Source organism: Canis aureus, chromosome 7 (assembly GCF_053574225.1).
Source record: "Canis aureus isolate CA01 chromosome 7, VMU_Caureus_v.1.0, whole genome shotgun sequence".
Taxonomy (NCBI): domain Eukaryota; kingdom Metazoa; phylum Chordata; class Mammalia; order Carnivora; family Canidae; genus Canis; species Canis aureus.
The window spans coordinates 71117714-71338105 of record NC_135617.1 but is presented as its reverse complement, the minus strand read 5'-3'; the positions used below and the strand labels follow the sequence as shown (position 1 = coordinate 71338105).

At 52.9% G+C, this 220392-nt stretch overlaps 15 protein-coding genes and 2 long non-coding RNA genes across 45 annotated transcripts; 8 read left to right on the top strand and 9 right to left on the bottom strand.

Annotated features, from left to right (window-relative positions):
* Nucleotides 1-1717: 1717 nt before the first annotated feature.
* Nucleotides 1718-5968, bottom strand: NEU1 (neuraminidase 1). Of its 2 annotated transcripts, XM_077904628.1 has the most exons (7): nucleotides 5795-5968; nucleotides 5141-5333; nucleotides 4196-4224; nucleotides 3962-4093; nucleotides 2966-3148; nucleotides 2565-2787; nucleotides 1718-2460 (listed from the first exon to the last, which is right to left on the bottom strand). In XM_077904628.1, exons 1-7 carry the CDS (start codon nucleotides 5951-5953, stop codon nucleotides 2234-2236), a joined length of 1146 nt encoding a protein of 381 aa, XP_077760754.1. In that variant the 5' UTR covers nucleotides 5954-5968; the 3' UTR covers nucleotides 1718-2233. The 2 variants fall into 2 exon arrangements, with proteins under 2 accessions (XP_077760754.1, XP_077760753.1); XM_077904627.1 differs by having other exon boundaries at nucleotides 3962-4224.
* A 362-nt stretch (nucleotides 5969-6330) lies between these two features.
* On the bottom strand, nucleotides 6331-19251 carry SLC44A4 (solute carrier family 44 member 4). 2 transcript variants are annotated; one of them, XM_077904625.1, is made up of 21 exons: nucleotides 19143-19251; nucleotides 17181-17229; nucleotides 16567-16640; nucleotides 16349-16427; nucleotides 15474-15573; nucleotides 15269-15394; nucleotides 15065-15125; nucleotides 13653-13740; nucleotides 13487-13570; nucleotides 13002-13237; nucleotides 12797-12896; nucleotides 12098-12190; nucleotides 11703-11805; nucleotides 8746-8999; nucleotides 8551-8645; nucleotides 8374-8477; nucleotides 8195-8268; nucleotides 7906-7976; nucleotides 7704-7798; nucleotides 7547-7631; nucleotides 6331-6575 (listed from the first exon to the last, which is right to left on the bottom strand). In XM_077904625.1, the coding sequence occupies exons 1-21, from the start codon at nucleotides 19174-19176 to the stop codon at nucleotides 6454-6456; spliced, it is 2127 nt and encodes a 708-aa protein (XP_077760751.1). In that variant the 5' UTR covers nucleotides 19177-19251; the 3' UTR covers nucleotides 6331-6453. The 2 variants fall into 2 exon arrangements, with proteins under 2 accessions (XP_077760751.1, XP_077760752.1); XM_077904626.1 differs by lacking the exons at nucleotides 12797-12896; nucleotides 13002-13237.
* Nucleotides 19252-19680: 429 nt separating this feature from the next.
* On the bottom strand, nucleotides 19681-33072 carry EHMT2 (euchromatic histone lysine methyltransferase 2). 4 transcript variants are annotated; one of them, XM_077904601.1, is made up of 28 exons: nucleotides 32985-33072; nucleotides 32272-32338; nucleotides 31958-32176; nucleotides 31608-31858; nucleotides 30627-30711; nucleotides 30489-30529; nucleotides 30212-30367; nucleotides 28031-28168; nucleotides 27786-27900; nucleotides 27526-27627; nucleotides 27147-27295; nucleotides 26906-27049; nucleotides 26591-26826; nucleotides 26330-26512; nucleotides 26150-26232; nucleotides 25666-25772; nucleotides 25442-25564; nucleotides 25253-25354; nucleotides 24304-24408; nucleotides 24046-24200; nucleotides 23790-23957; nucleotides 23274-23418; nucleotides 22873-22950; nucleotides 22461-22576; nucleotides 22267-22353; nucleotides 20812-20890; nucleotides 20495-20670; nucleotides 19681-20205 (listed from the first exon to the last, which is right to left on the bottom strand). In XM_077904601.1, exons 1-28 carry the CDS (start codon nucleotides 33024-33026, stop codon nucleotides 20025-20027), a joined length of 3633 nt encoding a protein of 1210 aa, XP_077760727.1. In that variant the 5' UTR covers nucleotides 33027-33072; the 3' UTR covers nucleotides 19681-20024. The 4 variants fall into 4 exon arrangements, with proteins under 4 accessions (XP_077760727.1, XP_077760728.1, XP_077760725.1 ...); XM_077904602.1 differs by lacking the exon at nucleotides 27526-27627; XM_077904599.1 differs by lacking the exon at nucleotides 32985-33072 and having other exon boundaries at nucleotides 32272-32571.
* A 1906-nt stretch (nucleotides 33073-34978) lies between these two features.
* On the bottom strand, nucleotides 34979-38376 carry ZBTB12 (zinc finger and BTB domain containing 12). 2 transcript variants are annotated; one of them, XM_077904616.1, is made up of 2 exons: nucleotides 37971-38376; nucleotides 34979-36653 (listed from the first exon to the last, which is right to left on the bottom strand). In XM_077904616.1, the coding sequence occupies exon 2, from the start codon at nucleotides 36631-36633 to the stop codon at nucleotides 35254-35256; it is 1380 nt and encodes a 459-aa protein (XP_077760742.1). In that variant the 5' UTR covers nucleotides 36634-36653; nucleotides 37971-38376; the 3' UTR covers nucleotides 34979-35253. The 2 variants fall into 2 exon arrangements, with proteins under 2 accessions (XP_077760742.1, XP_077760741.1); XM_077904615.1 differs by lacking the exon at nucleotides 37971-38376 and adding an exon at nucleotides 37179-37331.
* Nucleotides 36890-78386, top strand: C2 (complement C2). 3 transcript variants are annotated; one of them, XM_077904606.1, is made up of 20 exons: nucleotides 36890-36936; nucleotides 42062-42226; nucleotides 65144-65263; nucleotides 67062-67268; nucleotides 67807-67992; nucleotides 70247-70420; nucleotides 70506-70604; nucleotides 70808-70941; nucleotides 72049-72187; nucleotides 73027-73167; nucleotides 73841-73930; nucleotides 76065-76205; nucleotides 76316-76410; nucleotides 76507-76618; nucleotides 76755-76920; nucleotides 77030-77106; nucleotides 77203-77294; nucleotides 77497-77623; nucleotides 77790-77839; nucleotides 77990-78386. In XM_077904606.1, the coding sequence occupies exons 5-20, from the start codon at nucleotides 67845-67847 to the stop codon at nucleotides 78158-78160; spliced, it is 1956 nt and encodes a 651-aa protein (XP_077760732.1). In that variant the 5' UTR covers nucleotides 36890-36936; nucleotides 42062-42226; nucleotides 65144-65263; nucleotides 67062-67268; nucleotides 67807-67844; the 3' UTR covers nucleotides 78161-78386. The 3 variants fall into 3 exon arrangements, with proteins under 3 accessions (XP_077760732.1, XP_077760731.1, XP_077760730.1); XM_077904605.1 differs by lacking the exon at nucleotides 65144-65263; XM_077904604.1 differs by lacking the exons at nucleotides 36890-36936; nucleotides 42062-42226; nucleotides 65144-65263 and adding an exon at nucleotides 66774-66918.
* A 416-nt stretch (nucleotides 78387-78802) lies between these two features.
* On the top strand, nucleotides 78803-84920 carry CFB (complement factor B). Its single transcript, XM_077904607.1, has 18 exons — nucleotides 78803-79005; nucleotides 79096-79329; nucleotides 79739-79924; nucleotides 80076-80249; nucleotides 80490-80591; nucleotides 80692-80828; nucleotides 81097-81235; nucleotides 81558-81689; nucleotides 81998-82099; nucleotides 82189-82326; nucleotides 82843-82940; nucleotides 83077-83194; nucleotides 83397-83547; nucleotides 83643-83719; nucleotides 83928-84040; nucleotides 84141-84273; nucleotides 84354-84403; nucleotides 84711-84920. Exons 1-18 carry the CDS (start codon nucleotides 78942-78944, stop codon nucleotides 84864-84866), a joined length of 2304 nt encoding a protein of 767 aa, XP_077760733.1. The 5' UTR covers nucleotides 78803-78941; the 3' UTR covers nucleotides 84867-84920.
* Nucleotides 84921-84922: 2 nt separating this feature from the next.
* On the bottom strand, nucleotides 84923-91057 carry NELFE (negative elongation factor complex member E). 3 transcript variants are annotated; one of them, XM_077904619.1, is made up of 12 exons: nucleotides 90901-91033; nucleotides 90593-90684; nucleotides 90392-90474; nucleotides 88948-89017; nucleotides 88700-88845; nucleotides 87948-88022; nucleotides 87789-87826; nucleotides 87287-87606; nucleotides 87023-87167; nucleotides 86811-86865; nucleotides 86469-86571; nucleotides 84923-85235 (listed from the first exon to the last, which is right to left on the bottom strand). In XM_077904619.1, the coding sequence occupies exons 3-12, from the start codon at nucleotides 90464-90466 to the stop codon at nucleotides 85138-85140; spliced, it is 1125 nt and encodes a 374-aa protein (XP_077760745.1). In that variant the 5' UTR covers nucleotides 90467-90474; nucleotides 90593-90684; nucleotides 90901-91033; the 3' UTR covers nucleotides 84923-85137. The 3 variants fall into 3 exon arrangements, with proteins under 3 accessions (XP_077760745.1, XP_077760746.1, XP_077760744.1); XM_077904620.1 differs by having other exon boundaries at nucleotides 90566-90684; nucleotides 90901-91022; XM_077904618.1 differs by lacking the exon at nucleotides 90593-90684 and having other exon boundaries at nucleotides 90901-91057.
* A 4-nt stretch (nucleotides 91058-91061) lies between these two features.
* Nucleotides 91062-103162, top strand: SKIC2 (SKI2 subunit of superkiller complex). The gene is made up of 28 exons (XM_077904603.1): nucleotides 91062-91217; nucleotides 91296-91399; nucleotides 91995-92104; nucleotides 92194-92311; nucleotides 92399-92513; nucleotides 92627-92701; nucleotides 93011-93064; nucleotides 93163-93353; nucleotides 93522-93650; nucleotides 93870-94015; nucleotides 94657-94803; nucleotides 94935-95019; nucleotides 95211-95317; nucleotides 95644-95790; nucleotides 95868-95964; nucleotides 96150-96362; nucleotides 96445-96555; nucleotides 99269-99499; nucleotides 100217-100354; nucleotides 100514-100651; nucleotides 100777-100881; nucleotides 101211-101358; nucleotides 101454-101580; nucleotides 101718-101928; nucleotides 102089-102199; nucleotides 102285-102503; nucleotides 102698-102838; nucleotides 102920-103162. The coding sequence occupies exons 1-28, from the start codon at nucleotides 91196-91198 to the stop codon at nucleotides 103118-103120; spliced, it is 3741 nt and encodes a 1246-aa protein (XP_077760729.1). The 5' UTR covers nucleotides 91062-91195; the 3' UTR covers nucleotides 103121-103162.
* A 75-nt stretch (nucleotides 103163-103237) lies between these two features.
* On the bottom strand, nucleotides 103238-105480 carry DXO (decapping exoribonuclease). Its single transcript, XM_077904617.1, has 6 exons — nucleotides 104724-105480; nucleotides 104338-104573; nucleotides 104032-104251; nucleotides 103768-103903; nucleotides 103534-103628; nucleotides 103238-103449 (listed from the first exon to the last, which is right to left on the bottom strand). Exons 1-6 carry the CDS (start codon nucleotides 105077-105079, stop codon nucleotides 103299-103301), a joined length of 1194 nt encoding a protein of 397 aa, XP_077760743.1. The 5' UTR covers nucleotides 105080-105480; the 3' UTR covers nucleotides 103238-103298.
* Nucleotides 105481-105524: 44 nt separating this feature from the next.
* WHR1 (winged helix repair factor 1) lies at nucleotides 105525-111756 on the top strand. 2 transcript variants are annotated; one of them, XM_077904624.1, is made up of 7 exons: nucleotides 105525-105787; nucleotides 105874-106010; nucleotides 109159-109254; nucleotides 109519-109658; nucleotides 110452-110549; nucleotides 110655-110802; nucleotides 110955-111390. In XM_077904624.1, exons 1-7 carry the CDS (start codon nucleotides 105688-105690, stop codon nucleotides 110998-111000), a joined length of 765 nt encoding a protein of 254 aa, XP_077760750.1. In that variant the 5' UTR covers nucleotides 105525-105687; the 3' UTR covers nucleotides 111001-111390. The 2 variants fall into 2 exon arrangements, with proteins under 2 accessions (XP_077760750.1, XP_077760749.1); XM_077904623.1 differs by lacking the exon at nucleotides 110452-110549 and adding an exon at nucleotides 111662-111756 and having other exon boundaries at nucleotides 105555-105787; nucleotides 110955-110996.
* On the top strand, nucleotides 111711-126242 carry C4A (complement C4A (Chido/Rodgers blood group)). 2 transcript variants are annotated; one of them, XM_077904597.1, is made up of 41 exons: nucleotides 111711-111757; nucleotides 112265-112463; nucleotides 112654-112855; nucleotides 113062-113132; nucleotides 113214-113299; nucleotides 113506-113588; nucleotides 113768-113864; nucleotides 114029-114134; nucleotides 114296-114428; nucleotides 114883-114998; nucleotides 115099-115278; nucleotides 115445-115630; nucleotides 115765-115950; nucleotides 116086-116244; nucleotides 116503-116629; nucleotides 116792-116869; nucleotides 117146-117343; nucleotides 117438-117549; nucleotides 117642-117712; nucleotides 117964-118103; nucleotides 118218-118427; nucleotides 118679-118730; nucleotides 118819-118908; nucleotides 119034-119243; nucleotides 119418-119493; nucleotides 119656-119812; nucleotides 119925-120041; nucleotides 120164-120335; nucleotides 120531-120763; nucleotides 120838-121005; nucleotides 121373-121432; nucleotides 122337-122430; nucleotides 122515-122701; nucleotides 122833-122923; nucleotides 123069-123143; nucleotides 124732-124834; nucleotides 124997-125086; nucleotides 125167-125265; nucleotides 125364-125447; nucleotides 125722-125854; nucleotides 126017-126242. In XM_077904597.1, the coding sequence occupies exons 1-41, from the start codon at nucleotides 111726-111728 to the stop codon at nucleotides 126156-126158; spliced, it is 5205 nt and encodes a 1734-aa protein (XP_077760723.1). In that variant the 5' UTR covers nucleotides 111711-111725; the 3' UTR covers nucleotides 126159-126242. The 2 variants fall into 2 exon arrangements, with proteins under 2 accessions (XP_077760723.1, XP_077760724.1); XM_077904598.1 differs by lacking the exon at nucleotides 111711-111757 and adding an exon at nucleotides 111970-112128.
* Nucleotides 126243-128832: 2590 nt separating this feature from the next.
* CYP21A2 (cytochrome P450 family 21 subfamily A member 2) lies at nucleotides 128833-131915 on the top strand. Of its 3 annotated transcripts, XM_077904612.1 has the most exons (10): nucleotides 128833-129118; nucleotides 129207-129296; nucleotides 129404-129558; nucleotides 129647-129742; nucleotides 129840-129941; nucleotides 130041-130127; nucleotides 130223-130423; nucleotides 130645-130823; nucleotides 130905-131008; nucleotides 131114-131915. In XM_077904612.1, the coding sequence occupies exons 1-10, from the start codon at nucleotides 128920-128922 to the stop codon at nucleotides 131377-131379; spliced, it is 1479 nt and encodes a 492-aa protein (XP_077760738.1). In that variant the 5' UTR covers nucleotides 128833-128919; the 3' UTR covers nucleotides 131380-131915. The 3 variants fall into 3 exon arrangements, with proteins under 3 accessions (XP_077760738.1, XP_077760739.1, XP_077760740.1); XM_077904613.1 differs by lacking the exon at nucleotides 130905-131008 and having other exon boundaries at nucleotides 128835-129118; nucleotides 131114-131349; XM_077904614.1 differs by lacking the exon at nucleotides 128833-129118 and having other exon boundaries at nucleotides 129430-129558.
* TNXB (tenascin XB) lies at nucleotides 131407-188236 on the bottom strand. 10 transcript variants are annotated; one of them, XM_077904587.1, is made up of 43 exons: nucleotides 188126-188236; nucleotides 187610-187812; nucleotides 179192-179602; nucleotides 177065-178804; nucleotides 176483-176598; nucleotides 171861-172017; nucleotides 171400-171663; nucleotides 169885-170640; nucleotides 168386-168754; nucleotides 167039-167332; nucleotides 165009-165299; nucleotides 164339-164644; nucleotides 162440-162799; nucleotides 159244-159546; nucleotides 157759-158058; nucleotides 156237-156524; nucleotides 155686-155994; nucleotides 154856-155164; nucleotides 154421-154723; nucleotides 153682-154032; nucleotides 151463-151780; nucleotides 150724-151074; nucleotides 148984-149280; nucleotides 147281-147610; nucleotides 146541-146891; nucleotides 142451-142783; nucleotides 140181-140498; nucleotides 139441-139791; nucleotides 137850-138125; nucleotides 136359-136646; nucleotides 135266-135589; nucleotides 134634-134969; nucleotides 134229-134351; nucleotides 133979-134122; nucleotides 133716-133835; nucleotides 133470-133613; nucleotides 133223-133353; nucleotides 132975-133107; nucleotides 132730-132881; nucleotides 132541-132637; nucleotides 132283-132444; nucleotides 132042-132205; nucleotides 131407-131703 (listed from the first exon to the last, which is right to left on the bottom strand). In XM_077904587.1, the coding sequence occupies exons 3-43, from the start codon at nucleotides 179589-179591 to the stop codon at nucleotides 131599-131601; spliced, it is 12564 nt and encodes a 4187-aa protein (XP_077760713.1). In that variant the 5' UTR covers nucleotides 179592-179602; nucleotides 187610-187812; nucleotides 188126-188236; the 3' UTR covers nucleotides 131407-131598. The 10 variants fall into 10 exon arrangements, with proteins under 10 accessions (XP_077760713.1, XP_077760716.1, XP_077760714.1 ...); XM_077904590.1 differs by lacking the exon at nucleotides 135266-135589; XM_077904588.1 differs by lacking the exon at nucleotides 148984-149280.
* A 3135-nt stretch (nucleotides 188237-191371) lies between these two features.
* Nucleotides 191372-194742, top strand: LOC144317763 (uncharacterized). 2 transcript variants are annotated; one of them, XR_013383730.1, is made up of 3 exons: nucleotides 191372-192457; nucleotides 192575-192625; nucleotides 194395-194742. It is a non-coding gene; the product is annotated as an uncharacterized LOC144317763 (long non-coding RNA). The 2 variants fall into 2 exon arrangements; XR_013383729.1 differs by lacking the exon at nucleotides 191372-192457 and having other exon boundaries at nucleotides 192464-192625.
* On the bottom strand, nucleotides 193240-203044 carry ATF6B (activating transcription factor 6 beta). Of its 3 annotated transcripts, none has more exons than XM_077904610.1 (18): nucleotides 202885-203044; nucleotides 202425-202504; nucleotides 202209-202287; nucleotides 201872-201963; nucleotides 201049-201184; nucleotides 198375-198460; nucleotides 198101-198236; nucleotides 197882-198013; nucleotides 197592-197725; nucleotides 196652-196837; nucleotides 196437-196528; nucleotides 195830-196009; nucleotides 195546-195653; nucleotides 195329-195410; nucleotides 195057-195127; nucleotides 194699-194810; nucleotides 194475-194559; nucleotides 193240-193967 (listed from the first exon to the last, which is right to left on the bottom strand). In XM_077904610.1, the coding sequence occupies exons 1-18, from the start codon at nucleotides 202988-202990 to the stop codon at nucleotides 193738-193740; spliced, it is 2127 nt and encodes a 708-aa protein (XP_077760736.1). In that variant the 5' UTR covers nucleotides 202991-203044; the 3' UTR covers nucleotides 193240-193737. The 3 variants fall into 3 exon arrangements, with proteins under 3 accessions (XP_077760736.1, XP_077760734.1, XP_077760737.1); XM_077904608.1 differs by having other exon boundaries at nucleotides 202876-203023; XM_077904611.1 differs by having other exon boundaries at nucleotides 193828-193967; nucleotides 194475-194588; nucleotides 202876-203024.
* A 73-nt stretch (nucleotides 203045-203117) lies between these two features.
* On the top strand, nucleotides 203118-208220 carry LOC144317761 (uncharacterized). 2 transcript variants are annotated; one of them, XR_013383728.1, is made up of 3 exons: nucleotides 203159-203304; nucleotides 204771-205519; nucleotides 207724-208220. It is a non-coding gene; the product is annotated as an uncharacterized LOC144317761 (long non-coding RNA). The 2 variants fall into 2 exon arrangements; XR_013383727.1 differs by lacking the exon at nucleotides 207724-208220 and having other exon boundaries at nucleotides 203118-203304; nucleotides 204771-206455.
* On the bottom strand, nucleotides 203494-205112 carry FKBPL (FKBP prolyl isomerase like). 2 transcript variants are annotated; one of them, XM_077904621.1, is made up of 2 exons: nucleotides 204902-205112; nucleotides 203494-204644 (listed from the first exon to the last, which is right to left on the bottom strand). In XM_077904621.1, the coding sequence occupies exon 2, from the start codon at nucleotides 204565-204567 to the stop codon at nucleotides 203518-203520; it is 1050 nt and encodes a 349-aa protein (XP_077760747.1). In that variant the 5' UTR covers nucleotides 204568-204644; nucleotides 204902-205112; the 3' UTR covers nucleotides 203494-203517. The 2 variants fall into 2 exon arrangements, with proteins under 2 accessions (XP_077760747.1, XP_077760748.1); XM_077904622.1 differs by lacking the exon at nucleotides 204902-205112 and having other exon boundaries at nucleotides 203494-203985; nucleotides 204193-204849.
* Nucleotides 208221-220392: the final 12172 nt, after the last annotated feature.

The window sequence follows — 220392 nt, the reverse complement described above, 5'->3', positions numbered from 1 at the left end:
CCTCCAAATGGAATTTCAGGTTTGATAACTGGAAATGCAAAGGATGGAGGAAGAAGATGCCCCTATTTCTGCATAGATGGTATCAAGAAACAGAAAGAGAGGAAGTGAGACTGTGGATTTACCTAGACATAAGAAACATCATCAAGGGATCCCTGGGTGGCGCAGCGGTTTGGCACCTGCCTTTGGCCCAGGGCATGATCCTGGAGACCCAGGATCGAATCCCACATCGGGCTCCCGGTACATGGAGCCTGCTTCTCCCTCTGCCTGTGTCTCTGCCTCTCTCTCTCTCTCTGTGACTATCATAAAAAAAAAAAAAAAAAAAAAAACCCAGCATCAAAATGTAATGTAGGTTTTCTTTGGATCCTGATTTGAACAAAACAACTATAAGGGGCAGCCCAGGTGGCTCAGCGGTTTAGTGCTGCCTTTAGCCCAGGGTGTGATCTTGAAGACCCTGGATCGAGTCCCACATCGGGCTTCCTGCATGGAGCCTCCTTCTCCCTCTGCCTGTGTCTGTGCTCCCCACCGCCCCGTGTCTCTCATGAATAAATAAATAAAATATTAAAAAAAAAAACAACTATAAGCAAGATATTGAGACATTTGATGAAATTTTCCCATTGACTGGATATTAGATGATACCAGAGTTGTTAAATGTTTCGGGTGGGCAATAGCATTATGGTTATAAAATAAAATGTTCCATTTTAAAGAACGAGATGCATATTTAAGAATGTAGGGGTGAGGCACGCCTGGGTGGCTCAGCAGTTCAGCACCTGCCTTCAGCTCAGGGTGTGATCCTGGAGTCCTGGGATCAAGTCCCACATCGGGCTCCCTGCGTGGAGCCTGCTTCTCCCTCTGCCTGTGTCTCTGCCTCTCTCTGTGTCTCATGAATAAATTAAATCTTAAAAAAAAAAAGCCTGAGTATCCAGACATTTAAAAAAAACCAAAACAAAATATTTCAACCAAGGAAAGGAAATGAAAAAATGAAAAAAGAATCAGAAGAAGCAAATATTGGACACGTGGGGTTTCATTAACTATTTTCTCTACCTTTATGCTTTTTAAAATGTCTGTAAGTGAAAAAAATTGAAGTATTACATTATTGATCACAAATTCTGAATCAAATATAATTGCACCATATCCTCACATACAGTGAGATTATTCCATTTTTTCTGACAGAATGAATTATCCTAACATTTCTTAGAGAAGCACGTTAAAAGTAAAATAAACCTCTAACTGTAAGTGGATATGGGCCTTACTCCTCAATCTTTACCACTCTTACCACCTCATCTAGGCCTTGTATTTTCTTTCCAAACAGGAAAGCTACGGCTTTCCCACTCATCTGTAGGCTGCCCATCCTCTTCATAGCATCTGCCTTAGGATAGTGCTATTTGCTCACATACGCTTATTTTTCTGCCATGTTGGCCTGGGAGAGGCTTCCCATGTGCATTTCACGCACCTGCGCCCTGCATCACAGAGGACTCCATCTCAGTAATACAAAACAGGGCAGATTTTTAAATATCCCTTGGGGCTCCCCCTGCTACTCATTACATCTATGAAATTGAATCTGTTTTTCTGTGATAAAGAAGAGGGTAAAAGGGAAAGGAGGATTCAATTTGCTACATGAGCAATAAATGCACCAGCTTCTTCCTCAAAACTCTTCCCTGGCCACTTAAAAGTGCACACGCAGAACAGACACAAAGATGCACATTAACACAATCACACAGACTGTACAAATGCTCCTCCTCCTTCATTAAAAATGTTTAAGTTACAAATATTTCGATTTATAAATAGTCAAGGTGGGTGGTGCACCTAGTTCTTTACCCTGAATCCAAATATTGCCCTTCCAGGACTTTCACCAACCCGCTCCATAGCTAGTATCTTACCCTGGAGAGGAAGCTCAGCCTTCTCCAACTCCCTGAGTTCACATTTATTCAATTCTACAGGCCTACCTAGCCCTGCCTAAACAAAGGACCAATCATCACCCCAGGAAGGCAGAAGGGGTAGGGGGCCAGAGCCAGCAATGATGTGCAGGGAAGCACTCTAGAGTGAGGGCAGGACTTCCTGTGTGCAGGAAGCCAGAGTTGCAGTCCTAACAGAGTGAAAGAGAAACTGGCTTTGCAAGAGGCTAGAGTCTCAAGGAAGATGGAACTGTCTTTTAGGGATCTCTAGCAGATCCTCCATGGGCCCAGGGTCCTGAGGACAATGTCCAGGCCTCCCACTTTGGTGGCAGGTGTACAGCTCAGAGTGTGCCATAGACACTGACTTTGGCCAGGGAAATGCTCTCTGTGTACTGGTTCCGGCCTTTCTCATACAGGACGTAGAGCTGGGGGGCCTGGTCCTTCCCCCCAACACTGCCCTCCAGGGCAGCCAGTGAGGAGTAGCCACTGGGGCCTGGCCACAGCTGGACTGTCTCCTTCCGCCACGAGGTACCATTACTGAAGCTCCAGCGCAGGGTCAGGTTCACTCCTGCAGAGGGTGGAGAATTGGGGAGGGAGGGGTTCTGGCCAGGCCGGCTCCAGACCACAGGGCCTCACGCCCCACCCCCACCCTCCCCACCCCCCGACACTCACGGAATTCTGGGTGGGCTGGATTGGAGAAGAAGACAAGGCCGGAGCCGGTGGCTACAGCCCCAGCAGCCACCACAGGATCTACCAGCTCAGGGTCAAAGGTCACGTCTCGAGGCCGGATCGTGTCACAGGCATCGTAGCTGCGGAGGACGATTCGGCAGTGGCAGTGGTAGTTGTTCTGGTTGCGGGCGTTGATGACGACTGAGCCATCTGGGAGCTCATAGGGCTAAGGAGAGAGAACAAGGCTTTAGGAGGTCCCAGAGAGAGGCAGCGCCAAGGACCCCGCCCCTGAGGACGCAGGCTGGACGGCACAGGGTGGGCAGCCCGATCCTGGGTCCAGGGGTGCGATGGCGCCTGGGGGGCCGGGCGCGGGGACTGGGTTGGGGCGGCCCTGGGCTCCTGACCTGGCACTCGTCAGGGTTGAAATCGTTCTCCCGCTTGGGCTGGCCATACGGGATGCCGCTGACGCCGCTACCATACCGCCAGGAGGCGCCGTGGTCATCACTGAGGAGGCAGAAGACCCCGTCCCGCTCCAGCGTCCCATGGCCACACACGATGAGGCGGCCCTTCCGCGGATCGTGCCGCTTCTGGGGGGAAGGAAGCTGGGTGTCACTGAGGGAGATACAGCAGGGGCTCGTGGGCAGGGCAGGGGAGCCTGTCACCTCCTAAGTGTGAGAACACATCTGGCTCCCTTCAGTCCTGTCCTGGCTGAAGATCCCACAAACCCCCACTGCCTAAATGAAGGAGCTTATTCATGAAAGCGCTCCCTAAGCGCAGAATAAGCTCCTTCAGGACATGCAGGGTATTCACTGGATAGGCTGTGCACAAGACAAGGGGTCCAGCCACATGGGTGCATGGGAGCTTAGCCAAGCTCACCAAGCTGTGCCCCTTGGCACGGGCTTGTGTCTGCTCAGAGGAAGGGGTGCCTTTTTCCAGCCTGCACAGGTGCCACAAGAAACAGCATGGCCCTACTGACAACCCCGCAATGGGAAGGCAAGGGCAACATTCCACCTTCCCTTGGCATCCTCCCAGGATGTCCCTTTCTTCCAAGGGATCCCATCTAAGCAAGAACCTGACCTCACAAGACCTTCTCCCTGGGAAGAAGTCCAACTAGGGGCATCTCCCAGACTCTCCAAAAGGCAGCCTCCTCCACCCTTCTTAGGACAGAGACCTAGAGATCCCTGGGTGGTGCAGCGGTTTAGCGCCTGCCTTTGGCCCAGGGCGCGATCCTGGAGACCCAGGATCGAATCCCATGTCGGGCTCCCGGTGCATGGAGCCTGCTTCTCCCTCTGCCTATGTCTCTGCCTCTCTCTCTCTCTCTCTCTGTGTGTGTGTGTGTGTGTGACTATCATAAATAAACAAAAATTAAAAAAAAAAAAAAAAAAAAAAAGGATAGAGACCTGAATGCCAGAGCCTGGTCCAGGGGCAAACATCTCAGTGCCGATATCCAAGGAGAGATTCCGAGGTGGGCTCCAGGAAACACCATCATCTTTGCTCCACACCAACATGGTGGAGGCCACCTGGCAGCCAGCCTTGTGAGCACAGAGGGAATAGAAAAGGAATACCACTCCCGTCTCCATATCGCTCACCACTGCCCCAAGGTTCAGCCCATCTGGGGTCTCCCCATCATTTACGATGAAGGCTGTTGGAGACCACGTGCTGCCTGAAGAAAAAAAGAGAAGAAATCCAGGGTGAGTGCTCCAAAGGTGCCCTGTATAACCACTCTTTGTTAATTTCTACCTCTTGCTAGGGACCCAAGGCCTTAGAGTGGCCTCAAGGCCCTACCAGACCTGCCCCGCCTGACCTCTCTGACCTTACCTATGCTGCTCTTTCTCTCTCCATTGTGTCCCCCAGCCTCCTTCCCATTCCTCAAATACTTCTCTCTTGGAGGACCTGCACAGGCTTGTGACATCTGCCTGCTACATTGTTCCTCAGGGTTATTCTCACCTCCTTGCCTCAAAAGTCATCTATTTAAAGTTGCAGCCAATCTCCAGCACCCTGTTTTGTTTATCTCTGTTATATTGATCACTTTCCAACACAAAAACCAAATTTACCTATTATGTTTACTATCTGTCTCCCCACAGACAATATAAGCCCCACAAGGGCAGGGAGTTTTTGGTCTGCCTTATTCACAACTGTAGTCACGGAATCTTGAACTATATCATGTTAGTATATAACAAGTGTTAAAAAAAAAAAAAAAGTATTCAACTCCTAGGTGATCACAATTTCTAGATTACTTTCCTTTTTTTTTTTTAATAAAGATTTATTTATTTATTTATGATAGACATAGAGAGAGGCGCAGAGACACAGGAGGAAGGAGAAGCAGGCTCCATGCCAGAAGCCTGATGTGGGACTCGATCCCGAGACTCCAGGATCGGGCCCTAGGCCAAAGGCAGGCGCTAAACCGCTGCGCCACCCAGGGATCCCAATTACTTGCCTCCTTAAGTCCCCTCTGCCCCTCAAGGACCAGGCCTCCAGCCCTCCCAGTGGTTCTATACCATCCTCAGGGCCCTCGGGCAGATCAAGCTCCCCACTCACACGACCTAACACCAGCCACTGCCACCCAGTTGTCCTTATACCCTCGTCAGTGGATCTCCGGAGAGCGATGAACTTGGCCCCTTCATCCGACGTGGACATTTTCCTCGCCTCAGCGAAGGCAAGGAGCGTACCCCGAGGAGTGGCCGTAATGAGCGGGATTCGGAAGGTGTGCACATTACCGATCTGCCTGCCGCTCACCCACAGCAGCTGCTCCATGGTGACCAGCGGCTGCACCTGCCAACGGAGGAAGGAAGGAGGGTCAGCGGACGAACGAGGCCGGAGACTTCGGGCTTTAGGAAAAGTAAGGGTGGTTCGGAGTTTCCCTGGGAAGGGCAAGATGCGGGGGCTCAGAGCGGGGGTGGGGGGCACCCAGAATAAGGAAGGGCGCCGGAGGAGAGTTGGCTGCCAAGCTGGGGGCTCGGAGCGGGGAGAGCGACGAGGGGAGGAGGCGCCTCTGGGCGGCGGGGGCTGGCGGCCCACCGACGGGGAAGGAGCTCCAACGGAGGGGGCTCGGCTGGCAGGGGCTGGCAGGGGCACGAAGGCCGGGAGAAGGCGGGGTTGGCAGTGGACGGAGGGCGGGGCCCGGGGGCGGGAGGCTCCCTCGGGAGAGGGGACTCGGGGGACGCTGTCCCGGGGGTCCTGCGCCTGAACGACCCGCGTGGGCCGGGGACGGGGACACATGCGGGGCCACTCACCAGACTGAAGTCGTTCTTTATCCCCGCGCCCAACCCGGCCAGCGGCCACAGCAGCAGGAAGGTCGCGGCGCGTGCCCGAACCCGCCAGCCGCCCCAGCACCCCGGCACCCGCGGGCCCCCGGGCCTGCCCGGGAGCGCGGCGCCGGGCCGACCCGCCATCGCCCCCTCCTCGGCCGCCGGGACCGGGCGCCCACGGCGAGACTGGGGCTGCGGCGCGTCAGCGGACCAGGCCCTTGGCTCGCCCGCCCCGCCCCGCCCCGCTCGCCCCGCCCCGCCCCGAGGCCGCCCGCGGCCCCACTTCCGCGACCCGGATGGGCCCCGCACGCTCAGACCCCGCACGTGATCCTTCCGCCCTGGAGCGGGGCCTTCCAATTGGTTCCTTTCGAAGCCCCGAGCCCAGGCCCCAGACTGGAAGCTGACTGGGTGGGACCGAGGGCCGGCGCCCTGGGATGTTGTATGGGGCGGGGCCTCTCTTAAAGAGCCAGGCCGCGGAAAAGAGCTGCAAGTCGTCGTGGAGAAAATCAAAGGTCTCGGACTTTTGAGAAAACAAAATATCCACCTTTAATAATTTTCTTAAAACTACGAAATCGAAATCTAGAGGGCGGGGTGCGGCTCGGAGGCGGTGCAGGAGGGGTGCTGCCCTGGGTCGGGCGCGTCTCTCACTTCTTCCTCTTCTTGTGCCCCGGGAGGGCCTCGTTCTTCTTGCTTAGGATCTTGAGAAGGGTTTTGGACATGTAGTAGGGCCGGTCCGCCGAGCCGTCGTTCCTCTCCAGGTCTTCCACTGAGCCGCAACAGGACCGTTAGAGCGGACCCCGGGGAAGGGGGGGGAGTCCCGGGAGAGTCGGGGAGGCCGGGCAGGCCGCCTGGCACCCACTGGGCAGGCTGCGCAACCTCAGTGTCTCCTCGGTAAACTGAGGCCAGCATTTCATAGCGTGATAGGGCTTAATGGAAACTGCATGCCGACCGCCTACTGCCGACTGCGGTGCATACTAAACCCTGCATGCGTGTAGAACTGACCCTTGAGGGACACAGCGACTAGGGGAGCTGACCCCCAGCATTCAACAGTCCGCCTGTTGCTTTTGATCCCTCCCAAATTAACACATATTTTGTGTTATTGTATTCTTACAATAAAATGAGCTAAGGAAAATAAAATGTTAAGAAAATCCTATGGAAAAGAAAATACGTGTGCAACATTGTACTATATTTATCAAAAAAAAAAAAAAAAAAGGGATCCCTGGGTGGCGCAGCGGTTTGGCGCCTGCCTTTGGCCCAGGGCGCGATCCTGGAGACCCGGGATCGAATCCCACATCGGGCTCCCGGTGCATGGAGCCTGCTTCTCCCTCTGCCTGTGTCTCTGCCTCTCTCTCTCTCTGTGACTATCATAAAATAAATAAAAATTAAAAAAAAAAAAAAAACCCACATAAATTGAAGTGTGGGGATTAACCCGGCATTGTTCGAGGTCATATGAGGGTGAGACAATCCCCACTCACTACAGCCACCTGCTGGGAAGGCTCTTGTGGCTAACTTGTGCCTTCTATTTTCTAGGGAAAGGTCCCAGAGGGCTTTGCGCTGAAATGCTCTTTCTTGGGAGATCCTGCCAGTCTGGCACCTCATTTCCTCCTTTCTTCTGTAAATCCCTGGTTTGAGGATGGCAGAGGAGGCTTCCTCTGACTTTGGCTCCTTTAACTCCCAAAAACCCCTAAACAATCTGGTACCTTGAAATGTGGGGGAAGTGGTAGGGAGTTCACTCACAGAAACAGAGGAAGAGTGTGTCCACACACATGCCAAAAACACTGAAGAAGCCGCTGGCGATGACATAGGCCCCCAGGATGGAGACCTGGAAGACACAGGGCGCCTTAGAGTTCCTTTCTGGGGTTGGCTTGTGAGGCAGAGCCGGGGAGTCACTCACCATGATGGGCAGCCAGTAGTAGTTGAGGGCGGGGTTTTCAAAGTGTCTACCCAGCCCCTGGATGCGACCGGTGAAAAAAAAAAAGGACAGGACCCCTGTGGGAGAGGCGTCAAGGTCAGTGTCACCACTACTCTGTGGTCACCTCTTCCACTGCCTTGCGCCTCTGCCCTCTGTCCCCGTAACTCCCAGCCCTGGCCCTTACCAACACCTCCAACCACCAGCAGCTTCCCGAAGAGCAGCAACAAGTCTGTAACTTTATCCAGCACAACCACCCTGTATGGGAAGTAGAGGTGGGTCAGGCATGAGGGGCCTGGCAGGGCCAGGAACTGGATTGGCGATATCAGCTGCTGTGACAGATGCAAAATGAAAATGGTTCACACTTCAAGATGGAGGCAGCAGAGCAACAAGCCATGCTTGAGGCCCTTCAGAGCACAGCATGCCCATGAAGCTGGCCTTGCGGGGGCGATCAGGGGGGTGGAGGATAGCCCAACCTGACAATGTTCCGCATGAGCAGCATGAAGGCATTTTTGGCGGAGACACAGAAATTCTTCCCGTAGACGGCGATCTGAGTGAGGTTGAAAAGTCAGAATTACCTGTGTGGAGCTTGCCAGGGCAGGGGCCTGGGCCAGGGAACCCCAGAACAAGGGGCTGCATGTGCAGTGAGGCTCACCATGATGTAGGCATTGCGGTTTAGGAACTTGATAAACTTCTCCAGACACCAGAGGCAGCACTTAAAGCAGCACATGATGCAGCGGGCCATAGGGTTCTGGGATCCTGGGAGTAAAGGGGGAGCTTATGTTTGGTCACTGGCCCCTGACAGCCCCTCCCTGAGGGGCCAGCTGCTCACCTCTCAGTTTGTTGTCAATGTACTCCAGAATGACTCGGGCCATCTGCACGAGGGTCAGGATGAGAGCTCCAAAGGCCAGCGACCCAGTGTGGTAGCTGCAGGAGGGTTGGGGGGTGGGGTGCGTGGGCAGAGATGGCTCCAGGACCCCTGAGGCTCCCAGGCTCCCCATTCCCAGCCCCCTTGCCCTGACCTTACCGGAGTGTACGGATGAAGGCAGAGCTCAGGGGGAAGGTGGGGATGTCCTGGGGCTTCTGGAAAGCCCAGTAGAAGGAGGCAAAGGCCCCAGCCAGGACACACTGGCCCAGGGCCAGTACCCAGTTGACAGTCCAGAATAGTGCCAGGACCACATAGATTTGCAAGTTGAAGAGAGAACGCTGAACCAGGCCCGTGGATGAGTAGCTCTGGAAGATACACCTCAGCCCTGGGCACGAGGAGTTCACTGGCTGGGCCTGGGGGTGACAGAGTAGGCTCACTCCCAGCCAACTCCTGCCACTCCCGGAGTAGAGAGAGAATAGCAGCCGCCCCCAGCTGAGGAAGCCACTTCCTTCCAGGAGATCCTTCTCCGGGTTCGTGTTGGGTTCATACTGCCTACTGTGTGACAGTGATTAGTTTTCCTCCAGGCTCCAAGTGGGTACAAGAGCTCCCAGTCTACGCAGGCCCAGCCTTAATGGTGTGGAGGCAAGTGTGACCAGCCCCTAGCTCTCTCCCTGGCACTCAGTCAGCAATCTCCTCTAAAACAGCACCTGCAACTTCAACCAACATGCTTTCTAGCAAAAATGAATGGACTGGGTATAGATGGTATAAAGGAGTTACTCTTAATCTTGTTGGGTGTGATAATGGTAGAGTGGTTATGCTTTTTGTTTTTTTTTCAAATTTATTTTGTTTTATTTTTTTGGTTATGCTTCTTTTGTAAGATTTTATTTTATTTTATTTAATAGCTAACATTTATTTTTTTTTAATTTTTATTTATTTATGATAGTCACAGAGAGAGAAAGAGAGAGAGGCAGAGACACAGGCAGAGGGAGAAGCAGGCTCCATGCACCGGGAGCCTGATGTGGGATTCGATCCCGGGTCTCCAGGATCGCGCCCTGGGCCAAAGGCAGGCGCCAAACCGCTGCGCCACCCAGGGATCCCTTTTGTAAGATTTTAAAATTTATTTTATTTTTTATTTTTAAAGATTTTATTTATTTATTCATGAGAGACACAGAGAGAGGCAGAGACACAGGCAGAGGGAGAAGCAGGCTCCATGCAGGGAGCCCGATGTGGGACTCATCCAGGGTCTCCAGGATCACACCCCGGGCTGCAGGCGGCGCCAAACTGCTGCGCCACCGGGGCTGCTCTTAAAATTTATTTTAGAGAGGGAGAGTGTGAGCAGGGGCGGGGGCAGAGGGAGAGGGAGAAACATGGGACGCCTGGGTGGCTCAGTGGTTGAGCATCTGCCTTCAGCCCAGGGTGTGATTCTGGAGTTCAGGGACCGAGTCCCACATCGGGCTCTGCATGGAGCCCGCTTCTCCCTCTACCTGTGTCTCTGCCTTTCTCAGGAATGAATGAATGAATGAATGAATGAATCTTTAAAAAAAAAAAAAGGAGAAGCAGACTCCCCACTGAGCAGGGAACATGACACAGGGCTTAATCCCACCACCCTGAGATCATGACTTGAGCTGAAATCAAGAGTCAGATGCGTAACCACCCAGGGGCCCTGAAAATACTTATCTGTCGGGGTGCCCAGCTGGCTCAATCAGTAGAGCATGTGACTCTTGATCTCGGGTTGTGAGTTTGAGTTTCACACTGGGGGGTAGAGATTACTTAAAAAAGAAAAGTAAAAAGTCATTGTATGTCCAGACTCAATCTGATGTGTTTACAGGTGGATTGGCACTTATGTCCAGAATTTGCCTTTAAGGAAACTCCGAAAAAAAGAATTGTGGGAACAGAGGGGGTGGGTGGAGATGGATGAAAACAAGGACAGTGTGTGGGGACATCTGCCTCTGGCTCAGTTCAGGATCCCGGGGTCCTGGGATCAGTCCCTCATTGGGGTCCCCACGGGGAGCCTGCTTCTCCCTCTGTCTGTGTCTCTGCCTCTTTCTGTCTCTCGTGAATAAATAAATTAAAAAAAAAAAAAGAAAAGAAAGGAAAACAAGGACAGTGGGAAATTGAGGGTTTGTATGTGTTTCAAAATCTCCATAATAAAAAATAAAAAACACAGAAGTAAAAAAACAACCCTTCCCAGCAAATGTGACAAAAATCTTGAGAATTGATGAAATTGCTGAGTGTGTGTTTGAAATTTTACAATAAGAATATAAACCACCGTCCCGCTTTGTAATTGTGGGTTTGTGTCAGTCTCTGCTGCTAGATCCTGAGCAAGCTGGAAGGAAGAACCAGGTCATTTGGAGCTTTGCATAGCTGGTGCCTGGCACAGGGTGGGTCCTCCCTAAATGTAAACCAGCCTCCCTTGCCTGTATTAGAGTGCGAATGCCCTGAGCAAAGCCGCTGGTCCCTGCCTCCAGAAGTGGCTGCATGAAGGCTCTGAGAACAGCAAATGCCCTGCAGTCTGGGACCACTTTCTGGGAACCTTGCAGGGGAGAGTGCGGGGAAGCAGCTTCTTTCTCTGCTCTTCCCCCAGGACTCCTGCCTGCCTATTGCCTCGGGCACTGCAGGGAAAAAGACTTTAAAAAACCAAACAACACCCATCTACAGTTATCAGCTCTTATCAGGTGCCAGACATTGTACAAAGCACTTTATGTGCCTGATGTCGTTCAATCTTCTCAGCCACCCCCAGAGGCAGGTATGATTGTCTCCATTTTACAGATGAATGGACTGAGACTGGAGGCTGCAGTGGCTCATAGTCCTCCTGGCAGAGGCAAGTCCAGGGGAGGGTGGAAGTGCTGGTACTGGGCTTTCCCAGGGCCGCATGCTGCCTCCAGCCTGTTTCCTTCTCTGAGTAACGGGTGGCTGAGTGGGAGCACAACCAGCTCTGGAGTCCCTGGCTAGCTCCCTTTCTGGTTCTGCTGGGGGCCTGTTGTGTGACCTTGAGGGAAGTCCTTTTTTTCTCTGGCCCTCAGTCTCTGCCGAGCAATTAGGGATTTGGACCAGCTGGCCCTCAGGTCACCCCAGCCCTACTGGTGCCCCCTCCATGTCCATAGCAGTTCCCTCACCATAGGGTTGCATGATGTATTCATTTGCACTTTCCCACAGCTGGGCAAGCTGGCGTTGGGCGCCCAGAGGACGTATTGGGGTTGCCCCGATGTGGCCAGGTACCCAGAGGGTAGTCAAGGAAGAAGGTATAGTCACATGGGGTCTCCACAGGTCCCCTCCTCAGGGACATCTTCCCAGGTACTTGTACAGGTTGTTTACTGCACAAAGTGTTGTAAATCAGCCTGGGCTCAGTGTTTCAACTCTGTGCAGGGACAGGGCTGTGTCTGCCCAGAGGAAGGGGCACTTTCTCCCAATTGCACTACAGCATCATACTGGCAAATATTGCCCCTTCCCCTACCCCCCATCCCGCCCTCACCCCCGCCCCAGGAGGGCTTGCCACGTGGGCAAAGGATACAGGGCGGTCATGGCCCAATAGACAATGCAAATGAGCAGAAGGACAAAGGTGACCAGTGGGTAGAACAGGGTAGACATCATGTGCCCCACAGCCCTGTAGGGAGGTAAAAGCAGTCCATCGCTATGGCCGCAGTCCCTAGCGCCCACCCACCTTCCAGTGGGGCTGATCCTGGCCAGGTCCCTGCCTCTGTCCTTGCCAGGGCCTGCTCTGCCCCCCAGGCTGGGTGCACAGTAGGTCCTCATTGAACAAAATGGAATGGACTGAATGGAATAAATCAGGCTCAAGAATCAGAGAAGCCACCTGGGGCAGCCTCAGGGCTTCAGGGCAAGTAAGAGAATAGAGTCCTTAAAGTATGATCTTTTGACAGATTTGGCAGGTAGGTCCTGGTTGTGAATAAGCTGCTGCTTCTCCTCCTTGCCTGGGTTCCTGCTCTGCACCACCACCACCACCACCACAACGCTGCTCCTGATGGAGGGGCTGCTTCATGTTCTGGGAACCCAAGACACTAACTCATTTAATCCTCTACAAAGTAAGAACTATTGCCCCCACTTCACAGACGGGTAAGCTGAGTCACAGCCGTGTTAACCGCAGCGTCTTTCTGCCCTTCCCCTTCAGGGCCACCGGCCACCTTCCCAGCACTGCCACGCCATGCCTCTGCCCCTGTCCTCTGCCCCATCTCCCTCCCGGACAGGTTCTGACTTGCTGGCCTCCTCCAGGAGGGCAATGGCGATGCGAATCCGCTGCCGCAGGAAGATGAGCATCAGCAGCAGGATGCCTTCGAGCACGGCCAGCACGATCACTGAGAGTGGACAGGCGGCAGAGAGGCCTGCGTCAGGCCGGGGCCCAGCGCGGCCCCAGGCGGCCCTCGGGTGGTTGGTGGTGAGGGGCCGGGCGGGGCACTCACGGGCCGCCAGCCAGGTCTCCTGAACGTTGCGGTAGGCGCTGAGGTTGGTGGTGATGCCCAGCTGGGTGATGGAGGCACCCTCATCCCGCAGCACTCGGTACTCCTCCCAGCAGTGGTAGATGCCATATGCCAGCACGCCCAGCACCCCGAGGATCAGCACTAGCACCAGGGGCCCGGCCACCAGGCGCAGAAGCAGGATAAACAGCAGGCTCAAGACCAGAGCCACACCTAGGGCACTGCAGGCAGGGTGGGGTAGGTGAGGCCCTCCCCCCTAAATCTTATCCCTTTCAGAAGCTCCCAAATGCCTCACACTCTCAATATCCTCAGGTTAGACTCCCTTTTTCTTATAAATCTCGTTGGGTTTGGGGTCAGTTCTGAGCTCTGGCTCCTTCTCTGTCCAAGTCTCTGTTTCAGATGTTGGGCTAGGAGACAGAGGATTGGGGAGGGCAGCAGGGAAGGAGGGAGTAGGAGAATCGGTGACTCACGTGAGAATCCAATACCAGGATTGGGCAAAATCTTCAAAGATCTTAACACTGATGTCTCGGGCGTTGAGGATGTCAAAAAGACCACTGTTGGAGAGGGACAGAGTCGGGTGGGGCTGCTGCCGGGGAAGGGTGTGGGACGGAGATGCGGGGACAGGAGGATGCCCACCTGATCCCCTGGGAGATGGAGGTGTTGCTGGAGATCCCTGGGAGTTCAGGTGGAGTGCTATTCAAGAACGGAACACAACGCCCCAGAGCTGGAGGGAGAGAACCAGCGGGCTCCTGGGTGGGAGGGCCCAGAGTTTTACCTTCAAGGCCTCTGGCCTCCACCCAGAGCCCCAGTGGGCCTTAGGGAAGGGAGGAGAGAGATGGGCTTTGACCTCCCCACAGAGAGCTGCTCCTGACTGCACAGCCAAGAGGGCGCTCCTGCCCCACACAGCCCTGTCCAGCTTCCTTCACTGTCTCTCAGGACCCCTCTTCCTCCAGTCCTTGCTGCTTCCGGGTTGAGACCCTCATTTCCTCTGGCCTGACTCTTACACTCCACCCTTAACCCACCATTATAACCCACCACTCTCGAGAACCAGGGAGACTATGCTTCATCATTCTAAGGCTCTACATCATTCTGCAGCTCAGACACTTCCAGAAGCTCTGCTCTGGAGTGCCCGTGCTCCCTGGCCAGTTCAAAGCCCCTGCATTGGGGCTCAGCCCACTTTCCCCTCACCTCTGTACCTCTGCTCTCTGGCGACCTTCTCACTGAGCGTTCTCTGTCAAAAAGTCCCATCCATTACTCCCAGTTGAGCTCCATCTCCATGTCCTGTCCTCCAAGAAGCCTTCTCACCCCTTTCCCATCTTCTAAGGCACCTATTATGTGCCTAAAGAGCCATTTATCTCCACCCTCCCAATGACTTTACTAAGCAGGCTGGCTTTGGCATTTACATTCTAAAGGTGAGGAAAAAAGGCTCAGAGAGGTTGAGTTATTGGTCCAAGACCACAGGATTGGAAAGTGCTGGAATCTAGATCTGGGTTTGGAGCATTCGTTTGAGCTACTTTGTATTGTACTTATATCGAAAATCGGGTATTGTTTCTCATGCTATAATTAAAATTTTCTTCTATTAAAAAATAACTTTGACTATTGGAAAGAAGAACATATAGGAAAAATTGAAAAGTCAATTATGATCCCAATCACCCAGCCACGTTTGCTTGTGAGTAGGGATGGACATCTAGTCTGTTCCCAGTGCACAGACATTAACGTGTGTGGGTATATTTTCCCAGGTGTGTTTCCCTGAAACACTCATGCAATGTCTTTGCCAACATCTCTGATCTCTGCCCCTAAAATGTAGCTCAAACAGGAAGCAGCATCTGCCCTGCGTCTCTCCTGGGTGCCTGGTGCCCAGCACGTGCGCGATAAACAGAGCATCTGACTACAGGATCAGGCTGCGGAGAGTGAAATGAAGACCGAGTGCTAATTCCAGTCCTGCCAGACAAGCTGTATGGCTTTACTCTTTCTGGGCCTGGTTTCTTCATTTGAGCAATAAGAAAATAGGACTAGATGCTGCCCGAGGAGAGAATGCAGCTTCTCACCTGGAGTGGAAGGGAGGAGGAAACCGGGGCAGAGCTCCTGCTGCAGACTCTGGATCACTGGCTGGGAGCCGGGGAGGACACGTAGATCACAGACACAGAGCAGGATGAAGGAGGGAGCCCCCACAACACCAGTACCATAGTCCCCTTCCCCCACCCATGTGACTCCTCCTTGACCACAGCAATGACATTACAGGCAGCTCTCACCATATCCCAGGGCACCCCTGGCAGACAAAAGTTCCTGTTTGCCGTGTAGAAGACCTCCCCCACCTTCTCTGAGAGCTGGTTGACCTCCACGGTCCATGCGTCCTCGGGGCAGGAGGACACACACACCTGGGGGCAGAGAGCATGCTGAGGAGCTGGGGCCTGGACCCTGGGGCCATCTGGGTAAAGGCAGGTCCCAGGGTCTGACCTGGGGTGTGGGACACTGCAGGCCATTCTCAGCGACTGTGATGACATTGGCGGTTAGGACGCAGCTGAAGATGTTGAAGTAGAGAAGATATGGTTTATCTCTGCGGGAGGGAAGGAAGTGTGGGTCTCAGGTCCTCGTCAGGTGCGAGGAGAGGGGAGGACTGCCAGGGCCCAGCGGAGGGTGGTGGGGGGCCCACACCCTGATGCACACTGCTCAGCAACTGGCCTTAAGAAGCTCAGGTCAGCTGGGGAGATACAGGAAGCACCGGAAAATTTTCTAGAGTAATTGAGCATCGGAACTGCTAACAAATGTTAAGAATTTTATGACCTTGAGCAAGTCACTTCACTGCCCACTGCCTCAATTCCATCAGGTGTAAGGCAATAGTACCTACTTCACAGGGCTTGAATGAGCTTGTGTGTGCAAAGTACACCATCTGCCTGGAACGTAGTAAACCCTGCATAATTGTTAAGGTTTTATTATTTACTGGAAGCGTCCTGCATGCGGAACTGATGGCATGGCTTCGGGGATCACCCCGGTGTTTCAGGTGAAGAAATCAAAGCTCAGACTGGTTGACCACCTTGCCCAAAGCCATGCGACCAGAACCTACTGAGCCCAGCTGGGGACTCAAATGCCAAATTCTGAACTTTAAAACCTATGCACTTAACCATGGTTCTGTCTCCCATTACTGGGGACACTCAAAAGCCAACTGGCCAGGAATGGAGGCTCTTCAATGTGGCTTAGAGTGGTGAGACTCAGAGAGGATAGTGGCAGGTGAGCAACAGAGGAAGGAGCTGGAGCCTGAGTGCCGGGATCGTGTTCTCTGCCCGCTGTCCACCTCACCTCTCGTCTGCCCCTCTCCCTGCCTTCATACTCACTTGTTGGCTCCCACCCCACAGTAGGCCCCAGTAGAGTTCCTGGGGTAGAGGACTTGCCGGGGGTCTCCATACACCCAAGCTGGAAGCAGACACAGAGATGAATCACCAGAGGGCCGGACTTCGGGGTGAGGTGGTGGGGAGCAGCCTCAGGGATGGCTCCTGCCCTGGTTCCTGCCCCCAGCCACTGCCCCCATGCTGCTCCGCTGCTGGAAACTCACCCACGATCCCCACCACGATGTAACCCAGAATGAAGAGAAGGAAGAGGACACAGCAGATGACATCTGTGCAGCTCCTGGGAGAGAAGCGGGGGAAGCCTTTGGAGGGGGAGGCAGGGCATGTGGCCTAGAGGTATCACAAGTTGGAGTTTGGGGGATGCTGGAGAATGGGCCTCAGTAGGTTTTATTTTATTTTTCTAAGAAAATCTTTTTCTCACAATGCACCAGGAAATAAATACAAGTGATTGTTTCCATGTGTCCTCAGGAAGGAGAGGGCACCAAAATAACCCCAAAAAACAAAAAAAAAACCACACCAAAATAACCATTTTTTGGGTGACAGAAATACTTCTGAAGTATGACACAGAGAAGTGAACACCTCATAAGTGCCTGGCTGGATGAATTTGCCCAAAGAGCACACGCCCAGGTCAAGAAACAGAACATCCCAGCACCCCAGAAGCCCCCTTGTGCCCGCTCCAGACTCAAACATTCACCCATGGGCATCATTCTCCTGGGGCAGGAGTTCTCTTTTTTATGACCTTCTTACCAATATTTCAGTAAAATACAAAGCAAAATCAAGATCCCCCACCCCCTAATTGGAGGCAGTGCCCAGAACTTACCTGTTCCTGATGGGACCTCGAAAGGAGGGGTCATATTTGGCCGGTTTCCCTGAGAGGTACGGGCAGGAGTATGGAGAGTGAGGCCCTGAGCAGATGGCTCCCCATCTCCTGTCCCTCCTGCATCTGCATCCTGCCCTGAAGCGGGATCCTACCGGGGCCCAGGATGCCCCTGTCCCTCCAGAGTTCAAGGTGGGAGGAGGTGGGGAGATGGACTGGGGTAGGGCTGACAGGAGAATTGGAGAGTAGGAGACAGAGGTGGGATTAGGGCCTGGTCAGCAGCTTGACTGCTCACCACGAATTCTACCAAGTTGGCTTTGGAAGGAGGGGGAAGGGGGGTCTTTTCAGGTTGATTCCAGCTCCTATCTTGAGGCTGGCAGCCAGGGATATAGCCTTCACCTCCTGCTCACTTCCTGCCCCATTTGTCCTGTGTCTCCCTCCCCTGCGATGTGGGACTCTGAGTCAAGCCACCTCTGGCTCTTACGCCCCAATCCTTATCCCTCTCTGCTCCCTGTACTCCAACCAGGGTGGGCGCAGATCCACAGCAGCACCTGAGGGAGGTCACAGCCCCTCCCCACAGCTGCCCCAGCCCTACCTCCGCCCTCTGGCCCAAGGCCATGGGGAAAGAGCCTGGAGCCCAAGGCATTAACTCCTACAAGGAGGGCCCCTATTTTCCTGCTCCCCACCTCATCTCTGCTAAAGGGGACCCCAGGCTACTGCCAGTCTCTGGGTGAGCAGTCAGGGTGATACCTAAGCCTGGCTGTTGAGACTGTGGGCGGTTTCGATTGTGGCCATGTCCTGTTCCTGGTCCTCCCTGAGTACACACGGGGAGGAGGTGGGGCCTGCAGCTAGGGTCCCCTGTTGGCACCGAGGAGAGGAGCGGGGACAGAGGGCTGGGCAAGAGTGTGGGAAGGGGTGGGATTCATTTTCTTTAGGTGTTCTGGACTCTGTCCCTCCATGGCTCTCAGACGTGAGATCAATGATTGACCCAAAGCTGTTCCAGGAAGTCTACTGGGGAGTCTTTCTGGCTCCTTCCCCTGACCTGCTTGGGCCCGACTTCTGCCTCTGAGAGGCCCCTCCCTCTTGAGATTCCCTCCCACGCAGACCTGGGGCTCAGACCCCCAAGCCCCAAGGGACCCTCACTGTTCATGGGGATTCCAGAGGCTGCCGCTCCAGTTCCTTCTCCTCTAGACCCCCCACCCCTAATCCTCAGGGTCTCTGGGACAGGCTCCTGGCCCTGGTTTCTCACAGAGTGCAGATAGGCTCCCTGTTCCTGCTCCCCTCAGGCCTTACCCTTCACGAACCCCTTGTGAAGTCCCTACCCCTGTCTCTCACGATATCCTGAGAAGGCCCCCCTCCTAACAGAGACCCCAGAGGCAGGCCCCGGTCCCCTCTCCACTGAAACCTCCAGCCTAACACCTCACAGGAACCCCCAGACACACCCCACTCCTGCCATTACTGCTCACACAGACCCTGGCAGGCCAACTTCTAGCACCTTTTCCCTTCAGAGACCCAGGGTCTAAGGCTGAAACCCCACCTCCTGACAGGGGCCCAGACCCCAGCCTCGCCCCTCACCGGCTCTGCAGCACGTAGACCCTCCCAGTCCCCGAGCCCCATCTTCCTGTTCAGGACACTGACCCTGCCTTTTGCCATTCAGGCTTTGCTTTCCAGGGCCCTGCCCTGAGGGACCCAGATTCCAGCCCCAACTCCTCACAAGACCCCAGCCTCACTCCCCAAAAGCTCCCAGGTGAAGGACCTCAGCTCCTGAACCCCATCTTCCTCCCAGGACTCTGACTCTACTTCCTTCCATGAGCTCTTTCCAGACCCTCCCTTCAGGGATCCAGGACTTCCCTCAGCTTCTCTCCCTGGGGCCAGCCCCAACCATCATTCCCCCAGAGCTGGCCCAGGCTGGCCGCCCCTGCTCCCATCCTGGGCCTCACACCACAGCCTCACCCTCAGACTCACCATAGGCCTCATTCCTGTCCTGTTTTCCCCCCATGGTTCGGTCTCCCGAGTGCTCGGAGCCAGGGAGACCTAACGACTCACCTGCTGCCCGCCCCGCCCTCCCACACGTCACAGCCCCACCTCCGCCTGTGGTCCTGACACACTAGTTCCTCCTGCACGCAGAGCCTGGGCAGTGCCCTGGAGAGGACTGGAAGGCCAAGCCCGTGACCGGCTCAGGGCTGCTTGCAGCGGGGTTCCATGGGCCACAACACACTCTAAGGAAATCCTTCAGGTTTTTGCAAATTACTCTAGCTGTGGTACACTCACACCTATGCTCTCCTCCCAAAGATCCAGTGTTGATTGAGGTTGGCCTTTTAGCCATCAACTGGACCCTGACCACCCTGGTCTCCCCACCTTCTCCCTCAGGTGGCTGTCCACACCAGCCACACCTGCCCAGCATGCTTCCTGTCCTGTTTGCTGCTGTGGACCCACATTCCCTCTAGCTGTGGGCCTCCTTTCTGCCCAGCCCCTATTGCCCTCCCAACAATCATCAAGACAGTTTATTACCAAACCCAGTATTTATTGAGAATAAAGGAAACCAGCTGGCATAGAGGCCCAATTTCAATTCATCAAACGTCAGCTGAGGAGGGGGAACAGGGAGTGGCCAGCCCTGAAGTCACCCTACCAGGGAGGAGCCAGCTCTGGGAGAGAGGGGCTGTCAGACCTCCAGGGCCTGGCTGGGTCTTGGCAGAGGAATGTGTGAAGGGGGAGGGGTGAGCTGATGGCAGCACCCTGCAATGTGGGCTCTGGAGCAGCATGTGGCAGGAGAGCTGCTGTGCAGGTGGTCGTCTAGGGCTGGGGCGTGTGTGTGTGTGTGTGTGTGTGTGTGTGTGTGGTCCATTGTCAGGGGTTGACGGGGGGCAGCGCACTGAGCTCTGGCAGCAGGTCGGGGTGGGGATCCAGGCGGGCCAGGCGGCTCTGTTCCAGGGCGATGGCCTCGGCCGAGTGCTTGCACTTCTCTGAGCCGCACTGACATGTGAAATACTTGCTCTTGATGTCCCAGAAGCGGTCACCGTAGTCGAAGCTGTTGGAGGGGCATGGGACGCTGTGGGGTGCAGGGCCGGCAGCACAGGCCCGTCCAGAGCACCCACCCCATCTCCTCCCGACAGGCTCTAGGACCTGCAGTACTGGCCCTGCCGGTGGCCTTGTTACACGTGCAGGAGCTTAGCTCTGGCTCAGGATTCCGTTTGCACTGTCTGGGAGGCTCTGCCCTTATCCACGCCTAGAAGCCAGACCCTCTCCAGCCTTGGGCTTCGGGCCCCAAGTGGCCTGCCTCTCTCACCACACCCCCACACACAGCATGGACACCTCACCCCAGCTCCTCCCCAGTCCGGATGTCTCGGGAGCTGAAGAAGGCAATGCGTGGAAAGCGCAAGTCTTGGTGAAGCATGAAGACCCGGACGGGGATGATGTTGGGGTCACACAGGTGGTTGATGAAGCGGCTGATGTTGCCATAGTAACGGGCATCGATGCAGTACACCTCTCCATCCTGAGGGGAGGGCGGCACTCTTCATACTCGCCACTGCCCTGCCTGCCTGGCCAGCTGCCCCACCCACGGACCACCCAGGCCCTCCTCCCCAGGCTTCTGTCTGCCCACTGGGTGTGAAGGACAGAGGAATTTCTTGCCCACCTTGTTGTCTAAGTCGAAGAGGTAAGAATCATCCTCTCTCACATCAGCCTCAGCATCAGAGATTAGCTCCCCGACATACCTATTGGGCAGGAAGTGGCGGTTCCGAAGGTGAGCAGGGATTATCCAGAGCTGGCTCCAGGCCCTGTCTCTCCTCATGACCCCATGGGACCCTCTTCCACCACATGTCAGCTGCCCTGGTCTGTGCCCATGAACCCCACAGATCTGTATGGGCGGGTGTTGGTGGGCATGGAGGACAGCCGACTCCAGATGTCATGGGATGGGGGAGGAGGACGCCCCCCCCCCCCCCCGCCCCGAGAGTGAGAAGCAGGAGGAACAGGGACACAGCACGGGAGGGGACAACGCAGAGTGTACTCCTGTCAGCTATGGTCTCCACGGACAGCTGCACCAACAGGCAGGACCAGCGAATGTGGGGGAAGCTGGGGGCCAGTAGGCCAGGGATGAGCTGGAGAAGCAGCCAGGGAAAGGTAAAGGGAAGGGCCAGAGCTGCGCCAGAGGAAGATCAGTGAGCCCCTGTGGCTCAGTATCTGTGGGCATGTGGTGTGGGTGGGGAAATCCATGTGAGTTTAATCCCTGGCAGGTCTGTGGACTAGGAACCACCCAGCAGGTGGTAGCGATGCCAGGCGACAGGACAGGAGAGGTGTCAGGGCTGCGGGAAGGGATGGAGCCATGGGGGCCATGAGAAATGCCAGGAAGGAGCTGGGGACAGGGACACCCACACTTAGAAAGCAGAGGAAAAGAAGCCGGTGAAGAAGAGGGATGCATGGGACTGACGTGAGGACAGCGTCGTGGGAGCCAAAGCGAGGACCAAGATGCAGGGCAAGGCACGGGTAGTTGGGAGGCAGCACTGGCAGGAGGGTGAGGGCAGAGGCAGATTCTGGCAAGGATGAGCAGTGAGTGGGTGGTGGGGAGCCTGAGGCCCAGGAGGAAGGGGCCATTTGAACAAAGTTGAGAGATGGTCCAATAAAGAGATGGAGGCCCCTTAAATAGGCAAATGGGGCTGAAGGGGGGCCTAGATGAAGACTGAGCCGTGGAGGAGGAGCCAGGTGACGGACGGGGTGACAGATGCTGGGAAAAGAAAGAATTGCTGGACAGAAGCAAGGCCCGTACAGAGGTGGACAGAAAGGCCGCATCATTACCTCCATTTTGGAGACAAAAAAAAAAAAAAAAAAAAAATGAAGCTCAAGCAGGCTAAGAACTTGGCCAAGGATTCCCAGTGGCAGAGCATAGCTCAAACCTGGGTCTGTAGGTCTCCAGGCTTGGAAAGGCAGGGCAGGGGAGGGGAGATGTTGCAGTGGTGGCAGGAGGCTATCAGGCTCTGCGGTCTGTGTGGGCTGGGGGCAGGTGCAGTGAAGGGGCAGGCCCACCAGGGAGGAGAGCCAAGGGAGACCTGGGAGTCAGCTGTGGCTAGGCACCGACCCCCTGACCCCTACTCACTCGCAGATGAAGGTCCCCTGGGGGATGGTCTGCAGGGCGCGGACCCCCCAGCCCATCTTGGCTGTTCGGTAGAGCTGCAGTCGCACTCTGGGGGTGGGGAGGGAGGGTGGTGTTAGGTGGAGGGACCTGGAAAGCCCCCATTTGAGGGGCACAGGGGTGGGGGGGTGAGGGCAGGCTGCAGGAGGGGTCCTCACTTGATGCCGCTCTGCACCACCCGGTTCTTGCAGTTTCTCCAGCAGGAGCAAGCCTGATTACACTCGAAAATCAGTGGGGGCTCAATCTTGTTAAATTCCTGGAGCAGCCGCCCGTCCTGGGGTTGAGGGTGGGGAGAGTAAGTGGTTTCTATCTGGTGCCCACCTCGACTGCCAAGGAACCCCCAGAAAAATCCACCACGGATCCCAACCCACCAGAGAGGGAGGACAGGCTGGGGAGGCCACACATGTGGAGCTCAGACAACAGGAACCCCATCAAGCCCTTAATTTGCATGCAGCTGGCACAGGCCCATCTCCCCCTAGCACCCTCCCCCCAACCCCTGCTTTGCCCTGCCCTCTTTTCATGAGGGAGGAAGAGAGGGACAGGCGGCTTGGATGGGGCAAGCACACGCACCTTGTCATACCAGCAGCGGATGCTCAGCTGGCCACAGAGGCAGTTGGAGCTGGAGCAGTCGTCCACACAGGTGCAGTGCTGGCGCAGGAGGCAGGGGGTTAGCCCGATCCTCAGAAGCAGCCCTATCCCCACAGTGCTCCCTGACCCCTAACCACTGTCCTTTCTCTAAGATCACTGCTTTAGAACAGTGGGGGCTGATGGTCCCAGGATGAGGGGGATTCAAAATGCTAATTACAGGGGTACCCAGGGCCAACATGAGCCCGTAGACCTTCATGTGTCCTAAAGAAAGGACCCCTCTCCCAAGTGGATGCAGGCCCACCCCCAAGGTCCCTTCCAGCCCCACTCCCCTGGCCAGGTGGCTCGTTGGCCCACAACTTGCCCAGCTGTGCTTGGCAGCTCACTTGCAAGTGGGTGATGTTACGGTCGATGTTCATGGTGGATGTCTCGCAGTTCTCTGAGATGTACTTGTAGTCCTCAGGGCAGGGTTCCCCGTCCACACCGTTGACACAGGGGATGGGCACGTTCTCATAGCCCCGAGCCACATCCCTGACACAAGGGGAATGGGGGCTGGGGTGAGGGGGTCCACAAGGTGCAAGGAGAGGCCTGAGAGGTCCCTGGGGCCGTGGGAGGAAGGGGGTGGTTCTGGGGGCTCACCGGGGTGGGGGGAGTTAGGTGGTCAAATAAACTAGAGGACAGCCCACGAAAACTGGATTTCAGATAAATAGTTTTTTTTTTTTTTTTTTTTTTACCATAGATAAGTCCCCAGTGCCATGTGGGATGCTCTTAACACTAAAAAAACATGCACTGGTCATCTGAAATCCTCCTTTAACGCTCTTTTAATTTACTGTATCTGACATCCTAGTTAGGGGTTGGCTCTGGGGATTCAGGGGAGCCTGGGGAGGGGGCAGAGGGCTCACCGACAGATAATCTTCTCAGTGCGGATGGCCCGGTTCCCCACTCCAAGCCGAAGCTTGCGATTGAGCTGCAGCGCAAACCACACATCGGAGCGCTCGGGGGTCAGGTCCCACGCTGTGTCCCCCTCCTTGTTCCGCAGCTCCGGGTTCGCCCCACGTGACAGGAACAACCTGGGAGGGGACGGGAAGCCCGTGGGGCCTGGGGCCACCAGCCGAGCCGGCGGCAGGGTGTCAGGGTGCGGGGCAGGCAGGGGCTCACAGCACACAGTCGTGGTAGCTCTCCCGTGCTGCGATGTGCAGGGGCGTGTCCCCATGGTAGTTGACGGCGTGGAGGTCGCAGCGGGCGTTGAGGAGGACCTCAGCGATGGCCGCGCTCCCAGTGAAGGAAGCCCAGTGCAGGCAGATGTTTTCCTCCTGTGTGGGTAGGAGGGGTGAGGGTGGGTCTAAGCCGTGGGCGCCTGAACCCAGTCTCCTCTCTGCTCAGACCCCATCTCCCCTACCCCCACCAGACTCTCACATTGTCCGTGAGCGTGACGTCAGCACCCCGTGTCAGCAGCATGCGGATCACTTCGATGTGCTTGTGCTCTGCGGCCCAGATAATGGGCGTCCAGCCCCCACTGTCCTGTGGGTCGGGAGAGAGGGAGGAGGGTGAGGGGCTGCCGTCCCCTGCCCGGGGCCACCCAGCAGCTGGCCTAGCTTACCCAAGCAGTGCGTGGTCTAGAGCACAGGCCCTAGAGCTGGACTCGGAACAGGGGTCTCTGCTCCACCCCTCATGTGTTACAGGACCCTGGCTAAGTCTCTGAACGTCTCTAGGTCTCAGCTTCTTGATCTACCCCATGTGACTAATAGCGTCTACTGCTCAAAGTTGTGGAGTAATTTTTCTCTTTCCAAAAAGCACATATTTTTTAGGTCTTTCCACTCGAAAGTCCTAGGATATGGTAACCCAATAGCAATAACCACTGCTGAGGACACAGACCACGTCTCTAAAAAACATTTCCTGTTTAAAGGAACCAGAGTCCCTTAGAGAAATGGTAGATCAAGTCTGGGGCAGGAAATGTACTAAGAGGTAAGGATGCTCTTAGAAGTTGCTGGGTGGGACCAAAAGCCACAGGAGCCAGGCTCATGGGGTTCCTCCTGGACAAACCACAGGACAGTTCAAAGACTGAAAAATGACAGTAATGGGCTAAAACAGACCCAACATATGACACACTAAGAGGTAATAAGAAGCATCGCCACACATTCCTAGAGATTAAGGCAGCAACTGATCATTCCAAAAACATAGAAAGAAGCAAACAAGAAAAAAGTGGAAAAAAAAATACAAATGAAGAAAAGGCAAGAAATAGGGACAGACTGGAACAGAGTGATGGAAGTGTTGGAGATCAGCGGGGGCTGACAGGAGGCACAAAGGCCAGGGCTGAGCCAGGGGCCCGGAGGAAATTGGCTGGGCAGCCAGCCAGGCCACTCACCTGGGCGTTGACGTCCACCTGTCCTGTGCTGAGCAGCAGGCTGACCATCTCCAAGTTCCCGATTTTGGCTGCATGGTGGAGGCAGGTGGAGCCATCTTCCTCCTGAGGGAGATGTGGGCAGATGAGTCCCTTGCTGGCACCTCAAACCCTGTTTCTGACCCGAGGTCCCAGCTGGCCCGGTCACCACACCTTGCTGTAGACACAGCCGCCACGCTGCACCATGTAGCGAGCTACCTCCAAGTGGTTGTTCACTACAGCCTCCATTAGCGGGGTCCGCTGCTGCTTGTCTACTGCATTGATGTTGGCTCCAGCCTGTAAGGAGGGGGCATGTGGGCTGGCATCACAGAAGGGCTGGGCAAGAGAGGGGGCGCAAGGGCCTGGTCCACGAGACAGAGGGCCTGGTCCGAGCTGACCTGCAGTAGCACGTGACAGATCTCAACAGAGCCCTTCTGGGCGGCCGCGTGCAGGGGCGTGCGCTTGCTCTGCTGATCGCTCTGGAAGTTGGGGTCCAGGTTGTCCACTGTGGGGAGAGCCCGCCATACCGGAAGAAGGAGGGACAAGTGGTAAGTGACTAAGGGGCAGGTAGGACCTCCTCTAGGAAGGCTATGTGGGGTGGGGGGCCCTCTGGGCAACGCAGTTAACCTCTCTGGGCTTCCACTGGCAGGGCTGGTGTGAGTGGATGTGTATAAACACAGCACCTACGTGTTTGTCGTCACCACTGTCCCCATCATCCTGGGTTATCTGTGAGTATGTCTCCCCCTCCACGCTCCGTGTTTCGGGGCAAGGATGATGACCTTCACTGTTGTACCCCCAGCCCTGGGCCCGGGGTCTGGCATGTATGGTCTGGTGTTCCATCAAGGTCTGCAGAATGAATGAATGAATGAGTGGAATACTCACACAGCATCAGGATCACCTTCTGTAGCTCCCCCTGTTTCACTGACAGGTACAGCTGTCGGGGGTGGAAACGGAGTTTCTTCCGCCTGCCATGGTGAGGGAGAGGGGTAGGTGTCTCAGAAAGGGAACCCACCTTTCAGCCCCAGCCCTCATCGCCATGCCTGAGAGCCACCCCTCATTCACCTCTCTGACTCCTGGATGACCAGGGCCTTCTCCAGGGCCTCGCGGCCTGGACCCGGTGGCAGCCCCACGGCTGAGAGGCAGCCCCCATTGGGAAGGGTCAGGGAGGGCCCTGAGCTGTCGATGGTGTCGGCCAGAGGGTCGCAGGGTGGGCGCCGGGGCTCCCCATGCCCTCGCATCCGGGCACTGTGGGAGAAGGTGCTGATGTGTACCAGCAGTGGTGTTGGGCAGGGAACAGATAGTTGGGAATGGGAAGGCCAGTACCTGGGCTGGGAAGTGTCTGCTCTCCCAGGGGCATCCTGAGCCAGGGGTGGGGGGGCAGGGGCTGCAGTGCCAGCTGGTGGGGTCACCCCATCCCCCCGGGGGATGGTCACCTCCTGGGCCTCAGATGCATCCTCCCCACAGTGGGGACAGAAGACCATGCCATTCAGCTGGGACACACAGGCCTTGTGGAAGCGGTGGGCCACACGGAAGTCAGGGTGGCACTCCAGGAACGTGCCCTGGAAGACAAGGCATTCAGGCTCCGGGAGACCCCTCCCCCACGGGGCACGCAGCCTGTCCGCCCCACTGGTTACTCACCGCTGTACAGAAGTAGCCACAGCCGGGGCAGCAGTGGTGTTTGACCATGCGGGCACGGTGGGTCTCACAGAGCACCATCAGTGCCACGCGGCTTGATGGCCTCATCGTCTCCCGTTTGAGGATGGCAGCATTGCAGCCCGACAGCTGTGGCAGTGTGAACGGGCAGGAAGAGGGTGAGGCTGGGGCCTGGGGCTGGGTCCCCCCCACTGCCGGCACCTCTCCTATCAGCTCACAGGCCCACCTCTCCATCCACACTCTCTGTGGCCATGCACTTGTGCCCAGCTCTCTCGCTGATGCGGTCAATCTTGGGAGCCTCCATGCGGCAGCTGCAGAGGGGCAACTCCTCAAACCCCCGTTCCGTCTCTAGTGAAGACGTGTCATTGGATATCCCTTGGACGGAGGGAAAAGGGCGCTGAGCGAGGCCATCCCCATCACCCATGGGGACCCCTGGTGGGGCCTCTCACCCCCGCCCTGCTTTTCCCTCATGCTCTAGAACCCCTAAAGCCTGGCCATGGAAGGACAGACACCTGGGCTCCAGTGGGATCCTCCTCCTCCTCCCGGTACCCCCCAGCCCAGAGGCTGCCCCCTAGTGGCTCGCCATCCCAGCAATTGGCAATTACCAGCGTGGTTGGGGGAGAGGGTCCCCTCGCTGGGCAGCTCCAGGGACCCCAGAGGGACCTCCATGTACTCACTAGGGCCTGAGGAGCCCACACCATTCACTCCTGACATAGAGACAGAGAGAGTGAGAGCACGAGCTCATAGGTGCCTGGACACGTGGGTACATGCGTGAGTACATGCGTGAGCGTGTGTTTGTGCACGCTCTCTGGGGGCTGGGAGAGGGGCTGGAGGAGCAGACCCAGAAGCTGAGGAGCCTCCTCACCTCGTGGCTCCTTGGCCCGGGGAGGCTCGCGCTTCCGCCGTTTCCTAGACGGCTTTACCCATGGGCTGTCCTTCCGCCACTTCTTCTTGGCTTTGCGCCGGCCACTGGAGCCACTCTGGGATGGAGGAAGAGTTAGAGAGCCTGGGCCCCAGCCCACGACCTCTCCTCCCCTCTGAGGACTCAGACCTCTGGCCCCAATCCCAGCGTCCCCCCTGCTCCACAGGATGCCCGCTGCGAGCCCTTACCCGGTCAGACTGATTGCCTGATTCCTCATCATCTTCTTCTTCTTCTTCCTCTTCCTCTTCCTCCTCCTCTTCTTCTTCCTCCTCCTCCTCTTCCTCTTCTTCCTCACTCAGTTGTTCAGCCAAAGCTTCAACCTCAGACTGGGAGAGAGGCAAGGCAGGGCTGGGGAGACAGCAACCTCCAGCCCATAGCCCTCTCTTGCAGGTAACTTGAGAAAGAGACAGGGAGGGACTTATCCAACCCCAAAGACTAAGGCAGTGAAGCTGGAGAAAGAGCTACTACTACTGTCCCAGGATGGCTCCCTGGAGGTGAGCATGGATGGGAAAAGGAAGTGAGCTGAATGTTAGACAGCTGTGAAGAACTCACAACAATGTGTGTGAATCTTGGGAACATATTAAGCAAAAAAAAAAAAAAAAGTTCAGAAAACAAGCACATAGTTTAAGTCTTGAAGTTCACATGTAAGCAAAACTACCCATGGCCACTCCAAACACTAGATGGAAACCTAATGATAAACTTTATAACGAGGATGAGGTTGACATCCCATAAATTCTTTTTTAATATTTTATTTATTTATTCATGAGAGACACAGAGAGAGAGGCAGAGACATAGGCAGAAAGAGAAGCAGGCTCCATGCAGGGAGCCCGATGTGGGACTCGATCCCGGGACTCCAGGATCACACCCTGAGCCAAAGGCAGACGCTCAACCGCTGAGCCACCCAGGCGTCCCGACATCCCATAAATTCACTGACCAATCTCAAACATGACTAATAAAAAGACAAGATGTCCTGTGCCTCCCGATATGACACAACAGGAAGTATGCACACCAGCTATCAAATCCTCTCACCATTAAAAAAAATAAAAACCCCAAATCACCCGAAGCCGATCATGCTTCTAGATCTAGTTTACATGAAATATCGGGCAGAGAGGACATTTAGTCCTCACCCAATCAGTGAATTCCTAAACATGAGGAATTCTGTATCACAAGTGACCTGGTTTCTTCAACAGATAAATGGCAAAAAAAACTTTTTCAAAACCAAGGGCATCCATATCGAGAGAGACCTAAGGCAAATGTCAATCAAACGAATATATGGAGCCCATCTGACAAACAGTGGCACCTGGGTGGTTTAGCGGTTGAGCGGCTGCCTTCGGCTCAGGGCATGATCCTGGATCTGGGGATGGAGTCCCGCATGGGGCTCCCTGCATGGAGCCTGCTTCTCCCTCCGCCTGTGTCTCTGCCTCTCTCTCTGTGTCTCTCATGAATATATAAATAAAATCTTAGAAAAGAAAATCTGACAAACAAAAACCTGTTTACGAAACCACCAAGGCATATTATGAACCCTAGTAGCAAGGTGATGGTGTTAGGGAGTCACTGGTAGTCACCGGGAGTCACATTTTTCAGATTGCGAACAGTGAAGCAGTGATATCAAAGCATAGGAAGAGGTCTCACATTTAAAGATACAAATGGAAACATCTCCAGATAAAATGATGTGATGGCTACTTTAAAACAGTCAGGGAGGTGGGCCGGTTGGTGGAGGAAGAGCTGAATCAAGAGCCACTGTGTCCTGAAAATTGTGGGAGCAGGGTGAGGCTCCATGAGGGCTCACCATTTACTCTTTTGTGCATATCTGAAATTTTCCCTGACACGTTAAACAAAGTGCACGTCAGGAAGACCGCATTATGTCACATAGGTAAATACAAACATATGAGATAAAATCAAACTAAGAACAAAAGAATAAACAGACAAACCACAGATAAACAACAAAATGGGGGCAGCCGGGGTAGCTCAGCGATTTAGCGCCGCCTTTGGCCCAGGGCATGATCCTGGAGATCTGGGATCGAGTCCACATTGGGCTCCTGCGTGGAGCCTGCTTCTCCCTCTACCTGTGTCTCTGCCTCTCTGTGTGTCTCTCTCACGAATAAATAAATTAAATCTTAAAAACAAAAAAAAAACCCAAAACCAAAATGGGATGCTAAACCCAAAGTCCAGGATGGTGGTTACCACAATGGAGAGGGGCGAGGGGCCGGGCTGGGGTGGAACACACAAAGGGAGGAAGTTACAGAGAGGATGGGAAGGTGAATTAGGGGGTGTCACAAGGTAAAAAGGAAAGAGAGACAAAGGGGGTGGGTGGGTGGGAAAGACTGGAGAGTGAGCCTTGGCAGAGAGGTAGGCTGGCTCCTTCTCACCTTGCTGTCAGAGTCCACACGCTCATCCACAGAGTAGGAGTCGTAGTAGAGGCTGAAGTCATCCCCCACCACTGTCTCCCACTCCTCCAGGGACCCTGGGTCCCCTTTCTCCATGGTCACTTCTCCTGAACCCCGTGCAGAACCCAACTCCTCCGACTAGGAAAAGATCAGAAAAATGGAAGCTGCTGGTACTTCCCTTCCCAACCATTTCCCTTGAGGGCAGGATGCAGCCCCCCCCCAGGTGGAGAGGCCTTGTCTTCAGCCTCTCTAGGCTCACCAGGCCACCTCCAGAGTTCAGCTTCCTCCTTTTGGCCACATCTGGAAGGAGAGAGAGAAAGGAATAAGGCTGGTTCTTCGACCCTCCGGACAAGATTTATCAGGTGGCAGGTGGGTGGGGTGTGGGGGTGGCGCTGACCTGAGGTCATCTTCCCCAGCGAGTGCAAGTCATCACTCATGCGGAAATGCTGCACTTCAGGGGGCCGCTTCTCTGGGACAGGAGGCTAGTGGCAGAGAGGGAACACACTTTAGGGTCAGGGAGCATTTGCATTCAGTCAAGGGTGAGCCACACCCTCAAAAATGTCACCTGAAGCTCCAGTAAGCCAGAATGTGGCAATCACAAGAAGTGCTGTCTCTCGAGAAGAAGGGTATGAGGCACATTCCACACCTAACACTCACCTTTTCACTCACCCGAAGGAGCGGGCCCTCTTTACCCATTTTACAGATGAGAAAATAGGTTTGTGCCTTGCCCAAAGCTACCTAAACCATACCCAAACCCCCAAAAACACTGTCACAAAGCTTCTGAAATTCTGGGGCTTTTTGTCCTTTCCCTCACCCTCCTTCCCTGTAGGGAGTCACAGTAAAATCCTTAGAAGCCCTTTGAAAAAGGAAGCAGGGGGAGTTTCAAAGGGAGGGAAAAAGCTCCCTTGGGGCTTGCTTTGAGGTAGAAAGCAAGTTAGAAGTTCCTTAGTCATTATCATAAGAATAATTGGGACAATTAACTACAACAGTAATCCTCTAACCTTTTTTTATTTTTAAAGATTTTACTTATTTATTCCTGAGAGACAAAAAGAGGCAGCAACAGAGGCAGAGAAGCAGGCTCCCTGATGTGGGACTAGATCCAGGATCATGACCCGAGCCAGATGCTTAAACCACTGAACCACCCAAGTGCCCCTCTAACCTTTTTTACAACTCCCCTCTCCCCAAGAATATAAACTTGTCTGTCTGTTCAGATCAAGCCCAGCCCAGAATCTGACACACAGTAGCCCCTAGGTAAGTATGGCGAGCCCTGAAGGGATGAGAAAAAGTCTGAAGCTAAACTGTAAAAAAAAAAGTCCACAAGGGGTACACAGTGGGTTACCTGGGTCTCCCCACCTCCACCCCTCCCCCTCATTCTCACCTGCCCATTTCCTGGTTTGGACATGGTTTTTCTGGCTCGGTGGACCTTGGGCTGCCCCTCTGGGCTGGGTGTGGCTGCAGGGGGTTCAGGCCCCGCTGCTGCCCCCTGGGCTCCCGGCATACTCAGCAGCCGCATAGCCAAACTCTGGACTGAGGGGGGTGATTTTGCTGCGCCTGTCATTGACATCTTGGCGCGGCTGGGACAGGCACCCCCCTTGCTGGGGGAAGAGGGGAATGACTTTGTGGCATGGCCTGGAAGACAAATAGGCAGACAGAAACAAGGTAAGACGAGAGGTAATCAGAGGATACCCCCCGTCTGCCCCCCAGGCCCCTGACTCCCCAGCCTCTCACCCAGCAGGATTCGGCTCCCATGGAGGTCCCCATCTCCCTCCAGATTCTCAGGTTCATCCCCAATGAGCGGTGTGGCTCCTAGGGGGGTGTCAGCCCCCTCATCACCCACGGTGACTGTGACAGAGGCTGGGGATGAGGGGCCAGCAGGCTCCAGGGAGTCAGGGCTGGACTTGGGCAGGGTCTCCTCACCACGAGGGGTGTCCCCCAAAGAGCCGTGAACTGTAAGGGGAAAGAAAAAGTTCAGGGCTAAGGTCTCGGGGAATCCTGTGTTGGGGGAGGTGAAGGTCCAGCTGGGCCTGTTCAGCCGCACTCACCTCTCTCAGAGGCTCCTCTGGGCTCCTTCTCCAGCACCAGCGCCCCCATCTCAGCAGGGGCCTCCCCCTGGCAGGGGACACAAGGTATAGGAGGGCTGGTCAGCCCGCTAGGAAGTTGGGGAGCCCAGGACGCCTGGGCTCTGGGAAGAGAGAGTAGGCTCCGGGGCCTACCTCTTCCTCGATGGGGGCCCCCCCGTCCGCGGCCTCGGCTGCCCTGGGGGGCCGCACGACCCCTCCCCCGGGCCCGCATCAGCCCCCTCCCTCTCGGCAGACCCCGCATCTCTGGGGCCTGGAAAAGAGGAGGGGGAGGGGGCGGGGCCTCTGCGCCCCGGCCCCGCCCCCTCCTCCCGGCTGCACGCGCCGCTCCCCCTTTGTCCCCCAGGCCGCGGGGACCCCGGGCACCAACCCCTCCAGCGCCCGCCGCTCCCCAGCCCGGCGGACGGCCCCTCGTGCCCCTCGCGCGCGCTCCTGGGGCCCCGGCTCCCGCTGCCCACTCGGGGGCAGCCGGCGGCTGCACGCGCGCCTCCGTGCCCACTCCCCCCACCTCCCACCCCCTGGTCCCCTCATCCGCCCCCGGTGCTGGCCCTCCGGATTGCTGTAGGTCTCGTCCGGGCCCCCCGGCCCCGTTGCACCCCCGGAGCATTGCACGGGCGCGCGCTTCCCCCGGGCGCGCGCGCGGGCATGCACCCGCCTCTCCCCCTCCCCTTCCGCACCTCGGCGGCCGCCGCCGCTGCAGCTCCCGCCGCCGCCGCCATCGCCGCTTGCGCGGGGGGCCGAGCCGGCGCGCGGCCGCCCCGGGTCACGTGGGCGGGGAGGGGGGGCGAGGAGGGGCCTTAAAGGAGCCACGGCGCGCTTTCTGGCCATCTCCCCCCACGCCGGGAGCGGCCTCGGCGGTGGCAGCGGCTGCCCTAAGCTGGGGGCTTCGGGGGCGCGTTCCCGCCGCTGCGGGCGTCGGCTGCGCGGGGAGCCGAAGGCGAGGCACGCCTGGCCGGGGGTGGCCCCTCCGTGCCCCGCCTGTCCGTAGGTAACGAGAGCGGCGTCTGAGCGTCCCGGCTCGCGGCGGCTATCTTCCCGAGGAGGCCCGCGTCTGCTTCTCCCGCCTCGGTGCGCTCTAGTTTCTGGGTCTCCGGGTAGCAAGTGTCGGCCTCGCTTCTCCCCCGAGCAGGAAGGGGGCAGCGGGAACGCATGGAGGACACCGGTGCTCTCGACTGCTTCGTACCGGCAGGAGCAGCGTCCTCTCCTGAACCCGGGGCTCAGGGTCCCTTCTGTTTGAGCCGGGTATGCTAAGGCACCAAGTGCACCGGGGACCTGAGTAACCCCCAGAGGCTCCACAGTCATCACCGCCTGCTGAGTACACTATACTAAGGAGCCTTTTTTTGGTCGCAAGCCTAGGCATTCCGTGGGTCATAAGCCCAGTTGACAGAGGAAGTATGAATGATATTACACCGAGATAAAAACCTTGATAGCATTATTTAGGGTACCATCCCTTTGGGTATTATATTCTGGTCAAAGTTTGGAAAAAACCCTGTAAGATCTCACGCGCAGTATTTGGTAGAGGTCCGTGGTTTGGCTCCAGGGCACCTGAGGCCAATTCAAGGCCTTCTGGGAACTGTAGTTCTCTTTGGTTAAGAACTATTCAGAGCTTTGTGGGACTTGTAGTCTTCCCCATGCCCTAATCCAAACTTTTTTTTTTTTTTTTCTGGCTTTCCCAGGACATGAACCCTTTTCTCAGAACATAAATGCCCAAACATAGGCTCCTGCTTAAAATTTTGGTGGGTATAATGATCACCTTTATAGTTCATCCCTAGCACTGATACCAAACTCTCGTGATAGATGGGGAAGTCGTGAGTTATCACCACTACCAATCGTGGAACAGAAGTGTGAGATATCTGCCAGGTGCTGAGGTTGCCGAACTGGGAGGGTCCCCAGCCAGAGAAGCACACTTGTCACAGTCCCTTGGTCTTGTCAAGTCTCCTCCAGGCATAGGACCTCTGCATGAGCTGCGCTGAGTAGTGAGCAAACAGCATAAAAGGGAGAGGCTGTCCAGGGTGGGACGGTCATACACACGCAGTTGCCAAACAGAGTATAAAGAAAAAAAAAGTTTGATTTTTTTTAAAATTTATTTTGTGGAAAACAAAAGCAGAAAAACTAAAACCCCAAACTCCAGAAAAAATCCTAAAAAATACGTTTTGTTTTCTTAAAAAATACTGTATAAGTCTCTACTCCTCTCCCTCCCCCCAACAGCCCTCCTTGTATCCTTTCATCTAAGTGCCCTACCCCCCACCCTGCCACTATTCATCCTTCTCATTATTGTCCCCACTCTTCCATATCTACCCAGGATGCTCACCCCCAAGTTCTCTTACCTGGCACCTGACATGGTCCTTCCTATTGCTTTGGTGAGCCTTTACCCACAGTCCCATTCCCCCAGCATGCAAGAACTGTCTCCCACTTCTTTTCTGGGATTCAATAATCCTTTCCCCCTACCACTCCCTCTCCCAAGGATCTATTCTATGCAGGAGCAAGTAAGCTGCCTCCTGCCAAATTCCCTCCCAATTCCCACCCCCACCCCCCATCTCAAGAAATATCAGACCCTCTCCCTGGGCAGCTTTAACCAGGAATAAATCATCTTCCTCTTTTTTCCCCCCTTCTCATTCTATAAGACCCTTTCCCTCCCTCCACATATCCATGCACCTCTAAGAGAAGAAAATTTTTCTCTGGGAGCCCATATTGCCTTGGCCTTCTCAAAGAACCCTCTCTCATTCGTTTTTTTTTTTTTTTTTTTCTGAAAAGGCAGGGTCTTCTGTCCAAGGAATCTTCGGCCCCTCTCTCAGGATATGTCTGCTAGGGTTCCCCAGCGTACCTGCCTGTTCCCAACCCTCCCATCCCCTATTCTATTCTCCTGGGCCAGGGAGCTCCCTTCACACTCAGCCCAGGGACCCCCCCACCCCACGCCGCTGGGCCTTGGAGCCTGCTCTGCTAGCTCTAGCGGATGAGGACATTGATCTCCGCCACGCTGGCCTCCAGCACGTTCTCCGCTGTGGTCTTGCCATGCTGCTCCTTGAGGTGCCGCCTAATGGCAGGCTTGTGAGCGAAGCGCACGTCGCAGTAGGAGCAGCGGTAGGGCCTGGCTCCGGAGTGCAGGTTGAGGTGGTCGTGCAGTGTGGACTTCTGCGTGAAGCACTTGCCGCAGATGCCACACGAGTGCGACTTGACGCCGCGGTGCACGTTCATGTGGCGGTTGAGGTTGCTGCTGTGGTTGAACTGCTTGCCGCAGCGCGGGCACATGAAGATGAAGTGCTGCGCCCGCATGTGGAAGACCAGCTTTTCCACACCCTGGAATACTTCCGGGCACTTGGTGCACTTTATGTTTTTTAGGGGGTTTCCACTGGAAAAGCCCCCAGGCAGGGGTCCCCGGCTGCCCCCTGCCCCCAGGCTGCCCCCCGCCCCCCGGGCAGCCATGGCCACCGCTGCTGCCTCCACCAGGCCTGAGGTGGCTCCCACGCTGGCCCGGCCTCCAGGGATCAACAGCAAACCCTCCCCCTCTGCGTCCTCTGAGAGGCTGTAGCAGGCTTTCACTACACCCTGCTGTGGGGCCACAGTGCTGGGGGGCACGCTGCTCTGGGTCAGCTCTCCCAGGTGGCCGCCCACGGAGCCTCCGATGCTCAGGCCTCCCCCCAGACCTCCAGGAGGTTTGAGCCGGTGGGCCACCTCCAGGGCCGACTCCACCTTGACGATGCAGATGTCAGACACGTCCTCGTCCTCATCCTCATCTTCTTCCTCGGCCTTCAGCTCCAGGTCCTCATCCAGAGGGAACTCCAGTTTCACAGGCCTCAGGAGTGGAGGGGGCAGAGGGGGTGGGGGTGGAGGCTTGGGGGCTGGCTTTGGGGTCCTGGCAGGAGGGAGGAGGGATTTGGTGGCACTGACGCTGCTCACAAGGCTGGCATCACTGATCCCGTCCTCTTTGAGGCCTATTTTGGGCTCAATGAACTGGCTGAGGGCGTTCCTGCATTTCTCCACCACGTGCTCCATCTGCAGGTAGGAGGCAGCCGTCAGGTAGTTGACGATGTCCCTGACAGCGAATTCCAGCGCACCGGTGTAGCAGGAGAGGAGCAGGTCCGCCACGATGCGCGCACTGTGCATCAGTGAGACCTGCAGCTCGGAACTGGGGTTCAGCAGGAACTGGTCCCTCAGGAAAGGCGAACACGCGGCCAGGATGACCTTGTGGCCACGGAACTTGAGGCTGTCGGCCACAATGGTCACGTCGCAAAACCGCTCCTCTGCGCGGAGCTGGTTCATGTTCCGCAGGGTAGCGGCCTCGTGGCCGGGCAGCTGGAAGCGCAGGACTTCCACCCCAGAGGCCATTGTGGCAGGGGTGGGCAACCCTGGTTGGGAAGGAAACCGGTCAGAGACAAAGGTCTCTGGCTCTCCTAGGCCAGGGCTCCGGGCCCCTCGCCCCCATTCTTGCCCAGCCTCCCAGCTTCAGATCTCCCAGTCTTCAGGCCTCTTCCTCAGTTTCCCCAGTCCCTGGGGAAGCGCTCGGGCCTCCGAGGACGAGGACGGAGGCGTGGTTCCCGGGGGCGGGGCAGCGGCGTCCACACCGCCCCCCCCCCCCCACCCCCCGGCCCGCCCGCCCGGACCGGGCTAGCCCGCGCACCCTCGGGGAAGGTAGGAGAAACCGGGGGCAGAGGCCTGGGGCTCGGGGGCTCCGGGGTGGCCCGGGTGCAGCCTCTTCTCACCCCGCCCCCTTTCCCCGCTGCTTCATTCCTCCGCCCCCCCTTTGCACGTTTGCACGCGCCTTTCACGTCCTCCCCCAGCCGCCTGCACGCTCCGTGCACGCCCCCCCCCACGTTCAGAGCTCCGTGGCACGCCCCCCCCAGCCCACGACCCTGAGTGCACGCGCCTCTCACCTGGCCCGGTTCCGCGCGCTGTTTTCCCCCCCTATCTCCCCCACCCCCCCCGGGGTTGGCGGCGCCCCCGAACACGGGCAGGGCCCGGGCAGCGCGCAGGCGCGGGGGTGCACGAGGCGCGCGCGCGGGGCCAACTCCGCGTGGGCGCAGGGAGGGAGGGGCGGGGGCGGCTCGCGCGGTGTGTTCCAGGCCCCGCGCGCCTCGGCGTCGGCGAGAACTCGGGGAGGAGGAAGAGGGGAGGGAATTAAAGGAGCAGGATTCCCCCCTTCCCGACCCCCCTTTCTTCCCCGGCCCCCCCCCACGGTTAAAGGGCCGGACGGCCTGGCCTCCCCTTTGGCCGATATTATTTGTCCGCCAGAGCGGAAATACGTTCCACACCCCCTTTCCCGCTCCCCCTCCTCTGTGCCTCCGGGCCTCGCGGCCCATCTGCGCGTGCGTGCCAAGTGCCGCGCGGAGCCCGCTGGCTCGGCCCGCCCCCCGTTCCCGGCGGCCCGCGGCGCGCGCCCCCGCCCGCGCCCCCGCCCGCGCTCCCCTGCCGCCACCTGCCCGCGCCGCGGGTGCCCTGGGCCCGCCGGGCCGGCGGGAGAGGCTGCGCCGCCCCTCCCGGGGACCCAGGCCGCCCCGCGGTGGCCGCTGCTGGCCACGGGCGCATCCTCGGCGGAGGACGCTCACAGCCCTTCCAGCCACACTTGAAGACTTTTTCAACTCCTAGGAAGCTAGTGACCGCCCAGCCTTCCTGGCCTAAAAGAAGTTTTAACTTGCTGCAGAAACACTACGGTGCCTTCCACTTACCTCTTTCTCAAAGTTGTGTAACATCACCCCTCTCCGACCTTCCCCTCCATTCTCAGGATTGATCCCACTTCTTGCCAAATCAGACGTCCTCCAGTTGTACGCACCGTCGATAACCTTGCCCATTTCCTCCCTACTGTACAATTAGCCCTGGTATTAATTCTTCTGATTATGCGATTATTTATATCAGGACGATTTTACCGTCTTTAATCTTCCTGACTGCAGCTGTTCCTCCCATTCCTGCTCCTCCATGGGCCTGGCAAGGTCAGAGCTGCACCGCCCTAAACAAAACGTCCCTTTCTGTCACTCCCAAAGTAACCTGCAGTCTCCACAGCTTCCTCCTGAAGATTGCCCTCCCCCCCATCCTAGTACACTCACTTCCAATCCATCCAAATCCAGGTGAAAAAGCCCCTGCTTCCCTTTGATTGGATTGGTTGGTTATATACCCCAGGAGACCAGCTCATTTTTCTTACACATGGGTTTTGAGGAAACTGCTTGTTATATAATGGGTTCAATATTTGGTTCCCCCTAGATTGTAAACTTCTTGATTGAGGGAATTATGTCATGGGTTGTATTTTGCAAATAAAAGGCATGCAATAAATGATTTACTGCTGAAGTCATTCCCTTTCAGTGCAGCCAGCATCCACCCAGAAAAAGTTTGTTCCTGGCTGAAACTGAATTCCTGAACTCAAAGGAATGACCTTTGGTGGAAAGCCGGGGCAGTGTTTAGGTGGTGCTTGACTCCTTGCCTTTTGCCTTTACTCTGCTTTTTATGCTTCCACCCAGTTCTCTTGCCTCTTTATAGCAATCTCCTTTGTAGTCAGGCCATATAAATCTGAGAAAGAACTTTGGCCTTTGTGTCAGACACACCTGGCTCAAAGCCATATTCTATACATTTTTAAAAAAAGATTTATTGGGATCCCTGGGTGGCTCAGCGGTCTAGCGCCGCCTTCAGCCCAGGGCGTGATTCTGGAGACCGCGGATCGAGTCCCACGTCAGGCTCCCTGCATGGGGCCTGCTTCTCCCTCTGCCTGTGTCTCTGCCTCTCTCTCTCTCTCTCTCGCTTTCTCTCTGTCTCTGTCTCTCATGAATAAATAATAAAATAAAATCTTAAAAAAAAGATTTATATTTTATATAAAAGATTTATATATTTTAGAGGGGGGAAGGGCAGAGAGAGAAGAGAAAGAATCTCAAGTGGACTCCCTGCTGAGCATGAAAACCCACCCAGGGCTTGATCTCAGGGGCTCCATCTCAGGACCCCGAGATCATGACCTGAGCTGAAATCCAGAGTCGGATGCTTAACTGACCGAGCCACCCAGGCACCCCCATATTCCATTACTTTTGAAAAGAGGGAAATTCCTTAATTCTCTGAATCATAGCATCTTTGTTTTGAATTGGAGACCCTGGTTTTTCACAGGGCTAATGTGAAGTTTAAGGCATACAGGAGGTGCTAGAACAGGGATAGCTCTCTTCCTTTAATTGGGAGGCAGATTACAAAATCTTCAAAAGAAATTTAACTGAAATTCTGTTTCCCTGTCTCATTTCTTCTTTCCCTCATTGCCAAACCTTTCAAAAGAGTAGTTCACTCCAGTGAAATCAGAGATACAAAAGCTGTCAAAGTAAGAACTGAAGTCTGTAAAGTTATGTATCCTGTCACCTTGCTACTTCTCCTTTCTGGGAGAGTGTGAATGGGACAGGGGGCCTAATCTCAGCTTGAAACTTAAGACAGGTGGTTCTTGGTGGCAAGTAGAGTTGAGAACTGATGAATCCTTCAAGTGCCAGGCCCGTCCAGCTACAGTTTCATGTGGAAATAAGCCATAGTGCACCAGGCTATCTTCTCCTGTACAGCCTGGTGAGGAGGTGTTTAGGGCTATTTTCCCACATAGCCCATGCAGGGGTATCTTGATCCTTGTCCCTTGGCCCCAGACTTCTGCCAATGTGAGATGAGGAAACCTCCTGTCCTTGGCTAGTGGTACCAAACTCCCTGGCATAGTGTGAAGGACAGTGGATTCAGGATTCTTAGTGGGCTTGAGAAATAAAATCTGACTATGGAGCAAGGAACAAGAGGAGACAAAAGGTCTAGGCTCTAGTTTAGGTTGGAGGCTGTCAACATCCCCGAGGTTTCAGTATTCTCTTCAAGAAAAGGAGGGATTGTCCTATGAAGTCTCTTTCAGTGCTGTGAGTCTTTAAAAGCCCAATCTGAAAAGAGATGTGTGCGTTTTTGTGTCTATGTCTGGGAGAAGTGGTCAAGGACTAAGCTAGCTCATGGCTTAGAGTATCACTCCTGGTTCCTGGTGAATGCTAACAGTGGTCTAGATAATCCTAGACAGAAATGGTTACACATTTCCCTGAGACCTTCAAGGTAGTTTTGGCAGTGGGTGTACTTTTGCCATATGCTCAGCCTAGGCCAGAATAATTATATTCCTTGAGGTACCAATAGGAAATATTGGACTTAGGGACGCCTGGGTGGCTCAGCCTCAACGGTTGGGCATTTGCCTTCGGCTTTGGGAGTGATCCTGGGGTCCTGGGATCAAGTTCCACATGGGGCTCCCTGCATAGAGCCTGCTTCTCCCTCTGCCTGTGTCTCTGCCTCTCTCTCTCTCTGTCTCTCATGAATGAATGAATCAATCAATCAATCAAAATATTTTTAAAAAAGGAAATATTGGACTTAAATCCACAGGCTGATAAAACTTTTCGTGTATTACAACAAAACCTCCAACATCTCTTCCTTTCAGCACTGCCCTCACTGTAGGAACCCTGAGTCCTGCTCTGCTGCTCCCTACCTCTCCTTGTTGCCTGAGCAACCAACTTCCAGGCCTGCCAGTGTCCATGCAAATGGACCTCATCCACACCCCTAATTAAAAAAAAATGTCCAGTTTATTTTATGTTTTCTTTTTTAAGATTTTATTTATTTATTCATAGAGATACAGAGAGAGGGGGAGAGGCAGAGACACAGGCAGAGGGAGAAGCAGGCTGCATGCAGGGAGCCCGATACGGGACTCGATTCCGGGTCTCCGGGATCGCACCCTGGATTGAAGGCGATGCTAAACCACCGAGCCATCAGGGCTGCCTTTATTTTATGTTTTCTTAGAGTCACTTGCATGGTTCAGGATTCAAAAAGTGTATTTTATCAATCAGAAAGGGAATCAATACCAGGTGGGAATTACTTGCTTGCTTATCAAAAGAATGCATTTGATATTTATTTGGGAGAACATTTTTACCCTGGTGGGGGATGAGGACTCATAAACAAGTGATCAAAAATATTTCTATCACCTTGGGAATTCTGGCCAATGAAATTGCTCAAGCAATAGCAGCTCAACAAAAAGCATTAGACTCTTTGGCCTGGATGATAGAATGGCCTTAGATTGTATTTTGCCGGAACAGGGAGGGATATGGAAGGTAATTAACTCTTCCTGCTGCATTTACATTAATTATTCAGCTGAGGTAGAAACCCACCTAGACAGGTTCAAGACACTTGGCTGCAACAAATTTCTGCCAAAGTCCTGTGAACAGAATGGGATTGGTTTTCTGGTCTGTTTTCTTGGATTCCTCAAGGAATTTGATCAGTACTCTGGGCATTAACCCAAGTGGGAGATCTATCTGCTCTTTATATGATGTACATACTCACACCTGTGGCATGAGATGCTGCTTGAAGGCAGCAAAAGCAGGAACTAACTTGATGGTTCTCCAAAGCTTTGAAGTTAGGCCAGGTGCCAGAGGATTCACAGTTAGGAGCAAACCAGTTGCATTCCTCTAATCCTGATCTTCGCCCCTCTTCAGCCAGAAGTAGCTAGAGCAGTGGTCATCCCTCAAGACTCAGGAGTAACTAGAAACAAGTGGGGGGAGGGGAGCTGAAACCTGGTATGCAAACTCCTGTAGAGCCCACAGCTGCCTCTGGCCAGTCTTGTAGCCCTTAGTTACTGTTAAAGAAACCTGTAAAATTGTCTCAGGAAATAACATGTTGCCTCATGAAAAGTCTGTGGGATGCTATTCTGCTTGAGATGACAAACATAATGTGCCATTTTTGCAAGAAAATAATAATAATAGTTTGCAGCTTAGTAATAGTCACAAGATGTAAAATGTCTGCCTTTTAGAGATGACATCCTGAAACACAATCTGCTGAGAATGTTTTGCAGTTCCCGGCTCCTAAAGAGGAACAGCCAGGCCCCTGCAGCAGACGACCACCTCTCTACAATCACACCAAAACCATACCAGGAGATGCCAAATGAGAGAAGAGGATCAAGAAAGGAAGTATTACAGTAGGTCCAATCCCTAATCAATCAGCATGATCCAAGAGCTTGAGACCCTAATCCTGAATTTTCACCCTTTATTTTATTTTTATTTTTGTTTACTTATTTTTTTAAGATTTTAAGATTTTTAATAGAGAGAGCACTAACTGGGGTGGGAGGGGCAAAGGGAGAGGGAGAAGCAGGCTCCCCCCTGAGCAGGGAGCCCAACTCAGGCTTGATCCCAGGACCCTGGGATCATGACCCAAGCCAAAGGCAGATGCTTAACCAACTGAGCCACCCAGACGCCCCTAGATTTTCACCCTGTAAAAACCCCTGCTTGCAAGCCAATGGGGAGTTTAGGACTGTGAGCATTAGCTCTTCATTCTCCTGGGTGATGTGACACCAATAAATAGCCTATTTTTCCTCACCCCAAAAACAAAACCAAAAAGCCAAAAGTAACCAAAGCAACCCCCCCTACTGCCGTGCCAAACAACCAACCAACTAAACAAAATCAAAATCCAAACCTCCAAACCCACAAAATTAGAAAAATGTAAAAGGGTACACACTGAAAGTTCTCCTGCCAACCCCCACCCAGTTCCCCTTCCCTCCAGCAACCAATATTAACGGTTTCTTCAAAGCTTCTTGACATTCAAAACTTTTAGTTTGACTTCATTTCATCCACTTCTTTCCTGAGATCACCCCCTGCTGATTGACAGCATCTGGAACTGTGTCCTTTCTGAAATTTGAAATGCCAGAGCCCCATTCCCTCAGTGACCCTCAGATCTCTCTCTCCTGGGAGGCAGCAAGCATCCCTGCCCCAGGTCCCAGGGAGACCTCCAGGCATCCTGTCTTCCCCTCTCTCCCTGTCCACCTGGGTACCACTCTCAGCTGCTCTGACCTAGCAGCATCCTTTACCTGGGTTCTCTGTGCACCAAGGAGAGCCCCTCGGCCCACCACGCTGTGCTGCACACCGCCCCCTCTCTTGAGTACCCCTACCCTTCTTCTGATCGCCTGCTCTCAGCAGCCCAGAGAGCCTTCCTTCACACCCCAAATTTCCCTTTCTTTACTCATCCTTATCTCTCTTTCCTTAATTTCAGAACTTGTTGAAAGTCCATCCTTCTTCCTTTTTTTTTTTTAAATTTTATTTATTTATTCACGAGAGACACAGAGAGAGAGAGAGAGAGAGGCAGAGACACAGGCAGAGGGAGAAGCAGGCTTCATGCAGGGAGCCCGACATGGGACTTGACCCCGGGTACCCAGGATCATGCCCTGGGCTGAAGGCGGCGCTAAACCGCTGGGCCACCCGGGCTGCCCCATCCTTCTTCCTACATCCCATTCTTCTTCTTTTTTTTTTTTTTTTTTTAAGATTTTATTTATTTATTTGTGAGAGACACACAGAGAGAGGCAGAAATATAGGCAGAGGGAGAAGCAGGCTCCATGTAGGGAGCCCAATGTAGGACTCAATCCCGGGACTCCGGGATCATGACCTGAGCTAAAGGCAAATTCTCAACCACTGAGCCACCCAGCTGTTCCCTACATTCCCATTCTTTTTTTTTTTTTTTTTAAGATTTATTTATTTATTCATGAGAGACACACAGAGAGAGGCAGAAATATAGGCAGAGGGGGAGAAGCAGGATCCCAGCGAGGAGTCTGATGTGGGACTCGATCCCAGATCCCCGGGTCACGCCCTGAGCCAAAGGCAGATGCTCAACTGCTGAGCCACCCAGGCTTCCCTACATTCCCATTCTTTTTTTTTTTTTTTAAGATTTTATTTTATTTATTCATGAGAGACACATACACAGAGAGTCAGAGACATGGGCAGAGGGAGAAGCAGGCTCCATGCAGGGAGCCTGACGGGACTTGATCCCAGGTCTTTAGGACCACACCCTGGGCTGAAGGTGGCGCTAAACCACTGAGCCACTCTGGCCGGGCTGCCCCTGAATTTCTTAATGATATGTACTTTTCTTGTCTTCATAACTTCATTATCTGTGCATATTGTAGGTATCCCTAAATAGCATGCTGTTTAGCTTTGTGTGTTTAACCATCACATAGATGGAATATACATTATGCATTTTTCTGGAGCTGGTTTTTTAACTCATTCTGATTTTGTTGAGTTGTGTAGTTGTAATTTATTCACTTTCTTTCTATTGCATGCTTACACCACAATTAATTAATCCTTTGTCCTGTTGATGGACATTTGCATTGTTTAGAGATTTATTTATTTATTTGAGAGAGAGAGAGAGAGTGAGCAAGCAGGAGGGGCAGAGGGAGAGGGAGAGAGAGAATCCCCAGCAGACTCCCTGTGCTAAGCACAGAGCCTGACTCAGGGCTCCATTTCACAATCCTGAGGTCATGACTTGAGCCAAAATCAAGAGGTGAGCCACCCAGGTGCCCCACTTCTGCGTTGTTTAAACTGGTGGTTATTACTACGGCGCTGATGTGAGCTTTTACTCCTCTCTGAGTGTGACATGTAAGCTTCTCTAGGGCAGCAGGCTTCAAATTAGGGATGTGTGTCCCTGTAGTGTGAGAGGACTGTCCAAGGAGTAGATGGACCCAGAGAGACGTAAGGGAACGCTTTTCAGATCTGACTCTCCCAAAAGGCATAAAGGCACTGGTGGGCCTGGGGAGACCCCCATGAAGGAGAAACATGTGTCCTCATCCTCTTGCCCAACCTGCCCTTGCCACAGAAACCAAGCTCCAGGGGTATGTAGAAGCATCAAAACACCAGGGTACCCCAGGAGCAGTTCCAAAATCTGTTGGTTCTGAGAATGTGAGTGATGTAGTGACATCCTTCTGCACATCAGCTACTTTCTCTGTCCTTTCAACAAAGCTGAATGTCAGCTGATTGAGTATTTTACCCTTTTTATCATTATTATTTTTAAATATTTTATTTATTCACGAGAGACAGAGAGAGGCAGAGACACAGGCAGAGGGAGAAGCAGGCTCCATGCAGGGAGCCTGATGTGGGACTCTATCCCGGGATCCTGGGATCACGACCTGAGTCGAAGGCAGGTGCTCAACCACTGAGCCACCCAGGCGTCTCACCCTTTTTATTATTGAGGTGAAATTGACAACATAAAATGAACCATTTTGAAGTGAACAATTCAGCAGCATTTAGTACGTTCACAATATTGTGCAGCCACCACCTCTGTCTACTTCTGTCTCGTTCCAAAACATTTTCATCACCCCAGAAGGAGCCCTGTTAAATTGTTGCTTCCCTCCTCCCTCTGGCTCTCAGCAGCCACCAGTAGGTGTTCTGTTTCTCTGGAATGACCTGTCCTGGATGTTTTGTATAAATGGTATCACACACTATATGGCCCTGTGTCTGGCTGCATTCATGTGCCGTAATGCCTTTGAGGTTCATCCATGCCATAGCGTGTATCAGTAGTCTGTTCCTTTTTACGGGCAACTGATATTCAGGTGTATGGATATACCACAACTGTTTTTTTCATTCCTCTTGTTGATGGACGTTAGGGCCCTTTCCACCCTCTGACGATTGCGAATAGTGCTGCTATGCACTTGTCTTTGTTGAGAACCTGTTTTTAGTTTTTTGGGGGGTATTTACCTAGGAGTTGAATTCTGGGTAATATGGTAGTTCTATATGTAACTTTTGAGGAACCACCAAACAGTTTTCCACGGCTGCTGAGCCATTTTATATTCCTACCAGCACATTTCTCCACATCCTAGGTCTCACTTATTTTCTATATATATGCATTTTAAGCCATCCTTGTGGGTATGAAGTGGTACCTCATTGTGGTTTTTATTTGCATTTCCCTAATGACTAATGATGTTGAGTATCTTTTCATGTGGTTATCGGTGCCACTTGTATACCTTCTCTGAGAACTATCAATTCAAGTCCTTTGACCATTTTTTAAAAAGATTTTATTTATTTATTCATGAGAGACATACACATTCAGAGGGGGGGGCAGAGACACAGGCAGAGGGAGAAGCAGGCTCCATGCAGGGAGCCCCATGTGAGATTTGATTCTGGGACTTCAGGATCACGCCCTGGGCCAAAGGCAGGTGCTAAACTGCCGAGCTACCCAGGGATCCCTCCTTTGACCATTTTTAAATTGAGTTGTTTGCCTCTTTGTTGTTGAATTGTAAGAGTTATTTATATATTTTGGATACTAGATCCTTATAAGATAGGCAATTTACAAATATTTTCTCCATTCTATAGGTTGTCTTTTTCACTTTCTTGATAAAATGTCTTTAGATTGGGACACCTGGCTGGCTCAGATTGCAGAGTGTGCGACTCTTGGGGTTGTGAGTTCAAGCTGTGTGTTGGATGTAGAGCTTACAAAAAAAAAAAAGGTAATAAAGTCTTTAGGTGTACAAATATTTTAAATTTTGGTGAGGTCTAATTTATTTATTTTTTTCTTTTGTTGTTTGTGCTTTTGGTGTCCATATCTAAGAAACCATCCCCAAGGGATGACTGCACCTGGCAGGCTCAGTCAGAAGAGTGTGTGACTCTTTATCTAAGGGCCATGAGTTCAAGCTCCACATTGGGTGTGGAGATTACTAGAAAAATAAACAAACAAACAAAAATCACCAAATCCAAGGTTGTGAAGATTTACTCATGTTTCCTTCTAACCATTTTACAGCTTAAGCTCATATAGTTAGGTTGTTGAACCATTTTGAGTTAATTTTTGTATATAGTGTGAGGTAGGGATTTTATTTTTTTTCTTTTGCATGTGGATATCCAGTTTTTCCAGCACCATTTGTTGAAGAAAACAGCTGATTGAGTTTTGATAAGTCACTGTCTTTTGGTATATAATTTCAAAGAATTTATTGACATTGCTATGACAAACCTTCTTCCATTTACATCTACATATTTATGGGAACAAAATTTTTGGTTCGTACATCTACAAAAATGAAAAATAGGAATAGAATTCATACTGAATCCTAATTCTAGCAATAAATAACATTCACCCATAAATACATGAACTAATTGAAAAGAAAGTGACCTAACCATCTTATTTAGAATCGTACTTCTTTTTAAGAAAAATATCACAGGGACGCCTGGGTGGCTCAGTGGTTGAGCGCCTCCCTTTGGTCACACCCTGGGCTGAAGGGGGCACTAAACCGCTGGGCCACCGGGGCTGCCCTAAAAATTTATTCATGACAGAGAGAAAGAGAGGCAGAGACAGAAGCAAGCTCTACGCAAGGAGCTTGATGTGGGATTTGATCCCGCAACTCCGGGATCATGCCCTGAGCCGAAGGCAGACGCTCAACTGCTGAGCCACTGAGGCATCCCTCAATTCTTTTTTTTTATTTTTTATTTTATTATTTTTTTTATTATTTAAAAAAAATTTTTTTTTCAATTTTTATTTATGATAGTCATCAGAGAGAGAGAGAGAGAGAGAGGCAGAGACATAGGCCGAGGGAGAAGCAGGCTCCATGCACTGGGAGCCCAACATGGGACTCGATCCTGGGTCTCCAGGATCGCGCCCTGGGCCAAAGGCAGGCGCCAAACCGCTGCGCCACCCAGGGATCCCTCTTTTTTTTAAAGTAGGCTCCCTGCCCAGTGTGGAGCCCAATATGGGGCTTAAACTCATGTGACCCTGAGATCAAGACCTGAGCTGAGATGAAGAATCCGATGTTTAATGAACTAAGCCACCAGGGTACATCTAAAAATTCAATTTTTAAAAAAGTTTATTTATTTTAAGTAAACCTATACCCAGTGTGGGACTTGAACCCACAGCCTCAAGATCAAGACTTGCTTACTCTCCCATCCAAGCCAGCCAGGCACCCATAAATTCAATTTTAATCTATATACATATTTTCGTTGCAGAGAATAGAAGACTTTCAAACCTAAGCCATATTTTATTGAGATAACATTTTGGTGGGTAGAAAGGGAAAATATGAATTCAGAAGAAATGGAACATGTCAAGTTTCTGACTTTTTCTGTTTTGTTTTGTTTTTTAAAATATTTATTTATTCATGAGAGACAGAGAGAGGCAGAGACACAGGCAGAGGGAGAAGTAGGCTCCATGCAGGGAGCTCGACGTGGGACTTGATCCCGGGACTCCAGGATCACGCCCTGGGCCAGAGGCAGGCACCAAACCACTGAGCCACCCAGGGATCCCCAAGTTTCTGACTGTTACAGAAGAGAGTGGTCATGGGCTTTTTAATGAATCAGAGAGGGTGTCGTTAAGAGTGAAATACCACTTTTTAAAAAGGTCAGTGTTGGGGACCTGGGTGGCTCAGTGGTTGAGCATCTGCCTTCAGCTCAGGTTGTGATCCCCAGTTCCTGAGATCGAGTCCCGCCTCAGGCTTCCTGCAGGGAGCCTGCTTCTCCCTCTGCCTATGTCTCTGTGTATCTCATGAATAAATAAATAAAATATTCTTTAAAAAAAAGTCAATATTTACAACACACTGGAAACTGCATCTTTTTGCAATGACTTAAACATTTCAGGAACATTTTAGGTAGTAGTATAAAAATGTGCAAGGAGTGCCTATATGGTTTGCGAATTTTTAAAAACACGAGCAAAAGAGTGAAGAGGAAGTGCTTCTCACACTTCATTGTGCATGTGAATCATCTGAAGATTAGTTCAAGTGCAGATGCTGAGCTTGTAGGTCTGGATGATGCCTGAGGTTCTGCATTTCCACAAGCTCCCAGTGAGGCCAGTGCAGCTGGTCTGTGGACCACACTTTGAGTAGCAAACATCCATACACAGTAGGCCCCCTTTATCGGTGGGGGATATGTTCCAAGACCTTCAGTGGATGCCTGACACTATGGATTTTCTGAATCCCATATGGCTACTTGTTTCAATACATACACACCTATGATAAAGTTGAATTTATAAATTAAGCACAGTAAGAAATTAAAAAGAGTAACAGAACAAAACAGAAAAGTGCTAACAATATACTATACAAAAGCTATATGAATGTGGTCTCTTTCAAATTTCTTATTGTGCTGTACTCACTCTCCTTGTGATGACCTGAGATGATAAACGGCCTATTTGAGAGTTAAAGGGAGATGAATGCCTGGCATTAGGCTCCCGTTGACTTGATCCACTTGATCCGTCAGAAGTAGGATCATCTGCTTTCACACTGAGGTTAACTGCAAGTGACTGCCGCTGATAACGGGGTATGGCCCTGGATATAGGGGTGCTGCTTTGGATAAGGGAGGTACTACCGTGGATAGGAGGGCGCTGCTGTGGATAGCAGGGTTACTGCTGTATTCCTACTAGTGGAACTTCTGGGTGATGGCATCTTCACATGTTCTACTCCCCTGCCCAATGCCGAAGGATCTTCTGAAGTAGTTGTACCAATTTACACTCTGAATGGCAGTGGACCAGCTGCTGCTTGTGAAAGGTCACTAAAGGTTTCTGGTTTCCAGCACTTGCCTCGCTTGAGCTTTCTGAAGCTGGTGGCACATTTGACAGCGCTTGTTTGATACACTGCCTTTCCCTGGTTTCTGTGACACCTTTCTTTGAGCTTCCCTTCCTACAACCTCAGGCTGCTCTGCAACCCCTCACTCTCTTCCTTTGTCCATCTGTTAACTGTTGGTGTCCTTGGCCTCTTATTCTCCTTGTTCTCCCTGGGCGATAGCTTGTGCTTTTAAGAGGTTGGTTATTACCTGGAGGACTGTGGTGGCTAGTTTTATGTGTCACCTTGGGTGCACTGTAGTATCAGTTGTTCAGTTAAACACTAATCTGGATGTTTCTTGGAAGGTGTTTTTGTAGCTATGATTACCATCTACACACAGTTGAATTCTATTTTTTTTTTAAGATTTTATTCATTTATTCAGGAAAGACACACAGAGAGAGGCAGAGACATAGGCGGGGCGTGGGGGGAAAGCAGGCTCACCTTGAGGAGCCTGATGCGGGACTTGACCCCAGGACCCCAGGATAATGACCTCAGCCAAAGGCAGATGTTCAACCGCTGAGCCACCCAGGCGCCCCAGCTGAATTCTAAGTAAAGGAGATTTTCCTGGATAATGTGGGTGGACCTCATCCAATCAGTTGAAGGCCTTAGGAGCAAAAACTGAGGATTCCCAGAGAAACTCAAGACTATAACAGAAATCTTGCTTCAGTTCCCATCCTGCCAGTCTGCGGTACAAATTCGAACTCAAGACCACAACATCTGGGGCCTCTGGGTGGCTCAGTGGTTGAGCGCCTGCCTCTGGCTCAGGTCGTGATCCTGGGGTCCTGGGATCGAGTCCCGCACTGGGTTCACCACAGGAAGTCTGCTTCTCCCTCTGCCTATGTCTCTGCCTCTCTCTGTGTCTCTCATGAAAAAATAAATAAAATCTTTAAAAAAACCCAACCCACAACATCAACTCTTCCCAACCTCCTGTCTGCCTGTGGATTTTGGACCTGGCAGCCTCCACAATTGCATGAGTCAATTCCTTAAAATCAATCTCTTTGTATGTATGTATTTATTTTTAAAGATTTTATTTATTTGAGAGAGAATGAGAGAGAGAGCGAGTGAGAGCACAAGCAGGGGAAGGGAGGGGCAGAGGGAGAGGGAGAAGCTGGCTCCATGCTGAGCAGGGAACTTGATGCGGTGCTTGATGATGCTGTGCTTGATCCCAGGACCCTGTGATTAGGACCTGAGCTGAAGGCAGATGCTTAACAAACTGAGCCACCCAGGTGCCCCAATCTCTTTGTATTTATGTTTCTGCTTCTCTGGGGAACAATGACTGATACAGACTCCCACCAGACTTGCCTCTTGTGTCTGGTCTAGGATATCTGTCTCCTCCTGAATGTTCTAGAGGTAGTTAAAACACAGTATATCCTGGATAGAGTCTATTCTTTTTCTCCCCAAACCTGTTTCTCCATTTAGGTGCCTCTATCCATTCCATCACCCAAGCTAAAAACTTGGGATTCAATATGGACTTCTCTTGGCTCTTCATCCTTCATATATACTCAGCCACCAAATCCCTTGCCCATCCATTTAATAAATATATGAGTTCCCACAATGTGCCAATGCGGAGCCAGTGCTGTGGCTCAAAGAAGAGTAAGAGACATTTGCTGAGGGTGTGGAGAAACTGAAAGCCTTGTTGATGGGAATACGAAAAGGCACCGAAAACACTATGGTGGTTCCTCAAAAAAAAAATTAAAAATAGAATTACTGTATGATTCAGAAACTCCATGTCTGGGCACACATCCAAAAGAACTGAAAGCAGGGTCTCAGAGATATTTGTACAACCATATTCACAGCAACATTATAGGAGCTAACACAGAAAATAACCCAAGTGCCCATCAGCAGATGAGTGGATGAGCAAGATATGGATACACATACAATAGAATATTACTTGGTCTTAAGAAGGATGGAGATTCTGACACATGCTATGGCACAGATGAAACTTATGGACCTTGTGCTAAGGAAAATAAGCCAGACACAAAAGGACAAATACTGTATGATTCCATTTATATGAGATACTTGGAGCACTCCAAATCCTAGAAATAGAAAGCAGAAGGGTGGTGGCCAGGGCTGGGGGTAGGGGGATGTTTAATGGGTACAGGGTTTCAGTTTTATAAGACAGAATGAGTTATGGAGATGGAGAGTGGTCATGGTTGCACAAAATTTTGAATGTGTTTAATATCACTGAACTGTGCACTTGAAAATGGTTAAGATGAGCGGCAGAGGGGTGTCTGGGTGGCCCTCCTGATTAAGCACCTGATTCTTGATTTCAGCTCAGGTGGTGATCTCGTGGAACCTGCTTAAGATTCTCTTTCTGAAAAAAAAAAAGAAAAAAAAAAAAAAAGATTCTCTTTCTGACCCACCCCCCAAAGAAAATCGTTACGATGGTAAATTTTATGTGTATTTTACCTCAAAAAAAGTTTTTTTTAAAGAAATAAAAAATAGATTTAATAGTGAACAATCATTTTATTTTTTAAAACGATTTTATTTATTTATCCATGAGAGACACACAGAGAGAGGCAGAGACACAGGCAGAGGGAGAAGCAGGCTCCCTGCAGGGAACCCGATGTGGGACTCAATCCCAGGACCCCAGGATCACACTCTGAGCCAAAGGCAGTTGCTCAACCGCTGAGCCACTCAGGTGCCCCAAACAATCATTTTAATACAGAAAACTGTCCTTTCAAATATAACTCTTGAAGAAAAACCTATTTTTTAAAAGCTAAAAATGCATATCCGCTTATTGGACACATTTTGCTGCTCTTGTTGGTTTCCCAGGAAGCTAAAACCTCTCTAATACTTCACTGCCTTTTAAATTGAATAATAAAATGTTAATTGATTAAAAAAAAAAAAAAGAAGGAAAGAAAAATACGTTTCCTACACTCAAGATGACTACAGGTAATAAGTAAGCAACCAGAGGATGCTGGGGCAAGTGCTGAGATGTGGGCAGCCCAGGTGTCGGGAGAGCCCAGCGGACAGCACAGAGGGTCTCCGGAGTCTGCCCCTCAACACTTGTTTGGGCTTTCCTTCCCCACTGCTTTGCATCCATGTAGCCCCTGGTCTCTTGCAAGGATTAAAATAGTCTCCTAACTGGTCTTCCAATTCACCTTCCACACTGTTTCCAATATAATATATTTGAGATGCAGATGAAATCATATCACTCCCCTGCCTACAATGTTGTATACCTAATTGCCTTTTAGACTGCCACCCTGGCTCCTGAGTAGGGCAGACTCCTTCCCCGTCTCATCTTTCTGTGGCCTCCTCTTCCCTCTCCCACCCTAACCCTTCCTAACTTACCTGCAGTTCTCTTACCTTCTTCCAGGGTTCCAGACTCCAAGCCTTTCCCTACACAGATTGCTTTGCCTGGGCTGTCCTCTCTCTTCCTTGTCGGGTGCTTAAATATTCATCTTTTAAAGCTTATTTCCGGTTCCCATATGGAGCCTTTCTGAGCCTCTGAGAGATCTGATACCCTCCTCTCTGTGTGTCTGTGAACTCTAGATGCATCCTTATCTCAGCTTGTATCGGTCAGAGTGGCTAAGCAAATGCTGCAGTAACAAATAGCACCACAATCAGTAGTTCCCCATGCCTGTTTATTACTCACTGATGCTACCTGTCAGTGAGTCAGCACGGTGGTGGTGGGGGCCTCTCTGGTCATCAGAATCACTTGGGGATCCAGGTTAAAGAAGGCTCCACCAAAAGAGGGCACCAGAATATCTCATGTCGCATTGGCAATTAGCACTTCTGCCTAGAAAAAACAACCCATGTGGCTTCTGCTCACATTTCATTGGTGACAGCATGCCATGTGGCTATGCCTAACTTCAAGAGTGCTGAGAAATTCAATACCAAGTGCCTGGAAGAAGGCAAAAAATAGGAAAATTGGAGAACAGCCTCAATGACTACTGTGGCTTGGTGCAGTGCTTACCTGCTTCCATCTCTTCCACTGGACACCAGCGATGCCAAGTCATCACAGGGTCCCTGCCCTTGAGCAGTTTGCGCTCCAGCAATGGGCAGAGACCCATAAACCAATGGATTGTAATTCTCCATGTTCATGTTACAGTCTGGGTTTGGCTGGCATGTTGGTTGGGGAAAACCCATGAAAGAAGAGCAATGGGTCATGGGAGAGGCAAGTATGACAGCGACAGTCTTAATTTGCGTGTCCCTGAAAGCAGAGTCTGAGATGTGGGTTTAGGCAGTTAATTTAAATGATTCTAGAATGCAGAAGTAAGGCAGTGTGATTTTGGGAAGAAGGAAAAGCCAATTTAGGATGATTGGCTATTGTGCTCGATGGGAATGCGACTCCACTGGAATTTTCTGAGGAGGGAAACAGAAGGTCTCCAGAAATTGCCCATTGGAAGGACAGGAGGCAGGAGTATTTAGCCACCAATTTCCGTTCTCTGATGAGTGGCAGGTTGACTCTGGGACATTAGATCCCTGGCCTTTCCCCCTGTGTTTGCCCACTTGTCACTGAGGCTCCGGGAAAGGCCGGGATTTAGCACAAGGTGAGTCTGAGCTCCAAAGAACTGTCCACGCCAGCCACTGCTGAAATCAGAGAGTGGCACAGAGGATACAGGGCACAGGAAATGAATGCCCCAGGGGACCTCATGTTTCCTAAATTACTGCTTTCTGTCACTTGCTGTGCTAGGTGCTAATTTATGGGCCTTTCCCTCATTCAGTACAGCAACCTTCCTGGCGTAGATTTTATAGTGATTTATAGAAAGATGGTAGCAAGTCACCAGAGCAAGAATAATAGGTGGCTCTGATGGAGTGGCTTTCCTTTCATCTGGTCATTTTTCCAAACGGTCTATCTCAGAAGTGGGATTTTAAAAATACAGTTGTGGGATCCCTGGGTGGTGCAGCGGTTTGGCGCCTGCCTTTGGCCCAGGCCGTGATCCTGGAGACCTGGGATCGAATCCCACGTCGGGCTCCCGGTGCATGGAGCCTGCTTCTCCCTCTGCCTGTGTCTCTGCCTCTCTCTCTCTCTGTGTGTGACTATCATAAATAAATAAAAATTAAAAAAAATAAATAAAAATACAGTTATGATGGGGCTCCAGAGGACTGACTCATGCTAACAACGCTCATGAAAGACTCATGTATAAATGGCTCATTTATTGATTTCCGCGGTAGGTGTAACTTGCAAGATGATTTGGTACTTACGTTCCCCGAGCTTTATCATTTATTCGTTTGATATTTTTATCATTTATTCGTTTGATGTTTTTGACAGCACCTGTTGTGTGTGGCAGGGTCTTTGTGCCTTGTCTAGTCTTTTTATTTGTCTGATCTTACTTAATGGTCAAAGGGGGTTGAAATTTTTTATATTTTAACTTTTTATTTTTTAAACATTTTATATTATTTTTTAAAAAGATCTTATTTATTTATTCATGTGAGACACACACAGAGAGAGAGAGGCAGAGACACAGGCAGAGGGAGAAGCAGGCTCCATGCAGGGAACCCGATGTGGGACTCGATCCCGGGTCTCCAGGTTCACACCCTGGGCTGAAGGCAGCGCTAAACCGCGGAGCCACCCGGGCTGCCCTTATTAAACATTTTTCTTTTTATTTCTTTTTATTTTTTTTTATTTATGATAGTCACACACACAGAGAGAGAGAGGGAGAGAGAGAGAGAGAGAGGCAGAGACATAGGCAGAGGGAGAAGCAGGCTCCATGCACCGGGAGCCCGACGTGGGATTCAATCCCGGGTCTCCAGGATTGCGCCCTGGGCGGAAGGTGGTGGTGCTAAACCGCTGTGCCACCCAGGGATCCCTTTTTAAACATTTTTAAAAAAGATTATTTATTTATTTGGAGAGACAGGGAGCATGAGCAAGGGGAGGGAGAGAGGGAGAGGGAGAAGCAGACTCCCTGCCTGACATGGGCTTGATCCCAGGGCCCTGAGATCATGACTTGAGCTGAAGGCAGACCCTTAACCCACTGAGCCACCCAGGCACCCCTACTTTAACTTTTTATTAAGGAAACTTTCTTTTTTTTTCTTTTTTTTTTTTTTTAAAGAACTTTATTTTATTTTATTTTATTTTTAATTTATGATAGTCACAGAGAGAGAGAGAGAGAGGCAGAGACATAGGCAGAGGGAGAAGCAGGCTCCATGCACCGGGAGCCCGATGTGGGACTCGATCCCGGGTCTCCAGGATCGCGCCCTGGGCCAAAGGCAGGCGCCAAACCGCTGCGCCACCCAGGGATCCCAAGGAAACTTTCAAACAGACACAAAAATAGGTAGAATACACAGATGACCCAGCTTCAACAATTTTCAACAGTTTGCCAGCCATGCTTCATCAGGCCTCCGCCTCCCACTGGAGAATTTTTTTTTAAAGATTTATTTATTTATTCATGAGAGAGAGAGAGGCAGAGACACAGGCAGAGGGAAAAGCAGGCTCCGTGCAGGGAGCCCGATGTGGGACTCAATCCCGTCGAAATCTGCAGAGATCTTATTTATGGCTTAACACATGGTGTATCCTGGAAAATGTCCCACGTGCACTGGAGAAGGATGTGTGTGCTTTTGCTGCCTGGTAGTGTTCTGTACACATCTGTTAGATCTATTTGTCTTATTGTGTTAAGTCCTCTATATCTTCATTTCCTTTTTTGTCTGGTTGTTCTGTTCATCGTTTGTTTGTTTTAAGTGGGCTCCATGCTGGGGATGGAGCCCAATGTAGGTTTCAAACTCAACGACGCTGAGATTAAGATCTGAGCTGAGATCAAGAGTTGGATGTTCCGGACGCCTGGGTGGCTCAGCGGTTGAGTGTCTGCCTTTGGCTCAGGGCATGATTCTGGAGTCCCTGGATCAAGTCTCACATGGGGCTCCCTGCATGGAGCCTGCTTTTCTCTCTGCCTATGTCTCTGCCTCTCTCATTCTGTGTCTCTCATGAATAAATAAAATTTTTAGGAAAAAAAAAAAAAGAGTTGGATGTTCAACTGATTGAACCACTCAGGCACCCCTGGTTGTCTGTGCATTAAGAATGGGGTATTGAGGGATCCCTGGGTGGCGCAGCGGTTTAGTGCCTGCCTTTGGCCCAGGGCGCGATCCTGGAGACCCGGGATTGAATCCCACGTCAGGCTCCCGGTGCATGGAGCCTGCTTCTCCCTCTGCCTATGTCTCTGCCTCTCTCTCTCTCTCTCTGTGTGACTATCATAAAAAAAAAAAAAAAAAAAAAAAAAAAAAGAATGGGGTATTGCAATGGGTGTTAACCTATATGTTGGCAAACTGAATTTAAATAAAACATTTTAAAAAAGAGAATGGGGGGGGGGGGATCCCTGGGTGGCGCAGCGGCTTAGCGCCTGCCTTTGGCCCAGGGCGCGATCCTGGAGACCCGGGATCGAATCCCACGTCGGGCTCCCGGTGCATGGAGCCTGCTTCTCCCTCTGCCTGTGTCTCTGCCTCTCTCTCTCTCTCTCTGTGACTATCATAAATAAATAAAAATTTTAGAAAAAAAAAAAAAGAGAAGGGGTATTGACGTCTCCAAGCATGGTTGTAAGACCTGTCTATTTCTCTCTTCTTCGAATCTGACCCATTTTGCCTCATATATTTTGACGGTCTGTAATTAGATGTGAAAATGTTATAATTGTTATGTATCCTTGCTGCATTGAACCTTGTATTAATATATAATGTCCCTCTTTGTCTCTTGTGAACTTTTAAATTTAAAGTCTATTCTGTCTGACATTGGCATACTTATCCTTTCTTTTGGTTACTGTTTGCATGGAGTATCCATTTTCATCCTTTCACTTTCAATCTATTTGAGGTCTTTGGATCTCAAGTGAGTCTCTTGTAGACAGCATATAGTTAGGTCATGTATTTTTTTGTATCCAGTCTGCCCATCTCTGTATCTTAATTGGAGAGTTTAATCCATATACATTTAAAGTAATTACGGGGGCAGCCCGGGTCACTCAGCTGTTTAGCGCCACCTGCAGTCCAGGGCGTGATCCTGGACACCCGGGATTGAGTCCCGTGTCAGGCTCCCTGCATGGAGCCTGCTTCTTCCTCTCTCTGCCTGTGTCTCTGCCTCTCTCTCTCTTTCTCTGTGACTCTCATGAATAAATAAATAAAATCTTAAAAAAAAATAATTATGACAAGGAGGGACTTACTCCTGTCGTTTTGCTACTTCTTTTCTATATGCCTTGTAATTTTATTTGTCCTTCATTTCTTTCATTACTGTCTTCTTTTGTGTTTAGTCGATTTTTTTTGGTAGTGAAACATTTTAATTTTTTTTCTCGTTTTTTTTTTTTTTTTTTTTTTAAATGGGACTCCAGGATCGCGCCCTGGGCCAAAGGCAGGCGCCAAACCGCTGAGCTACCCAGGGATCCCCTCTCTCCATCTGTTTGAATATGTACCACACATACCCAACAAAAGTGCAAAGAGAAATAAAGGGGATTTTGAGAAGAGTAAGTCTCTCTCCTTGCCCCACATCCCATTTTCTAGCCCTCAAAGACAACTCTCTTATCCAAATTTTGTGTGCCTTTCTGGAGAAATTGTATATATTAAGGAGCGTATGTTGCTACATCTTCTTTCTCCCCATTTTTCTGCATAATTGGCAATAGACCACACACATGGTTTCAAATGTCCATTTAGTTACAAAGTATATATTATATTACGGATAGTATCTTGAGACATTGCACCTCATACATGCATAAGCCTTAAACTTTCAGAGGCTGCATAGCATTCCACTGTCCAAACTATAAGGTACTCTGTGTTACTCCTCTGCTAAATGACTTGGGTTATTTCCAAACATTTGCTCACAATAGTGATGAATGCTGTAGTGAGTATCTTTGTACACCACTCTTCCACACCTGTAAGAGAAAAGAACATTTCGTTCTTATAGTCCTAATTTAATTCTCACAGATAACTTTAAGAGGAGTGTATTTTGCTGTTGGCTCCATGTGTGACAGGTGACAAAACAGGATAAGTAAGGCTGTGAAACAGCTAATAAATTTGCCAAGCCAAACCTGAGATTCTAGGCTGTCTTTAGTCAAAGCCTGAATTTCTTCTGCCACACTACAGCCGGGGCCAGATGTCTGGGCACAAAGGGTTCTACTGGAGCATGACCTTTCATTTGAGTCTGGTAGAAAAGCAAAGCATGAATGTATGTCCCTTCTATACTGGAAAGGTCTCTCCCTGCCCCTTGGCAGTGTTGAGGGTAGGGGCAGGAGACTGCCCTACTTTGAGTTCACCACCTCTCAAAGGTGGGAGGGAGTTAGTAAGAGGAAAGGAGATGAATCATCTTCCCCTACACACAATTCCCAGGCCATGGAGGAAAACATTAGAGAGGCATTTTTTTTAATTAAAAAAAATTTTAAAAAAAGATTTTATTTATTCATTCATGAGAGACACACACAGAGAGAGAGGAAGGCAGAGACACAGGCAGAGGGAGAAGCAGGCTCCATGCAGGGAGCCTGATGTGGGACTCGATCCCGGGTCTCCAGGATCAGGCCCTGGACTTAAGGCGGCACTAAACCACTGAGCCATCTGGGCTGCCCTAAAAAAAAATTTTTTTTTAAAGTAAACTCTACACCGAACATGAGGCTCAAACTCACAACCCTGAGATCAGGAGTCACATGTTCTATATTTGAGCTAGCCAGGCACCCCTAAGATGCATTTTGAATGAAAGGGCAGAGGAGGGATGGTTAGGTCACCCCTCCCACCAAAAGTAAGTCCAGACCTGGAGGATGAAGGTGGTGAGAGGGATCCAGGGAGGTATAGCCTGAGGCCATCTTGCCTCTTGCCATTTCCAGGGGACCTCTGAGTACATGAGTCATGGTCACCACCCTCTTACCTGGGCTACACAGGACAGCCTCCCCATAGGTGGCAAGAAATAGGGGAGAGGGAATAATATATGCATCACCGGCCACGTAGTACTGGGAGACTTTGGAGGGATGGGATGGACAGAGGTGAGGTAGGAGCTGTGTGGCGAGCAGACAGACACACTGGTATACCTCAAGCTTGGCCGTTTCCAGGGACTGAGTTTCCATTTGAAGGATTTATGGCCCCATATGGGAGGTCATAGGCAGGCCTTCAGTTTCTTGGGAGGTCCTTACTTTGCTTAATTCTCAGGAATTGTTTACGCAATAGATGGGTGAGAAGAGGAGGTTCCATGTCCTGATCCAGAGTCCAGGCTTGCAAGTTGGCCTCTGGGGTTCAGGGGCCTGGAAGAGCCTTGGGATGGGGGAGAGCTAGGGACTGGGCATAACCCTTTCCTCAGAGTGATTTATATAAAGGTTTCTCAAGGTTATAGTTGGGCAATTAGTTCAACATAAGTACGTTAGTGCATGGTAGGATGGGGGTGGTGTGTACCTAGAGCTCTAACAGCGACCTGTTTCAGAGGAAGTGGGTGAGGTCTAACCTTATGTAAACATATTTTTTTAAAAAGAAGTGGAAGGGAGCACCTGGCTGGCTCAGTCAAAGGAGCATGATCTCAGGGTCATGAGGTCAAGCCCCACATTAGGGGAGAGATTACTTAAATAGATAAAACTTAAAGGAAAAAAAAAGAAGGGGTGCCTGGGTGGCTCAGCGTCTGCATTCAGCTCAAGTTATGATCCCAGGGTCCCAGGATGGAGCTGTGCATCGGGCTCCCTGCTCAGTGGGGAGCCTGCTTCTCCTCTCTCTGCTGCTCCCCCTACTTGTGTTCTCTTTGTCAAATAAATAAATAAAATCTTAAAAAAAAAAAAAGTGGAAGGACTGAACACCAAAGACACTTCTGTTGCTAATCTAAAGGATGCTGTTTAGTTGGAGTGAGAATAAGACTGGGGAGGGGTTCTCCTGTGGTATAATAACCATAAGCCTTGATCTTACTCATGGAGCTCATTGTTTCAACAGAAACTCCTGGATCCTTTGTCAGGGAGGTTGAGATAAGGACACAAAGAACTAGAACTAGAAGGCAGCACATCCTGTGTGTGCCCTGTAGGAATCTGGAGAACTGAAGAGAACTTCCTGAAGGATGAGGGATTGGAGAAGAATGGAGAAGGTGTCACAGGAAAGGGGACAACAAGAGGCCAGGGTCCAGGGGAAGGAGGGCTCAGGAAGGCCCAGTGCAAGGGGGTGAGTGGGGACCTGGGACTGGAGGGGAACTCAGGAAGCTCAGAAAAGCCTCTTCAGAGAAGATGTAAGAAGATGCACTAATGCATCAGCCTCTGAGTGTGGACTCAGGAGCCCTGCTGCCTGGGTTTGAATCCTGGCTCTGCTACTTAACACCCGTGTGAATCTGAGGCAAGGCATTGAACATTTCTGTGCCTCTGCTTCCCCTATGTATACTGGGGGCAATGACAAAACCTGTGTCATAGGCTTTTTGTGAGGGTTAAGTAAGCCCTTACATATAAAGGGTTTAGAATAGTGTCTGTCATATAACAGTTCCTGTTCATAAGAAGTCTTCTTCCAGAAGCAGCCTGTGAGACAAGGATTCAAAGGCAAATAGTGCATTTGAGAGGTGGTGCCAGGAAACATGGGTATGGACTGGGAAAGTGGGATGGGGAAGGAAGGTAGTCCATAAAAGGTGTGTCATCAAGCAAATTCACCACTGTGGATGAGTGGAGATTAGCTCCACTGAGGACCCTGGAGAACCCTGGGGTGCAGAACGTCAGAGTTGTCCCGTGGTGGAGAGTGAATAAGCTGGGATATTTATATGCCCACTCCTCGCAGTCACAGATTGAAGCCTGCTTTCGGCGGGGGGGAGGGGCTTAATTCTCTGGCATTCCCAGGTTTCTGTGCGTAGGTGGAGCAGGACACTAGAGAAACCTTCAGAAAAAGAGATAGAGACATTGCTATTGGAAGTCGATGGCCCTCTCCAGGGGCCATCCCAAAGGATGTGAGTGATGCAAGAACAGATTTCCTACAAACATAAAGAAGTGCGTTGAGTAATATTGAATCCATAACTAAAATCACACAGTACGAACCAGTTAGTTTCCAAAACCAGGGGATGATCTGAAAATGGGAATCGGCCCTGCAGTTGCCAAGGGAGGTTGAGGGTGGCAGATTCTAAGACGTTAGTTAGATCCATGCTAAGTGCTCAGATTGGACAAGGAATAGACTGTGGCTGAAAGGAGACCATACTACAATGGCCTTGCCTGTCTCACAGGCCGATCATTTTTCGTATGATTTTTAAAAAAGATTTTATTTATTTATTTGAGAGAGAGAGCATGAGTGGGATAGGGGAAGGGGCAGAGGGAGAGGGAGAAGCAGACTCCCCTCTGAGTAGGGAGCCTCATGCAGGACCCATCCCAGGACCCTGAGATCATGACCTCAGCTTGAAAGAGCAGATGCCTAACTGATTGAGCCACCCAAGGGCTCCTCATATGAAATTTTCAAGGAACTGACTTTCCCATGAGAATAGTAAGGCCTCCTGAGAGGCCATCATGTCATCACTTCTTTTTTTTTAACGTGTGACTAGGGGACGAGTTGCAAAGTATGGTGTGTTGCTTTTTTCTCTTTAGAATTGATCCCCTGGGAGTATGTATTAGAAGCTTTGAATTGTTGAGAAGAAATTGGGCAAGAGGAAAGACACTAGCAGGAGTGGAGGGGCTGTCCTTTTAAGCATTATTTACCTCCTTCCTTCCATCTGGAGTGAAAACGTTGCACCAGGCTTTATAATGATGCTAAAAATAGACTAGCCAAGGTCACCTTCACCCAATGGGAGTCTACTAAAAATCAACTTGGGAGCCTAAAGAGGGGAATAAAGATCTGGTGTCTTCAGGCCCAGAGCCTCTCAGGTCATGGTCCTTCCACTCTGGACTGGGCCTGATGGAGACTTGGAACAGTTACCCAACTCCAGTGACCCATGTCTTTGTTCACCTTGATTTGCCATTATGCAATGTAGCATTTCCGTGTGCAGCTGATCTCCTCTCTTTTGTGCATTTTTGTCTCCCAAAACTTTCTAATATGGTATTAGAGTTCTAGCTGTGTATGCGGTAGGCAAACTAGAGACCACATTTCCCAGCCTGTCATATAACAAAGTCTTTGCCAACAGAATATGAGCAAAAGAGGGACTGGAATGCAGACTTGATGGAGACTTCTTTCGACCATGCAGACTAGGGTGATTCTCAATGGCACGGCAGATGGAAGGAGCCTGGGGTCCTCAGTGATGCTGATGAGCAACTGTGCCCGGCCAGCCAGGGCCACCTTTGCCATATTAGCCCTGCCTGCTCATGCTGAGGGTCCTATTTGTGAGAGATGCAAACTTCTGCCTTATTTAATTCACTGCATTTGTGATTGTCTTTATCACAGCAACTTACATTAGACCCTGATGAGTATATGTCTGTGGGTGTTGCCTTCGGCTTTCATACTGATTTCTGGCTAACTAAATGTATTAGTTAGATACATGTTTGGCTGCTAAAACTCGGGCTAAAATAACAGTGGCTTAAATGGGCTGAGCTTAAACCATCCAGGGCAGTTATGATAGCCCTGCAGGATTAGGGAGCGGGGCTTCTTTAATTTTGTTTGTCATCATCAACATGTGACTTCCATCTTGTGGTCTAGGGTGACTATTTTGTCTTCCACCAGTGTATCTGCACTCCAGCCAGTGGGAAGGGGAGAAGAAAAATTGAGGAGTACACCCCTTTAAGAGCATACCCCATGGGCCCAGTGGAAAACTTGGAAGTTTTATTTATTTTCATTATTTTTTAAAGAGTTTATTTATTTTATTCATGAGAAACACACAGAGAGAGGTAGAGACATAGGCAGAGGGAGAAGCAGGCTCCCTTGGGGGAACCTGATGTAGGACTCAATCCCAGGACCCCGGGATCATGACCTGAGCCAAAGGCAGATGTTCAACCAGTAAGCCACCCAGGCATCTCAACTTGGAAGTTTTAATACTTAAGGAAGAAGGGGGAATGGATTCTGACAGACTGCTAAGTTTTCTAACTCGACAAGTGCTGGGAGAAACTCACAAAAGAAAGTCACCCCCTCTTTTAAAGATGGCTTTTACATATGTACTGGGCGTATATATGAATGTACTGGGCTGCCATAACAAAACACCTGGACTGGGTGGCTTAAACAACAGAAATGTGTTATCTTACAGTTCTGGGGGCTGGATGTCTGAGATCAGGGTGCCAGCATGGTTGGTTTCTGGGGAGGACTTTCTTCCTGGCTTACAGATACCATCCTCACCTGGGCTTTCCTCTATGATGCACAGGGATGGGGATAGGAGGGAGGTGTGTTGGGGAGGGAGAGAGACAGAGAGAGAGAGAGTGTGTGTGTGTGCACAGGCAAGCGTGTTCTGCTGTCTTTTATGGACACTTATCCTATTGGATCAACGCCCCACTCTTATGACCTCATTTAACCTTAATTACCTCTTAATACGCCCTATCATCTTCAAATACAGTCACATTGGGGGTTAGGGCTTCGGTATGTGAATTTTGGGGTGATACAATTTAGTTTGTAGCAGTGATCTAAAGAAGGGCTTTAAAACTCAGTGATTTAAGTATTTAGCCAGGCAAAGATTCATTATGTTCTGATGACAACTCCCAAATCTTGGTTGCCATAGGTGTTTTTCAAAATATGGGCAGAAATCTCTCCTATTCTAGTGTGGATGCCTCTTTGCAGTATGACTTTGCCAGTCTTCCCATCGTGAGGTTGGGTTTCCCCCACCCTTAAGTCTGGGCGGCCCTTTGATTTGCTGTCACCAATAGAACATGATGGAAGTGATGTTATGTGATTTCTGAAGATAGGGCTCAAGAGACCATGCAGCTTTGCTTTGGATCTCTTAGAATGCTTTCCTGAGGCTGCTTATGCAAGGCTAGGGATGAAAGACCATGGGACAGAGAACTCCCGGTGTCTGACTTCTCCTGCTGAACTCAGCCCTCAGTTGAGTGCAGCTGCCTGAGTGAGCCCAGGCAAGAGCAGCAGAAGAACCACCAGGCTAATGCATGAGAAGGAATAAATCATTTTTTAAATCCTCTATATTTTGGGTGGCATTTACTTTTTTCCAACAGCAGTGGTGATGTAATAGATTAAAACAAAGATTTCTGGTTCTTTTTTCCTCGCTCATATTACATACATATCCTGTGAGGATCAGCAGAGGTTCTGCTTTTGGTGTCTCTCAGGAATGTAAGACGATGGAGCAGCCAGCATCTCGAATGTTGCCATACTGGGGGAAGAGCATGGTGAGGACTGCATTGGCTCATGAAGCTTCCATCTGGAAACAGTACACGTCACTTACATTTCATTGGCCAGTGCAAGTAGATAAGGAAGCTCAATCTTACTATGTGACCAAAGGGAGACAAAGCCAGAATATTTGTGAACATCCTTAATATCCACCACCCTTAAGATAGTTTCTCTCTGGTAACAATCTGAGTAGGTAGACAGGGCTGATATGGCATCAACAGTGTCAGGGATCCAGGCTCCTCTGTCTGCTTGCTCTGTCATCCTCAGGATGTTGCTTTTGAATTACCATCAGATTTATATTTTAGCCCATGGAAAGGGGAGGACACATTTAATTTTGGAATACATGTAACTTGGAAGTTACATGTATCAGTTCTACTCAATTCCTGTTGGCCAGAACCAAGTCACCCATTATTTAGCTGCAAGGGTAGCTGGGAAATGTAGTCTTTAGCTGGGTGACTGTGTGTCTCACTAAACATCTTTCTGTAGGAGGGAGAGAGCACAGATACTAGGTGCCGGGAAGGCACCAGCAACTCTGCCACACAGCACCTCTGGGACCCCCAACACCAAGGGTGTCATGGTCTTCCTGCATTGTCAGTTTCATCCAAGGTGGGCACACTTTGCATATGTGTTATTAAGAAGTTATTCATAATTTGAAAGAGTTTTCACAAACTTAAATGATCACAAATCAAAACCGAAATGCAATACCACTTCACACTGCTCAGAATGATTAAGATAACAAGCCAGGAAACAACAGATGTTGGTGAGGTTGCAGAGAAAGGGGAGCCCTCATACACGATTAGTGGGAATGCAAGCTGGTGCAGCCACTCTGGAACACAGTATGGAGGTTCCTTGAAAAGTTGAAAATAGAGCTACCCTATGACCCAGCAATTGCAGCACTGGGGATTTATCCCAAAGATAGAAATGTAGTGATCTGAAGGGTCACCTGTACCCCAATGTTTATAGCAGCAATGTCCACAGTAGCCAAATTATGGAAAGAGCCCAGATGTCCATTGACCAATGAATGGATAAAGATGTGGTTTAAATATACAATGGAATATTACTCAGCCATCAAAATGAATTCTTGCTATTTGCAATGATGTAGATGGAACTGAGGGTATTATGCTAAGTAAGATAAGTCAATCAGAGAAAGACAATTATCATGATTTCGCTTATATGTGGAATTTAAGAAACAAAACAGAGGAGCATAGGGGAAGGGAGGGAAAAATAAAACAAGATGAAATCAGAGAGGGAGACAAACCATAAAAGGCTCTTAATCATAGGAAATAAACTGAGGGTTGCTGGAGGGATGGTGGTGGGGGCATAGGGTAACTGGGTGATAGGCATTAAGAAGGGCACTTGATGAGCACTGGGTGTTATATAAGACTGATCAATCATTGAACTGTACCTCTGAAACTAATAATACAGTATATGTCAATTAATTGAATTAAAATTAAAAAAAGAAGGAAAAAATTAAAAAAAAAAAGGCACATCCAAAATCCAAAAATACTTTTGTTCCTTTGGGTAAACCAATCCCAGACTTATTTATTTTATGGGCTGGGAATTTTTCTACCGGACTTTCCACAAAAGTGTTTTAAACATTTTCCAGACTCCAAAACTAAGTGTTGATTTCGTTTTTGTCTTTAGATTCTTTCTGGGGAAGGGTTGCAAGGAATAAAAAGATTGTGATTCTTCCTATTTAGCAAGAATTCCTAAGAAAATTAGCCCCAGTCTCTTGCAGGTTTATGTTCAAGAAGACAATACTATCCCAGGATCTCAGGAAATAAAGTTCACTTGGCAACACCTAAGAGAAAACTGAAACTTTACTTAAATAAATGATTTTGCAATATCTTGGATGGTTTTGGGTTTGTGTGCTTTAGACTATACATGCAAGAGCATGTGTGTGTGTGTGTGTGTGTGTGTGTGTGTGTGTGTGTAGGGGGGTAGAGACTGAGAGCAGTATGGAAAGCCTATGGTACAGAGCAACTGACTAGGATATGTGGGGTTAGAGAACTGGACAAGGGCTTCATCCTCTCAGCTCAGCCTCCAGTCCCTGATTATTTTTTTCCTGCCAAGAGCACATCCCCCCTGCGGCTCCCTAGTTTTTCTTCTCTGGCAGCAAATGAAGCAGCTGCTGAGTCAGCTCTGGGTTTCGGGAAGTCAGATGACCTTTTCCCTCTGCCGGCTTTCTGCCTCTCTCTGCCCCAAGGTGGATACCATGGACCCACTGATGGCTCTCCTTTGCCTGTTGCCCTTATACCCAGGTAGGAGCAGGGGAGAGGGATGCTGGAGTCCTGTGGAAAAGGCCTGTACTGCCCACCTTGGGTTCCCTCTTGTAAATGCCAATTTCTCTGGCTTTTCTGTTCTCATCTTTTCTCCACTACTGTGTTGTGTGTCATGCTCACAGGCTTGGCTGCAGCCGCTCCCTCCTGCCCTCAGAACGTGAATATCTCCGGTGGCACTTTTACCCTCAGCCATGGCTGGGCCCCTGGGAGTGTCCTCACCTACTCCTGTCCCCTGGGCCGCTACCCATCCCCAGCATCACGGCTGTGCAAGAGCAATGGACAGTGGCAGACCCTGAGATCCACCCAGCTCACAAAGGCGGTCTGCAAACGTGAGGCTCTCTGTGGGCTTTGCTCAGGGTGGGGCTGAACCTGACTACATGGTGTGCCAGGGGTGGCCAAGCTGTTTTTCCATAGGGCTTTTCAAAATAATGAGAAAATGTCCATTGTCCATAGCAAGGCATTAGAGAAAGGCCTTAATGGAAATTTAAAAAAATACACCGGGTGATATTTTTTTTAACATTTAACAATTGACTACAGAATACTGACCATTCAGAATGGGTGCTGGAGTCTCCCGATGCCAAATGTTACCCTTTAGTGTCCATTCAGGGGGTATTTGAGGAACTCAGGGGAGAGGTTGAGGTGTCCATGGCCCTCAGGGTGCTGAGAGATGTGGTTATTTATCAGTCTGATAGGTTGAACAGTGTGAAATTGCCAATATTCGACCAATTGCCACAAGCAGTGATTGCCACAAGCAGCAACCCAATATTTTGACAATCAGTTGGTGACTCCCATGCATCCACGCCAAACCTTACCATCCCAGGTGTTTTCCATCCATCCGTGTAGTCTCATCCCCTTCTCTCCCTCCAGATGTTCGCTGTCCAGCTCCTGTTTCCTTTGAGAATGGTATGTTCACCCCGAGGCTGGGGTCCCACCCTGTGGGCAGCAACCTGAGCTTCCAGTGTGAGGATGGCTTCACCTTGCGGGGCTCGGCTGTGCGGCAGTGTCGCCCTAATGGCATGTGGGATGGGGAGACGGCCGTGTGTGACAATGGTGGTGAGTGCCCTGCCCTCATAGCTGCAGGGGCGGGGGTCACCCGGGAACCTTGGACTCAGATGTGTGCTCATGGGGCCTGTGTGGGGACAGGGGCCTGGTGTTCTGATGCCAAAATAATATTCCTGGATTTTGGTTAGTTGAGGTCTACAGGTCCCACATCACCAACCTACAGGAGCTGGCCGAGGCAGTTGCTGCTAAGTTTCAGATCCAACGTAAGGCCTCCACACAGTCTGTCTAGCTTTTCCCAATGCCTCAAAGCAAGATTGGTATTCAGGCCCAATGGGCTATTGTACTGACAACGTCCTGAGAGAGCTCCTAGTGCTGTGCTGAATTCAGTGCCTTGCCTCTGGAGCCAGTTCGGGTCCAACCTGGGTCGGACTTGGATAGCTTTTGGGCAGGCTCTTTAAGCTCTCTATGCCTCGATTTTCACATCTCAAATAGGGATGGTAAGACTGGCCACGATATTAGGGCTTCTCTGTGGATTAAATGAGTTGACATTAATAAGCACCTAGAGGGGGGATCCCTGGGTGGCGCAACAGTTTGGTGCCTGCCTTAGGCCCAGGCCGCGATCCTGGAGACCCGGGATTGAATCCCACGTCGGGCTCCTGGTGCATGGAGCCTGCTTCTCCCTCTGCCTATGTCTCTGCCTCTCTCTCTCTGTGACTATCATAAATAAATAAAAATTAAAAAAAAAAGCACCTAGAGGAGTCCCTGGAGTTTAGTAAATGACACATATGCTGTTGTCATAGTTATTACTGCTCCTGTCAATGGTAAGGAGCTCTGCTTGATAGGACATGGGTTTCTAGGATTCTCTGGGTTTGGGGAGCTTCCGGAATGATAGTTCTAAGCACAGAAGACAGAAGACACAGAGTCCATGAGATGGTAGGACCATCCCATCACCCAGTGGCCCAGCCATTGGGTCCCTATGCATATTCATGACTGTTTGACGAATAGCTGGCTTCCTTTACTCAGCATTCTTTTTTTTTTTAATTTTAAAGATTTTATTTTATTCATAAGAGACAAGACACACAGATAGAGAGAGAGAGAGAGAGAGGCAGAGACACAGGCACAGGGAAAAGCAGGCTCCATGCAGGGAGTCCGACGTGGGACTCGATCCTGGGACTCCAGGATCACGCCCTGGGCTGAAGGCAGGCGCTAAACCACTGAGCCACCCAGGCGTCCCATTTACTCAGCATTCTGCCTGTGAGATTTATCTGCGTGGTCCCGTGTAGGAGCAGTTTGTTGTTTAATTTTTTAAAAGATTTATTTATTTATTTTAAAAAGAGAGAGGAGTGGGGAGGGGCAGAGAGAATCAGAGGCAGACTCAGCTCTCTGTGCTGGGCACGGAGCCCGATGTAGGACTTGGTCCCACCACCTGAGATCACCACATGAGCTGAAACCAAGAGTCGGACGCTCAACCAACTACGTCACCCAGATGCTCCTGTTATTTTTTATTACTGTGTAGTTTTATTATACAAATAGGTTACAATTTATGTGTTCTCCTCTTGATGGGCACTTGGGTTCTTTCCAGTTTGAGGCTATTATGAGTAAAGCCCTATGAACATCCTTTTATGTAACTTGTTGGTGCACGTATGAATTTGCTTCTCTTGAGCATGTTGTCTTGGAAGGGAATTATTGGGTCACAGGTTGGCATACATATTTTATTTTATTTTATTATTTCATTTATTTTTTTAGAGAGTGAGAGCATGAGGGGGAGGGGCAGAGGAAGAGGAAGAGAGAGAGAATCTTTTTTTAAAAATATATTTTATTTATTTATTCATGAGACACAGAAAGAGAGAGGCAGAGACACAGGCAGAGGGAGAAGCAGGCTCCGTGCAAGGAGCCTGATGTGGGACTCGATCCTGAATCCTAGGATCACACTTGAGCCGAAGGCAGACGCTCAACCGCTGAGCCCCCCAGGCATCCCAGTGTTTCAGCGTTCTGGCTGCTCACATCCTCTCTGACACTTGGAATGAGCCATATTTTCAGTTTTAGCCATCCTGGTGGGTGTGTAGTGATGCCTCCTGTGGTTTATGAAGTGCAAATATTATTTGTGGCGGCAGAGGGCTCCTGGGTCAGCACCTTCCGTGGGCTCTGGGATGGGCTTTCCTTGGGAAGCACGGTGGTGGTGTCTCCCAAGGGGGAGGCCAGATGGCCCGCAGAGGCTCCACGGGCCTGGGGAGGAGGAAGAGCTAGAGGGACAGGGTGGGTAAGGGTGTCCCGCTCACTGCCATCTTTGTGTGTTCACTCCCAGCTGGCCACTGCCCCAACCCGGGCATCCCGGTGGGTGCCGTGCGGATGGGGTCCCGCTTCGGCCTTGGGGATAAAGTCAGCTACCGCTGCTCCTCAAATCTGGTGTTGACGGGGTCTGCGGAGAGGGAGTGTCAGAGCGATGGGGTCTGGAGTGGGACGGAGCCCATATGCCGCCGTGAGTAGCCAGCCGCCTTGACCCTCCAGGGACTCCCGGGCACCCCACCCCTGACCCTGGCCGACCCCAGTGTCTATTCCCACAGAGACCTACTCTTACGACTTTCCTGAGGATGTGGCTCCCGCCCTGGGTGCTTCGTTGTCCCACCTGCTTGGAGCTACCAACCCCACCCAGAAGAAAAGAGGTAAATGCTTGAAGTAGGGGCAGCAGGGTGCTGGGCCTGGGACGGGGAGGAGCAGACTCTGCAGAGGATGCTGGGGCTTTGGCAAGGCTCAGTGGGGCTGAACTGCTCGGAGGGGGGCAGGGAGGCCTACCCCTGGCAAGAGGGAAGGAGTATGGGGAAGGCAAGAGGAAGATGTGAATTTGCCCCTTCTACGTTTCTCCCAGAGAACCTGGGCCGTAAAATCCAAATCCAGCGTTCTGGTCACCTGAACCTCTACCTGCTCCTGGATGCCTCTCAGAGTGTGAAGGAAGAAGACTTTCACGTCTTCAAGGAGAGCGCCATTCTCATGGTGGACAGGGTCAGGGAATAGGGGCCTGTGCACAGGAGGCCCTTCCTACTCTCGCTGTCTCTCTCTGGTTCCTTCCCTTCCTCAGAACTGCACTCACAGCCCACCTCCTCCAAAAAGTCCTCCCAGATTAAGTGCATGCCATGCAGGAATCATGGATTCCATTTATAAGATCCCATTTTTCATCCCACAAACAGTCCTGGGGCACCTTGTATGTGTCAGGCACCATGCTGGGTGCTGGGTGCTGGGTGCTGGGTGCTGGGTGCTGGGGCACACCAAAGATGAACAGGCTGAGGTCCTGTTTCCCAGGCACCCATCATCTAGAGCGGTGGTCTCCACAGGAGAATATACAAAATGATCCACTAGGGTGTGACAGATTACTACTGGCATCCTTGTTGAATAGTTTTAAGTTAAATTAAATCAACAAATTAATATTTAATACTTTCCATTAAAAATTCTAATTTTTTGTGTTTAAAAGGTGTATAATACATTTGAATAGCGATGCACCTTATAAATAGGAGTTTAGTTTTATAAATACATATACCTCCATGTGTTTTTACTAATGACATGCATGAACAGGAGAGTTTGGAAGTCACTAGTTTAGATTCCTTGCCAGCGCTTTGCTCAGTAATTACACTTTTCACAATAGTTTATGTAGATATATGTGTTTTTCTTCTCAGTTACATTTTAAAGAAGGCAACTTTTAGGCTCCTTGAAGTCTCTCCTAAGACTAACAGTAACCACTAAGCCGTGAGGCTGCACAACACGCCAGCTAGAGATGTGCCTCAGATTCGCGTGGACAGGTTCAAATTTGACCTCCGCCTCGCACAACAGGCCTCAGTGTCCTCATCTATAAAACAGGGGCCATCTCGCCCCCTCACAGAATTGATGTGGGCATACAATGGGAGCGAGTGAGCCTATCAAACAGAGTGCCTGGCTAACAAACGTCGGTTTCCTGGCTCCCTGCGAGCAGCAGTCTCTTAGTGACTACTGGTGGCCCTGACCTCTGTAAGTCTTGGCCCAGGCTCTCTGCCTCCTCTGGGACCCTTGGTTTGCTCTCTTATTCTCTCTCCTTCGGTTTCAGGGCCTCTAATGCTGCCTCTCACTTGCCCTTCTCAGATCTTCAGCTTTGAGATCAATGTTAGTGTCGCCATCATCACCTTTGCATCCAAGCCCAAAATCATCATGTCTGTTCTGAATGACGACTCCCGGGATGCGACTGAAGTGATCAACAGCCTGAACAAGGTCAACTATAAAGGTATGGGTGTCATCAAATGAAGGCGATGAGGCAGGGGTCAAGGGACAATGAGCTCCCTGTGCCCGCACAGATTTTGGACAAGTTAGAGAGAGAGAGTGAGTCCTTTGGTGGCATTCTAGTCCCAAGACTCTGGAACTCATGTTCCTCTGGGGGAGGTGGCTTCCAGTTCAGGTTCATGTCAGGGGAATCCCAGCTCCCACCAGCTCATGGCTTACTCTAAAATGCTACCCACCCAAATGCATTGTGCTGGTCTTTGGTTCTCTCCTGATGCCAGAACCATGTGGCTTTCTTGGCTCAACACCGTAGTCTCTCCATGCCATTGTCAAGGTGCCTGGGTGACAGCTAGCAGGTGGCTGTAACAATTTCTTTGGGAACCCCATCTTTCAATCTTGAGGCTTTAGAGTGGCCTTCAGTGGGCATTACTTCTTCTTTTTGTTTAAAGGGTATATTTGTTAATTAGAGAGAGAGACAGAGGGAGGGGGCGGAGGAACAGAGGGAGAGGGAAAGAGAGAATCCCAAGCAGACTACTTGCTGAGCATGCAGCCCAATGCAGGGCTCTATCCCATGAACCTGAGATCATGACCTGAGCTGAAACCAAGAGTCAGATGCTCAACCACCTTAGCCACCCAGGCAACGCTGCAGTGAACATTTCTAAAGGAAAAGACTTTTAATGTTTGAACAGGCAATGATGCCAAATCTCTATCTGGATAGAGAAGGTCTGGATTTATCAAGCCAGTTGATAAATGTATTTCCAATGGTTGGGAGAATAGGGTAATTCCTTTCTCCTAGGTGGTAGGTGGGGGCATTTCTAGAGAATCCTTCCTCTTCACATATTCCAGACCATGAAAATGGAACCGGGACAAACACCTATGCAGCTTTAAATAGTGTCCATATCATGATGAATAACCAGATGGATCGCCTCGGAATGAAGACGGCGGCCTGGCAGGAAATCCGACACGCCATCATCCTTCTGACAGATGGTGGGTATTGTTGCCTCTGCAAGTGAGTCTGGCACAGTGGAAGGACCACCAGTGTAGGGTCGGAAGACCTGCATGTTGATTCTCCCTCTGCCACTCTGGGCCTCAGTTTCTCATTTGTAAAGTCGAGATAGTGTTGATGATGTCAATGGGATAACAACAACGATAACGATGATCATAACCACCCTCCTTTCCTGACACAATTTTTATGGAGAGCAACCGAGATAGTTTGTGTAGAAGTGCTTTGTGATTACAGATATCAGTTATGGTTACTACCGCAAGGTTGCCTAGAGTCAGCTAGATGGGGAGGCATGGCTTTGGGGCAGGGATGTCAAGGCGCATGGATGGAAAGGTGGACGTGGAGTGGAGCTGGGCTATGTCATTTATTTCTCGATTGTGTCCAAATTACATAGCCCCTCAGAACTTGGTTTTCTTGCCTATAAAATGAGGATACCCACACTACCTGAGGTTTCATGAGAATTAAATGAGATAAAGTTTATGAAGCTCCTGGCCCGGTGCCTGGAATGTCGAGAATTTCGCCAAATAACATATCTTGAAACTCACGTGGGAAGCGATAAATGTTAAGGTTCCCAGCTGGATGCCTGCCCACTCCTCCGGAGCTGTGGAGAGTCCAGATATATTCCCCAGATGGACAATTCTTTTCCCTCCATTCTAGGAAAGTCTAACATGGGTGGCTCTCCCAAGCTGGCTGTTGACAATATCAAAGAGATCTTGAACATCAACCAGCAGAGGAGCGACTATCTGGGTGAGCCTCTCCCTCCCCCACCCCCAGATGTGCTGCCCCTGCGGTGGGTGCAGGCTGGAGTGGGCAGCTTGCCTTCATTTCCAGCGAGACCCCAGGCTGTGTCGTTCTGTGTGAAGGCAGCTGAGTCATGCTCGAGTCTGGTGTCAAACTGCCTGTGGTTGCAGCCTTGGTTTCTTTTGTTGGCTGTGGCCGGGGCTGGTTTCTGCCTTTGCTACAGGGGACGGTGCTAGGACTCACCTCAGAGGCCCATAGGGGCAAATACTCAGATATCTCCTGGTGCAGAGGAACAGTGTATGGAACAATGTATGTGAGCGGCTGCTGCCATCATCATGGCCTTGAAACTCCAGGGAGGAAGGGCCTGGACTCTCCTTGTAGGGACCGTCCCTGGCGTTTCCTCCTTTAGCGGTATGGATAACCAACTAAGGCTTTGGCAGTTGCCGCCTTTAAAGGAACAATTCCTCGGGGTTCAGACTAAATGCAAATAGCATTGATCTTTGACCAGAAAAGAATTTTAGAGAAAAGTGCTCTGTGTAAGTAGGGACAGTTGCTCTTGAACCTCCAAGTTTCACTTTCCCCTTGGGCCTTCTCTTCATGGCCCCAACTCCACCCTCCCCTCAGGAGCAAGTGGATTCCTTTTTAAGACTCTGGCCTAGGGAAGGGGAAGGCCAAACTCTCCCCGCTAACTCCTTAGCATCACTGGGCTAGGGTTAAAACACCATTTTAGAATACCTTATTAAAAAAAGCAGGTACTAAAGGGACATAGTCATAGAAAACATGCAGAACCTAATTGTCCAACTCCCACTGTGACTGCTTCTGGCCTGCGGGGGGCGACACTGCCACCTGAGGAAAGCATTGTCTGCCCCCCATCTGCCTGAGCATCTCACTCTTTGCACACCACTCAGGGTCCTCCGGGAGCCGGAAGGGGCCACGAGGGGTGCAAAGCACAGGAGAAGCCCGGACGCTGCGGCCACCCCGGGCAGTTCTGACTGCTACCTGTTCTCTCTTGGAGGCAGGATGTGAATGGTCATGTGGGCCCAGGTTCTCCGGTGGGAAGAGATGGCTCCAGACCCCCCTCTCGGAGCCTGTACCTTACAGAGGAACTAGATCTGAAGTATTGCCTCCAAGCTCGCTCATAGGCTCTTTATTCAATCATAAATGTCCTTAAGTACATTTGGAAGTCTCTCCTGGGCATCATTCTAAGGATATGGCTGTGCAGAAAATGAACAAAAATGCCTCTCTCTGGGGTTGTCATTCTGGAAGGGCATTGCATTAGTCTCCTAGGGACGCTGCCACAGATCATACAATCTAGGGTGATTTAAAACAACAGAAACTCATGGTTTCACATTCAGGAGGCTAGAAATCCAAGATCAAGGTATCAGCAAAGACCCTATTTCCAAATAGGGTCACCCTCACAGGTCCTGGGGGTGAGGACTTGAACATTTCCTTTTGAAGGCACAGTTGTGCCCACTTTGGGCATGAAACAAGATAAATAAGGACCCCATATGGCGTGGTGGATGGTGCCCTGGGACAAGGTATAAAATGGAACAGAAAGGGAACAGAATTGGCCAAGGCATAGCAGTTTTAGACAAGGATCCCAGGCAAGGCCTCACTGAGATAGTAGCATTTGAGTCAAGATTTGAAAAGGTGGGACGCCTGGGTAGCTCAGTGGTTGAGGCGTGTCTGCCTTCGCCTCAGGGTGTGATCCCGGGGTCCCGGGATTGAGTCCCACATCGGGCTCCCTGCATGGAGCCTGCTTCTCCCTCTGCCTGTGTCTCTGCCTCTGTGTCTCTCATGAAAAAATAAATAAAATCTTTAAAAAAAAAAAAAAAGACTTCAAAAGTTAAGAAAGTGAGCCGTGTGGGCAGTCTGGGCAAGAGTCAACCAGGCAGAGGCACCGCGTGTGCGAAAGGCCTGGGTTGGGAGCACGCCTGCAAATTTGAGGAACTTCAAGGAGGTTATATGGCAGGGAGTGAAGGGTGTAGAGTGTCGGGAATTGAGGCCAGACAGGTAGTAGAGGGTGGGGTCCAGCTCATTTAGGGCTTTGTAGGACCCAGTGAGTTCCAAATGATAATTCCCTGTCTCGCAGGGTAGCTCCTCAGCCACAAGATTCTGGTGATTTCCTTCTCCCCATCAGACATCTATGCCATTGGGGTGGGCAAGCTGGATGTGGACTGGAGAGAACTGAATGAATTGGGATCGAAGAAGGATGGTGAGAGACATGCCTTCATTCTGCAAGACACAGAGGCTCTGTACCAGGTCTTTGAGCACATGCTGGGTGAGTGAGCTTTGCCCTCTTCACAATGGAGCCGGCTAGGGGTCCAGGCTGGGAACCTACTCATGGTGCTCCTCACAAACCTCTTTCCCCCTCTGCTCCCACACCCGCAGATATTTCCCAGCTCACAGACACCATCTGCGGGGTAGGGAACATGTCAGCCAATGCCTCCGTCCAGGAAAGGACACCGTGGCATGTTATTATTAAGGTACCGGGAAGGAGGGATGGGACTTGGGTCCCAGAAGTAGAAGAGGAAATGGGCCAGAGACATAGCAGTCCCCCAAAAACACCTGTTTGCCTGCAGCCTAGGAGCCAGGAGACCTGCCGGGGGGCCCTCATCTCAGACCAGTGGGTGCTGACGGCTGCTCACTGCTTCCGCCATGCTGAGAACAGCTCTCTGTGGAGGGTCACCGTAGGTAAGGGGGGGGTCACTGTGGGTAAGGCAGGGTCCACACTAGGTTCCTGACCCTGTGGCTGGAGCTCTCAATAGCAGTCCCAGCCTCTGGCCTCCCTGGAAGCCCTGGCCCTGCCTAATCTGCTTATTTTTCCCAGGGGATCCTAACTCCCAGTGGGGCAAAGAGTTCACTATTGAGAAGGCAGTGATCTCCTCGGAGTTTGATGTCTTTGCCAAGAAGAATCAGGGGATCCTCGAGTTCTATGGTGATGACATTGCCCTATTGAAGCTGGCCCAGAAAGTGAAGATGTCCACTCATGCCAGGTGCTAGAGTCTGGGATGAGAGGGCGTCCTCTGGGGGAGAGTGCTCTGGGAAGTCCCACAGGAGGGGACACCAAGGATGGGCTCCTGTGACTCTTGTCTGTCTCCCCAGGCCCATTTGCCTTCCCTGCACGGTGGCGGCCAACCTGGCTCTGCGGAGACCCCCAGGCAGCACCTGCCGAGACCATGGTGAGTGCTGGGCCTTCAGGTGCGTGAGGACTCCAGTCTGGAGTCTGGATGCTGCATAAAGGGACCAGCATCACATCCCTCTCTCCTTAACTGCAGAAAGTGAACTTCTGAACAAACTGAGCATTCCTGCTCATTTTGTGGCCTTGAACGGGGACAAACTGAACATTAACCTCAAGACAGGGACAGAGGTGAGGATCTCAGGTCTGGGATGCTGTGAGGGGATGGGACCCCTGTGGCAGCTCCCCAAAGTCTCTCTTTGTCCCTTCCTCCTCCAGCTCTGGCAGCCTTCTCCCTCTGACCCCATGCCACCTCCCCTCCAAGGCTAGCAACTGTAGGTAGCCCCTGGGACTGCTCATTCCATCCCTCTGTCCCACTCTGCCCCTGCTGCAGTGGACAAGCTGTATTGAGGCCGTTTCCCAAGACAAAGCTATATTCCCCAACTTGAAGGATGTCCGAGAGGTGGTGACAGACCAGTTCCTATGCAGTGGGACAGGGAAGGATGACAATCCCTGCAAGGGTAAGTCCCTCCCACCCCCCCACCCCCACCCCGAGCCTGGATGGCTGAGGGAGAGACCACCGCCGTCCCTGCGGCCAGCATGCATGCCAAGACAGTGGTGCACTGCCCTGACGACAGGGGCAGGGTGAGAGTCAGAATGACAATTTCTTGTCCCTCCTTCTGGCAGGAGAATCTGGGGGAGCAGTTTTCCTTGAGCGGAGACACAGGTTTTTTCAGGTGAGGAGAGAAGGGGGATACTTACAGGAATGGGGTTACAAGATCATGGCCTTGCAGGGAGACGAGGGCGGCCTTTGAAGGAACTGGGGAGGTTGAGGCTTGGAGCTGAGGCTGTGACAGCCTCCCACCCCATTTCTCTCCCTCTTCCAGGTGGGCCTGGTGAGTTGGGGTCTCTACAACCCCTGTAGCAAGAGTAATAAAAACTCACGCCAGAGGCCCCCCAAGGGCAAGGAACCACGAGATTTTCACATCAACCTCTTTCGCCTGCAGCCCTGGCTGCGGCAGCACCTGGAGGATATCCTGAACTTCTTACCCCTCTAATTGTGGCCACCCATCCCTCTGTTGTCCTGCCAGCATCTGCCATCTGTCTTGTCTCGCACCCTTGAACTCAGACCCATGACCCATCTGTGCTCCCGGCAACCCCAGAGAAGCACATCCAGGCTGGGGAATCCCCAGGGGCGCACCCTCTCCTTTCCTTGACTCACTCTCCTTTCACTCATGTGGAATTACCCAGTTATGAAATTAATAAAAATCGACAATGTCCTCATCTGTCTGTGCCTCTACCTGGGGGGTGGCCGGGGGCGGGGGGAGGGGAGAGCGGAGGAAGGCCAGAATGATTCCAGGAACTGCAGGGAGGCAGGTCACGGACCCTGGCGCACAAACAGTGGCTGGACTCTGCTCTGTGACAGAGTGGACAGGGAGTGAGCCAGCCTTTATTTTTGGTCCCTAAGGGGGTGGTCTGGGCTTGTTGGGGGAGGAACTGGGGCTGAGAGGTGGTGTTGAAGGTGTCAGTCCAGGTTCACCGCAGCAAAGGGCAGGGCTTAGGCAGTTTCTATTTCCTTGACTGGCAGCTCTGCGGGGTGGGGGTGGAGGGCTCCCTCTTGGACATTCCGGAAAGTGGTGTGGGTCAGGTGGGCGGGGTGAGCCGCCAGTGCCAGAACAGATTGCATAAAGGGCCGGAGGTGGTGGGGGGGCAGGGGAAGAGACAGCAACCAGACTCAGGTCTGAAGTTTCGGCTTGGGCGCTGAGCGAAGCAGACAGGCAGCACCAGCCCGCATAGACCACCCTGTCCCCACCCCCAGTCTCTCCTGCTCCCATCACCATGGGGAGCACTCTCATGCCTCAACTCTGCCTTATATCCTTGGTGCTGGGTCTCTTGTCTGGAGGTAAGAGAGGGTCACCACTCCCCCTTCCTGCTGCCCCCAGCTTCCTTCCTTGGCCTTGTGAGGCTGGGCTTCAACAGCCTTTCTCTTCAGGTGGGAGTGCCACGCCATTGTCTGAGGCCAGGCCCCAAGGCCCCTGCCCTCTGGAGGGAGTACAGATCAAAGGTGGCTCCTTCAGACTGCTCAAGGAGGGCCAGGCGCTGGAGTACCTATGTCCCTCTGGCTTCTACCCATACCCCGTGCAGGCTCGCACCTGCAGATCCACGGGGTCCTGGAGCACCCTGCAGACCCAAGACAAAATGGTTGTCAAGAAGGCAGAATGCAGAGGTTGGAGGGCAGTGAGGGTGGGCACGGGGTGATGCAGGGATGGAGCAGGTGGTGGCCGAGGCCCAGCCTAGGACGCTGTGAGAGTTGGGTGGAGACCAAGCAGGTTGAGGGGTGAGGATGCTGAGCAAGTGCAGCAGCTGTCGAGGACTGAAGGGAGGGGGGTGGAAGAAGGGAGCGAATCTTCACTGAGCATTTATCCTGTGCCAGGCAGCCCCGGCAGTGAAAGGAACACTGAGAAAGGGGGAGCATGGAGAAGCAGGACTCATCATGGGTCAGGGGTAGGCGTGGTTTCTGAGGGACCAGAAAGACCCTATGTCTTTGTGATAGGGTCCCTGAGGCCCGGAGGGAGACTCTCAAGAGCAGCCCTAACTTCTCAGTAACTTCTGCTTGTCCTCCCCCTCCCCCAAAGCAATTCGGTGCCCAAGACCACAGGAGTTTGAGAATGGGGACTACTGGCCCCGGGCGTCCTACTACAATGTGAGTGATGAGATCTCTTTCCGCTGCTATGATGGTTTTACTCTCCGGGGCTCCGCTAACCGCACCTGCCAGGCCACAGGTCGCTGGGACGGACAGACGGCCATCTGTGATGATGGAGGTGAGCAGCATCCCCTCCCCCGTCGACGGGATCCTCTCCCTCCTGGGGGCCGTGTTCCAGCCTGAGGAAGGGGCGTCACAACTCCTGTGCTCTCCTGTGCCATCCGGGCCTCAGGCTTTGGCTCTCACCTCCGCATCTCGTGCTTCTGTAGCGGGCTACTGCCCCAACCCGGGCATCCCCATTGGCACAAGGAAGGTGGGCATCAACTACCGCCTTGAAGACAGAGTCACCTACTACTGCAGCCGAGGCCTCACCCTGCGTGGCTCCCAGCAGCGGACATGCCAGGAAGGCGGCTCTTGGAGTGGAACCGAGCCTTCCTGCCAAGGTGATGCTTGCCCCATGCCCTCAGGTTCAGATCCCGCTCGTTCATCCTCCTGTCCCTACCCCAGAGCCCTGTCTTCTCCCTGTAGTGCAGCCCAGCTCCTCCCCTCGCTTCACCTGCCCCTAGAACGTCCTCACTGCGGAGCCCTTCCTGCCCCGAAACCCACCTACTGTCCCGTCCCTGTCCATGTGTCTCTGGCCCTCCCCCCACCCTGACACGTGACCTGCTTTCTGCCCTCCCCAGACTCCTTTATGTATGACACCCCTGAAGAGGTAGCCGAAGCCTTCCTGTCGTCCCTGACTGAGACCATAGAGGGCGTGGATGCTGAGGATGGCCACATCCCAGGTTTGAGTGCAGACCACGGAGGGAGGCAGGGAACTAGGGGAGGACGAAGAGGCAGGAGGACCCTGCGTGCCAGAGCCTGAGTTTTTCTGGTGGCACCCAGGGGAGCAGCAAAAGAGGAAGATTGTCCTGGACCCGTCGGGCTCCATGAACATCTACCTGGTGCTGGACGGATCAGACAGCATCGGGGCTGGCAACTTCACAAGAGCCAAGAACTGTCTCCGGGACTTCATTGAGAAGGTGGGGCCCCTGCTAGAACTAGTTCCCTGGTGTCCCCAGCCCCTCTGGGCTGCAGAACCTCAGAAAACCTCTGGTCCTATACTGTCCTTCCTCCTTTTTACTTGAAGTCGTTTCTTGACCTTTCACCCCATCACCCAGGCAAACCTCAGGGTGACCCATGAGCCTTTGGGTTTCTGAGGAAAACCTTCCCTGTCCCAGAGAAGCTGCTGACCTCTCCCAACCCTAGTCTTCTTTCAACGCCATGACCCTTTGCTCCCCTAACCCACAGGTGGCAAGTTATGGGGTGAAGCCAAAATATGGTCTAGTGACATATGCTACAAACCCCAAAGTCTGGGTCCGAGTGAGGGACAAAAACAGCAGCGATGCCGACTGGGTCACAAAGATACTCAACCAAGTCAGCTATGAAGGTCAGAGGTCAGGGAAGGGACTGGTGGAGGAGGGGTCACTTTGGAATCAGAGAAGTCAAAAGACTCAGGGTGGTTGTGGGGAGACCACGTGAGAAATCAGGGAAGACCACTTTGCGTCTGGGGTTAGACGGCAGACTTGTTGGTGAATATGGGTCACCGGGGACCTATCGGGGGCTGAGGAGGTCACTTTTGTGGCCAAAGGAAAGCCAGTGGGGTGGCAACTCAAGAACCTGAGAGATGTGGGATTTCAGTTGTTGGCGGGCCTCTCAGGGTCATGGATGACTTAGCCAACCAGGCAAGGTGACCGCTTCCCTTTCCCCAGATCACATGTTGAAGTCCGGGACCAACACCAAGAAGGCCCTGGAGGCAGTATACAGCATGATGAACTGGCCAGGGGAGACCCCCCCAGCAGACTGGAACCGCACCCGCCACGTTATCATCCTTATGACTGATGGTCAGAAGGAACTCTTCTCCTGCCCCAGATTCCCCAGCCTTTCATATGAGTGGGGGACTGTTCGGTCCACGTGCAACACCAGACTGTCACATGGTTGGGGCTCTGAGTACTGCTCAGGGCCCCAAGCATGCTGATCTCTCCTGTGACCCTTTACAGAGGAAAGGAGGAATCCTTAAGCTTCTGTTGGGATCTGTCACTTCCATCCCCTCAATCTGCTTTCCCAGCCATGTGTCAGGACTTCTGGCCAATCTTCCTCGACCCCCTTCTTTACTTGCTTCCCACCTTCACAGGCCCTGTTTCTTCTATAGGCTTGTACAACATGGGCGGGGACCCGGTCTCTGTCATTCACAATATCCGGAACTTCCTGGACATTGGGAGGGATCACAAAAACCCACGGGAGGATTATCTGGGTGAGTTTTATTGCCCAGGAGCCAGTCCCTTACTTTCTCAGCTCTTGCTCCCGGGGCCTGGGCACTCATTCTCCCCATTTCTCCCACAGATGTCTATGTGTTTGGGGTTGGGCCTCTGGTGAACCAAGAGAACATCAATGCTTTGGCTTCCAAGAAGGATAAGGAACAACACGTATTCAAAGTCAAGGACATGGAAAACCTGGAAGACGTTTTCATCCAAATGCTTGGTAGGAAAAGATCAGGATGTTATAAAGAGGTCAGGAACCTCCCCAGGTCCCCCAAGGTCACTCATACTTCCTCTTCTCCTGAAGTCCTGGCAGTCTGGAAGGACTTTCTCGCTGCTCCTTCTTTATGTCATATTCTGGTTTCCTGGCACTATCTGCTTCCCGATCTTAGAATCACTGAGCTCTGAATGACATCAGAGAGCTTTCTTAAATTCCTCATTTTACACGCGTGGCAAGTGAGGCTGAGAACAACCTGGGGACAGCAAGCTAGCAAGTTTGACCTGCCAACCACCACGTCTCCCATCTCTTACTTTCAAGTTCTTTTCACTATTGCCACAGTTCCTTGTCCTCAGTGAAAGGAAACAAACACTCCTGTCTTTCCTTTCCTTACAGGCTTCTGCTCCTCACAAACACGTAGATGTCCCTCCCCTTTTAAAAGGCTGCTGCCATGTGGAAATGAAGCACCCTACCTTTCAGCATGTAGTCAGAAATTTTAAAGTCATTTTCCTTTCTTGTTAGATGAAACCCGGACTCTGGGGCTCTGTGGAATGGTTTGGGAGCACAAGAAAGGCACTGATTACCACAAGCAGCCATGGCATGCCAAAATCTCCATCACTGTAAGCAAGGCGTCCTGGTGCCAGGGACCTGTGGGAGGCAAAGTCAGGGTGGAATGGGGGCGGGGGAAGGGCAAAATGTTTATACTAGATTGTGGTTTGGTAAGCTGAGCTTTCCCCTCTGTCGTTCTGTTCCCAGCGCCCTTCAAAGGGACACGAAACCTGTATGGGGGCTGTGGTGTCTGAGTACTTTGTGTTGACAGCAGCACACTGTTTCACAGAGAATGATCAGAAACACTCAATCAAGGTCAGCGTGGGTAAGGAAGCAGCCAATCAATCCTGAGCTTCAGCTGTGCAGGAACCCACGCTCCCACCCGTCCTCACAGCAGCCCACTATCTTGCACACTGGGCCACTTGGGAGTGGGGAAGACTTGGGAGTTAGGCACAATGTGGGGCCAGATGTAGGAGGCTGCCCATGGAGAAGTGGGACGTCCCGACATAGCCACTTTCCTACCTTAGGAGGGAAGAAGGAATTGGAGGTAAAGGAAGTCCTAGTTCACCCCAACTACAACATCAATGGGAAAAAAGAAAAAGACATTCTTGAATTTTATGACTATGACGTGGCCCTGATTGAGCTTGAGAAGAAGCTAGAGTATGATCAGACACTCAGGTGAGCCCTCTGGAGCCCTGAGAAGTTTGGGTGAGGTGGGGCCGCAGGCCCAGGGCAGAGCCAACTTCTCCCTGAATCTCATCTCTCCTTCATAGGCCCATTTGCCTCCCATGCACTCAGGCAACAAATCAAGCTTTGAGGCTTCCGCCGTCAACCACGTGCCAGCAGCAGAGTAAGATGTTCAGGGACAACAGCACAAGGGGATGCTACCAGGGGACAAGTGGGGCGTGACAGGGTGCTGCAAGAGCAGATTGTGGCCAGCCTGGTCCCTAGCTCACAGGAAAGGGTTGGGGGACATTTGCTGAGTGACAAAGCCAATGGGGAGGTGGCTGGGTGGGGTGGGAGAGGGCTAAAATGACCCAGTCTGTCCATTTGCCCAGTGGAAGAGCTGCTCCCTGCAAAGGACATCAAAGCTCTATTTGTGTCAGAGTTATCCAAAGACAGGAGGAAGGTGCTGGTTCGGAAGGAGGTCTACATCAAGAATGGGGACAAGGTAAGGAATGCGGGACTCTAAGCAGGTCCTCCAGGCCCCAGTTCTTCCAGAGCACACTCTATTCACCCTTTCCCCTCCACGCTTTATACCTCATCTATAGAAAGCCAGCTGTGAGAAAGACGCTCAGTATGCCTCCGGCTATGAGAAGATCAAAGACATCTCTGAAGTGGTCACTCCCAGGTTCCTTTGCACTGGAGGGGTGAATCCCTATGCTGACCCCAATACTTGCAAAGGTGAGAAAAGGCTCTTTGGTTGTGCTGCATGTTCCTGAAGCCCAAGAATTGCTCTCCCTACAGCTTTTCCTCTCCTGTAGGTGATTCTGGTGGTCCTCTGATTATTCACAAGAAGAGTCGCTTCATTCAAGTGAGTTTCCCCTCTCCTGTCTGTGGGGAGATGCCAAGTGGTCAGCATGGACCCTACAGCAGGAAAGCTCCGTGCATGTGGCCTGAAAGGGGAAGGCGCAGAGCCTGCCTCCTTACAACCATTCCTTGAAATGGCTGGCTTAGGTCCATGTGTCTGGCCCGTGTGCTTGGGAGACCAGTACAGAGCTGGGTCCCCAGTCTAATTCTTCTAGGTCAACTCCAATGTAACTGGGAACAGCTGAGCTTCCTGCGATTAGGAAGGAAGGAATTCTACCAAATGATCCATGGCATCCCCTTGCCCTCTCCAGGTTGGCGTGATCAGCTGGGGTGTAGTGGATGTTTGCAAAGACCGGAGGCGGTGGCAGCAGGTACCTACTCATGCCCGAGACTTTCACGTCAACCTCTTCCAAGTGATGCCCTGGCTCAAGGAGAAACTCAAAAATGAGGATTTGGAATTTCTGTAAGGGGTTCCCTGCTGGGAAGGGGTATGAGATAAAATTAAAACAGCTGCGACAATACCTGTGTTCAAGATCCTTTTGGGAGAAAGAAGAGGGGAACGTGCACTGGCCATGTGTTACAACTGAGATAAAATCTAACAGCTGTTTTTAAAGGCTCAACCCCAATCCCAAGTGCTGAAAAACCAGAGGCTGAGGGAGATGTGTGAGCTTCCACCTCAGTGTTTTACTGAGACCAAGTGTTGGCGCAGATGAGGCACACGGAATACAGCTCCATTCCCTAGAAGCCATCCACAAGGTTTTCCTTGTAGACATCATCGCTGTAGACAATCTGGGTCCTCTTGTCCCGATGGCAACCCTTAGGGCTATTCTGGACAGCTGGGGAGGGAGGAAAGGATCGGTTAAGGTCTAAAGCATTGCATCTGAGCACTAGTGAGGCCAGAGGCTCAGAGTCTGACCAGCTCACTCCCGGCCTCTGGCTCTCGAAGCCCAATTTCAATGCTGCCCTCTAGCGGCCAGGATAGCCTGGCTCCCTTTAGCCCCATTAGGTGGGTGGCTGCCAACCCATCCCCGTGGCTAGGAGTGGAGGCTGTTGTTGTGGCCTGCACAGATACCATTAGGGATATTTTGTTCTTAGAACCACCCCAGATGTTATTGTTTACACAAATGAATGATGTTAACCCATTACATTTTAAAGTATTAAAATTTAAAAAATCTCTGTAGGCCTTTGCTGACATGCTAGTCATTTCTTGTTCCTTTTGTATGGAGGGCCACTCTTACTCTCAACACCCCTTTCTGCTTACCCCTTTGCCAGGAAAACCAACAGGTATAGTGGGCTATTCAGACTAAACTAAGAAATGCTACTAGACCCAACGGGAGAACCATTCTGGGTGCAGCTCTGACCCAAAGCATTCTTCCGCCAGCCTCAAGCTATTCTTTCCCCTTCTTTTTCCTCCCTAAACTGACATGTCCCTCTCTTTACCCCATCTCCAAGGATTCCATGCCTACCATTCTGGGGCTACAGTGACTCACCCCAAACCAGCCTCCATTCTCTTGGATCTCTGTACCCTGACACTGCTGATCACTCCCCTGCTTCCAAAGTTTGTGTCCTTTGGCTTTAATGGCTGCCCCTTGAATATTCCCCAAGCCCAGGCCTGGGTAACTGCCTGCCTGCGCCCCCTCCCCAAATTCAGTCTCCCTTGAGGATACTACCAATTTGCAGCCACTCTGTAACACAGAGGACTCCAACCCATGTTTTCATTCCTCACTTCGCACCCAAGTTCCAGATCTCTAATTTCAAATGTTTATAAGACCAACTACACTCCATCTCCTAATAAAGCCACGTGAGATGCCCATTTTCTTCACCAACCTCCCTCACTTCTATTTTCTTCTGCATTCCAGTTACTGCTTTGGGAGTTATTCTCAATCTTTTTCTCTCCGTTTTCTCCCACTTCTAACTGACAGAAGGCCTGATAATTCTCATTCCCATTCCCACGGCCTCCACACAGATTCAGGCCTCTATCAACTCCTCAGAATCCTGGGACGAGCAGGGAACAGGCAGGAAGGGTGAGCTGTGGGGCACAGGATGGAGGAAGAAGAATCCATTCTTACCGAGAGAGCCCCAGACAGACTTGCCAGTGGCAGCGTCCAGCATGGGCTGCTTGCGGGCAATGCTGACTTTGAGCTGTACAGACTCCACCTGGGTCCCATTGAGCTGGGGCAGAAGAGGGGAGGAGGCAAAGGATGGGGAGAAACATTGCAGACAAAGCAAAGGAGGAATTCCAACAGTTGCCACCCTAGCAACAGACTGAGGACCTGAGATTACATTTCTTGTGTGAACAGGAAGAGACTCTTTGTCAAGAGGAAATGATTTCCTCCTGGCTCCCAGTATTTTAAAGAGAAAATATGAGGATGGCAGGAGGGATGGGGAGAACAGATCTGGGAAGTCCCAACCTCAGCAACGGCCTGATCTGCTGACTCCATCTTTTCATAGGTGACGAAGGCACAGCTGGGATGAAAAGAAAACAGGGTCAGTATAGAGGGCCTATGGGCTCTTGTGAACCCAACCAAACCCAGTGCTCATAGGCCGTTGGAGATAGGCTGGTGTTCTCCCTCAAACCCAGGTCCTCCCAGGACTTATTATCTTACCCCACTGTCATCCTTACTTTCTGGGTGGGTCCATGGAGAGGTCAATGATGTTTCCAAAGGGAGAGAAGGCCCCACGAAGGAGGGTGGGCGTCATGTCCTCTCCATACACATAGAGAGTATTACCCTTCCGAGGGGCCCTGCGTTCAGGGAATGAATCCGACCCTACGGGACCAGGAGTCATAGTCATAAGACGCAATCCATTTCAGCCTCTACTTTAAGAGGCCACTTTCCTAGGACCTGCCTAAACATTTTCACTTTTCCCACTAGCCCAGATCACTCACTGCGGAAAGGGCCCTCTCGTTCTCGATCGCGGTCCCTGTCCCGATCACGGTCCCTGTCCCGATCGCGGTCCCTGTCCCGATCGCGGTCCCTGTCCCGATCACGGTCTCGATCCCGTTCTCGATCACGGTCTCTGTCCCGGTTCCGCTCACGACTGTGGTCCCGGCTGCGGCTTCGTTGGGGGGAGGTTGAGGAGCGGGCACCACCACGTTCTTCATAGCCCCAGTCAAAGCTTCGAGGGGGACCATCACCAGCCCCTGGGCCCTCTGCCTCCTCCCCATCTGGCCCCAGTTCCCGAAGCCGATCACTGGAAGACACAAAACTGGAGAAAGGCAGACAGTGAGGATCAAGGGGGCCTTTACCTCAATCTTCTAGACCCTGGAAAGACTTAACCTACTGCAGCCCCAGTTTCTTCCACTCCAGCCCAAACCTCCCATGGATACAGGCAATCACCCCTTCCCCACTCCCCCAGTTGGGACCCAGTCGTCTCTCTAGTTCTCTAACCTCTCATACAGAGATTTCCTTTGGGGGCGTCTGGACGACTGCAAAAGAAACCAGGGACAGTTAAGATGAGTCCTAGTTGCTGGCATATGGCCCCAAATATGTGTCTTCTTGCTTTTCTCATTCCCTGGGCCCCCAGGGACAGAGAACTGGGAGCCATACCTCCTGCAGATCATCATCGGCAGATATGCTTCTTTGGAACGGCTGGAAAGTGGGAACTGGCCCCTTCTCAGGGTCCTGGGAAGGTCACAGAGATCTACTTTAATGTGAGAGCAGGAGGAGGCCTAACCACGGGGCAGAAGGAGTTCCTCTTCCCTCACCCTCTTCTTGGTTTCCTCTGGCCTCTCTTTTCTCCTTTAATACCCTTGTGCATTTCTTATTTGATTATGTTTTTTTTTTTAAAGATTTTATTTATTTATTCATGAGAGACACAGAAAGAGAGAGAGGCAGAGACACAGACAGAGGGAGAAGCAGGCTCCATGGAGGGAGCCCGATGTGGGACTCGATCCCAGGTCTCCAGGATCAGGCCCTGGGCTGAAGGCGGTGCTAAACCGCTGAGCCACCCCGGCTGCCCTGATTATGTATTTTTTTAAATGATCTAACATAAAGAATATTTAGCTTGTTGAACGCTTCTCAAATCCGCTGACCTCTTCAATCTATTCAGCTTGTCAAAACAACAAAATCTAGAAGCTCGACTATGTGGTAGATCAGACCCAGAAAACATGTAAAATGAACTGAGAAGTCATTCAGTGTCTTCACTCTATAGATGAGAAATCTGAAGCTCAGACCTATAGGACAACTTGCCCGTGATTGAATAAACGCTATTTTCCCCCTATGTTCTACCTCCCTTCTGACTTGGAAGGATGCCCTCTGAAGTCAAGGGTCCCCTGAACAATCTTTTTGCTCATGCTCACCTTTAACTTCCCCTCTAGGGTTCGAGAACGCTTGAAGCCTGAGTTCTTGGTCTCAGCCTTGATGGCACTGATGGCTCCTGACTTCACTAGCTGCTTTGCCTGCTCTGTTGCCGTGGCTGTGTCCACCACAGGCTGTTCCGACAGTGCTGGAGTAGTAAGGGGAGGAGGCATTATTTTGGCCAGGCTGTGAGAAAGCTCAGTCCCACTGTGCCCACTTCCAGTCTATCCCTGTCTCCCCGGTCACTCACAGCGTTTCACACCGCCTTGGCTGGCTGTGCTGCTACTACTTTGCTTCTTCAGAGCCAGCAATGCCTTTTTCTGGGAACAAGTGAGAGGAGAGGGATTGGTGAGGGCCAGTCCCCGGCCAGGTCTTCTCCCAGGGTCCCTGGGCACCTCACTCCAGGGGATGCCTTTCTCAGAAAACAATGCAAATAGTGTTCCTGGAGTGGTACACTGAGGCAGCCCTGCCTCACACACGGTCCACTGGATCATCTATAATACCAGTAATACTTAATCTAGCCAAACCACAGTATTCAAAGGCTTTCCAGAGTCTCAGGTTTTTGAAGACAAGGAATTCAACCATGGGCCAGAGCCCCAAGATATAAGCTGCAATTAAGTATAAGCCTATATGCCTTTCTTGGGGGCTTCATCCATCCATCCCCTGTACGTTTGGCAAGGACAGACTATGACTTTGTAACAAAGGTATGCAAAAATACAAGACACAGTTCCTTCCCTCAAGAAGCTTACAGTCTATGAAACAAGATGATTAGAAGTAACTATCAAGAATGATTGTAAGAGGTGCAGACTGCTTGCTACTGTGACCAAGTAATATTATCTCATGCCAAATGGGTATTAAACTGGTCCCTGGATAGAATCTACACAAAACAGATTGAAAGAAAGGGCATTTTAGGCAAAGTAACAGGATGGCAATGATACAGAAATAAGGTGGCTTTGGGAATGCATGTCTTGGGACTAGTGAATAGTTCTATTTGACTAGAAAGGGATGCCAAGGTAAAGGCTTTGTTCTATAGACAATAGGAAACCACTTACGGGTTTTGAAAAAAAGAGTTTTGTGTTTTTAGTGGTTCATTTTAATAAGAGTGAAGGAAGCCTGTCCAAAAAAAAAAATTGAGAAACTTCTCGAGAAACCATTACAAGTGTCTACATGAACAACAAAAACTTGATCTATGAAATACACAGAAAAAAGCAAACAGAAGAAGTTGCTTCAAAGGAAGAATCAAGACTTGGCAAATGTTTAGCTTTGCAAAGTAGAGAAGTCAGAGATGAGATTTTGATTCCAAACACCTGGAAGAATTGGCTGTGGTCACCCCTATTTGGAAGGTCAAGAAAAGGAACTAAATTAGAATAGATAGGAAGGTGACAGCTGCAACCCTGGGTATCTGAGGGTGATCAGTAACAGCCTGGATAGAACTGAAAAAACAAAGTAGGAGGTTACATCCTTGGTGGTGCAAAAAGCCACGAAAAAGGAGACTGCTCCACAGCAGGATGCACAGAAGAGAAGGTGCACACCGAGACTTGGGAGAAGCCCAGCTCTATGAGGCCACGCTAAGAGGAGCTACATCTCCAGGTATGAGCTAGAAGAACCCCCCCATCCCCTCACACTCACCCCAGGTGTTCTCAACAGTGTAGAGTCTGTGAAAGGTTGGGCCACGCCCCGACACACTCCCTCACCTTTTTCTTGAGTTTGTTGAATTTCTTCTGCAGAGCCTCCTCCTCCTCGCTCAGTCCGGGGGGTATCACCAACATGGTGGCTCCTGGTTCAGGGGCAGGGCCCAAGACATCTTTCCACTGTCACCGCCCAGGGTTCACACGGGATCCCCCTGCCCCGCGCCCCTCCAGGCCTACCTACTCCTGTCTTTTGCCTCTCCCTACCCCTTGCTTCAACGAGGCTGCCGTCCAAACCCCCGCTCGTGCGGACCAACCAGCACTCCCTCTCCTCTCCGGCAATCACGGCCACCAGCGCTCTGAGGAACCAAGTGGCCCAGGCAGGAGGAAGCACCCCTTCCGTCGCCAAGACGATGGCACCAGACACCCCCTACCCCTGCTGGGGGTACGGCAGCCGCACGGTCCAAACGGCACAGGAGGCAGTGGAAGCCGCGCAGCGCTCTCACAGCAACGGAGAGGGGAAGAAGACAGAAGAGCTCGGAAAAAAGGGGCGAAGCGTGAGAAGAAGACCTTACCTGAGGGGGCGGTAACCGGGGGCCCACGGTCTCGGGCGGCGCCCGCGCTGGCGGCGGCGAGCGGGCTCACAGCGATGACGTACGAGGGGCGGGGAACGCGGTAACCAAGGCGGCCCGAGGCTACACACTTCCGCCCGGCAGTCGCCCGGCTCCAGTGAGCTTCTCCTTGGCGCTCAACGCCGCTCCCGGCAGGGGTGTGTGACGGAAGTCGCCTCCACTTCCGCCCGTTCCGGGGCGGGGCCCGCTCCTCGGCTCCTCGCTGCGCTTCCGGTCTGCCTGCTGCCGTGCCTCCGAGATGATGGACACCGAGCGACTCGGTGAGAGGGAGAGGGTGAGACGAAGGAGTAGTCGGAGGGGTGGCCCTTGGCCTCTGACCTCTGACCTTCCCTCCGTAGCGCTCCCTCCTCCAGATCCCCTGGATCTACCCCTTCGGCCGGTGGAGCTGGGATGCACAGGGCGCTGGGAGCTTCTGAATGTGCCTGGGGCTCCAGAGAGCACCGTGAGTGCCTGTAGACCCTGACATTGACCCTCCTTAGTGTTGCACCCTAGCACAAGCTCATCCTTCTCCCTGGAGCCCTGTCATCTGGGCCTGCCTTCTGCTGGACAGACCCCAGCCCGGTGGACAACATCTTGTGAAGACAGAGAAGGGAATGCTCCACATACCTTGGCTCTGAGAGCTGCTCTTTCAGATGCGGTTTTCCCCTTTGGAGTCACCTGTCTCCAAGCACCAGGGCATTGATGGCCAGCCTTCAACAAGGCCCTGACTCCCCCCTTTTCCTAAAACTGGTGTTTCTCAAACTTAAGTGTGCCTTGTAATTAGTGTATGTGTGTGTGGGATTTTTAAAAATACAAATTTCTAAACCCAATCACAGAGATGGCGAAAGTATTGTATCGTGACTTATTAGTGATCATTGCTTCAGGTAAACCAGTAGCGGGTACTTTGCCCTGTAAAACGGGACAGTTTGGAAAATATTGCTTCTGCCTGACTCTCCTAGTCGGTCTGGAAAGTCTACCATTTCTCATTTAACACAAATCCTATCATTTTCTTTTTTGCTTTTTCCATACCTAATGCCTCTCATCTTGTCCTTCACCAGCTTCCCCATGGCCTCCCGCCCTGTGCGCCAGATCTGCAGCAGGAAGCAGAGCAGTTGTTTTTGTCATCTCCAGCCTGGTTGCCTCTACATGGTGTGGAGCACTCCGTCCGGTGAGGGGTCTAGACTGGTGAGAGAGGCCCCTGAAGGAAACTGAGACAGGAGAGAAAGCAGACCTGAAAACTGTTTTCCTTTTCTGCAGAAAATGGCAGAGGAAGATGGATCCTTGGTCTCTCCTGGCCACACTGGGGGCCCCAGTGCCCTCTGACCTTCAGGCCCAAAGACACCCAAACACAGGCCAGATACTGGGCTACAAAGAGGTCAGAGGTCAGGGGCCACAGGAAGCAGGGTCGGGAAAGGGTCAAAGGCAAGCACAGCCTCACTGGGATTGTGGTCCTTTGCCTCAGGTCCTGCTGGAGAATACAAACCTATCAGCTACAACCTCCTTGTCTCTTCGCCGGCCCCCAGGGCCTATCTCCCAGTCCCTTTGGGGGAATCCAACACAGTACCCTTTCTGGCCAGGTGACTTGTGGGAATGGGATGGTAGGAGAAGGTGCCCTCAGTCTCCTGGAAAGGGTTCCCCCTATCCCGTATCACCGCACCCCACGAATCCTATTTGTCTATCTTCTCCCCAGGTGGAATGGATGAGCCCACCATAACAGATCTGAGTACTCGGGAGGAGGCTGAGGAGGAGATAGACTTTGAGCAAGGTGAGGTGGCGCCAGGATGGACCCTTGGGAGCAGGGCTGTGAGTCTGGACCCCGAGGAAGAGGGAGCCCAGGCCCATCGTTGGGCTGCTGCTTAGCCCTTCTGTGTCTTTGAGAAAATTAGGAAAAGGCATCCTTGTCATTACAGTTTTTACTGTCACCTGCTAGAAAGTTGTGCAGACTGCTTGCAACTGTAAGTAGCCCCATTTGCAACATCTGTGCTGTGAAGGGCATCTTGTAGGTTTGGGTAACATATGACTTGTGTGACACTGTGTCATAGTGCTGATTCTGTGTCTCTGTTCTTTCCTTTAGATCTTCTTACGGTTCCACCTGGCTTCAAGAAAGGTGTGGACTTTGCACCAAAGGGTGAGTTTTAGTTTTGGGATGGGGTGCAGAAGTGGTGTTCTTCTTCTGTAGAACAAAGGTAGACATCACCAGGTATCCCTTTTTACCTTGTTCCTCAGATCACTCAACTCCAGCTCCTGGCTTGCTCAGCCTCAGTCATTTGCTGGAACCTCTGGATTTGGGTGGGGGTGATGAGGATGAGACTGAGGCAGTGGGACAGCCAGGAATTCCCAGAGGGGACACTGTTTCAGCCACCCCCTGCAGTGCTTCCCTGGCCCGAGCAAGCAGCTTGGAAGACCTAGTGTTGAAGGTTGGTGGTTCTGGGCAGAGAAAGAAGGGGCCTTACTGAGGTGCTAGGGTGGGATGGGGTGGCTGGCTTGGTTGGGTCTAAGAGGAAGACTGGAGTATCTTTTGGGAGGGGTAGTAATGAATAGCTCTCTGACTGTATTTCTGTCATCCCTGCCCCTGGCTTTTGCAGGAAACATCCACAGCTATATCTCCTCCAGAGCCCCCCAAACCTGTGCCTCAGGAGCAGTGGGCGATTCCTGTGGATGTCACCTCCCCTGTTGGTGATTTCTACCGCCTCATTCCCCAGCCAGCCTTCCAGGTAGGGTGGCCCAGTCCTCACATGTTCCCCTGTCTCCTCTCCGCTGTTCTCTTCATCTCCTTTCCCCACCCAGGCCAGATGCCTTCTAGGTCAATCTTGGACCTCAGCTTGGCCTGGCCTTGCTCTGGTATCCCACAGCCACCTTGCATGCCCCAAGAGCTGGAGGCAGGAGTGCTCTTTTTCCCTTGTCCGTCCACTATCTATTTCTCTCTCCCACAGTGGTCGTTTGAGCCGGATGTGTTCCAGAAACAAGCCATTCTGCACTTGGAGCGGCACGACTCCGTCTTTGTCGCAGCTCACACATCTGCGGGGAAGACAGTTGTGGCCGAATATGCCATTGCCCTTGCGCAGAAACACATGACGCGGTACAGGTCCCCTCTGCCTTCACCAGCTGGTCCTGGGTCCTCCTGCACCCTTTCTGAGTGTCATCTCTTCCCCACCTCTTACCGGTCCTTCAGATGAGAGGTCTGGGGAGAAACTGAGATAGGGCCAGAAGTGAAGTGGGCAGGTGTGGCAGGGATAGTGGTTAGAAGAAGACCTGCATTAGCTTTGGAGGGGATTGGGCTAGAATTTCTTTTCTTTTTTTTATTTAAACTGAGTTTTCTTTCTTTTTTTTTTTCAAACTGAGTTTTTTTTTTTTTTCTTGTTTTCTTTTTTTAAAGACTTTATTTATTTATTCTTGAGAGACACACACACACAGAGGCAGATATATAGGCAGAGGGAGAAGCAGGCTCCCCACAAGGAGCCTGATGCGAGACTCGATCCTGGATCCTGGGGTCACGCCCTGAGCCGAAGGCAGAGACGCTCAACCACTGAGCCACCCAGGCGCCCCTTGGGTTAGAGTTTCTGTGGGATTGTGTCATGAAGGAGACTGTGAGGGCAGTTTGGGAGGGAGGGGGGCCACCTGAGCTCTGGCATGCCTCTGAGAGGGCTCAGGGTAGAAGAGGCGATGTTGCCCAGGAGGCTCTGGGAGAACTGACCGGCTGACTTCATGCCCTCTTCCCAGGACCATCTACACATCACCCATCAAGGCCCTGAGCAACCAGAAGTTCCGAGACTTTCGAAACACATTTGGGGATGTGGGATTGCTCACTGGGGATGTACAGCTGCACCCAGAGGCCTCCTGTCTCATTATGACAACAGAGATCCTTCGGTGAGAGATAGGCACTCAACACGGGTGGATTTTTGGTCAGGAACGTGAGGCTGCTCTGGACAGCATGTTGACTGAGAACAGGGTGGAGTCAGGAGCCACTGGGGAGTCAGCTTCTGGCCTCTTCTCCCCAGTTCCATGCTGTACAGCGGCTCAGATGTCATCCGGGACCTGGAGTGGGTCATCTTTGATGAGGTTCACTACATCAATGATGCTGAGGTGAGAGGCACGGGAGCCCCAGACTCCAGTAGTCCTCTCCTGTGGGCCTGGATCACATATCCCTAGTCCACACACCCTTGGGGACCTTACTGCCTTCTTTGCCCCCAAATGGAACCCTGTGCGCTTCCCTAGGGGCAGAAGAGCAGCCCCCTCTGAGCTGCTGGTGACTGGTCTTCTCTCTCTGTGCCCAGCGTGGGGTTGTGTGGGAGGAGGTGCTCATCATGCTCCCCGACCATGTCTCCATCATCCTACTGAGTGCTACCGTCCCCAACGCCCTCGAGTTTGCTGACTGGATCGGGTGAGATGCGTGCCCTGAGACACATGGGTGAATGGGGCTGCGGCACTCCTTGGTTGGGAGTGGGGGTGAAGACTACCACAGCAAGGAGAGTGGTCAGGTCTGTGGAATAGAGAGGAGGAAGTGGTGGGGCTGGAGTATATGTCTGACTCAGCGGCTGCCCGACCCCACTTGGGTCCAGGTCATTTTGTGTTGGGAGAAGAGATGATGGAACAGTCTTCCAGTCTGGCTCCCAGAAAAGTCTGGGTGAAGCCAGACGGGGAAGGCGGCAGGGATGTGGGGTCCTTCCTACACTGTTGCCCCTGACCTGCTGCCTTCTCCCCACACAGGCGGCTGAAACGTCGCCAGATCTATGTGATCAGCACTGTTGCCCGCCCCGTTCCCTTGGAGCATTATCTTTTCACGGGGAACAGCCCCAAGACCCAGGGGGAGCTCTTTCTGTTGCTGGACTCTCGAGGGGCCTTCCACACAAAGGGGTAAGCTGGAGATGGGGCAGAGTCAGGGCTGGGTCCACTGGGTGTGGCTGTGATCACTGACCCCCGCTATGCTTCAGGTACTATGCAGCTGTGGAGGCCAAGAAGGAGCGGATGAGCAAACATGCCCAGACCTTTGGGGCCAAACAGCCCACACATCAGGGGGGACCTGCACAGGTGAGAACTGGCAGGCTTTGTACCTGCTACCATGTGTTTCAACTCTATCCATTCTTCCCTCGTTCCCCAGGGGTTTGGACTTGAGCTTTGAGCACTGTCCGACTTGACACTGCTTTACCTCCCCTCACTTTGGCCCTGACTGGTTCAGGAACTCACCACTTCCCCCTTCGTGCCCTCTTCCCCAGGACCGAGGAGTGTACCTATCCCTTCTGGCCTCCCTTCGCACCCGCGCACAGCTGCCCGTAGTGGTGTTCACCTTCTCCCGGGGTCGCTGTGATGAGCAAGCGTCGGGCCTCACCTCTCTTGATCTCACCACGAGCTCAGAGAAGAGTGAGATTCACCTCTTCCTGCAACGCTGCCTTGCTCGCCTCCGGGGCTCTGACCGCCAGCTGCCCCAGGTGTGGATGGGGGTCTTGGGGACTGATGGGGAGAGAATTCTCCACCACCTTATTCCTGACCCTGGGTCTTGGCTCCTTGCAGGTCCTACACATGTCCGAGCTTTTGCACCGTGGCCTGGGTGTGCACCACAGCGGCATCCTGCCTATTCTTAAAGAGATCGTGGAGATGCTCTTCAGTCGAGGCCTGGTCAAGGTATCCACACTAGTAGAAGAGGAACTCTTTGGAGCACTTGTTGCTCTCTTTGGGGCTGCCCAGAGGGTGGAGGGGCAGGTCTTTAGACAAGACAGCACAGTGGCTAAGAACTCGGGCTTTGGTCCAGATTGCCTGCATGTGAATCCTGGCTGCACTACTTACTCACCATGTGACCTCAGGCAAACTCCTTAACTTTCCTGAACTTTAGCTTTCCCATCTTAAAATGGGGATGTGCCAGATCAGCACAGGCAGTATTCAGAAGAGAAACCCCTCAAATTAGCAAGTGTCTGAAAAGTTATTAGTCATCAGAAAAATGAGAATTTAAAATATTCAAAGAGAAATGACTTTACAGCTACTAGGCTGATAAAATTTAGGAAACCAGCCAATGCCAAGTGTTGCCAAAGACATCAGAGACTATAGGATTATAGGAACCCTGATAAAGGTATATAGCCAGTCTGGAGAGGACCCTGGCATTTTGAGGTAAAAAAAAATAATAGGTCCAATATACCTTTGATCCTAAATTCCATTTCTGGATATGTAGTAGAAACAAGTTTCCTGGTCTATGAGTGAAAATGTCCACTCTTCCTTTGTTGGCTCTAATTTTTGGTAGGGTGCTGGTGACACCAAGGTGCTCTCACTGGGAAAGTGAGGAGGTAATTGCCCAGGATATGCCCCACAGTGCTCTGCAGCAGTGGGAAGCAATGAATTAGGTGTAACCATAGGAAGGCTCATGGGTGTTGAAAACACTGGTGGAAAAGAACACGAGATGTGTCATTGCTTTTATTTTATTTATTATTATTATTTGAGTATCGTTGACACAATGTTTTTCACTGGTTTTGGGTATACAACATTTGGTTTCTGTTTGTATAATAGACATAACGTTTATTTGGTATGCTGTGCTCACTACGAGTGTAACACTACCTGTTACCATAACATCGCTATTATCGTGTCATTGACGGTATTCCTTTTTTTTTTTTTTTTTTTAGATTTTTATTTATTCATGAGAGACAGAGTTGGGGGTGGGTGGGCAGAGACACAGGCAGAGGGAGAAGCAGGCTTCCTGCAGGGAGCCTGACGTGGGACTTGATCCCCGGTCTCCAGGATCAGGCCCTGGGCTGAAGGCTGTGCTACACTGCTGAGCCACCCGGGCTGCCCAACAGTATTCCTTTTATGCCTGTGACTTATTCCGTTCCTAGAAGCCTGGATCTCCCCGTCCCCTTCCCCCAGTGCACCCATCACCTAACCCCTTCCCTCTGGCAACCAGCACTTTATTCTCTGTATTTATAGGTCTGAGTCTGCTCTTTGTGTGTTTCTTTATTCGTTTTGTTCTTTAGATTCCACATATGAGTGAATCATATGGTGTTTGTTTTTCTTGGTCTGACTTATTTCACTTAGCATACATTCATTTAGCATACAAACCATCCCTGTTATTACAGATGGCAAGACCTCATCTGTTGTTATGGTTATGTAATATTCCAACGCACATACCACATCTTCTTTATTCATGTGTTGATAGACACTTGGGTTGTATCCATATCTTAGCTATTATAAACATTGCTGCAATAAACATAGGGGGCATACTTTTTTCTTTTCTTTTCTTTTTTTTTTTTTGAGTCAGTGGGGAGGGGCAGAGGGGGAAAGAGAGTCTTTTTGTTTTTTTAAGATTTTATTTATTGGACAGAGAGTGGGAAAGCATAGCGGGTGGAGGGGCAAAGGGTGCTGAGCAGGGAGCCTGATGCAGGGCTTCATCCCAGGACCCTGGGATCATGATCTGAGCCAAAGGCAGACCCTTAGCTAACTGAGCCACCCAGACAGTCCCGAGAAAGAGACTCTTAAGCAGGCTCCATGCCCAGTGCAGAGCCTGATGTGGGGCTGACACAGGGCTCAATCTCATAACTCTGAGATTGTGACCTGAGCCAAAACTGAGTTGGACACTTAACCAACTGAGCCACTCAAGCTCCCTATCATGTCTTTTTTTTTTTTTTTTAAAGATTTTATTTATTTATTCATGAGAGATAGAGAGAGAGAGAAGCAGAGACATAGGCAGAGGGAGAAGCAGGCTCTATGCAGGGAGCCTGATATGGGACTCGATCCAGGGACTCCAGGATCACGCTCTGGGCCGAAGGCAGGCGCTAAACCACTGAGCCACCCAGGGATCCCCTATCATGTCTTTTTGAATCAGGGCGTAACTAACTGCCTTGGACGTGGATTGTAAATTCATGCACTCAAAAGATAATCTGTGAAAATATATTGACACAAAAAGATACTCTAAATATATTGGGATGATTAATGGTGGGGACATAGGAGTGAGATATGGGGGTTACACAAAAGAAGTAGATGAATAGATAAAATAAGGAAAATGACAGCACTTGCACTCTAGATTTGCCATGAGAGTTATTTATTTTTTTTAAAATTTTTAATCTTTTTATGATAGTCACAGAGAGAGAGAGAGAGAGAGAGGCAGAGACATAGGCAGAGGGAGAAGCAGGCTCCATGCACCGGGAGCCCGACGTGGGACTCGATCCCGGGTCTCCAGGATCGCGCCCTGGGCCAAAGGCAGGCGCCAAACCGCTGCGCCACCCAGGGATCCCTGCCATGAGAGTTAAATGAGATCCTGCAAGTTAACCGTCTGGGACCACACCTGGTGGTCCCATGCCCAGGGCTGGGCATCTGTGTGCAGCCCCTTTGCTGAACCTCTCTTCCCCCATCCCAGGTCTTATTTGCCACAGAGACCTTTGCCATGGGTGTAAATATGCCTGCCCGAACGGTGGTGTTTGACTCCATGCGGAAGCACGACGGGTCTACCTTCCGGGATCTGCTCCCTGGAGAGTATGTGCAGATGGCAGGCCGTGCAGGCCGGAGGGGCCTGGATCCCACAGGCACTGTCATCCTGCTCTGCAAGGGCCGTGTGCCTGAGATGGCAGACCTGCACCGCATGATGATGGTGAGCCGGCCAAGGTGGTGGCATGAGGCTGAGCTGGGACATCACCAGCTCTGGGGACCTGCTGGATTCTCTCTTCCAGCCCTCTTCCCCCTCCTTGCTTTCCACAGTTGATCCCTGAACAGTGTAGTGTTAGGGGCGCCTACCTCCTGCACAGTCATATATCCACATATAACTTTTGACCCCTGAAAAACTTAATAGCCTATACTGTTGGCCAGAAGCCTTACCAATAACACATGATTAATACCTACTTGTGTGTTATATATGTATTCTCTGTTTTATTCTTGAAATAAATCTGGGGATAAGAAAATGTTATAAAGGAAATTATGAGAGAAAATGCAGGACTGTATGGCATTTATTGAAACAAAATCCGTGTGTAAGTAGACCCACAAAGTTCAAACACATGGTGTTCAAGGGTCAGCCATTTTTTTCTTTTGCCTGGGAGAAACCAAGGTCAGAGTGAGCAAATCTGAGGTTTAGACTGAATCTTACCTCCTTTAGTCTTTTGTCACTGTGAAGACAGAGCTAGGTAGAGCCTTTGAGGGCCTATCAAGTTTTGTTCCTTTATTTTGCAGAGGTGGTGAGGAAGCAATTTGTCTAGGGTTTCATGGTTGCAGGGCAGGGACTGGATCTGCTGGGACTAGAGCTGGTCCCCAGAGGGCTGGCTGGGGGCCTCCCCCCACCCCCTCCAGTCTCACTGACTTCTCTGACTTGACCCAGGGGAAGCCATCACAGTTGCAGTCCCAGTTCCGACTCACGTACACCATGATCCTGAACCTGCTGCGGGTGGACGCCCTCAGGGTGGAAGACATGATGAAGAGAAGCTTTTCCGAGTTTCCGTCCCGCAAGGACAGCAAGGTGAGGAGATTGGGATGACCAGTATACTGGGCAGGCTGTTGGGACGAGGGAAGCCAGGCTGGGAAGGGGCAGGCACCTAGAGACTGGGGGTGCAGGCAGGGAGGGTGGCACACTAGGCCTGGGGACTGTCCTTTCACACTTCCCCCCACTTCCACCCAGGCCCATGAACAGGCTCTAGATGAACTGACCAAGAGACTAGGGGCCTTGGAGGAACCTGACACGACTGGCCAACTGGTTGACCTGTCTGAGTATTATGGCTGGGGGGAGGAACTGACAGAGACCCGGAGCTTGATCCAGGTGAGTGGGTGTTGGAGGCATGATGGAGGGAGGAGAGAATGAGACACTCTGGGTGCTCCTGAACCTAGGCCCGGCCTAGTCCCTGTGATGTCCGTATGATGCCTCCTCCGCTCTCTACTCTTTAGCGACGCATCATGGAGTCTGTGAATGGGCTCAAGTCTCTCTCAGCGGGAAGGGTGGTGGTTGTGAAGAATCAGGAGTATCACAACACATTGGGTGTGATCCTGCAGGTGAGGGCAGTGGAAACTTGGACCCCAGAGGGAAGGAGGGAGAAAGGAGGGAGTGGGGGGAGACCCTATCTCCATCTTCCCCAGTTGGCTGTGGTGGTTATAGTCACAGTGGTACACTCACATCCCCTGTTGCTCTCCTTTCCTGTTGCTACCACTTTGTGCCTACCTCCTTGTCCTTTCCTGAAGACTGTTCTGATGGGCTTGGTTACCAGTCCATCCTGGTGGGCTTTGCAGTTGCTCTGTGTCCCTGCCTGAGGGTGGGGACCTGCTCTCCATCTTTGATGTCTACTCCTCACATTGCCCTGGCCTGGCCTCCCCACCTGCCCTAGGTCTCCTCGAATTCTGCCAGCAGGGTATTTACAACCCTGGTCCTGTGTGATAAACCGGTGTCTGAGGACCCACAGGAGAGGGCGCCAGCCACCCCTGATGTGCCATACCCGGATGACCTTGTGGGATTCAAGCTGTTCCTGCCTGAAGGTGAGCATGGGGCAGATGTCCAAGTTCCTGACAGCAGTGTGGAAAGGATGCCTGGGTCCAGGGTATTGTTTGACTCTGCTCTCCCCTTTGCACAGGGCCCTGTGACCACACAGTGGCCAAGCTCCAGCCCGGAGATGTAGCCACTATCACCACCAAGGTGCTCCGAGTGAATGGGGAGAAGATCTTGGAGGACTTCAGCAAGAGGCAGCAACCAAAATTCAAGTCAGAGATTCTGGAGAGATCTTTTTTTCTTGGGAGGGACTATGTAACAGGGTATGGGGAGGTGTGGTTGGGGCGTCAGGGGCTTCTGTGGAAGAAAAGACTCTGCCCTAGGTCTCAAGACTTTGCTCCTTCCTCAGGAAGGATCCTCCCATTGCAGCCGTGACCACTGCTGTCCAGGAACTGCTGCGTCTGGCTCAGGCCTACCCAGCAGGACCCCCGACCCTTGACCCTGTCAATGACCTGCAGCTCAAGGATGTGTCTGTGGTAGAGGGGGGGCTCCGGGCCCGGAAGCTGGAGGAGCTGATCTGGGGGGCTCAGTGTGTGCACAGCCCCCGTTTCTCTGCCCAGGTAGGTCCTGAATGCCAGCTCCCAAGTTGAGAAGTGGGGGCTGTGGTTCCCTTCTGGTCCCCTGTAGACCGGCCAGCCCCATCTCTGCCCTTGTCCTCCATGCCACCTCACCTTGCGGCATGAGGAAGGCTTACGTGCTTCTGCTGGTGGCTGTCTGCAGTACGTGAAGCTGCGAGAGCGAATGCAGATACAGAAGGAGATGGAGCGCCTGCGCTTCCTGCTGTCAGATCAATCACTGCTGCTGCTCCCAGAATATCATCAGCGAGTAGAGGTGGGAGGGGTACTGGGGGCGGGAGGGGGGGTTGGCTAGCGAGGGAGAAGATAGCAGGCTCCCAACACCCACCGTCTTTCTTCAGGTGCTCCGAACCCTGGGTTACGTAGATGAGGCGGGCACCGTGAAGCTGGCAGGGAGGGTGGCTTGCGCCATGAGCAGCCATGAGCTGCTCCTCACTGAGCTCATGTTTGACAATGCTCTGAGTGCCCTGCGGCCAGAGGAGATTGCAGCCCTACTCTCCGGCCTGGTCTGCCAGAGCCCTGGGGACCCTGGGGAGCAGCTCCCAAGTACCCTCAAACAGGTATGGGACACCCACCCCACTTCCTCTCCTTTGGCTGTGGCATTCCTGAGCCCCACCCCCACAAGTTCTCCAAGTGACCCCCCTCTAGCCCTGTGAAGTGCCCCTAAGAGCTGGAATGCCTTCTTCCTTATCTGGGCTACCCTGCTCCTGGAGAAGGAAGGCAGGGCCTGAGCCTCTTATTCTGACATCTGCAGGGAGTGGAACGTGTCCGGGCTGTGGCCAGGCGGATCGGTGAGGTCCAGGTGGCCTGTGGCCTGAACCAGACAGTGGAGGAATTTGTCGGGGAGCTGAATTTTGGGCTGGTTGAGGTTGTGTACGAGTGGGCCCGTGGCATGGTGAGTGACTGGGGTTTTGTGGGTGGCTGGTTGGGGAGAGGCTGCCCAGGTCTATCTACCACATTCTTGCTTCCCCCACAGCCCTTTTCCGAGTTGGCGGGGCTGTCAGGGACCCCTGAGGGCCTGGTGGTCCGCTGCATCCAGCGCCTGGCTGAGATGTGTCGCTCGCTGAGGGGGGCAGCCCGCCTGGTAGGTGAGCCTGTGCTAGGTGCCAAGATGGAGACGGCAGCTACCCTGCTACGGAGGGACATCGTCTTTGCTGCCAGCCTGTACACTCAGTGAATGCTGTCTGTGTAAAAATGTAGTAATAAAATAGCAAACCCCTGCCTGTCCTTAAGGTGTTGGGCAGGGATGACTCAGGCAAAAGACACAGCAAGAAAAAAAAGAAGACACAGCAAGAACCACCTAGAAATATGCTTTTATCTGTGCACATGGAGACAGGACCAGCCCCTTTGAAGTTTCAGTCCTTGGGGGAAGGTGTCTTGGGGGGTGATGGGAGGTCCTGGGTCATGGCTTCCACATACCACGTGGGCAGGAAGGCATAGGGTGCATCTTGATGTTTAGACACCGTGACTGGGCTGCCAGGCTCCCAGGAGAAGAGATGGACAAGCCTAAGGGGCACATGGGGTCACAGGTTGAGGGCTGGAGGAGAGCTCCGGAGACCCAGAAGGCAGGGGCAGAGATGAATGCCTCACCTGGGGTCATCCTGGACAACTGTGTTCTGGGCAAAGCTAAGGAAGGCAGCACAGAAGTTCATGCACACGGAGGGATTCCAGCCATCACGGTCATTCTGGAGGGCCGAGGAGGAGGTGGAAGGCAGGTGGTGAGGGGGAAGACAGGAAAGGGGAAGGCGGACTGCTGCCCCGCATAGTGGACCTGTGGTCTGGGTGCGGGGGACGCTGGTGGGAGCTGCAGCACCACTGCCTTACCCTGACATACTCGAACATTTCCATGGTAGGAAAGGTCTTGAGGGAACAGATGAAACCTTCTGGGTTACGGAAGCCAGCAACGACATTTGGGACCCCCAGAAGGAATGACTGAGCCCACCATTTTAGGAGCTTATGTCTGTCAGGAAAGGCAAGGGGTCAGTAGGGCCCTCCCCCCACTCCCCAGCTTCTCCCTCTTCCCCCCGCCCCCATCCCTTTTCCAGCTGTGTGCTCTAGGCTCTCCTCCTACCCACCCCCACCCTGAACCTGTAGAAGCTCCTCCAGTGGCCAGGCCTGTGCATCTCTTTCGCGGTCTTGAGCTCCACATAGCAGGTGGGGGGCTGTGTGGATGGGGCCTGGGGGTCTGTGCAGTCTACCTCCCCTGAGAAGAGCAGAGGGTGGTTTCCCAGGCGGCTTCGTAGCACAGAGCAGAAGGCCACATTGGTGTTAACATCCCCAGACGGGTCTGGGGAGCTTTCAGGTTTGTCTGCACAAGGAGAAGCAGCAACAAGGGAGGGGACTTTCAATCTCTGGGGAAGGGGGAGAGGGCTCCAGAGCAGACGCAACTCTCACCTGCACACATGTACTGCTCAAACTTGTACCCCATGTACATGAGCTCCCGGAGGAGGGGTGGCCGGGCGAGCCTCTGGGCCCGAGCTGCTGGTGTCTCTACCTCACTCAGATATAGTGTCCCCTGGAAGCGGGAAGCTGCCAGCTGCCAGCCTTCCTGCTGCTCATACGGTGTCGTCAGCAATTTTGTCAGGTGCCCCCGCCATGTCACTATGGCCCCTGCTAGCCAGCCTGGACCCCTGAGGGAGGAGTGAGAAGCATTAGCTCAGGTGATTTTCCCAAAGAGCCTAGGTTCCTTCTAAAGACCGAACTCACTCCAGCTTTGGCTCTCCTAATTTTAGAGAGTGGGTGCAGGTCTCCAGATCTACATGTGTGCTTGCTTTGCTCACCCCTCCAGCTGGCCTCGGTGATCCAGGAGCCAGCGAAGCAGGTGGTCCAGCCCTTCTCGGACCTCCTCATCCCTGGGCTGGTATCGATCAGGGTATCCATCTCTGAGGTCAAATTTGGGGCCTTGGCCATAGGTAGGGGGTGGGCTGTAGTAGCGCAAGGCGTGAGCATCCCCGTGGTACTGGCGTTGTGCATCCAGGGAGAAGCAGCCCAGCTCGGAAGGGCGCCGGTAGAAAGGAAAGGGGCCAGAGTAGAGGGCAGGGTCTGTGGGCAGCGAGAGTGCCGGGCGCGCGAGTTTGTTCCGAGGCTCGGCTACATCTGCCTCCTCCGCTCTTCTCTTGGTCTCTCTGCCATCCATGAGGTCCTGAGAGCTGGGGCCTAGGGAGTTATCCTTTTACGGAGGAGGCCCGGGAAAGGGGGACTCTGGGTCTGGACTAAGCGAGCCTCCCGACGGCCAGGCTCTGGCCCCGAGCACAAACAAGACAGCCGCGCAGCCCACCCCTCCTCTTGCCCTGCGCCCCGCTGCCGACGCCTCAAACGCGGTGGGGGCTGGGGAAGGCTTGTCCGGGCGCAGATCACCGACCCGCAGGCCTCAAAGCCCGCCTCCTCCACGGAGCGGAGACGTCACGCCGGTGCGTCCAGGAGTCGGGAGGCGCGCAAAGGTGGTGTCCGCGCTCCGAGTCGCGCTCAGCGACAGACGCGGGGGCGCGCTTCCCCCGGGAGCTCGCGCTCCGCCCGCCGCCCACGCGCTCCCGGCCCCCGCACCCGCGCAGGAGGCCAGTCCCGGCGGGTGGCAGCGCTGCTCGGGGCCGCGCGGAGAGCGCCAGCGGAAGCTCTTGGGGCACGTCATCCTTACCGCGCCGGGCGGGCCTCCAGGGAGCCTCGCGTCAATGCCCTGCGCCGGAAGAGCCGTCTCCGCGCCCCCTCCCTCGGCGCCGGCCTCTTACCCCGCCTGACCCCCGGGATATGAGCCGCAAGAGGCAGGGTCTGGTCCCGGACCCCTTTGGGCTGAAGCGGCGGCGGGAGCGAGGGCAGGCCGAGGCGGATCCCCTGAGGGGCGAGTCGGGTAAGCGCGGTGGCCCGGGGCCAGGCTGGGAGCGCGCCGCCGCCCGCCGCCCGCCGCCCGCCGCGGTGACCGGTCTCTCCGTCCAGGGTCGGCGCGCGCCGCGGTCGCCGAGCTGGTGCAGCTGTTCCCGCGAGGCCTGTTCGAGGACGCGCTGCCGCCCATCGCGCTGCGGAGCCAGGTGTACAGCCTGCTGCCCGACCGGACGGCGGCCGACCGGCAGCTGGTGAGCGGCGTCGGGGCGGCGGACGGAAGCCGCGCCCGGCCTCGCCGGAGGGCCACGGGCCCCTGACCCCAGTGGGTCCGCGGGTCTCCCGGGGTGGCCACGGACCTCGCGGAAAGACCCTCCGGCAGGAGAGCAGGCCACATCGTGGAGGCGGAGGAGCGACTCCTGTGAAAACGGAGTCCTCGGGCGTAGTCGGAGCCTTCCATCGCGGGGAATGCCGGCGGCCGCGTCCCAGTGTGGTCGCCGTCCTACCCGTGAGGCGACGCTGGAGGATACCGTTAGCCCGGAGAGGGGACGCCGTGCCGCGGGGGTCGGAGGAAGGGAGATAGGCAGGGAGATCGGTTAGGAAGACGTGGCGGCGGCCAACTGGCGAAGGCCTCAAGGAGGGTAGTGCAGTAGGAGGGCGAGGGTGGGTGACGGTGAGGAGCGTGGGGAGCAGTCCGGGTGATTCAGGTTTTCCAGATGGCAGGACTCAGTGGGGGGAGTGAGTAGAGTAGGGACGCGCTGAGGCGCGGGGGCAGGCGATACATTTTGGAGGACTTGGAGGTGCTTGGGAAGCGTCTGAAGGCAAGTGTGTAGTAGACAGTTGGATGTGAGGGACTGGAGAGAATTCTGAGCCAGTGATACTAGAGTTGTACGGTTCATTCAGTCTGCGGAGGTAGGCGAGATCGGATAGGAAGAGTAGAAGAGTGGTTTTTAACCTTTTTACAGACTTTAAGAGATAAAGCTATGGCCTTTTCTCTCCAGAAAAATGCATATATGCCGCATACATAGAAGGTATATGTGCATTTTTCTTTTTTTTTTTTAAGGGGGAGGGTGGGTTGTTTTACAGATCCTCTGAGGTCCAGGGTTAAGGACCTCAAGTTTAGAGTGAAAGGGCCAAATCTACAAAGCTAAGAGATACCCACATTTAAGGCAGTGTTTCTCAAAGTATGTCCCGAGTTCCACCTGTATCAGAATTACCTGGGCTGCTTGTTAGAAAATACAGGTTCCTGGGACTCACCTAAAGCTAATAGGCAGATCTCTTGAAGTGGGACCTGGGAATCTACATTCTGAATTACTGTCCCAAGTGATTCTTAATGTTCCTTAAAATTTGGGACCCATTGTTGTAAAGGGAAAGCAGAGGAAGAGGAGTCTCGTCTCTGGAAGAGGCTGGGAAGGAATTGTCAGAGTTAGGAGGAACCCAGGAAGAGGCCTGTTGAGAAAGCAAATAGATTTTCAAGGAGGTGGAATAGTTGGCAGTGTTAGAACCTGTGATTTAAGGCCAGTAAATTAAGTAAGGTAATACCCCAAATCAGTCCATTGGATTTAGCATGTGGAAGATTAATGGTAACCTGTCAGGACAAAAAGAGGGAAGAAAAGGAAGTTGGAGACTAGCTCCACTCTCGGGAGGAAGCAAGTTAGATAGAACCACTCCTTTTTTTTTTAGATTTTATTTGTTTATTTATGAGAAACACACGGCGAGAGAAGCAGAGACATAGGCAGAGGGAGAAGCAGGCTCCATGCAGGGAGCTCGGTGTGGGACTCCATCTGGGGACTCCAGGATCACACCTTGGGCCGAAGGCAGGCGCCAAACCGCTGAGCCACCCAGGGATCCCCCATAGAACCACTCCTTACAGAGTATTTGTTATTTGTAATTTACTGATGGTAGCCTAATTTTTAAAAAGCTTTAAAAATTGCACAAAGAAAAATATAAACACACGATTTAAAGAATGTTCATAAAGCAGATACCCATAAAGCAACTACCACCTAAGGCAGACTATAGCCACATACATCACTCTCTGATGGAAATGAGTTGTGTCCCTTGGTGATAACTATGGTCCTGACCCGTATGATAATTGTTCCCTTGGTTTTCTTTATACCACCTATGTGTTTACCCGTAAACAACATAGCCCAGTTTTATCCATTTTTGACCTTGATGTAAATAAAGTAATATGTATGGATGTATGTACTGTATTTATACCGTGTTTCATTAGGTGGATACTTTTGAAATTCTCAGTTTCATGTAGTGATAGTGCATTTGCTTTCATATATTCCTATTTTGTGAATATATCCCATTTTGTCAGTTCTAGTGAAAAATTTCCTATGTTTCTAGGAAATTGTTAGTCATTTAAATTTTTAAATTTTCTAATTTAGATAAAGTCTGTAGTCTTGTTTTACTGTCTATTGGATGTGTAGTGATGACCCTTTTTCATTCTTTAGATTATCTGTGCTTTTTTCTAGTCCCACCCCACCCCCCATTTTCTTGGTCAGTCTCACCAGGGGCTTATCAATTTTAATAGTCTTTCAGTGAATTAATGCTTAGTTTTGTAGCTCTCTCATGTTTTCTGTTTTATTGACGCTTTCTCTCTACTGTTGGGTTTATTTTACTTTTTTTCCCATTATTTCATCCTCTTTCTGATATATGCACGTCAAGTTGTCGTTTATCATAAGCACATGCAGATATATATAGTTTTGGCACGTATTTTAATTATGATTCAGTTTAAAATATATTGTAACATTTTTGTGAGTTTTTTCTTTGACCAAGGGTTGATTAGAAATGTGACTTAATTTTATACAATTTCATATTACCTAGTTGTTACTGATCTCTGACACAAATGGTATTGTGGCCAGAGAACATACACACTATGATTTCAGTCATTGGAAGTTTATTGAGACTATGTGGTCAGTTTTGCTAGTCTATGTATATTTGAAGAGAATATATATTTTTCAATTGTTAATGTAAGTTATTTCCTCACCGAGTCTGCTCTGTTCTGTGAATTTATAGTGGGTTAATATACTTTTGAGATTTTGGACTTGCTATTATTTCTTCAGATACTTTCCCTCACCCAAAATCTCGACCACTAATTCCTTGAAGGCAGGGCCTATGTGTTAATCACTACTTTATCTTAGTGTCTGGCGTATGATTGGTTTTATGAAATATATGTTGATTGATAGGGAACTGATGAGATGGGTGGATAGAAAGGTGGGTAAGTAATTTGAAAAGACTACTTAGTAAACCACCTGATTCTTTCCCCACAGTTTTTCCTTTGCTTAGAGAAAAACTCCCCAATATTGACAATAAAATCTCCCTGCCCAGAAGTTCCCAGAGATAGCAGAGTGGCTTACCCTGATGCCCTTCTTTTTATTGCCATCTCTCTGGAAACAGAAGGAGCTTCAAGAGCAGGGGGAGATCAGAATCGTCCAGCTAGGCTTTGACTTGGACGCCCATGGGATCATCTTCACTGAGGACTACAGGACCAGAGTGCGTGTAACTGTGTGTGTGTGGGGGGGGGCGGGGCAGGCTGGGAAGTTGAAGAGTGGAAGGAAAAAGAAACATACTCTCTTACTCTGTGTCACAGAGAGGACATGGGGTCTGCTGAGCAGTAATATGAACGAGAGGGAAATGAGGGAAAGTCTGAGAGGTAGAAGGACATGAGTGAAAGGGAAAACCAGAAGAGAAATGTCCTGAAGGGGTCAGTGGAGGGTGAGGGTGGGGCCAGACTGCATCTGTCATCTCTGGTTCCAGGTCCTCAGGGCCTGTGATGGCCGACCATATGCTGGGGCAGTGCAGAAGTTTCTGGCTTTGGTACTTCCAGCCTGTGGGGACCTTAGCTTCCAGCAGGACCAAATGACAGAGACCTTCGGCTTCAGGGACCCAGAGATCACGTGAGACTTGGGGGACCAATAGAACTTCCCTGTTTCCTCCCAGTCCCATCAAGCCTTTTCCTTCTTCCAGTGCACCTACCAAAAAGATAGACTCTTCTTTTTAGTAAAATGACCTAAATTTGTACTCTTTCACCAAGAGAGGAGGCCTGTCTTTACCTGAGGCCTTAGAAAGAATACTGGTCTAAAATCCAGGAGCTCTGGATGGCTAATCCAATGACTAGTTGCCCACCAGGTACCATAAGTGCCTGTTGTGAACCCTGCTGAGACTAAGAGAATAGAGAGGGGTATGAGCTTGGGATGGTCCTAAAGCCTTCTCATTAAAAAGCAGAAACGGGTGAAGTGAGGATTCCATTTCATGGGGCCTTATCTGGCTCAGGTTCCCTATGTTGTAACCCAAGGTATATGTGAAAGCATTTTATATATTTTTAGTAAGACATGGGAGGATCCATGGTGAGGCCTGGGGAAGGCAAGTGGCAGGAGCACAGAAGAAAGGCCCTTGTTTATCCCCTGGGGTTAGGCCAAGAGTATGTGAGGGCATGTGGTCAAGGAGGAGGAAGAGAGGAGAAGCAGCTTTAGTTGAACAGGTAATAGTAAGAGGAAAAGAAAGTGGGGGTGGGAGGCAGTCTAGGAAGAGGAATGGAAGCAAGGGCCTGGGGCGTTAAACAGCAAGGTGAGCAGAGAACCACTCGGGGTGGGCTACTGTTACCTAGTCCCCTTGCATGGTTGTGCAGTTTTGGGGAGACAGTGTCCAAGTGTCAGTAGGCCTCCTCTCCTGGCTTCTCGCCCTCCTTAGGCATCTGGTGAATGCTGGAGTCCTCACTGTCCGAGATGCTGGGAGTTGGTGGCTAGCCGTGCCTGGGGCTGGGAGATTCATCAAATATTTTGTTAAAGGTATTCTATCTGCAGCTCAAGTCCTCAGCCCTTTAAGGACACCTTTGGGTAGCTCCTTGGGGCCCAAGCCTTATGCCTTTCCCCTCTCCTGTGCCACTTCTCCAGGGCGCCAGGCTGTCCTCAGCATGGTCCGGAAGGCCAAGTACCGAGAGCTACTCCTATCAGAGCTTTTGGGCCGGCGGGCACCTGCCTCGGTGCGACTTGGCCTCACTTACCACGTGCACGACCTCATTGGGGCCCAGCTAGTGGACTGGTGAGTCTCGCCCTCAGCCTCTAGCAGATGATAAGGCAGTGAACCAAGGTTGGACTCCCTCCTGGGACTATCCCAGGCCAAGCTCTGAGTTTTACCCAGACTTTTGGCCTAGGTATCTGGCTCCAGCCTCGTCTTTTCTTTTGCTTGCACAGTGTCTCCACCACTTCTGGAACTCTCCTCCGCCTGCCGGAGACGTGAGGATTCTGCTCATCATTGCATATCTCTGCAGAGTGGGTTGAGAGGGGTCCAGGAGTATGTCCAGTGGTGGATGAGATAGGGTCACCTTGGGAAGACGTAGGAGCCCGGATGAGTGTTGGGCTTGCATCTGCATAAAGGGTCAGACGTGATTGCTGCTGTTTACCTGGGCTCTGACCCAGTGGTGGGGTTTGGGCAATGCTTCTCTGCCCTTCTGTGGGACTGGAGCCACAAACCGTGCCAAGGCCATGGCTCTTGCCTTTCACACAGCAAAGTACTGCTGTCGCTCTTGGGATAGGAAGACGGGATTTCCGGGAAGGCTGGTGAGGGAGGGCAGAGTTCTTTCTTAAATGTTAAGATCAAGCTGCCAAATAAAGTACAAACCATGTGCAATTTCTTGGATGTCTTTTGTTGGATGTAATATGTATCTGGACACCTGGTTTGGGGGCAGAGTTAAAGCCAACCTTGAGCCTGAGCTTTGCCTCATTGTTCCGAGAGAGAAAAGGACACTGGGGTCCATTCTCCCTGCAGGGTAGTAAGGGTATGCCCTGTGTCCTCAGCCATGGAATTTGTGTTGGGGCCTACACAGAGCGAAGGCCTGGTGTCGTTCAGGTTTTGTGGGGGTTGTAGTTAGAGACAAGTGTCTGGTATTTTGTTTTGTTAGGATTTTTACCAAGGAAGCCATGTATCTCCAACCATGTACTGAGCCACACTGGACTCCTACGCCCATGCGTGCGTATGTGTATACCTGTACACCCAGGTACACCCAATATAGCGGCTGCCCAGGGCACTGGGATGAGAGGGTTAACGTGGAAGGACAGGACTCGGAGCCATGATTTCCTCAGATGCCTTCAGAGACCCAGGTGTCGGGGGTTGTCCCTCCTCCCCCTGACCCTGCTAAACACCGGGCTTGGGGCCAGTTGCATTTCTTGCCTGTCACATGGTTTCCCAGCTTAGCGGGGCCAGGGGAGGAGCAAGGTCCAGAGTCAAATCTGCTCAGAGCCCGGGCTTGACCAGAGAGGAGCAGGCAGACAGACTGGTCTGATCCCTCTTGGGTCCTCCAGCCATGAGGCTCCTCTGGGGACTGGCCTGGATGGCCAGTTTCTTTGCCCTATCCCTGCAGAAGCCCAGGTCGGGAAGGAAGGACACCAGTGCTTGAGGAGGACAGGGCTGGTGGCGGGAGAGCAGGCGTAGGGGACCTAACTGAGGACGGGGGGACAGAGGGGCCTGGGGGATGCTGAACACCAACCCTTCCTGCTCTCCCTAGGTTGCTCCTGTTTTCGCCTTCTGTGGTTCACCTGGGGGTCCCCCTGTCAGTGGGGGTGCAGCTCCAGGATGTTCCCCGGGGACAGGTGGTGGCAGGATCAGTGTTTCTGAGAAACCCATCCAACCTGAATGCCCTCTGCTCCACAAAGGCTGACTTTACCCTCAGCTCAGAAAAAGACTTCGTGCTCCTTAGCCTCCAGGTAACTAGCCTCCACTCCCCTCTATGGCTTCTTAGCAACTCTCATCCTGCTCCCCTCTGGTCAGCGTTTTGTGCTCTCGCTAGGCTCCCCCTGCCACACCTTGCATGGCTGCCTTTCCTGTTTCTGTCTCCATCTCTGACTTTTTCCTTCTGCCCTGTCTCTGACCTGCTCCCTCTCCCTATCACGAAAGATCTCCCCAGAAGAAGCAGAGAACTGTGGCCTCTACCGCCTCCTCAGTGGCCCCGAGGTCCAGCTGGTGGCCCAGTCAGCATGGCTGAAGAACTTTCTGTCCAGAAAGATAGATGTTCAGGGCGTCAACCTTCTTTTCTCCTCTCGCCGAGGGCACCTCTTTCTGCAGACTGACCAGCCTGTTTATAACCCTGGCCAGCGGGGTGAGTCAAGCCCTGGGCCTCTGCCTCTGGCTCTCCCAGCCTGCCCAGGGCATGTTTGGCACCTGTAAGTAAGAGCCTGAATGTGCTACACAGGAAGGCTGCTTGGCAAATATTTGTTGTCCTCCTCTCACTGGCTGGGAGCAGTGAGGGCTGAGGCCCACCCTTTGCCAATGGATTCCTGCTCACCTCCTGCCCTTCTCTCCCAGTTCGATATCGGATCTTCGCTCTGGATCAAAAGATGCGCCCATCCACTGACACCCTGACGGTCACAGTAGAGGTGAGTTCCTGACTTCTGACCTTGACCAGGAGGGCTGCTGATCTGCCCTCCCACCCGTGACCACTTCTACTCCCACCGCAGAACTCCCATGGCCTCCGTGTGCGGAAGAGGGAAGTGCGCGTTTCCTCCATCTTCCAGGATGACTTCATGATTCCCGATATCTCAGAGTGAGTGCATCCCCCCCCCCCCCCCCCCGCCCCGGCCTGGCGACCGCCCCGCCATCCCCATCTTCATTGGCTCTCTGCCTCCAGCGCCCTGTCAGAGCTCAAACCTCCTCTCACAGTTCTGGGCTCCCCTCCAAGTCAGCCCTCTTCCTGGGAGCCAGGCCTCTGGCCTCCTGCACAAGTGGGCTGAGTCCCTCCCCCATCTGTAGGCCAGGGACATGGAGGATCTCAGCCCGGTTCTCAGATAGCCGAGACTCGAACAGCAGCACCCAGTTTGAGGTGAAGAAATATGGTGAGAGCTGGAGACGCGAGAGACAAGCCTCTCCTTTCCTCAAGGAGAAACGGAGAGAAGGGGAGGTCTGGGGACAGGGCAGGGCAGGGAGGTGTGGGTGCCATAGCCCTGAAGGGAGGGAAGTTTTCAGAGGGTCCTTTCACTGGAGTCTGACCTGCCACCCCTTCACCCTGAGTCAGTCCTTCCCAACTTCGAGGTGAAGATTGTTCCTGGAAAGCCCTACATCTTGGCAGTGCCTGGCTTTCTTGATGAGATCCAATTAGACGTCCAGGCCAGGTAACTCTCCCATCTCCTGCGTGGGGCACGCAGGGTTCCCCATCAAGTCTGAAGGAGCTGTGAAGCCCTGGTTCCTCTTGCCCTAGTGCCACCCCCACCCCCACCCTGAGACATGGGTGTTATTTCCTAAACTAACCCTCTTCCCACTCTCTCTGCGGCGGCAGGTACATCTATGGGAAGCCGGTGCAAGGGGTAGCATATGTGCGCTTTGGGCTCCTGAATGAGAATGGTGATAAGACTTTCCTTCGGGGGCTGGAGAGTCAGACTAAGGTAGGAAGGAGGGTGTGGGGAGTGTGGGAGGGTGGAGGGGAGGGGAGGAGAGGGAAAGGGAAGGGGGTCTGGGGGGGTGGGCAGGAGGGTCCTGCCCTCTGTGGGGAAGGGCAGGAGGGAGACAAATCTCACCCTAGGCCCTGTTTTCTTCTATGCCCCAGCTGGTGGATGGCCAGTGCCACATTTCCCTCTCAAAGGCTGAGGTTCGAGGTGCCCTGGAGAAGCTTAACGTTAATGCTGCTGACCTCCCTGGGCTGCACCTCTATGTTGCAGCTGCCATCATTGAGTCTCCAGGTGAGGGGCTTCCCTTATTGTAACCCCTGCCCCCAACCCCTGACCTTCGAGCTGACCCTCTGTTCTCCAGCATCGACATGATTCCCTGCTCTTCTTACCCTTGTGTCTTGTGTCTTGTGCCCAAAGCCAGAAAAGACCCAGGAGACTGTCTCTCCCCAACTGTGTTTCTGGGTGGTTTCAGGAGAAGGTACTCCTGCTTCCATCTCAGTTTTCTTTTTCCCTTCACCCCACCCCCACCCCCAACCCCCGTCCATCTGGCAGACACGTTACATACCATCTGTGTGCTGGGTCCTGTGTGGGCCTCAGCAAACAGAGATGAATACAGGACGGCCCATGCCCTGAGCAGCTCACTGTCTTGTGAGCAAGAAACGCTTGAGCTGCATTCCCCCTCACTCTCCTGCTCATCCTTCTGGGGCTCTCTGTCCTCCACCTCTCTCTGCCCCATCTCTTGCAGGAGGAGAGATGGAGGAAGCAGAGCTCACATCTTGGCGTTTTGTGTCATCTCCCTTCTCCTTGGATCTTAGCAACACCAAGCGACACTTTGTGCCTGGGGCCCCCTTTCTGCTGCAGGTTTCTTCTGGAGGAGAGGATGGGAGGGTGGGGTGTTGTCAAAAGGGCACATGGCCTCACTGAGCAGTCTCTTTTATCTGGCCCTCCTCCCTGCCCCCAGGCCCTGGTCCGAGACGTATCTGGTTCCCCAGCCTCTGGTATTCCTGTCAAAGTTTCAGCCACGTTGTCTTCTGCTAGATCTGCTCCTAGAATCCAGGAGCTTGAACAAAACACAGATGGGAGCGGCCAAGTCACCATTCCCATCATTGTCTCTCAGTCCACTTCAGAAGTGCAGCTCTTGGTAGGATATCCGCTTGCGGGACAGGATTGGAGAAGGAAAGAAAGGCTGGCTGGCTTCTGGAAAGCCAGGGGCTACCCTGGCTACCCCCCTGTCCTGGGCTTGGGGAAGAAGCTGGGTCCTGGGGTCTTTGCCACTGACCCTAGCCCTGCCCTGTCCCTCTTTCCAGGTGTCTGCAGGCTCCCCTCACCCTGCTGTAGCCAGGCTCACTGTGAGAGCCCCGCCCTCAGGAAGTTCTAGGTTTCTGTCCATTGAGCGGCCAGATCCTCGACCCCCTCGTGTCGAGGACACTCTCAACCTGAACCTGCGAGCTGTGGGTGTCAGCGGGGACAGCTTCTCTCATTACTACTACATGGTGCGCCTTGACCGGTTGTTGAGCAGGGCAGGGTGCAGGGATTGTCTCAGGCGGGAAGGAGCCCTGGGCACGGAGGGAACGGTTTTGGGATTGGGGATGTGCATGCAGTAAAGAGGAAACCATCCTTGCCCCAGATCCTGTCCCGGGGCCGGATTGTGTCTATGAATCGGGAGCCCAGGAGGGACCTGACCTCAGTCTCCGTGTTTGTGGACCATCAGTTGGCACCCTCCTTCTACTTTGTGGCCTTCTACTATCATGGGGGCATTCCAGTGGCCAACTCCCTGCGGGTAGACATCCAGGCAGGGGCCTGTGAGGGCAAGGTAACTGGCATCGGGAGGGGCGGTGTGTTAGGGGATCGAGAGAGAAAGAAGAGAGATTGCGAGCGGGTACACTGAGGAGGCGTGGGGCTGAAAGAAGCTCTCCCCACTCTGACTGCCACCTCCTGCCTCTGCCAGCTGGAGCTGAATGTGGGCAGCAACAAGGACTATCATCCTGGGGAGACCGTAAAGCTCCACCTGCAAACAGATTCTCCAGCCCTGGTGGCACTAGGAGCCATGGACATGGCTCTGTATGCTGTGGGTGGGAAGTCCCACAAACCCCTCAACATGGACAAGGTTTGTCAAGACCTCAGTTTTCCCCGGCCCATCTCCCCTTTTTCGCTCATTGTCCTGCTGTCCTGAGCCCTGGACCCAACCCCGAGATCTCACGCAGGCTCCCCCCGAGGCCTCCCTCAGATCTAGACTCCTGTGGTCTCTATTTCCCCATTCTCCGTATGTCTTTCAGGATTGCCCAAACCCTGCCTTCTCACCTGGAGCTGAGTGGCCGATCTGGCCCCTCAACTTGTCTGCAACATGCCGGCCTTTTCTTGCCAGGTCTTCCAAGTTATGAACAGCTATGACCTTGGCTGTGGTCCTGGAGGTGGAGACAATGCTCTTCAGGTGTTTGAGGCAGCTGGTCTGGCCTTTTCTGATGGAGACCTGTTGACCTCGGCCAGAAAGAGTGAGAACAGAGGAGGAAGGGGGGTTGGGTGACGGGAAGATCAGGAAGGAGGAGGGGTCTGGGGGCATAAGATGGGAGGAGGGTCAGTGCATAGGAAGGGAGCAAGGAAGGGAAGTGGGAGGCTATGGACCCTCTGCTTGACTGCGTCCTGCTTTTCACCAGGTCTGAGCTGTCCCAAAAAAGGAAAGCTCTCCCGGAATAAGAGAAACGTGAACTTCCAAAAGGCGATTCATGAGAAGTGTGAGTTGTGGGTGCCTGTGTAGCTCTCCACTAGGCCCAAGGGTTGGGGTGACGGGTCTGCCTCTTGGCAGCTCCACTCCTGGGTGGGCCTTGTAAATGGTATTTGGGGCCAGAAACCCAAGTTCTGGGGTTGGGGATGGATGGAGGCTCTCTCCACTGGCCTCACCCAAGTTTCTGGTCTCTCAGGATGAGCCGTCGTGTATCTAGACGTCAGGGTAGGAAATGAGATGTGTCTCCATTTGGTTCCCCTGTGCTTACCCTCGCCTCGCCCTGCAGTGGGCCAGTATGCTTCCCCAGTAGCCAGGCGCTGCTGCCAGGATGGGCTGACGAGGCTGCCCATGGTACGCTCCTGCGAGCAGCGGGTGGCTCGAGTGCGGCACCCAGCCTGCCAGGGGCCCTTCCTGTCCTGCTGCCAGTTTGCTGAGGATCTGCGCAAGAAGTCCCGCTCCAGAGGCCAGGTGGGCCTTGCCCGAGGTGAGGCCCTGGGTGGTGCTGGGGGGCAGGCAGGCAGCCCTCTGGAAGGGCAGAATGGCCCCCCTCCTCATTGCCCTCCACTATGGTCTCCTAGCTCTGGAGGTCCTGCAGGAGGAGGACCTGATCGATGAAGATGACATTCCCGTGCGCAGCTTCTTCCCAGAGAACTGGCTCTGGACACTGGAAAAAGTGGACCGCATCCGCCAGTGAGGGGGTGTGGTGGGCTTGGCCTTATCTCTGGGCTCTTGTCTGGGGCTAGCCCAGGGTGTGACAGGGCTTCTCGCCTTTCCCTCCGCAGATTGTCACCGATGCTCCCTGACTCTCTGACCACGTGGGAGATCCATGGTGTGAGCTTGTCTGAAAGCACAGGTGACATGGCCCTGCCTAGACCTCGGTGCTCCCCCGTCTCTCTCCCCTGGACCCAAGCTCCCCATGTAGCCCTCTGCTCTTAGCATGGGGCTGGGGGCAAACTCCTGGGGACGTCTGTGTCGGTGTGTGCTGGGGCCCAGAGACTAGGAAGTGGCAGTGGGGGACGGGGAGTAGGGCAGAACTGGGTCACCTCTGGGACCCTGTGGCCTCTGGTCTCTGCGCCCCCTGCCTCACCGCCCCCCATCTGCCAGGCCTGTGTGTGGCTACACCAGTCCAGATCCAAGTGTTCCGTGAGTTTCACTTGCACCTCCGCCTGCCCGTCTCCATCCGCCGCTTTGAGCAGCTTGAGCTGCGGCCTGTCCTCTACAACTACCTGAAAGACAATCTGACCGTGAGGCCCTGGAGAAGCCTGAGCTTCCAGGGAGTGGGTGGGAGCTAGCGTGGGTGAAGTGTGGGGAGCCCAGCTGGGTGGGGGCTCTGGCCATCCCCGTCTTCCTGCACCCAGGTGAGCGTCCACGTGTCCCCAGTGGAGGGGCTGTGCCTGGCTGGAGGCGGAGGGCTGGCCCAGAATGTCCTGGTGCCCGCAGGCTCTGCCCGGCCTGTCAGCTTCTCTGTGGTGCCCACGGCGGCGACAGCTGTATCCCTGAAGGTGGTGGCTCGAGGGTCCTGGGATTTCCCCGTGGGGGATGCAGTGTCTAAGGTTCTACAAATTCAGGTGAATGGAGCAGTCCTGAGTCCAGGTCCCTAAGCTCCCAGATATACATTTTCTCCTCGCCCCTCAAACCCTCTATACCCTCTCTGCCGGCCAGGCCAGAGGCCCCTGAATACCTTGGTCTGATTGTCTTCTACAATTCTAATCCCACTCTGTCCCTGAGATTCAGACTCCCAAGTCCCAGGGGGTGTGCAGTGGGAGGGGCAGGTCATAGTGCTGTGTGACCTCTCATAGCTGCATTTCCCCTGAGACAGAAAGAAGGGGCCATCCACACGGAGGAGATTGTCTATGAACTCAATCCCCTGGGTGAGTGGCCCCCTGCCTCTGGCCACCAGTGTCCTGATTGGGAGATGTGGGCCGCCAAACAGATTGCCAACTTCCCCCATTCCCCCAGACCACCGAGCCCGGACCTTGGAGATTCCCGGCAGCTCTGACCCCAATATCATCCCAGATGGAGATTTCAGCAGCCTTGTCAGGGTTACAGGTGGGAGTGCCCTCCAGTCTGTCCCCAGGGCAGCCTCAGATTCATGTGAAGCCCACAGACCCCTGTTAGATCCCCTGGGTCCCCAGACCTGCTCGCTGACCCTTGCCCCTCCATTTCCCCTCTAGCCTCACATCCCTTGGACACTTGGGGCTCTAAGGGGGTCTTGTCGCCGGGAGGCCTGGCCTCCCTCCTGAGGCTTCCCCAGGGCTGTGGAGAACAAACCATGATCTACTTGGCTCCTACATTGGCTGCTTCCCGCTACCTGGACAAGACGGAGCAGTGGAGCACACTGCCTCCCGAGACAAAGGACCATGCTGTGGATCTGATCCAGAAAGGTGCCAGGCACAGGGCGAGTAGGCATGGGGCTGGGAGGCGACAGTTAGAGGCAGGGGGTGGCCCAGCTTGCTGGAGGGAACAGGAGGGGGCGCCTGTAGGGATTGGGGAGCGTGGCCCCGGGCACCTGTGGTGGGGAGTGAGTGTCACCTCAGCAGCTGCCTCTTGTCCTCAAGGTTACATGCGGATCCAGCAGTTTCGTAAAACGAATGGTTCCTACGGGGCTTGGTTACATCGAGATAGCAGTACCTGGTGAGGTTGGGAGTGTTTCCAGGTCTCTGAGAGGGGCTGGGGGTAGGGTGGGGTGCAGAGCCAGGTACAGTGGGAGGGTGGGTAACCGGTGCCTGGGTGAGCAGGGATGTGTCCCCTGTGGGGACCAGGCACTGTCCCCAGCCATCTTGCTCTCCCCACCAGGCTGACGGCCTTTGTGCTGAAGGTACTGAGTCTGGCTCAGGAGCAGGTGGGCGGCTCACCTGAAAAGCTGCAGGAGACAGCCAAGTGGCTGCTGTCCCAGCAGCAGGCGGACGGTTCATTCCAGGACCCTTGCCCGGTCTTACACAGGGGCATGCAGGTTCGGGGCTGAGGCCAGTCAGAGGATCCCAGGTGGGAGGGCCCTTCCTGTTCCCACCCGCCTGCCTCCTTCCCCACTCTTGGCTGACATCTTTTCTGCCCCCTTCAACTAGGGGGGCCTGGTGGGAGACGATGAGACTGTAGCACTCACAGCCTTTGTAGTCATCGCCCTTCAGCACGGGCTGGCCATCTTCCAGGATGACGCTGCAGAGCAGTTGAAACAGAAAGTGGTAAGTGTACCCGGGTGTCTGCCCTTTCCTGATCCCCAGCTACCCCCCTCCCCCCTACCCCTGCTTTCTCCCCAGGAAGCTGGGTGTCCAGCTCCCTGACCTTCCTCCCCACTTTGTCCTAGGAAACCTCCATCTTAAGAGCAAACTTGTTCTTGGGGGAGAAGGCAAGTGTTGGGACCCTGGGTGCTCATGCAGCTGCCATCACAGCCTATGCCCTGACTCTCAGCAAGGCTCCTGAGGACCTGCAGGAGGTTGCCCACCGCAACCTCCTGGCCATGGCCCAGAAGGCTGGGGGTGAGAGCCACGGGGATCCTGGCAATGAGCCTGGGCCATGGGGGACCCCAGGACCCCTGAGTGTGCCCAAAGGGAGAAATTGAATGAAGATCTTAAGGAGGAATGGAAGCATGAGCAGAGATAATTGGGGGAGCATCAGAGGGCCAGGCAACTAGGGCCCGCCCCCCATTCACCCATCGGTCTCTGCACTTCCAGATAACCTGTACTGGGGCTCAGTCCCTGGTTCTCAGGGCAACGTCATCCCACCTACCCTGGTTCCTCAAGGCCCAACAGACCCTGTGCCCCAGGCCCCAGCTGTGTGGATTGAAACCACTGCCTACGCCCTGCTTGACCTACTGCTTCGGGAGGGCAAGTCAGAGATGGCTGACCACGCTGCAGCCTGGCTTACCCACCAGGGCGGTTTCCAAGGCGGGTTCCGTAGCACCCAGGTAGGAGCTGCCCGGGGGCTCCGGGGGTGGGTGGTCTTGAGACAGAGTGCCTGAGCGCTGGCTCACCTCCCCAGGACACGGTGATAGCTTTGGATGCTCTGTCTGCATACTGGATTGTTTCCCACACCACCAAAGAGAGGGAGCTCAATGTGACCCTTAGCTCCATAGGCCGCAGTGGGTTCAAGTCCCATGAGCTGCAGCTGAACAACCACCAAGTGCAGGGGCTGGAGGAGGAGCTGCAGGTGAGCCACTCCCTCACCTGGCTTGCCATGCCCCCGCCAACCCTACTGTGGCCAGGCCAGAAGCTGTCACCCTCCCACCCCCAGCCCTGTGTAATCCCCATGGGAGCTTGTCCTGATATCCTTGTGGGAAGATACTTGCTGAGTGACCTAGAGAAAGTCACCTAATCTCTGAGCTTCATTTATCTTATCTCAAGAGTAACATATGCAGAGTCTACCCAACAGGGCTTTTAGGAGGCTGAAGTGAGGTAGTGGACGTGGAGGAGTAAACCTCATGAGTTTGGGGTCACAGAAGAGGAGAGGGTGTGTTCGGGGAGGAGGTGTCCTGTGTGCCTTCCTGACATCTCTTTGCCTTCTCTGTTCCTGCAAGTTTTCCTTGGGCAGCAAGATTAATGTGAAAGTGGGAGGCAACAGCAAAGGGATCCTGAAGGTGAGAGCCAACGGCCGTGAACACCTGGGTCCTGGCCAGGGGTGGCCATGGTCTTGAGAGGGAGGCCTGAGGGCAGAGGTCATGGTCAAGGAAGGAGGGAGCCCCCCTGGGGTGGGCAGCCCCCATCAAGGCTGATGGTGTACACACCCAGGGCTCTCCCCTGAGCCACAGGCCCCGTGTGTCTCCTGGCACCTCCACCACAGTGCCACCCCAACCCCTTCTTCCTCCTGTGTGCCCTCACCTGGCTGATGGGGCCCCTTCCCTACGGGATCCCAGGCACCGCTCTAGAGGCCACCTTAGTGTCCCTACCCCAGCCCTTCCTTATGACCCTGGCATCTCCTCCTCTACTGCCCTGCTGCCCAGGGCCCTGTCACTTGTTTCCTGGACTCTGTTAGATGGTTTTGGAATTTCTCCCTACCCCCAAATCTCTCGCCTCTTACCCATTGTGCACGTGGCAGGGGTATCAACCTTCTGAAAACACTAGTCAGACTAGCCTTGGAGAAAAGCCAGACTCTTCCACCTGCACGATCAAGCGTCTGCCCACTTCCCTGACCAGACAGATCCGCTCATCTACACAGATCTCCTTGCCTTGAATGTCCTTCCCTCCTTCTTCCCGAATGACAGACTTGTTCTTCTCCTGGAAGCTTGGGCCAGAAGCCTTCTTGGAGCTTTCCATCCCAGCCTCTTTTATGCCCCCTGGAGAGCACTTGCTCCTGAGGGCAGGCCCCTGCCTCCTGTCTCACTGGCTAACCCCAGACCTGGGCCATCTGTATTTATAGACTGGTCAGGAGGGAGGAGAGGGGCCCAAAGCCCGGACTCCCTCAGTCCAGGAGATGCCCCAGGTGTGGCCCCGGAAAAGGTCTGTGCTCCAAACGTGCCCTGTTCTCACCCCTTGTTGAGCTAGATCCTTCGTACCTACAACGTCCTGGACCTGAAGAACACGACCTGTGAGGATCTTCAGATTGAAGTTTCGGTTGTGGGTCATGTTGAATACACAAGTGAGTGTTGGGGTCGGAGGCCTAGGGCCCTGAGGGGGCCAGGGCCGAGTGCCAAGTCATGACATCATCACCATCGCTGTGCAGGGGAGGCCAACGAGGACTACGAGGACTACGTGTATGAGGAGGTTCCAGCTAAGGACGACCCGGACGCCAGTTCCCAGACCGTGACACCCCTGGAACTGTTTGAGAGGCGGCGGAACCGCCGCAGGCGGGAGGCCCCCAAGGCGCCTGAGGAGGAGGAATCCAGAGTACAGTACACTGTGTGCATCTGGTGAGCACTGGGGCTGCACTGGCACAGGGGCATCGCTGGGCCAGGAGGCGGAGGCTGGGAAGCAGAGGCCGGGAGATGGAGGCTGCATCCACCAGCCAGGGCATGTGGGCCCCGGTCGTGTTGCTCTGCAGGCGCAACGGCAAGGTGGGGCTGTCAGGCATGGCCATTGCGGACATCACCCTCCTGAGTGGATTCAGCGCCCTGCGTGCCGACCTGGAGAAGGTGTGGTCAGCATCTTGGGGGCAGTGGGGGGTGGTGAAAGCGCTGTGCGCTCGGGAGCCTGCTCTGTCCCTGATCTTAGCCGCTGAGCCCTGTCTGGTGCAGGGCTCAGGGCTACCTCCCAGTGACCATCTGTCCTTCCCCACAGCTGACCTCCCTCTCTGACCGTTATGTGAGTCATTTTGAGACTGAGGGGCCGCATGTCCTGCTGTACTTCGACTCGGTGAGCAGGGAGGGGCAACCCAGGGAAGGAGGACACTGGGTTTAGTGAGCATGGGTGACAAGGTTCCCCAGGGGGCAGCTGGATCAGTAGCCAGCACTCTGGGAGAGAGCCTGTGGTGTGAGCAGGGAGACAGGACAGACGAGTGCTGCAGCAGGGTTCCGTGCAGGCTGGGAGGCCACCCTGTCACCCTGTTGGTGGGCAGGCGATGGGGGCCGAGTTGGGATGCGGCTTGGGGGCTGGTGCCAGTCAGCATTCAGTAAAGCTGAATTTACTCAACTGAGGGCTGCCTTGCTTGTCCCTACTTGACTTTCCTCATTTTGGGGGGTTTTGTTTTTGATATTGAAGTGTATTTCCTGTTAGAAAGTGATAACAGTCACGGATGAGTTTTTGTCTTTTTGTGCCTTTATTTGGCTAAAGCAAACAATCATCCATCCTCTGATGGCCCTCAAACTTTTTTTTTTTAATTTTTATTTATTTATGATAGTCACATCAGAGAGAGAGAGAGAGAGAGAGAGAGGCAGAGACACAGGCAGAGGGAGAAGCAGGCAGGCTCCATGCACCGGGAGCCCAACGTGGGACTCGATCCCAGGTCTCCAGGATCGCGCCCTGGGCCAAAGGCAGGCGCTAAACCGCTGCGCCACCCAGGGATCCCCCCTCAAACTTTTTTCGAATGTGAACTGTAATCTCTTGGAGAAAATGTGAAAAAGATGTGTTAATACTGTAACACCATTAAGCCAGGCACTTGGGGATCAAGGAACCCCCCCACTGCCCTGCCCAGTGCCTGCTGACGGGCTGGACCCCCCATTAGCCTGAGAAGCTGGGCAAAGGAGTTTGGTTGAAGATGAGGGGCCAGGAAGATTCCTGGGCGAGGAGTTGACTTAAGCAGCCCAGCTCAGGAGGGAAAGTGGCAGGGTACTGGACAGGACCGAGCCAGTGTGGGCGTGAGGAGACGGGTCTGGGCCTAGGTCAGGAGCTGCAGGGTCACAGAGGTGGGCGAGTGACAGCACCTGCCGTTAGGTTATGACAGATAAATGGAGACCCTGTTGCACTGGTGATGAAGCAAGGCTGTCGGGAGGGGGCGGGCTTTGGGGCAGGCAGAGGGAGTCTGGGGAACTTCTAGGTCTCACAGCAATCCTAATGCAAGAATGAGGCTGAATGTTTAATTTGGGACTCATCGGCTGGGAAGGTTTTGGTGAAAGCCAAGGAACAGTTGAGACCTCAGGGGAATGCAGGGGACGGGAGGAGCCCAGGCCCCAGACTGCGCCTCCAGGGAGGAAGAAGAGGAACGGTCACGCATGATGAGGTCAGAGAGAGCCAGGGACGGCCAGAAGCTACCCTGAGCTTAGAGAGTTTCATGCACAATGTGTCCACGATGTGAGACTGCCCCTGGGCACTGGAGACTGCGACGTCACTGACTGCCAGTGAAGTCAGCAGAGACCTTGCAGAGCAGTTTTTAGAATTCTGGCAGCCAGAAGGTACTAGAATGTGAAAGATACTAAAGATAAGACCAGATAGGTCAAGGAGATGCAGCACAGTGGCCCGCAGCGCCCAGAGAGCATGCCCTGACCTCTCCTCCCCACTGTGTCAGGTCCCCACGTCTCGGGAGTGTGTGGGCTTTGGAGCAGTGCAGGAGGTACCTGTGGGGCTCGTGCAGCCGGCCAGCGCCGCCCTGTATGATTACTACAACCCTGGTGAGCACCTGGGGACACTCAGCAGGTGGGGAGCAGGTGTCCCTGTGTGAGACATCAGGAGCTGGGGCCATGCCGTGGCAGGCAGGATGTCCTGCGGCTCCTTGGGATGAGGTGGGGGGTGGGGGAGGGACATGAGCTCTAGCCGCCCTCTCTCTTCCCCAGAGCACAAGTGTTCTGTGTTCTACGGAGCACCCACTAAGAGCAAACTCTTGTCCACGTTGTGCTCTGCTGACGTCTGCCAGTGTGCCGAGGGTGAGACCCAGGGCTGGGAGGGAGGGCAGGGAGCCGGTGAGGCGAGGGCCTGCGCTGTCTCACCTGGGCCCCTGATGCAGGGAAGTGCCCCCGGCAGCGTCGTGCCCTGGAGCGGGGGCTGCAGGACGAGGCCGGCTACAGGATGAGGTTCGCCTGCTACTACCCCCGAGTGCAGTACGGTCAGTCTTCCGCGGCCGCCGCCAGGGTCTCTGCCTGGGCCTGCTCCTGACCGCAGCCGGAACACACCCGTGCTCCCTTCTCTTAAATTCCCCCACAGGCTTCCAGGTTAAGGTCCTCCGAGAAGATGGCAGAGCTGCCTTCCGCCTCTTTGAGACCAGCATCACCCAAGTCATTCATTTCAGTATGAGGGGAATGGATGGGCGGGTGGCTGGGGTGGGGGATAGGGAGCCGAGGTCAAGGGTTTGTGGCCCGGGTGCTCTGGACTGTGTAAGTTCAGGGCCTGAGCTCAAAGCCTCTTGGAAGCTCCGGGCTTGTCCATAATTCGAAAAGCGGCTGTACCTCCCCGTAAGGAGCGGTGAGGGCCAAATGAGAGGTTCCACGCCAGCCCTGGGCCCCCCGCTCACCCCGGACCTTCTGCCCCCCTCTGACTACTCCTGTGTACATCATCCTCTCAGCCAAGGACACCAAGGCCAAGGTCGGTCAGACCCGAAACTTCCTGGTTCGAGACTCTTGCCGCCTTCGCTTGGAACCTGGGAAGGAATATTTGATCATGGGTCTGGATGGGGCTACCTCGGACCTCAAGGGAGAGTGAGTTCTCTGGGCCTCCAATGTCTCCTGCTCTCCTCATGCCTCATGAGGGAATGGATGCCCAGCACCCAGACCTGCCCCGTCAGAAACGAGGTGCCCCGTGCCCTCCTCTCGCACCTCCCCACCCTCCCACCCCTGCTGACTGCCTTTTTGCCTCTGCAGCCCCCAGTACCTGCTGGACTCGAATAGCTGGATTGAGGAGATGCCCTCTAAACGCCTGTGCCAGAGCACCCGCCACCGGGCAGCCTGCGCCCAGCTCAGTGACTTCCTCCAGGAGTATGGCACTCAGGGGTGCCAGGTGTGAGGGTCACCCTCCCGCCTCCCCCAGCTATTACCTGGATTGTTGCTGTACCCGGGCCCCTGGACAATAAAGGCCTCTGGCAGCAAAGTGTCAGTGTGTCTCAAGGATTGAGAGCAGTGCCCCTGCCACCTTTGCCAGCTTCTGAGGCCAGGGTTTGCATCATCTTCAGTTCTCAGAGCCTGGATGACCCTTGAGAGTGTCTCTCTCAGATAATGCACTGGGAGCATCCCTAGTGGACTGGTGACCCAGCAGCCTGTACCCTAAGGCTCTGGCATCATGCCGAAGCCTCCCTTCCGCTCTGTGTGTGGGGTGCTCCCCTGCCCCACTGTGGCCAGCGGGGGCCTCCGGCACAGCTCGTGCTCAGCCTCATGCCTTGGCTCTTCTGCTTTAGTTAGAGTGGCTGGTGGCCACGTGCTTCCCGCTCTGCCCTCGAGCAGCTGTGAGTCCTGGGGTCTCCTGCTTGGAGCCGGCCCCTGATCTCCTTACAGTGGTTAGGGGACTTGCCCAGAGTTGTACAAGGACTTGGTGATGTGTGTATTAATACACTGGGCCAGCCCTCCCTACCTGCCAGCCTAGCTCTCCCCATGTGGCGGCCCCCCTTGGGTCTCGGGGCTGACCTAGAACACCAGCGAGAGAAATTGGCCGAGATCAGCTTTGATGGAAGTCTGTTCAGCAGCCTGCCACCCGACCGTGCAGCAGGAATTTGTGGCACTTTCACTCCATGCTGTGCCCTGGGCCAGGTCCCCGTCCTCTGAAACATGTAATGACTGGAGCTGCCTGGTCCTGTGCGGCACGTAGTTGGGGCATCTGACCCAGTCTGGGAGAGGGGAGAAGGGGAAGGCTTCCCGGAGGAGATGACATCTAACTTGGGTTCTGAAAGCTAAGGGATCAGGCGGAGAGGGTGGGGGTGGGTGAGGGCACTTGAGGCAGACGATGGAGACCATGAAAGGCCCAGAGGCCAGGGGCACTGGAGGCACTGGAGAAGCCATTTGGAGGCACTGCTTGTAATCCCATTGTGTCTGAAATTTGGATTTGGAGGTGGGGTGGAAGAGCTGGGGCCAGCAAGGCGATCAGGTTTGTTCCCACTCAGGCCAACTTCCCGGCTCCCTGTTCTTTCCTGTGGAGCCCCTCCGAAGCCATGCAACCTTGGGAGGTTATGGCCTCCACCCACGTCTCAGAGGCTCCCCAAGGCTGTTGCTGCCATGGCCCCTTGGCTGCCCATCAGGTCTCTCCCCAGAGCTGGTCAGCAGGGGCGCAATAAAGCCATTTACGAGAGCTGGGGATTCAGCTGCTGCGGTGGTGAGACGCGGCCCGGGTCTGGGGTGTTAACTACGAGGAAGGAAGCAGCTGCCATTGCCCACCCCACCCCACCCCGAGATCCCACCCCTGCTTGTTCCCTCCCAGCCCTGGACCTGAGCTCCCTCATCAGGACCCCCAATGGCAGCTCCCTCAAGCTGGTCGGTGGCTCGGCCAGCATTTCCGTGCAGGGTCTCCAGCCACGTAGCCTGTGCTCTCTGGGTAGAGCCAAGGGCGAGAAGGTCTAAGTCCTCCTGGGTGCAAGAATCAGTTCACAGAGCCAGGGTGGGACCTGGTCACTTCCGAGCCCTCACTCCCACCCCAGGCAGCCCTGACCTCTCACTGGCCGCTATCACCCCTCCTTTGAGCCTCCCAGCTGCTTCCTCCCCCCTAAAGTGGTTCCTGCCTGCCCTACCTGCCTTGCACCCTTTAGGGCAACAGCTCCCAGAATAGGGCTGGGCCTCCATCCCAGCTGTGGCTGTTGGGTCCCTTCCTGGGGACTTTGGCATCAATGGGGATGGGGGGGGGCGGGGGCAGGGTTCATGACCGAACGTGCCAGGAACCTCCCTTGACCTGGGACCGGACCTGTAACCCGAGGACTCTGACCCGGGAGGCAGTTCCATCCTGCCTGTTGCAGGGAGCACAAGCAGCCCAGTGCAGGGAGAGGAGAGGGCGGGCAGGCAGACTCGGAGGAGGAGCAAGAGAGGGCAGCTGTGCTCCCCACCCCCCAGATTCCAAGGTCAGTGAAGTCCCTCTCTTCCTGCTCGCTCCGGTTCTCTGAGGTCCCCCTATATCTGCACAGTGAGTTCTTTTTGGCTCAAGCCAGCTTGAGTTGGCGCCTTTCCCCTGCCACCACAGAGCATATCAAGGACATAGTAAGAGCTCCAAACTGGGGGGGCATGTAGTTCTTCAACTTTTGAGACTGAAATAGGGCACGATTAATAATTACACTGGGACTGCAGGTGTAACCTGGATGACCCAGGCAGACCAGGCCGAAAGGTCACCCCATCTGTAGGTGAAGAACACGCAGGCTGCTTGCATCTCCTTTTGTCCTTGGGCAAGCCAGGACGGGCATGTTAGGCAGGGATGGCCGTGGTCTCTCTGAGATAAAGCTTTGGCGGGATGGTGGTCCCAGGTGGGTGGCTCTGGGAGAGGGCGCAGGCCCGAGAGTGGCCACGTTGTCCTGTGTGGTTGGTGTGCAGCCAGAAAATCGATTCCGGCTGCGGGAGAAAGGTCAGGGTCACGTCCCCTTCCTTTCTTCTTGATGGATGAGGGACCTGTTCTTTGAGATGTGGACTCCCCAAGGCCAGGGAGGCCGATGCCCTTCCAGGAATACGTGGGCGGGACAGTGGGCCGGGACCCGACGGAAGGACTCAAAGGAGGCCGCAGAAGTCGGAGCACAGGATGGATGGTGGGGCCGCAGGAGCTATAAGTGGCCCGGCCAGGGCCCTTGCACGGGTCTCTGGCCATGCTACTCCTCGGGGTGCTGCTGCTGACTGTGCTGGCTGGTGCCCGCCTGCTGTGGGGCAAGTGGAAGCTCAGGGGTCTGCACCTCCCACCTCTTGTCCCTGGCTGCCTGCACCTGCTGCAGCCCGACCTTCCCCTCCACCTGCTGGGTTTGACGCAGAAACTGGGGCCCATCTACAGGCTCCGCCTGGGGCTGCAAGGTGAGTCTGCCTCTGCTCCGTCGCCAGCCCCACCGCGTGGGAGGTAGGGTCCCCTTCCTGCTGACACCCCGCTCTGACTCCTCCCCAGATGTGGTGGTGCTGAATTCTAAGAGGACCATCGAGGAAGCCATGGTCAGGAAATGGGTGGACTTCGCCGGCAGACCGCAGACGCCATCCTGTAAGGGCTGGGGCGGTTCTCGAGGGACGTGGGCTGTCAGAGGCCGGGAAGGCCAGCCTGCGGCTCCCATGGTCCGTCCCTCCCCTCTCCTATTCTCCTACTCGCAGACAAGCTGGTGTCTCTGCACCACCAGGACCTGTCCCTGGGGGACTACTCCCTGCTGTGGAAGGCTCACAAGAAACTCACCCGCTCAGCCCTGCTGCTGGGCATCCGCAGCTCCATGGAGCCGCTGGTGGAGCAGCTGACCCAGGAGTTCTGTGAGGTGAGGCTGCCGCCCCACAGCCGCCCCAGCTCCGCTGCCCCTTGCCCGGCGGCGCCCGGCCTGCTTAGCTCCTGTTCCTCCTCCGCAGCGCATGAGAGCCCAGGCTGGCACCCCTGTGGCCATCCAGAAGGAATTCTCTTTGCTCACCTGCGCCATCATCTGTCACCTCACCTTCGGAGACAAGGTCAAGGTTTTCTTGCCCTCCATGTGCTGGGGCCCTTCTTTAGCCTCTCCCTGGCCCTCTCTGGTCCTGAACTTTTTTCTTCTTTTTTTTTCGGCAGGAGGACACCTTAGTACATACCTTTCATGACTGTGTTCAAGACCTGATGAGAACCTGGGAGCACTGGTCCATCCAAATGTTGGACATCATTCCCTTTCTCAGGGTGAGGGGTGCAGCCCAGACTCCCTGGGTCCTGGGAGGGGCGGTGCGGGGGGAGCAGGCCTCCTTGCCAGCGGCTGCACCCTTTTGCCCCCTGCCCCAGTTTTTTCCCAACCCAGGCCTCTGGAGGCTGAAGCGAGCCTTGGAGAACCGGGACCACATCGTAGAGAAGCAGCTGAGGCAGCACAAGGTGGGAAGGCCGCGTGGGCCTGGCTCCCCCGCAGTCTGCCCCCAGGTGGCGCACCTGCTGGACGCGCTCAGGCGGGCTCCTCCTCCCCACCACAGGAGAGCATGGTGGCAGGCCAGTGGAGGGACATGACCGACTACATGCTCCAGAGGGTGGGGAGGCTGAGAGCAGAAGAGGGCTGTGGACAGCTCCTCGAAGGACACGTGCACATGTCCGTGGTGGACCTTTTCATTGGCGGCACCGAGACCACGGCCACCACCCTCTCCTGGGCCGTGGCGTTCTTGCTTCACCACCCTGAGGTGCGCCCTGGGGGCAGCCCGGCTGGGGCCCAGGAACTCGGTTCGCTGCCTCCCCCCGCCCCCATGGGATGCGTTCACCCAGGGGCGCTTCTCCCAGTGGGCACGAAGGCTCCTCCACTGGGTTGCTCTAGGGAGGGGCCCGGGGCCGGGAGGCCAGGCAGGCCTGGGTCAGCTACCTCAGGGTTCCCACCCCAGACACCAGGCTTGCTCCCATTTCCCAGATTCAGCAGCGACTGCAGGAAGAGCTGGATCGGGAGCTGGGTCCTGGAGCTTCAGGCTCCCGAATCCCGTACAGAGACCCCACACGCCTGCCCCTGCTCAGCGCCACCGTTGCCGAGGTGCTGCGCCTGCGGCCCGTCGTGCCCCTGGCCCTGCCGCACTGCACCACGCGGCCCAGCAGGTGACTCTCCTAAGAGCTGGGCACACGGGGGACCAAAGGGTGGGGGATCCTGGTGGGCCTCTGACTCCACCTTCCTCTCAGTATCTCGGGCTACGACATCCCCGAGGGCATGGTTGTCATCCCCAACCTGCAAGGCGCCCACTTAGACGAGACGGTCTGGGAGCGGCCACAGGAGTTCCGGCCCGGTGCGTGGTGGCAGGGGAGGGGCGGTGGCTGCGGCACAAGGGCTGGGGGCGGCGGAGGCCAGTCCCCACCGCTACTGGACCCTGGTTCTATCCTCCCGCCCGCAGATCGCTTCCTGGTCCCCGGCGCCAGCCCCAGAGTGCTGGCCTTCGGCTGCGGGGCGCGTGTGTGCCTGGGGGAGCCGCTGGCACGCCTTGAGCTCCTGGTGGTGCTGGCGCAGCTGCTCCGGGCCTTCACGCTGATGCCCGCTGCGGGCACCCTGCCCTCTCTGCGACCCCGGGCCCGCTGCGGCGTCAACCTCAGCATGCAGCCTTTCCAGGTGCAGCTGCAGCCCCGGGGGGCAGGGGTCCTGGGACGTGGCCAGCACCCATGACAGGCAGGACACACGACGGCTGTGTGCTTCAGTTTTTCCTTTTATTTCTCCCGTACAAACCCCGTCCCTCCCCCCTGTAAACATGGTGCTGTGAGATCGCAGATGGAGAAGGCTCCCTCCTCCGGTGGCTGGATAGTGAGGGTGGCCCCTGGCTCTTCTCTCAGCGCGACCCCTCAGTGCTCGGCAGTCATACTGGGGCGCCGGAGATGTGAGCTGTGGTCAGCCTCCCTGGGCTGCTGGGGGCCGGTAGCTTCTTGGTCTGAGCTTCATTTCCGTGAAGGGCACAGAGAACTCGAAGCCCTTCCAGTAGTACCAGCTCACCCCCTGGGAAAGGATTGTTGAGACAGAGTCAGAGCCAGACAGACGTCCCATCTGCTCCCCAGCCTACACCCTGCACCCCGGCATCTGGGGAGATGGTTCCCAGAAATCAATCACCCTCCCCCCGCACCCACTTCATGATCCTCAACTGCAAAGGCCGGAGGCTTAGTCTAAGCTGGCCCTTTACATCCAATAAATCGTGCTCATGTCTCCCTCGAGATGACCTGGTGAGATTAGCATTATTGTTTCATTTCACAGATGACAGCCCAAGGCGCCAAGCGGCTCTGTCGCTCATCCCGCCACCCCGCAGCAGGCTGAGCCCTGAGCCACTCCCAGCCCCTCACCTGGTGGTCCACTGTACTTCCGTAGAGCCCGTTGAGGTTGGCGTAGTGGCAGTTCCTGTACCACCAGGCCCCGCGGTATGACACCGCGCAGGAGATGAGCAGGTTGTTGGGGTCGCGATCACGGGCGGAAAAGACACTGCCACTATGGTAGCTCATGGAGTCCCCTGGACCGGTGTGAAAGGGGCAGTGAGGGCCTCCCCTCCCCTGCCCCACTGTCCACGGGCCCCAGGTCCACCCTGACCTGCTGTGCCGTGGTAGCCGTCCAGATGAAGGCGGTAGTACTCCGCAGCTGAGTCTACTCGGAAGGAGTCATACTGTGCGAACACGGCCTCGTCCCCAGCCCGCAGGTCCACACGCATGGAGTAGTCGCCCGCTTTTGTCAGGCTGTGCAGGGCCTCGTTGCCTGGGGGTAAGGAGGTGCTCTCACCAGAGTCCCCCATCCACCGGCCACCGGCCCTTCCCGGCCCCGCCCCTGCCCCTGTCCCTGCGAGGCACTGACCCAACCAGAACTCCCCAGAGATGTTGCCGAAGCCGTGGGCGTAGTCCTCCCAGTCCCTCCAAAAGTCTGTCTGTCCATCCATGCGGCGCTGGAACACCTGGCAAGCAGGGGGAGCCACCATCAGCCACGGCTCCGGGCACAGCAGCCCGTGCCCCGCGCGGACCCTTGGGCGTTCTGTCCGCCACCCACCAGCCAGCCGCCCCCGTCGGTCTCCATGTCACAAAACACATTGAGGGGCCGCTCGCGGTTGCCATTGAGGAAGACGGTGGTGGTCCTGGAGGTGCCGGCTCCGTTCTGCATCTCTTCCCCGCAGTCCCGAGGGAAGGGGATTCGAAGTCCACCTGGGGAGAGGAGAATGACGGACCGGTCCTGTCCCCGCGCCCGGCGCCCTGCTGCCCGCTCGGCCCCCCGCCTTAGGTCCCAGCGCCAAATACCAGTGGTGAAGGAGGTGGACACCGGCGGCGTGAGGCTCTCGCCCCACACAGCCCGGAGCCACACGCTGTAGGGGGTGGAGGGAAAGAGGCCCAGAAGCTGGTGAGAAGTGGCCCCGCCTGGGAGCACGACCTCCTGTGGATAGATGAGGAGCAGGTCAGGGCCGGGCAGGGGACCCACTGGAGGAGGTGGGGGACGGGCAGCGTCTCCTGGAACCGGCGGGGCTGGCCAGTGAGGGAGAGAGGAGCACCTGTGTCTGTCCACCAAGGGCGTTGAAACTGAGCAGGTAGCTAGTCGGCGGGACTTGGGGCTCAGTCCAAGTGAGCAGGGCCATGCGGGGGGTTACTTCCTTGGCCTCCAAGTCCTGGGGGGCTTCCAGCCCTGGGAGGGGAGGTGGGAAGAGAAGATGGAGATGCAGATGGAGATGGAGATAGAGATGGAGATGGAGATAGAGATGACCTCCCCTGCCCCTGTGGCACACACCTCCCAGGCCGTACCTGTGGTGAAGGTGATGCTGGCTGGGGAGGTGAGGTTGGGCCCCCGGAGACCACGCACAGTCGCTGTGTAGTTGGTGTGGAGCCTCAGGCCCCCCAGAGGGTACTCCACCGCGCTGCCAGGGGCCGAGGCCTGCAGTGGGGGGTCTGGAGGTGGGGTGAGCATCAGCCTCTGCCCCCTCGGTGCCCTGCCAGAGCCTCTGTCCCCTCCCTGACCAAGTCCCCTCTGGAGGCCTCAGCCCAGCTCACCCCCTGGGGCTGTGACACGGATGTTATATGTGTCCACGGGGGCCTGAGGAGGCTTCCAGTGCAGCAGAGCTGATCCCTCCGTCAAGTTCAGTGCACGGAGCTGGGTGGGGCCATCAGGAACTGGGAGAAGGGAGGAGGCTCAGAGCTGTCCCCGCTCCCCTCTCCACGCCTCACCTCCCCAAGCTCTACGGGCCTCCTGTCCACAGTCGAATCCTCTCACGCCTCCTTCCCCCTCATCCTGTCGGGGACCTAGCCCATCTCACCTGTGGTGAGGTAGCCTGTGAGAGGCTCACTCTCCTCAAAGCCACGGACAGAGACCACGGTCACCTCATAGTGAGAGCCTGGCATCAGCCCCTGGAGTTTCTGGGTCCGGGCTTGGCCATCCACCTGCACACTCTGTGGCTCCCCTGAAAACACACAGGCTTGGGAGTTTGCCCAGGGAAGCAGGCAAGAGCCACAGGGTGAGCAGACTGCAGGGGGCGGGAGGGCAAAGGGGGGGCAAAAGGGGGTCACCTCCATCTGCCAGCTGGTAGGAAACTTTGAAACTGTCCACTCTGGATGGTGGAGGCATCCAGCTGACCTGGGCCGATGTTTCCCTGATTTCCCTGAACTGAAGGTCCCGGGGGCTTTCCAGAACTGAGGGGAGAGGTGTGCCGAGGAATGTCAGTGAGGGTGCCGGGCAGGGAGGCTCCTGCCTCGGGATCCCCTGCCCTGCTCCTTCCCAGGGCCCCAGTGGCTGCACACCTGCTCACCACCAGCCCTTTCCTCCAGACCTCAGAGAGGAAGACTCTGGAGATTCCCCTCAGCCCCACCACACACCAACCTCCCCTCTGGCGGAGGCACTAGGTCCCGCCCCACAAAGTACAAAGACCTCTCACATCAGGGCAGCACACGAATGTGCCCACTGTGGGGCCTTACCTGGGCTGAGGGTACGGGCTGTGCCCTGGATGCTGTCGGCCTTATGGGGCCCACGCAGCCCATACAATGTAAGGCTGTACAGGGTCCCCGGATGCAGGTCCCGGAGCACGGCTGAGCGCTGCGTCCCTGGCACCGTCAACTCCCGCTGCAGCAGGGGACGTGAGTGGGGCTCTAGAGTGCTTGGTGATGGGACCCCAAAACGGAGCAGGAAGGAGTCAAAGGCCTCGGATGGGGCCTCCCAGTTGAGCCGCAGCGAACTGGTGGTCACATCAGTCACTGACAGCTGGGACAGGCGGGGCCCTGGCTCCCCTGGGGTCAGACCGGCAGGAGCAGGCCCTGCACAGAGTGGGTGGGAGACAAAAGCACACCACGTTGGTGGGCTGGAGCAGGTCTCTTCCACCACCCCACCCCGGCCCCAAGTTTCTCATATGTGAGGTGGTGGAGCTCATGCGAGGCAGGTACTCAGCTGGGGCCCATGTGAGCATGTGTGTGGAGCACCACAGGCGGCTGCTGCACCCCTTCCTCCCTCCACACTGCCCTCCAGTCACTGCCTCTGGGCACCCCCTTTAGCCCTTCCAGTCCCAGACCTGAGGTGGGTGAGGCCTAGATACGGGGCCCTTGCCCGGCGGTACCTGTGGTGCCCTCAGCTGAGATAGGCCCCAGGCGCTTCCCTCCATGGAGGCCATAGAGGAAGAACTGGTAGGAGGTGCTGGGCTCCAGGCCTGACACTAGGACCTTGTTCTGGTTGCCACCCACGAGCAAGGCCTGGGGCTGCCCATCTGTGTCCTGATACTGGACCACGAAAGAGTCAAAGGGGCCCTGGGCCACATTCCACAACAGGTGCAGAGAGTCTGGGGTTATGTCGCTCACTGCCAGTGTCCTTAGGTGGGGCCCTTCAGGGAGCTCAGGGGCCTCTGTGGCGGGGCTCCAGGGGGCTGGTGTGTCCACTTCCGGGGCTGCGTGGGAGAAGCCCAGGGGAGAAGCTGAGCAGGGGTGACCAAGGCTCTACTAGCATCGCCCTTCTCTTGAATCTCCCCTTCCCCTGCTTTGGCACTGATTCTTGCCCCCCACCCCCAACCCCGGCCTCCGTGAGCACCAGCACTGTGGCCCCATCAGATACTTGCTTCTCCTTCTCCTCCTCCATGTATTCTGGGTGTCTCATCTTGAGGTGCGTGCACAGCCTGCTCCCTCCCCACCATGTCTGGGTGCCTATGCTCCTGGCCCAAGGCAGGAAGAGCTGGGCGGGGCATGTGGTCCAGGGCGGTGGAGTGGGGGTGCATAGCTGAGGACGGAGCTGGCTGGTAAACTGGAAGGGCAGATCGCACCAACCAGGTCGGCCGATGGGCCCCATCCTGCTGACCTCAGCTGGGTGTTAATAACTCCCAGCTCCATCACTGTAGCCACTTCTGGTTGCTACGCCCCTCACCTATTTTCTTTTCCAGTTATTTTCCACTTGGGAAAAAATGCTCCTGACTCATCCACAGGAGGGGGTTTGCCCCTATCTGGCAAGGCTGCCCGCGGGGAGGTAAGAGCTGCCTCAGTAGAGTGAGGGGAACAGCTGGCAGTGCTGGGCAGCATGGGGGCTGGGAGACAGGGGACCACTGCCAGGGCCTTTCCTTGTGCCTGCCTTGGCTGCCCTGGCTCCTGCTTTGGATGGACTCCTCGGGTTACCATCGGAGCTGGCCCCACTGCACCTCCCTTCCTCCCAGGCCCACTCATGCTCACCTGTCACTCCCAGGACGGAGATGGGGCCCAAGTGCTGTCTTCCGTGGATCCCATAGAGCAGGAATTTGTATTTCCTGCCAGGCTCCAGGCCCTGTATGGTGACGTCCCGCTGGTCTTTGGCCACAGGCACTGCCCGGGGCTGCCCAGCTGGGTCCCTGTACTGGACCACAAAGGAATCAAAGAGGCCCTGGGCTACCGTCCATGAGAGGCTCAGGGAGTTGGAGGTCTCATCTATCACTGTCAGCTCTCCGAGGCGGGGTGGGTGCTGCTGCTCCTTCTCCAGGGGAGCTGTAAACAGAGTGGGAGGAGAGACCTTAGTTAAGAGCTACCTTTACTGCAGCCCTGGCAGCTTCTCGGAGACATGAGGGTCTAGGAAAGGGTCCCTGCACTGTGGCTTCAGTCTGCCTGAAAGGAAGAAAAGCGAGCAGCTTGATCTCTGCTGGAGGCCACTGCCCCTGCCCCCCTTCCCTCCCTGCTGTGATCAGGGTGCAGTAAATGCAGAGAAGATCACCTTGTGAGACAGTGTCCCTGGGGGTGTAGAGAAAGGCCTCAGTTTCTCCCTGGCCCCTGATCCCTCGAGCAGGAGGTGGCCAGAGCCGAGAAAGGCTCCCAGAGTGTATCTGGGTTGTCAGGGAAACACCCCTAAACACTAAGAGCTGGGTTGGGCAGCCAGCCAAGCTTGTGGGCTCCCATGGCTTGGCCATGACCTCCTCTCTCTTGCTATCAGCCTGGGCCATCCTCCCACCCACTTTCCAGCCCTCCACTAACACCATTGGACCAGGGCAGGGTTGGCAGGGGGGCAGCCGGGGTAGAACAAAGAGGAGAGCAGAACACAGAGGAGACCTGCCCTGGCGGGGACAGGCGTTAGCTGATGGGGTCAGAGGAGAAGCCTGTATTCAGTGCCCATAATGAGGGTTTGGAGTCTGAGTGTCCCAGCTGACTGTGTGCCCCATCCCCATCTGGCCAGGGTGACTCATGGTCCTGGGAGGGAGGTAAGGGTCAGTGACCCACCTCCACCCTTTCCTCAGGGGGCTGAGTAATAGGCACAATGACTCCAGATTTTTCCATAGTCTTTCTACAGCCAAACCCTTCCATATTTTCCACCTCCTGCCTCGGCTGGGACAGAGGGAAGGACTGGAACATTTATTAAGTGCTGATCCATATTTATTATGCATATGCAGGTATAGTAACTGTGGTTCGAGGGAAAGAAGTGGCTTGTCTGTGGCCACACCACTGGCAATTGGAATTTGAACATGGTTCTGCTTAGCTCCAAAGACTGGATTCTTTTTATGACATCAGCAGTCAGTGAATGAAGGGAATAATGCACATATAAAATACTTAGAATAGAGCCTGGCACGTGATGGAGGCTCAGTAAATGTTTGCTCTTGCTGCCATAAAGGCTGAAGGCAGGGATAGGCCGGTGGGGGGCAGCTCTTGGGGCTTAAGTCAGAGGCAACTCTAGAAAACATGGGGTGCAAGGCTGGGGCTCACCTGTGCTGCTGTCGGCAGAGATGGGGCCCAAGCGCTTCCTGCCCGCCAGCCCGTAGAGCAGGAACCTGTACTTCCTGCTGGGCTCCAGGCCAGGGATGGTGACCTCACGCTGGTCTGCGGACACAGGCACCCCCCGGGGCTGCCCATCCCTGTCCTTGTATTGGACCACGAAGGAGTCGAATTCGCCCTCGGGGACTGTCCACGAGAGGCTAATGGAGTCTGGGGTCACGTCTGTCACTGTCAGCTCCCCAAGGCTGGGAGGTTTCGTGTCTGGGCCTGGAGTAGAGAGAGAGGTGTATGGAAAGTGACAGAAATGGTGACAGAAGCTGGCAGAGCTTTGTCAGGATGCTAGGGCTCTGGGAGCTGGTTCTGAGAGCTGGGAGGGGGTGGCTAGGCCACCTGGCAGGAAGCAGGCCAGCAGAGGAACAGGGAAAAAGATGAACCAGGTTAGCCAGCAGCATCCCCAGGATGTAGGACAAGTAGGGAGAAGGATGGGAACGAGAGGGGTCATGGGGAGCTCTGGACCTGGTGTTTACTGGACCCAGTAAATAATCAGGTCAGGAGGCCCCAGCTTTGGAGCTTGGAGCATAGAAACAGGACACTAATTGCCACCACAAGGGGGTGAAGGCCTGTCTGGAGGCACAAGCACCCATGAGGGCCTCCAGCATCACGCGTCTTTGTGTCTACAGACACAGGACCATGGCGTTTCTCATCCTGGAGCCCGAAGAGCAGGGACTTGTACTTGCAGGTGGGTCCAGACCCGAAATGGTGATCTCGCGAAGGCCTCGAGCCACAGGCACCACCTGGGGTGCCCCTGCACATCCCTGTACTGGACCAGAAGGAGTGGAAGGGGCCCTGGGCCACCGTCCATGAGAGGCGCACGGTGTCAGAGGTCACGGTGGCCATGGCCAGCTCCCCCAGGCCGGGGGCTGCGGGGGGCTCTGTGGGCAGAGAGGCTGGAACAGAGCGGAGGAGGCTGATGGGTCAATGGTGCGACCCTTCGAAAGAGAGAGAGTGCTTTCCCGAGGCTATGAAATAAATGTCTTGTAGCAAGCTCTTCTAAAGTGCTTAGTGCATCCCAGGCGTGGCTGTGAGCGCTTCACACACAGGCACGAGGATCCTCCCACAAAATATGAAGTACGTGCCTCTAGTATTGTCATTGCCACTATGCGTGGATCTAAGGCGCAGAGAAGTTAAGATACGGTCGGAATTCACACAGTCAGTGGTTCAGAGCAGGATTCAAACCCAGAGACGTGGTTCTGCAGCCACTAAAGACCAGAGCCACTGCAGACCAGAGACGTGGTCTGAGTCACTAAAATACCCAGTCCGGGAGCCTGAGAGGCCGTATATGAATATTTCAACAAGTTTAATGTTGCTGATAAGAAAGGAAAGTGGACAGGTAAATTTATGAAGTGAAGGGTACCTGCCAACTAAGCCTGAACAGTCTCCTACATCCTTCATGAGTAAAGGATGAGGAAGGATATTAGTGCCACATGAGAAAAGAGAGGGACCTAAGGGACGATTTGTGAGGAAAGGAGGAAAGCAAGACAAAACAGGAGACTTAGGAGACAGGGTGCTCGCTGTCACTCACCGGTCAGGCCCACGGTGGACACGGGGCCCACGCGCCGCCCCCTGTCCAGGCCATACAGGTGCATCTTGTACTTGCGTCCCGGCTCCAGACCCCCAACGGTCACCTCACTCTCGTCGCCCGGGACACGCACCACCTGGGGCCGCCCATCCCTGTCCTTGTACTGGACAGTGAAGGAGTCAAAGTGGCCCTGGGGGACGGTCCAGGAGAGGCTCAGGGAGTCTGGGGAGGATCCCGTCACCGTCAGCTCCCCCAGGAGGGGCTCCTTGGGGGGCTCTGGGGCCTCTGTGCTGGGTTCTGTGGGGCTGGGGGTCTCCTCCACCTCGGTGGGGGTTGGCGTCTCTTCTTCTGCAGCTGAGAAAGAGACACATGGAGAGGGTGAGGCAGGGTCCCCGGGAGACATCCTCAGGTCTTAGGAGAAGGATGGAGAAGCTGTGACTGGGTCTGGGGGCTCCCGATTCAGTTCAGTGAAGCCCATTCTCGGGGCTGGGTGGGCTTGCTCAGCCCACATCTCACAAACATGCTGGGAGCCTCCAGGGTCAGCCATGGGGAAGCCTGTCCAGCCACCAGCACAGCTCACGGAGGCCCGCCCTTCTCTGCATGGGAGGACCCCCTCGGTCCTCAGGGAGCCCCAGCGGGGGAGCACCTTGAGCAGAAGGGCCTCCTGCACCCCACTCACCCATTACCTGAGAGAGGGGGGTCCTGCCACTGGCCCAACCCTGAGGCTTCCACTGGCTACTCACCTGTCACCCCAATGGCAGAGATGGGGCCCATGCGCTGGCCACCGTGGAAGCCATACAGGTTCATCTTGTACTTGTGGTCTGGCTCCAGGCCTGAGATGGTGACCCCGTCTTCATGCCCTGGCACCCTCACCGCCTTGGGCTGCCCATCCCCATTCTTGTACTGGACCAGGAAGTGGTCAAACTGGCCCTCGGGGATGGTCCAGGACAGGTGCAGGGAGTTGGGGGTGGCTTTGGTCACTGCCAGCTCCCCCAGGTGTGGCTTGATGGGAGGCTCAGAGGACATGGTGGATGGGGCTTGGGTGGTCACAGCTTCATATTCTGGAGGGGACAGAGACATACAGAGACAGATGAGGATGTGCAGGTCAGCCTCTAAGTAGGTGTCTAGAAAAATAAGATCATAAGGAGCAGAGCATTGCCACCCACGGCGGCTCTAACTCATCCACTCTTCCCTTAATGTCCCAGGTTCCTGTGTTGGCCTTCTGGGCGCATATCCTCATCTTGCCCTGCCCTCCCCTGCCCTTCCCCTGCCCACTGCTCTCTTCAGTACCCACCTCCCCTGTATCCTGGGCCCTAGACCTCCCTTCCCTGGGGTCTCCTTGGCATCTCACTCCCTTTGCACTGATTATTCCCTTTGCATGTCCCTTTGCACTGATTATTTCCCTTTGGCTCATGTCTTTGCTCAGACCCCAAACACCTCACCTTTCCCCAGCCAGGACGCTGGAGGCTTCCTGGCTCTGTCTGTGTCCCCAGCTGCCATCAGACTCAGAGTGTCCAACCCACTCCTAAGTGCCTCCTGAGCTCCCCATACCTGTAGCCCCACCAGCCTGCCTTGGGGCCAATCCCAGTGCTGTCGCCTGCCACCTGGGTCACCACCTCCCCCCTGGGCTCCCTGCCTCCCTGTTCTCCTTGTGCCCACCCGTTCCTCACAGGGGGCCAGGATGAGCCCTTCAGTGCACAAGGGACGGCACTGGGCTCAGCTTAACATTGCAACAACCGTCTCCATCCCCAGGAGGAGTCCCTGCCTTCTGAACTGCTCCTACTGCTCTACCCCTGTCTCAGGACTCTTTCCCCCACTCAGAGGATCTCACACAAAATCCTCCCAGTCCCTCTCAGGGGCCACCATGATCCTAGTTTCCAGGCCTTGGCACCAGCTGTGACGTGGATCTGACTCTAACGCTGTCACCAAGCTAACACCTTCCCACCTTGGGTCCCAGCTGTCCTGTGGGTACCTGGCAGGCTGGCTCAAGCGTGCTGCCCGGTCCTGGCCCGGCCCCAGGACCTCCGGACACACACACACACACACACACACACACACACACACACACACACCTTTGCCTGATGGCTGGTTCGCAGCCTGACTCCCCATGCCCGGGAGCCCTAGTATAATAAGAACTTTCTCTCTGCCATGATCAGGTTCACTCCAGTGAACTCCAGTCATGACCTTGAGATCATGACCTGAGCCGAAATCCAGAGCCGGAAGCTTAACCCACTGAGCCACCCGGACTCCTCTTAAATAGTCTTTTTTAAAAAGAGTAACACACTAAACATGAAGCCACGAGGTACGGGATGAAGTATAGAGCATCTGGGTTGAGTTTACCAATACAGCAATAATATATCCATACAACGGAATGCTCTTTGGACGTAAAGGAAATTAGATAGGGGTGGGACAACCCTGTAAATAGACTAAAAATCATTACGCTGTATACTTAAAGCAGGTGAACTTTGAGGCATGTAAATTATATCTCAGGAAAGCTGTGAATGAAGAATACATTCCAGTGGGGGGAAGGCAAGGGGTGGGCGGGGTGCAGAGGAGCCAGACTGGCCAGGAGTTAATACTAGGCTGCAACAGGGCAATGGACACACGGGAGCTCCTTATGCTCTTCTTTCTCTTTGTGTGTATCCAATCTTACATATTGGGTATTTGTTGAGCGGATGAATTAATATTTCATGGCATTTCCCAACCACGCATACACACACACACACACACACACAAAGATCTTTCCAGGGTTCCCAGGCAAAACAGAAAGCCACACATGGGTCAGTGGATCACTGTCTCGAAGGCTTCCACCCCACATACCTCTCGGGCACATGCCTGGCACGTCCCTGGCCTTCGGCTTCCACCCCACATCACACCTGTCCTGACATGTTACTGGGTGGAGGGCAGGTTAGGTGAGGCTTTAGGTTCCTGGATTTCCAGTGGAGGACACTCTGGAGGCTCCACCAATGAGACTTTACCCAGCCCAACCCTGAAGGTCCCCGCCGTCACTCACCGGTCAGGCCCACGGTGGACACGGGGCCCACGCGCCGCCCCCTGTCCAGGCCATACAGGTGCATCTTGTACTTGCGTCCCGGCTCCAGACCCCCAACAGTCACCTCACTCTCGTCGCCCGGGACACGCACCACCTGGGGCCGCCCATCCCTGTCCTTGTACTGGACAGTGAAGGAGTCAAAGTGGCCCTGGGGGACGGTCCAGGAGAGGCTCAGGGAGTCTGGGGAGGATCCCGTCACTGTCAGCTCCCCCAGGAGGGGCTCCTTGGGGGGCTCTGGGGCCTCTGTGCTGGGTTCTGTGGGGCTGGGGGTCTCCTCCACCTCATCCTGGGGGCCTGGGAGAAGACACAGGGATGGTGGCTTCATTGTCAAGTACTGCTCATGTCAATAGGGACAACACAGTGCAAGCAGCAGACTCTTCCAGCTTTCAACAGAAGCTGGAGAACCTCGGGGTTAGGCAACTGGTAATTAATTGATGGAGAGTGCTAGACAGGCCACAATCCCCTTCATACTGGACTGGCCAGGACCATAAACATTCAAGAAGGCAATTCAGTCATGTGGATAGAAGCCAAAATACTTCTCATGTCCTTTGACCCAAATCCCATTTGGGCAGCCATCCTACAAAAATTATGAAAAAGTTGGAAAAAGTTGTGCCATGGGAGTCCCTTATGGGATCATCCATAACAGCAGAATGTGTCAGCAATCGAAATGACCCAGGGATGATGATTAATTTTGTTATGGCACTTTTACCACATAGCATCAAATAACCATTAAGATGATGATTAATGCAGGTCGTACAGCCACAGAATAGACCCTCACAATGTAAGTTATGTACAAAAACAAAGGAAGAGCCAGGAATTATGTGTACACTCTGCATTTGAAAACATACAGGGAGAGGATGTGTTTTGGACATTATTATTAATGGCAGTTTTTGGGTCAAAAGGTATTCTGATGGCAGATTTTTCCTCCTATTTTTCAAATATTGCTTAATGTTGATATTCATTTCACTAGAATAATGTGGACTTAGAAAGAAATCCTGGAATATAAAAATTAATAATTTGGTGGGGGCTGTGGGGAAGTGCCATGCGTTCCTTACACTGCCCTCCTTACTTTGTGTGTGCTTGTGATTTGTGTGACAGGTCATAAAATTGAACAGTGGATAACAGTTTTCCTTCCAGTTGGCAGCTGTTCTAACATCTATTATCTGATCATTCCCCCGTCCTCCTCCTCCTGCCATACTCCTGTGAACATATGTAGAAAAAAGAGGCCCATCCCCCAGGAGTCAGAGGGGCTGTGTGAAATTGGTCCTCTGTGTGAAGTATCTTCAGGAGAGGAGAAGGAACCTCATAGAGCCTCTCACTTGGTCTCGTAGAGGCGGTGAGCCCCACCCCTACAGAAGGCTCTCTCCAGGGTGCTGGGCTCTCCCTCACGGCACACAGAGAAACTCTGTTCTCATGGGGCATCAGAATCGAGCTGACACTGAATAGAGAACCCAGAAATGGGCCTTCAACTCTATGGTCAAATAATGTTTGACAAAGCAGGAAAAAATATCCACTGGAACAAAGACAGTCTCTTCAATAAACGGTGTTGGGAAAATTGGACAGCCACATGCAGAAGAATGAAACTGGACCCCTTCTTACATCAGACACAAAAATAGACTCAAAATGAATGAAAGATCTAAGTGTGAGACAGGAATCCATCAAAATCCTAGAGGAGAACACAAGTAGCAACCTCTTCAACCTTGGCTGCAGCAGCTTCTTGCTAGACACGTCTCCAAAGGCAAGGGAAACAAAGGCAAAAATGAGCTACTGGGACTTCATCAAGATAAAAACCTTTTGCACAGCAAACAGTTGCAAAAATCAAAAGACAACCGACAGAATGGGAGAAGATCTTTGCAAATGTCTTATCAGATATAGGGCTAGTACCCAAAATCTATAAAGAACTTATCAAACTCAACCCCCAAAGAACAAATAACCCAATCAAGAAATGGGCAGAAGACATGACAGACATTTCTCCAAAGAAGACCTACACATAAATAATAATAATGATAAATTTAAAAATAAATAAATAAATTAAATTTAAAAAAGAAGACCTACATATGGTCAACAGACACATGAAAAAAATGCTCCACATTCCCTCTGCCTGTGTCTCTGCCTCTCTCTCTGTGTGCCTCTCAGGAATAAATAAATAAAATCTTAAAAAAAAAAAGGGACACCAGGCTGGCTCAATGGTTTAGCACCTCGCTTTGGCCCAGGGCATGATCCCTGGGTCCCGGGATAGAGTCCCACATCGGGCTCCCTGCACGGAGCCTGCTTCTCCCTCTGCCTGTGTCTCTGCCTCTCTCTCTGTGTTTCTCGTGAATAAATAAAATCTTAAAAAAAAAAGAAAAAGAAAAAGAAAAATGCTCCCTATCACTTGCCATCAGGGAAGTACAAATCAAAACCACTATGAGATACCACTTCACACCAGTGAGAATGGCTATAACTAACAAAACGGGAAACAAATGTTGGTGAGCTTGTGGAGAAAGGGGAACCGTCTTACACTGTTGGTAGGAATGCAGACTGGTTTAGCCACTCTGGAAAACACGGTGGAACTTCCTCAAGAAGCCAAAAATAGAGCTACCTGTGATCTAGCAATTGTACTAATAGGTATTTATCCAAGGATACAAACATAATGGAGTGAAGGGGTACCTGCACCCCAATGTTTATAGCAGCAATGTCCACATTAGCCAAAGTATAGAAAGAGCCTAGGTGTCCACTGACAGATGAATGGATAAAGAAGATGTGAGATATATATACATATATACATACATACATACATATATGTATACACACACACACAATGGAATATTACTCAGCCATCAGAAAGAGTGAAATCTTACCATTTGCAATGATGTGGTTGGAACTAGAGGGTGTTATGCTAAGGGAAATAAGTCAGTCAGAGAAAGACAATTATCATATGATTTCACTCATATGTGGAATTTAAGAAACAAGACAGATGAACATATGTGAAGAGAAGGAAAAATAACATAAGATAAAAACAGAGAGGGAGACAAACCATAAGAGATGTCGAACTATAGGAAACAAAGTGAGGGTTCCTGGAGGGGAGGTGGGTGGGGGATGGGGTAACCAGGGGATGGGCATTAAGGAGGGCATGTGATGTAAAGAGATCTGGGTGTTATATGAAACTGATGAATCGTTAAACTCTACCCTTGAAACTAATTTAAAAAAGAGAGAGAGAGAGAGAGAGAGAGAATCCGGCTGACCCTGACTTAGAAAAACCATCCGGACTCTCCTTTTTAGAATTTAATTCGCCTTGGGATTTTGCCTCCGTAATTTCTTAGGGACTAGAAATTATGACTTTTTCAGAATTAAATATGAAATAAATTGCAAGAGCAATGGGGGAAAAGATGGAAGGGGTGCAAGGGAGGAAAAGACATTATATTTAAAAGAAATAATTCCTGATTATAAAAGAAATGTTCACCATTTAAGAAATTTTGGAACAACACAGAACAGAATAAAACAAAAAAGGCTGGAACATTCTATCCTGTCCTCCAAACCATGCATCCTGTAAGATGTGTTTCTTTCCAATTTTCTTGCCACGCATGTTATTTTCCAGTGGTTATGATTAGCATCCTTACAAAATTTGGAGGCCCCTTTTTGATTGTAATATTATCAAGTAAATTGTCTTATGTTAAAACATTTTGGTGATGGCAAAAAACTCATAGATGTTGCTTAAATATTTAATCATCCCAATGTGGTTGGAAGTTGTCCTCTTTCTTTCCTTCTTGTGTGTGTGTGTGTGCGTGCGCGCGCGCGCTTGGCCAGTGCTTGACACATTTCTCTTGTAGAGACACCTAGTAGCTGATCATCAGAAGGAGGTTATGCTAATATGTATGATGAGGCTTCAGGTTAGCAAATACCAAACTCCTAGGCACAGGCCACAGTTCAGGGCCGTGGAAGAAATGGCATGAAATGGGGAGGGGAGGTGTGGATTCTTAGGGACTAGCAAAAGAACAGAACAGTCATCTGGGTTACCCATGAAAAAAGGTAGTTCTCCCTGAAGATCTCTGATCCATGTCACCTCACTCACCGGTCAGGCCTATAGTGGACACGGGGCCCACGCGCCGCCCCCTGTCCAGGCCATACAGGTGCATCTTGTACTTGCGTCCCGGCTCCAGACCCCCAACGGTCACCTCACTCTCATCGCCCGGGACACGCACCACCTGGGGCCGCCCATCCCTGTCCTTGTACTGGACAGTGAAGGAGTCAAAGTGGCCCTGGGGGACGGTCCAGGAGAGGCTCAGGGAGTCTGGGGAGGATCCCGTCACCGTCAGCTCCCCCAGGAGGGGCTCCTTGGGGGGCTCTGGGGCCTCTGTGCTGGGTTCTGTGGGGCTGGGGGTCTCCTCCACCTCGGTGGGGGTTGGCGTCTCTTCTTCTGCAGCTGAGAAAGAGACACATGGCGAGGGTGAGGCAGGGTCCCCGGGAGACATCCTCAGGTCTTAGGAGAAGGATGGAGAAGCTGTGACCGGGTCTGGGGGCTCCCGATTCAGTTCAGTGAAGCCAATTCTCGGGGCTGGGTGGGCTTGCTCAGCCCAGATCTCACAAACATGCTGGGAGCCTCCAGGGTCAGCCATGGGGAAGCCTGTCCAGCCACCAGCACAGCTCACGGAGGCCCGCCCTTCTCTGCATGGGAGGACCCCCTCGGTCCTCAGGGAGCCCCAGCGGGGGAGCACCTTGAGCAGAAGGGCCTCCTGCACCCCACTCACCCATTACCTGAGAGAGGGGGGTCCTGCCACTGGCCCAACCCTGAGGCTTCCACTGGCTACTCACCTGTCACCCCAATGGCAGAGATGGGGCCCATGCGCTGGCCACCGTGGAAGCCATACAGGTTCATCTTGTACTTGTGGTCTGGCTCCAGGCCTGAGATGGTGACCCCGTCTTCATGCCCTGGCACCCTCACCGCCTTGGGCTGCCCATCCCCATTCTTGTACTGGACCAGGAAGTGGTCAAACTGGCCCTCGGGGATGGTCCAGGACAGGTGCAGGGAGTTGGGGGTGGCTTTGGTCACTGCCAGCTCCCCCAGGTGTGGCTTGATGGGAGGCTTGGGAGTCGTGGTGGGTGGATCTGTGGGGGCTGGTATTTCATGGTCCTTTCCTGGGGCTGGATGAGGATACAAAGAGAATTTTTGGATGTGCTTCATGGGCCTCCATCTAATAAAAGATGTTTAGATGTCTCCCAGACACACCAAGGCCCTCCAGCCTGGATGCCAGCTTCCCAGGGTTAAGACGTCATTTCCCTGGTTTGAATGTTCAGTTACCAAAGAACGGACCACACTCTTGTGGTGCCATCATGATGGGAGGCCGGGACTGCCATGATGCTCAATACATGCATTCATGCACTGAGCCCTTGGGAGCCACAGAGCAAATCTGCATAGAGAGACAGAGCTAAGGGTTTCTAACACCACCAAGCATACCAGGCAAGTCACATCAGGAGGTACATCTATTCAGGTTTGGATAGTCTACTTTGTGAATATTTTCCTTTAATACCTCCTTGTGTTTAGAAGGCTTCTGAGCATTTTTTTAGAGACAAATTTAGCTTTCACAGTTGAGGCCAAAGAGATGAGACACAGGAGATCAACTCTGCACCTGGGTGGTTTGGGGCTTATATTTGCTCTCTCCGTAATTTATGGCATGGATGACTTCTCACACCCAGGTCTCTTTCAGCTTTTCTGTTCTGCTTAGGGTTTCATTCTTCCTTCATAGCTGAATTATGAAATCATTTTGTTTCCTATCTGCTCTGTTTGGGAAGCAGGTCTTAAGCATCAGGGGGTAATAGCTCCAAAAGAACTTAACAAAAGCAATGAACAGCCCTGTTAGCATGTAATGAATGAAGGGAAGGTGCCTTAGGAAGTTGCAGATACAACGAATACTAACTGTTGAAGTAACAGCATCCATGGTAGCAGGATTCAGTGTTCATTTAGCATAAATAAGGATCAGTTTGGGAGTTGAAGAACACATACGATTTTACCCATTGAAATCAATAATTATGAGAATTCATCCTAAGAGTTCAGAAATTAATTTTCTTCCTCTTCCTTCTTTACAGATGAAGAAAGGGACGCACAGAGAGGTTGAGTAACTCTCCTGGGGTCATACAGCTCAAATGGGCTGAGGCTAGGGTTAACCCCAGGTCTGTCTGAGTCTCTTACTTCTCTGGTTCCCTGCCTCTTCAAGGACCAAAAAGCCTGTGTGTGTGGTCACCTGACTGGCTAGAACATGTGGCTCTTGGTCTTGGGGTTGTGAGTTCCAGGCCCATGTTGGGAATAGAGATTTAAAAAAAAAAAGAAAGAAAGAAAAAGAAAGCCTGTGTGTAAAAGGTAAGATGGCTGGGGCAACACTGAAGGCTTGGGATAGACATAAGCAGAACTGTTCTCAGGAACTCGGGAGGCTCAGTCTCAGGGACAGTGGGGCAAAAACACCTGAATACTGACATGAAAGAGAAACTGAGTCCAGCTGGAGCAGGGACTGCATACTCACCAGTTGAACCAACAGCTGAGACAGGGCCCACATGCTGGCCACCGTGGAAGCCATACAGGTTCATCTTATACTTGTGGCCTGGCTCCAGGCCTGAGATGGTGACTCTGTCCTCATGCCCTGGCACCCTCACTGCCTTGGAATGCCCATCCCCATTCTTATACTGGATCAGGAAGTGGTCAAATTGGCCCTTGGGGACAGTCCAGGACAGGTGCAGGGAGTCAGGGGTGGTGTCCATCACGGTCAGCTCTCCCAGGTGTGGCTTCAGAAGGGTGCTGGTAAGGGGCTCCCCTTCAGGGTCTGGGGATAGATGCAAACAGAACTTTTCCTGTTGCTGGAAGAAGTAGTTGAGGCCTTGGCTCTCCTGGATTCAGACCAGAAGGTGGGCCAGCTCTGTAGACCTAACTTATGATCCATTTCTGCTTATCATCGTTTTTTTGTGGCCTCCTCAGGTCTGTCAAACTTACCAGGCAGCCTCCTGCCTCAGGGCCTTTGCACTGATTATTCCCTTTGCATGAATGTTTGACCCTGGATGCCTGCATGGCTCATGCCCACACTTCTTTAAGTTCATTGTTCAAATGTCATCTCTTCAGGGCCAATCTTGACCACCCTATTTAAAATTCATTTTCTCCCAACTTAAATGTATTCTCCTTTTTTTGGACCTGACCCCAGCAACAGATTGCAAAACAACACTTAAGAGACAATCAGGAAACTAACATTACCTACATACTTAATGATACTAATGAATGATTGTTCTTTTTTTAAAACACAAAAAAAAACAAAAAACTCGATCCTGGGTTTCCAGGATCAGACCCTGGGCTGGAGGCAGGTGCTAAACCGCTGAGCCACCCAAGGATCCCTGATTGTTCATTTTTAAAGGCAAAATAGGGCAGCCTGGGGGGCTCATGGGTTTAGCACCACCTTCAGCCCAGGGTGTGATCCTGGAGACCGGGGATTGAGTCCTACATTGGGCCCCCTGCATGGAGCCTGCTTCTTCTGCCTGTGTCTGTGCCTCTCTCTCTCTCTCTCTCTCTCTGTGTCTCTCATAAATAAATAAATAAAATCTTTTAAAAACGGAATGCCTCGGTGGCTCAGCAGTTGAGCATCTGCCTTGGGCCCAGATTTTTAGACTAAAAGTCATTACGCTGTATACTTAAAGCAGGTGAACTTTGAGGCATGTAAATTATATCTCAGGAAAGCTGTGAATGAAGAATACATTCCAGTGGGGGGAAGGCAAGGGGTGGGCGGGGTGCAGAGGAGCCAGACTGGCCAGGAGTTAATACTAGGCTGCAACAGGGCAATGGACACACGGGAGCTCCTTATGCTCTTCTTTCTCTTTGTGTGTATCCAATCTTACATATTGGGTATTTGTTGAGTGGATGAATTAATATTTCATGGCATTTCCCAACCACGCATACATACACACACACACACACACACACACACACACACACACACACACACACAAGATCTTTCCAGGTTCCCAGGCAAAACAGAAAGCCACACATGGGTCAGTGGATCACTGCCTCGAAGGCTTCCACTCCACATGCCTCTCAGGCACATGCCTGGCACGTCCCTGGCCTTCGGCTTCCACCCCACATCACACCTGTCCTGACATGTTACTGGGTGGAGGGCAGGTTAGGTGAGGCTTTAGGTTCCTGGATTTCCAGTGGAGGACACTCTGGAGGCTCCACCAATGAGACTTTACCCAGCCCAACCCTGAAGGTCCCCGCCGTCACTCACCGGTCAGGCCCACGGTGGACACGGGGCCCACGCGCCGCCCCCTGTCCAGGCCATACAGGTGCATCTTGTACTTGCGTCCCGGCTCCAGACCCCCAACGGTCACCTCACTCTCGTCGCCCGGGACACGTACCACCTGGGGCCTCCCATTCCTGTCCTTGTACTGGACAGTGAAGGAGTCAAAGTGGCCCTGGGGGACGGTCCAGGAGAGGCTCAGGGAGTCTGGGGAGGATCCCGTCACCGTCAGCTCCCCCAGGAGGGGCTCCTTGGGGGGCTCTGGGGCCTCTGTGCTGGGTTCTGTGGGGCTGGGGGTCTCTTCCACCTCGGTGGGGGTTGGTGTCTCTTCTTCTGCAGCTGAGAAAGAGACACATGGCGAGGGTGAGGCAGGGTCCCCGGGAGACATCCTCAGGTCTTAGGAGAAGGATGGAGAAGCTGTGACCGGGTCTGGGGGCTCCCGATTCAGTTCAGTGAAGCCCATCCTCGGGGCTGGGTGGGCTTGCTCAGCCCACATCTCACAAACATGCTGGGAGCCTCAGGGTCAGCCATGGGGAAGCCTGTCCAGCCACCAGCACAGCTCACGGAGGCCCGCCCTTCTCTGCATGGGAGGACCCCCTCGGTCCTCAGGGAGCCCCAGCGGGGGAGCACCTTGAGCAGAAGGGCCTCCTGCACCCCACTCACCCATTACCTGAGAGAGGGGGGTCCTGCCACTGGCCCAACCCTGAGGCTTCCACTGGCTACTCACCTGTCACCCCAATGGCAGAGATGGGGCCCATGCGCTGGCCACCGTGGAAGCCATACAGGTTCATCTTGTACTTGTGGTCTGGCTCCAGGCCTGAGATGGTGACCCCGTCTTCATGCCCTGGCACCCTCACCGCCTTGGGCTGCCCATCCCCATTCTTGTACTGGACCAGGAAGTGGTCAAACTGGCCCTCGGGGATGGTCCAGGACAGGTGCAGGGAGTTGGGGGTGGCTTTGGTCACTGCCAGCTCCCCCAGGTGTGGCTTGATGGGAGGCTCAGAGGACATGGTGGATGGGGCTTGGGTGGTCACAGCTTCATATTCTGGAGGGGACAGAGACATACAGAGACAGATGAGGATGTGCAGGTCAGCCTCTAAGTAGGTGTCTAGAAAAATAAGATCATAAGGAGCAGAGCATTGCCACCCACGGCGGCTCTAACTCATCCACTCTTCCCTTAATGTCCCAGGTTCCTGTGTTGGCCTTCTGGGCGCATATCCTCATCTTGCCCTGCCCTCCCCTGCCCTTCCCCTGCCCACTGCTCTCTTCAGTACCCACCTCCCCTGCATCCTGGGCCCTAGACCTCCCTTCCCTGGGGTCTCCTTGGCATCTCACTCCCTTTGGCTCATGTGTTTGCTCAGACCCCAAACACCTCACCTTTCCCCAGCCAGGACGCTGGAGGCTTCCTGGCTCTGTCTGCGTCCCCAGCTGCCATCAGACTCAGAGTGTCCAACCCACTCCTAAGTGCCTCCTGAGCTCCCCATACCTGTAGCCCCACCAGCCTGCCTTGGGGCCAATCCCAGTGCTGTCGCCTGCCACCTGGGTCACCACCTCCCCCCTGGGCTCCCTGCCTCCCTGTTCTCCTTGTGCCCACCCGTTCCTCACAGGGGGCCAGGATGAGCCCTTCAGTGCACAAGGGACGGCACTGGGCTCAGCTTAACATTGCAACAACCGTCTCCATCCCCAGGAGGAGTCCCTGCCTTCTGAACTGCTCCTACTGCTCTACCCCTGTCTCAGGACTCTTTCCCCCACTCAGAGGATCTCACACAAAATCCTCCCAGTCCCTCTCAGGGGCCACCATGATCCTAGTTTCCAGGCCTTGGCACCAGCTGTGACGTGGATCTGACTCTAACGCTGTCACCAAGCTAACACCTTCCCACCTTGGGTCCCAGCTGTCCTGTGGGTACCTGGCAGGCTGGCTCAAGCGTGCTGCCCGGTCCTGGCCCGGCCCCAGGACCTCCGGACACACACACACACACACACACACACACACACACACACACACCTTTGCCTGATGGCTGGTTCGCAGCCTGACTCCCCATGCCCGGGAGCCCTAGTATAATAAGAACTTTCTCTCTGCCATGATCAGGTTCACTCCAGTGAACTCCAGTCATGACCTTGAGATCATGACCTGAGCCGAAATCCAGAGCCGGAAGCTTAACCCACTGAGCCACCCGGACTCCTCTTAAATAGTCTTTTTTAAAAAGAGTAACACACTAAACATGAAGCCACGAGGTACGGGATGAAGTATGGAGCATCTGGGTTGAGTTTACCAATACAGCAATAATATATCCATACAACGGAATGCTCTTTGGACGTAAAGGAAATTAGATAGGGGTGGGACAACCCTGTAAATAGACTAAAAATCATTACGCTGTATACTTAAAGCAGGTGAACTTTGAGGCATGTAAATTATATCTCAGGAAAGCTGTGAATGAAGAATACATTCCAGTGGGGGGAAGGCAAGGGGTGGGCGGGGTGCAGAGGAGCCAGACTGGCCAGGAGTTAATACTAGGCTGCAACAGGGCAATGGACACACGGGAGCTCCTTATGCTCTTCTTTCTCTTTGTGTGTATCCAATCTTACATATTGGGTATTTGTTGAGCGGATGAATTAATATTTCATGGCATTTCCCAACCACGCATACACACACACACACACACACACAAAGATCTTTCCAGGGTTCCCAGGCAAAACAGAAAGCCACACATGGGTCAGTGGATCACTGCCTCGAAGGCTTCCACCCCACATACCTCTCGGGCACATGCCTGGCACGTCCCTGGCCTTCGGCTTCCACCCCACATCACACCTGTCCTGACATGTTACTGGGTGGAGGGCAGGTTAGGTGAGGCTTTAGGTTCCTGGATTTCCAGTGGAGGACACTCTGGAGGCTCCACCAATGAGACTTTACCCAGCCCAACCCTGAAGGTCCCCGCCGTCACTCACCGGTCAGGCCCACGGTGGACACGGGGCCCACGCGCCGCCCCCTGTCCAGGCCATACAGGTGCATCTTGTACTTGCGTCCCGGCTCCAGACCCCCAACAGTCACCTCACTCTCGTCGCCCGGGACACGCACCACCTGGGGCCGCCCATCCCTGTCCTTGTACTGGACAGTGAAGGAGTCAAAGTGGCCCTGGGGGACGGTCCAGGAGAGGCTCAGGGAGTCTGGGGAGGATCCCGTCACCGTCAGCTCCCCCAGGAGGGGCTCCTTGGGGGGCTCTGGGGCCTCTGTGCTGGGTTCTGTGGGGCTGGGGGTCTCCTCCACCTCGGTGGGGGTTGGCGTCTCTTCTTCTGCAGCTGAGAAAGAGACACATGGAGAGGGTGAGGCAGGGTCCCCGGGAGACATCCTCAGGTCTTAGGAGAAGGATGGAGAAGCTGTGACCGGGTCTGGGGGCTCCCGATTCAGTTCAGTGAAGCCCATCCTCGGGGCTGGGTGGGCTTGCTCAGCCCACATCTCACAAACATGCTGGGAGCCTCAGGGTCAGCCATGGGGAAGCCTGTCCAGCCACCAGCACAGCTCACGGAGGCCCGCCCTTCTCTGCATGGGAGGACCCCCTCGGTCCTCAGGGAGCCCCAGCGGGGGAGCACCTTGAGCAGAAGGGCCTCCTGCACCCCACTCACCCATTACCTGAGAGAGGGGGGTCCTGCCACTGGCCCAACCCTGAGGCTTCCACTGGCTACTCACCTGTCACCCCAATGGCAGAGATGGGGCCCATGCGCTGGCCACCGTGGAAGCCATACAGGTTCATCTTGTACTTGTGGTCTGGCTCCAGGCCTGAGATGGTGACCCCGTCTTCATGCCCTGGCACCCTCACCGCCTTGGGCTGCCCATCCCCATTCTTGTACTGGACCAGGAAGTGGTCAAACTGGCCCTCGGGGATGGTCCAGGACAGGTGCAGGGAGTTGGGGGTGGCTTTGGTCACTGCCAGCTCCCCCAGGTGTGGCTTGATGGGAGGCTCTGAAGGTTCATCCTCCTCTTCCCTTGCGACTGAACACAGACAGGAGAGAGAGAGAGTAGGACGTGAGAGAAAGAGGCCAGGCGAACATGGGGACTTTGCTCTCCTCCAGGCTCTACAGCCATTTGGCAGGAAGCAGATAGAGTGAAGTTCTCCTCACTCACCTGTCAGGGCTTCGATGTGGGCAGGACCCACTCGCTGCTGGCCATGGAAACCATACAGGTTCACTAGGTATCTGTGGTCAGATTCCAGGCCAGAGAGGATGATGTCATTCCGGTCACCATCTAACCTGACTACTTGGAGTTGCCTATCTTCGTCTGTGTACTCGACTTCAAAGGAGTCAAATTCGCCCTCCATCACAGTCCAGGAGAGATGCAGCATGTCTGGGGTGGCTTCCTCCACAGTCACCTCCCCTAAGCGAGGCTCAGGCCTTTGAGGACTTAGGGCCTCGGCTTTCATAGGTTCTCTGGGCACTGTACAGAGAGACAGGTAGGTATGGGTGACTGGGCTGCTGCTACAAGACTCTCCAAGGAGAGGGAAGGAGGGGAGTAGGTGAAGGCTAGAGGTCAGTAATAAAAATGACCAACTATGGAACAGGGGGATGAATTCCCAAAGCATTATGTTAGAAACCCAGTGCAGAGTGCTTATTGTATGATTCTGTTAAGTGAGAGGCTTACAAAGGCAAAACCATAAGGAGAGAAAGCAGTTAGTGGCTGACAGAGGCTGGGATTTGGGGAACTGATTGCAAAGGGGCAAATGGGTTCTGGGGTTGCTGGAAATGTTTTATATTTCAACTGTGGTAATGGTTTCATGACTTATACATCTACCAAAACTCACTGTTCACATAAAATTTTATGTGAATTATGCCTCAATAGGGCTATCCCTTCCCCTAAAAGAAGGGAAATAGGAAGCTCAGAAATCCCCTGGCTCGGTCAGACCAGGAGAGCTGACACCAGGAGGAGGGACGGCGCATTCTGGTCACAGCCTCACTCACCAGTCAAGGCGATGGTAGAGATGGGACCCACACGTTTCCCTTGGTGTAGCCCGTAGAGAAGCAGCTTATACCTGCGGGCCGGATCCAGGCCCGAGATGCTAACCTCCCTGAGGCTGCCCTCCACAGGCACCACCTGGGGCTGCCCATCCTTGTCCTTGTACTGGACCACAAAGGAGTCAAAGTGGCCCTCAGGGACTGTCCATGCGAGGCTCACAGAGTCTGCTGTCATGCTGGTCACCTGTAGCTCCTTCCCAAGATGGGGCTTTGGGGGATGCTTTGTTCTAGCATCATCCACATCACTCCAGGGCTCTGAGATAGAGACAGAGACGAAGCGGCTAAGCTGTTTCTGGTAGCTTGGGTGACCTGAAAGGGCAAGACTGAGAGGTCTGGGGACAGGGCTTTGCCATGGCTGAGTCCTACAGGGCTAGTACTATGTGAGGAGAGTAACTACTGCGATGGCAGCCATCTCCCTCCCTGGCCTGGCTGTGTGCTGCCACCTTCCCCAGGGGAGCCCCAGGAGCAGAGACTGGCCCTGACAGAGACACCCTCACCTGTGGTGCCCTCGGCAGTGAGGGGGCTATGGCGGCTCTTGCCCAGGAGCCCATAAAGGAGGAATCTGTACTTGCGGCCAGCATCCAGAGGGGTAATTGTGACCGAGCGCTTGTGGCCCTCCACGGGCACCACCCGGGGCCCATCCCTGTCCTTGAACTGGACCACAAAGGAGTCAAAGTGGCCCTCAGGGACTGTCCAGGAGAGGCGCAGCGAGTCCAGGGTGGGATCTGTCACCCACAGCTCCCCGAGCCGGGGTGTGGCCCCGAGGCTGGCGTCACCTTGGGAAGCTGACAGAGAGAAAAGATTCTTGTGTTTATTTTTTTTCCAGAATGACTCTTTGACTGCTTCCCACTAGAGTTGGAAAAACCCAGGGCTGTCCAAATGATCAGCGCTTCCCCAAAATATTTCCATCATCCTCCCATCTCTGTCACCATCCCCAGCCAGCCCATGCCTCCCTCCACTTGGCCAATGTGACATCTCTGGGGGAAAAAAAAGAACCCCTAGCTTCCTGCTTATCTTATTCCTCCTGCTGTCCAGGCTCTTTTCCTAGCAGGGTGCAGCTTGGATTACTTCTTTCCTTTTACCAAGGAGCCTACCCTTTATGATCTGACTGACCCTTGGGGACATCAGAAGGGGCACAGGATCCCTGATGAGTGTAGACAGCAGATGGGAAAGCAGGGTATTGTGACGGAGGTGGCCCTCATGGGACCTGGTGGAGAAGTGGGGGCTGCCTACTTGGTGGGGGGAAGAGCGGGAGTTCACATGGAGAAAGGATCTGGTGTCTGCCCTAAAGCCATCCTGAGGCCTGGGAAGGAGCTGGCCTGCTGCCTTCTTGGCCAGGGAGGATGCTGACAGCATTGTTATTGCTAGAGTTTTCTGGCATCAGGGAACCCCCAGGGGCGGGGGAAGGCCTGGACTGAAACCCAGAAAAGGGGCACAGCTGCGCTGGGCCCGACGGGGCCTGGCTGGGCAGTCAGCCCTGGGCTCCTCTGCTTCCCAGTTTCCGAGCCTCCGGGAAGAGGGCACAGGAAGAACAGGGCCCTCTGGGGGAAGCAGACAGGGGACCTGACAGGCCTGAGACGGTAGAATGAGAAGGTGGTGACCCAAAACTCCCAGGAGGTGAGGGCTGCGTAAGGCTGAGGGCTGCAAGGCCCAGGCAGATGGAAAGGGCCCCTGGCTCCCTGTACTCCCACACCCCCAGTCTCCCATGTCCCACCTTCCAGGAAGGGTCCTAAAGAGGCTTCCCCCATTCAACAGGAGTGGAAATGAGAAGAGATAAAAAGTCAGTGGGGGAAGCAGACCCAGGGACTGGCCCCATCTTTCACTGGCCTTGAATTGGGGCAGGCAGTGTGGCTTTCCAAACGAAACCGAAGAGATGGACAAAGGGAAGCCTTTGTCCTGGGGACAAAGGAAGGGGAAGCCTGGGAAAGGGATGCCTGGCAGGGAAGCCTGGCAGAAAGAAAAAGATCAGGCGGTGTGAAGAAAGGTGGGAAGGCTGCTGGGGGCCCAGGCGGGTCTCACCTGTCTTTGCCTCCACAGAGACTGGACTGCGTCTCTTCCCATTCTGAAGCCCGTAGAGCAGGAATCTGTACTTCCTGCTGGGTTCTAGGCCAGGGACGGTGACCTCACGCTGGTCTGCGGCCACAGGCACCCCCCGGGGCTGTCCATCTCTGTCCTTGTACTGGACCACGAAGGAGTCGAATTCGCCCTCGGGGACTGTCCACGAGAGGCTAACAGAGTCCAGGGTCACGTCTGTCACTGTCAGCTCCCCCAGCTGTGGCTCTTGGAGGGACTCTGTGGCTGGGGCTGGTGGGAGGGGAGCTAGGATCCAGGAAAACAGAACATAGCTGAGATCTCGGGCAGAAGAATTCCCCCACCCCAAGGGCTCCTGGGCTCCCAAGGCCTCAAGGAGGCCTCGAACTAAGATGAGACACAGGCACATCTACTTTTTCTCTGACCTCTAACTGAAATGTAGCATTTCCTTCAATGATGAATAAAGGCAGCCAGTCACTGTGATGCCAGCAGTACTTGTGACATCAATGGATGTTTTCATGTCACCTTAGAATGACTGCAAAAACTTCAAAATACCATTTATACTCATCCTGCTTCTAAATATGGGGAGGTTATGCCACTAGCCTCATTATTTAACGGATAATGAAGAAGTTCCTGTATTACTAAATCATAAATTTGAATTAAAAATATTTTAGCAGGAGGCACCCAGGTGGCTCAGTCCATTAAGAGTCTGCCTTCAGCTAAGGTCATGATCTCAGCCACTCCTGGGATCGAGCGCCCTGAGTCGAGTCGGGCTCCCTGCTCAGTGGGGAGTCTGCTTCTCTCTCTCCCTCTGCCTGCCGCTCCCTCTGCTTGTGCTCTCTCTGTCTCTAGGTCAAATAAATAAAAACTCTAAAATCTCAAAAAAATAAAATATTTTGATAATTGAATATCAATATAATTGATTTCCTCTCTAACCCTATGCATTCATGTTGTAGATTTTAAAGCACTGCCCTGAGAGGAGTCCATGGGTTTCATCAGCCACCATGGCAGAAAAATAATGGAAACCTGTGCCCATGAAGCCAAGAGCAAGGGTCATTTCCAGCAGAAAGGCAGACTATAACCCCAGGGCACTGAGGGCCTCTGAGAAGAGACTCAAGGGATGCCTGTACTGTAAGCCCAAATGAAAAAGCACTTCAGGAGAAGTCCAAGTCACAGCAGGGTTTTGAGAGAAACGAAGAAAACAGCTGTGGACAGTCAGGGGAGACAGCGTCTGCCAGAGGATTTAGGTCAGCTGGAAGCAAGACATTCCTGCCTGGGGAGAGGGCAGTATGGAGGGGCACTGGAGGGTAGGGCAGGTTCTAGCCTGGGGAGAAGCCAAGGGGTCAGGGAACAGACAGTGCCTGTGACCTCAGTGAGGACCCATGGAGGCCACCCAGACAGGACCTGCGGGAGGGCTTGTGGGGTGGGGGGATTCTGGGTGACCCGAGAACTGCCTCACCCCTGCTCACTCACCAGTCACAGCTACCACAGAGAGGGGGCCCATGCGCTGCCCATCATGGAGCCCGTAGAAATTCATCTTGTATTTGTGTGCAGGGTGCAGGCCAGGGATGGTGACCTTGCGCTGGTCTGCGGCCACAGGCACCACCTGGGGCTGCCCGTCCCTGTCCTTGTACTGGACCACGAAGGAGTCAAATTGGCCCTCAGGGACTGTCCATTCGAGGCCCATGGAGCTGGGCATCACATCTGTCACTGTCAGCTCTCCCAGGCGTGGCTCCAGAGGGGGCTCTGTGGCTGGAGTCTCTTCCGGTTGTGGAGCTGAGACAGACGGTGGAAGGCCGTGAGGAAAAGCTCCTTTTTCCCTCATTAGTTATTACATCTGTTGTTTTTGTGGTGCCCATGAGGTGGCTCTGAGGTAAAACTACACTGATTGGCAACATCTGTCTGGCCACAACCCCTCCCTAAGTCCCTGTCAGGATCTGGGGCTGTGCTGGGGTTGAGGAGGGGCATCCATGGTCACTGAGACCCTGGGACGGCTGCTGACCCTCCAGCTGTATGTCAGTGGCTCCAAGTCCCTCCCTCGGGCCCTGCAGACTCGTGTTTGCCTGGTGTTTTCCTCGGGTGCCTCCTGTGTCTCAAACTCATGAAGTCCACAACCAAGTTCCCCTAGGGACACCTCCCCACACCTACACTGTCACAGCCTCCCCACCTCAGTGAAGCCACCACTTCATTCTGGGCATCTCCCATGAGTCCCCTCCCAACCTACATCTTGCCTGGGAGTAAGTTCTGTCAGCAAGACCTTCAGAAGCTGAACCCCTCCTAACTCCACTCCACTGCCGCCATCTCCAGGCACCACTGGCTCTTACTGGATGACAAGGGTCTCCTAAACCCTCTCCCTCCACCACCCTCACCCCCCCTCCACCGTTAAGACATGAGTCAGAGCCTGTTCCTGCAATGACTTCCATCTCACTGGGGCAAAAGCCAAGTCCTTACATGGGGCTTTGATCATCTCTTACATATCATGCCCCAGCCATTCCAAACATTCCTGGCTTGTCTACAGATGGTCAGGGCCCCTTCCTCTGCCTGGGATATTCTTCCCAAAGTGCCTTCTCCTTTCCCTCCTTCAGGTCTTCCTTCGGAGAGGCCCTTTCCATCCTCCTTCCCACCATTCACTATCTCACCTGTTGGACTTTGCTTTTCTCCAGGTCTCATCACAGTCATATACAGTACCACAGAGAGATGTGTAGAGTTTGCTGTCTCTTTCCCTCTGCTAGAATGTGAGCTCCACAGGGAGGGGCTTTGCCTTGCTCGATGCTGTGTGCCCAGCACCCAGTGGGTGCTTCACAAATGTTTGTTAAATGAACGAGTGGTCTCGGCTGGGAAAGGCCGAGTTCAGGTCCTGGCGGGCACCACACCCCAGAATCAGCTGAGCCTGAGAGGTACTCCTCAATAATGACCAAAGCTGGAAGGTGGTCCCAAGAAATAAAACAGTGGAGGAGGTAGCTGGGTGGGTGGGCTCCCAATAGCCATTTGGCTTCTGTGGGAGGATAAAGACTAGGCTCTAGAGAGATAAAAACCTGTTTTAAAAATGCGCTGTTTTGGAGGCCTCTGAAAGACACAAATGAGTCTGAGTGGGGAGGGCAGGGACGGAGGGGGAGTAAGAGTGGCTAACACGTACAGAGCATCTACTAGGTACCAGGTAGCAGGCCTGATGGTGTTTCATGCCCCTTCTAGCTCTGATGACTCCTATAGCATCTACTTCCTGCTCACTTTTGCCCTCTCCGTACTTCTTCCCATGAAGGAGAATAACTGTCGCTCTGCCATCAAATAAGCCTCCTTGTTGTGCCTTGGCTTTACTGGAAAAGGTGGAATTATAACCACCCATGAGCACAGCTGTCCCCATGCAGCACTTGACACAATGTTTTTCTAATTTAGAAATGTTTCAAAAAAAAAAAAAAAAAAGAAATGTTTCTAATAGGCCATATACACCTCTTCTGGCAATGGTACAGCATGTGCCACATGGTACCTCGGGCAGCTCAGCAAGTTCCAGCTACCCATCACCTTCCTGCTCTGATAATGAACATCATGCTTGATCACAAAGCCAAGAACCAAGAAAGCCATAAGCAGAACTCTGTCAAATTCCCAAACTTAATTTTCCTTTTACCGCACTGCCTTAGCCAGCTCAGTCAGTGCCCAACACAGTCTCTTCTTACCCAGGGACCAGGGACAGAGACTCACAGAGCCCAGTGTGGCTGCCTGGGACAGACAGCAGATGGAGGGTCACTTAAGAGAAACCTTAGCAGCATGTCTGGGCTGGGCACGAGCCTCTACCCTGCTACTTTAGGCCTGCAGGACAGTAACTGGGGTGGCTTTCCCTCTCCCTACTCTCAGTGCTAACTGAAGAACAAAAAGAAATTAGGAGTAGAAGGTTCTGGAAACTAAGCCAGCCAGGTCACTGTGAGGTTGGGCTGTGTGGAAATAGAGGAACCAGGTTCTGAAAACCTGTTTTTCTGCTTTTAAGTTTTTAATCTTTCCCCCTATAGTAAAAGTTGGTTTTGAAAAAATAAGTGTCATTGTTTCAGTGAGTGAAGGGAAAAGAGACACCCCTTCTGAGAGGCCTGCCTCTGTTCTGGCCCCTGGCGCTGGGGCTCTGGAGAGAAGATGCCTAGGTTGGGTCCTCTGTGGTGCCAGACGGCCCCATACCTGTGCCCAAGAGAAGGGATGGGACGGATGTCCCTCTTTCCTATAAGGTCACTGACTGGATGAGTGGCACAGAAAGTTTCCAGCTACAGTGATGAAGAAGCCATGCCTCATGCACATCTGTCAGCTAAAGGGGACAGAGCAGACCCCAGGCTAAGGGTAACTATAACCATCATTATGGCAATGCTGATAGCATGTGCACTCTGTACTCGACCCTTTCTTAGTGCTTTGTGTCTGTTAACTCATTAACTTATTCACTCTTTGCTACAGCTCTGTGGGGCAGCTGTTCCTATCCTCCTCCTACACATGAGGAAACAGAGACACAGAAAGGTTAAAAATCGCTTGAGGTCACAAAGCTGGTGATAGCCCACTCCCCAGTGAGCTGCTCTTCTGGGTCTTCCCCAAGCAGTGGGGGGCCTCAAGCGACCACCACAGCAAGGGAGAGCCATGGCCTGGGGAGGATAGGGGGCACTGGTGGGAGGAAAAGGAAATAGGCCCCACCCTCACTCACCGGTCAGGCCCACGGTGGACACGGGGCCCACGCGCCGCCCCCTGTCCAGGCCATACAGGTGCATCTTGTACTTGCGTCCCGGCTCCAGACCCCCAACGGTCACCTCACTCTCGTCGCCCGGGACACGCACCACCTGGGGCCGCCCGTCCCTGTCCTTGTACTGGACAGTGAAGGAGTCAAAGTGGCCCTGGGGGACGGTCCAGGAGAGGCTCAGGGAGTCTGGGGAGGATCCCGTCACTGTCAGCTCCCCCAGGAGGGGCTTCTCGGGGGGCTCTGGGGCCTCCGTGCTGGGTTCTGTAGGTGTGGGGGTCTCCTCCACCTCGGTGGCACTAGGAGTCTCCTCTACAATGTCCTGAGGGGCTGAGAGAAGAGATGGGGGATATGGGCTTACAGCATGACTTGCTTTGTTGGTCATTCAGCAAATAAAGTCCTCAAGCTACAGGCTTTGGGGTTTGGGTAGCTTTTGCATTAGCCATTCAGTAGCTCATTGGAGAGAGTGGAGACAGACCCCTGACCCGTCAGGTACTGCTGGTAGAATGGTGCTGGCGGGTTCTGTCGGGGTGGGAGTCTCCTCTCATGTCTGAGAAAGGAGCTGAGATGGGAAGAGAGGAATCTCTGAGGAATTTCCTAGCGTGTCCATGGACAGTGCTGAGCTCTGGGGATTGAAGGACATTAAGGCCTCTTCCCATCTGCCTTCCTCCCTTTCAGCTCCAGCACCTCCCCAGGGATTTCCAGTGGCCCCCACCCCACCTACCAGGACACCAGACAGAAGGTGCCCTGGCTGAGGCTTCCCTGGGCAACCCTGTGCCTCCTTTCAGATAAGAGCGGGAGAGAGATTTGAGGGTGGAGGGCTCGGGAGGGCCATGCCCTTCCTTGGCTGAGTCTAGAATCACCGCCCCGAGGGCACCTACCCACTTTCTGACAAGTAGGTCTTTGCTGAGGCTCCTTGGAGAAGGGAGACTGGCTTCTGTGACCCACTCCCTGGTCCTTAGAGTACTACTCATGAGACAGGAGACTGAGGAAGGAGCAGGCAAGGATAGGCAAGGCAGGGAGATAAGGAGAAGAAAAGGAAACTGGGAAGGAAGAGAGCTAGGGATGAGGAGCAGGTCACTCTTGAATAGCAGTTTGGTGTGCGGGGTACTGCTCTAAGCACGTAGGTTTGTACACTGACTGTTCATTATCCTCACTGGACAGATGAGGAAGCCGAGATACAGAGAGGTTCATAATTCACACAAGGTCCCACAGGCAGTACATTGTAGAGCTAGGATTAAAGTCTAGGCACTTGGATCCAGAGTCTGTGCTCCAACCACAAGGCTACACAACCACAGAAATGGTGCTGACCAGGGAGAGGGTGGACAGGTGGAGAAGTGCAGAGTGGTGGGGGAATGAAAGGAAGGCCTTTGCCCCATTCCCAGTTGCTTGGGAGTCAGGGATGTGGGGTCTGGAATGAGGCCTTTTCATGCCAGAAAGAAGCTGGGGAAATGAGGGACTCTTGTGCCTTGGAGCTGTGAGCTCTGAGCAGAGCAGCAGTGGTGGGAGGGTGCGAGCAGTTGCCAATGGGAGCTCAGAAATGACAGCAGCTCCAGCCAGGCCAGCGTAGGGGAAGGAACACAGTGGCTGAGGATATCTGTGGGCAGGGCAGCCTGGGGTGGAGGTGTTCCAGGTGTTCAGAGTGGGGAAAATGAGACCTGTTTTTGGAGATGGAGAAACAGGGCCCAGAAAAAGGTCAGGGGCTGGTGGCTGGATGAGAAGTCCTGGGATGTGGGGAAGTAGAGGGTAGAGGCTTGGCAGACATGCAGCCCGGAAAGAGAAGGCAGAGGGAGGTACAAAGGAGCCCCGGACCAGGTCCTGCTCAGAAGACAGGGCTGGTGGAGGGAGGCCTGAGCAACCCTGACTTACCTGTGGTGGCCACCACAGACACAGGCCCCACACGCTGCCTGCCATGAAGCCCATAGAGGTTCATCTTATACTTCCGGTGGGACTCCAAGCCAGGGATGGTGACCTCATTCTCATCCCCCCTGACAGGCACTGCCTGGGGCTGCCCCTGTGCATCCTTGTACTGGACCACAAAGGAGTCGAAGGAGCCCTGGGTCACTGTCCAGGACAGGCGCAGGGAGTCTGGGGTTGCATCAGTCACCGTCAGCTCCCCCAGCAGGGGCTGCTCTGGGGACTCTGGGTAGAGGGATTCCTCTCTCTTCTCCGATGCTGTAAATAAGAGGATCCAGTGAGGGCTGCACTGGCAGCCCCAGATTGGGGATTGGGGTTTGGATGGGCTGCCATATCTGAGTGGGGAGGGAGTCACTATTCAGTCAGCATCCATTAGGAGTGCTGAACTCCTGGGAAGTCTGGCACAGTCAGGGTATGACACATCCTCTGGGCCTTGGGGAGCAGCTGAATGGGATGGAAGGGACCCAGCAGTACGGGGGAGGCTGGCTTCCCTCAGCCTGGGAGTGGGGCCAGGTATCCAAGTCAGCCATCACACTGGGAAGCCCCAGCTGGTTCCTAGCTGAGGGCAAGTGTGGGGAAGACTGGGAGGGGTCACAGGGAGACTTAGGTAGTTGCCACTTACTAGTGGTGCCATCAGCTGTGAGGGGGCCATGCTGCTTCTTGTTGGCAATCCCAAACAGAGTGAATCTGTACTTGTGGTTAGGGTCCAGGGAGGAGACGATGACTGAGCGCTCAGGCCCCTCCACGGGCATCACCTGGGGCTGTCCATCCCCGTCCCTGTATTGTACTACAAAGGAGTCAAACTGGCCCTCGGGGACAGTCCAGGAGAGGTGCAGGGAGTCTGGTGTAGGATCTGTCACCCACAGCTTTCCGAGGCGGGGTGGAGTTGCTGGGCTGGGATCACTCAGCGGCACTGGGAAGAGGGGTGGGAAGAGAGGAGGACACAGGTCAAAGGAAGGGGGGGACTCTGTCTCCCACATATGGATGTTGGGTGAGGTGGTACAGGCTGTTCACTGCACAAAGGTACATGGCTGAGGGAGCACGGAGGGACTGAAATCCAGCCAGCCTCTGCTTGCCAAGCTGTGCGCCCTGGCGTAGAGCTGTGCTCACCTAAAGGAAGGGTGCCAAGTTCTAGATGGCACAGAAGCACTGTATGGACTGGTGTGGCCCTAACTATCTGCAGCGTAGTGGACGGCTTCAGAGAGAAGGGAGCCCGGCCATCCCTTTCTGTGCCTCTACAGCCAAGGAAGTCTTCCAGGACAATCTCTACTGCTTCCAGGCTTAACTACCAGTTGGTTTTTCCTCAAGAGAGGGAAGCACCATCTTTGGAGTACTTGAATGCGGGAGAGCCTCCCACCTCCTTCTCTCCCACCCTGCACCACCAACCCTTCCCTCCCTGCCACTGTGCCCTCAGCCTTTGCGGGAGCTCCTCTCCTTGGCTGCTAGCTCCCTCCAGCCTCCACCTCCCTGCTTGCTCTCTAGTCCTAGTCCAGCTTCCAGAAAGAGCCGTCTACACTGGTTGTAGCCATGTCCTCACCTCTATCTCCCTCTTAATCCAGCTCCACCCTCCACTGGCAGCTCTCACCAGAGTCAGTGGTGACCTGGTCATTGCTAAGTCCTGTGGACACTCTACAGCCCTGAATCACTCTTATGGAATCTGATATGTCTAACCGCGCCCTTCATTTTGGCATCCAGGACACCACTGTCCCTGGCTGTGCCCCCGTCTGCCAGTCACTCCCTTGGGCTACTCTGCATGCTCCTCTTCCTCTGCCCGTGCTCTGAGTGTTGGCCACCATCTCTTCTCCACCAACACCCTCACCCTGGCTCCTGTCCCCCCATGCCCCCTTTCAGGCCTTCTCTCTGCTCTCCAGACCTGTGAGGGCAGCAGTGACAACCCCGTGGCCCTGCCACTTCTGCTCAAGTGCCCTGTCCTTCTCTGTGCCTTGACTCTCCTCATCTATAAACAGGCATGCCTCGCGGGGCCGCTGTAGGCAGTAAGTGTGTTGATACACTTAGAACATCTTGTTAACCTATGCTCCGAAGAGGTTTATCTAAGTGTCCCATGCTGTGCTGTTCATCTCCTCCACTGTTCCTCGCCTCAGGGAACAGGACTGTCTGCTCTAGAAACATGGGACTGCCTGGGCCTCCTCATTGTCCTCCACCTCCCTCATCCAGCCTCACTGCCACCATCCTAGGCGGGCCAGTATCATTTCTTGTTGGCTCTTAACTCACTTCTCCAGCTAGCTTCTGCAACAGCCTCATTGTAATTGGTAAGATAAATATTAAATCATGTCATTCCCAGTTAAAACCCTTCAGACCGCCCCTCCCCCCAACCGCCCAGGGCCCTCAAATGAGCTCTAAGCTCCTCAGTCCTACACAGGCAAGCTCAGTCCCCTCAGCTGCCCTGATCTCCATCGTGAGGTAACAGATTCTCCTCCAGGGCCACATTGGCTCCTGCCTCTCCATGGCTCCCTCTGTTGGCACTGTCCTCCTCAACCTCTCTGCTGGACCCACCACTGTTTTCCCTTCTGGATTCATCTGAGGCCCCACTGCCTCCAGGAAGCCTTCCTGGTGTTCCCAAAGCACAGGGAAGACCCCCTTCAAGGTTGTGCAGGGGGCAGGGGCAGGGGTGTGTGTGACCATCTCACTCACAAATCTTGGCTTCAGCCACCAGGGGGCTGTGCCTCTTCTTGCCCAGGAGCCCATAGAGCAGGAATTTGTACTTGCGTCCCAGGTCCAGGTTGGTGATGAGGGCTGAGCGCTTGGACCCCTCCACAGGCACCACCTGGGGTCCGTTCCTGTCCTTGTACTGGATCACAAAGGAGTCGAACTCGCCCTCTGGGACTGTCCAGCGCAGGAGCAGGGAGCTAGAGGTCTGGTCAGTCACTGCTAGCTCACCCAGGCGTGGTGGGGCAGAAGTCTTCCCAGGCTTCGGCCCATCCCTGTCTGGAACGTGGGGGCGGAAGTTGAGCAGGTGGACTCAACCGTTACCTTTGTCCCTGGTCTCCTTCCCTCTCCTCAGCCGGCTGGGTCCCTCCTTCCTTGACAGCTCCCTCCCCCAGAGCCTCCACTTCCCCACCTCAAGCCTCTGTGAGCAGCCCTCCTCTGTTCTGGAGTGACAGCATTAGCCCTCCCCTTGTGCTAGTTTCCCCACCTCTCACAAAGGTCCCAGTCCCTCTCCACATCAAGACCACTGGGGGAGTTTCCAGTCATCCCTGGTTCTTCCGGAGTCAGAACCTCCTCCTTGCCACTCTGGAGCAGCTGAAGACTCCTCTGTCCACTTTTCTCTCCCTCTCCTCCCTCTCTTCTAGTGCTGAGCCTGACCTGGAGTGGCAGGGAGTATGCTACCCTAGTCATAAAGAGGGACCAGGAGGGAACCTGAGAGCCAGGAAGTCCAGGCCCTGGGCTTCACTGACACCACAAACCTCACCTGTCTCTGAAGCCCTGATCCCTGTGGAGCTCCCTACCCTAAAGAACCTCCATCCCCAGCAGAAACTGGCTGCTGGGACCATGGAGCACAGCCTACTACAGGCCAGGCTCCCAGAATGGGGGCTGCTGTTCTAGGCTGCCCCCTGAGGGGGTGGTGGGGGCTATGGGGAAGGGAAGGGGGAGAGGGGGCTAAGGGTCAGTATCATCAGGGCTGAGGCCTTCCCATGCCTACCCTCAGAGATCTGTGAGTGACCAGGAACTGGGGAGGACACAGGACAAAGAACACTGTAAGTGGAAAGCCAGAGCCTACAGCCCCTCTCTTGACTCCCAGGCCCACCCTCTGACTTTTCTCTTCCCATCTCCCCCCTGCACCTCATCCTTATTCTGAGACTCCCTCCATTCCTCTTTCCCCTGAACCCTCAACTCCAACCTCCTCTCTCCTTGTTTGCTCTTACCACTCCAACCCAAACACCAGCCCAGCCCCACAATCCCCATGCCACCTCTAAAGCCCCAATGGCCCAGCCCCTCCCCATCCCCAGGACACTGATTGGAACAGAGTTCAGGATATACCCATAATGCCTTGGTAGATGAGAGGGGCAGAGGGCTCGCCCTCCGGGGGGACCCCACGCAGTGACAGCTCATAGGGGACTCCAGGAGGGGGCGAGGGCACCAGAGCCTGGCGGACATCCCCGGGCAGGAGCTCCTCATGTGGCCCTGGCCCCTCAGGCACCCGGAGGTGCAGCTGGAAGTGGGCAAACGTGTCAGGCTGAGCAGTCCAGGCGACACGGAGCTTCCCCGTCTTGTCTCTGCCCAGCACCCTCAACTCTCCTAGCTCCTGGGGGCGCTGCTGCAGTTCAGGGGCCCGGGCCCCTTGCGTTGTTGAAGGGCCTGAGGGAAGAGGCTCATCAGTGGCCCCCAAGAGGCCTGAGGGAGAGGACCCTGGGAAAGGGCAGGGTGAGAAAAACAGGAGAGTTGGGAATGAGAGCAAGAAAGGAAATCCAGCCCCCAGGTTCTGCCTTCTAGCCTCTAAGAGCCCACAGAGCCTCCCTCTTCTGCTTCCAAGTCCACTCCCTGGGCTACTGCATCCTCCCAACACCCCTGTCCACCACATTCCTGAACAGACAGGCCTGTAGGCAATAAATGAAAGAAAGAAAGCTGACCATCCCCCCCTCACAAGGCTCCTGTGGCCTCTAGCCCCCACAGACTTCCACGTCCCTCCCCAAGCACATCTCTCTGCCCACGGGGTGGTGGTCGTAGCTTCCATTAGTGCTGCAGTGAGAAGCCTGGAAGAAAGGAGGGGATGTGGTGTTAGGGAAGGCAGATGCAAGGGGAGAGTGGGTAGTGAGGAGAGAGGGAAAAGAGGGTGTGCGTGGGTACATCCAGCTCAGGTGGCATCTGGGCCCTAGGTGGGGAAGAACAGGTCCACATCCCTCCCCAGGGCAGCCCGAGAGCACCCCTTCCCTGGGCCTGGCATCATTCCTGTGGAAGAGATAAGCATGAAGTGAGCCAGGAGGTCTGGAAAGACAGCTCAAGAAGCAGTGGGTTCACCGCTCACAGACACAAGCTGCCTGATGACTTCAAGGCCAGCCCCACACTGTTCTGATGTGTCCCTTTGAGGTCCAGGCCAAATCGTGGAAAACTCTAACCACTGACCAGAGCCTTTGGCCACCCTCACCACAGTGAGTCAGAGTGGGGAAGTGATGGTTTCACTCTGGTGCCCCACTCCCACTGCTCCAGTGAGTTTCTGCAGGCCCGCCCCGTCCGTTCCCGGGATGGCAATCCGGGCAAGCGTCCCAGGAACCCTGAAGACCAGGTCTCGCCCTGGGTATCCCCCCTGAGGCTCCTGGGGTGGAGATGGCTTCTAGGCGCCCAGTAGGGCATGTGGGGTCCCCTGGAGTCTGCTGTGGGGTCCCCTGGAGTCTGGACCGGGCTTGAGGGCCCCGGGGTGTGGTGCGGGTGGGGTGGTGGTCCGAGCAGCGAGGCGGCCAGAGGAACTCTCCGATGGGGACTCCAGCGTCGGGCGAGGCTGGGCAGGGGATGGGTGCTCCCGCGGCCCCAGCGCATGCTACCTGTGGTGGTGACGAACGCGTAGGACGTGGAGGTCTGCCCTGCCCGCACCCCGTGGACCTCCACGTGGTAGGTGGCGCCGGGCGTGAGGTCGGGTAGGCTGACGGCGCGCGCGGTGCCCGGCACGGTCAGCTCCCCGCCGGGGCCCTCCGCGGGGGGCTGGGGCCGCCAGCGCAGCACCACGCGCTCGAAGTGGCCGCGGAGCCCGTCGAGGGACACGAGTAGCGCGCCGTCGGCGGAACTGCCCAGCACCTCGGGCTTGGGGTGGCGCGGCGCGGCCTCGCGGTCCACGCCCTCCGGCGAGAGGCCGTCGGTGCGGGGCTCGGAGGCCCCCTTCCAGGCGCCGGGGGCGGGGCTCGCGGCGGGGGCGGGGCGCCGGGCCGGGGGCGCGGGGGAGCCGGGGGGGGCGGCAGCCGCCCGACGCCGCTGCAGGTACTCGTGGACGCGGCGCGCCACCGACGCGTAGGTCTGGTTGGCCCGCAGCGGGTAGCCGTGAGCTCTCAGGTGGCGCTCCAGGTCTCGCACGCTGCCGCGGAACCGGCCCAGCTCGCCCGGCAGGTTGGCCCACGGCCGCCGAGGGGGCTGCGGCGGGCTGGGCCCGGGCCGAGGCTCCTCCTCCCCCTCCTCCTCCTCCGCTGGCCGCGAGGGCCGAGCGGGGCGCGCGGGGCGCGGGGGCCGCGGGGCGGGAGCCGGCCGGGGACGGGGCTGGGGGGGCGGGGCTGGGGGGCGCACCTCCGGGTAACTGTAGTGGCCTGGCGCTGCCGGGGGCAAAAGAGGGGGGAGGGGAGAGCCGGTCAGCGGCAGCCCCCTCCGTCGCGCCCCTCCCTCCGTCCCTCCCCCGGGCGCCGGGGGCCTCCGCCTGCGCCCCAGCCCCACCTGGAAAGAGAACCAGACCGAACAGTCAGTGTCCCAGGGGCCCCTCCCGCTCGCCCTCCAAGCCCGCCACTCCTGGTGCCCTAGAAAGGAAGAGAAGCCAGCAGGTGGGGCCCTGTGTCTGAAGGAGAGAAAGGGGAGGGGCAGGAGACAGTGTGAGCGTCCCTCCGTCCCTCCGTCACAGGAAAAGAAAATAAGTATCCATCTGTTTAGAGACCTTGAGGGTTAGTGGGAAATTACTGCTCTGAGACCTAACTCCCTCCAACCCCAATCCTAAAGTCAACAGGAATGCGGATCTGCCTGGTTCCAATCTTTGCAAGAGCCGACCACTGTGAGCTCAGGGCCGTCCTTGTGCCTGTTTCAAGCAGAATCTGCCCCACCTAGGTGGGTCAGAGGGCGTCTCTCGCGGGGGCAGGTCCTCCCGGAGTCGCACCTGCAGCCTCCCTAAAGGCCTCCAAGCACCCTAAGGCTCTGTCTCCCCACTGAGGCAGTTACAGAGCAAGTCCCCAGCAGGTGCTTTGGGACTACCACACAGCCTGCCAAGGTGCATTCAGAGGAGCCCGTGAATCCTAGATGGGGGCTCCCAAGGAAGCGGCTGCTGCACAAAGAAACTGGGCTCTTCTCTGACCCCTGGCCAGCCGTACCTGTGTTGGCCCTGACAGAAGCCGGGTAGCTTACTGCCCGGCCCCGCTCTGCCGTGACGGTCACGACATATTCCACGCCTGGCATCAGGTCAGTTAGCAGCGTCCCATCTGCCTCAGGAGGCACTTCCAGCCGCACCCTCTGGTTGCCAGCACTGACATAGGACACCACGAATCGGTCCACCTCAGCCTGGGGTCGCAGCCAGCTGAGCTCCAGTGTGGTTGGTGTCACAGCCACCACTCGGAGGTCTTGTGGGCCATCGATCACTAGCCAGGTTAGAAGAGGGATCAGGTGGGAGTTTGGTCCTTCAGTCCCCAGCTTTCCCTCTAAGAGGTCTGTCCCCACCCCACCCCTCTCTTCTGCCTTCCTGGGGCAGGGGGGATGGGGGTGGGTGAAAGATTCCCTGCCATTCCTCTCAAATCTAAATCTCTACCAGGACCCTGCCCACGGCCCCAGCTCTCACTGGTGGTGATGGTCTTGGAGGCAGGAGGGCCCCAGCTAGTCCCTCGAAGAGCACGGACCGTGACCTGGTACTCCTGACCGGGAGCCAGTCCTCTCTGGTCATAGGTTGAGGCAGAGCTGGGTACCCGAGCTGTGAATGGGGGGCTCACCCCCTCGGTCTGCAAGAAAGAGAGCACCAAGGGGATCAGGGCTGGCACTCTCACTGCTGCTGTTCAATCTCCCTTATCGCTTCTTTCTCCAGTTCCATGCACAGTCAACATGGAACTGTGTAGAACTTGGTCCTGCACAGCTGGGGAACATGGGTGTTAGCCGCAAACACATCTAAAATGGGTAGAGTGTCCCAGGTGCTGTTCAAGGCAACTTACATATATGAACTCACTTAATCCTCCTAAGACCCTTATGAGGGAGGTCATGTTATTCCCATTGGACAGATGAAGAAACTGAAGTACAAAAGGATTATGTAGGGCAGCCCCAGTGGCGCAGCTGTTTGGCGCCACCTGCAGCCCAAGGTGTGATCCTGGAGACCAGGGATTGAGTCCCACATCGGGCTCCCTGCATGGAGCCTGCTTCTCCCTCTGCCTGTGTCTCTGCCTCTCTCTGTGTCTCTCATGAATGAATAAATAAAATCTTTAAAAAATAAAAATTAAAAAAACAAAAAACAAAAGGATTATGTATCTTGCCCAAGGTCACCAACACCAAGAAAGTGGCGGGGAATCCAACCCAGGCAGTGTGACCTCACAGCCACCTCTCACAGGGCCTACCTTTTTAGCCGGTCCTCAGGTGTCTGCCAAAATCTACCCAACATACCCAGGATTCTCCCTCTGGCTTCCCCAGGCAACCCTGCCTACCTGGGTGCGAGGGAGCTTCTCCCAAGCTCACTCCTGTCATAAGAGAGGAAGTAACTGAGGGATGCACCTTTCAAACCTCACTTCCTCCTTACAGCATCTGCCCTGGCCCAAGCCTGCCCACAGACACCTGCTCCTGGTTGGGCAACATGGCTGTGACCCTTGTCATGATATTTCCCTGTAGGTGCTTCCCTTGTCTCCTGGGCAGGATTATAGGCCCCTCAAAGACAAAGCCTACCTGCTCTAAGTCTCACAAATATGATTCCCAATTTCATACCTGGCAGTATGCTGGGTATGATGAAAAGATGGTCTCCTGTCCTCACCTTGTGTTCTAGTAGCTAAATGTATGGCCACATCTTAAGGTGGGTTGGATCCCTACCCAAATCTGTGTCATACATGCCTGTGAACAAACAACCTCCCTCCAAGTGCACCTGGAAGGTGTTATGAGTATCTGTGGTGACCCCACAGGAAATATGCCAGCCTCTGCTCCAGGCAGCGTCTCCTTGGAGGGCCAGCTACTGGGGAAACGGGAGGAATGGACATCTGTAAGCAGCCTAACTGCCCCAAAATTCACTGGGCTGTCGAGCTGGGGCAGCTAATAAGGACGCTCTGTTCTGCTTAGCTATGTTGGCTGTGATGGGGACACCTCCATTCAGCCAAGTAGGACTGGAAATTTCAAAAGGTACTCTCCTAAACCAAGAAAATTGTGGGGAAATCAACACAGTAAATACCAAAGTATAAAACCAGATGAGAGGCCATGTAGAGATTTCTGGGTTGAGGATGAAATGAAGCTTTGTCAGTTTTGTTGGCTGAAAAGTTTTCCTGGGCACACAGGTCCCCTGTTCTCCTATTCACCCTGCCCTAGGATACCCCAGCCTAGGAACCCTTGGGTGGGCATCCACTAAAGGCCTGTAAAGTCCTCATCCTTGCCAGAACTTTCTCTCTCTTTGTTCCCCCAATCCAACACATATACACACCCTCAACCCCCACCACACCCCCAGGCCACACAACCCCTGGGTGCTCCTTGATGATGTCTGGTCCTTTCAGTGAAAGCACATCTTGATTTCTCTTCTCCCTTCAGACCACCTACATGAGCCTTGTAGACACCTCTTAGTGCCTCCTAAGATCCACTGGGCACTAGTCCCCTTAAAGTCCCACTATCCGTCCAATGGACATCTCTCATCTGTCTGGTCTGAGGCAGGCTCTCTAGGCAGATGCTGGCTGCTAGGCTTCAGAATACACCTGGACAAAGAATGCCTGACCCTCCTCTTCCAGGGCTCACCTCCCTCAGTTACCTTTTGCTTCCTCTCACATTCAGAGAGGTACTGGCCTCTTGAGCAAAATGACAACATTCCTTAAGTTAGTGGTCCTCAGGCTTGGAATGTAGCAGAATCACCTGGAGTGCTTGTTACAATGCAGGTCACTGGGCTCCAGCCCCAGAGCTCCTAATTCAGTAGATCTGGGGCTGCAGTCTGACGTTCTGCATGTGTACCAAGCTTCCAGGTGATGTTCCTGCTGCAGGTCCAAGAAATATGCTTTGAGAACCACTGAGTCAGAGTACTGATGCCACGTATGCAGGAAGAAGGAGGAAAGTTCCTCTTCTGTGTTCTGAAGATCATTCCAGTGACTAGGTGTGTCCCTTTGCCAGGAACAGCAAATGGCTGGGCTTTGAGACAGAAGTGCTTCTGGAAAAGGGAAGGAGGTAAGGTGGAGATAGGCCTCTAAGAAGATGGCAGCACCAGAGGATAGCTGGCTACCAATACACTCTGTGCCAATAGAAATGGATAGAGAGCGCTGGCCAGGACAAGAGGCGCCACTCCAGGGGCTAGCCACAGAAAGCTTAGAAAGCAATCAGAGGGCCAGTAGCACAGGCTAATGTGTAGTCCAAGAGAGGTGTCTGGGGACCAATTTCATAGGAGCATTTTCCACACCCAGGTTCAAAGAGATGAGCTGAACCAGGTGCAGGCCAGCTTGACCCCACCTGGCCCCATGGTGAGGGAGGAAGCCTAGAGCTTCAGCTGGGAAGACGCACTTCTTGAAAACACCCAAGGATGGATTATTTACTAAGAGCAGAGAACAATGCTACCCTGCAAGCTCTTTCTATCTTGAGTGCTTATTTTAATTCTTTTTCCCTGAAGTTTCTTAGGACAGTTCCTTTTAAAAGTCCCATCCTCTCAAGATCAGAACTATGTCAATAATATACACATAGGAAAAGAGAGTGGGAAAAACACTTAAAAATGTTAACAGTGCTTGTTTTAGTGTGAAGCAGCCAAGAATTATTTGTTTTTTTCTCTAGTTGCCAAATTCTTGTCTTGTGATTAAACTCCTTTTACGACAAAAAACAAAAATGTTTTTAACAGAAGAAAAAAATCCAAGCCAAGCTATATTGGTGCACTGCAAAGGAGGGATTTCTGCCTCTGCTTCTACCAGACAGTGAGGAGAGACAGAGCATGGCCGGGGTCTGGTGTCATAAGAAGACTTAGAATGCCCAGACCAATGAGGGCAGGGATGAGAGCCAGCACCTCTGAGCTGTCTCTTCTGTCCTAGCCCCTTCCTAGGGTTTAGTCCCCAGGAGTTATTTATTCTTCCAGAGTTTTGGAGATTAGGGTAAATGGCCTATTCACCCATGTCATTTCTTGGAAGATGCAGGAAAACATGAGTTAAACAGTAGAGGTCTCAAAGTATTTGGAGCTGGGAGGCCAAACATGTCATAAAAGGCCAATCTGCATAAAAGGGGGTCTCTAATGAGAGGCCACAAGGCTTTGTCCTTCAGGTGCCCCCAAATATTTTAAGAGTGAGACAGATACAATGCTTTGCAGTGCACTGATGACACAGAGGCGGGAGAACAAGTTCACAGACTCAAATCATTGCAACAGCCTAGACAGCTTGGCCCAAACCAAAAAAGATAACACTAAACAGAGCCACATGCAAAAATGTACTATATTTAGACTAAAAAAGTGCATATAGTTGAATGTCATCTTTTTTCCCTTCTTTTTATCTCCTTTCCCTTTCTCTTGTTTATATTTTCTTGTTTCTATATTGAGCCTACATGACTTTTATAATAAAAGTTACTTTAAAAACAAATATGATCAAAACAGCTGCCAGTTTTTGTGACCACAGTTAATATACATCAATCCTGAGAAAAATGCCAGTGTTTTTAGAGTTAGCCAGAACGACTGGACCCCTCCTGCTCCCACATTTTGGGGGCAAATACAAAAAGCACAAGGCATTAGAGGAGGGAATCCAGGAAGAATTGGGAGAACAAAGTCTTAGGGAAAAGGAGTGAAGAAACCAGGGGGTTTGCCCTGGAGAGAATGGAGAGAGCAGTCTTGGAGGTTGAAGTCTCCAAATGGAGAATGGAGGTTGAAGTCTCCAAATACCTGAAAGCCTGTGGTGGAGGAAAAGCAAAGACAACATTCTGACAATGGTGGAGGCCCAGCTAGGGCCAATGGATGGATGTACAATGGGGGATGTACAATGGGGCAGATTTAGACTCAGCAACAACAGAAAGAACTACCAATGATTACCAACAATGGACTGCACAGCCTCAAGAAGTCCTGAGCTCATTGTCACCAGACGTAGTTCCACTGCAGTGAACTGATGCTGCGAAGGCCTTCTGGACCCAGTGTGGAGTAGGATGAGAAGGTCTTTATAGCAGCTTCAGGAACCTACCCAATCTGAACTCAACCACTGACCACCCAGAACTTCCTGACTGAGGTGAGCACTCCCTCTCCTGAATCCTGCCCACTCAACCTCCTCCTGCAAGCTTGGCTCTCACCGTGGGAATGAACTGAATTTCATAGGCATCCACAGTGTCAGGAGCCCGGGTCCACTCTGTCCGAACCGTCGTTTCCTCCAAGAGGTGCATCCTCATGCCCTCAATGGCTGGCACCTCTGCCCAGGAGAATGAGATACGGAAAGATGGTTAGCCCAAGGCAGTCCCCTACCCCCTACCCCTATCATCAAAGATCCCTGTACTCAGGGCCACACCAAAAGATCGATCCAGTTCCTGCTCCTCTCTGGAGGTGGGGCAAAACTGGCAGAGGCCTGCACAAGCCCTGGGATCTCCTTCGCGCCCCCCCCCATCTCCAAAAACAAAGATTCCCCTAAAAGCAACTCGAAGAGCCCCAACATGCTCATCAGACATCTGAAAGCAGGTCCTGCCTGCAGGCATGCCCCTGTGGCTCTGCTGCCCCTGGTGACACTGGCTCTCTGGCTCCTATGACTGCCTTCCACCCTAATAGTTGACCTCCTTTACTCTTCCTCCAGGTTCCTGGGCCACTGCCACAGGCTCAGGCCTTCCCCCTGGCTCTGGTTCCCAGTCCCTGCCCCAGCATATTGGGGAAGGCGGCATACTCACCTTCCCCACAGTCTTCCCCGGCATAGCCATCTTGACAGACACAGCTGCCCTCACGACACTCTCCTCTGCCACGGCAGTCCCCAGGGCACACCTGAATGGCACAGTCCGGTCCTCGAAAGCCCTCGACGCACACACACTGCCCGGTGCGGCACAGCTCCCGGGGCCCGCAGCCCCCAGGGCAGGCGCTGGCGGGGGGCTCTTCCTGCCCACAGTCCGGGCCGCTATAGCCCACGTGGCACATGCACACTCCCTGCACACAGCGCCCGCGGCCCCGGCAGTCGGCGGGGCAGGTGCGGGTGGCACAGGAGGGGCCAGTGTAGCCTGGGTCGCAGATGCAGCGCCCATCCTCACAGCGGCCCCGCTGGTGGCAGTTGGAGGGGCAGGTACGGAGGCCGCAGTCCTCGCCTGCGTAGCCCTCCCAACAGGTGCACACACCGTCCTGGCACACGCCTTGCTGGCTACAGTCGCGCGGGCACCGCCTTACGCTGCAGTCCTCGCCCGAGTAGCCATCGTCGCACACGCAGCGCCCGTCCAGGCACTGGCCGCGGCCGTGGCAACCACCCGGGCAGCTGCGCGCGCCACAGTCCGCTCCCTCGTAGCCCGCGTTGCACACGCACACGCCATCCTCGCAGCGGCCGCTCCCGCGGCAGTCCCCAGGGCACCGACGACTTCCGCAGTCCTCGCCCGCGAAGCCAGGGTTGCACACACAGCGGCCGTCCACGCAGCGCCCGCGGCCCCGGCAATCGCCAGGGCAGGCGCGCGTGCCGCAGTCCCGGCCCGTGTACCCGGGCCAGCACACGCAGCGGCCATTGTCGCAGCGGCCCCGGCCGCGACAGTCCCCGGGACAGCTGCGCACGCCGCAGTCCTCGCCGCTGTAGCCCGCGTGGCACACGCACACGCCGTTCTCGCAGCGCCCGCGGCCCCGGCAGTCGCGGGGGCAGGCGCGCGCGCCGCAGTCGGGCCCGGTGTACCCGGGCCAGCACACGCAGCGGCCGTCCTCGCAGCGGCCCCTTTGGTTGCAGTCCCCCGGGCAGCTGCGCACGCCGCAGTCGTCCCCGCTGTAGCCCGCGTCGCAGATGCACTCGCCGTCCTCGCAGCGCCCGCGGCCCCGGCAGTCTCGGGGACACGTCCGGGCGCCGCAGTCCTCGCCCGCGTAGCCGGGCCAGCACACACAGCGGCCGTCCACGCAGCGACCGCCCTCGCCGCAGTCCCACGGGCAGCTCCGCGAGCCGCAGTCGTCGCCAGCGTAGCCGGGGTCGCACACGCAGCGCCCGTCCTCGCAGCGTCCCCTCTGGCTGCAGCCCCGGGGGCAGCTGCGCTTCCCACAGTCGTCGCCAGCGTAGCCGGGGTCGCACACGCAGCGCCCGTCCTCGCAGCGTCCCCTCTGGCTGCAGCCCCCGGGGCAGGAGCGCAGGCTGCAGTCGTCGCCCCAGAAGCCGGCCCGGCACACGCACACACCCTGCACGCAGCGCCCACGGCCGTTGCAGTCCCCGGGGCAGGAGGGCCAGCCACAGCTGGGGCCGCTGTAACCGGGGAAGCATACGCAGCGCCCCCGGACACAGCGACCCTGATCGTTGCAGTCATCTGGGCAGGACCCAGAGGCTGAGGGTGGGGAGGATGGCATAGGGCCTGTGGGGTCTGAACAGGTGGGCCCACCCCAGCCTGGCTCACAGGAGCAGGCACAGCGGCTCAGGTCAAACACGCCATGGAGACTGCAGAGAGTGCGAACATCTGTCTGGCCTGGAGTAAGAGGGAGAGGCAGGCCTCAGTGTTTCTGGGGAAAGAGACCAAGCCCATACAGTGCTCTCCTAAGTCAGCCCCTCCAGCAGGGCCAGGCTCACTTCATAAGGTTGTCTTTGTTTCCAGGTACTACTACTGGTGGATACCTGTGGCCTTCCAAAGCCCTAGCATATGCGTGGGGACAGGGGAGGGAAGTGCTAACATCTCTAGCCTGGTGGATTCTCTGAGTTGTGCCCTGGGCTGTACTCAGTACCCCTAATGGGGAAGAAGGGGTGCCTTCTTCTAATTCCTACCAAGCTCCTTTATGGACTAGTGATACCCACAGAACCCTGACTGACTTCCCCACTTCCTCTTTTCCTGTGCCCTCTCCCATGATCACCTGCTCACCTGTGCCTGCCTGGGCCGAGGCAGGACAACATCCCCCAGTGCACTGCTCCTTGAGCCCCTTCACCAGCTCCTCCAGGATCTCTAGCCGGACCTTCAGGGCCTGCACCTCTGAAGCAGAGACTGGGGGCTCTGTGCCCGGGGGACAACCACAGCCAGTTGAAGGGGGCAGGTTGATGCGGTGGGTGAAAACCACCTGCTTCTCCCCTCCTTCCACAGTGTGCTCATAAAGCTGAGAAGAGGGGCTTCCCCCTATGGACTCCACTGTGCGGCCTCCCGGCCGGGGAGGAGGACGTGGAGCTGGGAGAGTCACATTGGACCGTGGAGCGAAAGGGCCTGCTCTGACTGTGCCCAGCAGTACCAAGAGGCCCAGTCTGGAGATTAGGAACAACTGGGCTGGCATCACTCAGGAGGCTGCAGGGAGAGATGGCACATGTGAGCAACTTCACAGAGAAGAAGGCAAGATTGCTCCCCACCGCCCCTGATACACACACCCACAGTCCCAACACCTACAACTAATCTACCAGCTCACATGCATGTGAAACTCCACCTTCAGCCCAACACTAACGGAGACCCTCCTTGGGCAGATTTGGTCTCTACCTTGCTTTCTGACGTCATTTGATTACCCAGCTCCCTGCACTTACCACTTTTTTTCTTTACCGTTCCACCTACACCGGTCTTATGTTTGTTTTACAGATACTACAAGCTTTCATTACTTTAAGGTCTTTTTAGCTGTATGTTCTTTCTGTCTGGGATGCTGGCTCCTTCATCTCACATGTCATGCATCCCAGAAGACCTTCCCTGGTGCCGGGTCAGGATGGTCTTCTGTTACTCTCATTGCAGTATCCTGCCTATGTTCTTCATGGCATTTACTGCTGCCTGAATCACCTGTTGGTGTGGGTACTTGTCTGTTATCTTTCTCCCATGACTAAAATGGGAACTCCATGAGAATAGGGACCCTGTCTGTCCTGGCACTGCCATACACCTGTGTCTGACATGTGGGGGCTACTCAACACATTCACGTCGAGTGAATTAGCGAATGAGTATATAAGGCCAATCCTACAAGCACCTGGAACCCAATTCCTACTGTCTTTTTTGATGAAGATTATCCTCTCTCTCCCTTTTATTCATTTCCTCACTCTTCACTAAATCTCTCCTGTCAGCTTTTATAAGACCTCAAATATCTCCTGTTGTTTAAAAGAATCCTTCTCCCTCAGTACTTATATTACCAAATATCAAAACTTATTAGGTGCAAAGATAGATAGATAGAACAGAGTAGTGTCCAGATACAGACCCACATGTATGTGGTCACTGTGTAAATTACAATGGTGGCACTGCAGTTAAAAAGAAAATGGATGCTCTTTTTGATAAATGAGAAAATATCCAAAATTTATCTCCACCTTATGTCCACATACAGAAATTAATTTGAAGTGAATCTATTGGACATAATTATGAAAGGCAAAGCAATACCTTTCAGAACAATATTGTATAGAAGAAAAATAGGAGAAAATCTTTACAACCTTAGAGTAAGCAAAGATTTCATAAAACCTAACCACGTAAAATTTATTTTTTTAAAGATCTCATTTATTTATTCATGAGAGACACAGAGAGAGGGGCGGAGACATAGGCTGAGGGAGAAACAGGCATCCTGCAAGGAGCCCAATGCAGGACTTGATCCTGGACCCAAGGATCATGCCCTGAGCTGAAAGCAGACACTTAACTGCTGAGCCACCCAGGCATCCCTAACCACATAAAATCTAATCATAAAAAGTTTCACACAAAACTTAACCATAAAAAAGAGACAGACACATTAGGACTTCTGGTCACCCAGAGACACTATCTAGAGAATAAGAATAGAAACCAGACACTAGGATAAAATATATGAGAAATGCCGAGATGTTGCTGGGGAGGGAGAAAGATAAAGATAGGTGTTGATTGAGAGTGTGAGAGAGGATTAAAATTTAAATAAGGGATCCCTGGGTGGCGCAGCGGTTTGGCGCCTGCCTTTGGCCCAGGGCGCGATCCTGGAGACCCGGGATCGAATCCCACATCGGGCTCCCGGTGCATGGAGCCTGCTTCTCCCTCCGCCTATGTCTCTGCCTCTCTCTTTCTCTCTCTGTGACTATCATAAATAAATAAAAATTAAAAAAAAAAATAAAATTTAAATAAGAACCCCTGCAAAACAAAAACAAAAGACGCAGGCAACCCAGTGTTTTAAAATGACTAAAGTCTTAAACAGGTACTCTAGAAAAAATATATCCCAAAAGGCCAATAAACATATGGAAAATAAATACATATATAAGTATAACAAAACCAGTAATCCGGGAAATGCAAGTTAAAACTACAACAAGGTGCCATTATATAGCCATCAGAATGGTTAAAATTAAAGGGATTGTCATTGCTTGATTATGGCAAGAATGTGAAGCACCTAGAACTCCTATCAATTACAAGCAAGAGCATAAGTTAGTGCAACCACTTTGGAAAACTGTTATGCAGTATCTACAAAGACATATAGCCTACAACTCAGCAAGTCCACTGCTTGGTAAATATCCAACCGAAATGACTGCATATATCCTCCAAAGGATATGTACAAGAAAGTTCATGAGATTTTTTTTCATATTAGCCAAATGAAACAAGTGTCCATTAATAGTGGAACAGACAAACAAATTGTGGCACAATCATACAATGAAACACTACCCAGCAATGAAACCACCTTCTTGCTACACGGAACAATATAGACAATTTCACACACATAATGCTAGCAAAAGAAACCAGACACAAAAGGAGAATGCTGTGAATGATGCTATTTTACATGAAGCTCAAAAACTGGCAGAGTTAATCTTCACTATTAGAAGATAAATAGGAAGGGCGCCTGGGTGACTCAGTAGGTTAAGAGTTCGGCTCAGGTCATGATCCCAGCGTCCTGGGATGGAGCCCTGCATCAGGCTCCCTGCTCAGTGGAGAGTCTGCTTGTCCCTCTTCCTCTGCCTCCCTCTTGTGCTCTCTCTCTCCGCTCCCCGCCCCAAATAAATAAATAAATAAAATATTTTATTTTTATTTTTATTTATTTATGATAGTCACACAGAGAGAGAGAGAGAGGCAGAGACATAGGCAGAGGGAGAAGTAGGCTCCATGCACCGGGAGCCCGACGTGGGATTCGATCCCGGGTCTCCAGGATCGCGCCCTGGGCCAAAGGCAGGCGCTAAACCACTGCGCCATCCAGGGATCCCAATAAATAAAATCTTAAAAAAAAAAAAAGAAGATAAGATTACTGGAAATATTTTGTACTTTGATCTGGGTGGTGGTTAAACAGATGAATACATATTCAAAAATTTACTGAACTATACACTTTAGGTTTGTGCATTTCACAATATGAAAGTTAAACAACAAAACAACAACAGGGTGCTTGGGTGGCTCAGTCAGTTAGGCATCCAACTTCTGATTTCAGCTCGGGTCATGAGATCAAGCCCCACTTCGGGTCTGCTGGAGAGTCTCTCTCTCTCCCTCCACCCCTCCCTCCCCCTCACACTTACACACTTGTGTGTGCTCTCTCTAAACAACAACAGCAACCACAACTAAAACCTTCCCCAATCTCATACTCCTTCCAACCAGCACATATTTCCCTCCTCTACTTCATGGCTTCAGTTGTCAAAAGATTTATAACTGTACTTGCTATTTCCACTCGCCATATTCCACGTACACCTCAGTGCACTCCCATCTGGTTTCCCCACTTCCTTTCAACCTATCAAACAGCTTTCCCTAAGATCTCCCAAAGACTCAGTGTCACAAAATCTGAGAGACATTTATTTTCCTCTTACTTGACTTGTCTCAAAAGTCATTGGACACACTGTTGACCACATCTTCCATTTTAAAACATTCTATATCTGTGCTGTCAATACAGTAGCCAGGAAAGCCATGTGGCTCTTGAACACTTGAAATGTGTCTAGAGTAACTGAAGAACTGAATTTTACTCAGTACATTTGAAAAGTGCCCCACGTGATTGTAATGTACAGCTAAACTTGAGACCTACTTCTCTAGTCACTCACCTAGGTACTTTCACCCAGACCCAGGATTTTAATTTCCAAACTATACCCCAATTTATAAACTAGCCCAGTCATCTCCTCTGGACTCCAAGCAATATATCCAACTTGGTGTCTCTTCCTGGGCACCTCAGATTCAACGTGTCTGAAACTGAACTCATGGTCACCTTTCCTGTACCCCATCCCCTCTCCACTGTGTTCTCTGCTTCTGCTCACGGCCCCACCATTCATCCAGCACTACAACCTAGAAACCTAACCCCCATCAACATCACCATATTTTGTCATTTTTGCCCTTACTTTCATAAACATCTCTTTAATTTGCCTACTCCTCTCCCTCTTACCATTGTTAGAGTTCAAGGCATCATCTACCTTTTGCTTGACAACTGCATTTGCCTCCTAGGTGGTCCTCCTGCTTCCACTCTTGCCCCCTACAATCTCACAAAGACAACTAGGATGTTCCATCCCCTAAAAGCTCTCCAGTGTCTCCCTTCAATCATTGACAAACAGCCCCGCCTCATCTGGCCCCTGCTAGTCTCTCCCACTCCATCTCCCATAACACTTCCCTCTCTCTCTCTACTCCAGTCCCATTGACCTTACATCCCTCACACCCTTCCCAACCCCAGACTTTTGTATATGGTGCTCCCTCCGTGTGAAATGCTCTTCCCTTTCCTTGTGGCCTCCTTATCCCTTATATCTCAGCCCCATGTTGCCTCCTCAGGGAATTTTTCCTGCCCAGGTCCCCCTAACATGTGATATCAAAGAGCCATGTAACTCCCACTTGTAGCATGTATAACAAGCAGGTCCATGAAGGCAGGCATGGCACCCAATTTTTCCCCTGGCTGTTGTATCCTTGCATCTTGCACATATTAGATGCATCACAAATATTGACATATGAATGAATGAAAAGTTCAATTTAAGCTGAGGACTAGCATCGGGGGCTGGAACCAATGACAGGACCAAGGTCAGGGCTAGGACCACGGACAATGTCTGGGACAGAAAGCTGGGCAGCAACAGCAGCCCAGGCCAAAGCTGGGCTAGAGAGAGGGCCAGGTGTGGATCCTGGCAGGGCCAGATAGTACAAGCACTTTGGAAGACCTTAGCAGAATCTACAAACTACCAGAGCTATATGCTGACCCTCTGATCCCCCAGCTCCACCCCCAGGAATACACCCACCAGAGCAGTACCAGGCATAATGGCCCCAAACTGGGAGCTACCCAAATATCCCACATTGGTAGAATGGATTAAATAAGGTGTGATTTATTCATACAGTGAAATAAAATTAAGCAATGGGAACAAACCACAACTATATGCAGTAACACGGACGGATCTCCCCAATAGAAGAAGCCAAACACAAAAGAGAACACACTGTAAAGTTCTGTTTATATGAAGTCTGAGGAGAGATAACATTAATCTGTGGTGTTACATGTCAGAAGTGTGGTGCTCCTGGAGGAGCAGTAACCAGAGGGACATGGCAGGGAAATTCTAAGGTGCTAAGAATAGCCTTTTCCTTGATCTGGGTGCTGGTGCCCAGTTGTGTTTGTGGAACCCATTGAGGCATGGATTGGGGAACAAAGGGAAACCAGGGCTGGAGAGGCATTCAGGGTGAGCCAGGACATGGGTCTGTGGTAAGCAACAGAATGTGGAAGGGTCAGTGCAGGTGAAGGGTTAAGGAGAGGTGTGGGCAAGCGCCCAGCTCTTTGCGACCAGAGAGGGTGGAGAGAGGAGGGCAGGGTGAGTGTGGAAACACTGACTGGTGAGAAGGGAAGAGACAGTGCCTAACACACACACACACACACACACAGTTTCCTGTGTTTCTTAAACTTCTCCTCTGAGTCCAGGAAAAAAGGAGTTTCAGGGCTACCAGTCATCACACCTTGCCACCAGCCCAGGAGAGACTGAAGAAAAGCTGGACAAGAGGGAAAGAGCATTTCCACACTAAGACGCTGGAGAAGCCCAGGCAGAGAGGCCTGGCAGGCAGACAGCAGCCCTCCCCTGGGCCCCTCATCCCTCTGTCAGCTTGAAGTGTAGCCCAAGGTATGAGGTGGGCTCCGACCTACCCTCAAATCCTGTCACTCTGTGTCTAAGGCCATGCCAACCAAGGGGTGCATGTATACATACAAATATGCCCGAGTGTGCACGCATCCACAAATACAAATATGAACACACTTGTACACAGATACACATATCCATCCAAATAAGCCTGCATCTTTACAGGCACACACACACAATCTCCTCTTCATGGTTCCTCCACTTGCATTCACTGGGTGATACCTAAGCAAGCCGATTTCTCACTGGCTCAGGGGGCAGCTGTGTGAGTCAGAGAACATAGCTGGAGTGAGGGGAACCAAACAGAAGGCTCTTCTCCAGAGGGAAGCAGAGGATGCCTGGTGTCCCACAGCTCTCGCGGTCTTTGCGAGTGGTCCAGTAACCCTCCCCACCATTGGATCCAGGATCTTTCCTGGGGTTGGTGGGGAGGGGGAGAGAGTCTCTGCAGTAGCAAGTGAGAAGCTGGAAAGTAGTGAGGCAGGTCTGAGAGGAGAGGAGTAGCCTCCACCCCACGGATCAAGACCCAGAGCCTCCTTCTCCATCCCCTCTCCTGCCCTGTCATGGCCACCCCTCCAGCTCCTCACTTCCAACTCTTGGAAGACTTCCCCTCTTCTCTCGGCACCAGAAGAGGAAAGAACTCAGGTGTCTCTTGCATTTCCCCCTCATTGTCACCACTACCACTGTGTCTGAGGCTCTCTTCTGCAGTGGGGAGGGGGCATGCGGCCTCAGCCTCTTGGCGTCCTCCCCATAGTGGAGGGCTGGCAGAGGTGGGGGCAACAGCCCAAGCTGTGACTCAGCCTGTCTGACATTCATGCTGTGGCCAACTTTGACACTTGGCTCATCAGGGACTGCTGGTCCCAAGAGGTGTGGAGACAGGCGGGCTTCCATGAGGGATGCTCCAGAGATGGGGCATCTGGGCCCCACCCTGTGTCTCCCTCTACCGCTCGTGCCACAGGAGGGGGGAAAATAGGAGTCCAGGGGCATGAGAGGAAGGAAGGAGGGGAGGGGGTTCTAAATACTGGGTTGGAACCCAGAGGTAAGGAGGCCCCAGGGAGGGGAGATCTGGGGGATCCAGAGGCCCCTTATTCTGGGGAGCTAGTGGGCCAGAGGAATAGAAAGGATTTTCCAGCCCTCTGGTGGGAAAGAGGAAGGAGGCAATGAGAGACAGGAAGGCAGGTTCTGGTCCTGTCCTGAGTGACCAGGACTCCAGGGGAATGGAGTCTGAGGAACTGAGGTGCCAGGTCCCCAAGAGAGTGGGGGCAGGGAGGGGGGGGAGGGAGAGGGGAGGGAGCCGGGGATTCGGGAAGTGGGCAGGACTGGAAGCAGACAGCCAGCAGCTGCGGTGTTTCCGACTTGCTTCCCAGTAGTTCCTCTCAGTTCCATTTCCAGTTGTTTCCAAGCCATCAAATTCTTTCCAGGCAAGATAAGGGGTGCGCCCACCCCACCCAGGGCGTGTCACGTGTAGTGGGTGGGGAGAGGCTCAGACGGGCAGAGCAGGGAGAGCCTAGAAGGGGGACGGGAGGAAGCCTGAGCCCCTGCGCCCCTGGAGGTATCTGTCCATCAGCCCAACCGTGAGTCATGGGTGCAGAGCTCCTGGCCAAGAACAAGCTTTAGGATCCTCTCTGCAGGCTCTGTGCCCTTCCCAGACCTGGGAATCCTGACTCTGCTCCATTTCAACATTTCTTTTTTTTTTTTTATGATAGTCACAGAGAGAGAGAGAGAGAGAGAGAGAGAGAGAGAGAGAGAGAGAGGCAGAGACACAGGCGGAGGGAGAAGCAGGCTCCATGCCGGGAGCCCGACGTGGGATTCGATCCCGGGTCTCCAGGATCGTGCCCTGGGCCAAAGGCAGGCGCCAAGCCGCTGCGCCACCCAGGGATCCCCATATCAACATTTCTTAAAGGCTTAAGACCCCTGGACCTCCCTCTCAGACCCTGCAACCCACATGCTGAGAGACTGCCTCTGGCACCTTCCTGGAGCTCCAGCTCCAGCCGCTTGGATCAGAGCACTTGGGGTTTCATCAACACTTTCCTCCTGAGGTTCAGCTGGCCACTAACTAGCTCAGCCTCTAGTCCCTGGTTTTCCTCTGGCCAACCACCTCTGAGTCCGCACACCCACCCCCCAAACACACATACACTGACCCATCCTCCAGACATACCCTCCATGGGGAGTCTAGTCCCCAGTGCAACCTCCCATTTCCTCTGTCCTAGCACAAAGTCTCTGCTCTGCCAGGCTCTCCTGAGAGCTCTCGGGCTACACCTCCGCCTGGGGTGTAGGGAAGGGATAGAACCACCACTCCCAGCTCTTCCCTTGTTTTCCCCAGAGCTCTGTTCCTTACCTGGGCAACAAGCTGTTGCAGTGCCTCTGCACCTGCTTGGTCTCTGACCTTGGGAGGGGAGCTCTCAAGACAGGGCAGGGCTACCGTGCCTTGGCAGCTCCGAGCTCCCCGAGGTCCCCTTGCTTGTTTCCTGCAGTAGGGTCTCACTGAGCTGAGACCCAACTGCAGACCGTGGATCTCGCAGACAGTAAGAAGGAGGGAGTCTGCAGCGAGCAGGGGGAGGAGAAGGGGAGGACCAGCATGAGGTCAGGGAGGGGAGCGGAGATGGGGCAGGTCCTCCCACTCCTCCAGTCCCTGCCAGGCCCTCCCAACGTCATTGCATGCCCCCTCTCCCCGCCTCCCCGTCTGGGATCACTGAGTCCCACAATACAGTCGACTTGCCCCTGCATCCTTGGGGCATCCCTCCCACATCCTTTCCCCATCGCATTTGGACTCTTCCTTTCCACCCCAATTTTTGCCCAACTTGACATCCCCAAACCTTATGCCATTTCTCTTTTCTCCCCACCATTTGCCCACCTGCTGCTCCTGCTCTCTCACTGGGTTCTCCTCTCTACCAACACCCTTCCACAGTGGCCAGCCCTCTCCCTCCTCGGCACCTCCTCTCCCACCACTCTGCTCCAGCTGGGATCTTGCCCCACCTACCTGTTGCCCAGCACCCCCTTTCTCTTCCGGCCATTATCTCCTGGCAGTGTGTATGTGTGTGGGGTGGGGGAGGAAACCTCCCTCCCAAGCCCAAATCCCTCCCCGGCATGAGGCCTTCTCTGGAACTCCTTGTCCCCACCCATCCCTCCTGCCTGGTCCTATTGCTCCCACCTCAGCCTCATCTCTTCTATCTTTTCTACTTGCCCTGTCCCTGTACTGCCTCTCCCCCTCTGTTCTGTTTAGTCCACTACCTGTTTTCAGCTTGGGATCACTGCCCCCTTTTCATTCTCTCACCTCAGCAAATTCTAGAGAAATGGCAGATGAGGAGGCTTGGGTACCGGCCAATCAAGGGTTTGGCTCAGCACCAGGATGTAGAAGACTTGGGAAGGAGGTTGGGGTTCAGGGGAGACAGGGAAGAGGAGCCGAAAACTTAGGCAGGAGGTTTAGGAGAGAGGTTTAGGGATGGAGCCAGAGCTAGAGGCAGGAGGCAGATGTGGGGGTGGGCCTGTGAATAGTTGGGCTAAGTCAGTGGAAGGCTGAAAGGTGCGGCAGGGGAGCAGAAGCGGGGGTAAGGAGAGCTGGGAGCTGGGAGAGGAAAGCACTTTGACCTCAGGCAGAGGCAAGATGACTGACACTAGAAGACAGGACAGCAGAAATATCCCTGTGTGGCCCCATTTTCCTTTGTGCTCACTGTCTTGACCAGGGGCTAAAGAGACTTTTGCCACTGAAGAGAAGTATCCAGGCTGAGGCATCCCTGCCCCAGGTTTCACAAGGAGAGTTCTTGCTACCCCACTACCAACCTCACCATTGGGGAATAGACTGGTCCAGTCATAGGTGATGGGTGAAAGGGACCTGAAGAAGCCTTTGTGTGTCTGAGTCTGTCACTTGGGTTGGAGCATAGGGGTCTGCACCCTAGATTGGATCCCCCTGGTTGCAGGGTGTGTTGATCCTGGGTCAAAGCACACTGGCACATGTGGCTGCCACATGCCCAGTCAGTGACCTCTGGCTGAGGGCAAAAGCTTGCACAGACCCTCGCATGGGTGTCCCCGTGTGTCTGTATGTGTGTGTGGCTGTTTTTTTCCTGGCTTTGATGGGGAGGATGAAGTCAGCATCTTGGACGGAACTGGGCTCAGCTTCCTTCCTGTGCCTTGGCCCAAAGCCTCCAGAGCCTGGAGTAGGTAACAATTTCCCTCTGATCTGGGGGGCTGGGGGCCAGGGGAGCACATGAAAGGGTGAGGGAGGGTCTGAAACAGGATTACTTGGCGAGAGCAGACTGCACAGAGGATGGATTTTCCCTTATATCCCCAGGTTTCAGTAATTCTGTCCCATGGTCATAGCCACTGTTTGCCCTATGCATTAATCTTGGTCTTATTATTTACTAAGTATGGTCACCATGAGTATACTTGGCCCAAGGAGTGGCCAGAAGACCCTGGATACGTGAGAGCTCAAAGAACGGCCACGGGGTGTTTTGGAAGCCCATGGCAAGTGGCAAATGGGACACCACAGTCTCAGAGAACAGAGGGGGATTGCACAGGGTTACAAGGCATCTGAGGAAGCCACTGGAAGCTCAACAGACAGAATTCCAGGTTCTGAAGTCATCATGGTCTACAATTTGACTTAGCCCCTGGATTTAGGCTCTTGGAGGAGCTCTCATCTCACATATGTTTGCATCTTGTTGGGGAAGTACCAGACCTTGCATAGCACAGGTGCCTAATAAATGCTTGTCACTAAGGAATTGTGAGGGCAGCCCTGGTGGCGCAGCGGTTTGGCGCCACCTGCAGCCTGGGGTGTGATCCTGGAGACCCGGGATCGAGTCCCACATCGGGCTCCCTGCATGGAGCCTGCCTCTCTCTGTGTCTATGAATAAATAAATAAAATCTTAAAAAAAAATAAAATAAAACCTTTAAAAAAAAAAAAACTAAGGAATTGTGAGAGGACTGGGTGCGAAGGATGGGGAAAGGGAGTCTGGTAGGAGCCCTAGGCGTGGAGGCAGGGAGGCCTAATTGTCAGAGCCAGGCGCCTTCACGAAGGTGTTTCAGGCAGTGGGGAGAAAGGTCGGAGCTGTTGACAGCTGTCCACGTGCTCTGGCTGATCTCAGAATCCTCAGTCCAGGGTCTCGTCTCTGGGCTTCCATCTTTGCTCCTGTCCTGACCTCAGGAGGATGAGGGATAAAAGGTACAGAGGGAAGGCAAGGAGGGCAATCAAGGGCAAGACCCTGCAGGTGCAGACAGCGAGCGAGGAGAGGCCAGGGGCTGCGGGCCAAGGGAGCAGTCCTAGGGAGGGGGACAAGGCAGTTGTACCGGGCTCCCATTGACAAAACACTCTGCAGCACAGCACAGGCCTTGGATTCATCTGGCCTTGTGGCTGAGGAAATGGAGGACGGCAGAGGTCAGGTGACCTGTCCACGGGACTTGCCAAGGGTGAAAGTGGGCCTCCACCCGGGTTTTCCAATTCCCAAGCTTGTATTCTCTCCCCTCCCCCAGGAAGAGCCATGGAAAGATAGAAGACTCAGGGCAGAAAATCTGGATTTTTGAAACTCTTTTCTGCATCCAGTTATTACACAGATTCAGTAAGAAAAAATCACCAAGTCTAAGCCAGGAGACTCAATGTTCCACTATTGAGGAGATAGTGGGGCAAGGGGCTCAGAGAGAAGAGACGGCCTGACACAGGACATGGGAAAGAACCAAGAGCCCGGGGCTGGGAAGGGACAACAGAGCCACAGAAGGCAGGCTTTGGACCCTTAGGACCTCCTCTGCCGGGAGACACGGGTGTGGGGAGAAGGGAGGAGGGAGGACATTTCTATCTCGTGACAAAAGAAAGTCACACAATTGTTTTGTTCTCTGCTCTGGGGCGGGTGGGCGCCTATATTTACCAGAGGGACTGAGGTTGCTGTGGCAACCACACATCTGGGCCCTGGAATCCAGATGTGCTGTATCCAGAAGCCATAGCAGAACGATGAGGCAAACATTAGGCTCTCCAGTCCTGGCCCCTACAGCTGGGAAGAGGACGGGGGATTGAAGAGGGGAAGGGTGGGGGAGGGCCAAAGCAGCAGTTGGGGAGAAGAGAAGTGGACAAAGGGGTGTGAAGAGAACTAGGGAGGGGGTGGCATGAGGAGGGGAGAAGCCAGAGCACAGAGTCAGCAGTAGGAGGATGGAAGAACAGAAGGAACAGAAAAGAGTGAAGCAGCAGGGAGGAAGGGCAAAATACAAAAAGGAGTGAGGAAACAAGGAAGGAGGAATGGAGACTAGAGTCCAAAAGAAGAGGTGAGGTTGAATAGAGGAAGTGAGGACTCCTGGCTGGGTGAGGGCAAGGAGAGGCAGAGAGGAATCCAGAGCAAAGAGGCAGAGGCAATGGGTCAGGGATGATAAGAGGAACAAAAGGCTGGATCCAGAGAAAGACTGGGTGAGCCTGGGGGTACAGGAGCGGACAGCAGCCCTGTGCTGAGGTGGCCTAGTGACCTGGGCTACACGTGGGCCTGGTGGGTGGCAGCCACAGCCAGAGACTCACCTGCCTTCCCCTTCCCAGCCCTCCTCCCTCCCTCCACGCCCCTCCTGAGCCTTCTGCCACCCCATAACTCAGCCAGCAGTCAGCCGACTGTGCCAGCTCACAGTAAAGTGCCAGGTGTCCCCTGCCACTCAGTCAGAGGTGCAGCAGGCCCCACCCCAGGGCCCCCAGTCCGAGATGCCAGCACTTGGGAACATCCCTGTGCTGCGGTCAGGAGCGATGTCACCATGGGATGATGGGACGATAGGACGGTGATGCACCCAGTTGGGGTAGGAGTAGAACAGAGGAGAAAGGGGCAATGTAAATGCAGAGAGACAGGTGTGAGGGACAAGGGACAGGTGTGCCTTTAGTGACATCGTTCATCCTCACACCATCCCTGAGGAGTAGGCAGGAGTATTCCATGCTACTGATGAGGAAACTAAGGCCCAGACTGTGTAAGTTACATATCAAGGACATCCATGGATGAAAGGTAAAGCAGGGAATCAAATTCAGGCGATCTGCTTCACAAATCCCTGTCCTTGCACTCACTGCCTGGATGAGGCTCAAGGGACGCAAGGACAGGAAGGCCCAGAAGCCAGGGCTGGGCTCCTCCAGAGGGAGGAGGCGCCTAGTTCCTGGGAGCCCTAGTTCCAGGTTGCCATAGTTACTCAGTGTTTTCACCCCAAACACAGTAATGGGAAGTGGGGGAGCCTGGCTGGACACGTGAGTTTCTCCCCTCCTCCTTTAGGCCTGGGCTCAAGGCCTGGGCGGCCCCTGTCATCTGGGCATTGAGCCCAGGCCCAGCCCACACCCTCTAGCTGACCCAGGACACTCCTGCAGGGCCAGGCCAGAGGTGCTGCTGGACAGAAGCCACTGACAGGATCCCCCCAGGTGGAGTGAGATTTGGCCCCTCACCCTCTGTCCTGTCCCCCTTCCTCCTAATTAGAACCACAGCCTTTCCTGCCAGATCCGTTCTCATCCTTTTCTTTCAACTAGGCTCTCAAGTCTCAGTGTCCTCCAGTTTGGGGCTGAGAAGATGCTCCTTAACATCCCCCTTCCCTCCAAACACCACCCCCATCTCCAGTGTGGCCCCTCCTTTCTGGCTTGCAGCCCTCTGGCCCCAGCTCTGCTGTTTGTTCAAGCTGCTCGTCCTGGAAATCAAGGGGAGGGAGGGAGAACCTGCTAGAATGCAGGGGGCCCAGGCTTTGGTAAAGGGAAGACAGGGTGTGGGGCCCCCTGTCCTTCCTGTTTACTCAGACACATTCCAGGGATCTGTATCCTCAAGGCTGTCACGCCATGAGACATCCCACCCTCATCCCCTGGCTAGACAGACATACCCCAGTGTTGTAGGGGTGGGGACAAGGGGATGACATGAGGTCTGGGATCCCATACCCACTCCACCCCTGAGTCGGCTACGTCTTCAGTGCTTGATTCTCTGATGTACTGGCCCTACAGAAGCCAATTTCCCCCAAATTCTCCATCATGAGCCAGGAAGGCAGCCACCATTCCTTCAACTCCCTCCAAGTTGTTTATTTAATAATAAAAAAGAAGATTGTACATATACATAAACCTGATCTCCCACTACCACCCATCCTTTACTCCCAGTAACTAGCTCCAAAATGTAAAAATGTCCCTTGTCCCTCCTGGGGACTAAATTCCCACCTCCACCCCCACCCCTCAAATAGAGAAACAAAAGAATGAAGAGTGTGTAGGAGTCCACCCATCCCAAAACTTAGTCTCACTCAATACCCTCGAAGAAAGAAGCAGGAATTAGGGGTTCAGAGAAATTAGAGGAGTCTATATTCTAAAAAGGGGTAAGAAGAGAGGTGAACTGCCTCATCTCCAAATAAGTGCTTAACCCCACACCCTGTCTTCCCTTTACCAATTGCCCCAAGCCCGGGGATCTGAGAACTTAGGAAAGCCACACTGGGTTGCGCCACCCCCCCCCCCCCCCCCCCCCGCCCAACACACAACCAGCTCTAAGTCAGTGTAAGTTGCAAAGGTCAGGGGTGATTGAGGTAGAAGGGCTGGTGGGAGGCCTGGTGGGCCTGGCCAGCTGCAGAAGCTGGCAAGGGGCCACCTGTAGCATTGCCCGGGGTCGAGGATGGCTGTTTTCGGAGCGAGGGGGGCACTGTGGAGGTCTTGATGTGAATCACCCTGGTGTCCATGACCTCACATTCGATCTGCATCATCTCCTCATAGTCCCCTGGGGCCCCCTGGCCTGACAGGGTCTCTGTGAGAAGGAGAGAGTTAAGAAAGAGCAGAAGGGCAGGCAAACAGAGGAGAAAGGTAGAGGCAGACAGGGATGGAGGGGCAATGGTGAGGAGGCAGATCCACATCCACAGGTCAAGGAGACGGCAGGGATGGAGTTGGTACAGGGAGAGGAGAGGGGTGAGAAAAGAAGATGACGTGGATAAATCACAGAGAACACATATGAGGGAGATCGTAGGGGAGAGGACATCAAGAGAAAACAGGAGGTGAGAATCTGGCAGTTCCCAGCCCACCTCCTCTGCCCACACCTACTCAAGGCCCTCACCAACAGATGGCCTACACTCTTGCCTCCTGCACTCTGTCTTCCTCTCCACCCATTTCCCCGCTTCTCATCCAGGAGTCTAGCCTCTCTTTGAAATGGCCCACTCCTCTCTCCATTTCCCCCTTAGCTCCTCATGCTGGACCTTCCTAGCAGAACCTTCACCTCCTCAATTTCAGCCCTCCCCAGCCCCGGCAAGGAGAGAATTACCATTGGGAGCCATGGCAGGCATCACCAGGGACATCTTGGGCCGAGACGTCTTATTGTGGCTGATGGCAGGAAGCAGCAAATGGTCCTGGGAGACAGAAGGGCCAGGCCAGGAGGCTGGAGGCAAAGATGTGGACAGGTTCCTCCATCCTACTCTAGAGCCTCAGCCTCAAGATAGACTGCTGGAGAACCCAGGGTGACAGGGATGGGGCAGGGGAGGAACTCACCCTTCGGAAAGACACAACATAAAAGGTGTCCTCTCGTCGGTCAATTGCATCCAGGAACTCTGGCTGTGAACGGTCTGGGTGGCGATACAGCTGCAGTTGGCCCACAAAGTCCCTAGCCAAGTGGAGAAACAGGATTTGGGAGGAACTAAGCCCAATGCTCAGGTCCCACTGGGGAAGGTGGGAGAGGATGAGGGAGAAAAGGAAAAGAGCCCCCAACGGATGAGGAAGGCACAATGCCACTGATGGCAATGACAATGGGCACAGGACAGATTCTGGGGGTTTAGCTTTTTTTTTTTTTGGTTTAGCTCTTGAGAGTGAAACCTCCCTTAATAACAGACAAGCACCCCCATACACTCACCTCTCTGGGGGCACCAGGGACTGGGTGGGGACTGCCTTAACTGGAGGTGACTTCTTCCGTAGCTGAGACTTCTGGAAGGAGAAGTATCTAAGGATGTGAAGAGGGTGAAGGCAAAGGGAAAGAGAGACGGCCCCTGGAAGCTGATGTCACCTCACCCCTCCACTCACCCCAAATGATCCCTCAAACCTCCACAAAGAGATGCTAACTCAAAATCCCTAAGACATCTAGTCTTCCAGTGGGCCTTCCTGGAACCAGCCCTAGCCCCCTCCTACCTGTCTCTCCTGGGCCCTCTGGGGGATCTTCCGCCGTCCTCTCTGGTGGCGCTGGACCCAGCCGCTCAGCTCATCAGCAAGCCTAAGGAAGCAGAGGCCAAGGCTCCCATCTTCCCTGCCCGCAAGCAGCAGGAAGAAGAGAGGGCAGGGAGAACTGATGCTTTAGCACAGCAGGACAGCCAGGCCAGAGAGGATGTGCCTCAGCTGGCAACCGCACCTCAGAGACTCGGTCCGGTTGAAGTGCCGACAGTCAGAGGAGAGGAAGAGCTGGTCCAGGTCTCTCAGGAGCAGCTCCTTGGCACCCCCGGGGAAGGCTGTCAGGTTCCTGGAGTGAGGCAGGAAGGGGGAAATGACCAGAGGCTGACCAGCACCCCTTGACCAGCAGAACAGGCAATGATGGCAAGAGAACTCTGGCTCCCCTCAAAAAGAAAAGGTAACTTTTGGGGAGAAGATACACTTGGCAAAGTGTACTTCCCAAAAGGGAGAGGGCCCTCTCCTCACCTGAAACCTGGTCGGCCTGGTGGGCTGGGATGGAGCTCCTCAGGGCCCAGGGAAGAACCCCTAAGGGGTTCCACTCCCTCAACTGGCTCTTGTGTTGAGAACTCTAGCAAGTGTCTCCGGGGCTGAGGTTCCTCTCTGCTCATCCGAGGAGACAGAGGAGCTGGAGGAGGCTCACTGATGCTGGGGATAAGGAAGGACGGAGAGTGAGGGGTTCTGGCTTTATCAAGGGGCCTGCTTAAGATCCTAGGCTCTGCAGACAGCCCATGTGGGTTCCAGTCTACTCCACAAGAGTGAATCTCTTCACATGTAAGATGGGAATGAGAACTATCCCTACCCCCTAAAGCCAGGAAGCATGAGAACTCGGTAAGCGCTTTAAAAGTGACTATTTTCACCAATATTATTAGCACTATCTGCTCCAGGTGAGGACCTACCACTTGAGAAAAATGATGGAATGAGAAGGGACTGGCTGGATGCATCACTGGTGCTAAGGACACCAGCACTGTCTGTGTGTAAGCAGGATGAAAGGCACTATGCCAATGCATGCCGGCAGGCAGTGGTGAGGGTGGCCTTCACCCTGAAGCTTGGGGGTGGGTGGGGAAGGTCTCACCTGACAGGTCCAAAGTTGAAGGCAATGAAGAGAAGGAAGACCATGATGCAGACCACCTTCCTGTTTCCAGAACCTAACTTGAGCTCGCTGTTCTAAGGTGCAGAGAAAGGGCAGAGAGAGAGAGAGAGAGAGAGAGAGAGAGAGAGAGAGAGAGGCATAAGTCAGCCCAAAGGAGCAGGTATTCCCATTGGCCCCCCAAGGTTGACCGGTCTTACCTCTGCCAGCAGGGCCTCCAGTCGCCGCCGGAGGGCAGCATTCTCCCGGCGGAGCTGCTGGTTGTCCGCCAACACCGCCTGCAGCCGGGCCTCCAGCCCCTGCAAATACTCTTTCTTCTTCCTCCTGGACTGGCAGGCTGACTCCCGGTTCTTGATCATTCGCTGCTGCCGCTTCAGCAGCTTTGCCTAGGGTCCCCAGACGGTCGGACGGTCGAACAGTCAAAGAAAGGAACGACAGATGGGTGGGAGAGGGGAACCATATCTCCCAACTTCAGGGACTGATCAGCCACTGCTCACACTGGCCACTCTCCTGCCTTCCTGTCCTCTACCTACTTGGCTGGAGAAGGGCCATCCCTCTCTGCTAAAACATTTCAAGGAAGAGCCCTTCTCTCACCACTCCATCTTTCCTGTTCCTCAGAGCTGGGAGAAGTCAGACTGTAGGAAGAACTTCCTCCATCCTAGCTCCTGGTGGAAACTCCGTTCCTTTCCCTGGTTGGGGGGCGGGGTGTCTTCCTTCCTCTCAATTCTTTTTAAGGGCCCACAGCTTAACTTTGCTATAATTAAAGAACACTTTACCTGGTTTTCTGTTAGGAGCCTCCCTCTACTAACTACCGCCACAGTCACAACCACTGCCTTAGATTTACTGACACCATTCCATTTCTCTGTCTGCAGTGATAGCAAAACTAAGTAAGGATCCTAAAATTATACAGATTTGATGTTGACATGCAAATATAAGCTGTTATCCTGGAATGGTGTCAGTAAATTATACAGATTTGATGTTGACATGCAAATATAAGCTGTTATCCACTTGACCTTCAGGATCATTTTATGTGTTCACTTCTTTTTTGTTCCTTCCTCAATCCACAATTCTCTTTCCCATGACAGACTTCCCTCCTCCCTTCCTATTACTAGCCTTAGCCCCCTCCTCCCCAATACTTACATCCACTTCAGGTGGGCAGGAGTTCCCAGGCATAGGAGCTGGAACAATGCTCTTCCTCTCAGGCCTTGGAGCAGCGGGGGCTGGCCCCTCAGGCTGGACCCGAATAGCACCTTGGATGAGGACAACTGGGGACACTGGGGCAAATGATTAGGGGGAAGTGAGACCTGTAGGTCAGGTGGAGTTATAGTATACACACCCCCACCTGAGGACCCAAAGGTTGGGAGCCTCAATGGCTATGAGCTCGCCAAGAAAGTCAATCCAGCCCGGCTCCTTCTCTCCTTCTTCAGTACCTGGGGGTGGCTGGACAAGGGGCTGCAACAGGATGGTGGTGCTGGGGGGCACAGCTCTGGGTGGCATTGGGACGGTGGTTATCACCACAGGTTTGGGCTGCAAGGGTGGCTTCCGGGTGGGCAGGGCTTTGCCTGATGGAAGGGGAAAGGAAGGAAGGAAGGAATGTCAGACTCAAGGCATCTTGCCAGGGATCCCAAGGTGTCAGGAGGCCCTATTACCTAAGGAGCCATCGGAGGATGGGCCCATGCTGATCTGGACACCTCCAAGTGGGGGGCCTAGGACATCCTGCAGGAGACACCCTTGAGGTGACAGTGACTCCGTCTTCACTTCCAGTACCTCTTCTCTTATAAAAGCCTGTGTTGGGCATTCCAGAAGATATGTGAGTCAGGAGGAATGTCAAGGAGAAGGAGCTGAAAAAGAATGCTTTCATACTTCTGAGAGTCAGAAGGAACTCACCAGAATATGAGACAGAAAAAAACAGTTGATGCTCACCTGACTGGGGGACTCTGCTGAAAGCAGGGAAGCCTCAGAGTTGATGGAGGAGGACGGAGAGACAGGTTCTATCTTGGTCTGGATATCTATCGGATGATAGGAGACAAAATGCTGGATATCAGATAAACACTACAGAAGAGAATTAAGAGAGGGGATAGAAGACATGGTCCTTTCTCTTTTGTACCAGAAAAATAAAGCTGGCCGTAGGCATACAATCTAGAAGGAGCTAGAGCCATGGGCTGCTGACTTGCTGGCTCTCTTCTCACCTTCTGACCCAGGACTTTCCTATCTTTTTCCCTGGCTCCTAAAGCCATTATGAGTCTTTATGCTGACAACAGCTAAGTCTGCATTTCTACCCTTGACTGCTCCCCCATGTTCTGATTCCCACTCCCTGAGATGCCTGCTGATCATTTCCTTTCTCATACCCCACCTCGGGGCTCACTGCCTGTCCCTTCACACAAATTCCCTCTCTACTCTGTCAGCCTCCCAGGCCCCAAATCGCAAAGACTCAGTCCTCTGAGCCTTCCTGGCCTCTGTTAAATCCACCTGTGAGGCACAGTGATCACCCCACATGGGCAAAATAAAACTCATCCAAGGGCCAGATTCAGCTCCAAGGTCAACAGTCTGCCACTACCTTTGGTCCATACCACTCATTTATATTCTTAATTATATAATTCCTAAGACTGCTATATTAAAATTTCAACTTCCATTTGTGAATAGTTAGCACAAGCATATGATATAAAACCCCAAAGGACCAAGGGTAATTCAGTGAAACAGATCTTCTTCCCTTCCTTGTCCACCAGCCACCCAGATCCCTCCTCAGAGGTGACCACTATTTGATTATTAAGCATGTGTTATGACCCTCATGAGACTCTCCAAAAGCAAGGATTATGTCTGATGCTTCCTGTCTATCAAAGTGATGGGTGAAGCACAGGCCCTCAAGAGACCTAATTTGTTTAGCAGAGAATCTGACTCCTTAAAGTCACCAACAATCAATTTGCTGTGAAAAGGTTTTCAATCCTCATCTTGTTTATTCTCTTTGTAACTTTTAATAATACGTGGATATGGTCTGTTTGTCTCTCTGGGCCCACTCTGTATCCTTCCCAGCATCGCTCTGAGGCCAGAGAGGAAAACATGAATGGACTGAATCACTGGGCTCCCTTGCCCTATAGCTTCTGGTTGGAGTTCAACCAAAGAGAGGCAGTGACAGGAAACCCTGAAGCCACTTTGCAAGCCACACTCAACATGTCCAGCACTGAATTCATCATCGTCCCTGACTGGGGAGCTCTTGCTCTTACCATACCTATCTGCCCTGGCAAGAAACCCAGGCATCTTCTTCAAATCCTATGCAAGAAGTCACTGCAATTCATCCATTCTACTTTATTCTTTCTGTTTCTTTTTGGCATCCACATATCCTACTTGATTAAATGCATTCAGTCCTGCCTTTCCATGTTCCATTCCCTCTACTTGCCACCAGAGTCACCTTTCTAATCACATTGCTCTCCTGCTTGATTCTTCAGAGGCTCCCAAATGTCCACAGGATAAAAGCTAAGAGTCCCTTAGCAGGGTTCCCACCTGGCCCTGCAGCCTCTGCAACTTCTTGCCATTTCCCACTCCCTCCCCACATCCACTCTCACAGGATCCAAGTTCCCTAGACTCACACACAACACACACACACACACACACACACACACGAATCTCCATATTCATCTATTCATCTTCTGGCTAATTTCTACATGTCTTTCAAAACTCGGCTCGGGAAACCCTGCCTCCAGAAACACATCCCTGATCCAGCCCCCATCAGGTGAGCTGCCCCTTATGAGCTTTCGTGGCACCCTATGATGTCTATCCTGGAATTCCCACACCTTCAGCAACTGGCATGTGTCTTTTCCCTCCCACCACACTATAGGATTCTTGGGTCAGTGTGGTGCTCATATCTTCGTCTTTGCACCCCTAGCACCCTGTCCAGTATGTGGCATGGAGTAGGTGCTCAGTAAATGCTTACTGTAGGGACACCTGGGTGGCTCAGCAGTTAAGCATCTGCCTTTGGCTCAGGGTGTGATCCCGGGTCCTTGGATGGAGTCCCACATTGGGCTCCCTGCAGGGAGCCTGCTTCTCCCTCTGCCTATGTCTCTGCCTCTCTCTGTGTCTCTCATGAATAAATAAATTAAAAATCTTTTTAAAAAATGTTTACGTGTAAATTGGTAAGAGGAAATGAACTTGGTAACACTTAAAAGTAGCACAAATAATGTTCATTGTAGAACCTAGGAGTTGGGTATATGGTATTTCAGCTCTTTTGTAAGTTTGAAAAACTTTATAATAAAACACCAGGAGGAAAGAATAACATAAAATTCCCTAATCTATCCATACTTTTTTATTTTTTTTTAAATGCAAAGCAATAGGAAGTTAAATCACACAATAGGATACTAGGGATGAGAAAAAGAAAGGAAAACTATTCCCATCTCTTCAGTGCAGTTTTTGCTGTGGTTTCCTAAAACTCTCCCTCCCCTTCCCGGCCTTTGGTCATCTACCATTTCCTCTCCCCGCCTTTTCCTCTGTGTCCTGCATCCCTCCCCCATACACACACACACACACACACACACACACCCTCACTCTCTCTCTCTCTCTCTCTCTGCCTTGGGAAAGCCTGGGGGTGGTGGTAGGCTGTTATTACCTGAGGGGTCATCAGAGGTGGGACCCACATTGATCTGCACGGTTTCAAATGGGGATGTTGGATCATCTCCTAGGAGGCAGAGTGGGGGTGCCAAGGATTCTGTCTTCACAACTAGCACCTCCCCTACACCAAGGGCCTAGGTGAGAGTGAGAGGGAAGGAGACAAAGAAGAAAACAAGAGTTGAGAGCAAGACCAAGAACAAAAGCTTCACAGCTTACTAAATATTTGATATTCTGCTTTGAATGGTGCTGAGCATCTCCCTGAGCTGTCTCTGGTCCCCTGTTTTCTCTATTTTATTCTGGGATGGTCGATGAAGTCTCATTATTTCAAATATTGTCTTAAAGTGAACAACTTGGGCAAGAGCAATTCTAGACTCCTCAGCAGTTAACAACTCTCTTCTTCCCAGCCCCACCACGGCTGGCACATAACTGTATATTAAAAAGACTCCCGGCAGCCCAGGTGGCTCAGCAGTTTAGGGCCGCCCTTCGGCTCAGGGCGCGATCCTGGAGACAGGGAATTGAGTCCCACATCGGGCTCCCTGCATGGAGTCTGCTTCTCCCTCTGCCTGTGTCTCTGTCTCTCTCTCTGAGTCTCTCATGAATAAATAAATACAATTTTTAAAAAATAAATAAAAAGACTCCATCTTCACTTCTAGACAACCACTGCAGAGACATGTAAAAAAAAAAGACATTAAAGAAATCTGAAGGCACCACCACTACTCCATGACCTGTAGCACGGAAAATAGTCTCTCAGCACCTATGGGGCGAAGGGAATGGAACTCAGTCTCTGCCACAAACAGGAGAAGGTGTCAGATGGCTCTCACCTGGCTGGAGGGCTCAGTGGAAAGATGGGATGATTCGGAGCTGAGGGAGGAAGAGGAGCAGGGGGAGGATGGCTCAGACTTCACCTGAAGATCTGGAAGAAAAGTTGGGGAATAAACAGGAAGTTGAGTCTGAGGAGTCCAAAAAGTGTCCAAAGACAAGGCGGTGAGGATCCCCTCCATCAGGGCAAAGGGGAACACATATAAGGGCCCTAAGGAGAGAGGAGTGCACAGGACTTATGAAGAGGAGGTGTGAGGATACAGGGAGTCCCGCGGTTCCTGGGAAACAGTGGAAAGCGAGGGTTTTGGAAGGATGAGCGAGTCACAGAGGATATCTTACCTGGGAAGATAGGCAGGGGGTCCCAAGGTGGTTCAGGGGGACTGACATCCATCCCCACGTCCAGGGAGCTGCTGCCAAACTGAATAAAGGGGAGCATTAAACGGCGGGAATGTGAAGAAGGCAATGGCTCCAAGAGCTCCGGCCTGGGGCAGAGTCCTGGTTCGGGGGCAATCCCACCCGCCACTGGTTAGAAAGACAAGGATGGGGGCGCGATACCGGGACATCCTGCTCTGGGCAACGGAAGAGCTGCGTCTGCTCCTCCGCCACATCATCCAGGCCGGTGTACAAGGTGCTGTCTGCGAGGGACACAGAGCGTCAAGGGTCGCCCGGTGGCCCAGGCTGCGGAGCCGCACAGCCGCACAGCCCCGGGCTGGCCCCTCATTGGCTCGGCTCAGCCAGACCTACCGCCCGCCCACTTGAAACCTGATGCCGCCAAGGAACTTCGGTCCCTCCTTCCCCCACCCCGGAACACCCCGACTTTTCCGCAGGGAACAGAGGTCGTCCCCAACTCCCGCATCCCCCCAGAGCACGACGGGCGCCCCGCTCCGCCCTCCTGCGGGTGATGGAGTCTCTGTTCGCCCGGCCTTCTTCCGTAGACCTCCGCTTCCTCCCTGCGTGCCTCAGGATCACAGCAGGACACAACCCCCCTCCCTCCCCGAGGCCTCACTCCGCAGACCCCAGTCCTCCGGGCTCAGCAAGTTGTCGGTGAAAAAACGTGTCGGGTCCGCGATCTCGCTGAGGAGCATCAGTTCCGCCATCTTTCCCTCCCGCCCCCCAACCATGAGACGGTTCCCAAGGCCCGCCTCTCCCCACCATCGACTAATCAGTTGAGTCTTAAAAAAAAAAAGGCGACGTCCCGGAAGCTCTACCGACCAGTAAGAGAGGAGGGTGCTGAGTACAGGAGGTGGCTGGACAGGCCGGGCCAATGGGAGCGCGGCGGGAGGACGACGCTCCCACGCACAGGGGACCACACGGCGTGCGCATGCGCCAAGCGGGAGCCACGGCGAGAGCGCCTGGGAGATGCAGTTCCCGGGGCTTAAAGGCCTGCCACCTCCCCCGGTCCTGGAGAAGATATGGATAAACACCCCAAAATGTGGTACACGTACTCATATGACTCCCCCCACTTTTTAAATATGGCTTTTAATGGTAAAAGAGGGAAAGAGGCGCCCTGAGACCACTGCTACCTCTCCAGGAAGGCAAACGTTGGGAGTGGGCCACGAGCTGAAACCCTCCCTCTGGGTCTCCTCAAAATCTCACAGCATAAACCACAATTCACAGGTGCCTGTCACTTTTAAGATTTAGCTTTTAATCAGCCAAACATCTTGCGCAGACCCTGAGCCAGCCCTGCATCTTGTTTCTTCCCCTGAATGATCACTTTTCCCAGCTCCTCCTGGGCTGCGCGGTTTTTTGGGTCTACCGCCAACACCTTCCTGAGGTCAGCAGTTGCTTTGTCAAGGTTCCCAAGGGCAGCCTGGGCAACCCCTCTTCGGTACAAGGCCTTTAAGTGGTCAGGCTCCCGCTCCAGCACTCGGTCACAGCTCTGGGCAGCCAGCTGGGGCTGCCCTAGTAGCAACTGACAGGCGGCCAGGTTGGCGTGTAGAACAGTTCGTTCTGGAGGGCCAGGTGGGGGTAAAGTCAGCAGCAGCCGAAGAGCCCGTCCGTAGCATCTGGCAGCCCCTTCAGGGTTCCCAGCTCTAAATAATTCTGTGCCCCTCGTGCGTTCTTTCTTGGCCAGGGCTTCCTTTTCACTGGCCTCCAGCTCCCAGGAGTCCCTGCCCTGCGTGAAGGAGGCCAGTGTGAGCCTGAATGGAGATTCAGGGTGCTCGGAGATCTGAAGCTGTGCCTCCTCACCTTGACACATGGACTCCAAGCATTTCTCTATGAGCTCCCCCCAAGTCCCTTCCCTCCACGGTCCTAACCCCATAGTTATCTCTGTCCAGCCCTCTGGCAGGCCTGACCCAAAAGGAAACCCAAAAGCCAGTACCCGGCAGCAGGAGCCTAGCTTGGGTTTGTCCAAGCCATGGCCGCGGATTATGATCTTCTTAACAAAGCTTCCGTCGGGACAGTACCAGAGATCAGAAGCTGGAAGGGGCTCTGGCATCTCACTGGTTGATCCAGGAGACTTCACTGAGTCTCCTTCAAGTCCAGCAGCCAGTTTTTCAGTCTCTTGAGGTTTCTCTAGAACTCGGCTGGCCAGAGCTGAGCTCACTCTCAGCTCGAGGATTTCAGTAGGACAGTCTTGGGGCTGCTGCCTAATCTCGGTGGTTGACTTAAGGTTTTCCTGGGGGTTCTCTTCCCGTCGTTGTTGCGGTTGAGAGGTGTCCTTGTCTCCTATTAGACTGGCCGGTGGCGTCTCCATTTGGTCGACCGGTTCCTTCCACCAGTGAGTGAACGGTGTTGGTGAACGGGGTGGGATGATCAATTTCAGGTCAGCACCTGAAAAGAAAACCCAAAAATGCTAATGGCAGGATTATTTCAATTCCCTTTTCGTCGTCTCCCGTCCTGCGGGGACCCAGGACCCCCAGTCCTCAAAGTCGTTTTTGTTTTTGTTTTCCTCCCAAGATCTCTGTCCGGCTGGAGCGTCCAGTCCCCCGAAGAGCTACTGTAGACCTCCTCCAGAACTATACATCCCACAAACCCCTGCGGCTCGGGTCACCGCCCAGCTACGGACACCCGGCGGAGCCAAAAACTACCTGGGCGGCCGGAACGCCTGGCCTGGTAGCAAGAGCCAGACCATTTGAATCACGTCTTCTTTCGGAGCCAAGTGCTTTGAGTACTATCCTGGGAGTCTTGCTCCAGGCGGAGAGGACGGTCGAGGGCCAGGAGCACCTGGGGACAATGACAGCTAGCGCTGGAGCCCGCCAGGCTGCGAGTCGAATCATATTCCGGGCAGCCAATCCGGAGGACTGAGAGGCCTGGTGGGCCCGCCTTTTGGACGTGACGTCATTTCCCCCGCAACCGGAAGCTCCAGGCCTTAGCAACCGATCCTGGCCGAATCAAACCGAGCTTGGCTGGGTCCGACTGGCCCGATTATTGAGACTGGAAGCCTGAAGACTGGGCAACTGGGGTCCCTAGGGGGAGCGAGGGAATGCGGAGCTGGTGGTGAAGGAGAGCGGTAGCAGTCCTTTTGTCTGAGGCCTCAGGCCCACCTGTGCTGTTCTCCTTCCTCCCGGTGTTCGAGCTCCGAGCCAGAGCCGCGCAGCCCGCTCCTTCGCCGGTTCAGCGCAAGGTGCTGCAAGAGAAATCCTCAAGCTTCTTTCCTCCAACTGCCTATCTTCCTTTGCGGGGTCACCTGAAGCTTCTCTTCCCTCGTACGCATTCATTGCCATTCAAGTCTTTTTCCTCGGAAATATTAGTGCTTTTCAAATCTTCTTGTGCATGCATATCACCGGGGGAACCTGTTAAATCTCAGGATTTGATTTAGGAAGGATGGGGTGGGGCCTATGATTCTGCATTTCATTTCTCCTTTTCTTTTCTTTTTCAAGATTTTATTTATTCATGACAGACACACACACAGAGGCAGACATACAGGCAGAAGGAGAAGCAGGCTCCTCGCAGGGAACCCGGGACCCAGATCACGCCCTGAGCAGAAACCAGACCTCAACCACTGAGCCACCCAGGCGCCCCCTTTCTTTTTTCTTTTCCTTCTTTCTTTCGTAAACTAAAGTCTGCTTTATTCAGATTTCTTACTTTTTGCCCAGTGACTTTTTTCTGTCCCAGGATCTTACCCAGGATACCACATGCCATTTAACCATGTTTCCTTAGCTCCTCTTGGCTTTGAGTTTTCTCTGCCCTATTTTTCACCCTGTTTTGAACTACTTTTCAAGAGATGCTCTTTAACTCAAAACAATTTTCGGGGGTGGGGGAGGGTGGGGGACTCCTGGGTGGCTCAGTGGTTGAGCATCTGCCTTTGGCTCAGGGCGTGATCCCGGGTCCTGGGATCAAGTTCTGCATCTGGCTCCCCAAAGGGAGCGAGCCTGCTTCCCTCTGCCTGTCTCTGCCTCTCTCTGTGTGTCTCTCATAAAAAAGTAAATAAAATCTGAAGAAAAAACCCAACAATTAAAAAAATATTTAAATTCAATTAGTTAACAGTTACGTTAGTATTATTGTTCAAGGGTAGAATTGATTGATTCATCAGTTGCATATAACACCCAGTGCTCATGACATCATGTGCCCTCCTTAATGCCCATCACCCAGTTACCCCATCCCCCACCTACCTCCCCTCCAGCAATATTCAGTTAAGAATCTCTTATGGTTTGCCTCCTTTCTTTTCTTTTTTTTTTTTTTTAAGATTTTATTTATTTATTCATGAGAGACAGAGAGAGAGGCAGAGACACAGGCAGAGGGAGAAGCAGGCTCCATGCAGGGAGCCCGATGTGGGACTCGATTCCGGGGCCCCAGGATACATAAATGAATGAAACTGACACAGTCTCTGCTTTCATGGAACTTCTAGTCTGGCCAAGGGAATACTAATTACAGTGGCATGAAGAAGGGTGAGATGCTATGAGAGCGGATGAAGGATTAGGAGACATTTTTGCTGCCAAAGAATGAATTAGAACTGAATCTCAATTCTATATAGACCCCATATTGAAAACTATTCAATTAAGTGGTTGACTTTGTCTCTTCAGGTGATCCCTTGTCACCACTGTGACTATAAAAATACACATCAGGCTCCCGGCATGGAACCTGCTTCTCCCTCCTCCCGTGTCTCTCTCTCTCTCTTTCTCTATGTCTATCATGAACAAACAAACAAACAAACAAATAAATAAATAAAAAGGGGGATCCCTGGGTGGCTCAGCGGTTTAGCGCCTGCCTTTGGCCCAGGGCGCGATCCTGGAGTCCCGGGATCAAGTCTCACGTCGGGCTCCCAGCATGGAGCCTGCTTCTCCCTCTGCCTGTGTCTCTGCCTCTCTCTCTCTACGTCTATCATGAATAAATAAATAAATAATTTTTTAAAAAATTAGAAAAAAACATACAAACATAAGCACATAAACTCCTAAAAAAATCCAAATTATCCAAAATGAAAATATTTCTATTTTTTAAATAAAATTTGAACTTCATCAAAATGAAAATACAGGTTTTAAGTTTTATGAAAGAGGGCTCAGAATCCTCAGAGGAGAAATCCATGAATCTTTTGCTTCCCCCAGATCTCAGCTTGAAGAGTAGGAAAGGACCAAGATACGAAGACAAAGAAATGGGGAAGAGCATAGGTTCTTCCACAAAATGTTGCTGCATGAATATTAACTGATTCACCTCTTGCTCTCTTCTGGTTCCTTGCCCTGGAAGCCTCGTTATGCTGGGGCTCAGCTCTCTAGGGATAGTCACCAAGGAGTCAGGAAGAAGCAGAGAAATAAACTGGGAGGATTATATACCCAGGCCTAACTAGGGAACCTGGGATCTGAGAAGGACACAAAAAGAGGATGACAAGTGAAAATTTGCTTACCTATTGGGGTAGAAGCTTGGACTGCAGAGTGAGGAAGGAGCAATGTTTCTCTCCTTTCTCTTTCCCCTAAAGATTTGACAATGAACTGGAAGAAGAGCAGCCTTGAGGGGAAGAGCTGAAAAGGAACATTCTTCTCCAAGTGACTAGATTCAATCCAAACCTACCACGAGCGTCCTCTATTCTCTCTTCTTTTGGTGTTTCAAGGACTAACCTTACCAACACCTAATTGTATGGATGCTGTGGGATTTCCCCTGCCTCAGGTTAGAGGGATGGGGGTGGGGGGTGTGGGTGGGTAGCAGCACGCAGCAACCTCTGGAAAGAAAGTGAGATTAAGAAAGAGTCTGTGTTAAAGTCAAAGTCAAAGGGACATCTGGGAGAATGGAAGGACTTCGGGGATGGACTGTCATTTCTGCAATCTGTGATTATGGACAATAAACCCTATTCTGGAACAATTCTCCATCTAAGTCATAGGGTGCATTTAATGCCTTGTTGAAGATTGTTCTCAGGGAAATACCCATATATGACAAATTTCTGAGGATTAACCTATAAATAATTGTTTTTAAATCCTATCTGGAGTCACTTCCATCTGCCCATCTTCTTTCACGTCCTTCCAAGGTGGCTCAGAGGATCTGGCCATATTCTGCTACTCTCCTTGCCTTATCCCTTAAGGGCATTGTTTATGTTGGTTTCTTTTTTTTTTTTTTTTTTTAATTTTTATTTATTTATGATAGTCACACAGAAAGAGAGAGAGAGGCAGAGACATAGGCAGAGGGAGAAGCAGGCTCCATGCACTGGGAGCCCGACGTGGGATTCGATCCTGGGTCTCCAGGATCACGCCCTGGGCCAAAGGCAGGCGCCAAACCGCTGCGCCACCCAGGGATCCCTTTATGTTGGTTTCTAATTGAAGTATAGTTGACACGCAATGTTACATTAGTTTCAGGCGCGTGATGTAATGATTGGACAAGTCCATACATTATACCATGCTCACCACAAGTGAAAAAGACATCTGTCACCCATACAATACTATTACAATACTATTGACCATATCCACTATGCTGTACCTTTTATCCCTGTGACTTATTCATTCCATAACTGGAAGCCAATATTCCTCCCTCTCTTTCACACACTTTGCCAAACCCCCTGCCTCCCACTTCTCTGGCAACTATCAGTTTGCTCTCTATATTTATGGGTCTGTTTCTGCTCCATGGGGGCATTGTTTTGCCTTCATCAAAGATTTAAACTTATAGTAGAAGCCTAGAAGAGGTTCAGGAGCTGGTGCAAGATAATTTGTGAGCTGGTGGTTGTTTCCTGTTGTCTCCACACACACAAAGCATGTGACATCTGCCCTCCAAATGGAAAACCCAGGGATCCCTGGGTGGCGCAGCGGTTTAGCGCCTGCCTTTGGCCCAGGGCGCAATCCTGGAGACCCAGGATGGAATCCCACGTCGGGCTCCCGGTGCATGGAGCCTGCTTCTCCCTCTGCCTGTGTCTCTGCCTCTCTCTCTCTCTCTCTCTGTGTGACTATCATAAATAAATAAAAATTAAAAAAAAAAACAAAAAAAAAACAAAAAAACAAATGGAAAACCCAAAAGACTCCCCAAAATTTCTGGAGCTCATACAGGAATTCAGCAGAGTGGCAGGATATAAAATCAATGCACAGAAATCAGTTGCGTTTCCATATGCCAACAATGAGACAAAAGACCGAGAAATTAAGGAGTAGATCCCATTTACAATTGCACCAAAACCCATAAGATACCCAGGAATAAACCTAACCAAAGAGGAAAAGTATCTGTACTCAGAAAAATAAAGAACACTCATGAAAAAATTGAGGAAGATGGGATGCCTGGGTGGCTCAGCTGTTGAGCCTCTGCCTTTGGCTCGGGGCATAATCCCAGGATCTGGGATCCAGTCCCATATTGGGCTCCCTGTGGGGAGTGTGCTTCTCCCCCTGCCTGTGTCTCTACCTCTCTTTCTCTCTGCCTCTCATGAATAAATAAATCTTTTTTAAAAATTGAGGAAGACACAAAGAAATTGAAAAATGTTCCATGCTCATGGATTGAAAGTACAAATATTGTTAACATGTCTATGCTACCTGCAGCAATCTATACATTCAATGCAATCCCCATCAAAATACCATCAGCTTTTTTCACAGAGCTGGAATAAGTAATCCTACAATTTGTATGGAACCAGAAACCAGAACAATTTGTATTCCCTGAATAGCCAGAGGAATGTTGAAAAAGAAAACCAAAGCTGGTAGTATCACAATTCCAGACTTCAAGCTCTATTACAAAGCTGTAATCATCAAGATGGTATGATACTGGCACAAAAACACATAGGTCAATAGAACACAATAGAGAACCCAGAAATGGACCCTCAACTCTATGGTCAACTAATCTTTGACAAAGCAGGAAAAAATATCTAATGGGAAAGACAGTTTCGGGGCAGCCAGGATGGCTTTAGCACCGTCTTCAGCCCAGGGCGTGATCCTGGGGACCTGGGATCGAGTCCCACTTTGGGCTCCCTGCATGGAGCCTGCTTCTCCCTCTGCCTGTGTGTCTCTCTCTCTCTCTCTCTCTCTCTCTCTGTGTCTCTGTGTGTCTCTCATGAATAAATAAAATCTTAAAAAAAAAAAAGGAAAAGACAATCTCTTCAATAAATGGTGTTGGGAAAAATTGGACAGCCACATGCAGAAGAATGAAACTGAACCATTTTCTTAGAATACACACAAAAACAGACTCAAAATGGATGAAAGACCTAATGTGAGACAGGAATCCATCAAAATCCTAGAGGAGAACACAGCAACCTTTGTGACCTCAGCCATAGCAACTTCTTGCTAGACATCTCCAAAGGTAAGTGAAACAAAGGCAAAAATGAACTACTGAGACTTCATATAAAAAGCTTTTTGGGGATCCCTGGGTGGCGCAGCGGTTTGGTGCCTGCCTTTGGCCCAGGGCACGATCCTGGAGACCCAGGATCGAATCCCACATCAGGCTCCCGGTGCATGGAGCCTGCTTCTCCCTCTGCCTGTGTCTCTGCCTCTCTCTCTCTCTCTGTGACTGTCATAAATAAATTAAAAATATATTTAAAAAAATAAAAATAAAAATCTTTTTGTACAGTAAATAGTCGACAAAATCAAAAGACAACTGACAGAATGGGAGAAGATATTTGCAAATGTCTTATCACATAAAGGGCTAGTATTCAAGATTTATAAAAACTTATCAAACTCAACACTCGAAGAGATAAAGAATCCAGTCAAGAAATGGACAGAAGACACGAACAAACATTTCTTCAAAGAAGACATACAGATGCCCAACAGACCCATGGAAAAATGCTCAGCATCACTCAGCATCAGGGAAATACAAATCAAAACCAAAGTGAGATACCACCTCACACCAGTCAGAATGGCTACAATTAATAAGCCAGGAAATGACAGATGTTGGCAAAGATGCAGAGAAAGAGGAACCTTCTCACACTGTTGGTGGGAATGCAAGCTGGAAGACAGTATGGAGGTTCCTCAAAAAGTTAAAAATAGACCTACGCTGTGACCCAACAATTACACTACTGGGTATTTACCCCAAAGATAAAATGTAGTAATCTGAAGGGCCACTTGTACCCCAATGTTTATAGCAGCAATAGACAAACTATGGACAGAGCTCAGATGTCCATCAACAGACAATGGATAAAGAAGAAGAGGTGGTGTGTGTGTGTGTGTGTGTGTGTGTGTGTGTGTATGTATATATATATAAAATGGACTACTACTCAGCCATCAAAAAATGAAATCTTGACATTTGCAAAGATGTGGATGGAACTCGAGGATATTATGCTAAGTGAAATAAGTCAATTAGAGAAAGACAATTATCCTATGATGTCACTCATATGTGGAATTTAATAAATAAAACAGAGGATCATAGGAGAAGAGAGGAAAAAGTAAAACAAGATGAAATCAAAGATGGAGACAAACCATAGGAGATTCTTAATCATAAGAAACAAACTGCGGGTTGCTGGAGGGGAGTTGGGTGGGGGATGGGGTAATTGGATGATGAACATTAAGGAGGGCACTTGATGTAATGAGCACTGGGTGTTATATAAGATTGATGAATCACTGACCCCTACCTCTGAAACCAATAATATGTTATATGTTAATTAATTAAATTTAAATAGAATTAAATAGAGACCCTGGGTGACTCAGCTGTTGGGCCTGGGCATGATCCTTTGGCTCAGGGCATGATCCTGGAGTCCCAGGATTGAGTCCCACATTGGATCCCCGCAGGGAGCCTGCTTCTCCCTCTGCCTCTGTCTCTGCCTCTCTCTCTCTCTCTGTCTCTCATGAATAAATAAATAAAATCTTTAAAAAAATAAGTAAAATTAAATAATACATAAATAAAAATAAAACAAAAAATTAGAGAAAATGTTAAAAAAAAGACTGGCAAATCACTGATCTCTACCTCTGAAACTAATAATACAATATATATTAATTGAATTTAAATAAAAAATAAAAATAAATAAAAATTTATCAAGAGGGTAGATATCATATTAAATGTTCTTAGCACAATAAAGTCAATTTAAAAAAAAATAGGGGTGCCTATGTGGTTCAGGGGGTTAAGTGTCTGCCCTCTGGTCAGGTCATGATCCCAGGGTCCTGGAATCGAGCCCCATGTCAGGCTTCATGCTCAGCCGGGAGTCTGCTTCTCCCCTTTGCTCCTGCCCTGACTTGTGTGCTCTCTGTCTCTCTCAAATAAATAAATCAAATCTTAAAAAAAAAAAAAAAAAAGGGAAGAAAGAAATGAGTGAAGTAAGATTCTTATTCATTCAATAATCTTTACAGGTTACTTACTTTACCGGTTACTCAGAATTTGTCAATGAAACATGGAGATAAAAAAAAAAAAAAAAAGAAAAAGAAACATGGAGATAAATATAGGATCCCCACCAGTAGTCTGATAAGGTAAGGTGTCATAGTTAACAAAAGCTCCAGGTGCAAGGGCAAAAGTGATAAGTGGCAGGGAAGTTACTTCCCACTGGTGCTAATCTGAAAAGTCCAGAGTCCAGAGTGTTGAGCCTTGGATCATGGCCATAATTTTGACCTAAAGAGATTGAAAGGATTTCTTGCAGGTGAAGGAAGCAAGGCAGAAGAGGTAAGGAAATGAAAGCCACTTTACATTCAGTATCATTCATCTCTGGCTTGTCAATCTCAGCTTTCTCAGAGTATTTCAATACCGCTTACAGGCTGCCCTGTCACCAGGATCAAGCTGGTTAGAATTTTTTTTATACCCTCATATCCCTGTGCATTCCATACTCACCACATGGAACCATATGCTGCACTTACTCTCTGCCATTTATCATCAGAGTGAGAGACAAAAATTCTAGCTTTCCAAGGCTAAATAAATTTTCCCTTCTGTTTAGTTTTGGTGGTTTCTGTGGTTTTAGTTCTGCTGGGATGTATGTCAAAATTATTCCTCCCTCCTCTTTGTTCCCAAAGCGTTTTTGCTTATATATCCCTTATAGGCAGGGTTTTCAGGCAGAATGAAGGTGTGAAAGGCAGACTTTTCCACAGTGAAATATTTAATTACAAGAGCCGCTCTTTTCTGAATCTTGACCATGCATTATGACCATAATACCAGGCATTGTGCTGTTTTTTTTTTTTTTTAAGATTTTATTTATTTATTTATGATAGACAGAGAGAGTGGCAGAGACACAAGCAGAGAGAGAAGCAGGCTCCATGTGGGGACTCCATCCTGGGACTCCAGGATCACACCCTGGGCCTAAGGCAGGCGCTGAACCGCTGAGCCACCCAGGACCACTGAGCCACCCAGGGATCCCCCATTGTGCTGTTTTTAATCAAGTGATGAGGGAAAGCCTCCTTGTGGAGTGATATTTACGCAAAGACATAAATGATGTAAAGGAACAGGCGTGCAGATGACTGGAGGCAGAGTTCAGGAAGAGAAAAACAAGAGGGCAAGGGCCTTGAGGCAGGAGAAAATTGGATTTTTATGTTAAATTCATAGCAGTTAAGAGAACAGCTGGAGGCCAGAGTGGGTGGAGCAGAGTAAGCAAGGCAAAAGGTGGGAGGAGATGAAGTTGAAGAGATAGGGAAGAACAAGATCAGGTAGGCTTCACAGGCCAATGTGAGTATTTTGGATTTTGTTTTAAGTAGATATATGGTAGCCATCAGAAGGCTTGAGCAAAGTGAGCAATATCATCTAGTAATTTAACAGATCACTCTAGTTTCTACTCAGAGGAAGGACTGAATCAGTCAAAAATGGAAGCAGAAAATCCAATTAAGGAGCTAGGGATCCCTGGGTGGCGCAGCGGTTTGGCGCCTGCCTTTGGCCCAGGGCGCGATCTTGGAGACTCGGGATCGAATCCCACGTCGGGCTCCCTGCATGGAGCCTGCTTCTCCCTCTGCCTGTGTCTCTGCCTCTCTCTCTCTCTCTGTGACTATCATGAATAAATAAAATCTTAAAAAAAAAAAAAAAAAAAAGGAGCTAGTCAAGGGGCAATGATAGAATGGGAGCTTGGATTACAGAGAAGGAAGAGGTCCCGAGGCTGTCTTTCTTTAAAAAAGACATTCTCCTCTCTGTTTTTTTTTTTTTTTAACGTTTTATTTATTTATTTATTTATTTATTTATTTATTTATTTATTTATTTATTTATTTATTCATGAGAGACACACAGAGAGAGAGGCAGAGACACAGGCAGAGGGAGAAGCAGGCTCCCTGCAGGGAGCCGGACAGGTACTTGATCTGGGGACTCCAGGATCACACCCTGGGTCGAAGGCAGGCACTCAACTGTTGAGCCACCTAGGCGTCCCCTCACCCCAGGCCGTCTTAATATGGAGGAGTCTGGAAGAGAAGTAGGAGCTGTCAGTGAAGACAGAAGGAGCAGCAAATAAGGAACTGGGGCATACAAATACCTCCTTTAGAAAGAGCATTAGGGATCCCTGGGTGGCGCAGCGGTTTAGCGCCTGCCTTTGGCCCAGGGCGCGATCCTGGAGACCCGGGATCGAATCCCACGTCGGGCTCCCGGTGCATGGAGCCTGCTTCTCCCTCTGTCTGTGTCTCTGCCTCTCTCTCTCTGTGACTATCATAAAAAAAAAAAAAAAAAAAAAGAGCATTAAAGGGGCACCTGGGTGGCTTAGTGGTTTAAGCATCTGCCTTCGGCTCAGGTCATGGTCCCTGGATCCCGGGATCCAGCCCCATGGATTCAGCCCCATGTCTGAGCTCCCTGCCCAGCGGGGTGCCGACTTCTCCTCTTGCCCTTCTCGTGCTCTCTCTCTTTTCTCTCTCTCACTCTCAAATAAAATCTTTTTTTAAAAGAATTTGTAGGGATCCCTGGGTGGCGCAGCGGTTTGCCGCCTGCCTTTGGCCCAGGGTGCTATCCTGGAGACCCGGGATTGAATCCCATATCAGGCTCCCGGTGCATGGAGCCTGCTTCTCCTTCTGCCTGTGTCTCTGCCTCTCTCTCTCTCTCTGTCTCTCTGTGTGTGTCTCTCATGAATAAATAAATAAATTCTTTTATAAATTTTTTTTTAATTTTTATTTATTTACTTATGATAGTCACAGAGAGAGAGAGAGAGGCAGAGACACAGGCAGAGGGAGAAGCAGGCTCCATGCAGGGAACCTGAGGTGGGACTCAATCCTGGGACTCCAAGATCACGCCCGGGGCCAAAGGCAGGTGCCAAACCACTGAGCCACCCAGGGATCCCCCTCAAATAAAATCTTAAAAAAGAAAAGAAAGAGTATTTTTTTTTCCCCCACCCCCCGGCCCGGGCAGGCGCCCCAAGAAAGAGTATTAAAGTGAAGAAAGCATTTCAAGGAGGAAGGAATATTCATCTGTGTCAAATGTTGTTGATGGTCTAGTACAGGGTTTCTTAATCTTGGTGCATATATATTACAAAGTAATTTAATGAACATCATGCAGCTTAAGAAAATCTTCCTGGGGTGCCTAGGGTGGCTCAGTTGGTTAAATATCTGACTCTTAATTTCCACTCAGGTCGTGATTTCAGGGTCTTGGGATCAAGCCTTGCATTGTGCTCCTCAGTCAGCAGGGAGTCTGCTGGAGTCTCTCTCTCTGCCCCTATCTCTCACTCTCTCTCTCTCAAATAAATCTTAAAAAAAAGAAAGAAAGAAAGAAAGAAAATCTTCCTCCTATTGTTAGAATTCCCTGTGTATATTCTTCTCCAATTGTAACTCCCCTCGTGCCAAGGGATATCCACTATTCTGAATGTTGTGCTTTCACTGTATACATGGGTGAGTAGAAAATGAGGTGGGGTTTTTTCTTCTGAAAGGTGAGCTATATTAGTACAGCATCTTTGTATGATGATGGGGATGTTTCAGTGAAGAGGGGGAAACTGTGCAGGAGAAATAGCAGTTAATTTCAAGAGTCCCATTTCTGAGAGGTGAGAAGGGACAGGATCCCAATATAGGGATAGGGTGGGGGCTGGGAGCAGGTCAGCTTCTCTGCAGTAACAGGAAGGCAATAAATACAGCCAAGATGCAGGTGGCCTCGTAGATTTGGGGATGAAGCCAGGAGAGAGTTCTCTTCTGAAAATTTCTGTTTTCTTACTGAATAGAAAGGAAGGTCATCATCTTGTGAAACTGTGGTCTCAGACTGGGGAATGTGAACTGCCTGGGGAAATGTGAGCTTGCAGGCCATACTGAGGGCTGAAAGGAAGTGAGACCAGTCAATATGACTGTGTGTTTTTTTTCCTCAGACACATTCAGCTGTTGAGTGCGGGTGTGGAACAGGCATAGTTGGGTTTAACTGGGGCTAACCTGTGTCTGAAGGAGAGAGGCAAGGGCTGAGAGGTGATGATAGTGTGGAACCTTGGGATCTACAATGGGTAATGAGGGGAGTGAAAAATTGAGGTGATCAAATATCAAAGAAGAGTGAGAGATCTGATGGATGAAAAGTGTGTGTGGGATTGAAGAATTTTTGGAATGGGGTGCTGAATGGAGGAGGAGGTGACAATAAAAGAATAGATTTGGGAAGGGTGGCAGGTATTGATGGTAACCAAGTTGAAGGTATGACACAGGAAGAAGAATGGCTAAGGAGTAGGGAAAAACCTCAGTGGAAGTGAGGAAGGCCAGGAACTGTTCAGGATGCTACAAGATATTGAAGCCACCAAAAATAATGAAATGACAAAGGTGGTGGTAGAGAGGAAGGCCTAGATACCTCGGAAGAACCTAGGTGCTAAATTTTCAACTAATGATGGCCCAGAACCAAATTATGGGGGGATAAGATCTTCCAAGAAGATATTAGAAGGGGCTGGAGCCTCTCCCAGAGAATGGACTCTCTCAGTCCATAGTGGTGCAAAAGCCAAGGGCACCATGCAGGGAGGGAATTGAGGTAAAGTGGGAGGAGAATCAAATTGGAATATGCCAGGGTAGCCCCAGTGGTACAGCGGTTTAGCGCCGCCTGCAGCCCAGGGTGCGATCCTGAAGACCCCGGATTGAGTCTCACGTCAGGCTCTCTGTATGGGGCCTGCTTCTCCCTCTGCCTGTGTCTCTATCTCTCTCCCTCTGTGTCTCTGAATAAATAAATTTTTAAGAAATGGAATATGCCTTCACTCCAGGAGTCTGAGTGATCTGGAGGAAGTCACTGTCATTCGCTTCTTCCTCTGCCAAATTCTCTTCCATTCAATTGAGTTCAAAGATTGGTACAAGAGATTTTATCTGATGAGGATCTAAAAACCAGACATAAGCCAAAGTTGTCTCCTGCCTTCAAGTAACTCATAATTATAGTAATGTACGTCAAGATCTCAGTAGGAAAAGATGGGAAAATGCAGATAAAGTGAACGGTGTATCGGTTTTAGACCTGCATATCTTTTTGTCAAAGAAAGTTGTTCTAGTTGAAGCCATATCCTTTGGGCTCACCTCTTCTATCTTTGTGGTCCCTAAGCCTGTAATTCTTAACCTTAGCTGCCCTTTGGAATTACCTGGGGATGTCTAAAAAAAATATTGATGCCTGAGTTGCATCCCTAGAGATTGTGATTTAATTGGTTCAGGATGTGATCTAGGCTTTGGGATTTTTAAATGCTCCCAGGTGACTCCACTGTATAGCCAGGGATAAGAATCAGTGCTCCAGGGGGATCCCTGGGTGGCCCAGCGGTTTAGCTCCTGCCTTTGGCCCAGGACGTGACCCAGGATCGAGTCCCACGTCCTGCGTTGGGCTCCCTGCATGAGCCTGCTTCTCCTTCCTCCTGTGTCTCTGCCTCTCTCTCTCTCTATCATAAATAAATATTTAAAAAAAAAAAGGGGGAAAAAAAAAAGGGGGGATCCCTGGGTGGCGCAGCGGTTTGGCACCTGCCTTTGGCCCAGGGCGCGATCCTGGAGACCCGGGATCGAATCCCACATCAGGCTGCCGGTGCATGGAGCCTGCTTCTCCCTCTGCCTGTTGTGTCTCTGCCTCTCTCTCTCTCTGTATGACTATCATAAATAAATTAAAAAAATGTTAAAAAAAATAAAAAAATAAAAAAGAAAAGAAAAGAATCAGTCCTCCAAGGAATACCTGGAGCTCTGCCTAGAAACCACTGCAGGGTAGGTAAATTTTGGCCAAGTAGAGATGCAGATGTGAAGGGAAGAGAACATTGTGAGTACAAGCTGAGATGTGGTCTAAAACACATGACAAGCGTCAAACAATTTGGTTTGTAAGAGTCTAGAGAAAGAGGTCTAAGATTTGAGGATAGCTGGGCAAGGACCTGGGGACGGGGGTGGGAATGATGAGTAGTAATTCAGTTTGCTTGGAGATTAGGTTGAAAAGAGAAATATGGATGGTTTTATTTTATTTTTAAGATTTTATTTATTCATGAGAGAAGAGAGAGAGAGAGAGAGAGAGATGCAGAGACACAGGCAGAGGGAGAAGCAGGGCTCCATGCGGGAGCCCGACGTGGGACTCCATCCCAGGTCTCCAGGATCACGCCCTGCACCGAAGGCGACACTAAACTGCTGAGCCACCGGGGTTGCCCATCTGGATGGTTTTAAATGGTGGAAGGGGTTGAAGGCCAGATTACAATTTTATAAATAATTGAGTAAGCAATAGGGAATCTTGAAGGGTTTTTGAGCAGTGGAGTTATAAAAGAAATGTATTTAGGGAGGATAACCTGACAGCAGTGTTGAGGGAGACCTGGAGCTGTGAGAGATAGGAAGTGGGGAGATTATTTATTTATTTATTTATTTATTTATTTATTTATGAGAGTGAGAGAGCATGAGTAGGGGGATGGGCAGAGGGAGAGGGAGAAGCAGGCTGCCCGCTGAGCAGGGAGCACAATGCATCTTGGGGCTCTCTCCCAGGACCTTGGGATCATGAACTGAGCCCAAGACAGATGCTTAACTGACTGAGCCACCCAGGCACCAGGGAGACCTTTTAGAGGAGCTGTTGTGGCAATCCTAGATGAGGTCATTTTTCAGGCAAGGGCTGGGGAAAAGTTACTGGTTCAAAAGATAACATGATGATAGAATTGATTTGGCTTGACAGCACACCAAAAGTAAAGGCAGGAGGGAGATGGAGGAAGCATCAGATTTTCAGATAAGGGTAATGAGGAAATGGTGCCATTAACAGGGACAGGGAAACAGATTTTCAGTGGCATTTCATCATTTTGGTTTGGAACATGCTGAGTTTAGAGGACCAGCAGCTTGGTCCATGTGGCCATATTCCACAGGCACTGGAAGAATGCCTACATATAAATATATAGGTTGGAGAATGTCTCAGTCAACTCAGACTGCTGTAACAAAATACCATACACTGCGTGGCTTAAAAATAACAGAAATTTCTCACAGTTTTAGAGATTGGGAAGTCCAAGATCTAAGTGCTGGCAGATTTGGTACAAGGTGAGAGCCCCCTCTGGTACATAGAAAGCGGTCTTCTCATTGTGTCTTTGTGTGGTGAAAAGGGCAAGGCAACTTTCTGGGGTCTCTTTTATAAGGGGACTAATCCCATTCATGAAGGTCTGTCCTCATGACCTGATTGCCTACCATCACACTGAGGATTAGTCGTCAACATATGAATTTGGGGAGGAAGCTAACATTTGGTCTATGGCAGAGAAACATTTAGTTAGAAGTGATATCTGAGTTTGGAGTAGATGAGATTTTCAAGGGAAAGTCTCAGAAAAGGAAAAGATCTAGAGATAGACACTTAGGGAAGGGAGGAGAGAGAAAAAGGGGAGGAAGAGGGGGAATGATTAGAAAAGTGTGTGGAAGTAGAGAGGGGAAAGATAACATGTCCTTGAACCAGCACAGTGGAGAATCTAGGGTCAAGGGACAAACACAGGAGGGTTCAGAAAGGCAGTGTGCACCTAGCTATGCAAATATTGATTTTGGCTCCTGGTAACTTCTGGTCATTGGGTATTATTTGACAGAGCAGTTTCAGTAGAGTAGGGAGTGGAAGCATATTTTAAAGGGTTAAGAAATAGAGGAAAAAAAAGGTTAAGAAATAGTGGGTATGAAAGAGAGACAAAGACACATCCCTGACAAAGGGGGTGGGAAGTGAGTAGCTGGTGAGGAAGTGGAAGCTGCAAATGTGAATTCTTTTTTCAAGTTGTTTGGTGAGCAAAGCACATTAAATCTGAAATGTCCAAAGGAGAACTCACAATGTCCATACACCATCCCATCCTCCTCCTATGTCCCCTGTCTTGGTGCATGGCTTTTCTCCTAGATCATAAACCCCATGAGGTCAGTATTCACATCCATTGTTTTGGCAGATGTCTCGCCAGCATCCTGCATGGTGTCTGCAAGTTGTACGGATGCAT

Coding starts and splice junctions, on each gene's coding strand:
- NEU1 (XM_077904627.1), bottom strand. CDS start 5,953: ATGGCGGGTCGGCCCGGCGCCGCGCTCCCGGGCAGGCCCGGGGGCCCG. Junction 5,334..5,794: donor TAAAGAACGACTTCAGTCTG/GTGAGTGGCCCC, acceptor CTCCGTTGGCAG/GTGCAGCCGCTGGTCACCAT. Junction 2,461..2,564: donor TCCAGCCCACCCAGAATTCC/GTGAGTGTCGGG, acceptor CACCCTCTGCAG/GAGTGAACCTGACCCTGCGC.
- SLC44A4 (XM_077904625.1), bottom strand. CDS start 19,176: ATGGGGGGAAAACAGGACAGGAATGAGGCCTATG. Junction 12,191..12,796: donor CTCCTGGAGGAGGCCAGCAA/GTCAGAACCTGT, acceptor ACCTCCCTACAG/GGCTGTGGGGCACATGATGT. Junction 9,000..11,702: donor ATACATCATGCAACCCTATG/GTGAGGGAACTG, acceptor TGTCACCCCCAG/GCCCAGCCAGTGAACTCCTC.
- EHMT2 (XM_077904599.1), bottom strand. CDS start 32,551: ATGCGGGGTCTGCCGAGAGGGAGGGGGCTGATGCGGGCCCGGGGGAGG. Junction 22,577..22,872: donor TCCGCTGCTGGTATGACAAG/GTGCGTGTGCTT, acceptor CCTCAACCCCAG/GACGGGCGGCTGCTCCAGGA. Junction 20,671..20,811: donor TCTTCGACTTAGACAACAAG/GTGGGCAAGAAA, acceptor CCCTCCCCTCAG/GATGGAGAGGTGTACTGCAT.
- ZBTB12 (XM_077904616.1), bottom strand. CDS start 36,633: ATGGCCTCTGGGGTGGAAGTCCTGCGCTTCCAGCTGCCCGGCCACGAG.
- C2 (XM_077904604.1), top strand. CDS start 66,777: ATGAAGCAGCTGCTGAGTCAGCTCTGGGTTTCGGGAAGTCAGATGACC. Junction 67,993..70,246: donor GGCCGTGTGTGACAATGGTG/GTGAGTGCCCTG, acceptor GTTCACTCCCAG/CTGGCCACTGCCCCAACCCG. Junction 77,624..77,789: donor GGATGACAATCCCTGCAAGG/GTAAGTCCCTCC, acceptor TCCTTCTGGCAG/GAGAATCTGGGGGAGCAGTT.
- CFB (XM_077904607.1), top strand. CDS start 78,942: ATGGGGAGCACTCTCATGCCTCAACTCTGCCTTATATCCTTGGTGCTG. Junction 81,690..81,997: donor TATCATCCTTATGACTGATG/GTCAGAAGGAAC, acceptor TTTCTTCTATAG/GCTTGTACAACATGGGCGGG. Junction 84,404..84,710: donor AGAAGAGTCGCTTCATTCAA/GTGAGTTTCCCC, acceptor TGCCCTCTCCAG/GTTGGCGTGATCAGCTGGGG.
- NELFE (XM_077904618.1), bottom strand. CDS start 90,466: ATGTTGGTGATACCCCCCGGACTGAGCGAGGAGGAGGAGGCTCTGCAG. Junction 87,168..87,286: donor ACGAGAGGGCCCTTTCCGCA/GTGAGTGATCTG, acceptor CTGGTCCCGTAG/GGTCGGATTCATTCCCTGAA. Junction 86,866..87,022: donor TCCATGGACCCACCCAGAAA/GTAAGGATGACA, acceptor TTTTCATCCCAG/CTGTGCCTTCGTCACCTATG.
- SKIC2 (XM_077904603.1), top strand. CDS start 91,196: ATGATGGACACCGAGCGACTCG. Junction 94,016..94,656: donor GCGCAGAAACACATGACGCG/GTACAGGTCCCC, acceptor CCCTCTTCCCAG/GACCATCTACACATCACCCA. Junction 96,556..99,268: donor TCAGTCGAGGCCTGGTCAAG/GTATCCACACTA, acceptor CCCCCATCCCAG/GTCTTATTTGCCACAGAGAC.
- DXO (XM_077904617.1), bottom strand. CDS start 105,079: ATGGATGGCAGAGAGACCAAGAGAAGAGCGGAGGAGGCAGATGTAGCC. Junction 104,574..104,723: donor CACCGAGGCCAGCTGGAGGG/GTGAGCAAAGCA, acceptor CTCCTCCCTCAG/GGGTCCAGGCTGGCTAGCAG. Junction 103,904..104,031: donor CACTGGAGGAGCTTCTACAG/GTTCAGGGTGGG, acceptor CTTTCCTGACAG/ACATAAGCTCCTAAAATGGT.
- WHR1 (XM_077904624.1), top strand. CDS start 105,688: ATGAGCCGCAAGAGGCAGGGTCTGGTCCCGGACCCCTTTGGGCTGAAG. Junction 109,659..110,451: donor TTCAGGGACCCAGAGATCAC/GTGAGACTTGGG, acceptor CGCCCTCCTTAG/GCATCTGGTGAATGCTGGAG. Junction 110,550..110,654: donor CATCAAATATTTTGTTAAAG/GTATTCTATCTG, acceptor CCACTTCTCCAG/GGCGCCAGGCTGTCCTCAGC.
- C4A (XM_077904598.1), top strand. CDS start 112,064: ATGAGGCTCCTCTGGGGACTGGCCTGGATGGCCAGTTTCTTTGCCCTA. Junction 112,856..113,061: donor TTATAACCCTGGCCAGCGGG/GTGAGTCAAGCC, acceptor CTTCTCTCCCAG/TTCGATATCGGATCTTCGCT. Junction 122,702..122,832: donor CAGTACACTGTGTGCATCTG/GTGAGCACTGGG, acceptor GTTGCTCTGCAG/GCGCAACGGCAAGGTGGGGC.
- CYP21A2 (XM_077904612.1), top strand. CDS start 128,920: ATGCTACTCCTCGGGGTGCTGCTGCTGACTGTGCTGGCTGGTGCCCGC. Junction 129,119..129,206: donor GCTCCGCCTGGGGCTGCAAG/GTGAGTCTGCCT, acceptor ACTCCTCCCCAG/ATGTGGTGGTGCTGAATTCT. Junction 129,559..129,646: donor TGACCCAGGAGTTCTGTGAG/GTGAGGCTGCCG, acceptor CCTCCTCCGCAG/CGCATGAGAGCCCAGGCTGG.
- TNXB (XM_077904587.1), bottom strand. CDS start 179,591: ATGCCAGCCCAGTTGTTCCTAATCTCCAGACTGGGCCTCTTGGTACTG. Junction 171,664..171,860: donor CTCCAAGACCATCACCACCA/GTGAGAGCTGGG, acceptor TAACCTGGCTAG/TGATCGATGGCCCACAAGAC. Junction 132,206..132,282: donor CGGCTACCACGGCACAGCAG/GTCAGGGTGGAC, acceptor ACACCGGTCCAG/GGGACTCCATGAGCTACCAT.
- ATF6B (XM_077904608.1), bottom strand. CDS start 202,990: ATGGTTGGGGGGCGGGAGGGAAAGATGGCGGAACTGATGCTCCTCAGC. Junction 195,654..195,829: donor CCAGGCCGACCAGGTTTCAG/GTGAGGAGAGGG, acceptor GCCTCACTCCAG/GAACCTGACAGCCTTCCCCG. Junction 193,968..194,474: donor GCCTGCCATGGCTCCCAATG/GTAATTCTCTCC, acceptor TCCTTCTCACAG/AGACCCTGTCAGGCCAGGGG.
- FKBPL (XM_077904621.1), bottom strand. CDS start 204,567: ATGGAGACGCCACCGGCCAGTCTAATAGGAGACAAGGACACCTCTCAA.